The 288,358-nt window shown below is 39.7% G+C and overlaps 3 protein-coding genes and 2 long non-coding RNA genes across 20 annotated transcripts in view; 3 read left to right on the top strand and 2 right to left on the bottom strand.

Moving 5' to 3' along the window:
• Positions 1-8,478, top strand: part of LOC114017247 (uncharacterized) — a 12,306-nt gene extending 3,828 nt beyond the window's left edge. The window contains exons 1-2 of the long non-coding RNA XR_003562181.2: positions 1-623; positions 6,941-8,478. The exon at positions 1-623 is cut by the window's left edge and continues 3,828 nt beyond it. This is a non-coding gene — a long non-coding RNA (uncharacterized LOC114017247). The remainder of the gene's footprint in view (positions 624-6,940) is intronic.
• Positions 8,479-45,156: 36,678 nt separating this feature from the next.
• On the top strand, positions 45,157-82,764 carry LOC114017246 (uncharacterized). 5 transcript variants are annotated; one of them, XR_003562177.2, is made up of 6 exons: positions 45,157-45,863; positions 47,920-48,020; positions 66,356-66,417; positions 70,741-70,944; positions 75,888-75,986; positions 82,417-82,764. It is a non-coding gene; the product is annotated as an uncharacterized LOC114017246 (long non-coding RNA). The 5 variants fall into 5 exon arrangements; XR_003562178.2 differs by lacking the exon at positions 70,741-70,944 and adding an exon at positions 77,634-77,734 and having other exon boundaries at positions 45,162-45,863; positions 82,637-82,764; XR_003562176.2 differs by lacking the exon at positions 70,741-70,944 and adding an exon at positions 77,634-77,734 and having other exon boundaries at positions 45,162-45,863.
• A 35,918-nt stretch (positions 82,765-118,682) lies between these two features.
• Positions 118,683-141,710, bottom strand: BRMS1L (BRMS1 like transcriptional repressor). The gene is made up of 10 exons (XM_055716784.1): positions 141,497-141,710; positions 135,533-135,623; positions 132,351-132,478; positions 129,569-129,648; positions 126,880-126,976; positions 126,386-126,469; positions 124,112-124,176; positions 122,895-122,934; positions 121,939-122,065; positions 118,683-120,239 (listed from the first exon to the last, which is right to left on the bottom strand). Exons 1-10 carry the CDS (start codon positions 141,630-141,632, stop codon positions 120,116-120,118), a joined length of 972 nt encoding a protein of 323 aa, XP_055572759.1. The 5' UTR covers positions 141,633-141,710; the 3' UTR covers positions 118,683-120,115.
• Positions 141,711-150,062: 8,352 nt separating this feature from the next.
• RALGAPA1 (Ral GTPase activating protein catalytic subunit alpha 1) lies at positions 150,063-282,938 on the top strand. Of its 12 annotated transcripts, none has more exons than XM_055715073.1 (42): positions 150,064-150,427; positions 162,930-163,040; positions 163,560-163,609; positions 165,126-165,183; positions 165,846-165,889; positions 166,764-166,941; positions 168,624-168,739; positions 170,036-170,174; positions 175,608-175,816; positions 176,171-176,410; positions 178,580-178,771; positions 179,126-179,263; positions 181,469-181,617; positions 182,810-182,939; positions 183,700-183,937; positions 186,230-186,391; positions 190,740-190,880; positions 197,240-198,808; positions 200,702-200,826; positions 203,076-203,292; positions 204,445-204,618; positions 208,075-208,227; positions 209,732-209,925; positions 210,050-210,148; positions 210,261-210,416; positions 211,854-211,982; positions 212,937-213,062; positions 214,310-214,368; positions 217,621-217,729; positions 224,324-224,434; positions 225,392-225,460; positions 227,278-227,412; positions 228,150-228,333; positions 235,278-236,142; positions 237,676-237,747; positions 238,705-238,828; positions 240,489-240,644; positions 249,012-249,170; positions 251,037-251,164; positions 272,901-273,025; positions 279,866-279,930; positions 281,562-282,938. In XM_055715073.1, the coding sequence occupies exons 1-42, from the start codon at positions 150,322-150,324 to the stop codon at positions 281,631-281,633; spliced, it is 7,776 nt and encodes a 2,591-aa protein (XP_055571048.1). In that variant the 5' UTR covers positions 150,064-150,321; the 3' UTR covers positions 281,634-282,938. The 12 variants fall into 12 exon arrangements, with proteins under 12 accessions (XP_055571050.1, XP_055571048.1, XP_055571046.1 ...); XM_055715071.1 differs by having other exon boundaries at positions 279,866-279,980; XM_055715076.1 differs by lacking the exon at positions 279,866-279,930 and adding an exon at positions 273,678-273,708 and having other exon boundaries at positions 281,562-281,699.
• Positions 282,939-284,800: 1,862 nt separating this feature from the next.
• INSM2 (INSM transcriptional repressor 2) lies at positions 284,801-286,319 on the bottom strand. The gene is given in 2 exon segments (XM_055715084.1): positions 284,801-285,312; positions 285,314-286,319. Coding segments are annotated over 2 exon segments (1,386 nt in total). The 3' UTR covers positions 284,801-284,932.
• Positions 286,320-288,358: the final 2,039 nt, after the last annotated feature.

The following is a 288,358-nucleotide window of genomic DNA, read 5'->3' as shown; positions in this document are numbered from 1 at the left end:
TACTGTTTGCTAAGAATGCTGATGATCTAATTTAATTCTGAAAACGTGGAAAATGTCTGAATTGGAAATGTTCCTGGAGACCCAGGGGGACAAGTAATAAAAGTAAAGCCATCTCAAGTTCCTAATCTGGGATAGTATTTTACATTGTTCTTGCCATATAAAGTAATTACAGAATCAACTATTAGAACATGCTGAATTAGAGTCTAGATGCCACCAAAAATCACTGTCATGAAGGACGGGATAGGACATTTGCATCTGAAAGGATTGTGAACAGTATCTATAAAGAATTGTGAAATTACTACCATATTTATTATTATAATTTTGTATCATCACAGTCTCATTTCAGCATGACCTGTAAGAATAGATTAAATTAATGTCATTTTCTCTTCTTGTTAACATCTTTATCACAAGAGCAAGCTGTCACAATTTTAGTGTCTAAAATAGTCTGTGAATTACAGAGGGCAGGAGCTGGACCTTTTCCCCATTCTGTGCCTTGGTTGGCTCACCTCTCCCAGTTCACTCTTCCTTCCCTACCACACGGGGTGACAATCAGCATAAAAGCTCTTTGTATCCTGCTCTCCGGTAAAAAAAAGAAGGCAGCCTTCACTGTTTTAAACCTCAAGGTGAGTTAAAAACATAGGAAACCAGAGCTGCATGAAAAGAGGATGGAGGAAGAGGAGGTTTGAATGGAGGCAAGGATGAGAAAGGATCGTTCAAGGAAATTCAAACAAGTATATACATGTTTTCATGCACATACATACACATGGTTAGAATACACACTGTCAAAATAATTGCTTTTATACCTGCAACCACTCAGTCCTCCCAGATGATCTGATGATAAAAGGAAGATCTGTCTCCAGGACTTCACTGGCAGTTTTCAGTAACAAGTATTTTGGACTTTAAAAAGACTGAGACTGTCACATGAAAATAATTTGGCCCTTGGAAATGTTGTCTTTTTATATATATGGACTATGAAGAAATAGAGGCTGTGGTTGGTAAGTTTTGTCTTTTTTTTTTTTTTTTTTCCTTCCAACTCCCTTTTTCCTTTTTCTTCACCAATTTCAAATAAAAAGACAGGAAAGGAAAGAGCAAAACATCACCAAGTAATTTTCCAAGCAAAGTTTTGGGACATTTTCTTGAGCATTGTTTTTTAAAAAAGCAAAAATCTTTCGTTTGGAGGCCTGTTGAACAAAGGTTTCAGGACTTTGAAACTAGTCAGTCATTCTTTCCTCAAACATTTTGTTAGCTTGGGTTTAAGGTACTGCTCAATAAGTGAATATTCTGTGACATGTTGCTGTTCCCGATTCAACATTATTAATTACTGACTGAGGTGCTACAGTCCACCTGTACCTATAGAAATGAGGTATATACAATCCCAGCTACGAGTTACATGAGGTGTAACTACCGTTTCTTAGGAAAGTAGGAAGTAGCTGAAGGAAGTAAAACAACAGGGTTCGGAGATCAGGTAAAAGAATGCTGCAGCCTCGCCCTACTGAGTTATGAATAAATGTTATATCTCTTTAAAGGTCTCTCAGATCAGATCGTTTGCTGGGTATTTTAAAAAAGCCTATTGATAAACACAGATGGTAGCTATGTACTGTTCTCTGAATAACCTCAACTCACTTTTGTACCTTTTAGCAGGGGGGGAAATATTTTTAGTTTGGAGGTGCTTTTAATAACTTAGACTCTTAACTTGTCATGCTATTTACACCAGACACAAACATTTTCCTTCAGAGTGAAAGATTAATTTGTGATGCTTTCAGGCTCCTGGTGTGAAGATGCAGTGTGACCTCTTTCCTCCATCCCCCAGTACCCATGGGGCAAACGGGACCTCCCGTCATGGAGGAAAGCCTCACTTTCTTTCAAACTAAATGTTAGCCAGCATGAGGGACTGGATGTGCAGGTATTTCACTAAATATCCCAGCTCTAAATTCACTCTACAAACCCCTGGGAAGGTCTGTAATGGCTCTATGCCGTATGATCTTGTAAATGTACTGTTGCACCACTGAACAAATATCAGTACTGCTGCTGTTGTGCTACCATTATCTCCTTACAGGATGTGATATAAACATCCAGAGCCATAAAAACAGCATTTGGAACAATGATTTCCCAGTTAAAGCTGGCTGTTCTGGACGTTTAGATAGAATAGAGGTAATGTCCTCTCTCTTCCCTCCAGCCTGCTGAGCTCTGTCCTCTGGTGCCCTGGAGGGCATGTTCCTTTGGCCTCAGCAAAAGGGCAATGTGTTCAGCTGAATCCCAGACAAGCAAAGGGATGTAACAGGTTTTCCAGAGAAAACTATAATTGCAGCACTGTTTGAAAAAGACACAATATATATATATATTCCATGGAAAATACCGTCAAAGAAAAAACACCCCAACTGGTACCCCAGGGAGCACTCCATTTGACCCCACCAAATACCTGTGCATGGACATAATTTTGTTGAAAGCCTTGGCCAGGGTGCTTCTGCCCACAGACAGCTGTGCTGAAATGCTCACAGACCTGGGGGATGCACAGGAGAAGTAGCAGTGTGAGCTACACCATGCTCTTTAAATCTGCTCCACGTGCAAGGCTTTTGGAAGACACCATGTCTACCCCCTTTAGTTCTACTCTGCTCGATAATCAGCAGTAAGGTGAAACTAACAGCGTAAAGAAGCAGACAAATTGTTCTACCTGCTAATCAACGGATTTGGGGGGTTTTGTGCCTTCTTCACCTCAAGATGGTTTTCAGTGCTGGCAATCCAGAGGCTCTGCCTGCCTGACCACCCACCAGACCCTTCCCTAACCTCTATCTGCCAAGCTACCTGGCTTAAAAACAACACCGCAACCTTCTAGCAAGCCAGCAGCTGACCAACAAAGCTGACAGAACTGGGGGTGCAGTGAAGAATTAGTTTTGGGCAACCTGCTGTTCCAGCTCAGCAGCAAATAAAGCAGTTTGCAGCATTATTTACATGCATAATTCACGAGGGTGCTTCTTATAGAAGAATAAAAGCAAACCTTTGTGGGAGTTCCAAAACAATCTACCTTCTCTTTGATACGCTGAATACAGCTTATTTGTGTTGGGGTTTTTTTTGGTCTAAGACTGTCCAAAGGGTGTAACTGCATACTAGTTTCCAGAAGGATTAGGAAAATAAGGCATAATTTGATGGAGGTCATGTTGTCAAATGGCGGCTTTTCAACATTGTAGATTTATATACTAATAATTCCAGTTTCCATTGTATGTAAAGGATGATTACTTATTTAATGAAGAGACTTCACTGGAACAGAGTTTTGTCACAAGATAATGGTCTCATGCTGTTAACTAAATGGGAAAGCATTTACTGTAAAATATATACACTCTAATTTATGAGATTAGCTTGTACAAAGGGAAGATCCAGCAATGGGATGTGGGCAAACATAAGAAACCGTATTATGAGAAAAAGAATACTCTCTGTCTATAATGACAAAAATAGTAACATACACAAAAAGACTAACTTTGCTGTATCTTTATCCTCACAATACATGGACATGTCAAAAGCTGGTTATACCAGTGCAAGTTATATGCAACTGTGGGGAAAAAGAAATCACTTAATTGTGACAGCACTGCAGAATTCAACCCTTCTGCCATTAGAGACTGGGTAAATAAAACAAAAGGGCTTTTTCTATCAGTTTCTATGCCTCTTGGTTTAGGCACTCTCCACCCCTAAGTACACGTTATGTTCTGCATTCAGCACGTGTTCAAGGACTGCTCCTAACTCCTCTTTAAGTTCCTCTATTTCTATTACCAATACAAGTTAATTTGCATATAGGAGCTTCCTAATATTCCTGAATGTGGTGTTAATATACAGCTGTAAACCCAAAGTGTTAATCAAGACTAGCGAGACAAAAGATCTCCCGGAGGGGAAATGGTCAGTTACATAATCAGAATACATTAAAATCTAGTAGACTGCATGTTTTTAATAAAAAAGAGCAAAATGAAGAGCTGAATTTATAGCCAGCAGACAAAGCTGCCTTAAAAATAAGCCTGTGAATGCTTCCTGCAAGGTCAGATCAAGGGTGATGAAATGAGAATTGACCAAACACGAGAGCAATTCCCAGCTAAATAAAAAGCCAGATATTCTTTTCTTCACTGACAACAGAAAATGAACATAGAGACAAGAAGGGTTGATCACTGATGCCAAAAATGTACTTTCCATTCTCCGAGCTTTCTAAAGTCTCTTCTTTTATCCATTTTCTATTTTTCATCATATTGCCATTCTCCCTTTTTTGTCAATGACCTTTCTTCAGTCCAACTCGGCTTCTGTCTAATGACCTGAAGAGGCCTTCTTCACAGGCTGGAAAGCTTTAGATTTAAGATCCCCCTCCTTCATTAGAGTGAAAAGTGAACAGCCTCTATGTGCTGGGTGTTAATGAATGTGAAGAAAGATTTTTTTTGTATGTGTTTTACACATTATGTTCTTGACTCCTTGAGGTGCTACAATAAATTGCTGCGCTTCATTTACAAGGAGTGATAACAGAAGCAAAATGAGGATCTGGCAGCAAATTACTTCTCAGTTCACCCTGGGTCAGGCTGCTGGGGCTAATGAGAAGAGGTGCTCTAATTTTAAACTCCTCCTCGACCAAGCTATTCTTGCATTAATGTTCACTGCTATAAATTGTAAAGTCAAATGAAGGAGCACTGTTGAAAATTAACCAGTATTTTTATCCTTTGAGTACCCAATAGAACATATTTTGGCTTCTCAGCCTGGTGGCTATCAAAGGCAGCACAGCTACACCAGCCGCGCCTGCCTCACCACGGCGGGATGCTCCCCGCACGCACTGCTGCTTCTGCCTTTTCTTTACACGAGAGGGGGAAATGGTAGGGGGTTCCACCCAGGTTATAATTTAACCCAAAGAGGAAGGTATTTAAACCCAGCCTTATTTTGTGTCCTTTGAACAGGACACTGCGCACACACATTAAAAGTTGTGCAGAATGACTCCGGCCATTTAATGCTGCCACGTGTTTAATGAATTGTAATTGTGCACACGGAAAGACCCTGTAAATCACTGACCCATTTAAGTCTATGAGCACTTTGTTGCTATAAACCCAAAGCAGGATTTGAGTAATTAATGAGAAACTAATGCAGCACCTGCTTCTCTCATGAAATATCTTCCTAAGGCTGTATTTTGCCAATTTAACAAAATCAAATTCAATACAAATAAAAGAAAAAAAAAAAGAAACAAACAAATAAAACCCCAAAACAAAAGCATAGCCCAGGGGTTCATACAAGGCGAGTTATGCACCTTTGAAGAACAAGGTTCCAGATTCTCATCGCTCTATTTTTTACTGATAACTTGGCATGGACTGCAACGATGTTAATATATTTAAAACATATATCAATGACATAGCATTAATTTGTTGTGTGATGTGCCTGTCCTAGTACATTCTTCCATGAAATTGCTACATAACATACAAATTAACCACACTACCCTACTCTAATCATTGTAATCAGTTATGTTTTCATGTGTACATTACTAATATATAAGGTTGTTGTAGTTCTTGTGTGTGGTTTAATTGCTTGTTTTTGCATATCTTGTGTGATTGATGATGTTCTAGAAATCTTTTCCCCGAAAGGAGACTTTCTAAATTACTTTGTTTAGATGCTAATGATTGTATTTCATTAGTGGCCCTCTCATCCAGAATCATCTTTAAATGAATGAATATGCCATAATTAAAAATCTGAATTATGAATTACTTTGAAAGGAGACAACATTGTCCCGATTTCCCACTGCGACTCAGTGTTATTTCAATTATGTAAATATGTTTAATCATTCCCCTTTTGTTTTTCTAATTATTTAATATTAATGTTGCTTTACCCCTTTATTGCTACAAGAAGGGATATGGCATCTTAAATGAGAGTACTTAGACAAGTGATACACAGATGACTAGATTCAAGCAGACATTTACCAGAATGCATAACCCATTTCAAAAACAAACATGCTATTAACATTCATACTAATATAGCAACACTAGCAGTAATTGCACTTCATGCATGTTTTGTCTTTATAAACCTAATGTATTCACAATGTACAATCTCCAATCAATTTTCTTATCAAACTTAAAATCCATTTGTACAACTTTAAATTCTCTTGAAGTGCAGATTGTAAGTAATGAGATTTCTCTGCCCACAGGCTGCACTTTTTCAATAGTTTAAAAACCAGATATAAATTATAAAGCATCTGGACACAAGATCTTGTTTTCTCACTGGTACAGCCAGCTCTGTTTTATAGGACCAGCAGGCAAATTCTTTCCTGTGAGTCTGAGCAACATGAAAAAATTAATGCTCCTGAAAATTTATGCGGAATATGGCATTTTTACTGAAATTCACAAAATCAAAGGACTGTAAAATTAATATCTGCAAAATTATCAACATCATAAATCTACATAAGGAGTTACACATGCTATGTAACTGATAATGGGAAGTAATTATAAAATATTATACATCACAGAAATGCTACCTGAGTTTCTAATTAAATGTAATTATAGGCTAGAATGTAAAAATTTGGCAATCAATTTGAAACATCCTAATGCAGAATCCCTAGAAGTACAGTGTCTCACTCCCGAGTAAGAGTAATAACACAAGTTCAAAGCATTATTTAACTATCTTTGTTTGTAAAGAACCTGAAACACAACCATGGGAGACAAAGAAATGTGAGTTTTATTCCCATACACTTTAAAGATGACTGCGGTCCTGTTAAAAAGTGGGAACCTGTTAGTGGAAGCTAATGTATCTGTTTCAGTTGGCAGCAGCAGCCATAACATTTGTTTAATATAAAAAAACCCCAATAAACCTATATTTTTAATGATAGGTTTTACATTTTGTCATCCACTGGGGCCAAAAAGGACAATGAAATGTGCATGAGTATTATCAGTAAAAACATCCTGCCACTTCCAGTCTGATTTTATTACTCTCTGCTTTGCAGGTTTTGCGAAGACAATACTCCCACGTAACATTGCTGCTGTTCTAGCATCTGAATTTGACTTGGATAAATAAATAGAAATGAAAAAAATTTCCTAATAGCACATTTTTTTTGTGGTTTTTTTGGGTGGTTTTTGTTTTGTTTTTTTAATAAATCTTTTCACAGGCAAAAGGAGGGTGGTCACTTTCCTTGGACTTCTCTGTATTGATGCAGCCACAGTGGTGACCTTTATTCAGCACATCACTCTTGCCATTGGAATGAAGGTCCTGCCTGCAAGCCAATTTCTGCATTTTGTCAAACATACTCACATATCTGGCCGGTTCAGCAAGTTCTGTTATGGCATGGATTTTTGTGTAGATTTATTTTTTGCCAGTAACTTCTTTCACAGTCTTCTTTAGTGGTCCTGACATTTTCAATCAACAAATGATGAAAGGTAGCAGCTGCAATTTCCATTCTGTTGGGGGGTGTGTGTGTGTGTGTTGGTGTGTACATGTGTGAGACACTTAACTTCTAGAACTAATTTAGAAAAACTAGTGGAAGCAACCCGTTTGCATTTCTGCATATCAGTTTCAGTGAACTACCATTTCTACAGAGACCACATTTTTTGAGAGAAGATTCTTTCCAAAAAGTCAGAAGAGGAGAGAAAGGAGAAACAGATACCCAAACTTTTACGGGCTGGTACATTAAAAATGTAGGAGGCAAACAGCAAGGAAGCTTAGCCTGGCAGCCTCCATTTTACATGCTACATTTTCACAAGGCAGTTTAATTACAAAAATTAGGAATGGTAATTGCTACATATAAATGTAAAGTGTCTCTCTTGGCCCAGCACAGGGGATAAACCCCCCCCAGCCAAATCCCAAACTATAATGCCACTCTCTGTTCTCAGGATTCTTAAGTATGCAAATAGTTTTCCCACTTAAGATCTCACAGACACAGATCTGGTCAAAGCAAATTACCCAAACAGTTTGCATTCATCAGAGAGGAAAAAGAGATGATAAGGCAGATAAAACCAATGAATGTAGATATTTTGAACAAAAGCCTGCCATTTTACAGAGCGGATTATCTTGTACTCTAATTCTCTAGTTATTTAGGTAGTAGAAACTTATTTTCATATTATAAGATAATGTGAGGTGAAATGGCAGGTAAAACCTGGCTTCGCTGAAGTGAATGACAAGATTTTCATTGACAGCAATGGAGTAATTTTGTGCCGGTGTGTGTGTGTGTGATGCCGTGCATCATGTTTCCAGTGTTTTCTGTAAAAATGTTAGGCTTTTTAACAGAGTTCTTTAATGTTCAGTATTATTTGTACAGCCTATATTCAGCCTGGTCAATGGAATTAATAATCTTTAAAAAAAAAATAAAAAAATCAGGTAGAGTATCAGTTGTAATTCAATTTTCTCATATTCATTTTGTGAATAGAATTTCCCCTTTTTTTTTCATTTTAATTAAGATGGACATAATGCATGGAATTATCGTGTGGAAGTTACTCTGTAAAATGTTAAATATGACTGATCCTCTAATAAAATAAAAAAGTACATAAAATCTTACTCTTGGTATAAATGCTCATAACCTCATCACAGAGATGTCCCCAAAAGCATAATCTGTGATTTTATTACAGCCTTTTCCTTATCAAATCTCTCACTGCTCAACACGTAGGACTAAGCTTATGACAGAACCCAGAGCATCATTCAAAACTCAGGCAAACTCCAAGTGCCAAACTTAAAACCCGCAATTTTTACCCCTGCTCAGCGGCTGATACTGAGCGCTCCCTGTGTAACCAAGAACCCTGCTGAACGTCACGGGTCCTCTGTACATCTTGAACACCTGTGCTCTGCACAGCAGGGTGCCCAGCACCCACCTTCGTCCACCTGAGCTCAGGGAGTGGGAATGGTGGTGCCACGATGCTCTGGTCCAGGTGGTACAAACCACTGTCCGCCATGCGGTGGTAGTGGCCGTTTTTAGTAGCTCCATGAGTAACACCCTAAAATGAGAAGGATGACACAGCTGCCAGCTATCTGGGTGAGTCTAATCAAACTTTCCAACATCTCCTGAGTGAGGAAATATATTCAGATTATGAATAACAATGCAAATAATGAAATTATGAATAGGACAGGTTGTTACGAAAGTGAGGAAGATTAAACAGTAAGACTATGAAGTAATATGATTAACACAGTACCAGAAGCTGAAAAAGCAGGTAAATCAACGGCAGTTATTGTTCTAGCTATGCTTCAGCCTTGTGGGTTTATGCAGAGATTATCAGTGACCGATCTGAAGAAAACCCTGAAATTCCTTGTCCTCTCTGTAGCAGACATCAAAAATAACTGATCGTCATCCTCTTCATAACCGCCTGTGACACACCGAAAGAACTGTCTTGTTCCCTTTTCTGTTTCCCTTCATTTAGCATAAACTGATGCAGACACATCATGCTTTCCGAACAGTTTAGCAAATATGACTTCTTCATCATTGCTGTGGCCTCTCTGTCCCGTGACTTGCTTTGTTCTGGAAGCACCATGTCCAAAGCTGGACAAAGTACTCAGCAGGAGTAACTACCCCTCAGGTCCGTGACCTGATGCTCCCATTAACACCTCTCAGAACGGAGCCTGCTTCTTTTTCTGCAAGGATTCCTCCAAATCATTTCCAGTTCTACTGCCGTTTACAATTGTTCCCAAATGATCACGTCTGGGATCTCCTCTGATGCAATGGATAAAGATAGCCTGACTGTTACTTCTAAGTGGATTTTTCTCAGACCAAAGTCTTAGGTTAACCACCAGGAAAAAAGGAGATACTTGTCATGTCTACTCATTCTAGAACAAACAAATCACTCCAGATCATAAGGAGTGACTGGCAGTGTCATTAGTAAAATGTATCACCCCTAGCAAAGCCCACCTTACATTAAACGGCATAAAAACTGGACTTCATCACAAAGTTCTTTTCACCTCAAACTGAAATAGGAACTTAACATTAGCAGGCATACAAGAGGTTTTAGTAGAACCAGTTATTAATTGCTTACAGCTTTTAAATCAGCTGCTGAGAATATTAAACCCATCAAAACAACAAAATCTTTAACCTGATTGAAACAAAAGATCTAATTTAACTTTACCTGCTTCCTCAGAGCAACTGCTTACACTACATCACAGAGATAGTTCTGGAGATGTTTTTGTAATAGCTGGAAGCACTTAAAGAACCAGCTTCAGCTTTATTTTAAAGAAAGGAGGCGGAGAAAACAATTAACCAAAGCCAATGGTTGGGGAAAATTAAGGAGTCCTAGGCTACAGCAGAAGGCAGGTACCAAGGTAAGGAAGGAGACCCTTGGCCCAGGCAGGATGATGCCCACCTGGGTGCTGGAGAGCAGGGAAAACGAGACATCACCTGCTCTGAGTAAGCTCCTGCCAGTTTGGTGAAGGCGGCAGAGGCTGAGCACCGTGTAGGTAAAGCCTTACTATTGAGTTTAGAGGGATGAATATCAGAAAGAATAATTATTATACACCTAAAATTATTAGGCTTGCCATTTCAGACTGTAAGAAATACCTGCTGAGATTGTCTGCCACTTTCAGGGACAGGAGAACTGGACTCGGACCATCAAAATGAATTCTATTTGTCCAGTTCAATGGCCGAACTGAAAGATAGGGGAAATTAGTTACTTTTCTGTTTGCAAAAACTTGCCTATTTTAGCCTATTTTAAAAAATCACTTCCAGGTTCAGCAGCCTGACTTCAAAATCAGTTTCAAAATGAGACATCAAATTATTTACTTCTGAAAATATTGAAAGAATTTCAACTTCTTTTCCACCTTCTTTTTGCCCAAACTCATTACCAAACTTGACCTAATTTTATAGATTTTTTTTATTTATTCCTATTACTAATGTTCCATTTTCAGCAAATCTAATGTTCACTGAAAAAAATTCTGCCTGGCTGAAGTTCCCAGAAGAAAGGTGAGACGTGTTTGAGGCAGATTTGGGCACACAAGATTTTGTGTGAATGGGGATTGCTTAAAATTTATCTGGATCTGAAGAAGAAATAAGTCTCAATACACATTACATATTTTTGACAAAGAGCAAAGAAGTTGTATAATAAGATATCCAAAGTTGCAACATATGGGCAAGTAATTTTGTTTTAATATTTCAGACTATTCAATGCCTTTTAATGAATTTCTAAAAATGTGCCAATTTCAAAATCCAAAAGCCATTTCAAAATGGTAAGTCACATTCTTTCTTGGAAAATACTGGGGTATTTCAGTTTCTCCCTCAGTTTTTATGGGGTCCAAAATTTGCACCAGATTTGATCTGATTTACTTTTTTTTTTTTTTTTTTAGCACTGTGGTTCTTCCTTTTACACAAAAATATGCCTTCTTGAACAATTTTAATGATCTAGTAAAGGCTAATACAGAAGACAACTCTATGCAGGATAGGGGGAAAGTGTTTCCCAGAACTGTGAATTTCCTTATGCCATTGCAGTGTTATTTTATGTTTAAATGAACAGCAGCCACATCTAAATGGACAGACTGTCTAGAGGTCAAAAATCCAGATAAAAAAATTTGCATGGCAGCAAAAAAAAAAAAAAAAAAAAAAAGGCCTCTTCCCTTACTGTCTGCCTCTCAAGCTTCTTGCTGCTGCTTTCTCAGATGCCAAGAATTTTGCATGTATTTCAGCACAGCAGACAGCTTCCAACAAAGGGAAAAGGAGAGCCCCGTGTTTCTCAGTGGTTAGGTCACTGTCCTGGTGATGGGAGTTGCACGTTTCTGTCCTCAGCCTCAGCAGTTTTTGAGACATCTCTGCTATGAATACATCTTTAGGAATTTCCATCAGGACTTGAAACTCTGTTGTTAACTACAGGCAACTGTCCCTGCCATCTGGAGTGAGTGTCAGTGCCTATGTGTGAAGAAGACAAGCCCTTTGCTTCCCTGGCATTCAGCTTTTGTTAATGCTGGACAACAGTGACTGACTCCCTCTACAACCTTCTTCATCAGCTTTAAACTTACAGATGTCTCCCCTCAGCATGGTTAAAAGAGAAGTCAAATGACACAAAATGCCTGAGGAGAAGGGGGAGAAGGTAGGAGATGGATGAATAATGGCACTGTTCTTACCATTACCATTGTCAGAACTCTAACCGTGCCTCAGAAGATGCTAAGGAAAAATTATGCTTCCTTCCCTGAAGGGCTTACAGACAAACCAGCGAAGAATATACACGATGCGTTGGGAAGACCAGAGGTGGGGATGGTTAGAACTGAAGTACTTTGACTGCAACTTGAAACAACCATCCTGAAGGAAGAGGGAGATTTTTTTCTGAGCTCAGGGCAACCCATCTTGAATGATTATTTTTTTCTCCAAAGTTGAAACTCTAATAAATATCTGCTTTGAAATGACAAAAATTTTGAAATTTCTAATTGAAGGAAGATATTTCCACTGTCTTGAAAATCCATTAAAAATGCCTAAAAAGCATTTCCTAGGGCATCAGCTCAACCTAAATTGCTTTTAATACATTGTTCTCTGGGCCACTTAACCAAATGTCACGAATAGAGGAATAAACAAACAAGCTCACTACTTCGTTTATTGTGCACTTTGGGGGAGCTTGCAGCTTCATGTTGGAATTAGGATGCTGATTTGTGGGACATTACAGACAAGATTGATATCAATATTGTGAGACTAATTCAGTAGCTTGCAGCAACTGACAACCTTATAGAACAAAACACCATATCTATGATGAATGTTAATTTAAGAAGTAATTATAAAAATAAAAACTGAGGGATATAGGAACAGCCTGGATTCAGTTTTTTTTATAATGGCAACATATTCTGTTAGATGCTTGTTTAGAAAAGATTGATATTTGATCAACAACTGGATCAGCTAAAAATTGCATTTCAGTCTCACAAAAAGAGCAGTGTTTGTATATATTTTACAATATATATGAGACTTTCCAAAGATTTTTTTCTCACGGGGCACAGGGAGGGAGCAGGAGGAATGCATGCACCCAAAGCCATGCAACTCACAGGGAGACAGGCTGAGGAGAGATGTAGTCCTCCAGGGAGCTGATGCAATAGAGACCTGGTGGGGACTTGAACATTTACTCTTAGAGGCAATTCATGCCATGGAAATTGAGGTTTATATTTTATCAAACCACCTTGAAACAGAGCATTCTACCTAGAATCAAACCAACCCTAATTAAAACATTTAGTTAAAGCAAACACATCGACAAAGAAGGGATTTCTAATGAAAATTATTCATGTACTAGAAACAGTGTTTTCCAGCAGTAGACAGTTCTAATGGAAAAGCCATACCTGCCTACGTCTATTTCTTGTTTTCCCTTCTAGTTGTAAGACAGTGTTTGGGACTTGCTGAATTGTTTCTGTTAGGTGGCAAGGCTTGTGATACAAGTCAGGTATTTCTTTGCTACAACCCTTTTTATACACAAAGAATGTACATATGATTCCGCTTCCCCAAGCGCAACAGGAACAGACAAGAAACAGTTCATCTGGGCCAGTTCCAAGCGTGGATTTTCAAACACCAGGCAGCTCAAAAGAAGCTTGATCTTGGCTTCTTCTCAGGCCAATGCTGCTCCGAGTGCTCCTGCCTCTCCTGTTGCAGCTCTTACCTTTCCGCTTCCAGAGCAAACGTCCACAAGCTGTGTTCCACCCACTGCTCTTGCTCTGTGTTACCAGACAGTGCTAATCCACTCCCACCCCCCACCCCCGCAAAACCACCACCTAGTCTTTCAAAGATAGTTTTTATGCAATATTTCTAATTACTTTCTTCTTTGGGCACAGGCTTGTCTTATTTCATTGTTTGCTTTCATAAAGGAGCCTTACTGTGTTTTCTGTTCAGTTGGAATTGAGAGAACCTGTGTGCCAAATAGCTTGGCCATGATTGCCAAAAAGAAGCTTGCTGGAAATCATCCCCTTCAATGCCACAGACCTGTTCATTGTCCAAGTGGAATACGGAATAGAGATCTCTTGCTGAACACACCTCTGATTCATCCCCACCTAATTAACAGTGCATAGTTGTTTCTTAGCCCAAATATCCTCTTATCCATGGCACAGTGGCTTGAAGCATGTTTCATCTTCTAATGAAGCCTATACCAAAGTAAGTCTAAAAAAGATATTTTTCAAGATACACAATTCAGGAAATTTCACAAATGCTTGCAGGAAATTATAACCAGAAAAGCCAGCCAGGCAAGGAAAGACATTCAAATTAAGCAGCACAATAGCAGCTTTCTTTGAGAAAACTTGAGGAAGACAAAAGGTCAATCCACCACAATAACTGGTGATGTTGGCTAGTGACTATGAGGCGTTCTGGAAGTCAGATATTCCAGTGCAGGGAAAGTGAAAAGATGTCCTGGCAGAGTGAAAATAGAGGTAAGGTGTAGCCCTAGGAGCGCCTAGCACCCTGCTGGTGTAGGATGGAGAAGCTAAGAGCCAGTCTTTCAAGGTAGCTGAGAGGCTGAAGCAGCAAAAAAAAAGTAACTCGTTTAACAAAAAACCTAAAATTATGTTCCCTTGTCTTTTGTATTTGTTCCCGTGATTGCAGATCTCGTATTATTTACTCCTTATCTTAAAGGAGTGAAGCAAAATTACTTTCTTAACTTAAATGTTGTGATAAAGCAGGACCACCTAGTAGCACAGGGTGCCTCATTCACTCGGGGAGTGCATACATTTCCAAGAAGGTGTCTGATGCTCCTGCAAGAAGTGAATCCTAGGTTTGCAGAGAAAAACTTTGTTGTCCAAGTTTGTCAAAGCCTTGCTGGCAAGCATTGGAAAAATGAGAGAGGGACAGTATTTTGTTGACTACAATGTTTCCAGATTCTTTGAGAAGCTCTGCCTGGGATTGTAGCAGTACGGACCTTTTTCTCAACAGCTTCTCACTGAAAAAAGGGAGAAGAGAGAGGAAACAGAGCTTCTTTCTCCTCCCTTCATCATGTACATCACTCCTATTCAGTGGTTAAAACTACAACCAATGTGCAGGGGGTTTTATTCTGGAAATTGCTCTAGTCTGCAGAGAAGGAAAAAATGTGTGGCAGGAGTGGAAGCAGATTAATGGGTCTGGTAGGGGACACTGTCTCACTATCCTTCTGAGTAATAAAGACCAGTGAACCAAATTTATAGAAAATAACCATTCCCAGCAAACCCCCAAACCACCATATGAAACAGGAAATGCAAACATCATATGCCAGCTATCACAGAGCAAACAGCAGATGTGATCTTATTAATCCCTGATTCGATATTATGCAAATTAAGATGTATATTTGTCTTTTCTACATATCCATCTAGCCTTTGCTAACAAACCCTGTGTTAGCTCCAAATGAGAGCGCCAGCCAGGCCTCAGCATATTTTGACCATGTTTTCTGGAGGGCAGTATGCTAAGAATGACACCTCCATCAGAAGAGGGCAGCTCGAAGGCCACAGCAATCTCATTGCAACCAGCATTTATAATATGAGTCCTTGCTCCAGCCCTTCAGATAAGATGGCCTTGACTACTCATCCTGTGCCAGGGTGTTGGGAACTCCCTACAGACCACACGTAAATTTGCCACAGAGAGAGGGCAAAGAGCCTTGTAGCTCCCTATGTGTGCTTTCCTGCCACACTGCTCTGGTGGCTGGGCAGCTAGGCAGTTTTCAGGTTCAAACTCAAATTGCAATAATTAAACGTGTTGCTTTTCTGCCCAAGACAACGTTTCTTCTATGTTGTGCTGGAAATAACAGATTCTGGTTTGCTATCCTATCCAGTGGTAACATAGACCTCAGGCCAAGGCAGTTAACACGGCCATCAGTGTCAAATTGATACAATCAAAACTGCTTTTGCCCAAGCAATACACCATATATATCTTTGCCATTTCATGAGACTTTGTCATTTACAGTACTGGCATTATTTCTTCCCATCTTGTCTTTTTTTCTTTCAACTGCCACAAAGCAATGTCATACACATGAATAATTTTCCAGTTTGACCACCAGCCTGAGATCTGGCACTTTTGTACACTCTTTTCACCAGTATTAGGAACAGTATGTGCTAGCTAATCTTTTGGAATAACACCATGCTCAGCTTGTTATAATCAAGTTCATGCTATACAGAATCAGCTGAACAAACTATACCAAGAACATTTAGATAAATCTGTGCATTCCAGCACCTGCAATATATTCTTTGTGGAAATCTACCCTATAGGTTACTTGAAGAGCTTTCATGAGGACAGTAACTGCCATGAGGGGCAGCTTAGTTATGGTCTCATGTGCAATGTCCCCCAACAAAAGAGAGTCTTTTTAAATGGTTGGGAAAATGTTATTAGCTGCCAGAAAGAATATTACGTTTTAGTTGAGGGAGAGAAAGATTCAAAACCATAAAAACCTAAATATTGTTTCTCCGTTATGAAGATGTCTAGCACTACTGAGATAAGAATACATAGGAAAACTCCCACAAAATATTTGGATAGAACATCACATGAAATGCTGACAATGTTATGTAAATACTGATGATGATTAAATGCCTAATTAATTATTATTATTACTTGTATTACATCCATATTTGAACACTCTAATTAAGAACAAGGTTCGATTGAGTTCAGTGCTGGACAAATATGTCTCCATTTCCCTGGCGAGTCCGCAAACCAAATAGCAAATGCAAAGTAGAAAGGGAAAGAAATTCAGAAAGTAATTTACCCAAGGGCACATAGTTAGTCACTGTTAGAACTGCAGGAAAAACAAACAAAGAAACCAATGTCCCAGTCTTAGGGTTATCAGACCACATTGTCTCTATTCAAATCATGAAACATATAAGACTATGGCTCTGCTTACCTGCAAACATTTCTTCCTTCTCCTCCTCCTTTTGCATGCCCTGCCACTATTCAGTTTATAAGTCAACTATCTGAACATAATCAGACATTCTGAAAAGCACAGACATTCTTTCCATATATCACAACGTAAACTGGAAGTTTAGCCCTTCCCACGCTACATATTTTATCTGGGATATAACAAAAATCAAACAAAACCCAAAAGGTGACATCAAAAACTCAAGAAGTCACTGAAAAATATCAAGGGATGACACAGCCAAAGATACCTCAAGCAGGAGAGCGCACCCTTGCACCGATGTTTGGAGGAAGTCAAAAAGGCGCTCTCACACAAGGAGGTTCCCAGATCTGAGGAGGCACTGATCCTGCCACAAAGTTGGGCTGCTGTTCAGAACAAAAAGCAAGGCCAGCCAGGCTCAAAAACAGGCCAAGCAACAATCAGTAAGGAGAAAGACGCACCTCACAACTTTGGTCATGGAGTAATACAACAGTATAAGCCAAATTCTTCAAAATTTCTCTATGGTTCTATGTAATTTTTAACCGTGCTACCAGAGAGCTGTTCTCAGGTTGTGGAAACTTGCACTGGGTCAGTGGTACCTGCTGGTCCCAGCTGCAGCATCCCACTGACCCAGGACTTGCTGGTTCCACAGCTCCCAGGTAATCGGCACATTGCAGCTGCAGTGTGCTGCTAGAGCAGGGCACAGCACAACCATCTGGCAGCATTTCCACGCTTCTCTGCTTTTCAGTGGAAGGGGACAGACACTTTAGCTGCAAGGAGTACAGAAATCCTGGATAGAGGCTGAGGGGAGGGAAGATCCACTGGAATACTGGGATGAAAAAAAGCAACTTGTGTAACTGCACTTTCCCTGGAGTATTTTTTCAGTTTCAGTGGAAAAGTATGAGAAATTTTAGTTAAATACTTTTGGCCAAATTCAGAAAATTCAGATTTGGAAATGTTGCCAAATTCATGTTGTGATTCATGTTGCCACTCACCACTGGGGACGAGGCTTCCTGGGCTCAGTACAAGGCAGTTTCCCTTCCAGCTGAAACACCCATCACTCCCAGTCTTGATAATTAATGTGTGCCCTACAAAAGCCAGCCAGATAGGGGAATCCAACTCAGAGAGAAAAGCAGATGGACAACACACAGTTTCCAGGTGGGAATTCCTGGATGCATACTTTTAGTAGTAAGTTAAGGTGTTGGTCCAACCAAAACTAAAATTCTCTAGTTACTTTGAAGTGTTGTTCAACTCCAGCCGTGACAACTTCAAGTCACCAAAAAAAGCACCACTTCAAATCCCTGGTTTGGGTTTTGCCATCTCAACATTTTTAAGGAAAGCACACAATATTATGAAAAGGAAAAAAATAATCATAATTTTATCATTGACTATCTTACCTGACACTGAAGAATTGTTTCAAGCAAAAGTTTTCAACAAACCTTGTAAAAAATACTTATTTCCATTCACTCTGTTATTCACACTGGTTTACATTTGCACCTGACTGCAGAATTCATGGACCAACCTCTGCAACTGTATTTAGAGACACTTTAAATATAAAAAGGATCCCCCCCCTAGAAACAGTACCTCTTTCTGCCATTCCCTCCCTCCCTGCTGAAATACACCTGGCTCAGCTCAGTAATATTTTTACAGAAAGATCATGTAATAACTTGCAATCAATCCCAACGGCAGTTCTATTGCACAGTTACAGCCCAGCTGTACTCAGGACCAGATCAAGCGATGGGAAAAAGGTAATTTTCTGTCACCCTTGTTATCCATCCACATCTCTCACACGCTAAAAAGCAAGGAGCTAGTTCAGTTGTCAGGACAATTTAGAGAAGTTTTTTTCTGAATTGCTTATCTGCAACGAGCCTCAGAAGGCTGTCCCATCAACAGCAGGCAACTGTGGCGAAGCAGCAGTCTGAGCTCACCTTTCCCCACCACAGCATGCCAAATGAAGAATGATGCCAGGAAGAAGAGAACCCGTGCAAGGTAACCACAGCTGGGACCAGAAATGCTATAAAATCCTGCAGAAAGGGTCAAAGGTGTGACTGAAACATCAGAAGCTCCTGTTTCTCTTTGTAATGGGCTAACTGTTATGACTTCTGATCCTCAGATCACTACAATGGCATTTGAGGATAAGCTATTTCTGCAGGGAAACAGGTATCTGCCGGTCCAGCTACTACTGGTGCAACCAGAGATGTCCCCAAGCCTTCTCATGATGTTACTGTGAGCGTTTCCATGATTCCCAGTCTGTGCTGGGATCTGTGAGTTTCCTCCTTGCTGTCCCCAGTAACGGCACATTCTCCTGCTTATTTGTGACTCCGGCTAACAGGGGAAGCTTCCCCCAAGATCCCAGAAAACATGAGGGGATGACACCAGAAAGACAAAGCAGCAACCAGCACTTGCAAAGGAGCTGTAAAGAGCCCAAGTCCCAGCGCACCACCGAGCTGTCAAAAGCAGGCAAAGTACACATCCCGCCCTGACCGGCTCCATCGGATACGTACACATCCTTGCAAAGATAAATACCTTAGCAGCCTCCCTGCTAAGGGGCGAGTACCGATTCAGCAGCACCAACTGGCTAATGAGGAACTGAATTAATGGAGCCAACAAGAACGCAGTCCCCCCACGCTAGGCTGGCTGGATTATACCGACTGTGAAAAGAGAGCGGCACATAACCTGTTCGTGAAGGTGTGCCTCAGGCCCACTTAGTCTTCCTGCCCAGTTTCCATCCCCTCAAAACCACCAGCCCCCCTGGAGATGCTGTATCTGTAATAGATGGAATTGCTTTTAGCATATGCATCTTTTAAATTATTCAAATTCCAAGAAAATGTATTATCTAGTTCACCATTGAAATTTCAATGCTATATACTAACCAAACCTTAATTCATCAAAAATACTCCACAAAAGAGCCAAGCGCAGAGACAGGCACTTTAGGTATGGTTTTAGGCAATCAGTCTCCTTTATCACAACCTGGGATTTTGCAGGCATTATTTCATCTTCATTGTGCCTGCAGCTTTCATTCTCCGTGATGGTTTGATCCTTTTTGCCAAGCCTCTTCAGCTGCAGAAAGCTTTGGTTTGCTTTCCAGTTCAGGTTCCCGTCTGCCACTTCTAATCCTCATTTTCATTCTTGCCAGTTAGTCATCTGATCTCTTTGATCCTTTGTAGCAAGCCTTGAACTCTGTTTTTATTCAGATTAGAATCCAGTGTCAAGAAGTAATGTTTTCTTTTCCCCGTGGTTTTGCAGCCTTTAGCTTGTTTAAGCTTGTTTTCCTCTGCCCAAGTTTGCAGTCACTTCACCTGCATTTTCTGTGGTTTTCAGGCCATGCTTCTGACCTACACGCAGCATCTGTGACAACAGCTATCAGCCTCCGCTGGCACCATTGCAACTGCTGAACACCTTCCAGTTCTTCTTTTCAGTCCCTAAACATTGGTTAGGCAGCACAGAGGCAGCTAGGGTAAAGCATTAGTAGAGCAGCGAGTTACCCAGCCGTAGCAGGCACTCTTTGCACTCTCAGCCTTGTAGGTGTGCAGGATGATGGGCTCTTCCCAGGGCTTGCGTTCACTGGGGTGGGTGATGCGTTCGGAGCGTCTCTGTTGTCGTACTGGAAGTTCTTGGAAACCTTCAAAACTTATGGTGATGTGGGTGGATGTCCAGGCTGGCTGCAGCATCTCAAAGCACCACCATGGGATAAATGACCTCTCTGTGTGCGTGCCAGGGTAGATCCCACTGCAGATGCCTGACAAACACAATTCACCTGCCTCACGCAAAGGAGGGAGGTGCTTGGAGTAGCACCTTAGAGTAGGATCACACCCTTTGTGCATAATAATGCTTATGAATCCTTGGCAGCCAGAATGGTCATCTCCAGTATCACTCCAGTGGGATCCACAGAAAATTCCTTGAGGTTCCTTTCCACAAAGAAGCGGGAAGATTTTTCACTTGAAAACAATTGAAAACAATTAGTTGAGTGGGGTTGATGAGGTATGGGCTTACAAAGTGACACAACTGACTGTGGAGGACACTGTTGGACAAGGTGTTAAATCATCTATTTGGCTTCTGCTCCATAGCTGGTTTATCAGTATGGACCGTGAGGTTGGGATTGGTACCAAGCTTCCCTTTGCACCCATCACCTGGCATGTGTCTCCATGCAAGTCACAAAGAGGACACTGAGTCTTTAGCTTCAGAGCATTATGATGTTCTTAGTCATCTTTCTGAAGAATCTCACAACGATTTTTGGAACGATGTTTATTTTCCACCAGAGGTTACCTCATGGAGACCTCAGTGTCATGAGGTTGGGTATTGATCTGACACTACCAGCACAGCAGTTGTTAGAATTACATTTAAAAAATACTGAGATAACTAGTGTTAAGGATATTAGGCCAAGAACACCCAAAGTTTTGAATTCTCAGACAGAAGACAAACATGCTGAACACTTCTCTGGGGCCTGACTTTCTCCAGGGAGGACAGACCATGCCTATACATGAATCCCAAAGGTTTAGAACTTGGCATAGAAACCATCATGGATGGAAAACACTGAATCCTATTGGCCAGGGCTGTCAGATAATAACCTTTCAAAAAAATATCCATTTCAAATAAGGAAAGCAAAAAAGCTCTTCACACCTTTGTAAAAAGGTTTTACAGGTTTTAAAGTTCTCAAAAAGGATGAGCTGAGCAGCCATTGGGTTGCATCTTAAAAGTGCTGAGGAAGAGCTATGAGTTCTGTGTTCTTTATAGCCTCACATGGACACATGAAAGTCAGGGATTATATACATGCTCTCAAAAGACCCTGCTATTCAGAAGTCTGATTTCTCATACACAAAGCATACATTGCCCCTGGATCCACACTGATAAGTACTCAAAGACGACAATATATTCCTCAAAACAGGAAATGGAGTCCAAACCCAATTCACACCAGACAACCTGAAATCTATGCCACGAAGCCATGAATATTCCGGTTTAAAACATTGTTGACAAATTGTAAGGCCTGCCGAGCTACAAAGTTCCCTTAAGCACAGCTAAGGAACAAGTTAAAGGTCAGAGGATCATTGTAGGCGTCCTTCAGAATGGACATTTTCTCCAGGAAGGTGAATCACATGTTTGTGCAACAAATCCCAGCATAACTTCTCCTCCAAGACTCTTCTTGTCCCACGGATCTGGGGAAGGCTGGAGCATTGGTACTGAATCTGTAGCCTCTTTGCTCTGATGTTCTGACCGGCAATGTACGCATGCTTTCACAGCACACCCAAGACACTGCAGATATAAACCCTGACTGGGAAAGAGATGGCGTGTGAAGTCTTCTTAGGAAATACCCTAAGGGGATGTGATCTTTTTTTCTCTTGGTCTTGTCTGTCAGGTATCAGCTACTTCCCTGGTTCCCTATGGCTGCAGAGTTTTCTTTTCCTAAGCCTCATTCTCTTATGAATACATTTCATGCATTTCTTACCTGTAGAGAGCTACTGAGCCATTTGTTGCCATGGTTTCCTTAAATGTTCCCATGTCTGAACTCTCCTGTTTTCTACAGCACACAGTCCAAAACTTTTATCAGCCAGGATTTTAATTACTGACAGAAGCCCACCCAAGTTAACCAGAGACCTGTACCTTCAACACCACAGTATTTGCATTTTATGTTTTGACTTAGCCATTTAACAGAAAACCATTTTCTGTCTCCTAAAGCATTCTTTATTGCAACTCAAACCCAGCATGAAATAAGACAGACATACAAAGAGTAAAGCTTACAAACGTAAAAGCCAGCTTCACCTGATTCTTATAATTAAGTTTTTCAAACAGCTTGTCTAACTGTGGTCCTCCAGGTCCCTGCGCTATCTTCACCTCCTCTGAGATCTCCATGCTGCTTAACAAAGGTAAAGTGCTTTACCCACATGACAATTTGTGCCTAAAAATTCAGGAAATTTAAAAAGAGTCAAAGATGAGGCTGAATAGGGAAAAAAGGGAAGAAGTTCATGTTGCTTTTCTTCTATCTACTCACACTACATTCAAGTTTCAATGCCGATGGCTACAGAACCAGCAGGAGTAGCCACATTTGCTTGAGTTTCTCTATGATTTAAGTGCACAGGTATTTATGCATACACACAAACCATTCTACCAGCCTTTTCACTCACTCTAGTAACTCAATAGTTATTAATTCTTAAAAACAAAACAAGCAAAAAAACCCCAACATAAACCACGCAAGGATTTATTTGGCTCCTATGATAACCAGCTACAGCTGAGTTAAAAAGAGAAAGAACATAAAACACTAGCAATTCAGCAATAACATTCTGGGCAGAAAATTGCACTAATAGTTAGCAACATCTTCTTTAACAGTGACTGCAAGAAAAAAGAAGATATATATGTTTAATTAATAAAACAAGAAGCACTGCATGACCAGCGTGCCAGAGGGTTTGTGCAGAGGTGCTACCCTGATGTTTGCATCCCCCTGGCTTGGTTCGCCCCTCCTTTTCCTCCCTACATTCCCCATTTATGGATCACCAGCGCACTTTGCTCAATATAGACCTGCATCCTCATTTTCAGCCTCATCCCCCCCTTCTGTCAAATCGCTCCTCCTCCACACTGGTAAGCATCCTGCAGTTTCCTAAGGAAAGGGCGGGTGCGCAGCGGCGGAGGCGGTGTGAAAGCCGAGCTGCGTAAAGCCGACTGGGCGCGCGCTTCGGGGTGATAAAGCCGCGCGAGAGAAGCGGGGGGTCTTCACCCCGCCGCCGGCCCGGGGGGCACCGCAGGGACGCCCCCGCTGCGCGCCCCCGCTGCGCGCCCCCGCTGCGCGCCCCCGCTGCGCGCCCCCGCTGCGCGCCCCCGCTGCGCGCCCCCGCTGCGCGCCCCCGCTGCGCGCCCCCGCTGCGCGCCCCCGCTGCGCGCCCCCGCTGCGCGCCCCCGCTGCGCGCCCCCGCTGCGCGCCCCCGCTGCGCGCCCCCGCTGCGCGCCCCCGCTGCGCGCCCCCGCTGCGCGCCCCCGCTGCGCGCCCCCGCTGCGCGCCCCCGCTGCGCCGTGGCTTGTGCAAGGGCGCCATCTGGCGGCTGCGGCGGGCGCCGCCGCCCTCCCTCCCCTCCCGGCGCCCCGGCCGCGGGGCAAAACCCCACAGGAGCCGCGCTAGAGGCGAGGGGCCCAGGGCAGAGCCCCGCCGGCAGCGCAAGGGCAAAGGCAGGAGAAAAAAAATACTCCCCCCACGGAAAAACGTAACTCCGGGAGGGATTTTATGGCAAGGTGCGGGTTTACCCTAACAGAGCAGCCCCCCCCGCAGGGCAGACCCCTTCGCGGAGGGTCGTGCGCGGCCAGCAGGGCTCTGCGCGCGCCGGGCGCCCCGTCTTCCAGGAGCGAAGTCGGGGGCTGGAGAGAAGCCCTGAGCGAGAGGCTCGCAGCCCCAGCCCTCACCCCGCTGCCCCGGGACCACCCGTGCCCACGAGGGGAAGGGCCTCACCCCAGGCTGGCTCCGAAGGGAGGGGCTGTGGGGGCTGACCGCTCAATCGCTTGTATCACAGGGATGCCGAATTCCTGGTCCTCTAAGGACTTTGGAAAGCTCCTCTGTGCTTTTATGCCTGAATGTTCGTGTTTTTCTGTGGTAAAGAGATGAAATTCCCCATATCCAACAGACCACAGTTACGATGCTACTGTGTACATACATACTTTTCGCCTCTTTCTCTTCTACTCAACTAGTTTTTCCCTTAAAAGCAACAGCCCCCCCAAAAACAAACAAACACCAAAAAAACCCCACACCAAAAATTACCATGTGTTTTTGGCAAGTCAGAATCTGGCGTAATTTGCAGCTCTCCCCCTCAGAACCACTGCCTCTGAATTTTAAAACTATTGATCTCAACAGAAATCGGTATGCTGGTAGAAGAGTACATCTCGATGGCTGTTTGAGAAGAATTTGTATTCATTCAACCTCACGTTGAGGACTCTGCTTTGTGAGACAGTATTTTATCTTATGTCAGGGTTTGCATTTCTGGTCTTTGTTGTTTAAACTGACGAGCACTAAGCTACCTTCTCTTTTTATCCTCCATCACTAAAAAGTTAACAATTTTCTACAGCAGCAAATGGAGCACAGTGAAGAGAGTAAAAACTCCAAATAAAAAATAATTGAAAAAATCTTGAAAAATCATACCTACTCTTGTTTGTAATGTGTGAAATTATTACAAGTATGTTCACTATGAAGACTATTGATAGATGACTCACAATTTAGCTAAATTCAATAAACCACATACTGGGCCTATCCCAGTAGGTGACTCATGCATTTTGTATTTCAAGTGTCAAATGTTTGCCAAAAACAGTATTTACAAAAGTAGGAAAATTGTTCAAAAGAGCTTGTGAATAGGTCGGGACTACCCACAGGCAGCTCTTACTTGTGTTCTGACCACTTACGTAGGATTTCATGGCACCACTGCAGTATTCTGCTACAAGGAGTGCTTAGCCACAGCAGCCTCACCTCACGCACTTCATATGCTTTTTTCTCACATATATTGTACCTTCTCTAAATACACACACATTAGAATTTAATGTGATGCTTTAAAGCAGTTGTGTTTTAAAGAGAAAAGCCTGCAGAGTAAACATTTTCCCTACAGAGTCACTGCTCCGTAATTTTATACACATTTCCTAATTTTCCTAGCACCATGCTTTGCCTTTCTAAAATTAAATGTAAAAAAATAAACCAGCAATCTCAAAAGAACTATTCAGCTGGTCCCCAAGTACTGTATAATAGTATTTTAAATCAAATAACTCAATGTAAAAATGACGGAATTGGGCCCACAAGAAGGAATATGTTTCAGTCCTGGTTTTGACGCCTTTTCACTGCTTCACCAGCCTGCAGGGTGGCAAAGGAGGCTGCCACATGCTGGTGACTCAATAGGGTAACTTAGACTTTAGGCAGTTTTCCAAGCTCATTCATACAGACCTCAGAATACATCTGGATCTTATTTGTAACTTTGAGCAGGGGTTGCCCGATCCCAGAATACGGCTCACTGCGTATGCACGACATCCACGTTATCTGTTGTGAAGGCAGAGAGCCATACACCTTCATGGCACATGAGGAGAAAGGACAGGTTTTTCACCAGGGCCTGTGAATTGTATGTATTTATAGCCAGTGTCACTTAAGGTGTCTACCTTCTGGGTGACTCAGGTGAAATATTTTTACATGTCTGGTCACTCCTTTAACTGGTATTAAAAAGTGCAATTTCATTACTGATCTTCTCTGCATCTTCTTTCCCAGTATTCCCTTGCCACTTTCCCAGCTGAGCTGGCTCTTACTCTAACGAGTCCTTTCTGATCCCTGGAAGAAGCCAATACAGTGCCATCGAAAAAGAAATGAACTCAGAGTTCATGGTGACTGGGGATATATTAAGTTGATGGAGTCACAACTTTCACATATGCAGAAGTGGTAAAACTAAGCATAATATTAAGCTCTGATCTTTAATTTTATTCATTAAAAACCTGGCACGAAGCATGTTTTATTCATTGTTTTGTCAACCACTTCACATTTGCACCCTGTTTTTCTTGCAAAAATCATCAAAAGAACTCATGTGGAAAAGTATTGCAGGAAAACATTTGATCTATTTTAGTTTCATGTAATGAAATTTAGCATCCAGAGAACAAGTAGGAGAAAGAGCATCAACATGCCCAAACAATTCTCCAAAGGCCTTTAGCAATTGTTTTGTAAGAGGATCATTAGCTTCCTGCCTATGAAATTACCAAAACTGATCTCTTCCTATTGGTGTGGGTGCAAGTTATACTATTTAAAGAAATATTAAATTTTAAACAGACAAAGTATACATATTTTGCTGGTAATGCAAACTTGCCCAACTGCTCTGCATTGGGAGTGAATGCGTACACAAGGTGGAAAATCTTAAACAACATATGGACAGTATATTTTAATGCTCTTAAGAATAAGGCATTTATGAATGTAGGAAATCATATTAGTTGTCAAATGGTGACAGCTGTAATATTAACATTATTAACAAGGGGCCAGAGTATTGTTTTACTATCCATGCATCATGCTAGAAATGCTTTTTAACATCAGAGACTCAATATTTATCAAGCGCATTTGATTTAATAATATCCAGTATAACAGTACTCCACAGTTTCCATTAGTTTGATTGAATGTTATATCTGTCTACGCAAACCAAGCATTAAGGGGCTTCAGTGAAAGTCACTTGTAATAGAGAAAAATATAATGCATGAATATTTCATTAGTAGATGAATACTCATCAAAACTTTACTTAAAATGCTTGGAAGTACCTACTGAATGTTTGCCAGTTATTTCATAAAACAGAGATTGCTGCAATGCTGCTGTTGAAACAGGAAAAAATCTATTAGATCATTTAACGTACTAAAACAATTATGGTATAATTATAAGGAACATAATTATATGTCCTTGATGCCTTTAATTGTGCAAGCCTCACTAATTAACATTAGAAATTAAATCAAAACAAATTATGCTTTAAAATTTTAAGGATGAACTTAAAGAGAAAGATCACATTTCCCAAGTCAAACAGTTATAACTTTGAATTTCACCTGATAGTAGGCAAACTCTTCATATGCATGTTTGCAGTTTCTCCCTCTTTCCATCTTCTAAATTTCATTCAGTGTATTTGGGGATAGATATATAAATACACTCAAGTGACTTACCCTTCGTTAAAGTTACATCAGTTTTGCCTGAGCTAAAATCTAATAGAGATTCTTGTGGCCTCTGGGTTGAACTTTAAAGGAAGAGATTCTCCCTGTGCCCATTGTATTTGGGTGTTTTCTGCACAGCCCTGCACTGTGCGTAAACTGACGGCAAGATTTGAGCCTCCAGCTTTAATCTTGGTTTGTATTTTTTTTTCCTCTCTGTTGCTTCTCACCTCTCAGGATTGTCATAGAACAAAAACCCTGCAGGTTTTGGGGGAAATGTTCCATTCTTCTGTAAAATTTAGATATGTCATGTCATGAAGACAATCAAAGAAGAGCTGGTCAGGCCCTTTCCTACATATACTATTATTTTGGAAAATGGCTTTTTTGCAGAACTGGAATTAGCCCGATTACTTCAGTCCTGTTTTCATTTTCTGTTTTCCACTGAAAAGTATTTCTGTGAGGCTCAAGCTGGTTCCAGTCAAAAGAGTTAGGGGTTTTTTTGCAAACAAACATTGTGTTTCATATGAAATATGCATATATGCATCTATTTAAGTTACCACTGGGCTTTGCAGGAAGCATGGGTCAGTTGCTTATAGCCCCTGCATCCCTATGTGGAGGGACTCCCCACTGTTGGGTTGCATTTCATGAGATGCCCAGAGTAGTACAGCTCTGAGCACCCCACCTGATCACAGTGAGCATTTGAAAACCTCAGAAAAACATACAGTAATATTTAATCCAAAAGAAACCAACATCAATTTTGGGGTATTGGTGTTGTGTATTTTCATAAACAAAAAAAAATGTTCAAAGTACCAGAATTTCTTATGGAGTACAAATTCCCCATTTTTGGCTAGTTCTATTCCTAAACCTAGTCTGATAAGGTTTTTTTATCTGATTTTTAATCTTATAAACACAACAGAGTACTTACAGGAAATCATACTGTGGAGATTAAGAAGAAAAGGTTCAGTTATTGATATTGCACTAAAAAAATGAATGTAAGAAACCTCACCAAAAAGAAGAAAGCAAGTTTCTTCTTAAAATATGTAGCATTCAAATGTTATTCAAAACTATTATATTATGTTTTCTTTCTACCAGGACTAGACCCCCCCAAACTTACATTTCTTTCTCTGGCATTGAAAAAATTCAGAATGGCACCATCATTCGTAAGAAGAGCAAAATGGAAACCTGCATATAAAGAGCAAGCATTGCATGTGCTTTACTTTCTGTATTTTTGCTTTCTGCTCATTTTCTCCAATTAACCAAAGCAAAACTGCAGTCAAATGAAGATTTTGGCCATCTTCTGCTGCTCATTTATTTTAAGCAGATTTATGCATTCAAAGGTCTGACCACAAACCTTGCTGAGCACTGAGGGCACCAGCCAGTTCCCTAAATGTCAGAGCCCACAGCTGAGAGCCCATCAGAGCCCAAGCATCCCAGGGCAGGCAGATGCAGCGGCAGGAGATGCCTGCACCTTCTCTAGGACTATGTGACTCTTCGGTCAACTGACCTTCACCGTACCTCTCCAGGTCTGCCACGCTCTAGCCAAAGGTAGCACCACTTTGGTTAGTTCAACTCCAGGTTTCTGGCTGGATTAGTACTTTGGAGGGCAAACTCCAAAAAATACCAGAATTTTTAACACGATTACAGCTTAAGTCATTTTAGCATCATCTTCAAAAAAATCTTGGCATTAGGACTATGACCTTCCATGTCTTCACTGATCATTAAAAAAACTCTTACTTTAGATCCAAGTATATTCCTAGAAACACTGGACTTTACCAGAGCACATCAACCACAGCAGCGATCAGCACCAGAGAGAGCATGTATATTTTTCACAGAATAATTGCATTAGAGTATTTGAATTGTAAGAAGGAAATTCAGACAACTCCTTGCATAATTTCATTAATCAACAACTCCTCAGTGAATAAAGAGTCTCTCATGCTATCAGAGATTGAAGGGTACCAGAGATAAGCTGGAGAACGGCTGAAAATTGACTGACTACCACAGAAACAAACTTGTCAAGTCCCCCACATATAAGATTGCTTTCTCTTTCAGGTGCTGTTCCATTGTTCCATGGAACAGAAGATGATGGGATGTCTTGATCCTCCTTATAAGCTCTTGAAACATAGTAGTGTAATGCCTTTAGTGTTATATGACAAAACCTCCCTGGTGTGATAGGGCTTGTCTGGTCTGATTTTACGTCTTCAATACACAATGCTTTCTGGTGCAGCTGGAATATAGGGAAACATTTGCTCCCAGACAGGTTTTCCCTGATAATTTTCACACTACACTATACTTCCTTCCATAAGCTTAAGTTTTTTAAACAATTTAAAACATATTTTATTTTCATATGGTCAGCTCTGCAATAAAGTAGGTTTCTGTTATTTGTTTTAGGTGGTAAATGTATCATTGAAAAATGTCGAAAGAAGAAAGTTTGGGTTTGTTGGGGTTTTTTTTCTCCTTTAGCAAGGCTTATCGTAACGTATTTTCTAAAGCCTAGTATCTTCCTTCTGCCTTCCAAGAACTGCCAAAATGTCTCTGTGACCCTGGCATGCTTTTTGCTGGTGTTTGGAATGGTAACACACAGGGACAAATAAATAAATAAATAGTAATAAAAAAAAGAAAAAATCATGCTACATCCATTTCACTTTGATACAAATTATCTCAGAGCAGCTGATTACAATTGGAGAGAAGACCTAGAAAGGGAAAATGCGAGTAGTAGCAATTGGAGTGAATTAACCAGCATGCTCAGGTACACTCTCAAGAAATGGATTGACTCACAGAAGGAGTTTTAGTGGTGTGAAAACTTGCATTGCGTTTCTTCAGCACACAGAAAAGCAATCTACCTGATTTTCCCAAAAGTAGCAAAGCAATCAGATGTTTTAGCGGTCTGTTGCCTGCTAAGAGAGATGGGAACCATGGAAAGCACAGAAACAGGAGGAAAAAACCCAGAAAAATCTTTTATGTGCACTAGTACGGTATCAAGAAATATACTTAACTCATAAATTTTGTCTTAAAAAACTAATTTTCCAAAACACTTTTGGAAGAAAACATGGCCCTAATTGTTCATCAGGTTTCCTGACAAAGAAAGAGAAAAATAGTAGAAAAGCCATTTTGGATGCTGCAGGAAACTTAGACCAAGTTTCTCTTAAAGTGGTGTGATGTGGTTTTTTTTGGTTTTGTTTTGGTTTTTTTCTAAACTTCATCCAACTATTCCAGCCACTTAAAAGCTGTTGTGAAACAGAAATTCAAACTTCAACTCAGGAGATTCCAACACATGCACTAACGATTTCTAATTTTTTTTACTTTTTTACTCACAACCTGTTGCTGTATTATTTACAATTGCTTCAATACCTCTCCTTAACATCTTCAGCCTAGTATGTCTAGTCTTGACCAGGTCTAGAGGTCTTTGGGTGCACAACAAACCACGGAGGAATTCCTGTGGGGATGTGTGAGAGAGATCCAAAACCACTGGTCTAAAAGAGCCCAACTTTCATTTTCAGCCTTGAAGATATAGAGCTAAGTTTAATTTTTTTCAGAGTTATTAACGAGTTGAGTCTGACCTGGGGTGCATGTGCACTGCACATCTGTTCAGTGTTTTAAATCTGTAATTAAATAGGTTGAACAAAAAGAATGTGAGTCTAGAAGGTGAATAATCTGGCCTTAAGACCTAATTCTCTGAGCACATGTTCATTTTTATTTCACTTGTCCAAATCTAGCTGTACCTTTGTCTTAGATATAAGGAGTTCAGCATTTGTCAAAGTATTGCTCCACAGCAGAATTAATTTTGTTTAGCATATTTTATCCAATGAGCAGGGGGAAAAAAAGTAGATTTCTTCCAGAATAAGCTTATTACATTCACAAATTAAGTCTTGTTCGCTAAGTAGTTTTTCATCAATGCCATCCATTCACAAAAATTAGCAATATGACAAATAACAAGAACATAATTTGCTGTACTGGGACAGTGACAAAACAGGGTACTTACCCTGCAATCATCATTCAGATCAAACAAAGAAAGGGGAGACACACTAAACTAATCAAGACACCATGGCATCCTGACCTGATGACCAACATCACCAGCTTGGAAAATCGGTTGTTAAATATTCACAGCTGCAAATTGTCACAGGTTGAGTGAGATATAATATCATATTGAAATAAGGTCAAAGTCAATACTGACTGTGCTTAAATAAACGGCATGGAGACCTCCCAGGATAGATATAATGTTTTCGTATGTATTCACTTACGAACTGTAACTAATGGTGCATTGTAAGACTCTGCAAAGAGATGGAATAATAATAGGAGGAGGAAACAGCAGATGTCCCCAAAACCTGCTTTCCAAAGAGACAACCAGGAGAAGGAATAGTTGAGAGGCTGCTCAAGAGGGATTGTGCTCTCTGAGAGGTGGTAAAGAGCAAGCTACAGGTAATACAAAATGAGAGACACTATCTGTCATCCTCCAAGGAGTGCTCAAAGAGGCTGGGCTTTAGGTTCAGCAGGAAAGTGCCAGCCTCCATCGACAGTAAAACCCTCAGCGGTTACAGCTGGCAGCTCCACTTGGTGCTGTCCACTTAAGTCAGCACAGGGTGTCTGATGTCATTCGTCACCCTGTGGTGTGACAGGCTGTGATTCATTCCTCTCCAGAGTCACTTCACTGCCATGGGATGTGGCACCCTGGCCCTCAAGGGACAATAACAGCACGAAATCTGTGGGCCATGGGCTCCTAATGAAATCAGTGTTTTCTTCCTTGTCCTCTGAAAACCAAAATTTCTGCTCTATGTGGATGTTCAGGGTTTGTTTTCATGGTTTCTTAAACAAACAGCTTCCAAAACAAGAATTGCAGCTAAGTAATTTCTGACTTGCCCACCTGGAAAACAACCCCATGCACCAGTACAAGCTGGGGGGGAACCTGCTGGGGGGCACCTCTGCAGAGAAGGACCTGGGAGCTCTGGTGGGCAGCAAGTTGCCCACAAGCCAGCAGTGTGCCCTGGTGGCCAAGAAGGCCAATGGGTCCCTGGGGGGCATTAGGAGGACCGTGGCCAGCAGGTCGAGGGAGGTGATCCTGCCCCTCTGCTCTGCCCTGGGGAGGTGCATCTGGAGTGCTGTGTGTCCAGTGCTGGGCTCCCCAGTTCTACAGGGACAGGGAACTACTGGAAGGGTCCAGCAGAGGCTACGGAGATGATGAGGGGACTGGAGCATCTCCCTGATGAGGAAAGGCTGGGAGAGCTGGGCCTGTTCAGCCTGGAGAAGATGGAGAGGGGATCTTGTCACTGCCTACCAATATCTTAAGGGCGAGGGCCAAGAGGATGGAGCCAGGCTGGTTTCAGTGGTGCCCAGTGATGGACAAGGGGCAACGGGCACAAACTGCAACTCAGGAGGTTCCATCTGAATATGAGGAAAAACTTCTCTGAGGGTGACCGAGCCCTGGGACAGGCTGCCCAGAGAGGCTGTGGGGTCTCCTTCTCTGGGGACATTCAAAACCTGCTGGGATGTGATTCCGTGCAGCCTGCTCTGGGTGCACCTGCTTTAGCAGGGGCTGGGCTAGATGATCACCAGAGGTGCCTTCCAACCCTGACCATTCTGCACGATTCTGTGTGTGATTTCCCAGTTTCCACCAGTAATACAGTCCTTACCTATTTTATTAACCAAAACAAAAAATGTTGAACCATTAACACTCCATTTGCCTTGCTATCCTGGTTTTGGCTAGGACAGATTTAATTTTCTTCCTAGTAACTGGTACAGTGCAGTGCTGTGTTTTGGATTTAGGATGAGAACAATGTTGATAACACACTGATGTTTCAGTTGGTGCTAAGCTGTATTTATACTAAGTCAAGGACTTCTCAGCTTCTCTCACCACCCCACCAGTGAGTAGGCTGAAGGGCACAAGAAGTTAGGAGAAGACACAGCCAGGGCTGCTGACCCAAACTGGCCAAAGGGATATTCCATACCATATGCCATCATGCTCAGGATGTAAGCCAGGGGGAAAGCTGCTCGGGGACTGGCTGGGCATAGGTCAGTGACTGCATTGTGCATCACTTGTTTTGTATATTCTAATTCTTTTATTATTATTCCTCTTATTTCTTTCCTATTAAACTGTCTTTATCTCATCCCATGAATTTCAATTCCTCCTCCACTGCATTTCTTTTCCCTACCCCACTTGATGTACCAAGTAAGCAAGCAGCTGTGTGGTATTTAGTTACCTGCCAGATTAAACCATGACTCTTGCTAACAAAACACCGCACTTGCCCCACCATTTTTGATTCTTGTTTCTTGCATTCTGTCCTTCCACCCTCGCCACAGTGCAGGATCTGTAAGGTCCATCACCAGCTCCAACAGAGCTGACAAGTCTGATGAACACAGCTTTAAGTGATCAGTCTTATTTATTCCTTATTCTTGCAAACAAAAGTCATCCAAATGAAAAGAGAAATTCTAAATAAAAATGAGCAGATGGTACTTCAGGCCTTGTGTCTGTCATTAGTGTTATTTTTAGCCAAAAGGAGAATACATGATAGCTCGCTATTAGATACAAATGTTTCAGTTCCTAGACAAAAGGTCTCACCCTTTGGAGAAGATAGGTAATCCCCTGAAATGTAGCATATCCCAGCAGTTTTTCTTCTGCATGTACTTCACATCTCAAATCTTCTTTGCTTAAACGAAAATGGCACAAGCCCTATATCAGAAGCAGCAGCTTTAACAGCCCATGTGCACATCATTGTTCAAAACTGACTTTCTTAAAAGAAACTATTTTGTGAAATGACATTGCTAAGGAGCAAAGGTCTCAAAACTGCATTTTCCATGGGGTGGCTTTTAAACCTTCCCAAATACTGCCTCACTAGTGCCATTTGTCTGAACACAGACAAATTTTATTTGTCTGACTTTCCTTCCTGATACATAAAACTCCCCACAACTCTGAAAAATTTCTCTTCTCATTAAGACTCACTCTTGGCCCCAGAGAGGAACAAAATTGTTTTGCACAGCATTAACTATTTAGTGGGGCATTCAGGGCATAGTTAGCTGTTTGTGGTAGCGCTAGCCTGTTTTAATTAAAAAAACACCTCTGGGTTGCTAGTTAGTTGCAAGATCTTAGGATGCTCTGAAAGATCTATGCATCAGTTGTTTGCAAAGGCAAAGGAGAAGGACTGTCTTAAACCCATTCTGAAGGTAGTTTAAGCTGATCCATTTTAATGTGCATTGTAACAGCTGTAAATTCAATTACCATTCCCCAACAAATGAGGCAAGAACCAGCAACATAATTGAACATGCTAACGTAATTGTCTGAATATGCCCTGCAAACGCCAATGTACTGCTTCAATCAGCTGATGGCAGCGTCCTGATAAGAATTACATTTATTCATTCATTATATCTCAAGCTGCTAGTAAAGCAATTAAAATTCCATTACAGAGCCCACAGAACAAGTAGATTTAAAAAATTGTCATTGTGGTGATTAGAAATTTAACAGAGAATAAGTATTGTTGATTCCAGAAGTCTTCCCCCCCCCCCCCCCCCCCCCCCAGAGAGCAAGCCTTAAGGCATTGGAGGTCACATTTTAGATCTAAAATATGAAGATAATGAGACTCATCTCTCTTGTACAGCGCTTTAAAATCTCCTGATGAAAAGTGCTATATAAGACCTTGATATTATTATGATTAATGCTCATAATCATCATCTCGTCAGTACTTTTTCCCCTTCTGACCTTGTAGTTTCTTTGTAGTAAAAGACACTTAACTCACTGCTTGTTCAAGCTCTTAAGACAGCTCAGGCAGCAGGTTTATGCCTCCTTTCCAGGAGGTGGATTCAAGAATCTACGTAGGTGGCTTGATAAAAGGAATGGGATGCTTTAAGAAAAATAAAAAAATAAAAAACCCCACATTGTTTCTTATTTATCCTAGAAAGTTTTTCATCTCCCCAACAATCAGGCTTTTTTTCCCCCCTTGGGTCACTGTTCCTTTAGGTAGGACATCCATGGAAATCTTCCCAAGTGATTTATTTGAGACAGGTTGCATTAAGGATAGTGTTTTAGCGATGGGGAGACCTCTCATTCAGCAGGATTCCACTGCAGCAATTTCAGGCTTGTGAGAAAAGGCTGTGGATATCTCTCTGCTGCCTTTTGGCGGCGTGGCACAAGCAGGTGAGATACAGCCCCATCAGATACAGGATTTGGAAAGCACTGTAGAACAGAAGTCAGAATTTAAGGAGTGATGTAGATTACACTTTGATGCTTTTCTGTTCCTATCGACCATGGTGTTTCTCTCTGGCTACAAAACGGCAGCCTGGCAGGCAGCAAGTGACTTTTACAGGAGCTGCATCGTTATGTGAGCCCTCAACTCAACACTCCCAGCCTCCAGCAAAATGCAAACTCACTGAATAAAACACTCGTCTTGATGGAGCTAATGACAAAACCTCCCCTTGAGGCAGAGATGTCATCTGTCCTCCAGCTATGCAAACAAGTATTCTTGAAAGCTTCACTAAGAGGAAGAACATTGTCCAGGTTTAAGAAATGGACGCATTACAAAACATGCACTGAAAAAAAAAAAGATTCCAGAGCAACGTAATGATTTTAATAGTGTTTTTTGAAAGCTTAACCACTGCACGCAGTTTCCCCAAGAGACAAAGTCCCATTTACCAGTTTGGGGCTCATTCAGTGTAAATCCATTTACAGTCAGCTTTACTCATATACTTTTCTGTAAAAGTAAGAAAGGACTTTGTTTTTTCTTAAACCGAAGATGTTTGAATGTGAAATAAGAGTGACTATATAGCTTCTACTTATTTACTCACACACCTACAACTGAGCTGTTCCTAAATGAGAACATTAAGATATTCTTTTGAGTGAAATGTGACAAATTTCCTTCCTACTCAATACTATTTCAAAGTGGACACTGTGGTAGAATATTAAACTCACTGATTTTTAGCAAATTTTAAAAATTGTATTGTATACTAAAATTCACCAAACATGGTGACGATGGACAGGCTGCTTCAATTTGCAGCTTACATAAATAGATATGACTTCATTACATATTCTACTGACATGTAACAACTTTAATATAGCTCAACAGTATTAATATGGCTCTCTAGTAAGATCCAGATTTACAGGAAACTTTCAGAAATGGATATCCTGAAACAGAGACAAAGTAGGAATTGCTCTATATTTGCAGATTAACCAAATATTATTTTACAAACTTGCTTCATTTCTGTTGCAATGTTTGTTTCTGTGTTTCTAGGTACCATTTGTCCTTATGAAACGGAACAGTTCAGAACATATTACGAAACACTTAACTGCATTGTAAACAGAATAGTTGAGCAAGCTAACTTGATAAAAGCAAGTAAGGTTCATTTATTTTAACTTTCTGTTAGTTCATGCCTCACTACTACAAGTAGAATATATTTGCATTCTAGGTAATGTGACTGACTCATGAATGCCAGTTCCCCAAGTTCAGGCAGGAAGAAATTTATTAGATTTTAAAAAATGAGCAGGGGTTAGAATTTCCAGGCTAGAATGTGGCACCATTCCAGTAGGGTCCCCCCCACACACAGTACAGATACACAGCTCATGATGTTGTATCCAAAACACCAAGGCAAAACAGTAGGAGTAAATATTTAGAAACATGGAAGCAAAGGAAGAAAAAAACAGATCTTCAGCCAGAGAATTAAAAATATTTTGGGTTGTAGTCAGAATTTTCCTTTGGAAAACCTAAAATTAATTTCCTAAGTTATAGAAAGGACATGGTGGTTTTGGCATTAACACACACATGACCTACACAAGTTTTCACAAAACTGTAGCCAACTATAAGTATTTCAAATAAATGCAAATACATCTGGAGAAAACTTACCAAAATAAAATAGATCAAATCATATTTTAAAGAGGAAAACTTCCTAGATTTAACTGAGACCTACACCAGGGCAGGTACTGTTGGAATATATTTATTTTTAATATTTATAATGATTTATGCTTCTTGTCACTAAAATTCAAGACAAATTGCCAGAAGTGCCTACATTAAAATGTCTAATGAAGTCTAAAATTATTCTGGTTACATGTATTTATAGCTTTTTGACCAATGGATAAGACACTTAAGAGTACCTAAACACAGTACCCGAGGCATAGGTTATTTGTGTCTCAGATTTCCTCTTTTCAGAGAATTTTCCAAAGTCAAAGTTCTTACAACAGCTAGGAACTCTAAATATTATGAAGGATTAGTCGGAAATCCACTTTGATCTTTTTTTATCTAAAATCACCCTCACAGGAGCTGGATTCAAACAGGTTATATATTAAACCGTAGAACAAAGCCAGTTGGTTTTGTCTTCCCTTGTAGATAGGGGAAGCTCGTGGTTAGGGTCTCAGCGGGGATGGTGCTACCTTATATCTGTACAGCCATCCCTAAAGCTGTTAGGAATTTAAGCAGGGTTTTGTGGGCACTACTGGAAGAAATGCGAGGAAACCAAGGTGAGTTTGGTGGTACAAGTTTCATTTCTGAAAGAGAAACATTCAAACTAAGAGGGAACAGAAAGCCCTCTAACTAGTGGTAGTTAACTATTGCTCAGGAAAGAGGCAGGGAGTTTATAGAAAATGACAAATTAATAACTATACTCCTATTCTTCAAAACGCCTCCCTTTCAGTAAATATATGTATAGGACATCGTAGAGGAACTGCCAACAGTGCCATCAGACCTTGGTCTCCAGAAAATTTCAGCACCCAACACACTTCATAAGCCCAACATTCACACTAAAATATTTCCCTTTTCTTGGTAGTTACTGGCAGGTGATCAGCCCTTTTCCATGCCACATCAGCCTTTCCTCACACAAACTCAGATCTCTCTCCCAAATAACCTTGGCTTATATTATTTTTACATTTCTTTGTACATTTTCCTCATTGCTTTGCTGAATTAGTTGTGTTTATTTTTACCTTGCTCTGCCAGCTGCAGAGATACCACTAGCTGTGAGACAAAAACCTTCACAGCTGGAAACAACCTAAAATAGGCACTGGGATGATGCCACAGATACACAGCATCAATTAGCAGCAGAAGCAGCTGTTGCAGCAAGCTAAGACCTTCCTGTGTTCAGTTTGCTCCCTTGTCATTTAGCATCAGATGACAGCACTCCTCATCAGGAGGCAGTCACTGCACACGTGCTGCACGACAGTCATTCCAGTACAGAGGACCAGGATAACTCTTTGGAACCACTTACGTGCAGTGTGAGCTCTATTTTGAGGCTGGTAAATAGTGCACAGGGACTTTTTGCTGGCCTTAATGCACTTAAGCCTCGCCCCTTATGGGCAGCAAAGCACAGTGAGCACTTAGTCACCAAGTAGCTGCCCTATTTTTAGGTGGCCCAGATTTATAGGAGTTCTCAGTCATCTCAGTGAAGTGTCCCAAGGACAATGAGGTTCCAAAAGCCACTGATGATGCTACACAACTTTAAGGGACTGTTATCTGCACAGGCTCATCTTTCAGACTAGGGATGATGGTGGCTCAGGGTTCTACTGCTTGTCCATGCTTTTAGGGGGAGACAGAGGGCAGGGGCAAGGGGATGAGAGAGAAATAAAATGGGGGAGCGAGGTAGAGGGAAAGAAAGGAGAGAGGGAAAAGAGAAATAAAAGAGAAAAGGACTCATTAAACTTAGGTTGTAAATTATAGGGCAGATAATAAGCCTGTTTCAATAAATTAGTGTTGTTAAACCAAATACAATTAGCCTCTCAGTATTATGTGCGTATGCAGGTTCATATCCTAAGGACGTTGTTCCATTAGGAATCCAAGATACCGTCACGCATCAATCTATAATAATCCTGCTGTGGATCACGAACAGAATTACTTGAAATATCTTAACTTCTCTGGCAAGTCTTTCTAAATGAGAAAACATATAGGAGTACTATGTACAAGGCATTTGGAGGGAACCATGAAATGAAATGCAATGAAATAAGCTTGTCTAAGACAAGCTGCAGCTTGGAAACACAGAGATTTCAGTGCCATTTAGGAAGCATGCTTCATTGGTGGGATTTTGGTGGACAGCTGAATGAGGTACATAACATTAATTCTATCAAATTCTTCTGCTTCTCTCAATATATGCAAAAATAAGCATAAAAATTAATACAATTCCAGTAGGCCTTTGAGAAGTACAAACATAGCATAGAAAAAAATAAGGAAATAATCAGCCATATTTTTGTGTATACTCTGAAATAATATCATCACAAAATGCAACGCTGTTGTGAGAGAAGTTCTTTGTATTGTTGCATTTAATTCTAAATAATCACTTGTACTGAATTCAGCCTCAAATCAATTGAGTTTTAATAGTTTTTAATTATTCTTTAAGGGAAATTATTAATGAAGACACAGAGCTGACTCGCCAGGGAAACATGAAGTGAGGCATTTAATCTCAGATCACTATGAGATAGTTCCCCAAGAGAACCAGTCATCGTGATATCACCCCCTCAAAGAACAAGATTTTTTTTATATATATCCCACACCCCCTTAGAAAGTATTCCTGTGAGCTCCAGTAAATGCCCATGCCAGACCAGGAGAACTGCATTTTCCATTCTTAAGTGTTTCATTCCTCCTACATTTTAAAGCCCCAGTGAAAACATTAATTACCTCACCATAACTGTTTCACAGACCATAATTTGGGTAATTTCAAAATTGCTCAAAGAGAAGACAGAACAAAGCCTGAAATGGCACAATTTCTCTGCTTAACTTCCTAAGAGCAGTCCACAAAACTCACCCATCATTTGCATCAGTACTCAACGCATAAAGCTTCAAGGTATCTGCAAAAGTGCCCTAGATACCCAGAGCCATACCATTTCTGATACCTAAAAGTACCATGCCTCTGCTGAACCACCTGCATACTGATTTTCCTGCCTGAGATGCTCAAGGCTCCACTCGGTCCCCAATGCCTCCCACACCGGTGGTGGTGGCAACGCCTTTCTCCCCCAGTTCCTGAGCATCACTCCCAGTGCCAGGCTCTCGATGAACAGCAGGCATCCTCCTCTCATTTTAGAGGAAGGCAGTGATGTGACCTCCTTGGATCAGAATGGGGCTTTAGTGGGGCAGCCTGTCCAGCTAAAGCAAGGGGATATGTACATCAAACAAAGCTTCAGTGTATGTGCAGTCCAACTAAACCTGATAGGGCTCCTTGCCTCTAGCATCTTTGCTGGCTTGAGTTATAGCCTTTGAATACATCAAAAGCAGCTTCTGAGGTGCATACTGATTTCAATACATTTTAATACAAGTTTACCCCTAGACTGTGTGTTAGAGCCAGCACTGCTGATGCCTACATAAGTATTTTTATTTTAATTCTAGTGCATAAGGACATTTCCTCCACTGTTTTAATTGTCACATTTCAACTGAGCTAAAGAGCTGGACTATTAAATGAAAGATGTTCCACTTACTACAAATAATTGGTACAAATGCAGCTGGTTTCAGTATTAAAGTAAAAAAAAAAAATAAAAAAAATACTACCCGGTAAAAGCTATTGTTCACCTTGTGAAGAGGAAGGTAACGTGGAAACGTTCCCACCACAAAACCTCTCCACAGTTGGAATCAGACTGCAGCCCTGTGACAGTCTCAGCTGAAAATCAGATGGCTGAAGAGCATCAGAGACCAAATCAACCTTTTACCCACCACAGGCAATAGTGTTTGGGCTGCGAAGGGCACGTGAGTATGGCAGGGCAGGAGCATTGCTGGCACCCCTGCCTGCACTGCGCATGGTCCGCGAGTGAACTTAGGGCCTCTGTTCCCTGGGCTGTCAGTGCAGAGTCTTTCACAAACACTAAATTCACATAAAAATGCTGTAAAGTTTTATTAGGGAAAAAAACACCCTTTAAACAGTTGGCTGAGCTCTCCACTGAAGGGAACCTTTCTGCTTGAACAGTCAGAAGTACTGGGGCCAAGACAAAAGTACATTGGAGAGTTTAGCAGAAACTGGCAGCAAGCTAAATGGCAATTTCCACATGCCAAGTATCACCAGCTCTTCACTTTGATTATAAATCAGGTGTGCCCATGTATTTTCAAAACTAAAAACAACAGTTACCGAGTTATGTCCGAGTTCATGCTTCACTCTCACACAGTCCAAGCTAAGCCAAGACATTATATAGCACCATATATTAAGTGAAACTGCTCTCAAGAGCTTAGCAAATTAAACTAAACAATCTTACATTGCTCCAAGTGCTCTCAGCGTGGTTCTTTTCTTTTTTCCCCAGAGAAGTAACATATGATTTTAACTATTATAGCTGGAGACAAAATGAAAAAGCCAGCACTTACTCTTTTCTTTTCTGCATCTTGTGTTACCACAGAACAGATAATGCAGCAGTAAAATGCCATAAAATTTTTTTCCAAAGGCACATAAGTGCCTTTGGAGCCTTGGCCCATTGGGCTTTTATGGCTAATTTCACAAATGTATACAGTGCCTATACATATACTAAGGCACACAGAGAGATAAGGATACTGAAGGGCCCAAGCGTCTAGTTCTGATTTCTACTGAAAATCCCCATGTGTTCCAGACAAATAGCACCAAAATTAAAGAGAATTGCCCATGCACCTTTGACAAATCAAAATAAAGCACTTCCATGTACTTTTACGCACTGTGTATCTTTAAAAAAAGTTGCCTCCATGAATTAGATTCAAGAGGAGAACGCAAGCATCTTAACACCACTTTAGGCACCCAAATCAAAAATTCAGACCCTCAAAACTTTCTCAAGTTTCTGCAAGAGAAATCTCCAAGGAGATTAAGTTTCTGCATGAGGAACAAGCAGAAGTGCTTGGGTCCTGAAAGCACTTGGCAATTTGGTGTCTATCCCACACCTAAACCCACTGATGCTCCCAGACAAGACTTTCTACCACTTGCTTTATCTTCAAGAGCTGACGCATCAGATACATGCTGAGGACGTCTAGCCTCTGACAAAACACAGCCAGGGGGAGAAGCCGTCCATTCCTTCATTCCAACCCATCTCATTCCAGTCATTGGTACCATCAGAAGCGTTTCCTTGGGATGCAGGGTCAAACCCCTTTAAAATCCTGTTCTCCATGTGAGCATCTTAACTGTCAAACTGCAGCAAGCTGTCCTGTTCTCTAGAAGCCTGTCAGAGGCACACCTCACCCTTCATACACAATTCAGGATTTACAGGGTTACAAAGAAGAGGCTCACGCTCCTTCTCTCCAAGCTGACTTTGAAGAGGTGAAAGAGAGGAAATTCAGTCGGTGGCAAGGCATTGTACTCACCCGGCAGCATAAGATGCAGTCACATCCTTAGTACTTGCTGGTATTTCTTCCCACAGGTAATTTGGGTAGCTCTCTGCTGTGCTCCCTACTTTCTCCACATATTTAAAAAACACAAAGTTATAGATGCGAGTTCACTGCATAGCAAGACACCTAAAAGTTGGATGTTGCCTTGCAAAACCTCCTTTGTCAACCTAAGCCCATTTAAGGAGCTAACAGCCTAGGTTTTGAGCACCTGATAACCATTTCCTTAATTTTCAGTTAACTCAATCAATCTGGCTTATCACTTTCAATAAACAGGACTCACATGTCCACATACCTTTAGAGACTGAGGCCTGGGCTGATTTTGAAGCTGTAGTTTAGGGTCCTATATCATTAAGAAACCATAGGAAATTTTATCAGATAAGACATTCCTCAATATTTGCAAAAGACTGAAATAGCTAGAGATAAAAAAACTTAGTCCTCATTAAAGTATTGTAAGATCTCACTCTGCCCCTACACCAAAAACTAAAATAGATTATGTAATGCAAGAACAAACTATAATTGGATGAAGTGAGACTAAAAAATTGCAGGTTTATGTTCCCCCTAATATTAATTCTTTGCCAAAGCACTTCATTAAATCTCAGTTACAGGTCAGAGTTGCACCATGAAATAGTGGGATATGTTAAATAATTATGTACTAAGTGTGGGTCTATATTGCCTCACTTCACTTTGTGAAAAAGGTAAATGTGATTTTGTGAGGCAAAAATTCCATATCCACCAGACATTTATAGATCAGGAGAAGGAAACAGATTTGGCTGCAGGATCCCCTGGTGTTCTTCCTCCATAAAGCATTTTCTCAGGTTACCTATGAAATCAGTGAAGCAATGGCACAGCTGTTACTAAAACATGCAGCTAAAAATTTTAAAACAAATAAAAATGTACACTTTGTTTCTTCACAGCTTAGATGAAAAAAACACTTGACAATTCTTTTGTTTTCAGTAATTTGACTGGGAAAAAAGTCAGCTGAGCAGTGTAAGGTAATAAAGAAGCAGGGAATATCTGGGTCTGTAAGGCCAAGGGTGATGCTTAATTCTTCCCTAATGCATGGGAAGGGCGGTCATACTGTGCAATAGGCTCCTTCAGTTTGCAGGTCTAAGACATTGGGCCAGAATCTGTGCTCTTGATAAAACACAGCACCCCAGGTCAGTGGCATTTTCGGATGCCACTATGGCCAGTTTGAGTTGGCTTTGAGTTCCTCCCACCTTGGCTAAGGCAGGGCAAGTTCTTCCACAGCAGCTAGAGCAAGACCGATTCGTTTTTTTAAGTGAAAGGGTATTCTTTTCATCAAACTGTTTTAAAGTTTGAAATGCACTACTACCTAGAATTCATACTTTTTTTTTTTTCTGGTTTAATTTAATAAAATAAAATTCACTGCATTATTTAAAGATGGTTTTATTCAGCCTTTCTGCTATTGAACACTCAGACTGGATAATTGGCTACCTTATACATGCATAGTCGTAAATGAAGCTTAAAACGTGGTCCTTTACACTAAGCATAATTTGGAGGAAAAAGCATCCTAGACAGATGTCTACTCCATGGTTTATAAGAGTATGTGATACCATCCGCACTTTTCACAGCTAAACCCTTGAAAACTGGGAGATTGACAAAGGGACCCAAACGTGAAGAGCATTCATTAAAAGATGTAAATAGCCAAGATCCGTGCTGTTTTGTTTCAATCTTCTTTATCCTGTTGAAAACAGGAAAGCCTCCTGTCATGCAGGCTCAGGGATTTTCAGGGCCCAATAAAGGTTAGTGACATTTTCAATTCATGTTTGTTTTCATTCTTCTAATCATGAACCCTGTGTCAGCCTGAGAAACCAGCTGAGCTTAATCCATAACCTTTTACAAGTGAAACATTAACTCACAGCATGTTCTGTTGTCTTTTTAAAGCAATACAAAAGCAAAGGGAGAAAAAAAAGACTCACAATATACATGATAAAACATAGCAGCAGCCAAATGTGAAGGTTACTTGAAAGCAGTTACAGTTGTGAACAATAGCATATTTTTTTGGTCATTAAATCCATCATGTTCAGATGTCATAACTGCTGTGTATTTCACAAGAGTATTCGGGACAGAAGGCTAAAGGCAGAAATGTAGAAAGAGCCAAGTAAAGATTATCTGCAATTTTATCCTTCATTTTCATAAATATTGTGACACATTTCCATACCATCATTTTTGATCGTTAATAACTACGGAGAAAATACCCAACCAGTTTCTCCTCTTTCATTCTACAGATTAACTAGTCCCACTGGTTTTCCCCTGCAAGTTGCATGCAGTTATACAGACAACGTTTCAGGTTTTTATGGCAATGCAGTGCAACAGGCTGGATTTTATACAAGGCAGACTAGTGGCCACATATGGCAACCCTCCTACCCCACTGAGCATGGGGAATGACACACACTGAGCAAACCTGGAGGGAAGAACAGCTCCTACTACAAAGCGCACGGAGCCAAGGAAGGATAATTATTTCTCCAGCCTGTAAAAACCATTATGGAGAAATCCTGACCTCCCATCTCTCTGTTGGATAACAAATACAATCACACATGTATTAAGGAGGTTCTCAAGTTACAAACTTTTATTACCCAGAACAAGAAACCACGTTAATTCCTAGAGAAAAAGAAACAGCCATCGGAAGCGATCTGAAAACATACCAGTAAGACATAAATTAAAAGCTATCTGATTTCATAAAAACAAACGTACTAAAGATGGCAAGGGAGCCCTCAAAAAAGGTGAATATTAAGTTTGAATTAATGTATGTACCACAGATAGCTCCTGTGAAAAAGAAAATTGGGGGCAGGGGGAAATGAAACCTAAACACTGCCTTTGTGAAGTATTGCTGATATACCTGAGATTATAAAGAGTTGTAAAAGTAGAAAAGAAAGCAGTTGTTCAGCCCACAGTTAAACTAAACTAATGAAGCTGATGGATTTTTGTGTTGTGGCGGACTGCTCTTTTGACAGAGTTAATGTTAACATACAGCATGAGCTTACTTGACGTTAGAGAAGGCACATACACAAGCCCTTACTGGCAGCCCAGCCACGGGAAAAGCTTCAAACAGAAGTTTCCCTTGATTAGATACCAGACAACCCATACAGGAGGTAGAACTTCACCAAGCAGTGGATTCCCTCATGCCTAATGAAGCACTGGCTGCAGCACTTCCCTCAGAGATGGCATTCACAGGATTTCTTGTCCTGGCCTGATCACCTGTGTCCCTAACACCTTTGGATTCTCGATTCCTGTGTGAATGGATTTGCAAGAAAGGCTGGCAAACTACAGAGGAGAGGGAAGGAGAGAAAGGGAGAACAGGAATATCTAAAAGGTAGGCAGACAGACATTGCACACACACACATGCAGTCAAATCCTAGAAGGTCCATTTAGCAAACCAATCTAAAACATCCAGACTTAAATAGAGAAAGTTGACATGGGGAGCCAAAAAGCAGAAGGTGAACTATTTGAGGCGTTACCCACCAACGATGCACCAGGACATGATGCTGTTTCCCTACCTAGGCTGCCTGACTGTGGCTTTTTAATAGTACCTGTGTGCCTGCTGACCAGCACAGCATCGCAACTTCTTTGTCTAGCTCAAGGGTATGAAAAATTAAAATGTTGAAGCTGAGACTAACAGAGACAGAAAAGTGTTACATTACCGGCTGCGTGTTGCTCTCTTGTGCAGCAAGAGGTTTGGCATGGAGAGCAGGACCCATCGCCTGCAAGCAAAAGAAGGCACTGTATCTGCAAAATGCTTTTCCCTCTGGTTTGCCAGCCGAAGTTACTGGTTAGATTGGAAGTTGCATAGCCACAACCCAGCCCTGCCTTCAGGAGCAGAGCGCAGGGAGAGACCAGAGCTCCAAGCCCTAGTTAATTCTCTGGCCTGCTCCTGGGGCAATGTAGCTACTTACCCAGGGCACAGCGTAGCATTACAATCAATCCCAGAATGAATAAAAAGGGGCTCGGGAGGATTAAAAAGGCTTTTATGGCTAGGGAAGTAAATACAAAAGAGAAAGAAAGTCCATTAACAGATGAGGGGGGTGAAATTAATGGCAACTCAAAAATGGATGAGATAATAGTCTTCCTAAATGAAAAGTAGAAGGAACAATAAGGACCTGGAAGGTCCACTGAAAATAACCATTGGTAATCACATGTAAGACTCTACATTAAATATTTCACTTATCCTTATGTATTAAGAGAATTAGCTGACAAATTTATTCACTCACTGATTGTTATAACTTCAACAAATACATCTGTGTGTTCACGCGTGACCTGTGATGATATTGTAGCAGAGTTTCCAGGTACTTCTCTAGTCAGACTGGTATCCTTGTGGCCTCACCGGTCCATCCATCATCTATCTGATCTTCATATCGGCTAGCCTTCCCTAGGCCTTTCCACCCTTAGTGCTTCTGTAATTCCTTTCCTGATTTTTTTTCCCATCCATACAAAGTTTAAGTAAGATTATCAGCTAGTTTTTGGCAGAGTCCCTTTTTCTCTAACCGTATTTCTACTACTAAAAAGCATTGTATCTTTACAACTTATGTCAGTGTATGTGCTTGATCTTTTCAACATATTCAGGACAGTTCACGTCTGTTCAGTCATTGTGGTACAGTCATCACGCTGTTAGTGTGTCAGAGATCAGTTAGGACAGTCCCACCAATGGAAACTTCTGCTCCTTCTATATGTCAAAATCCTTTCACAGCAGTTTCCAAATAAATTCAGTATTCCTGTTGAGATGGTGGGGGGTTTATGCCCAGCCCAATCTCACCTGTCTCACCTGTTGCTCTTCACACTGGGATTTGGTACTGACAGCAGAGATCTGTGGTGAGTTCAGTGGTGTGTTGTTGAATCTTGACAGCTGCCAGCATCCCTCTAAGCCTTTGAGGTAGAAAGGTGTCAAATGCTTTCTAAATAATAAATAATAAATAAAACATGCAGCTAGTGGGCAGTCATGTTTTTCAGTGATGTGGTTTCAGCACCACGCATGGATTAGGTGCCTTACCCTTCTCTGACACAAGCTTTCTGTAGCACGGTGACATTTCCAGCATTTGCCTCCTGTGATCCTGTAATACAGGGAGGTGAATTTTACCTCAAAGGGATATCAGTGAGATGGCTCAGTTGTAACACTCTTATGTCCACTTCATTTGATATGGCTAGAAAAATTCCCTTCATCCAGTTGTATGGCTGATTTTTAAACATTCCTACACAGCTGCAGGTTTTTTAAAGGATAACATAACAGTCATTGGACAAACCTTGCAATTTTGCTAGGGCATTCTCTCTCTATCATGCTTTCCCAAGCTGCAATTTCAGATAAGCACGCATCACATCCCTGGTAGAACTGATTGCCTGTGTGGCCCTGACTTTTTTCCGTGTTTCTGCCATCCTAGACTGAGAGTAGCTCCAGGAAGGAATGCAGATTGGCAAAGTGAATTCTGCAACAGTGCCAGCGTTCACCTTTTACGATATTCAGCCAGAAAAAAAGGCTGTGGTAAGTCTAAACTCACAGACCTTTTTATTATTATTTCTCCCTTTTTCGCTTCACAAGTTGCATGCATTTTCTCTGTCCTATTTTGCCAACCTTTACCAGCTCACTTGCTTCTATGGTCCCTGTCCTGTATCTGCTCTTTATATGTGAGTTACTTTTAACCATATCTCACCAGCTCAAATACTTGCATGATAGCGTGGTCCAAAGGCCTTGCAGCAGCAAGTGGGCTTTACAGATAATTTTTCACTGCAACACAAAGTTCATTTGGGATTTTCACCTTTTAACCCTTCATGGTGCTCACACTCAGTCTGGACATCAAGTTGTTTCACATGTTTCTGAGAAAGTCCAGAAGCTGTGACTCTGTTATAACAATTTGAAACTAATTTTATGTGAGTCAAAAACTGGTGGTCTGGTCTTTATCTTAAACTTGAAAATGTCTCTGACCATTGAATATCCAATTTCTGGCCTTAGTTGTTTTTTATTTTATCAGGATACATTTCTAGGGTGTTAACTGAGGAGGGATTTGCAGTTAACAGGTGATTAGGACTGTTAAAATCAATTAAATGTCTTTCTGTCTCATTTCATAAACCCAGATCAATGTTCTCTATTCCTTTTGCGAATTCATGTTGTTAATAATCCCAAGCCCTGTTACAGGAGCGACTGATAGATTACTTGGTCTTTCAACGTGCATCTCTTGGTCATAGTGATCACAGAATTAGAAAGACTGACAGTGGGGGGGGTGAAACAGAGCAGTATACAGTGCTTAAATACACAATAAACAGAAATTTCAGAGGCTGGAACCTCAGAAGCTGGTGAAGTCAGGCTTCTAGGTCCATTTGAACTCCTGAATACCAAGACTTGAAAGACTGATGGCCCCAGTTCTTCCCTCTGCCTCAGTGGGAGCTGCTGTATGCTCAGCATCTCTGAAAATGGCCATTCAGTGTCCTGTGTGCATTTAGAGTCTGGGACCTGTTTGTGAACAGCTGTGGAACACCTTCAGTAGCCTTGCCCAACAGCAACTGGAAGGAATGGGACTAAGCAAGGAGAGAGAAAACGGTGCTGATCACCATGAGTCATTACTGGTCACGCAATGCAGATGTTCGGTTGTAATTCCCAAAGGGAAAAACAAAAGCCTCCACACCCGGTGTGCTCAAGCCAGCATTTCTCACCCAACACATCCCCTGGTTTCACCAAGAGCTGTGCCGAAGCTAGAAATAGTCTTTAATGGCATAACTCTACTGCTTGTTGCTCACTGCCTCGCCTTCCCAGAGGGGTTCCCCCATTTGCCAGATGCAAATTGCAAGAATTGTAAAACTGCCTGCTGTACCTGTGCTCCCAACGCAGAACCGCACGTTTCAGGCTGTGCGTCAGGCAGAACTCGGAGCAAACTGAGCCCAAAGTCAGGAGGCTTGCTCACGAGTTAGCAGGAGGTGGGGGTCGAGGCCGATGGGTATCCTTGATCTTTAGCATACCATTTATTTCATTACATCTAATTTGGTTGATATTATCAACATTATTACACTGATAGTTGTTCCAACTCAGACTAATTTAATTGATAGAATTCTGTGTCCTTGCTATTATATGAGACAATTAGCTCTCATTAGTTCACATTTCACTCATTTTCCACTGACTGATTGCACTACATACTGATACTTGCTAATATCAATATGTAATGCAATCAGTCAGAGGAAATGTTGGTACAGTATCTCTAAAAACTATCACACTTATCATTCTGATTGTCTTCAAAGTACCAATATTTTCCTATAACTTAATGGTTTCGTAATGTAATGTTTTGTATTAATAACAATCTTTTTAAGGTCACACAGTTAATCACATACTGATTAAACAGCAGTTAACTAATGAGGATGGCAACTTATTAATAAATTGTAGATGCTACATTTCTGTTATTCAGTGTAACCTTTAAAGAGCAGAGCTAAGACTAAGGGTTGACTTAAAGACTTTTTGCCTCCCTTTTCCTATTTCTTCCCGAGTTGTTTTTTTCCCCCCTGAATTCTAAGGTTTTTTTGTATACTATTGTCACAGTCCTGCTGTAACCATATGGAGAGCTTTAGCAAAGCAAGAACATGCAGCTGATGCTTTGATAGAAAAGGTGAAGAGGTTACTCGAATTGTGCTACTGTTAATTTGTCCTTTAAGCACCTACAGCAGGGAGTCTATAATGGTAAGAACTGAAGCACGGACATTTGTCTATCAGATTATTACGTCAGAAATGCTAAAGATTCAAAGGAAAGAAAAGGGCAAAAGGCTTTTTGTAACCAATTTAATATAATCCACTGAGCTTTCACCGAGGCCCATCTGTAAATGCACTAGCAGTTTACTCAGAAAATTGCATACCTAAATTTCTCTTCTTAGACATTTGTATACTGCTACTCACTGGTGTGAATTTGTGGCTGTGTTTATAAACAATAAACTTGCAGTCTTTACATTTATATGAAGTATGAAATCCCTCAACGTGCCAATATAGCACAGATCATTCTGTGAAAAACAATAGTCCAACAGTCTCCAATATACCATTTGTTAAATCTCAGCCATTCAATAGCAAACACATTTAATCACCTCTACAGTTAGTCTGAAACAGGCTCATAATCTTTAAAAGAAAACAACTGATGTGGGAAATGTAAAAAAGCATAAAATAAATGGTTTGCAGTTTGGGACTTTAAAAATTCCCAACAATCATATTTTAAAGAGTAAATCCAAATTAGTCTTAAAGAGTAAATCCAAATTAGTCTTGCTATGCTAAATTTGATGCTAAATAATGACAGAGGACATTTAAATACCATAGTTACTATAATAATCCCTGTTTGAATCATGGCTTCCATGAACTGGGCTAAGCCTTTAGGCAGAAACTAATTGCTACAAACACTAATTTTCAAGTCCCTTTTGTTTCCTATTGCAGGCACCTCTGGATGCAGAAGGTACCCAATTAGCAGAATTCATGGTTCTGATTGTGCATTGTGGGGCTAGTATAAACACTGCTGATTACTATTCCACTGTAATGGTTGATTTTTATTTATTTTTTTTTTTCTGATTGCTTAATAAGGCCATCTATTCTGCATCAGGCACTGGCAAGGCTGCTGGTGAAATCAGTTAGGTCACTTTTTCTGGTCAGAGTAGCAGGAGGAGCCTTGTGATGGTAACAGATGACTAAAGGCATAATTATGGGCTATTTAACCACATCTGTTTCCCCACTTAACATTGTTTGCTCAAGTTAGATTAGTTAAATAAATCAAAAGGAAAATAACGGTGAAGACACTAAAAAATTACTATTACATGTGTAAAACTCTAGTGTTTGTTATAATTACAGAAAACAGAGTTTACAGTGATTTTTAAAAGGCACTAATTTATATTGGAGAGTTTCTATACACATACACTCTGGCTGGTTGCTGCTGCTTTATAGCCTATGTTATTTAAATACCTATTTGTACAGAAGAATTAGTGGAAACTGAAAAAAAATGAAGATGGCTGTTATTTATTGAATTTACCTGTATGTTTTTATCCAATATAATGATTATATGACAAGTCTAGTAACTCTTTTTATGGTTTTGTGGTTAAGAACAAATCCCCAGCATAGCACCATCTCCTGTCAGTGACAATGGGAAGAGCAGAGAGCTTGGAGTATCTCTGTATGTTTCTGCAGTCATCTAGGGATTCTGTTTTCATCCTTTTATTTATACAGGTATATCCCTTGTTGTCATTGCTTAATAAATTACTGCCTCATGATCAAATATAACACATAAATACAGAAATACTGTCAAAGCCCATGTTGCACACAGACATAGAGCCAAACCATCTAGAGCAGCAGGTACAGACATACCTACGTGTCTAGCTAACATCAGCACAGGTGTTCTAAAACTTCCCTACACTATTTTTTTCTGTGCAGGAAAAATGATATAATGTAATCAAAATGTGGATTAAAAAATAACATATCAAGGGAGACAGCTTTTTTTGGTCATTGGTTTGGGGATTGGTTGGCTGGTTTTAAACAAAGTAACTGAAGAACCAGGGCAAATACTGAATTTCTTTATGACAGCTTACCAACAGGCAGATTTTTAGAGCTACCACCAGTGCAAAACCCACTGAAAACATTGATATTTATCTGATTAAGGCAGATGTCCTTACATGCTCAGGCTATGAGTCCTAGCACAAGGTCATCATATACTTTAAAATATGCTTGACTTAAGGCAGTAGAGTTACACAGTCTTATGTCAGATAGGTTTGAGTGTTTGGAATTTTTTGACATACCATTGGAAGCTTGGGGTATGGTAGGGAAAGCAGTTTGTTTTTTTCAGGTTTCCAAGTTGCATTGGGAACTGGTTTTGCTGGATACAGTGGAGTATAATGATGTAGCTCTGCATCCTCGGTTAGATACTCACACCATGTCTGTAAACATTAGACAAAAAAGAGTTGAAAACAAACTATTCTAAAAGAAAAAAATGGATTTGTAGGGAAGGTGGAGCATGCAAGTGGTACAATCCTAATTTCTCAAGTCTGGCAGAAAACAGTGTCCTTTCAAAATCAAAGGTTCCAGGGTCAGATACAAGAGAGGGTGCGAGGAGCAATGACACTGGGGTGCTTTGCTGGCAGGTGCTGCCATCATGCCTTGGGCAATACAGGCAGAACCTGCTGACTCGATTAAATCCATAGGAGCTACCATTGACACAGGAGATTCTGTTGTGCGAAATGATCGGATGGCAATTTTTGCTTTGTAACAAGTAGTTATGACAATGCACATCCCTACTGCGCATGTGCATTTGTACACATAGGCTTGCCCATGCATATACATCACTTAAGGTCAGAAGTATGATTATGGAGGATTGAGAGATCCACCATCCTGTACACTATAAAAGCATCTGTACTTCACTTACACTGCCTGTTCCTGGGATTAGACTCCTCATTTTCATTAGATTCTCATTCACGGCAATACATTCGACACTGACCTTATTCATATTTCATCCATTTCCACACTGCATGAAGAAAATGAAACCACTGTTCCTGTTACCATTGCAGCCCCATTTCATGATTTTGTTTTCCTCTAATATAGCAACTTCCCTTCTAATATGCCTTACTCTTGGCTCCCCCCTCTACGTGCTGCCCAACTGCCAGCAGCTAAGGCAGCATTCCTCCTGTGCCATTCACTCCATCCCTCTGACCCTTTGCCAAAATCCAAACTCCTGCTCTTGGCCATGTAACAGCTTGTCTCCAGCTCCTCCTGTGCTAGCCAGTCATGTCTCTTAATACACATCTTGCAAAAGAGCTGATTTATTCTTTGACCATTTCTAGTGAGCTGTAACTAAATAGATTTCCACAGCAACATTTACCCTCAATAATTGTGGACATTGCAGTTAAGTTCCCAGTGTCACAACTTCCCTTCTAAACCTCCACAAAGCATTTAGAGAAAAAGATATGGATATATCCTTAAGCCACCTATACTATCAAGTTAATTTCTTAACAACTTTCAGGATAGCCTTTGAAGTGCTTTGTGCGGTGCCTTGTGTGGATACCCGACATCCAAACCCTTCCCGTCAAACACCAGTACTATTAAGAGATGGTCAGACCATTTGCTCTGCTTCCTATGTTTTAGGCAGCTATCATTTACCTGAGGCTTTCTCTGGCAAAAAAAGCAGGTCCTTGCTAACCTTCATCACATTAGTTGGTCTTGGGGACAGTGCAGCTTCTCCATCTGGAGTACAGCAACTCTACAACATCCTCCTAGGTGTGGGCACCACAGAGATTTGCAGCATTATGCTCACACATGGATGGTGGCTCAGGGAGTGAGCATGCATTTACTGGGAAGAGGCAAAAAATGGATACAGCCACAAACGTGAGCTCGTACGATGTATGTATCTGCCCAGATTTCATGGCAAAGCCACCATCGGTTCTGCAGCTCATGTTTCCTGTTACCACCAGGTTCAGGGTGAATCCACTGCTGCTGTAGTGCTAACATGCTGTAATTTAATCAGACATAAACACAACAGGCAATCTGTGGCAGCCACTATTTTAACTGCAATTTTGTACACCGTTTTCCGCAGGTAGCTAGGCTGAGAACGGGCAGGAGCACCAAATACCTGAGACTGCACAGGTCTGCCATCTGCTTCGCTCCCTACCCCTAACTGTGCCACTTGCTGGCAGGCAATAGACTTGTAGATGACAAAGGACAATAAATTCAAGATACATAATCACTTCCCTAGGTGCAGTATTTTCTAATAAAGCTATTTCAGGGAAATTAGGGCTAGCACATTTTTTTTTTTTTTAAACTTACAGAAAAACATATATGCTTACTTTGCTCCAAGTTCCAATTTTCTGTTGCAGTGATCAGGAACTCTTCTGTGAGTTGACCTGTGTTTTTGGTAGATGCAACAGCTCAACAGCTTTGCATGTGTTAATGTTCATTTGCCTATATAAAATATTCTAAACCCATTCTCACAGACTTGCTAATCTTTCCTGGTTACTCACACAACTTTTCTTTCATTTATCTTATTTTTTTAATGATTGGTAAAAATTATCATCTTAATGTTTTTCAATAAAAGTTCACCTAGTTTACTAGAATGGTAGAGAGGCCAGGAAAATGTGACATCAACTATCTTGTACTGATAAACAAGAAGATAGTGTCCTGCAAAATGCATTCAGAAGTATTTCTGGCTTACACCAGCTGAGTTTTATCTGAGAGAAGACAGCGTTGCTTCACAGGGTTTTGGGGAGGGACAAAAGGCTTTCTCAGTTTTTTTAGCTGCGCTGATAAAGTACCAGATTTATCTGTGGCCTTTACTGCCTTCAGCTGTTATAAAGCTTACTCAGCTGGCAAATAATGTATTTATAGATAAGTCAAAAATCTCATTTAGAGATGTGCTTGTAGTAACAATTACTAGGGTTTGGAGATGGATTTATCACTTGAAGGTTTGGAGCATTTGACCATGGAATCACCTGTTTGCTGGTGAGGTACAAAAATGTCTGCATCTCATTCACCAGGTCTTCCTTCAGCATCTGCATCTGTAATATAAGGTAAAGTAACATATTCTGGCGTAGTCCCTATTCAGTAACATCAGGAACACTGCAATTATCAGTTTCATCTCCCATTTAAAAAATAAGACATTTTCTGTACTACAACTAACCCCACAGCATCTGTCTCTGTTGTGACTGTTGGCATTTATCTCTCTGACCTTTCCCTCTCCTTTTCCATATTCCTAGCAGTGCCCTCTGGTTTATGGCATCCCGGTACCTGCAGGCAGTGGATACAGAGCAGCCCAAATGTTCTCTGCTTGTTTACCAGGACTCTGGATTCATTTTAACTTAGTGAGTGTCCAGGAAGGAGGTCTTTATGGTATATTCAAAGTTTCCTTGTACCAAAGTACCACTGTATCTCACAAATCAGATGTCTCTCTTTCCAGATCCAGGCTTAGACCCCAGACCAGAGTACACCAAACAAACCAAAAGTGTTGATCTAAACATACCAGAGACTTTTGCTTTCATTCAAAAGGACTTTCCAAGGCAGAGAAGGACCAGCTTTACTATAACCATATGTGTAATCATAAGTTTACTATAAACATATGTGCAGCCTCCAGTTTATGTAGGAAGCTACTGCTCACACAGCGGAGGTGGTAGAGAGCACAGGCCGTGTTCATGTGTCGGCTACAGCAGCTGGGATTCAGAGCATGATTGTCCTCAGCTGCAAGGGTGGGAAGCCCTGACAAAGTGGAAGGACAGGTAACATGACAAACTAGTGCCAGAGGCATTTGTTATAAAGGAATCTTTTTTACTTGCATAGAGAATGAGAACCAGCCCATCAGCCCATTGCCAGTGTTTATGGGGCAGAGCTAGATTTTGGCAAGACACCGTTAACCAAACATGCTGGCAATATCACACGGCCGGTTAAACAGTCATTTTCAATTTACATAATTCTTACATTAATTTTCACTAGGGGTTTTTTTTCCACTTATTTTTGCTAGTAAAACTATTTTTGGAGATAGCAAATAGTAAATATTTGCAAATAGTAAAACTACTTAGCAGATAGTTTTACTTTGCAGAAATGCTCAGTGTTTTTCTGGGTGCAATGTGCCCAGAAGACATTTCTGTCCCTTAACTACATCTTGGCAAATTTATATTAATTGTTGGAGTATATTCACAGTACCTAATCATTTTTTTATATGGTTTTGGCTTGTATTTCATTTTTATACAAAGCCATTTAGTTAAAATAATAAATTCTTTCGAGTTCTGATACCTATATGATCATTTCAGGCTGAAAAATTTACCTGACATTGTAAATACAATTTACACTCCTCCTGGTGATACTTCAACCCTCCATTGTACAACTGCAATTGGGTTGTTTTTGATTACTTTTCTTCCAAAGAGCCGATGACATTGTTGTAGCCTTACATGTTTATAGATGCCGAGCTTATCTGTTGGCCTTTGTTTTCCTGTTCTGAGCTGCACCATATGGTTGTTTTCAAAGTTTTGCATGGCACTAGTACACGCAAAATAGCTCAGGTCCCTACTATAATCCTTAAAATCATGGGTTTATTTCACCCCTTGCCTTTTGACAAAGATTTATCTTCTCATAAAAGTAAAAAAAAAAATTATAGTACCTAAAAACATTCTGCTTTTGGGTGGGGGAGTCAGGGTCCTCCAAAGCTATTGCATGGTTTTCTATGCATCAGTACTTGTACTGTAAAGTACCCTTGTACTAATGGTGCTTTGTTTTCTGTTTCCCCCTTATGGTTGTACTAACAAGGCACATATCTGTAACACTGGGTACAGTTTGTGTTTGATCTTGAAACCTTCCATTAGGTCCCTACATTACAAAAGTACAATGAATTGGTCCACTCTTCAAAATGCGCTAATTGTGAATCAAGCGTTTGTGCAAGCTGGCAATACACCCATCTATTGTTTCTCTAGATTCTTGATTACACATAAACCCTGTCACTAAATTCAACATCCTGCTGGTATAACAGATGTTCTCAGGCCACATTGCAGCCTTACCTTGTAACTGTTAAAAGGATAGTTCTTACAGAAAAACATTAAAATTGGCCATACAGTATCAGTCTAAATGTTCATCTAATGCAGCATCCTGTGGCCAGAAGCAGATGCCCATCAAAGAACACAAGAACAGTAACACCACCACCACCCCCAAAAAAAATAGCATAGAATAGCATAGCATAGCATAGCATAGCATAGCATAGCATAGAATAGCATAGAATAGCATAGAATAGCATAGAATAGCATAGCTTAGAATAGAATAGAATAGAATAGAATAGAATAGAATAGAATAGAATAATAGAATAGAATAGAATAGAACAGAAATAGAATAGAATAGAATATTTTTAAAATAGAGTAGAATGTATCAGTTGGAAGGGGTATGCAATGATCATCTAGTTCAAGTGATTTTTTTAGTACTCTTCCAGGCTTACTGTAGTCTTCTTTCCTCCAGTTCTTGTGGATGTTTTCCATTTTCCCATGAAGATTTAAGGATCTTACAGTTGTTAAACAAGGTCTCTTTCACGCCCATATGATGAGCAGCAGGAATATAGGATACCTTTGCTGCTGTTTAACATTGTTTTGTTTAATTTGTTTTGTGCTGAGTTCACACATCTTCAGGATGTAAGTCACTTTTGCCTTCATATTCAGTCTTCAAGTTGAAGTCTCCATACCTCTTCTAGACAGAATGGTCTCTCTCATAAGCATTTACTGAAAGTATCACTCCTGTAAATACAGAATAATATGGCACTTTTACTCAGAGCTGCTCAAACACCAAGTAACTCGAACTCAAACATAATGTGTAAGCAACAAATATGATAATACAAAATCAATAAAGAAACAGAATTATTTCATGTGGTTCCCACTGATCATAAATCCTTATTTTATTAGGCATTTTAGGTTTGAATACTCAGAAACAGTTAACAAGATATATAAACAAAATATTTTAAAATAGATAAATTATTTGGCTTCATACATTAGCTAATTAAATTTTAGGAAACAGATATGTAAAAAGTTATTAGCAGACAAAGAGTGCACATTATTTTAAAATCAAAAGGTGCAGTATTGTTAATCTAGATAGCAATTTCAAACTTTAGATTTTAAGAGAGAAAAGTCTGGATGCAGTTTTTTGTTTCTTGTGTAATAAGTAATTTAAATCTATTGAAGTAGATACCTCGCTATGCCAAGTAGTGTTACCAAGCAATCAAAATCTGGAAGCACACAAGTGTCATTGAGGACAAAACATATAGATCACGTATTCTGAAAAGTGTGTTACCCTTTTGTGTCAAAAATATTATCCAGCAACTTTGTTCCAACTGGATGTCTACCAAAACAACAAGACAAGTTGAAAATCAGTGGAGTTAAACCCCTTGGAGAGATGTAATACTGTGAGTATAATTGAAATTTTAATAATTACGCTCATGCTGATAATTACCAAGAATAGTTTGGTATAGTAGTTACAGAACCCACCTTTCACCTCTGGGTCTTGGATTTGATTTCTACCTGGGACTGTATAAAAAGAGTTCAATTATCTCCATCTCCCTTTTAGTGGATGGATTTTCCACCCCATTCACACTTCAGAAATAAACAAGAATAAAAATAGAGACGGACAGAAAGAACATTTTATGCCCCCTAATTAGCTAATTAGTGTGAAGTTGGTTTGTTTTTTTAAATTAAATTTGACAGGAAATGTAATACCGTTTAGATCATTTGGGAAAGACAAAATGACTGAAAAAATGCAGGCTGAGAACAAAGCTCTTCTGAAGACCTTCTACTACAGTTTATTTTCATATTCTGAGTATAAGATGCAAAAATTACAGTGGTCTCGTAATGTAAAGATAATAGACTTTGTTGCTGTGCAACAGCCTCATAGCTATGTACCCAGCCTTATCAACACGACACAAACACTTTAGCACAACACTTACTTCTATTCAATCTAATGCATAATGAGAAAAGGAAATAAATTACAGCTTATGCACAAGATTAGTAACAGAAGTTCAAACAAATACATTAAACCTACTCAATGTTTTGATGCTGGGTTTTAACTATCCCAATTGTAGCTATCTATACATAGCAGGAAAACAACAACAATTGCTATAATATGTAGGTATCTAAGCATGTATGTCTCTGACGTGAAGCTTTCAAGGATTTTGTGAAGTTCCACTCACTTTGCACTGCATCTCTCATACACCATGATAAGAGCTGGACAATACCCAAAGCCCTAATGTGGAGCTATGAGGCATTATGCATTCAGGAATTTAGGAAACAGTGAAGCTTGTCTTATAAAAAGTGAAACCTCAAAAAGTTCTGCAGTGCTATACAAAAAGTAAGCAATAAAGTTCAATATTTAACAACAATCATTGTTTATGAGATACTGCAATGAGCCTCCATCAATGACTTACTATTTACTGTGGTAAATGCTGATTTAATCTGAGAATTATGCAAGTCTGAAAAAATAAACCATCAAAACCCACCATGTTTCTATCGTAGACTCAAGCTGCGTTCCCTAACTGTGTTAAGAAGATTAATCTAAATGGAGTTTTACCCCGTTCCTATCTGGAAGCAATGCCATCGTTATCTGCACTCTTCTCTCTTAAGTGTTCTGGATACCTAGATAAAATAGGAAATGAAACAAGACCCAGTCATCATGAAGAAGAGTATATTTTAGAAAATTTGGACTCTGGTACTTAAATACCACAACACAGGAAAATAAATGCAGTCAACACTTGGAAATGAACAGGAATTTTTCCATGGATTTCACCAAGATTCAAGAGGAATATGAAATAAAGAGGACTAGCAGCAAGAACGTGAGAGGGTTCACCTTAGCTTAGAACTGAAATATGCAAAACATGCTCCAGCTACTGACGCTAGCACCACCCATTGCTCCATTCCTCTCCCCTTTCCCCTGGTCTTTAGTTGCAAGTGCTTTGATTTTAAGTCAAATAGTACATACTGTGTAGATACACGCTTTGTCCCTTTTTTTCCAGCATGGTAGGGAAGTACAAGGGGAATGGGGAGAGCTGGGTATATTGCAGTTCAAGCATAAGGCCAAAAATTTGAGAAATGAGGCTTCACTAGCTCTGTTAGTGTCAAAAAGGAGGCAGATGGGTAGGTCCTCACCTGCTGTAGGACATGTACATGTAGCTTCCTGGTTTTGTATTTTTCGCATGCATTATGCATAGTTTTATTTTTCTTGTAGCTCCCCTGGTACAAATCAAATATATATCTTACAATTACAATGACGATTGCTCCATTTCATTCTGAGCACCTTATATGCTTGAGTCCTCATACCTGGCAGAGCCAATTTAAGTTTACTTTCTCTAAAAAAGTGCTTTGTGATTCCTTATTTCTCTCTATGCTGAGACAGCATCACCCTAAATTGACAAATTAACCACAAGAGGGTATTTGGAATCATTTAGGTTGGAAAAGACCCTTGAGAACATTGAGTCCAGCCATTAACCCCGCACTGCCAAGTCCACCACTAAACCATGTCCCTCAGTGCCACATCTACATGTCTTTTAAGTACCTCCAGGGATGGTGACTCAACCACCTCCCTGAGCAGACTATTCCAATGCTTAATAACCCTTCTGGTGAAGAAATGTTTCCTAATATCCAATGTAAACCTCCTCGGCACAACTTGAGGCTATTTCCTCTTGTCCTATTGCTTGTTATTTCAGAGAAGAGACCAACACCCACCTTGCTACAACCTCCTTTCAGGTAGTTGTAGAGAGTGATAAAGTCTCCCCAAGCTTCCTTTTCTCCAGGCTACACAACCCCAGTTTTCCCAGCCTCTCCTCAAAGGGCTTGTTCTGCAGACTCTTCACTAGCTTTGTTGCTCTTCTTGGAACACACTCCAGCACCTCCATGTCTGTCTTGCAGTGAGGGGCCCAGCACTGAACACAGGATTTGAGGTGCGGCCTCTCCAGCGTGGAGCACAGGGGGACAATCACTGCTCTTGCCCTGCTGGCCATGCTGGTTTGGATATAAGCCAGGATGCTGTTGGTCTTCTTGGCCACCTGGGCACATTGTCAACTCATATTCAACTGGCTGTTGACCAGCACCCCCAGGTCCTTTCCCACCAGGCAGCTTTCCAGCCACTCTTCCCGAAGCCTGTGGCATTGTGAGGGGTTGTTGTGACACAGGTGCAGGTCCCAGCACTTCTCCCTGTTGAACCTCATCCAATTGGCCTCAGCCCATCTGTCCAGACTGTCCAGATCCCTCTGGAGTGCCTTCTGACCCTCAAAATCAATACTCACTGCCCAACTTGGTGTCATCTACAAACTTACTGAGGGTGGACTCGATCCCCTCATCCAGATCACCAGGAAAAACATTAAACAGAACTGGCTCCAGTACTGAGCCTTGGGGAACACCACTTGTGGCTGGCCAGCAGCTGGGTGTAACTGAATCCATCACCACGTGCTGGGCCTGGCCAGCCAGCCAACTTTGTACCCAGTGTAGAGCATGCTTGTCCAAGCCATGAGCAGCCAGTTTCTCCAGGAGGATGCTGTGGGAAATGATGTCAAAAAGGCTTTACTGAAGTCCAGATAAGACAGCCTTTTCCTCATCCACTAGGCAGGTCATAGGACATTCATTTATTAACAGAACAGTAATTTATTAAGTAACACTGCAGTTTGCTTTCACACTGCTAGCAGGGTACCTTGTTGATGAGCCATACTTCCATTTGGTAAAGATACGAATTGCTCCTATTTGCCATGTCCACAGTTTTAAACGTTACAATTACAATGCATGAAAACACTGAGTGCTTTATTAAAAATGGAGAAATGTTGAATTATCCTGGTTTTCCTTTGCAAAGCAGTAGGATTGTCCATTCTCATCCAGTGATGCATGAAAGGCTTTCCTGAGAAGGCTGTCAAATGAGACTTGTGTTTCCTTCTGTGAAGTAAACACAGTAGCCCCTGCATTAAAAAAATGCAATAATATTGGCGATAAAAGTGCTGATCACATGGACGTAACAATCTGTCTGGTAGTAAAAACATCTAACAAAAAGGAGAAGAAGGAAAAGATAATGCCGTGGCCGGGGGGGCTGCAAGATGGGAGGAATGAAGACGTCTGAGAAGAAATCTGTAGCAAGTCTCATCAAAAAAAGGATGAGAGCCAGAGGAGGGGGTTTGGAAGGCCTTGCCATGCATGTTCCCATTGTTTGTGAGAGGTGTTGTACCCACAGGCACGGAGCTGCAGCATCATGCAGTGTGCGACCATTTTCCTGTGCCCTGCTTCCTTCTCTGGCTATGTATCGCCCGGGGCATTGCCAGTCCCCTTACAAACACTGAACTAACCTGCATCAACCAGAGCCTTCCAGACAAAGCTACCTAGCAATTAAAATGTATTTTGAAATTCTTGAAGTGGTAAAATGCATAATTCTACAGGGCATGCAGTAGACACTGGAAGGAATAGGGCAGGGAAGAAGAACCCCCTCGGCTAAACATAATTAGACTTTGATATTAAATGTACAGGTGCTATAGTGCGCCCACAGAGTTTCAAAACAGTGAATATAATGTTTTCCCTCCCTGGGTTTTAAAACAGGAAAAATACTAAAATCCAAGTGAAACTGTGAAAACAGGGAATCCATTAAAGGTATTCTCAACAGTAGGACACAATAGGCCTTCTATTTAGTGGCTCACAGCTAAGGGGTTTGCAAACTGCATAGTTATCAAGTAAGCAATAGATGAAGGAACTTAAAATAGTAATTTCAAATCTGTATTTCTTTGGAGTTGCTCTATTTTATTTCACAAGAGAAGTTTACCTACAAAATGTTTAGCTAGCAAAGAATTCTGGCCTTGAAACCCTCACACCTGCATTACTCTGGTGTCTCTTACATCCATGATTTCTTTCAGAATATAAATACTTCCATTTCTTCAGGTATAGCTTGACTTACATGTGTCCCCAAATCCTCTGAATTCTAAAGAAGAGAGAAACGGGTGCTGTTGGTCATTCTGCATGTGCTCTGTATTATGTTTTTCCCCTGTATTAAATTGTCCTTCTTTTCATCTTCATAAGCATGTCAGTACATGTGAGGACATAAGTAAACAGCGTTTCAAGTGCAGGTGCATTAACGCCAGGTGTCTTGCAAATGCTGTTGCTTTTCATTTGTGCACCGACTCACAATACATTCCATCAAAACCAGCCTGCACTTCCGTCTGCAACTTCACATTTATTTTTGCTATCACTAAAACTCCACCTATTCCTAAAATTGCTAACTTCTAAAGAGCTAATCCCCAATTTCTATCCATCCTATTGATTTGCTTTCCTGTGCCATATATATGACCTTACACTTGCTGGTATTTAATATTTTGTCAGATGCAATTTTTCACAGTCATATATCTTCTAAGCCTTTTTTTTTTTTGCCTGCTCTTGTGCAGTGTGTGTGTTAATCTCTTGCTCATACCTCAATTTTCTTTGCGGTTAGCTCACTGGTCTAGACTAGCTGATTTCCTCATGGGCACAGCCAGCTCCACTGTGAAACTTGTTGCCTGTCACATACTTACACAGGGCTGCCACGGGGCTCTGACCGGTCACTTGCCCTGGGACCTGGGGTTACAAAAGATAGGGGCCTGGGTCATAGCTCTCATAGGGGCCTTCAGCTCCTTTCCTCCCGCTTTGCCCAGCCAATATTGACCATCTCCAGGCTCTGCCAGCTGATTTTCCTAGTGCAAAATGTAAAACCTTGTGAAGAGGCAGTGGGTGGGCAAATACTTTGATGGAAGAAAAGCATCTCTATAGTCCTTCATATAGGGTTATCCTCTGGGGATATCACAGGTCTAAAGAAGCACTCATACACGTGCATACATGCTATCAATACGATTTCTGCAAGTTACTTCTGTCTCCTCTCTTCTTTAAAGTCCAGATTCCACACAGTATTTTCCATAGGCATGAGTTGGTAATTACATACCAACTAAGACAGTGCTTGTCACCGCAGCTGTCAGCGCTCCCCGCTGCCAGCATCCCGGTGCCGCTCGGCTGGGACACGGAGCCTGCCAGCCAAGGATGTCCACCTCTGGAATGCAGGTCCCCGGCACCGCGCAGCTCTCCCTTGGGTTCAGCCTTTTCCCTGCACTGCCCAGCTGCAGCTTAAACTGGGAGGATTCCACTTAGGACCAAATTAGCTACATGAGGGACTAGTAACTTGTCTGCGACAGCCTTACCTGAAGTAGAAATACCCTTCATTTTTATATTAACTTTTCTTTTTCCCTCTGCTTACTACTGTTGGTTTCCATGTGGTCTGTGAAACGACACAAACTTCCCAAAAATTTCCTCTTCAGACAAATGCAAATTTATTCCACCTTTATCAGCATCTTCCTTGTGTATAGATTATGGTTCACATTAAAATCAAAGTACTTTACAACATACACGGCACTGAGTAGCAGAAGGAAAAGAAATTTACCTTAACCTATCCTTCACCACTCTTGGCAGACTCTGTGCCAGTTCACCTGGCATTTTGGATTCTTTGACTGATTTCTTTGGAAAACCGCTGGCTGGGATTTTTAGACACCTTCTTTTTTTCGCCGTTTCTTTATAAATAAGTATGCCTGCTCCACACTAAAACATGTTAGCTTGGTTAAGGAGCTTTTTCTCCATTTTTCCACAAATACTGTTCTGTTGAAAATGGAGTCCTAGGGCACTGGTTCTCTGCATGTCTTTGTAAATTAACTCTGCTTTTTGTTGTTGATGTTGTTGTGTGCCCTCCCTCTTCCCTCTGTCTTCTTCATATTTCTATGGCTAGAAGACAAAACTGAGCTGGTTATTGAGACAGTATCATTTATTTGTGTTCTTTAAGCAGGCTGCAGCAGAGCCAGAAGATAATGGGCACCTCATTTATTCAGGCTTTGAATGATCATATTTAATTCCCAGTGACAGCTGTCTTCACCACATTAGCATTGCAAATCAGCTCTGTTTTGTAATGGCCTTCTATTGAACATGATTCAATTATGTGTGGTCCATAGCGAGGCAGGATACGGTCTTAGTATCTATAGCAATATTTCTGCAAGCTGCTGCTCTTTACACTGCTCACATTTAAGCTGTCTGTTTACCACAATGCTTTCCTTGAACTAGACTGAACTCTCTTAATTTTGCAGCTAAATAAAGAAGAATGAATATAATTTGTAAAAGCAGTTATCTGGTCAGACATATTACATACCCCATCTTCTTCACACATGCCTGGAATCAGGAAACACTTGTTAAAATAATTGTTATTATACTTAAAACATTTATATTACAAAAGTCATTAAAGTGGATTTCAATGATTATACAGTGTTAAATGGTACTAAGTACTAAAGCTCAATGCTGGCTTGAAGAAAAATGGTAATAACATACCAAACAAGTAAATTTTCTTTTAGTGTCATCATTTCCCAGGAAAGGGGCATCAGGGCTTAACATTTATATAGCAAGCTAAGAATCACAAAATTTCATAAACACAGTTTCAAAAGGTGTCAGAAGCCCTATTTAATTTACTGTGAAAGGGTTAAATCCTGTGCACCGTATATTCCACTCTTTCTGCATCTTGGGCTGGCATGTGCAGATGACATTTCAGACTAAGCTGCTGAAGGCCTGGATTACAACACTGTAGTTTAATAGGTTGTGTATTTGTTATAATACAAAAAGCTTTCTAAATTCTGATTTCATGTGTAAGGCAAGTTCTTCTATTGTGTCAGGCAGCTCAAAAAGAAAAGCTTTTTCTGCACAGATCCAGCAAATACATGCTTCAGTCTGTGCAAGGCAAAGCACAAACCTTATTCTTTTCTCCAGGATTTCCACCCCTGTGATCTCTACAACATTTAGCTATTGCAGAAATCTCATTATACACAATAAAACTGTCCCCAGCCTCAGGGCTCTCTTAGCATTCTTCATCTTGGTGACAAAGTGCGCCTATAGCAGAAATACATTATTTATTCCACAAAGTATCAATCTAAAGTATTTTGAACAACAGGAGGAAAAGTTATTTGGTCATACAGTAACTTTGAATTGTTTAAAGGCACCCTCTAGATAATGATCACAGAATTGTTACAGTGTCCCTTCTGTGGGATCGCTGGTTGATGGCTGGTCCTGGACTGAAGCCAGAGGCCACCACGAGCTGCCCCAGGTGGGCCGGAAGGTCACAGACACCCGTGCTAACCACATCACTGCCTCCAATGCTGCTGCATCAGGTACTGTGGTGCATTTACCATATTTTAAAGGACTACTTTAGCTTTTTCTCTTTTTTTAAGCCTTCGTTCACACCTTTCCTCTCCTCTGACAGGTTCTGTTGTCTTTTTTGTAAAGATCTGAGACATATTTATTGATTTCTCATGCTCCTAACTTAGCTGATGGGGTTTTATTACATTCTTGAAACCACAGACCTTACGTGGAAATGATGACTGCTTCATCACTCAAATAGGAGACTCATTGCATTTTTTAAGGTAAGAACGATTTGTTATTAATAGCTGGGGTTTTTACGTATACCAAATTGTACATTTGCCTACCTAGGAAACAAACTGGATTTTGTAGAAGCAGTTTGATTTGTTCTTATTATGCCTACAGCATGAAAAATGTACGTATGTGCAAGCAAATACCTGTACATGTTATTTTTGCGCATGGTCCTTCATGAAGCTGTTCATGGGACTGGATCTCAGCACAGCAGTGTACCAAGGGTCAGTTACTTTAGCAGGGTCCCAGGCCCCAGCCCTTGGAGATATTTAGAGATCTGGTGCCCCTCAGCTCAAGTGCTCAATGAAAAATCTTGCTATGCATTTTAAAGAAAAGCTGTGCCAGTATTTTAAAAGTTAATCATGGATCCATAGAATGGTTGGAGTTTGAAGGGACTATAAAGATCATTCAGTTCCAACCCCCTGCCATGGGCAGGGACACCTTCCACAAGAGCAGGTTGCTCACAGCCCCATCCAGCCTGGCCTTGGACACTGTCAGGGATGGGGAACCCACAGCTGCTCTGGGCAACCTGTGCCGGTGTCTCACCACCCTCACTGTAAAGAATTTCTTCATAACATCTAAAGTAAATCTACCCTCTTTTAGTTTAAGACCATTACCTCTTGTCCTGTTGCTACAGGCCCTACTAAAATGTATAATGTATAAATGTATTAATGTATAAATTGTATCCAAGGTCAAAGTATGCTCTGCTCAGACATCCAGAAAAGGAAGATGTCTCCACTTTTTCTACGCTGCTTGAACCTTTCTGCTGATTAAAAACAGTCTACAAAACAAATGGAATAATATATATAACAGACCATGGAATAAACCAGTCTCTAGAATATATTATTAGAGTCATATTCTCTAAACCCTTCACAATCAGAGATATTTTTTTTTAATCTATTAAAAGGAAGTTGTTCAGTTCTTTTTCCTATATTTTTCTATATATTTTTTTAATAATACCTTAAAAGATTTAAACCAAAATTACTTCTTTTAACAGAATCCAACATCAGGGACAAAACATTTTTAAGGATATATAACAGAACAAGGAAAAAAAGCAAAAAGCAAAAAGCAAAGCATGCACTACAAGCTCTACAGGGAAGAACAAAGCGAAAGGCTTTGGAAAACAAAGTGAAGGAGAAACAAAACCTTATCTGTGCCTTTCAGCTTCTTTCTCCCATAGAAAAAAATGAAGGAAAATTTATTTTTGGTAAAATGTGAATTTCCAATCCGTCTAGTAAACAATTCAGCTATAGCAGGCATTAAGAAAACTTATACATATCAGAATATGTCCCTTTTTCATTATGGTCTTTCACTTCAGAAACATTGCACTGTGTCTAGAAAGGAAAAGCAATTGTGATGCCCACAGTGTGGTAGGGGCTGGTGGGGCTCCTGGTGGAGCATAATGTCGTGCTACTGCAGCCTGACACATGGGTCACACTGCCTGACCCCATTAGGCGGCTCTCAGGTTTGTATTTTCAGATGCTGATCTTCATATTAAAAAAAAAAATAAATATTTTTGCCTTTTTCTTTGCCTAGGAAAAAAAAAGGTTTATGTTACCACAGTATCCATCTCTCATCTAACGTCACACACAGAACCATTATTAACCCAAATTTAAAAGGTACTACAAGTCCTATAGATGGCTGCACTCCTACAGGTTTCCTGAAGACCTGCAGTTAGCAATGGGGAGGGAAGGACAGGAACTCCTGGCTGCTTGAGGGACGGACAGACAGCCTCTGCAGCTGAGACACAGGCAGTGGCAGGAGGTCAGTGTACCTCACCCCAGGCACCCGCATCATTGCTTGCCTTTGGCCAGTCAAGGATGCTACAGAGGACATGGAGGGAGGCATAAATGCCGCTGCAATAGTGGTCCCTGGGGGGCCTAACCTATAGGAATCCAGGCTTCATTGACTTCATCACTCAGGAACAATCTTTTTATTCTGCAATAAGTAAGCTGTTTTTACATGAAAACTGCAAAAGCAGAACTAACATCACCTCCTGAGTATGCACTGCTGTTGCGTAAAACTGGTCATGTTCACAGTCAATTACTACAGAAAATCAGAGAATTTCTTTCTATATTGCTGTATGTAATGGATACTAATGACAAGTTCCTCCACCTGTCATATAATTTAGTGTAATTAATGTAATTTGTTCTGGTAATTGTAAGAAGGTCAGGACCAGAGTTCATGAAACATGAATCACTTCCACATCCCACTTCAATATTTATCATCCTGTGCTATCCATAGATACCATTAATATACAAACATCTTAATTGATAAACAATACAGTTTTCTATAAAATAAAATCAACCTTTCACCAAAGTAAGGAAATGGAAAGCAAATCCTATAACACCTTCTCAGTCTTCAGCTGGAAGCACATGTTCTGCAGCATTCACACACCATCGGCCACCACTCCAAAATCTCCTAGAGGTGCCAGCCAGCCTTCCAAAATCATGACCTATCAACTCTATCACTTTGAAGTTGTTTATGGTACTTGTGTCTGCCCCAGATGACTTATGTTGCAAGTACCGAGGAAATTAATGCAGAGAGATCATTGGGGGAAATAAAGCAAGCAGCATGGCTCAGCTTGATCTTGGGAGACTGTTCTCATGCTGTCTCATGTATTAGTCATAGTTAAGAAGAATATTAAGCAGGGATTTGGAAGATAATAAAATAGTTTGGGGCTGCTCATAGGGCCATTCCCCTTGCCCAGCTTAGGGGGAGGTATAGAATACTATGGGGAAAAAAACAAATGTATCTGCATGGAACTTCAACAGGTAGATGGAGAAGGCTGGGCTTGTGGGCTAACTGGGGGTTGGCGGTCACCCTCGGTCTTGAAGATAAGGTACTAAGTATGGTGCAAGAGGTTGCAAAAAGCCTTGAGAATGAATCAACAACTCAGCTGTAGTGAGGCAAGCGAAGGGGAGTGGATTTTGCAAAGCAAGGGAATTAAATGCAAGGACGATCTTTGCAGCAATAAGAAAAATTGACAGAGGAACAGAATTACAACAGAAGATAAAAAGTACGTCATAGTAACTGAGGTACAAGATAGTGCCAACTTCTGCTACAGGGACAGAAAGACAGGAAACATTTGGAATATTGCAGCAGGAATCATCAAGACAGTCTGAATGAGAGAAATAACCTACTGAGCAAACCCATGCTACGTGCCTTGCTGACAAGCCTAGCAGTGTTCAGACTCAGGAAAATGAAACTGTAGGCTGCAATTAGAGTCAAAGGTTGGTAGCTGTCTCCAAACTGAACTTGACTTCACAGGCCTCTTTGAGGACATACAAGGAAGTTGGTCTAAGATTTTAATTTGGACAAAATAAGCCAACACTGGAGTAGAGAAACAGGTTTGTGAGGCAACAGCCTAGAAAAGGTTGTCAAATTCATGTTTTCACAGGCAGATATCCAGAGATACAGTTAAGGAAAATAGACACAGTCCATACAGAACCACTACAAAACTTGTAAGAAAGGTGAATCAGACAGCTTCTCCAAGGAAATCCTTCCTGGAGCAGTCAGGAGTAGGAGAGTCAGAAGAGGACAGGATCTGAGCAAATGAAGGGTTGAGAGGAAATAAACATGTCACAGTCACACTTGGCCAACAAGTCCAAAGGATATGGTTAGAATACTTGTTTACTAAATTTGTCTAAAAAGAAGCTGTAGTGACAGAAAGAAATATCAGTCAAATGTAGATCCTAAAACCAGATGAAGAGAATCAAGGGTAGAATTGGAAGACAGAAACTGAAGCAGAGTTTGGTAACAGAGCATCTCTGAGATCAGACATCTGTGAGATGAACAGGAAGGAAGAAGTAGGTGGGCAGAAAGGTCTCATAATTTTAGAACAGGGATATAAAACGTGCTGTTTATTGTGAGGAAAGTGTGAAGTTATGGACAATGTTGGAGGAGAGCACTCATGTGGTCATCAGGTAGGGCACAAAGTAGGACAGAAGGCTCACTAGCCTCGGAGAACAGAGGGAAGGGCAAAGAGGAGAAGAAAGAAAAAGTCACGACACATTTTGTCAGCTTTGTGCAGCCAGAAATAGGCCAAGTCCTGTGGCAAATGGATGTGGAAGCCAAATGTGCAAAGAATTGGGGGTGGGTCCACTGTGTGGAAATCGCTGGAGTTGTCAGTGTGGGGATTCAGGGAGCAGTCAGGGTGGGGACTGCTTGGCTGCACGGCCACAGCTGCCTCTGCTGGTACATGTCAGGGACCTGCTGTTGCCTTGCACAACACATAACATGGTTATTTTCCCTCACTGGCAGTATGGCCTCTTTTTTTCTATCTTTATGTTCTTTATGCTTGAAACTTTTAACAGGGTATTATCTGGTAATTATCTTGGTGAGAATATTGCCTGCATTGTAGATCTCCTGAAGTGGGCTGCTGCTTAGTTCTCACGCACGGTCTCCAGAAAAAGTTGAGTAAAGTCAGCACAGAACCAAGTCAAATCTGAGAATAACTTAGGAAAGCACAACTTACCCATTTGGAAAGATTCTGCAGTTACTCCATCTACAATCTTTGTGTAAGTTGATAACTCCATCAGCTGATCTCCCCAAACGAGACGATGTCTGTCTGCACATGGGCTCTGGACCTTCTGGGAAATCCAAAAGCAATTGCTTCTCAGCATTTTGTTAATATGCTTTAATAAAGGATACTGCAAGGAAACATCCGCACTTTAAAAGGCAAAACTTATTGATGCTAGTTACTGAAAGGAATGGAGTCAATATGGGTAAGGTGGAAATAAATAACTAGTTTTTAAGTTGGAAAAGCTGTGTTTGTTTTCTTAGATACACAACTCATAGAAGTGTTCTTTGCCAAGAGATACCACTGTAAAGCCCTAAACTGTAGAGAAGTGTATTTTATAAATGAGTTTCTAACAGAAGAATGCCAGTAAACAGTAACAGTCCGTATAAGTTAGAAAAACAAGCAGTCAGTCCACAATTGCTGATGGAAGAACAGGTAAACTGCTTATTTATTGTTTACCAAGTTCCCCTCTTATTAAATAATTTAAATACTAAAATGGAGAAGTGGTAGCCAGTAAAGCATACACCAGTAATCCTTAAATGAACATGTTATATTAAATTCTAACAGGTATCAATAAGCCCTCTAAAATCGATATACTCTGTAAATAAATATATATTTAGTTTGATTTTAATTGATCTTCATCCAAACCTCAAGTATTCATTTCCCTAGGAGCAAAGCCATGTAAAAGATCATAAAATTCTGTCTTAGAAGATGAAAAGAAAACCAGTTTTTCTTGGTTTCCCACTCTGTTCTGGAATACAATTTTTCTGGAATGCAAATTTATTTTCTCTTACATTCCCTTCTCCCATATAGATTCTCTGTACTTTATATATGATAATTCCCAATCACCATTTTTAAAAGGCCTTTAAGGGTACTATAGATAGAACAAAGAGAAGCTATTCTGAGAGCCAATTCCCTGGCTTCTCTATGGACAAAGAAGTCAGATTAGCAAACTGCCATTACAAAAGAAGCTCTCCAGCATTTTCTCAGTTTGGTTCAAATTAACAGTTGCCAGCTAAAGCAAGAAGATTGAAGCTGGGAAGTTAAACGAGATAAAACATATGTCAAATTGCTCGTGAAGAGCAAAAGCCAAACAAATACCCAGCTTATCAAACTCCAATACAGTAAAATAAACAAAATATGGTATTATGAATACACCAAGGCAGTCCTCTCACTTTCTGAGATTTGCTGGTTGTCAGTCTCATGAACACCATGGCCACTCAGAGCTGAGCAGCAGTGCTGGAGATAAAACTCAGAGGGGAGTGCTCTGAAAGCAAAGCCTGCAGCTCCGCAGCTGAAGAAAACTCCGCATTAAGTCAGAGCCCAACAGAATGTTATGACACAAATGGGGTCGATTATTTTATGCATTCAGAGACTTTAAGCAAGGTAAGCTATTTTGATTTTTAAATGCCAGGCAGTATTGATTCCACCACCTCACCTTCGTGGTTAAAAATGGTCACTTCAAAGTTGCTGATATTGTCTCAATGGCTTTTTCTACACGCTTTTTTCTACCTGTATCTCTTTCTACCGCTGTCTTCTATCAGATATCCCGACTTCAAGTGAACACTCAAGAATAATGTTTCTGAATCTGATCTCGAAAACTATTGCAAAAACACTTGGCTACAGACAACTGCATTTGCAATTGACAGCTGCATAGTTAGCGTGCCCATACCGTGCAAGCAAGCAAAACACCCTAAATGATTAGTTTCTTCTATATATATTTTTTTTTAAATTAAAACTATTTCAATGCCATACACTAAACCATTCTGGAATAAATAAAAAAGTTATCTTTGGGTTTTTAAAGGCTGAAAACACAGCAGAGTGGATTGCAACTAAGTAATTTTAAACTTAATGACAGCCTACAGGTGCCCAGCCTGGTGTAGTTCTGTGCATCCTAACATCGTGCACTACTACCACACAAAACCAAGAGCTGATTGAGGAATGCTCCTCATTTCATCTTCAGGGAAAATTCCTCCTTCTTATACAACAGTGCCTTAATACTAGTGATGGACGGAGAGGGCTGCAAAATAGGGAAGACATTAACATTGAAATATCCAAGACATTCATACTTTAAATACATTGCGACATAACAAGACTAAATCTATAAACAATATACATCATATGTATTCACCCAACATGTCAGAGTACATTAGGATTACCAAAGTCATATATATACACACCCTCAAAACCTCTATCATACACCTACCCTTTTGCTTCTCTTCATTAGGAACAAACAGTGTTCTGAGCTTAAAGAACAAATGAGTTAAAAATCAGTGATGTCTTCATCATGAATATTTGTCCTTATCAGAACGGAGGCTCCTGGAACAATTACTATGTATCTAGGCAGCAGCACTACAAGTGAATGTGAATTAGCGTCGTTACAGATTATTCCAGTAGTTCCTGTTCATCACAAACAACAACAGCTTCAGGAAAACATAATACTACCACATGCGACCAGACAGAGGATATAGCAGAAAGCACGTTTTCAAATCAAGAAACAAATCTGGGGACTACCCAAAATGCTAATGCAAAAGGAAAGCTACAAAATCTGTGTTCAAATTTAGAATATTTAATTTAAGTTTTTAATAATTTCTGAGAACTGCATCAGAAAAGCTCTAATTTGTACAACACAAAAGGTTATAAGCAGACAAGCCATTCAGAGAGTGACCTTGCCAGCTAGCACTGGGGGATATAAAAAAAAAAAATATGCACCATGCCCTGTCACATTCTCCAACACCCTTATTGCTCTACCTCCCCATAGAAATGTCATGCAATTTACAGAGGATAATGCATCTTAAAATGTGGTCCATACATGAAAAACTTTGGGACAAAAAAATGCAATAATTAGCCTTAACATGAAGAATATTTTGCACTTTATCTCCATCATTTTTATTCTAGAAAATGAACAGAAATATGCCTGCTCCCCCCATCCTCCACCAAGTTATTAGTTATCACTAGTATAACTGCATGCAAGCAGTACAACAGCACTAGATTCTGTATTATATACTAAATTGCTGAACTAAGTTTTACAGATAAACACAAGGAACAAATGTGTTGTCCAAAGCATTAGTTTTGGATGGATACTACCAAAGAAAAGTCTATCAACTCTGCCTGTTTGACAATCTTAACTTTGACAGCAGAAACTGTATGGTTAAGAGAAAGTGATCAGATATTTTCAGGGATTATAATCTGCATATTGTTAAAAGAATTGACAACAATTTTATCAGTATTATATATCTTAGGAGGAGAGGAACCATTATTCATACCTTATTTATATCAGTTTCATATCAGTGGGCCAGCGTTTGTATGACTGTGTACAAGCCAAATACCAGCTTCAGTTCTGGTGTCCAAAGCAAAATTTTAGAGATAATGGTCACCAAGATTATAGGTTTCTTTTACACCATGCTCAAAATTTTTCGAGGAAACTTTTTGTCCTGAACATCATGTTCATATTCATATTCATTTTCTTTGTTAAAATAATTTCCAAATTATATCATCAACATTAAATACAAAATCATTTACAAATATGGCCAAGGTTTACTACCTGCGTTTTAACAGCATGAAGAAACAAAGCCTATGGAGTCTCGGATGTTCTATTCAAAACTGCAGAATAACAGCAGGAGCTGCATCCTGCTTTTTTCACCCAACACTGTCTCTCCATAGCTCATAGAAAGCGAATCAACATTGATACTGGCTGATCCAGACCACACGCTAGGAATTTTCCATTTTGAGTGTTCCTACTTCGGCATAAATGCAAATCCCATTTCTATTCTGGTTTCATCGAACTGTCATTCCAGGAGTTCAAGAAGTGAGTTCAGAACGTTTCTGCAAATAGCTACTTGGTTCCACCAGCTGCAAACATACATCAAATGTAATCAGAAAGCAATTGGCAGTGACCACGATGCATCAAGCATACCAGAGCAGATGAGAACTTAAATGCAAAAGTTCAAGACGGTAGTTTGGAAATCTAATCCTCATGGATACCTGCATTCAATTTGCATCTCAATTTTTTACACAAATTCCTCAAAGCACCTACACGTGGATGCTGAAGCACATGCAACGACACCCAAGCCCTGCTCAGGGACAAAGTGAAAGGCTTCTTAGAGAGTGTCCGAGTCCCGAAGGTCAGGATGTCGATACGGTGCCCAAGACAGTGCTTCTTCTTACACTGCACTCAACAGGACCGTTCAGCCCATTGCATTGTGCAGTATGTCCAACACTGAATAAATGCACCTCCACACGGTATCTCCAGCTGGCCCAACCTGCCGCACCAGCCATGCTAGCCCTACAGCTGGAGCCCAGCTGGGCGCCTCTCCGAGCCCAGTGTGGCACACGCATCCTCTCACGGGGCTAGTGCCCGGTGTAGCACGGCCAGAGCTCTTGTGCTGGAAACAAACGGCAGCACAAGTCCCAGCCCCATTAGGAAGCCACCTGAGTAGCAGGGTGCCCGTTCAAACAGGTTTTTTCATTCTTCGGCTTTGAGAAGTGAATATTCCAGGTAATACAATAGTACCTGTCTATAAATTTTAAATAAATAGGAGAACACTTGATTCTTGACAGTTCATCTCAGCGTTTCAGTTGCTGATGGCAACATTAACAGCCAGCCTTTCCATTTTCTGTCATTACTCACATTTCACAAACTCTGAGGGTTTGATTCTGCCTCAAATATTTAGGGCTTTTTTTGCACAATGCTTTCACTTAGCAGAGCAAATTTAAACTATAACTTGCTCAGCTTTGCAGCCAGGAGAATCTCATTTTCTCTCCTCAGAAAAGGGGGGAGGAAAACCCTGCTAACATTTTGCAGACCTTCCACGTGCCGATACCAGAGTTGCATTTTTGTTCACGTTGAGCCTTAAGACAGAAAGCATCATTGTCATATCAGCTTTGCAGGCCCATGAAGACACCCACATTCTCTGACCAAGCTGTTTTCTGTTCCCACAGAAACCACATATTTAGTGGGGGCAGCCCTTGAAATGAATGGAAGTCTCGGCATTCATACTGCAATAAAGGATGATGAACACCTGGACTACTGTTCTACTGGTACTATTTTATAAACACAAAGATGTTGAAAATACTGAACCATTCCTTCCTTCCTTATTTTTGCTTCACTAAAGCAAGACTGTAGCAAAACAGAATTAGCATCCCTTGCTAGACTGGGGAGACACATATCTCTCATTTGTCCTTAACCCACACTATACTTACTGCTTTGAGTCTCAAGCTGTATATTCTATTTTATTCCTTATTCTTAGCTATATCGTAAATATTTGTATGCTATTAGATATATGATAAATGTCTAAAAATAATAGTTTGACGGAAGTTTTTCATTGGATTATTATTGAAAGATTAACAATTCTGAAGTGCTCAGTTATATGACATTTGATCATGCAACCCTTATGAAACCTGGTTAGCTTTTATACTGAAAATAGGCCAGTAGAAAGGATAGCAGAATCAGAGCTTACATATTTAGTATTGAATAAGCCGTATTTTCTGTGCTGTTTTCCATAAAAACAGACATGCTAGATCAAACTAAAAGATTTTTCTCAGCCAGTGGCCAGCAGCTGATGTTTAGAAAAAAGAACATATGAAAGAGAGTAGCTGCTAGGTACTCCTGTTTAAAATCATCCATCTCATGTTTAATAGCTCTTCATGGTCTTTCCTTTATAAATTGCTTAATCACTTTTTGAACTTTTTTGTAATTTTGGCATCCCATGAAAATGAATCTTAAAATGTAATATTGTTATGCAGGAAAGGGCTTTCTTTTGTTTGTTTTAAACCTGCTGCCTAATAGTTTCCCTGGGTACCCTGCAGTGAGTAATCATTCCCTATTCAGTTTCTTCATGTCATTCATAATTCTATATTCCTCTATCACACCCGCCTTTCGTTGTCTCTTTGCCAAGCTGAAGAGTACAGGTACAGTTATATCTCTTACACAGAAGCTGTTCCATACCTCTGATCTTCCCCTCTGCTGTTCTCCTTGCCCTTTCTAGGTTCTATATCCTTCCACAAACTTCCACAAATCATTCATTATGTGCCTATCTCATCAATATGTGCATAATCAAGCTTTCTGTTTCTTTTTTTTTATTATTCTTTTCCCAATATTTCCTAATACTCTGTTTGTCTTCTGATGGCTGCTGAGAATTGGGCTGATGTTTTTAAGGAATTAATCAGAAGAGCTTCAAGATCTTCTATGCTAATTTAGAGCCCACCACTGAGAGCTTCATTATTAAAACTGTTTTATCCTCAGGAGGATTACTTTGCATTAATTTGGCCTTTTCTCACGCAATCATTCAACACAGTAAAATCCTTCCACAACTCTTTACATTAAGCTTTGGCCATCTTGAGTAATTTCATATCAGCTAAAAACTCTTCATTCATTCCCTTTTCTAGATCAGTTAAGAATATGTTGAATAGCAGACAGCCCCATTCATTCCTCTACTGAATCCTGTGGAAAAAGATTATCTATCCTATTCCTTCCCCTCCCCACCCCACCCCCCCCCCACACACACCTTTTTTTTTTTTTTTTAACCTATTGCTGATTCAGGAATAAACTTATTCCACATCCCATATCAGGTAATTTTCGCTACCTTTGGTGAGACACATTAAATATCCAAGTTGTGCCAATTCTTTGCCATTACAACACATTAAAACACTGTAGCGTACTAATTCTGGTCTTTTTTATAATTTCAGATAATTTGCTTGCTCCCCAGACTCACTAATGAACTTCAGTCTCACACCCTACAGGTTCTTTAAAAAGCCTGGCTTCACAACTATCACTTTCTGCTCCTCAGGTATGGGCTGATGTAAGTCAGAGTTATCCATTACAGGGAGTAGTTCAGCACTTTAGGTTTGATTTCTGCTAGAGTTCTTAGATGAACACAATTTATTTCTGTTGGTTTGCTACTATACGTATATCAATTTGTCCTAAACCTTTTTAATGACAGCTAACTCAGAGGTCCTTAGTTTGGTCTCCATACAGAAGGGCTCCATGATGAAAAAAACTCAACTTTTTTTGCTCTTTCCCGGTAAAAAACAATAGAAATAATTAATTTAGGGTCAAGTGGGTTTTTTGCTAAAATCTTGTATTTCTTGAATGCTTCTTTTACACTCTATCAGAACTACAGGGTCAGGTTTTTTACTTATGCATTTTAAATGCTGTTATTACTTGTGCTAATGCTTTTAGCAAGTCAAGGCTCAAAAACATTTTTGGACAGTTTCATAACAGTTTTGCATTGCCTTGCCAGGGTTTTCTGTTTTCTCATTTGGAGAGAAGTTCCACAACAGAAGATGTCTCTGGTAGCTTTAAACAGTATCCTACAAGGATGTTCCCCTTTGGGCTGCTTCTCTTAATTTCTTTTGAGAAAAGTTCTTCATTTGTATGTACTTTCTTGTTGTAAATTATATTATGGCAGGGAGATGGGCAAGAAGTTCTGGGTTTTCTACCTTTGGTGATACTGAATTTGAGATGGCTGTGTCTAGTATTGCAGGGCAGATCTTCATTATGATTTTAGGAAAGAATTGCAAGGATAAAATGGATTTTATTTTCATTACGAATTTCTAATAATCTGTTGCTGGATTAAAATAACAGCCTTAAGACTCGTAACCACTGATGCATATATGCACTGTATGGCACATGGTTAACATCAAAATCTTATTTAAATCACTGCCTTTAAATAAGAAAGTGGAACAAAACATATGGAGTCTGGGATTATTTGTGAAATATTACATTATGATTGTCTTAATCTATGATGCTAGCCTTTTTGTTGCTGCTAAAACAGCATTTATTTATTTTGAGAATATGACTAATCCTGCCTTTTTAATGAAATAGCAGAACTTTTCACCTGGGCTAAAGATTAAACATTGCATTTTATCATTCAACGTGAAGATACAGAATCTTGCAAGCAAAAGAGATCCTTGTTATCATTTCAGCAATCTCTGTCTTCCAGATTATTGAAATGAAAAAAAAAGCAGAGTTCATTGCTATTTGTACCACTAAAGATGAAAAGGAAAAGAAAAAAAAAAAAAAGATAAATGCAGTTTTCCAGTTAAGAGCTTAGAAGAAATTCGTACTAAACCAATTTTGATACCTGTGGCTATCAAAATGAGCGACCTCACAGAAATTATTTCAATCTGTCAGCAACTTGTTCTTATTATTTGCACATAGAGTGGAAAATTCAGTACTTTTTTGTCAGAAATACCTTTGCATTCTCATTTTTAAGTATATCAAAAGGAAAAATACCCCCAAAAATGAATTAGTGAACAAATGTTTCTTCTGTGTGACAGTAATTGCCACATTGTACTGGCCATAATGATACTCAATTGAAGCTTATTTTCGGTTGATCATAACAAATTTTTATCTATATAAAGTGCTAAACAGCATCAATCTTCTCTGTTCATGCTTTACCAATGAGTGTGGCAGACCTCGAGTTATTTGAAAACACTGCCCTATGCATGAGCACAACAAAAGACACTTTGGATTTGGAGCAAAACAAAGGCTACAGACAAAAACTGATTCAAAATCAGTATTTTAACAAGATGTGTTTCAATGCAGTGTGTTTTTTTAAAAAAGTGAAAGAGGGTCAAAAGTGTAAAAATCTCAATTTTATATAAATACTGACTTGTATTTTTTCACATTTCAAATTACTGAGAGTTGCTGCAGCAAGAGTCAATGTCAGCAAATGACTCAGCTCAGCAGAGACAGTCATCAGATCACCCGGATCACAATTAAATTGGTTCAGGGACATGGATAGCACTTCATAATTTTTTCTCTACCTCTTTTTTCACCTGCAACCATTTTTTCCCCCAGCTCAGTGAGCTCCCCCAAAATAAGAACAGAATGAAGACAAGCCTTGTCCATTTTACCCAGAGATAAATTCACTAAGGCCACCCCGGCACAGCGAGAAACAGCGGGTAGGAGGAGAGGTTCATATACATGAACGTGTATTGAGTGGTCTAAAAAAACTGTGCTGTGAAGCAAATTTTGAACAGAATTCAAGGATGAATAAAGGTGACTAAAGACTATGTTTGGGGCTCTTACTTTCTTAAGTGAGTATGAAACTAGCAACAATTTCCAAGACCACCTGAAATTTAAATGATAGGAACTGAAGAATGGCAGCGCCACTGCCAAGAGGAATTTTCCATCCTGTAATTACATGGATTGCAACCAAAGCCCCCTTCTATGCACTTCACGCTGGAAAAGCAATATTTTTCTTTCAAATACACTTAAAATATAATAAAATATTGCACACAACCATCTCATGCAAGAACTCTAGAGAAATCAAATTTAGACAGTCTAAGGTACAGGCAAGCATCCACAAATCTATGCACACACAACACTGAAAATAATTTAATTTCAACTACACGTAAATATATTTTTGTAACAAACTTTTAATTTAAAAAAAACACAAAACTCTTTTCCTCTGCCCTTTTTAAAATTAGTACGTTTTCTCCTTCCCTCTATACCTTGCCCTGCTGATTTTTTACTGCCATTTTTAGATTCTTATTAGTCTTCCTCCATTTCCATGTGTATTTTTTTATTCATCTACTTGACTTCCCTCCTTTTTCTATCCCCTCTTGATTTACTTCTTTGCATTCAAATAGCGATGCTGCCTGGGACATTGCCTCTGTCTAAACCAACCTCAGCTAGTTTACACCCATTGCTTTCATAAGAGGGTACTCAGGGCATAAAATGCCTTTTTCCCTGGTACCTCAGTGTCCGTTACATCCAAGCACAGTCTTGTCACACTGTGGTCTAAAAATAATATGAATAGAAAACTTAGTGGCTTACGGATCTTTACGCCTGTTTGCAGTTCAGAAAAAACAGCAGAGATCTTACTGTGCCAGCTGTTTTCTTCTCTGGTTTTGCTTTTTTGTTGTTCAACAGCATGTTGCTAAAAAAGAAAATAAAACCAGGTGTCTTTTTTCTCCAAGTGATACTTCTTACCTCCTCCTCCCATCTCTGCTGTGCTGGACCATTCATCCCTAACAGAGGCACTTGCCATACACAACCACCAGGGAAACACGGGGCCAGGAAGGAAGAGTGGAAATATTATTTATCTTGCAAACCCTGTTTTACAATTTCACCACTGAACTTTATTTGTGGTTTCATGGAGTTCATGGAAAGAGCTATAAAAATAAGTCCTCTGATGAATATTAAGCCATGTTAATATCAGTGTAATGCTTGAAAACAGAATCCTCAGAGTGCTTGGCACAGGCACAGGTTTCAGTTGAGACAGAAGCCAGATAAGTTCTCCAGGTATCAGACAATCACCTGCACATCTTCTCTTGCCAGCCTCGTGAGGTTTTCAAGGACAACACTCTGCCCCAGTACTCTTGCATGTAATTAACTCAGAGTTTAATCAACAGGATGCGTAGCTGAGAAGCTCTGAAGAGACTTGTCTGGCTATAAAACATTAGAATGAAAGTTTTTGTTGCTGAATATATGTCTACTCACAGAAGCTAACAAGTATTTGCTGCATTTTCTGCATTTTAGATATGTTTAATCTCCACATATTAAAACGTATCAGTAAGGAGAGGAGGTTTTTCTAACAGAGGGCTAGCAAGGAATTCATTAAGCCTTCTGTATCATACTCTGCCAATGCTTTTACCAACATGCTCTTGAAAAAAAGTCTGCCTTAGCTTGTGACAAGTCCTGTATCCCAGAAGTACATGAGCTTGAGAAACTCTGGATTTGCCCACATTTAGGCAAAAATGTTCCTCTTGGCCGAAAAGGAGAAAAAAAATCCCTGGATCAAGAAACACATTAAAATGTACCTTTTGGTCTTTTCCCCCCTGAAATTAACAGAATAGTACCGCTGCCAGTTTATATAGGTTTTAATAATTTTTTCAAAGGAATAAATTAAATTCCTGAAAGTGAAAGACTAAAATGAAATTACTGTAAAAAAGGGATTTCTTCTTCAGAAATATTTTATTGAATAACAAAAATGACAGTGAATTCTGCTGGGAATTGCTTGTCATTTACTATTAAATTGAGCCATCCAATGCATCCATAAAAATAGAATAACTGGCCCATTAATTTGTTAATAGAATTGTAACCTTCCTAAATATCAAAGTTATAACTGAATCCTAAACAGCAAAAGCCATAACAATATTGGTTGCTAGACATTTGAGGGATGTGTGGATACTCTCCTTGAATAGATTTCTTCCTTTTCTATGCCTATTTTTTGGTTAAAGTGTTAGCTTGCCACTGATTCCCTTCTCGATGGGTTTTTGTGGCCAAGCAGGTTCTCTCTTCAGCCTTCCCTGCACATTTATCCAGCCTGTTTAGACCGTAATCTCCTTGCCATTAGGAGTTAAGGCAATGCTATGCACTGCACGGCCTTTATTACCTTTTATTTATAAAGCAGTAAAGTGCTTTACTAATTGATTAAACAATCACAGTGTTTCTTTTTAGAGCCCATGTTAAGTTGTCAAAACAGTTTCATTTTCATGTTGACAGGATGCTTTTTTGCAGATATTCTGGAATGCTTTGGGTAAAGAACTGTCCTCCTGACACAGAAGAAAACAATCCCACCACATTTACCTTTGCAATATGCATCTGTACATATTTGCCACATTGCATGTTATACCTCATCTTTCCACCTAGCCTGAACATCAAATGTGGTCTATTTGCAAATTTGAGTTGCAGTATTTTTGGCTACTCTGCTACTTACAACAGCATGTTCTCTGTGCAGAGAGTCTTCAAGTAGAGCCACGTGCCATGACAAAGAAACAGTGACCGTCCTCTGTTCAGATGCAGTCTGGCACCATAAAGGAAAAAAAAAAAAAAAGCACATCATGCTTCCTACAGAGACTTTAATTCTAGATTTATTTTGTGTTTCATGTTTAAAATGAAAATTATTAGGCCTTGAAAGCAGAAGCTACCCATGGAATATGGCAACACAATTTCCGAGACACTAATAAAACTTTTATGACAAAATCTTTAATTTCTTTAGCGTATTATTACCTGTATGCAAGCAGATTTGGATGGCTATGTGCTTATTGCATCCAACCGGCTAATAAAGCAATGGTGTACCTGGAAGTCCATCTGGAGGCAGGAAGAAAGTTGTCCTGGTCATGGATGCCAGGGCACACACAGCTCTGCTACCCAGGGCAGGAGGCGGCTTCTCCATGCACTGCGTGAAGAGGCGGCTCAGTGTTAAATGAGAGAGCATGAGGAATAAGACAAAGGTAAATTGTAGAGCATCCTATAAGGGCCTTCAATAGCAGGCTACTGAAAAACAGGAGAGGGATCCAGGGGCTAAGGAGCTCTACTGGAACATACAAAAACAGCTTGCTCAGTAGCAGCGAAGAGTGGTTTAATGAATATTAACCATTCCTCCCACAAAGAGAGTTGCAAGAGCAATCTAGAGGATCAGTCAGACCACCTCAATGCCTACAGGTAGTTTGTTTTGTCTTTTCCTAGTGTTCAGGTACACCGACAGCGGGACCAGAGCAGTGGCCATTCTAATGGTAAAGTGAGCTTGAGTTGGCAGGACAGAAGGAAGGAGATAGCAAGTGAAAAAGATATATCTCCTTTATAACAAGTCATAAAAAAGGCATGGGCAACTTTAGTTGCAGTTATAATGGAACAACAGATCAGCACAAAAACATTCTCATTATCGCCACAGAAAAAAACAAATTAACAGATCATTTTTGATGTGTGTTAGACAGACAACTGCCTGAAACAAACCTAAATCTTGACAGCATAGTCAAAATGGGCTAATTTTGACATTTATAGCAAGGAATTATCTTTGTGGGGAACTTAAAGTTGCTGTCCAGAAACCAAAGAGATCTTCTAACATGGCACAGTGGGGTTAAATAACTACAGTTAAATACTACTTTGCTCAAAGTGGCCAAGACAACATGAAATGGTTGCTCTTTGCCTGAGCATGCTTGTCACCTGAAGGACTGGAAAAAAGAATCATTATGAAATTACACTACCAAGGGTATTAAAATACCCATAACAACTGACATAGGAACATGTTATGGCAGTGGTACTCTACAATTTTGCTGATCAGAATAATATTATGCTAACAATTGCAGAATTTAATTTCCCTCCCAACCCTGTCAGTGATATTTTGCCTTTCCTGTTCCCCTCATCTTGCAGGGTAATACTGTCACATAACAGTATTGCTGAACAGAGCTGGATGGGAGGTAGCTCTCTTCATTTAGAAAAACTTCAATAGCCAAAGTGAAGGCTAACTGTGATAGAAGACAGTGAGATATTTCTTTGGAAAAACACAGCTTTTAGAAGTTTTATGATAACAGGAAATATCCTGCGATGTCAAAACAGAAACAAATTTATTGGCTGGATTTTTCCAAAATTATTAAATACAGATGCATGCTTTTTCTGTTCCAGATTGCCTTACAGCAGATCTCTTGCAGCAAACCAGAATTCTGCAGGGAGACAGAAAACTGAATTCTGCTCGTGTTATCTGTTTCCTGTGGACACTGATAAATGAACTAAAACTCCAATCAGTGACCAGGGTCAGGAAATGTCAAAACAGCAGGAAACAAAAGTCAATGAGATTTCAGACAAGGCATCTGTTGTAGGGAAGCGGGCTGTGTAGTGGCAGTTGACTAATGCATGATCTAAGCACCGCTCATCGCTTTGATGACTCTAATGTAACAACTGAAGTCAGTAAGGAGAACCCTGCCTCTCAAAACTTCACCTGAAAAGCTTAACACCATTGCTCATCACCACTAAGTTGTGAGTCTTCAAGAACAGCCTCAGCCCTCCTGTGTCCAGGGCTGTGAAAGAGCCATGAGTCTTCCCAAGGGAAGGTGCCAATGTGTGTGACGCACTGCAGAACTGCCAGGCAGAATAAAGAGGATCGTGAGCAATGGCAATGACCAGCCGCCCTGCAGCAGCTCAAATTCGAAAGGGGACTTACCGCAGCAAAGTAACAAGCCCCCCTCCCCCAAAAAAAGTTATTTCTTTTTTTGCAAACCCAAGGACAATTCACACCACATTTAAGGCTATAAAATTGCTCAACGTATTTCTTAGGATTCTCTGGGATGAGATCTCATCTGCTTGCTGTACCTCAAAGTACACAGGAAAGTGACTGGATTAGAATGAGCAGAAAAAAAAAAGAACAATTAATTGGGTTTTCTGATGGTGAGGAGCAATGCTGTTCTACAATCTTTCTTCATTCTTGTGCAGCTCACTGGAGACAAAGATGTAATTATAAGCAAAATGTGTCCCCAGAGCAACCAAAACTTACGATCTGAAAGAAGGGAGTTTCCCAGCTTTGAAGCCAAGTTATAGACTGACAGACAAGGGGGTTTTGACACCACTGCTGGTTCACATTGCTTCCTACATCACATTTACAGTTACTCAGTGAAAATTTGCCAGCATAACTGACAGTCATCTATCACGATGTTTTAGTTTCAAATAGAATAAGTCCAAGTGTAGATACACACAGCAAATTATTCCAAAGAGTCAATGAGACAAGATTATCATATGTGCATGTTCCTCCCTTTTCAAATACAGTGCTTTACAAATAACACAGTTTTCTCTAAACTAACAGTACTTTTTAGAACAATCTTTTAGTAAACAAGATCGTAGCCAGGAAATGGTCCGGTAGTCCTCCCTGGATTTAATCTGAATTCAAATGCAGTAACAAATAACATGCATTTTTAAAAGGAACCTTTCAAACCATACTGCTGTTCTTATGCCTCACAGTTAATTCATTAATTAAGGCGTTTCCACGAAAAATACTAAGGGCCAGAAAGTGGAGTACAGCACGGAGGAAAATGAGATTGAGCTTGACAGTCATTATAATCTTTCTACAGATAAAGGAAAATATGAATTTGTTGAGTCTGAGAATCTTTCCTTTTCTGAAAGAAAATTTCCATCTCAATTTTTTTTTTAAATTCAAGTATAGACCAGAAAATGGGTGGTGCTTTTCCAACATTACATTTTCATTATGTTAATTCAGGCAGCAACTATTTTTTTGGGTCAGATAGATATTTAAGATGATTATTTCTTTTATGTATATATACACATTTTAAGAAATTGCATGCTGTCAGCTCCTGCTATTGATTTTTATTCCCCTTCTGTAAGCTGATAAATGCAAATGCAAAAAGTGTATATCTGCTTGGTGACCTTCCCAATATATAAATGCATACTTTCAGCAAAGGCATGCCCTTTCCCAACATTTTTTTTTTTTTTGGTTTGCATTTAACAAAATAACTGCAAATGTCAGGTATTAGAAGGGTTGAAACAACGTTTTCTATTTTGTTGTCTTTAGAACCCCATCTTTTATTCATGACTTCTCTCTTGGTGCTGGAAGGGAGGCTGTGTTGCTATAGCAATGCCCTGCATATCCTTGTGGATAGCTTACAGTTTCACTTTTTTTAAACAACAAAGAGCCATTGATACTACATGTTGCCAAAGGTTACAAAAGTTGAATTCTAAAATGGAAATATTTCTTCTATAAGACTGCGTAGGATATATGCCATGCAAATTCAAAGCTTCAAGTAAACATACAGCCCTTTTGTGAATACAGATGAACCTAGTATAGTACTGTTTGGCTTCAATATATTATTCAGAAAAAAGCATTTAAGATATACTCGTTATCTACTGTTTTCAAGATATAAATTTTCAAATGTGTACAACCTACTCTCACACCTTTCCGACCTGCAGTAGAAATAAAACCTTTTTTACATTTTAACAGTTCTGGATAATAAAATGCAATCTCGTATTCCAATTATGATTTAATGGTAAATACACTCCCAATGTCAGGGAACAGTCACCTTATAGAAGCTTCCATGCCCACAATGGATATTAAATATAGTTGAGTGTCCTTCAAGACTTCTCAAGTATGGTTTTTGTTCCTACCCTAATTGATTTCTCTTCTGTCCCACAGATAGATGTTTACACAGTACAAATTCAATAATGGTTCAACAAGTTAAATCAAATAAAGAGTTAGATGGAAAAATTTAGGGTTACAGTCATAAAAAAGAAATTTATACTGGTGATTCAGCAGGCAGCACTAAATGACTCAGAACAGCTCAAGGAGGGTAACACGGGCAAAACATCCCCCATCACTACTGCAGAGCAGTAAATCAGTGAGGAAGCCCAGACTTTTCACCCTCAAAGCACCACGCAGTTGGAAGAAACACCTCCCGTGCTGGGTTTAGGGCAGACACTGGCAGCCTCGCTCCCACCGCACTGGCAGGAGGACCACAGCCTGGCAGGAGGTGATCCATGGGGTGATTCAGTGTCCCGCGTAATCCTTCTGGCACCACTGCCTGGCAAGCGCAAGGGCCAGATTCAACCGCTAAATCACTGAAACGCTTTAAACAAGCCCACCTCACACTCCTTTCTGCAGAAATCTGGCACAAGAAGGCCACTGCTCAAGAGAGAGGAGCAGCGCGCGCCAGGTGGACCCCCTCCTACGCCGCTGCACTGGTGCAAGTCTGCTGGGGCCAGGCTCAAGAATATAGCTGTCCTTCAGCTCACAAAACCCTTCTTTAGTTTCCAAATCTCACTGGATTTACCAACCCACAAAGAGTTGCTAAAACGACTGTAGGAGCAGAGTGCAGCTGAGGAAACAAAGGAATATGCGTCAAATATCATCCTGACCTGGACCGTTTGGATTCTGGACCATCCACCTCCGCTATCAGGGAGGGAGCGGGACACACAGGCTTAAACAATCTTTGCTTAACTGGAAAAGAAGGAAAAGAAAAACCATATGCCAAACATTTGCCACAAGCAACACCACCAGCCTGGCAGGGTACCTAGCAATTGTCCTGACCCTGTCCTCCTCCAGGCACTCCTGATCCCATGCTCCTCCAGAGGACCCGGTCTGCTGGTGCTGCTCTGCCGCTGGGGCGGTGACACGCCACATCCACCCAGAGCCTTTGTCCCAAAGGAGCTTTGACTCCTCTTTTTTTTTCTCCCCTGCTCAAAGCCTGAACAGCAGAATTTGATTATGGTGGCTCCCCCATCCCAGGAAACAGCTAGGCTGTTTGAGCTTTTCCCAACTTAATTACAACAGTTCTGTTCTCCCTGGTTTTACAGCTTTATTTTATGTCCCTTGAAAACTTCAGAAGCTGCCAAGAGGGGCAGGTTGCTTTTCCCTAACCCAGCAGCCCCTTTCAGCCATTGCTTTCCAAAAGAGGCTGTCAGAGGGACTGGAGAGCTCTGAACTCGGGCTTCTCAGAGAAGCACTGGTCTTTCTCCTTTTTTACACCCACAGGCAGGCACATGAGGAAGTATTACCACAGAAGAGTTTGTGAAAAAAATACATTAACCTTCTTTCCTTACGTGATGAAAGTGCCACAAAGCCTGCTGGAAGTTCCTTGCTGGGAACTTTTTGTGTGACCCACAAAAACAGTCCGTAGAAAGAGTCTTTAGGATATGGCTTCGTTGCTTATAAGAAACCAGGAGAAACAAGAGGGCAAACCGTGTTGCCTGGAACCCAAGCTGTCTGCCTTCATGGCATTTGATGTCACAGTCTTTTTCTGAAGGATTTAGCAACAAGAAACGACACGTGTGACACTGCCAGGGCAGGAGTGCTGCACTCAGCCGCACCGCACATAGATGTACTGCTGGCACCAAGGGCACCCAAAGCAAAATTCTCCTTAAGCCTTCTCTTGGAAGCTCATCTCCAGTCCGCGGCAGACCCCAGATTTTGGCTGTGTATTGGTTATGACTGACTGGTAATGTTGAATTCAGGCATGGGTTACACCGGACACAAAGACGCTTATCTCTCCATTGAAACACGAAGCACCAGTTCCTTCTAGACCCTCCTCACTGGTTTAGCACACCTTTCCCAGAGCTCAAAGCTGTGGGCACCCTGGGCTTACGTTTTGCCAATGGTTTCTTTTGTCGGCTGTCCTTCGCAGGAATCCTGTCGGGTGGGGGGCTTCCAGCAGTATCTTCTCAGCAGGAGACATGTCAGCAAGGCAGGGAAAGCAACCAACCCCCTGATTAAAATAAAGGTCTTAGTCTGATACAAGGCATGCAATACTAAATACAATTAATAGATGGTACATAGGCAGACGCCCCAAAATATCCTATGCAGTTTTTAATGATTTGCACCCCCCAAACCCGGGCCAAGCTGTGGCTGTGAGCCGGAGCCGAGCTGGAACCCCAACTAGCCAGGTTAGCAAAGCCTTGAGTTGGAAAAACCCTTGCAGCTACCACGTGTACCTGCCTGTGTCTTTTACACCCATTTCCTGGGGCTCTCCCTGCTGGCAGGCCCCTTATTCAAACCAGCTTTTGTGGATTACACAAAACAGCAGTTTGAGGTGATCAGAAATCTTGTTTTGTGGGTTTGTTTGCAAAAAATAATTACCTTTATTGGCTATTTCGCATTCAGAAGAATTTTTGTTTCATGTATAGTGGCATTTAGTATTTGAAAAGCTGCTAATTCAGTACCAAATGTATTTGTCACCTTCCTTCTTTAACCAAGATTACTACCTTTGGTTTACCCTGCTTGCTCTGATTTCCACTGCAACTGAACCTGGCATCATAAACTCCTTCCCAGGAGAGATACCTACCTACCCCCTGCGGATTACCTGCTGTACAAATGTCGCTTGTCGCCCCTGGGTTCTCAGCTGCCTGTCTCTCCTCTCAAACCCTCTCTAGCCCCATTTTCATGCTTCCCTCACACTGCTAGTCTAACTTTTGATCCCTTATACATCCTTCTTCTCTTCTCTGGCATGTCCTACAAACATCTTCTTCACCGTATGTCTGCTTTCACAATTCTAAGTCCCCTTTTAACGTGCTCTTAAAGATGAAGGCTTGGTTTGTAACCATAGACATACATGTACAAATTACTCCTGGATAAAAACAGTTCTGTACTCAAGATTGGTTCTGAGCAACAAAGAGATGTCATAGTCTAGATTTATAAAAGCCTTATTTTTACCGCATATGTCCCCACTTCACTGTTGTGTTTAAACACAGGATTTCACACTACAAATTATAAGTGAACCTACATGCATTGGACTTCCTTCCGAAACAGAGATCAGTGCTTATTGTCAGATAAAAACTACAGAAAGATGGAGCTGAAGTTAAGATGCATGCAGCGATGACTTGGGGTAAAACCATTACAGGGCTGAATTGCAACCATTCAAAAATTCAGGCTTTGTAAACCCTTGGAAAATCAGGGTAAGTCACACTTGAAATAAATCCAAATATATGAAGATATCTAGGGTATCGTTATATGCACTTTTTTGCCTTTTTTTTTTTTTCCACATTCAAAGCTCTTACCTACTGGCCTGGAATAACATGAGCTAATAATCATGAGATTCTGATTAGGCAAATACGGTTGTTGAGGCCAAGTTAAGAGACCTGCAGCTGTTCCATGGAGCTGTATTGAAGCTTACAGTTTTAGCATAGCCTTTAGAGAATTTGTTCTTAAAAATACAGTAATAGGTGCTATAGCAGACCATGAGGAACTGAAAAATTCCACAACTGAAAAAGGGCTTTTAGATGATGGAGGATTTTAGTGCTTGTACTCCCAGGTAAGATCCACTTTCAAAAGCATACTTCATTTTTTATGTTTTCTTGACCTCATGACAGAAAGGATGTTCTTACAGTCATTTGCAGCTAATGAAAAGATGTAGAAGCTTTTTACATGACCCATTTTTTAATTATTTCCAAATTACTTTTTCACATTGAAATGCACTATTTTTTAAAAGAAAATAATAATTCTGAGTCCATCACCTTTTCTGAAGAATATTTCTGTAGCTTTCATGTATCAGAGGGACTTTTCCTCTTGCACAAACCAGAACACCGTGTTCAGTGCAGTACAGCATATTAAATGGTTATGCTGAAGATACATATCCTAGACATTGTTCTTGTCTCATACAAAAATGGTAAGGATAGGTGCAATTCTAGGCAACCATATTCAACATCTGAGCTGTGTGTGCAAATACTTTAATATATTGATATTGGGTGATTTCCAGCATTCAAGTGTTAACCTTGGAAAGAATTTCACAATTTGACGTGAAAGATGACTTAGAAGAACTTATTACGGACTAGAGAGACACAATGATGTGTCCAGGAAGCCAGGGAGGTGGGTGCTGCAGATGTTTAAAGAGAAAGATTTCCCTACCGAAAATAACAGATTTGAAGAATAAGTGTGGGGGCACTCCTGAGACTTGCAGTACTGGCTAGCAGAAGGCCTAAGTATTATGCAGAAGCTATCTTAGTTAGTGGCACTAACAGTCTTTCCATCTTAACTGTTAGTTAACATGATCTGTTGTCTGTTTTCCCAGATTATGCTTGTAAATTAACCCCGTCAGTATTGTCTGAGCTTGCAGAAATGAAGGGCTTGAAAAGTAAGGCCTTACTCAACCATGTCACACACACCTAAAATAGATGCTGTTCTCTTGACCTCCAGAGTTCTAATAAAGCATTATGCAAAGAATTATTGTCTTCCATTTGTTCACAATGATGGTGTCTTGCATCTCTCTATCTTTCTCACTTTCTGACAACAGCAGTTAATAAGTGGTGTGCCCTTCGCAAACTTACAAAAGCCATCAAGGCTTTCCAGCATCCCAAGGAAGTTCACAGCATCCCTCTGAGTCTAGAAATGATGAATCAAGTTTCAGCAATTCCTCTTCCATTTTGTTTGGATTTTTTTTTTTTAATATGTAGTTTAGACCACACCACAGTCGCCAGTAAGAGTAAGCAAACAGTTCATTCCGTATCAGTTTGAAAAATTAAGCTGCTATTTGTATACCTATCACTTGGTACTTGCACACACTTTTAAATTTGTATGCATGTGTTGGATTAACGCCAACATTTCAGAACGTTCCAGAAACCTGAAAAGGAGACCATGGTAGTGCTCCAGCACTGACAAGGACAGTCACACACAGGATTCAGTTTTTCCCTATGTGATCCAGAGCACAACTTTAGAACTAAGATTTACCTGTTTCACAAAAGCAGTCCCTTAAAGAAGTTCTCAAAGAACCCATCTGATGCTCTGGACATTCCAGCTGGAGCTACCTTGCTTCATATTAAAAAATAAAAACCTCAATATTCAAGAACAGAGACTGAAACACAGGTCTCCCAGCATTGTGGTTGAACTGCCAATCTCTTTTGTGCCCAACAGGTATCTAAAATACTTCATAACACACAAAAACCCCAAGATTAAGCAGGGCATAGGGCACAGATTTCTATTCTAAAACACACATTCCCAGCCTCCTTGTTAAAGTATTCTACTGGGATGCAGGACACCTGTGTTGCAACCTCTTTACTGCATAAAAAAACAAGGAGACCTGAATGTACTTTTATACATTCTTGGTGGCAGTCTTGGTTACCGATTACAAACAGATCCAGGAGTTCTCCTTGCTTTTCCTGTGGATGCTCCCTAACACCTTTTTTTTTGTATTCAATCAAAACCAATTTCTCAAATTCTGCTGGAATTTGCAAAGTTTTTCCTTTCTCTTGAAACTGTCTCCTGAAAAAAAAACTATCCTATTGGGCATATGAGGTATCAATCAGGCAAAGAGGGCACTCACATGTGTTCATTTTCAGTTTTGAGAACCACAATTAATAATTGAAGAAACACGTGCCAGGTAAAAAGAGTGTCATGCTTACTACTTTGTAGCAGGATGTTTTACCATAGAAGCTATGGAAGGACAAAGGGAAATTTTCCTTACTGTCCTTTCATTTTCAGTTACAGTGCACATGTTTGAAGACAGTTAATAACCAAAAAAAATTATGACTTAAGTTAGCCCTTGGATTCTTCCACATTCATTGCATGGTTCTAGAATATTGATAATACCATAGGAAGAAATACATGCTGGGAATCCCATAGACCCATTTGAGTCTAACTGGGTTTATGGGGTGTCAAGCAGATAAGCTGCCCCTCTGGGATTCCAGTAAGGTGTGCACAAGAGATCCTATAACACCCAATACAGAAATCACTTGGCAAAAAGCAAAAAAAAGAACATCCTTTCTAAAAGACTGCTTTTCCGTATGTCAGGACCCTTTACTGTGATGGAAACGATCTGGCAGGAGCAGTGGAGAAATGACCAGAACCATTTTTGGTCAAGGTAATTTTAGCAAATTTTATACCAGAGGGTAACCACAGGAGAGAAGAGCATAACAGAATTAAACTGATACTACCGAGCACACGCAAAGCTGGGAATATTTGCAAAGTTGCAAGATTTTAAGTAACGTAGTCCTACAATCAGTGTATAAAAATAAATGCAAGGTACCTATTGTAAGCAGCCTGGTGAAATCAAACCCAAGTTTTCTGAAGACTTAGCAGTAGCAGCAATTATTCTTCTAAGGTGATATGTGAAGTGGCTGTTACATCCAGGCACAGGAGGTGGTGGTGTGCTGCCCCCCAGAGACTGCACTGATTGCTTCTCTTAACACTCTTAATATTAGCAGTAAATTCCTGCGTCCTCGCTTTGCCCGAGGTCCAAACAGCTCCGACGCAGTCAGTTCTGAGCTGTTGTAGGCTTCAGTAGCCATGTGAGGGAAACGAACTGAATCAGCTGAACTCTGATTCTAAAGGCAATAGGTAGGTGCAGTGTCTTATGCTTTCCATTATTGTGCATCTGGAGGTTCTCCTTGACCTGCAGTATAAATTTGGATATTTACTGTTTGCTCATACAGAATCGCATGTCCCCACATACTGCTTCTTTGTGTTTAAGAAAATAACATGAGAGATTTGACTGCATCTTATCTTACCTGCTTAGCAGCCATCAAAACGTACCAAGGTGAGGACAGATTCCCACTCATCCTTCCAAAGCCTGTCTAGCTACCCGAGTTCTTGTTTTGTCTTGGAACAGCTGTAAAATATCACAACTGCAATGGCACCAAAAGCTATACAAAGCCATGGATGATTGTGTAATGGAGGGAATATCAGTTTTATCATTAAAAAAACAAGCCTTGGGAAGTAAGACCTCTGGGCTCAAACACTGACAGCTGACTTGCTGGCTCAGTCATGCCTGCCACTCTACACAGATTTGGTTTTTCATGAGCTCTCTCTAACCTTCTCTGAGCATATCAGTCTCAAGTATCTCCTCCTTCCTGGTCCTCTGTTTTACCTGGCTCCCTCTTTCTTTATTTTGCTCCCCTTTTCCCCTTGTCTTTTTAACCAACCCGAGCATTCCCAAATGACTTCCTTCTGCTTCATGTCTTTTCTTCTTAGAATTCTCTCCTCATAATGTCGATTTCAACTGTATGCTTCACAATCCTGAAAGCACAGTCTATTCAAAATTAATAAAGTGTGGAGTTGAGAAGCCCACAGTACTTTTCAACTCTTACTGCTTTAGCATCCTCTCCCCACCTCTACACCCACATACCTCCTGTTTTCTCTCTGAGGTCTCTGAGGCTAGGTCCACTGTGTCTTAATGTTGTTAAAAACACAAACCTAAACAAAAACCATGGTACAGAGTATTTGCTGTAAGGTATGAAAATGCCAAGGAAAGAAAATTATTCATTTCCCTCCTTCATCTTCAATCAAAATGGAAATTTGTTATTTACAAGAAGCTGAGAGCTTGTCATATTGTCTTCTGCTGCAGAAAGCTCACATGCATCTTGAAGACAGGAGAATTGATCTAGAAAAGGCAGGGTTAGCTCTTTGGGGGGTTGATTGTAAAGCAAGTTCACATCTTTTGAGTGCCAGACAGCTCAGTCCCAAGGGGTTTTCCTGAAGGAAGTGAGGAATGAGGAAATAATACAGTCGCACGTACATGGTTCCCCCTAGCTGCAGGGACTTTATCAACCATACAGATTTTTGAGGGATATTTCCACAAGGTTGAAAGCAAAGATCCACACAGATAAATAGTAGAGGCATAACCCTATCAGTTCATCAAATGAGCAAATTCAACAACTGAGCTCACAGCACCAAATTGGGGTTCAGGATGTTTCTCAAAGCTCTTCTGCTAGTCTTCTTGGAAAACCATAATCTCTTCCCCAAAGGACTTCAGGGAGAGCAAAGAAAGATGCAAGGACAGGGGTAGCCTTCTATGCTGTTCCTGTTCCAAGCCAACCAACAGCTTTCAAGCCACTGATCCAAATGAGCCCACCTTAGCTGTAGCCTAGCCAAAAAGCTGGAGCAGACAGCACACATAATCATATACACACAGCCCCTTTCATCCTTACCTGTGAAACAAAAAGCTCGCACTACCTGGCGTCCAAGTGTCTCAACAGAGTAGTTTTAATGATTGCAAAGAGCAGCTGCTAGTTCCAGCAGGTGTAAGTTAGAAGCAAAACAAAACAAAAATTGAAACATGTATTTTAGGATCACTGACCAAATGCAATTAAAACCCTCTTTCAACAGAAGGGGATTTTAATATTGAATATATTTGTTATTTAGAAAAGTGACACAACATAGTATCTGCCACTTTCTGTCTTGCACTCACCAGTCTTTGGTCAGTGTTTGAAAAAGATTGTTACCTTTATCAGAATAATAGGCACGAACAGCCAGATGAGAGAAATTTAATTCTGCGCTTAATTAGCTTAGCTGCAACTAAGTGAAAATGTCTGTGCACAAATACGTGTGCGTTATATAGGTGAACACTCTACCAGAGGGTTACACACAGCTTTATAAGCAGCCTGCAGCGATAATTACACCGATTGCAAGCTTAAAGGGAATGCAGATCCCACCAGGATTAGGGCGAGGGCCAAGTCCTAGGGCCGGCGCGCTCCCGAAGCCCAGGTGGTGGGCGCAGAGCGCGGCGCAGGGAGGACCCCCGGGCAGGGTGCAGCGCAGGGAGGTGCGCAGAGATCAGGGTGCAGCACAGGGAGGTGCGCAGAGATCAGGGTGCAGCGCAGGGAGGTGCGCAGAGATCAGGGTGCAGCACAGGGCTCGGCGCGCAACGTAGGGAGGAGCGCAGCGCCGGGCGCAGCGCAGGGCTCAGGGCGCAGCGCAGGAGCGGCGCAGCCCGGCGGCAGCCTTGCTCCCGTCGCGGTAGGCGTCCCCTTTCAGCGGAGTAATGAACCAGGTTTGATTGGTCCCTGTCTGCCTTTGTCCGGCGCTGACCTACGCGCTGCGCTGGGGGACATCTTTGTCTCACTTTTCTTTGGTCACCGAGTTCATGGAGCTCAATGGGCCGCGGCTGGCAGTCCATTAACGGGGGTTCTCAGCTCAGCGCCGGGCCACCCAGGAGCCCTGCTGCATGTTCTCACTGAATGGCTTCACTGGTGGCCCATTCAAATGCGCTAATGTCAGAAAAAAAGAGTTGAATGTAGGAGCCAATGTACACCATTGCTCAGGCGAAGTGACTGCAGCCTCCAACAAAGCCTCCCCTGTGGTGATGTTAAGCAGAGTTATCAATAGTGCTAAGGCAGAGCAAGAACTAATGCTCCAATCATGTCATCAACAGGTGGCACAGATGCAGCCACTTCAATACAGAAATCACAGGGCAACATTTCCTGGTAATTCTATCCTCTTTCCAGCGCTAACGTACAGAAAAATGTGCAGATGTCATGTGGATCTCTTGTAGTGTGTCAGACCCCCTTGAACCGAGTTCCAAAGGACTTTTTTGTTTCCTGTTTCTTTTACTATTCAGACCAGCTGTAGGCAATGTTAAAGTCTCATTTCGCGGGAAGCAGAAAACTTAGGTTTTAAGGTACACATAAATAATTTCCTTTACTTTTTCTGAGCTACATGAATGGACCTTGCAAGCAAGAAAGGAGGCTGTTTCGGTATTCACAACAGTACAGGACACATTATTACGCCGTTTCATTAATTCTTAGAGGGCTCATTAAGTTATTTTTATTTCTTTCAAAAAATGTAATTAAATCAAAATATGGTTGAAGTCACATCCACGATGAACATGAACATCTTTTCTTACCACTTGAGCACAATGCTCACCTCTAACTTTTGGAGAAAAAACAGGACACAATAAAACAGGACTCCTAATGATTCTGAATGCAACATCTATACAAAGTGAATTTTAAATCACATCTGAGGCACAGTTTCTGCTCTAATTAACAACTCATAACTTTGGCAATGGATTTCCATTGCTGTGCTCATAGTAGGTGGTAAGCATGTGGCAGCAGGGAAGTAACCATCTCCACAAAACATGTTACTTCTGAACAAGGCAGACACCTTCCTCTGTCAGGCCTGCAAGGCTTTGATTCATTTTCAAATCATTCATATGAGACAGAAGGAAAGAAAATGAAAACCACTGAAGAAAATTCACATGCCTGAGGAAATTCCAGCACTTAAGGAGGCTTGAGATGGGTTGCACAGCATGGTCAGGGTTGGAAGGCACCTCTGGTGATCATCTAGCCCAGCCCCTGCTAAAGCAGGTGCACCCAGAGCAGGCTGCACGGAATCACATCCAAGCAGGTTTTGAATGTCCCCAGAGAAGGAGACCCCACAGCCTCTCTGGGCAGCCTGTCCCGGGGCACAGTCACCCTCAGAGAAGCTTTTCCTCATATTCAGATGGAACCTCCTGAGTTGCAGTTTGTGCCCGTTGCCCCTTGTCCATCACTGGGCACCACTGAAACCAGCCTGGCTCCATCCTCTTGGCCCTCGCCCTTAAGATATTGGTAGGCAGTGACAAGATCCCCTCTCCGTCTTCTCCAGGCTGAACAGGCCCAGCTCTCCCAGCCTTTCCTCATCAGGGAGATGCTCCAGTCCCCTCAGCATCTCTGTAGCCTCTGCTGGACCCTCCCCAGCAGCTCCCTGTCCCTGTAGAACTGGGGAGCCCAGCACTGGGCCCAGCACTCCAGATGCACCTCCCCAGGGCAGAGCAGAGCAGAGGGGCAGGATCACCTCCCTCGACCTGCTGGCCACGGTCCTCCTAATGCCCCCCAGGGACCCACTGGCCTTCTTGGCCACCAGGGCACGCTGCTGGCTCGTGGGCAACTTGCTGCCCACCAGAGCTCCCAGGTGCTTCCCCGCAGAGCTGCCCCCCAGCAGGTCCCCCCCAGCCCGTACTGGTGCACGGGGCTGTCCCTCCCCAGGGGCAGGACCCTGCACTGGCCTCTGCTGAACTCCATCAGGTCCCTCTCCGCCCAGCTCTCCAGCCTGCCCAGGTCTCGCTGAATGGCAGCGCAGCCTCTGGGGTACCAGCCGCTCCTCCCAGTTCTGTATCATCAGCAAACTGGCTGAGGGCACCTTCTGCCCCTTCATCCAGGCCACTGGTGAGTGAGTTGGACAGGACTGGACTCAGTACTGGCCCCAGTACTGACTGGGGAACCCGCTAGCTCCTCCCTCCAGAAGTGTTTCCCACAATGACAGGTAATCACTGAGGACAGGCCACAGGTCATGGTCACAGACCACTCACCAGAAAGCTTTCCTCAGCTCTGTAACTAACCTGAAATCAAAACCCATGACTGCCGAGTCACACAAAAAAAAAAAAAAAACAGGAGAAACCACACCGGTGTTCTAGGCCTTCATGCTACAGGGAATTGGTTAAATACAATTCCCAGAAGATTTTAGGAAAATAATTGAGCACCACACTATAAAGGTGAGAGGAAAAATTCCCTAGCAGTCCAACCTGGGGGAAATAATCACTTATTTGGACTTTGGCTCATGCCTGAATTCCCAGCTCACCAGCAGGAGACATCTTCCACTTCATATAAACAGGAGGGAAACTGGGCCAGAAACATGAACTGGGAAACAGCCAGCCCTGCACAAGTAACAGATTTAACATTCCTCCACTTCAGTGCAAAGAAAATCCACTATAATGGCAGAACTGATACAGAGACTTAAGATTAATGAGACACAGGGTTTTTTTCCTATTGACATCATGCGGACTGGTACCCAGATTTACTATCAGAAGGTATAGGTTTTTTCCAAGATGATGCAATTTTTTTCAAAATCCATTGCTGCGAATACAGAATTCGTTATGCCAGTATAAACACTGAACTGAGATTTTATGTATTTGTTTATTTAATGGTCTGGATATGATTTGCATTATTTATCAATGGGTTCTTCACTCATGCATAATTAACCTATTCAAAATTCAGGTTGATAACATAAAAAACCTGTGATACAAAGTGATAACATTTTCAAATAATCATTAAATCAACCTGACTGTGGGATATATGATTACTTATCAAAGGTAACAGGACAGCTCTATTGAAAAAAAAAAAGGGTTTGCTTTAAATTCTATACTATAGAGAAATTGCCATCAGACACAAATAAGCCCTTCATAGACATCTATCCATTTACGTCAGGTTTTCCATGACCCTTTCCACGCAACTCTCTATGTGTTTGTTTTCCTTCTATGAGCTTTTGAAAGATAGTAGAAAACACAAAGGATATCCTGATAAAATAAATGTTTTCCCTAGTACATAATTGCTTATTAATTTTTACTACTTGTTTTCCATTTCACATCCAGCATACAGAAGTTCCAGAAAATTTAATAGGAATTTTGTCTGAGAAGAGGTCTAACCTGCAAACTTCAGGAACCCTTTACGCTGTGTTCATCTCCATCATGCATTTTGTAATAATTTTCATTATAGCTGGAACTTGTTGGAGATGATGACTTTTTTTCATGTTTTGACCTTAAATGCTGCTATAAAATTTCAAAAGGATATCCTAAAAGATTCTACCAGAATAACACCAGGAGAAACTTTTTGAAATTAATTTGCCCCAAGGAAAACTGCTTTTACTTAGCATAGAATCACCTGCTTTTCATTATTTTCCCCTTCTTTTACTCTGTATGTCTATGACTGTAAAGGCTCAGCAGATCTCTGTGGAACTTTAAATGGTGAAGCGGGGAAAGAAACCCCTGCTGCTCCGCATGACTTAGTCTTCGATGCCTTTATAAATGTGCATAAAACCACAAACCACAATAACTTCACAGCTGGCCTTCTCCTTCCACATCTCCGATTCTCCACTTCTAAAAGTTGCTCTCTTGTGTCGCTGCTCCGCACAGCCGGCACACTGAGGAACCTCCTGCCTCTCCCGGAGGGATGAGCAGTAGCCTTCAGTCCCCAGCTGGCACAACAGTGTTTTAAAGGATAACATTTATATTCATATATATATATATATATATATTTTTTTTAAGTCTTCCTAAAAATCACAACTAATAGCTCTTACCTGCTTTTCACAATGTTAGGATTTGCAACGCTCATTGCTTCTGCTTCACCCAGGTCTTCCCACTGTGTTGTCTGGTAGCAGAACATATAGTGAGGACTGGAAGGTCGTATGTATAAGGTGTAAGGCCTCACCCCTACAAACGTGCTTAACATACCTGCCTGTTTATACTCAAAGGAATAGTTCATTTAACTAAAGCAGGCTTTGGCTTAAACAATTTTTTCTTACATTTTATAATATATTTTTTTAATATATCCAAATATAGAACAGGATCATTTTCTGAAATACTGGTTGGTACCGTGAAGAGACAGGGAAAAAAAAAGATCAAGATTTATTTCTCTCTATTCACATGAAAAAGCAAAGGCTATCTGTGTATTAAATATTGCAGCTGGCTTAAAAATGGCTCCATTTCAAATGGGAAGCAGCAGCTTCAGTTCTCCGTAGTGTGGTATTTATCACTGTGAAATAAAAAGTTCTGTGCCTTACAAATTCTATAATAGGTAGGTCAACCACTTAATATCATGTCATTCCTATAATCATACGCAGCACTTGAGCTTTATATAGAGCTCAGACGTCACTTCAGAGGAGATCAGAACAAAAGCAGCAAGAGAAAAGGTTCTCTTTCATGCAAATGGGCTTCTTTTTAAAGAGGTGTTTTTAAAAGCCTTCATATCGCATTAAGAAAGTTGCATTACGGCTTCCTGAATTAAACGCCTTTACACTTGTCTGATAATTTAAAAATTAAACTCGAAGAGATTGCTCATACGTGGAAAATGACGACTATCCCCAGTAAAACAACCTAGAACATTTAGTGACAATTAGAACATTTGCAGTGACAGCGATAATTTCCATTTGGCTGTATTTGCAGTCAGTCAGCATGCCGTGAAGATTCACAGCCCACCTGCTACGGGTGCAGAATGAGACAACAGCCCCTCTCCCAGCATTTCATAACGCAATAATCCTGTGTTACATCTACACTCAATGGACACACACCAAAAAAACACCCAAACCCTAAACCCACCAACAATCAATAACAAAAAAAAAACCCCAACCGTAAAACAATTGTCTCCAACTTTACAGTGTCTGGAGCACCGAAGTTTTTGGCATTGCAGGATGCGGGCGTGCTGCAGACTGGGAGGGAGATGCCGTTGGCCCATCAGCACAGACCAGGGCAGCTTTCCAGTCGGATCAGAGCTGAGCACATTCTTGACCATTCTGTAATGCAAAGACAAAAAACAACAACAGAAAAATCTATTGCAAAAGAATGCCTAGGGTTAACTTGTAGGAAAATTGTAACTGGATTTCCATCCTTCACAAAAAATACTTAAGAAAATGCACACAACTTTAAACCGTCACAGACCCTGGTGCGAAAGGTGATGACCAAAGGGGTTTACCATGTATTTAGTTAGTATTATTGGGATTATCATTAGTAATTTTGGGATATAGTTCCAGTGCAAACTCTTACAGGCAGAAGTATTTGACTCCAGCTACCCTGTCCTGCAAGAATTAAATATGGGAGTGAGCATCACTTCTTCCCCCAGTGCTAGAAGAAAGCAAGCACTGCCAGTTTGCCTTAATTTATTTGGTAACCCATTGGCCCGGTTCCCAGCCAGGCAAAGGGAGAGCCTTTCACTGCTGCTACAATCTACCAGCTACTCACATCAAAACAGAGAACCCCACAGCATCAAAATTCAGACCAGCTTGTAGTAGCAGAGGTCCTTGACTAACCCTGTAGAGAAGCCCCCACACACCTGCTTTCCCCCACTCCCATGCGAGGGAATATAAAAATAACCTTCACCAGGTGGGCAGAGACAACCAGTAAAGAGAAGAAAACACTGGCCATGGCACACTTTTTGCACTGTGATCCTCTGTTCTTTCTATTCCACTTCATCTTAAGGCATCCTGCAACGTCTATGCTCTCTTCCCCTCCAGCACGTAAAGTTTCTTCCATCTCTCCTTCCTGCAGCGGGCTGGGGGGGCAGCGTTACCTTTCCCCCCTTGCTCGGCGAGGGTCTCCTCTTCTGCCACCTCACTCTCCATCCGCACCAGAGGGGAACACAGATGTGCTCCCATCTTCTCCCTTCTTGCCCGAGTGGAGCAGTAGCCTCCTGTTTTAAAGAGCAAGGACCTTGAATCAAACCTCTTTTTCTGCCCTAGCCACTTGATAATACAGGGCAGAGAAAGGAGGAGAACAGGACTTGGAGTAATTGCCAAAATACTGAGATATTGTTGTGAAATCGTAAAAATGCTGGGCTGAAATAGATTTCAAGAGATCATCTAGCTCAGCAGGGTGCATTAAGGAAGAAATCTCTCTGCTGACAATACTAATAGGGGGCTGTTAATATTAGCAGTCCAGCTCTGCAACTTCTCATCAGAGTATTTGGCTGTCATCCACTCCCCCCACCCCCCAGCCTTTAAATCACACATGGTTTGTGTCTGTCACTCACCAAAGAATCAGACTAACTCACATCTCGGGGCTTGGCACTGGCTTCAGATACACTTTCCCCCTGTGATGTGTTCTGATGGGTTTTGGAGACACCATTGCCCAAGGAATTTCTTCTTCTCACGAGTCCCTTGCAGAAGAGAAAGGTTAAGTTAAAGAGTAGTTGTTCCTGCTCAGCCCACTGAAATTGCATTTGTGAAATCCAAATGGATTTTTTTCAAGCAGTGCACTGGATTGACAGGAAAGCTCCTGCTCTGCAGCAAACAAGGGTGAAAATTAATAGGAGACCAAGGCAAAAGAAAGACTGTTGGCTTTGCTCACCCCCATCAAACCGCTGGGATTTAGAAGAGCGCCGTTTGATCTCTCCCAGAGTAATTACTGCCCTGGGTTTGACTGTTTAGTACATTAGCTCCCTTCACAGAAAAACGCAACTATTCTAATACAGATCTGTAATGAAAATTTAAGTGAAACTACAGCATCTGATAAACAAAAATATAGCAAAAGTCACCCAGCAGAATACCTGTGTCACACAACTTTTTCAAGTGTTTTGTAGCTGAGCAACAGCACGTGCACCGGCTGTTAAAATGAAACGGGTATAAAAAAGAAAAGCATGAGTCTAAGAGTAAGAGATCAACACATACAGAAGCTTTATGATGCATATGTTTCTTCAAAATATAATCAAAGATCTAGGATTAGTTGATTTCTTAAATCTTACCCTATTATAGTCAGCACAGCATATTGCAAGAGCTCTATTAATAAGAACAGTACTGGTTTCAACTTTATGAGCTCATAGCAGCTTAAGATGAGAGACATGTTATCTGCAAACAAGTGCATCAGCTTACGTAACAATCAAAGCTGATTTTTCTGTAAGTAAATAATTCTCAAAGCTTTAGAGGCATACAGCTATAATGAGATCAATGAAGTATCTTTTTGTAAAGAGAAAGCAAATAGAAAACATTCCCGAGACACGAATGGCAGAAAATAACATTCCTTCATGAAGAAGTCTCATTTCCAGCCCTGGTAGCTTTCATGGTTTCCTATGTTGGCTCCAAGAAGTAGTTGGACATTCGGGCTCCACATCATCCTGCTCCCCAGCACTGAGTCCCTGGGCAAGGGCAAAGCCCAGAGTTAATTTCTTGCTGCTGGAAAACAAACAGAATTTCCAGGCAGTGTCACTTTCAGGGTTCACCTTCCTGCAAACACAACAGATGACTTCAAAATCTGATGTTAGAAAGGAAGATCAGACAAACATGACATTTTATTGCTCAGCCCAACAGTCCAAGTTTACCTTTTTTTTAAGAAAAATATATACATAGGCACATTCACAATATTTGACTCCTTTTTGCAGTAAGAATAATTCTTTAATTCTAACAAAAAGGAAACACTGCTGCTACTCAGTAGCTCATTAAATTTGTCACCATTCCATCTGCTTACAGATCTTATTTTGGGGAAAGAATGCTCTTTTCTAAACATCCATCTGTTAATACTCTAAAAAGTATCTGTTAATATTATCACAGTGTTCAAAAAACAAATTGTTGGGTTTTTTTTAAATGTGCATTGCACCTGTTGTACTATAAGGATAGCGTGGTATTTCTTTCTTCACCTTTTCCAATGCAACATTGCCCCAGGCTGCTGTTCTAAGCTGTAAATTACCAATGTAAGTGTGATGTATGTGGATTTGTTCTATGATCCATTGCTCCACTGCCCCCAGGAATGGGATATGCCATCCACAGAACACACACACAGCCTTTGCTGCAAACAGATGAGCAAATTTCAGATGTGGCTATACAGGCTATACATTGAGCTTGTACAGGTAAGGCAAAGGCTATGCTAAAACTGCCTTAAGGTAGAAGAGAAAAAAAAAAAAAAAAAAGCGAGACCAACACGATGTGCCTAAACCTACACCACGTTGCATTGCAGCGTGTGGTTTAGCACATGTTGGAAGCAGCCCCGCTCACAGACTGAGCCTCTGCCCGTCAGCCTAGAGCCAGGCAGGGACGGCTGCGCCTGCCTCAGGGTCACCTCCTTCACCCAGACCTGCGGTTTCCCAGCGGTGTGTTCACTGTGTCACAAGCAGCCTGGTACAAGGATGGCACGTTAACCAGTGGCATGCCACCAGCAGGCTCCTGTCCTCCTGCCACAGGCATTAGCCAAGGCGGAGCTCTGCTGGAGCTGGGCATCATGCTGTGCCACATCTGTCACAGCATCCACCAGCACATCTGTGCCAAATTGAGATGGCAACAAAGAGCTCACCATTCCCACAGCCTCTGTTTCGAGGCAGGGTCACGTCTCAGAGCAAAGGCCTGGCTGACTGACGGGGGGGGCACTAAAACACAGGCGAGAGGAGCGTGCAGAGGGAACAGGGAATATCCAGCTGCAGGACAGCAGGTGCTCAGGGTGCAGGCAGACGCACGCCCGTGGCACCATGCAGCCAAAGCAGCACGAGGTACCCGTGGGAAGAAATCTCACCTTTTGCTATGGGGTCACCAAGGAGCACCCGAACTTGTGTTCCTACAGGTAAACACATCCTGCACCAACGAACCCTGCTTATAAAATAGGTTTGATACAGCACTATACTAAACCGTCATGCAGTCACAGACAAAATACTTCATTTCTTGAAATAAGATCATTTCTGAGCTGTGATAAATCAGAGCAGACAAGCAGTTTAGGGGGTCAGTTACATGCACTGGATGTAGCGCAGTGGGTTTGCAGCCTGTCTTTGGAGAGACTGGCATACATTCGTATATGCATGTATGTATACATGTGCGTATAAATACACATATGTATGGGTGTGTTGTAATCTTAGTGTAAATTATGCTAGAATGTTAGACTTTTACTTCCTTAATATAGTTTTCCCATAATATTATTTTTGGCCTCTCTTCTTCAAGGAGACGTGAATCCGACTTTATACTTTGAAGCAGAAAATGCCTACTTGGCTAACAATACTTGAGGCTTTTATTTTTGTAGCATTTGGAAACAGCAGATTATACACGTTCTACATTAGGCCCACAGTTTTCCTAATGAATATGAAGTGTTCCCTCTTTCTTGCAAAGGGCAATACAGCAAGATTTATTTTTATCAGCATGGAGCAAACCTGAAACTTTCCACACTGCAGCTGGGGGGGGGTGGACAGAAGAAAAAAATTAATTTCTGGAAATGGAAACTAGTTTTTCATTTAGTGATTGAAGCGGTTTCCCATAAAACTGTCTTAACAACCATATAAAATATTTTAAAGTACTATATTTATGTATTATATAATTATGTATATATTATGTGGTATACAATTAGTTGCATAGATTGGAAGATTTTGGTTATTGCCTGTGCTTGTACTTTTTAATCTTTATTTTATCAGTGAGAGTTGTTTGTTTTACATTTCAAATCTAATCAGAGGGAAGCCACTTATAAATAACAGTGCAGGACATAACTCAGAATGGGATAATGAGAATGCTCAATATTTGTGCATCTTTTTTTCTATAAGGCTTCTTCAGCCCTTCTCAGAATAGAATAGAAATCCTTGGATTTAATACTTAACTTATATAATTAGCATATATTCTTTTTCTGTGCAGACTGTATGAGAAAACTAGAGGCCAACCTGACCCTGAAAACACAGAAATATGTCTGGTAAGCATGTCTTACAAAGTTACTTAAGCAAGAAAAGATTTTTCATTTTCTTTTACCTTTTAGCAGCTTTACTGTTAGTTCCAGCACATCAAAGACTTAAAAAACAATCAGCCAAACCAACAAACCCCACTTTCTAGCAAGACAACTTCTTCCATTCTCAGAAGAGACAGACAGAAAGAGAAGGAGAAAGTGCTGGAGCTTGAAATTTTAGGTCTTTCAGGAAATCTCATGAACACAACACGTGATACTGCATGTTCATCCCCTGAAGACTTGGTTTGGAGGAGCATTTTAACTGCTGAAACATCACAAGCCCATTGCACAACTATTAAAGGCACAAATGAGAAAATTACCACATGAGATAGTTTCAACTAAACTGCAGTTTGAGTTCAAAAGAGTTGGAACAGATATTTTAGAATGAGATAAGTAGATGTCATTTCTAGTATTATTTACAGCTGCTCTGAGGCACAAGGAGTAGAACAATCATCTCTCCAGATTTAACATAGATAACGTTCAGTTTTCTGGGACAGCAGGTACATAACTGAAAAGTCAATAATGCCTTTGTGCTTGCATGCATAAGCATCTGTGCTTTCTCTATGTTAATATTTTATTTTTAGAACTTTAAACCATTATTTTTAAGGTTGATTATTACCTGTGAATACTTTTTTGTCATTGTGTACTTTTTATTAATAATTGAAAAAAGGTCTGAACCAAGTGACCAAGAAAAAAATAAAGGAGAGATCAACAGTAACAATGCAAACTGGCATATGATTGCAAACAGCTTTTGTTCCTTAACATCCCGGTTCTCATAAATACCCAGTGATCTCGAGGCAGAAGATTTTCAAGAATACCTAAGTATCTAGAACTCATTTTTCCAAACCTAAGGTGCTTAGGGCTAAATCTTACAGAAAAAATAAAAGTACTACGGAAATTTCAGCTAAAGCAAGGTGCCAGTGTCTCATGCAATGAGAATCCAAGTGGGAAAACACCCAAATAAAACAAACCAATAAATAAAAACAAACCCACATAGAGAAGTTAAAAAGTGCCACTTAAACTGGCTTTCACTTACAACGTCAACATCTCCTGTTAGGACATACATAATTCACCGAAGCGGAGTAGCAGAGGGAAATGGAGATATACATCAAAAAACACTACAATTATCTATTTCTCTGCTTTACCTTCATGCACTGCATTGATACCCATGATCTTTAAGTGGACTTGAGGTGACACCTACAGTCACACTGGCATCAGATCCCAGGTAGCCTGGCTGAAATCGGCAGTTGGCAACCATGGAGAGCCAAGACCAAAAGATGAAGAAGCATGAACACCACTCCAAAAAGGTGCTCAGTTGTGGGTTTTTTTTAATGAAAAGCTCAAAAACATTTGTTGAGAATAGGCAAGTATATTTCTCTGCTGTTAGGAAAAAGAAAAGCCTGCTATACCATTAAAAATTTGCATAGATAAGAATCATTACATGTCAAAAGGCACCTCTTCAACTTCTACTAAAACCCAAAGGTAACTTCCCTTCAGTTGTTTCTTTCAGCCTTAGTTCTGGAAATATAATGTGCTTTTTGTATCTGAGACAAAAAACAGGGGATTAATTCACAGTTTAATTTTGTAAAAACCCAGGAAAACCTGATGGCACTGTAGTGGAGCAAACGTTACACAGCGATGCCTCTACTAGCATTCCCTCCCATTCACAGTGCACCACACTGGAAGCTGCCTTTAAAATAAGGCTCTTACACTATGCTGAGCATCTCAGGGTTTATTAACAAATGCTGGTAAACATTCATCACTTATGTATAGCAACAGTACAGCAAAGAGATTGCACACGCTTTCGTTGTTCAAGTATTTTTTGGTATTGTCTGCAACTGTAAGGAAATTGCATAATGCGAGTATCAGATTTTTTTATATTAACCAAATAACCAAGTATCAATTTACACTCCAAGTACCAGAATTCTACACATGCATTTATTCCATAAATCACAAAATTTGTCCGTCTGGATTATGGGACATGAATGATAACAAATTACTGGCTGCTAAAAGCAAGTACCCACTGCACACAAATTTATATTGAAAAATAAGTAATTTTAAAAGGAAAAAACATACAGTTGCATTTGTATTCTCACTTTTAATTCATTCATTTTGTTTATTCAAGAGAAGCTGCTATGAAACTTCTATCATTCCACAAAATCAAGAACCTTGCAGAGGAATTCAACCCGATTTCTTATGCAGCCCTTCAAAGCGCACGCTCATGGCTTCTCCAAAATCCTTAGCCCAGGACCACAAAGCTTGGCTGCCTCGGGCACATGCAGGCAGGCACTACGCACTGAAGAGTTTGCTCCTCATTTCTCCCCGTGCACCAACCCCAGCAGCCACAAGACCCAGTGGCAAACTGCGAAGACCATTTGATTTGAGTAATAAATCAGAAGAGGAATGCGGTCTGCCAGCCACCGTGCTGCCAGGAGGACTCCGAGCTCCTCCGGGTGCTGATACCCAACCCCGAATCCACAGAAAAATTGACCTTGTGCACACTTTGCAGCTAGCCGCGTCGCTCCCCGTCTTCTCTTTGCATGTGTAAAACTGCTAAGTATTTTTGTTTTAAATTGCAGACCACTATGAAAAAAAATTCCCATCGCTTTCCTAAACAGGTCTTGGGCAAAACATTAGAAGACAAATTATATATTACACAGTCAACAGCAATTTCAGCTGATACTATAGCTCACACCTGTACCTACCAGCATGGAGGAAATATTGTCAATAACACAGAGTCAAAGCTTTAGCACTACACAAGTTCTAAATATAAGATTGAACAGATGGTGGGTAATTCTCCCTCTTCTCTCAACACCACAAACCTGATCCTCCAGCACCTGCAGACCTACACAGGCAGGTTTTATCCCTCTGCAGTACAACTCCAGATCAGTAAAGCCTTTCAAGGAATGCAAAAGTTCACCTAAAGCTTTCTCAGGTACAGGACTCAGCTTCCCATTTTGAGAGCACCTAATGTGCACAAAGCTAAACCAACAGCAATAGACTTATCTATGGCAAAAAAAATAGATGCAAAACATCTGGAATTTAACAGCAGGCATTCAGAGCAACTAGAGTAGCACTCTTCTTTTCTCTGTACATTTACCCTCTGCCAGCCATACCAGCAACACAGAGCAGTACCATTCGGTTTTCCATTTCTCCCTTAAAACCAGCACACCATTGCTCTGCACCAAGGGGGCCTGGTTTGTTATGCTCCCAATAAGAAAGGCACTCAAACCCTCTGAAGGATCACTTAAAATATCATTTAGTGGAGCTAATACTATTAAAAAGCAGAGGATAGCACAGATGATTTTACATCTCTTCAGATGCTGAGTATCCTGAGCTGCACAGCATCAGATGGGTCGCCAACCAGTGTACAGCATGCTGCATGGATCCCAGCCCATTTTGGGCTTTCAAGATTTTATGGGATTTTCTTATTACAGTTCTACTCATTTCTACTGTCAAACAAAGAGAACATTCACAGGAGAACTTGTTGCCACATTTTCAGATAAAGGCAAGGGCACGTGGGTGGTGCGATCACTGGTACCAAATGGGAGCTGCCTCCAGGCTCCATCATTACACAAGCCTGAAAGCAAAGCTATAAACACAACATATAAGCTACTAAATAAGCTTCTCAGGTTAACTGTGACATGGCTCGTCAGCTCCTTGGTGGACAGCTGTCTCCTGGCTGGGATCACCAGAGCCACGGAGCATGCCTGCTAGCGTTGCTGATGCACGTGGCAATGTCCAGGCTGCAAATCCCTAAATCCTGTTTATTTTTCTGCTTTACTGAAGAATTCCTCATGACATTAAAAAAAGAACTCTCAAAGAAAATTTGTATCTATTATATGTATTTAAACTTATTGCACTGGGTGTAAAAATTAAATTGCTATACATGCTGATATGCATAGAAAACTAAAATATGTCCATAATACTCTTTGTGATTATATTAAATTACTTCCTAGCAGTTTAGAAAAGAAATTACATATTCTGAGGTAACTTTCAGGCCACAGGGTATCAAGAAAACAAACATGGACAGTAGGCAGCAGTATGAGTATTTGGAATTAAATTTACAATTAAACATAAAGCATTATAAAAGTTATGAACAAAGACGCAAAAGACACAAAACCCTATCCCTGCCTTTGGTTTGCTTGCTCACTATTTTTGATACTAAATACATGTACCTAGCTTGTAAAGAACTGAGACTTATTCCACCATACTACCTGTTCGTCCATCAGTTCTTTGACTAACAACTTCTGAACTTCAACAGCTTTAATTGTATCTGACAAGGCAGTGAGAGGTTTCAGAAAAAGCACTTGGCTATACCATGTGTGAGAAGTCGTGGGTGGGAGAGAACCGCTTGCACTGCTGTTCCCCAGGGAGCGGGCAGAGGAGACCTGAAGGTTGAGGTTTAAGGTCATTCTTGCGCCTCTTCTACCAGCTACAGCATCTTCTGCCTCTTGGGTTTAAAGCACCAGGAGAGCTTCTGCTGTTCAGTTCTGCCCAGGGGGTTATAACCTCAGGGCCAGGAAAGTAGCTGCCCACCCACACTGGAATCGCCTCTTCCAAAGCATGGATGCCAAATCCCAAAAGCTGGTGATGCTGAAATTTTTTTCAAATTATTATCACTGAATGATTACTAACAACAGACTGGTTAGGTACGTTTCCAAAGTTAAAATTGGAGATTATGAGGTTTACCTGATATTAGGTATCAAGAGGTAACCCTTGCTGTGATGGCTGCCTTCATAAAATAAACTAGGAGTGGGATATGGTCAGTCTTCTGTAACAAAAATCTTTCTTGTATTATAAAGTCAACAGTAAAACAACCCACATCCTGAATCCTACGTGGCCAGGAAAACATTTTGATTCTATATTATTCCAAACAATACTGGGCTATTTATACCCCAGGAAAGGGAAAAAAACCCAAACCCAGAAAACAACAACAACAAAACAAATTAAAAAGCAAACAAAAACCCACAGAGAAAGAGCATTACTTAAAATAAGAAGCAGCTTTCTCAGAGTTGCACGTGAAATTTTTATGATAGAGCCCAATTCAGATGAAGCCTGATTAAAAATGGTTCATTTGTAGGCAAGTTGGAATTGGCTGACTACTGCCTAATCATTAGGAATATTTATATGCATCTCAAACTATTTAAAAGAGAAACACTGGAAGAAAGAATTAAAAAAAAAAAAAAACAACACCAAAAAACAACACAACAACGCATTTCAGCCCAAAAAGCTTTCCTTTGCTTTCTATTTAGAGATTTGATGAATAACTCCAGCCATACAAGCAGCAAGACCGCACAGTTGGAGAACAAAAGAACCTGGACAAATACAAGAATTTAGTAAACATGTTTTGCAGTTAATAGTACGTTTTATCACAGCATCTCAACTTTTTTTCACAGGTGCTGAATTTTAGGCTGTTCAGCAGGAGCGGATTCTTGAAGCAGAAGCAATACACTCACAAAACTGATTTGTGATTTGATTCCTGCTGTTAAAATGGTAAAATAATTTAAATGGTCAGCTACTGGTTGGATACTATGTACAGACTTTGTCTCACTCAACTTACTCAACCCAATAATCATTTCAACAACACAGGCCTTGGACGGCTCATAGTCTTCAATGCAAAATAACTTGCTTATTGTATTGGGCTCAAATACATTCTGTGTAATATGACTGGCTATTTTTGTTAGTTCTAGGGTTCCCACAACAAATCATCTGACAAACCAGTGTTGAACACATTAAACCCCACAGCTTCCCACCGAGGAACTGCTGTTACATGGGCACAGGCAGAGATGGAGAGCCACACTCTCCGTGGTACTTAGGAACCAAGCAGCAAAGCCTTGCCAGATTTTGAGGTGAGAGTGAGCACGCAGACAGTCATCATCCACAAATGGCCACAACATCCCCGATTCAAACACACATCCACACCTGGACAGGTACCGAAGAGGTGAAACTGCGTGTCCCAGACCTGCAGAGAACCTCCTCAGCCCTGAACCTCAGGCACTGGAGCTTCTTGAAGTTGTTGCTTATGTTATCATCAATGCTTATTGGATACATGTTAGTACGTAGTACTGGCACGCAGGTCTCTTGCATAGCAAACAATTGCTTTTGCCACTAGAAACACCCTCTGCTTTCTGCAGGCTGCCTCCAGCTTCCAGAGAGGCTGGCAACAGAGGTGACAAACAAGCAGTGTGGGGTTAGGGAGGAAAAAAACCCAATCAAACCAAACCAAACAAACAAACAAAAAAACCCCAACAAACCCTACACCATTTCAGGGGCTCAACTTGCACTAAATTTCTCATTTCTAGGGCACCATCAGTATTCAGGCAGCGGCTGCGCTGTAATTACCCGGCACGACTGAAAAGAGCTTCAGCTGCGTAACTGCTGCTCTGGGTCCTGTGCACAAGAGGCTCAAAATAGCTGTGATGGCACAGGACCTTCAGCTCTGGTCCACAAGGTCTGGACACGTGTCCCAGGCACTTCGGTATCTCTCACATCCAGCCACAATCCCACTTTGATTCACATTTACCACTGTGTTTCCTGGTACAAAGCCCTCCTTGCCTTGTGGAGTTAGTGTGAGTATCCCAGCTTATTTCAGTTAAAGAAATGGAATATGCTATAACATCCTATGGCCTTCCTTGATATTTAAAAATACATATAAGTAGTACTATATAGCTCCTTTGAAAAGATTAAACTTTTGTACTCTTTGCCACATCTTTTACTCTTTCAATGAAAACATGTGCCTTTCCAGCCCACACTTTGCTTGGAGACTGTCCTGTATTTTTTCCTCCAAATGGTGGTTGGGACAAGATTTTCCTTCTTTTGAATGAATTTGAAGGTTGTGTACTTGTTACCAAAAACTGTAAACAAGAAAACTCAGTGATAGTTTAGAAATCTGACATTGGTTTATTGCAGAGCTGGGTGCACGGGGGATCTTGCCTTGAAGCTCAGCAAGACTAGAAATAAAGGCATGTTGACACGTTATCCCAATATTTACTTTAACAAAGCTTGGGAAAAAGAAACACATCAAAGTTATGGCTACCCTCCATGCTTTCAGCTCACAGCAAGGTAGGTTCAAATAATCAAGCACAAATGGTTCACTGTAACCTTATTTCTCACGGTCAAGAACCTGACAGAAGAGGAATGATTCTGTAGACATAACCACTTATATGAAAAACAAAATAAGTCTGTATTTTACCAGTGGCAATTGAGGTTCGGTTATTTTGGAGACAGCCCACCAGATAATTCTCCCACACTAGAAAAACACCCTGCAAGTCTTTATCAGCAAGAGGTAAACTATTCTTATCTTCTGTGCATTTAAAATTTCCTCTGTGACACATTCATCTCCATTGTCACAACCATGCAACGGTTTGCATTTCTGCTATTTGAGAGATGCAGAGGCTGAAAACACCAGCACTGAAGATCACCCTGATTTGTTTGGTAACTACATCACACCCCAGGCACCCACCTCAGCCACCAGGGAGCCCTCCAAGCCCAGCTCTCTTCTAGTTCTGGCACATCTCCCTCATCTACAACACACACACGCTCAAGGTCAGAGCAAGACTAGCTGCAGAACACACTTTTCTAGGGTTTGTTGGTTGGGTTTTTTTTGTTTCAAGATACTTATGCTGTGATAGGGTTGCTTACCTGAGCTAACACTTAAGATGCTTTAGAAATCAGTGTAAAAACAGCCAAACACAGGACACACACACCTGATGATGAAGCAGCTGGTTGCTGGAGGAATGAAAGCTAGGTAGACAGATCTGAAATTAATTATCTCAGAAAACTGCAACAATTAGGTATTTTTATCCCTCCTTTTTTCCTCTATTTCCCTCTTGGTCTTGAGCGAGCAGGTAGACTGGACATGCCCTGCCACTGCAGCCGAGCTGTCCCTCTCTGCCCATTTGACGTCTCCCACTGTTTCCACCTGGAGGTGCAGAGCCCTGGAGCTTATCAGGGTTGTAAGAAAGGATAAACCAGATTCATTCCACAAAGGAGACTAGCAAACAAGTGCAGCTGTACCACATAAAGTACTTCCAAGGTAAACATTGTCTGCACATGGTAGATTCTCATATTTTAGCCAGGTTTTATCACAATCACCTGAACTTGAAACCATACACTGGAGTGCAGGATTTTTTATCTTCCTTCCTTTCCTTCACTCTGACCAATAGAGATAAGAATCATATGCCATCATTCTATATATATATATAATTTTTTTTTTTTAGGGGGAGTGGTGTAAAATACAAAGCCAACCAACGTCCACCCATGTCCCATGACCACACATTGAGACGTGCTAAGAGATCCTTCCATGGAAACGTGCCTCCTCAATTTACAAACAGCAGGACGTGGTCACCTTCAGAGTTTACACTAACGAAGAGAAGTAACAATCACTGCCATATTTCTGAACTTTACACAGTGAAATTTTATGAAACAAGGAAGAAAATTCTGAGAACTTAAACTTTTAAGTAAAGAGCATCTCCCGAGGAGCCTCCCAGCGCCCTCTCCTGGCAGCCGGCACTAACTGCCAGCTCGTCTGAAACGCATCCCACACCCACCGCGGCGCTTACTCTCCGGTTAAACGAAAGTTCTTCTGACACACATTTTTTGTTATGAAATTGTTAGCTATAGAGCAAGGGTACGAAACCGTTGGTATACTTTTACAGAATCAGAAACATTGAAGCGATTAAAAACTATTTTCAAGCAAGTGTAATTAAACAGTTCACACTCACAGAATGATGGGTTTTTCCCCCAAAAAAGCACGTACTTGAGGTTTGTATTCATTTCATTGTATCACTAGTATCACATAGTATTCATTTGCAACAGTATTGATGCAAATCCTCACTGCATTATTTATTGTTTGTTATTATTGACATTCCTTTTAAGATTCATTTTAGGAAAAAAAATAAATTTTGTTTTAGTTAACCAAGCACAAAAAAATGCACTAGAAAAATAAACCTGAACCCTCTGTTTATTTCTGGGTTTGGTGTTGCAATCTAAAACACTCGTTCATTGTCCAGCCTTTCCTAAGTACTTTCATCAGTGTAAGAGTTGTAATATATTTCATTTTGTTTAATTGCATATTTTGTTTCTATAGCAACTAGAAGGCATCTAATCTGCTTCTGTTCCTTCCTAAGCCTTTACATAGCAATTTTCTTTCACGATACAGTAGCAAAAAGATAATCCTTCCTTAGAACTCCGGGTACTATCTGTTCTTTCCAAATATCCCTAATTAGTATGCATTAGGATTAAAACCGTTGTAGTACGGCTACAACTAAAAGAAACCGAGTAAAAAAAAAAAAAAAAAAAAACAAAAACAAAAAAAACCCAAACACCTAGCAGGATCCAGACAGAACATGCTAAAACTACCAGTAAGTATCTCCAGCATAAATTCACTGCCACCTGCAGGCTTGCAGCAACACGGGTCTCCAGAGCACAGGAGCCGGGGTACCCCCACCGCGCACCCCACATCCATGCAGCAAAGGCAGATTTAACATTCCTGCTCGTGCCAACTGATGCAGATTAATTTTGCTTCTAGGAAAAGGAGGATCCGCTATTGTTGCCCTGTTCAAAGAAATGACGCAGCTTATTTTCATTTGTGTTGCCCCATTCCAGCTTGCTTCTACTTGTAGAGACAGTGGTGGTGGCTGAAGATTTTCCTACCAAACTGACATGCTAAAAAAGAATACAGGTTCTACTGCTGCTAACTACTGCGCAAACACCGGGTGCTTTCTGTATTTTTCTACTGTTCAAAGAAATTACTATCTTCAAAAACATAAGCCAGGTCTTTAAAAAATCCTGCAAATCGGATCTTACCACAAAAATTGTGTCTGTATGTAACACATCTGAAAACACTGGTTTAGGAGAATATGGAGATTACTGCCTTACTAAACAGCCTGAATGCTATACATTTATATTCTTTCATACACACAAACCATACTGAAAGAGTAACGTTGACACTTTTAAAGCTCGGAAATGCCAAATACAAAGTTTACCTACAAAGACCTTTTTTTGAACCCATTGCCATATGAAACGATCCTTAGGTACAAAATCATACAGTATTTTTTCATATGAGAAATCACCTTGACAGTGCCCAGGGTAACTAGGGCTAAGTTACTCATCTTACCATTTTTTAAAAAATGCTGGTGTCTGACACGTGCTTCCTCATTTATTCAGTTTACCCCTCCAATCCTTATTCTGGAATAGGAATTTCTTCCTTTCAACACTGCATTCAGCACTGCACCTAACCTCAGGCTGCCTGCCTGCTAGCGAATCTCTCAGCTCAGTTTCGGTGTTCAAACTCTTTACACAAAGTCTGGGAAAGTCAAGATTTCTAGAAATGAGGGCTACAGGAGCCAGCGCACAGAAACAGGAGTCAGCTCAGCACATCGCTTCTCAGCTTTCCAGTCCAACAGTTCCAGAAAAAAACAGAAATGAGTCTTAAATGTCAGAAGTCACATCTGTTCCATCAAGACCAGATTTTCCATACAGAGAAATAAAAGCATACACAACGCCATGCAAGTACAGTCAAGCTGGCATTTCCAGGAAATATCAGGCTTAGCGAATACATGCTGTGCTTTTGATTAAATCACAGACTGCAAATCCCATGTTGATTTACTGCAGATGTTCCACGCAGCTGACCTACACATATGTTGCAGAAACACTAAAGCATTTCCAGGCACCGGACAGTTACTGACAGCACTACCTGGAAGCCCAGATCACCCTGACTGTCAGACCTCTGAGGTACCTGAGCTTCCAGAGGTAAAATATTGGCTACTTGGTCTCAATTCCAAGAGCAGCCTTATGAGGAACTTCTCAGGAACAACCAACCCCGTGCCCTCAGAACAGAGCTTACTTGGCCGCTTGGACAAGGCACAAGGGTGCTTGGACAGGGCTGCCGCACGCAGAAACAGAAGCAAGCATGGCCCATTCAGCTACCACGAGGAACAGCCAAAGGCTCCACCAAACCTGATATCCATACGAAGATTTTCACTATGTAAATGTGAGGTCTACTGAACATGTTTTCTCCCTACCTCTTCCCCATGTCCTCAAAAAAAAAAAAAAGGCAAAAAAAAAGCGGCTCTTCCCCCAGTAATAATTGAATAATATCTCCAGGAGACTGGGAGCAGCATTAGTACTTTTCTGCTAAAAGCCAAAATCTATTTTTTTCTTTTCAGTTCAAAGGAAAAAAACAAAACCAGAGAAAAAAAACACTCAGAACAAATTGAACCTGTTGGTGGAAGACAGTACAGCTTTTCAAAGAGTGAGAATTTCAGTTCTTAATCACCACTTGCCACTTGATGGGGGTGGTGAGCTAGTTATGCAGGCCTTGGCTTACAAATATAAAACAAGATGTTCCATGGGCTGTAAATAGTAGTATTTTTTTTTCAGATTTAAAACAAGCAGTGCGAAAAAGTGCCAAAATCCAGGAGTGTCTGGAAAGTTTAAGAGCTGCTTGTTATAAGACACCCAAGCTAAATTCCACATGATATTTACGCACTAAACATTGTTAGGTTCAATTGCGTTTCAACTAAATAAACCAGATGCTTCATTATGGGAAAGATGAACAGATCAGCTTGCTCTGTGTGACTGGCAAAAAACAAACCGCATCTCCTCTGAAACACAACTACTGATACAGAAGCCTTTCCTGTACATGTAGAGAAAGCTATTTTTGTCATTCAATGCCTGTTACTCTTCATTTACTTCCCTTTTCATATATTGTATCTCAAGGAATAGAAGATATGCCCAACGTCTTTCTCCTTTCAGCATTTTACAGATCTTAACCCTATTTGTTGGTTAAAACAATGCTACTGAGGCTTGAAAAGCTTTGCTGTAGCCGTGTAAAAGATAAAACAGATGGACAACAGGCTAATGGACTTCAAAGGACTAAAAAAATCTGTTGAAGATACCTTTTAGATTTTATGATGGAGTGCGCAAACCATTAACTGTTCAAATACTAAAAAGATATATAGCATGTATTAAATATGATTTGTCTAGGCATGAAACAATTAGCCAATGATAAAAAAAGACCAACCTCATACCTTTATAATTGTACACAGGGAAGTGATTACGTGTTAAAAGGAAAGCCATAGCTCGGTTTCTTAGACTTACAGCAACAGAACAGGTAGATCCCAGTTGTTTGATCACTAACCCATACTGCTGTGCTTATTAGGTGTCCTGTTGATACTCTGAATAAAGCAGCCATGCTCACCAAACGTCAGTCCGAACTGCAAGGCTACACAAAGCAAAGTTCTGCACCCAAAAGAGGTCAGATTAGAAACAGCTTTAGAAATAATCAATTGCATCTAGAGAGGTTCAAAATACAGAAGAGGAAAGAGGTGAACCACAGAAACAGTGTAGGGTGCCCAGCATGCCCTAAATACAGATCATTTCAAGCACGTCAATAGCTAAGAGGTTCTTAACAGTGCTTACACTTGATTTATAAACAGCACAGAACAGTGGTTCCATAAGATATTAAAAAAAAGTGTAAAAACAAAGAAACAAGATATATACATACAAACTGAAAATTCAAAGGAAAAAAAGGGCAAGTCAAATGTTTTTAAGAAGATTTAGGCCTTCTGAAATTTAAACAGATTTCCCCTTTAGCATTTGGTAGAACAGCAATTCCAGCAAGACTAGAAAACCAAAGAGCAAAACAACATAAAGATGTCCACTACCACAGATGATTTATTTATATACTAAGTTAAAAAATACGAATATTTTATTACAAAAACTTTATCAAACAACTGTATACATACAGTTCATATTGTTAAAAGCCAACATGTCAATTGATACTTTATGTACATTTGATTAATAATGTCACAGAATTGTAGAAAAGCATCACTCAGCAGAAACTGATTTGGCGTTGGGAAAGTAGTTACCACCCTGCACTAGAAGAGACAATATAGGAATAAAACATTTATATGTTACAATAAAAATACTTATTTGCTGTGATCATTTAAAGCAAATGGATGCTTTCTTTCTCCAAGAAGAATCACCATAAGTGGAGATTAAAGTGCACATAACCAACGCATTAATAATTCTTCAGCAATCCCATCTATCATTCTAGATGCTCCAAGCACATCACACTAACATCAAAGATTTAGGACTTTTCTCTGTGGCCTAGACAGTAAGATTTGAGAGAAATTCAGCTTTCTAAGCTGCATGAAATAATTCTGGTGTTGAGTAAGATGAAGTAGGGTACAGAAATTTGGAAAAGTGTTTGGTGAAAAAGTCGGTGTAAATTTTCCCAGATACATGATTTCTGGGGAAATACTTTCCTTTTGATAAAGAGATTCATAGTATTTCATACAACTGTGGACCAAACAAGCAGAGCATGCAACAGTATTTACATAACAATCCTCGCAGTTGTTCTTTGTGGGCTACATATAACACGGTTTGGAGCAACACTGCCTATTTTATGCATAAATTTTTCTAGGCAATCTGGGGAAGAAGAAAAAATGCCACCAACAATTTGTTTACTGTGGAATAGGGTCCTAAACTAGAAAAGTGCTCCTCAAAAAAATGTAGCTCGAAATATTGGTTTTTTCTCAGAACAAGCTACATAATAAACCTTACAAAATGTAACAGTCAGTACTAGCAGAGCTGTTGAGGGCAATAATTTTAATAAACTGGTCCATCTTGGATAAAAGAATGCTTACACATGTTACAATCTATTCAAAAGCAACAGCTGAACAGGCTAAATTTACATCCACAAGAGAAGCATGACATGTTCACTGAAAACAAAGTGAATTGCTGGTAATTATGGTTATCATTTTTATCACACCAACTGGTCACCAAAGAGATTTTTTTTTTTTTTTTTTTCATTTTACAAATGTGAGAAGTTCTGAGACATTATAATTGAAGAGCATACTTCATAATCTTAGGCACTGGACCCAACTTAGAGGTAAAACATCCGTCCACATGATCTAACATCCTCAGGTTTCCGAAGGCCATCCATATGAAGTTTACATACAGCACTACAAATACACATCAGATACTGCTGTAAATTTGTAAGGAATACAAAACACTTAAATACAACTTTCACCCCATGGCACATCAAGCATGGCAATACCACTTGTTTCATCTCTGGTTTGCAACAGTCAGTTGTGGTTATGCTTAATTGAGTATTTTCCTTTCTGTAGCTGAGAAATATACAACTTGGACTTGCTTCCATCCGGTCTTTTAAACCAAACTTCATCGTGGTTAATTGTTGTAATTATGGCACTACAGAAAATGAGAGAAGAAGGGTCGGGGGAAGAAAAACAAGAAGAATTCAGAAACCTTATAAGCTAATAAATAGCCTCAAAACCACAGCTGTATTTCCATACAGTAAATAAAAACATGCATTAGTTGTAAATGCTAGACCCAAAAAATACTGGCTGCATTGTAAGGATAGTTTTAACAGAATTCTTTGATAACTGCATGTTATCAAAGTCTTTAGTGGAGGTAGCTGATTTTTCAGCCACCTATCTATTTTCTTCTCCTATGAGAAAACTCTCAACATGTACAACTATGTTAATTGTTTAAAAGAACAAGTCACCCATAGAAAACACAATAGACTACCATGGTAAAAACCAGATCTGTTGGAAAACATACTCAGAAATTACATTGAATACAAAGCATTTGGAAAAAAGTTAAACAGATTAAAGCCCAAGACTTAACGCAGGAAAAGTATTCAACTGTTAGTCATTATACCAAGACCATAAGAAACAAAGTCAAAGCCTGATTTATTGAACCATTCTTACATTAACCCTGCTTTCAAGCTCCTTGTGGTAAACATTAATACAAATAATGAACACAACTGCCTCCCCTTACATGCCAGGAAAATTTTTTTTTTTTCAACTAGAACTGATGACAAAAAAAGGCTCAAAACCAGAGAGTGAAACTGTTAACAGAAGAAAGATCTATCACACACTGAGCATGACAAAACTCCCTCCAGGAAACTCTTCAGCCTTAAAAGCTGCTAAAATCTCGAAAGGCTGGGAAAGTTCCAGCTGTATGCTTGCCCTGTTAAGCATCAGCAGCTTTTGGCTTTTGTCAGACACAGGATACTAAGATCTTTCTTTGGCCCAGTGTAACTGCTATGTTCTGCTAAACTAATTCAGAATTTTTTACATTCCAGGAAGAATATATAGTTTACTAAAATACCTTTCTGTTTCAGCCCTGAACAAACACCAGAATCTCCAAAATCTGTTCCCCTTCACCATACGCAGGGAAGAAAAGAAACAGCCAATTTTACAGTAAACTACTGCTATATGACGTTGTTTTTCCTGGTTAGCTGTGCATATTTAATCAACACTGTGCTTAGATTGATTTGCCCCATTCAGTAAAAGGTAAGATATACATTTAATTTAAAATATTGTTTTAAATATACCCACCTTTTAGAGTTTAAAAATATTATCCATACAGAGAAAATACATTTAGGTATCATCTTAAACATTCAACAAAATTTGCACTGCAAAATGACAGCTCCCAGGTAGAGCCTTTGTTAAGAGAGGGAAATACTGTAAAAAAAGTTCCACCTCTTTTCCTTCACAGCATTAATCAACTGAAAACAAAGCTTAACTTTAATGGTATAAAGCGGTTTCCCATAATTATTTTTGGGTGGGCCAACAGATCAAATTGTCAAAGCAACAAAACCCCAAGATTCTCAAAAAAACTTACTCAAAGGCTATTCAGCTTAAATTGTTAGTGACATCTTAACTTGACAAACACCTCATTACCTTCGGTGAATTCCAACCTTTACTAGCCTCTCCCAGAAGTTCAGCACTCAGCCTTCTTTGATATTGCCTATCTTCCAAAGTGAACTAATAAATGTTATTAAGGTAGCAGTATTTTCGAAGAAGCCTTTTTCTTCAACGCTGTCATCCTAGCTACTGCTTAACATGAATGTACAGAGCTGCATAAACTCAATAATCTTTACCTTGTAGGACACTCATCTTTCTTATCAATGCATATTGTTTGTCCACGTCCATACCACTCTCCATCATAATAGAGTCTTCCTTCTTCAGATCTAGCACTATGCAGGTGCTTTTCCAATTTGACAGGTGCTAAAATGATCAACAAACGTAATTTAATATTGACTTGGCAGAAGTTAATTAGATGTTTAAATACAGTTTCGTCAACTTATTTACACAGAATACACACTTTATCAAAGTAGCCTCTCTCTTAATAATTGCAAGAATGCATGAAAATTGGAAGCAAGACACCTTACTTCCAGCCAGATAAGTTATATTTCCATTTTCACACAGAAGCTATCTTTCTCATAACCTTCATATCGCAGGTATGAATGTTCACAAATGAAGTAATGCAGTATAGAGAAGACTTCAAATGGCAGAACCTGAAACAACTTCATCAGCACATTACCACAACATGCAAGTAGGAATACGCTGCTAAAGAAATACGCCACCTCCCTGTCTCCTCTCTCCCTTTTCCTCCTTACTCACCACCTTCAAGTATCTGATTTTACCTAGCACTGACCACTGACGTGCTTCTCATAGCTCTGCTTCAGGGCTGTAGCTTGCAGTGAACGGGAGCATCCTTCAGAAAGCACCCCTAGGGTCCAGACACTCTATTTCCTGCCTCATCTTGTGTAAACACTGGCATAACTCGCTACTACTAATTGGTGTAACCCACTTTTAGAAGTCTAAATTTTTGTTGAAAAAATTCTAGAATTCACCTGTCAACACCATCACCTGCAATCGAGCTACAAGGATCAGCACCTGAGAGAGGGAAAAGACAGAAGCCGCATCTTCCAGCCACCTCACCCCATCCTCCATCACTACACCAGGGCCAAAATAAGTATGATTTGCCTAGATGCAGTTTGCATCACTGCACATAGCAAGTTCTGCCTTGTGAATCCAGATTATGTTTACTTACGTTCTGGCTTTACTCTGTGTGGCCCCAGTGTAGCCATTGCCTTGAAACACAAAGAAAATTGAGTCAGGAAGCATAGTCTTTTTTTTAATTAACTGCCAGCTATAATTGTGAAGTTACATGCAGTGTAGCTCAGGATACTTGCTTTTATACGCAAAAGGCAGAATCAGAACAAATCTAAAATAAAAGTGTGTTCAATGGTGATTCTGTAACTAAATAAAATAGCATTTTGAGGGTGAAAAAAATCACCTTCTTTAATAAGTTTTAATTTCAGATAACTCAGGGTATTTTCTAAATTAAACCCTCAAAATTGCTGTTAGGTACTTCTGTCAAGAAAATACAAAATTACATAAACTCATTCTGAAAAACAAAATGCTATATAAACAACCTACTCTTTTGACTCATAGGTTATATTCATAAGCTCACAAATTTTCACTCACATAAACTCTAGGTCACACACAGTATTAAAGTAGGTTTAAAAAACTCCAAGCATTTTTACAAGTTTCTCTTTTTGTTCACTTCTTGGTTTTTTAACTTATTTCCAGAAAAGGCAAAATCCCCAGTAGATTCTCAGTTTGTTGCTATTGTTTAAAATCATGTCACACTACATGAAAGAAACCAAGGGAAAGGTATTTTGTGTCTGTTCCTCTGATGTGATCGGAAGAGAAACATCAGACAAGTTATCACATAGGCATCACATTTTACTACTTATTTACTTACATATTTAGGAAATATGTACAAGTATAAATCAGGATGGAAATTGACTCAAAGCCATTTCCCACCAAGTTTTTGAATTCACTTAAGTAGTTTGCTATTCCGTAAGCTGGGAAGCACTAGGGTACTAGGGGAAATGTTCTGACTGCAGGTGCAAGGCAAGGATAGCATTTCATTACAAAGTTACTTTAACAATATGGCAAAGGTCTGAAAAAGGCACTCTGCACTTAAAAGCTGAATATATTTTTTAAAATACATCAATAAGTCATGGCAAATTATGGACTACCCATTTTAGAGATAACCTTTTCCACCACTTCATTCTATTCCTCTGTGCAATTTGGGTAGAGTCAGAAAAAGCAGCAGTAACATAGCTTGAACTGCAATTAACTACTGAAGAAATAAAAACCCGTTCAGTTTTGATCATGCAAGAAACACATTTATGTATTTTTAAGAGGCAAAAGGACTAGACAAGAACACAGCCACCGGCACTCGTCTTTTCATCTTACCTTCCTTATTGTTGTCCAGTCTTCAAGTATATCAAGATCTTGTAACATATAAACTATATAGGGGCGTGGAAAAGTTAAGGAAAACTTTTAAACAGCAATAATAAAAATACTCTAATTTGTTTATACAAATATATTAATAGCTCTGTTCCGCCCATCTTTCACACAGAGAATACCTACGTGAAGTGAAAGCTCAGCAAAAATAAATGCATCTTTGAATTATGCAACCTAGAAGTACACTTGAAAAATTATTAAGAAAGATAAGTAATAGTATGTAGACAGTTGTTCAGACTACTGGAGTTCAACATGAGGATAAGATAAACAAATGTGATACAACTTCCATCCTTAATGATTTAAAAAATAATTTTATTTGCAATACTACAAATTACATTAAAATTCACTGCAATTTCAATATACAACTGCAAATCAGCATCTACACTAGTATCAGCTATAATAAAATCATTATTTTTACAGTATTCTGCTTCATATTTGTTTGAGAGAAAAGTATAGACAGCACACCTCTGAATATCAAATATCCAGAAAACAGGAAATAAAGGCAAAGCCCCTTTCTATCAACTGTAAAGTAAAAAATTGTGTATTAGAACAATATGTAAACTTCAAAACAAAACTCCACATAGCACATCTATTTCATTACAACAGTCTTCAGTTCTTACTTTGTTTCTCCCCATTTCATCTCTGAAAAACAAGTTTAGAAAAAGGTGCTATGAATGTTTGAAAACTAAATCTCCTAAAATGGGACTTGAGAGCTTTAACTTGCATTCCATTTGAAATTTTAAAAATGTTTAGCCATTTTCAAATTTGTTTTCTTCTAAATTAAAGAATTAAAAAGCAAAAACCATGTAAAATTTCTAGGTTTTTTTTTATTTTAGTGGGGGTTTTATTTGTAATTTATAAATATTGCTTATTTATTTTATTGCTTTCCACAGGACAGTACAAACTGTCAAGTTCATAAGTGTTCTAAAATCATAAGCTAAAAGAGCAAATTAACTTAGTGCACAACTTAAAAATTCTCAGCTTTATGTATTGCCTGAAATTGCTGGGGTTTTAGACCTAATACTATGTTAGTATTTTCTGTTTGGAATGCATTCTAAAATAGCAAGGTAGCTCATAATTCATAGAATCTGATGCTACTTATATGGACATCCCTAACACAGGGATGACCAAGAGGTAAAGAAAATACACTTTCACACAACCTGGCACTGAAATTGCTAAAAAGAAACTTGCACTGATTAATACCACTTTGCTTTTAAGCACTAGTTAAAAAATATCTCTACTAAACTGAATTTATGACACGTCCTAATGGAAGAACAGTCATTATTAGGACAAATAATCTATCTGGGATGTGTTCCAGTAAATCAACCATCCTGAAGGAAGGTATCCCAGTGATGACAGTTTTTTCAGAACTTCTTCCTTCCCCCTTCTCCTAATGTTATAAAACCTTGTGAAACTTTGCAGTAACTTCGCAATAAAAAAAGGCCTTTATACCATACAACATCAATACTTAGAAGTTTGTCTCTTTTAGGTAGTCTCCATGATTCTGACAACTTCTAAGCCATTGCATGTCTACCCTATAAAGATGTTAAGCTGGGGGTAGGAGTAGAGAGAACACTCCGTTTACAAAGGCATCTCTTTCTTTCTCTGGAGAAAGATGACATTGTCTCTTTGGTGTTATATCTTTAAAAGTTTCAGCTGCGCTGCGTGCTTGTCAACAGCTATGAAGAAGTCATCAATGCAAAATTCTTAAAACACTATACTCACTCTATGGGAGCCCCAGACCCACAAAAATACACAACTTGTCAAATGTCTCAATTCTTGGAATTTTAAACTTTTAATCAGAAGGTTCTGAAGTCTATGAAATTGTTAAGATGTAACAAATTAAGTAAAGATGTCCCAGTATGAGAAGCAAAGCTATACAGGAGAGGTTACACAAGTCAAGTTCACTTTGTAAACATAATGCCTAACCTTTTCGTGTTTTTGCCTTGTAGCTCTAAGTTTTGAAGAGTTAGAAAAATCAACTTTCAGAAATATTCTCTATATTAAACTGGCAGTTAGATTAAGAGAACCTTAATTTCAATTTTCATAATGGGATGTATCAACATCGTTTCTCTAATTTGAATTAGAATACTATCTGCCAGACAAACATCTATTTTGAGAAAACACTATCATTTCAACTTGTTATTGATGACATCTGTAATAAAACTAGCTATTAAACAGTAAACACTACTAGAAAGAACAATGATTTCAGTAAAAGGATATCTGATACAACAACAGGTTTCTTCTTATCTGGACTAAATGGATCCTTCCTTTTCTTCCTGGACTGTAGCTCATCATTCCATAATTCTGGAAAGACATAATAAGAATATGCTATGAATCAGAAATGCTTACACGTTTAGCTCTTTCTACAGCAGAAAACATTGTCCAAAAATGCAAAGCACCACATTTTCTGTGAGGTGCTGTTTCTGAACAAAATGAAAGTGTTACATGATTATGTTGCAATGGATTAATACTCTCAATACACACAAGGGTTTCTGACAATTAAGAGACCAAAGTTTGTTTTAAGCTTAAACTCTACTCCCCACCCAAAGTCTACAGCTGAATAGCATTCTACTGGATAACCCAAAACTCACCAGACATACTATGTGTACAGTCAACTAATCAGTAGCCACCAGAAGATTAAGGTAAAAAAGCAAAACCAAAACCAAAACACACACCACCAAACAAAAAAACCCAAACTTTGAACTTCTATCCACCTGAGGTAATGTCAATGCTATGCCTGTCTTCTTCAAGTCTTCTAATCTTCTCTTCTAGTTCACTTTGTACAGTATCATACAACAGAAGCTTTTCACTCTGAAGAAAGCAAGAAATTACACATTTTTACATGACTATCATCTAAATATATATATGATAATATAAAGCCTTAGTGGGAGAAAGGTAAGAGTAGCTTTAGGTGAAAATTTTTCACAATTCATAAAGCATATGACATTTCCCTCTATCCACTTTCTTAGTATGAGATCCTAGGTCCTTAAAGACAAGCACGCTCACTTGGCATAAGTGTAAATATAGTTATCAAATATCAGTACCAAGAATAACTAAGTATATAAAAGTTACTCTGGAGATCTAGCTGCATGCTGTTTGTGTTTTGACACAAATACAGTATTCTAGTTTTGGATAGCAAAGATTTATTCACAATGAATAACTGTGAAGTAGTGACATCTATGCCACCTTCCATTACAAATCAGAAAAGTGAATGTCTTCATGGAAAGCTTTTTAATAAGCTGTCTCCAATATTAATAAACCTGGAGTCATTCATAGAGAATTATCTTCTAATACCACAGTATTTATAATTGTCTGTTTTCATAGAACTGAAAAATACCTTCCCACAGAAGAACTTATTGAGCACATAAAATAATCTAGATAGTTGTTCTAAGCAAAACTGTCTACCTTAAAGCTGTAGGAAACACTTTTAAAGTACTGCTTTAGAAAAGTTAGCTAGTTTGTCCTTTTAAAAGGCTATTTCTGATCCAAATAAATTAACATAATGCCTTCAATGTTAGGTGTAGCATTAGCACTTTTTATATACAAAGACAAACAAAACCACACCGACGTGAACTTTCTACAGCACTTTGTGCAGTCTACACTCTCTTGCATCTCCAAGTGTTTCAAAACAAGAAAATTAGCTTTATAGTAAATTGTTCTCAGTTATAGTTCACCACCTAGGACCAATACCAAAATTACACAGTAGCTATATAGATCAGTTACCCTTTTAAAGTCAGCATCAAAAAACCAATAAACTCTCTAAACCAGTACTTGGAATTAAGCTGAGTTCCAAGCCTCAAGGAAATAGATTTGCTTGCACACTTCCTAAAACAGAAGTAGAAAATAGAGGAACATCTTTTAAACAACTCTGGAAAACAGAGGGCTTGGACTTGCTCACTGAAAAAACACTTTCAACAGCACAAGTCACTGCATCTAGCTATTTGCTACCATGACTCCACCAGAAGCTGCAGTCCCTACAGCCAAGTCAGCAAATGTCTACACCTCAACTGCTCCTGCCCACAGCACAGCATACTAACAGAAACTTACCTCTACCAATGTTTAAGATAGTCTGCTGCAATGAAGCAAAACAGTTGAGGAATAGACGAAAACAAAGAACCCCGCTCTATTAAATGGCTGTCATGTTTATCATTCCCTTCAAGTTACAAAGTATTTAAATATTACAAAGACCTGCTTTCATACAGTTTTCAAACCCTAATTATAAAAAAAATTCCAGTGCAACTGAAAAGGCAGAACCTCTTACATATACCTGAAATGCCAAATGAGTGTTATCTGTTCTGAGACAGTTTTAAAATTCCATTTTAAAACTGAATAGTCTTTGTGTTTAGACATGTTTTGCTTCAAGCACTTGGTGACAAACAAGGTGTGAAAAGCTGTTACAAGCATCAGAGGCGTTCTTGCTGAATGGTTATATTCCAGCGGAACAGTGATTCTACAAGCAGCACTGCTGATTTTAAAGAGCTTTTCTCCCAAGAGACCCTTATTGAATGGCAAATATTTAAAATTTGAAGGTTTCACAGTATAGAAACAGCAAAACAAGGGGCAAGGACCATGTTAAAGAAGAATAATATATAGCCATAGCAAATCATTCAATCACAGGTGAGAAACCCTGCAAGTCTGACTGCATTCTGTCCAACCTCAGGAGTATTCACAGGAGCGAAGACAGTAATGAGTAGTTATACCTTGCTCCAAGGCGTCAACAAAATGGAATTTTTTTTTAAAAAAGTACATAAGCACATTCTTGCTTTATTCATATAGTAGGAGCCACACACTTCAGGAATATGGAGAACCACTCAGAAGAAAACACCTTTAAGCAACTGTAACAGGGGGTCAAGGAGTACTATGGTGCAAATCCCAGGATCTGAACAGCTGTGTTACAGCATTGGGCATACATGTACTTGAGTATTTGTACCCCGGTACCCCCTATTTAAATGTTTATGTTCAAGGAAAGAAATTATATTTCCTGTAACTGTTTTTAAAATGACAACTCTATCACTAGCTGGCCAAGACATCTTAAAAAGACATCATTATTATTATTACTGTTGTTATTAAAATATAAGGTAATTTTTGCTAAATCATGTCAGATACTTTCATTACTGTTCTTGGTAATTTTTTATAACAAAGGTTTAAAAAATCATGTTGGAATCTATTAATAAGAATCTTCATGAAAATAAGAAACCTTAGGTATACTTATATGCAAAGCCAAACTAACATAAAGCTAATTTTTATAAGCTTTGAATAACCTCTTATGTGGGCTTAAATATCACAAGGCAATTCTTTCAAATAGCAAACAGCAGCAATAATAAAAACATGCAAAGAACTTGCAAAGCATGACACAGTAAAGTTAGATGAGATTAGCTATCAATGTAAAATATCTGGCACAACCTCACAGTGCTGTCGAGAGGCTTGAATTTCACATTCATACTTGTTCTTCACAGATTCCAGACAAAGCTCTCTATAGATACCTGTAATCAGACAAATTACAGCAATATTACTTACTTTAGCTAATATATGATTTCAGAATTCTCTTTTTAAGACTCCCTGCAAGTCCCAAAACATGCACATAGTGGAAAACACAGATATATTATATTAGGCACTTAAAGTGGCCAACTGCATAACAGAGTGAAATAAGAACAAGTAATCCCTTAATTCTGAAGATCTAAGGAAAAATAAATGCTATTTTAATTTTTTCCCCTATCAGTCAACAAATTACACCAGCAGTCACACTAACTTTACAAAGTAGGTCTATTTCTCATTTCTGATCAAATTATCCTGGCTATTCTCAGTTTTCAAATCCATGAAGCACTAAAAGGCCTGTTCTGTTCTCTAATCAAAGTTTTAAATAGCTAGAAAACTGAATGAAAGAACAAGCTTTCACAAATTAATATCTGGAATAACGCTTACTTTATAGCGCATGACCTTAATTATATCAATTAACAAGATGTTCTTTTCTTAGAAATAGCCACCTCATGATACAAAGGATACTGCTTTTGAGTATTGGCAGCATTTCTTATACATTTCTGCAGGCCTATCTACCAAACAGCTGAAATAATCTGAAAGATATTTGAACTGTAATACCTGGCAAGTAAAGATAGAACTTGATTTAATATATTCAATGGAATCAACACCACAAATTGTTCCAGATTATCATCTTGAGCAGTTAAGTTTGCACACACGTTGGTGCTGTCTAGCAAGTGAAGAACTCCCCAAACCAACTTCCCTTAGAATTCAGTTGACTATAAATTAATACAGTACAAAAGTAACAATACTGTTTTTCAGAGGAATTGCTGGTAACGAACTGCAAAGTATTATGTCAATCATGTTTCAGCTGTGAAGTCTCTTTTGATCTAGATTCAAGATGTTCTTTTCTTACATCAGTATGTTATGATGCCTTTTTTTTTTTGTAATATTTATGGCTGACTGGCATATATAGGTCTACCAATTTATAATCACTGCTTATTAGCCTGAAATCAAGCAGTATAGGCATGAATACATCTAGAAGAAACAGCTGTATTCCTGACTTGCTGAAAAAGTCAAGACCTACATTTTGTGTGAATAGTGCTCAGTGCCTTAGAGAGCAGACAAACAAAAGTTTCTTCTCTACTACAGGTGCAATTACATCCATAGTTCAGTGCTTTTTCTTTCTCCCACCACCACCCCTTCCTCCCTCCCCTCTCACATAACTACTAAGGACCTATTTCTACCTGCTGGAGCTCAAGCCCTGCTACTACCCACTTCTGTCAAGGCTCTCAAACAGAAAGAGCAAATAAGCCTGTTCTGCAGTTTCTTGCTTCCTCTGGAATAATTTTATCAGTCTCATTCACTTGAGGACAAAAGAAAAAAAAAAAACCCAAATAATCCTGATTTCTAGTCTCAACTTCAAGGAAACTTCATTGTTTTTATGCTGGACTCTTTTTACATTGGAACATGGATCTTCAGTGCTGCTGAAGACAAATCAGGAAAATCCATAATATGCTGCCTATCCATATCCAACTACATAAAAGCACTGACACAGTTGCACTTAAAACTGAAAATCAAAAGCCTGGATTAAGGTTGCTTTTATATCAAACCTTCTGCAAGTTCAACTGTGAACCTTCTGTGAAACCCAAGTGGGCTACTTAGGACTAGTCAACTACATTTGGACTAAGATCTTAAACCCCACACATTCCAGCTGAAGAAAAGGGTCATGGAATAGACCAGGGGGGAGAGAAATGCAATGGACCAAAAGATTTCAAATTCTCTTCATAGCCTGAAGCCACAAGTACTAATGAAGACATACTGAATAGCCTCAAGTAACACTAGTATTATGAAAAGTATAAGCAGGTTTACCATTTTACAGTTTGCCTGCACCACATTTCTGATGGATTTCTTAAAAAAGACAGTGGCACAACTTCTCTGGCTAGAGAGATCACAACTCTCTCCTTTCGGCCTTCTGACAGCCTGTGTTAGGTAACCCTTAGACAGCTGAATTACTCCTAAAGGAGTCTAGCTATAACATGAAAAAAATTTACAGTAGGGAAGTACAGAACTTTTATCTTCTTCCAGGGTACAACTGTATAGTCTTATGGAACAGTGGTATTGTAGGAAGACAAAGTCCTTGCATGCTTCTTCTGATGAGCGTAAAAACCTATCTAAACATTAGTTTTAATAATTCAAATGCAGCTTAGATAAAACTGCTAAGGACAGCTTCCCTACTTCCCCAGATGGAACAGGAGGATGGGAGCAGAGGAGTAGAAGAGACACAGACTAGAAGATCAAGAAAAACACAATCATCTAAGATGATTTGGCAAGCCCTTTATGAGATAGCACCTACATATCTCTTCACTTCAACAGTGACCAGTGTGCAGACTTGATCCCAAATCTTCTAATAAAAATTATCAGGTTTTAATTCACTAATTTTGTGCTTACTACACAAAGCAGACAGCCATTAAATGAAACATTAAAAAGTCATATTTTTAGTGTAATGTTATAAGGCAATTTGTGCAAAGACTTCAGCAACCTATTCATTTTGACTTGAAAAATATTTTACATTTAAAACCATACCACAGTATTTCTAACTTTAAAACACACTCACATTTAACAATTCTGAAGAAACAATTAAGATTGACCTTAAAATGCATAGCAAGTTCATACTGTTGATACAGCAATACTCATTTTACATGCCTACCTGCCACCTTGGTACGGATTTGCATATTTTCTTGTAAAGCTGCCAACGGTTCTAAATATTCAGGTGCTTTTCCAGCTATGACCTCTTGTAGTTTTGCATCCACTTGACTTAATCTTTCTTTGTAAAGTCTTAAAATAATAGAAATTTAAAAATAAGTATTTAATTAAAAGCAAACACAAGTTAGAAGAAGTATCTTTAAAGAACTATTCTGCATGTCTTTGTTTTGGAACACCCACTGAAGCAAAGTTAACATTTGTTACCATTCGAATTTCCTAATACATATTTTCTTTTTGAACAATATTCCACATGTCTATTAACCCTTTCTGGAAAAGACATGCAGACAATCAGGTAGAAAGTCATGATAAAATGAAGTGTATCTCCATCTCTAAGGAAGAAGAGGAAAAAAAAAAATCGCACAGCTGTTAATAGGATTAAGGTGGAATAGGAGGTGAATCAACACAGAAGAGGAAGACAGGAAAGGGTGCTACAATACATAAAAACAACATGGCTTACATCATGGGAGAGAAAGTTAGACATTTTGTGGACAGAAACACCCATTTGCTTTTCTGTTGACATCTCTCTTCCCACCCTACCATAAACTGAGGAAAAAAAAGAGAGGCAGGCTCTTATTGAAGCAACCCTCATCTCACCTCCTGTGGAAATCCACATATTGCATACTATCACAAATATCATGGGATAATTTCTAACTGACATCTTCCACTCCTGCCAAAAGGAAGTGTATTTAAAATAATTTTATTTTAGCTAGAATTCATTCCTTCTATAAAAGCTGATATTTACTGGCAGACAATGAAGAAATCTGCTTGCATTTTAAAAAATTTAATGTAATATAATATCAATTACAAGTACTTCAATCACAATAAAGCTCCGCTGTTTGTAACTGATAACTTCAAAATAGTGTTCAATGGTAGAATCATCAGTATAACCAGCTTTTCCTGTTCTCATTTTTTACTTTGCACCCCACAATCAGAAGCTGTAAAATTAAGGCAAACATGCATGAACTCTGTTAAGAACAGATCAAATGTTATCTGTGTAAACAGATAAACATATCTTTGTTATATTTGTGTAAACAGATGTAACAGATGTCTTTGGGACAGGGACGTAGCTTTTTTAATTGTTTAAAGTGTATAGATAAAGTAATGAACTAGATGAGAGAAAGTTCATGTATGCTGATACATCAAGACTTCCTTGAGAAATAGTTCCTGTCCATCTGCCACCAGCCTGCTCATGATTTTTGGTTACAACTCTGTAGTTTAGGCATGCATACCTAACCTAGCAACAGTCCATGATCACTCCCCTCCTTCTTACCTGCAAACTATTAAGAGTATGATACACACAATCTGTTCTGCAGTCAACTGACAGCCCGCAGCCGATCAACATCCAGTTTGTCAGGCTCAATACTTGATAAGCATGCTACGCGCACAATCGTTAACACAGAGCTACAGCAGAATTATTTAGCTAGAACATAAGCATGGGTGCACAGCGCATGACTTGGTCTGTCACTAACATTTGGTTACACAGCACCAAGTTCCAGCTACATCAGAGCAAGCAGTTATGGACTGGGTGCTCCCAGCACTTGATACCATGCAACAGCTGATGGAGTAAAACTGTTTATCCAGTACTTTCCAACACTGATTTGCCTAAAATGTGTAACTACTATCAACACAGTAAATCCCACTTCTCTCATAGCAAGCAAATTCAGTTTCCCCAAAAAAAGATGAGGAAGCAGATACAATCACTTAATCTCTACTACTGGTTGTGACTACACATCCTATTGTTTATATACCTTTTTCTTCTTTCCCAACTTTATCAACCCCCTACTCACAGCTGCTCCTCCCTATAATCCTTCTTCCATCATTCTAATGCTGTTTTGCCAGTATTCCCACCACCGAAGTTCTTCCAGCCCTTACAAACACCCTGATCTCTCAGCTAACCAGTGTCTACACAATGTACCCTGCCACAGCCTTACCACCTCCTAAACATGACCCCTAAACCCCCCAAAATACTTGTTTGTTCCTTCCGAAGATGACCCTCCTTCCTATTTATTCCTGTAAGGTTTGTTTCCACAAACTGTTTTCAGTCATCCAAGCCACACAACAGATGGAAGAGTAGGACTGAACGCAAAAGCTGGCAGTTTTCCAAATGCCAAATCAGTCAGTACCGACTGGTTCCAATACTCGTCAGTTGGCTCCATCTCCCAGGTAGCTCCACGCTCAGCCCAAAGAAGAGCAGCAGGACAAACAGCCTTCTCTAGACACTGCAGCAAGAAATTGCTTGTTGGGCAATCCTTTTCAGGCCCTATTTGATAGACCTGGCAGTGTGCCATTAGGCAAAGCAAGTTGTATGTCTCAGTTCTGTAGCAGAAAGAACTATCTCACAATAGAAACACACATCTGAAATGTAATGACAACTGACCAGATTTTCAGTTAAAATTCAGTTAAAAATGTCCAAAAATAGACATGGTCTCCTCAAAGTTTCACTTGTCAGGTACCCGATTAAGTTAGTTGCCAAATTACCACCAATTTAAATTGGAACAGATGTATCTAGCTTGTCTGTGCACCTGTGAAAAAACTTAAAATACATACAATGTATGCTCTAATACAAATGAGACTCACTTCTAAATAACTGTGGCTATTAATTTAATCTCTTCTAAAGTAAAAAAGACCTTATGAGGTCTTTAATACTGATGTAGATATTATGGCAACTACAGAGAGCTAACAGTATTTTCTATTTTTTTTAGTATTGGTATCGGGTACCAACTATAAAAACTGCTGTGATAACCCTGCAAAAAAAGCCCTAATTTCTTACTTAGCAAAGACAGTGCTTGGGTCTGTCCCATATATGTCAAAGGATGAGAAAGATCTGGAGAAAATAAATAAAATCACAGATTTCACTAAACATCACAATTCCTTGGTTCTGCTAGAGCATTTTGATGCAATTAGACTCACACCAGCCCTTTACAGCAACAACACTTCAAAACCATTCCTACAGCAAAACAGAGAATAAACAAATACATAAAAGTATTTAGAGGAACTGCCTGCAAATAATTTCAGAACTCCCAATCCTTATTCTTCACATACGAAAGAAAAGAAACACCAGCTGCACACAATATTCTCACAGAATGGATCCTCAAATGAAGCACTTAAAAGCATTAAAATACTTACTGATCTTTAAGGTCTGTAAATTGCTTTTCAAGATTGGACATTTCATCTAAACATTCCATTCTTCTTCTTTCACAGTCCTCATCATCCATTTCTAAAAATAAAAAAAAAAAGGTAATTTCTTTTGAACAATGTAATATATCTAAATAAACTGGGTATTTTGTTTCAAATGAATGTGAAGCAAGCCTGAATTTTAGCCATAAATAGATTATCATTATTATATTATAGCAGAATACAAGAAATCACTTGCCATACAAACTACAAAGTAAGAAAATTTTGATCTAATTCTAGAAGAAACCCCATAACCATTTTTTTTACTTCCTCAAAACAGGAAACATTGTCACTGTAAGACTTTAAGAGGTTACACTTCCTGACTAATCCTAAGAATGCATGAAACAGAAGAACTAAACATTGTGTATCACACCAGAAGAAAGGCACCATTAAACATAAAGAGTTATTAACCGTCACTGAAAATTCAAGTGTATCCCGAGTTGGTATGGGCAAAAGCAAGTCCTGAAAATTAAGTACAGGTTCAACGTTGCATCTGACATATAAAATTCAAGGTTTTGTTTCATTAATAATATTTTTTAAAAAAAGTAATGCTTGGTTTTGAAAGCAGGTTTCATGCTGTTCAATTGGGAGAGTACTCCAAAGCTGAAATATTAATGTAAGAACATCTGTAGTTTATCTTAATGACCATTTAAAATGACTGCATCTCTAATGAAACATTTCTTAACCTGCGAAGTCTATAATTTTGCAGAAACTTGATTTTATATGCTTTTATTTAGCAAGAGGAATTAATATTACACTATTTCCACTGGTTTTTGTATTATTTATATTGCTGATTTTTTTCTTAATTTACCTAGTAAACATAAGCATAAAGTATAATAAATACCCACTTTTGGGCCCAAAATTTTGACACTTGCCATAGACATCTACTAAACATCAGTTGTTACCTCCACTACCTTATCTTAGACTAGAAAACAGAAAATCTAAGCTAAAAAATTCTTGACTCTATGCCACCCTTCCCAGAAGGGAAAAAAAGGGTTTGTTAAGCTGTAATCAGAAGTTACATGTCCTGGAACTGCTTTATAGCAGCAGTATCTCCAGGAATTAGCTCTCTACCATTATGGTACAACTGACCAATTACCAACCAGTTGGAGAAGACATGCAGAAGTCTTCATCCTTACTGTTTTGCAAAAAAGAGTATGGCAATTTGCAAAGATGATGAGGTGAAAGTAGCAGCTTCAGGGCCAGCATAGCTACTTCAGAGGATGTGACGAACTCAGATGTTCCACTTGGACCCTCAGTGTATAAAGTTTTCTTCACATAGCTCCGTCCTGAAAATATCGCAAGCTTTTAAAGACTAAAAACTACACTAGCCCTTCTCTGCCTGGATATGAAAATTAACAGGCAGTGGAGCAGCATTAATCTGTATTGCAATGGTGCAAGTCCAAATCAAAGATCTACTGCAGTTTGACACATTACAATTAGAACAAGAAGACAGCATGTACAAAGTTTTAAAACACGATATAATCTAAGTATTTGAAAGCAGATTAAAGACAGAAGATAAAAAAATACACTGAATGTTTAGCACACTGAGGAAGGTGGGGTAAGAGAGTATCAGGCTGTTAAGAGACATTATTTTATTTTAAGATACTGTTCTCAAAAGTAAGGTAGATCCTGAACCCCAGAATTAGGCTGAACATCAGATTAAAGAGCAAAGTTTCATTTCGATGCCTGATGTAATAATCAAGCCAAAATTGACTGGGCAACTTTCAACTCGGTCAGACTTAAGGAATGTGGCAGTCATATTACTCAGAGAATTGTCTAAAGCATTTATATGCTATAAAAATAAAGCTTCTTTATAATCTGAAGGCACCTCCCTGTGAAGCCAGACAGGAACAAGCACAGGGATGCCAACAGTTCTCCCACTTTATTCTCAAACTCAAGTACTTGTTTCAGATGTGTTCAGCTATGCTCTTGGTTCCAAGTATGTTTTAGTAAGGAATTCACCCAGAAGCTTTTCCTTAAATTGACATGGATTTTATTGTTCGTGTCTGTTTAGGGACTACAAATAAAGAAAACTGAACTGTAACCCTGGCTGAGGATCAGTGTGACACTCACTGTCAGAGGGGAAGAGGACTGCTGCTTACATTTTAAACTTGTGTTGCAAGGAAAGTATAATGCATTGCTATCTGAGGGCACAGCTGACTCTTGTAGACAATGAAGTAACACATAGCTTTCTCCAATCTCCTCTCAGCTACACTTAAAAGTCTTTGACTTTCTGCCTAGAAGCCTACATTCTACTGAATGGCAATTCACACGCTAACTCACTCTTCAATTCTTTCACCTTTAGCCTGCCTCAAAACGAAGATTTTCAGAGTCCTGAAATCTCCTTAGTTCCCCAGTTACTGAACTTCTTCCCCATGGCCTTAAGCAACATACAGATTGGGGAATACGCAATATTGAAAAAGCAAGTGGTTTTTAGGATCAAATCTCATGTTCCAGCTGAGAATTTTCACCACTAGAGCTAGAAGATTCCTCATTTCATATTAAATCACTTGCTAACAACAGGCCCATCCTGTCTCAATGCTTCAGATTTCCAACAAAGTTTCATACTGCACAATTTAGGCAATTTTTAACCACTTCCAAAATCACAGTCATTCTTTTCCTACTACATTCAAGCAGCCAACTCAGTAACTAGGGCAGCCTGGTTTAAAGACAAAAAAATCCCATAGTACTTAAAATGTAACAGTGCCTAAAATAGCTTTTTTTTTAATAAGCTGTGGCCTATATAAAGTGCTCGAAAAAATGACCAAAATCTCATCTGAGATGGTGAGCATAATTTGTGGCTGTTTTACTTGTACTAATGTGCTATTCTATATCCTGGTCAATAAAAACCCTATACCAAATACAGAGCATCAACAGGAACAGGGCAGAAACAGTGCCAGCTCTAAGGGCAAGTTAACGCTTCTAACCACACCTCCCATATTCTCAGGTATCTACTGGGGATGGGAGGGGAAGCCAAATGGAAGCAAATGACAAATTTAACAAAAAAAGTTCTTCCCTTCAAAATCCTTACTTTTACTAATTTTAATTAAGACTTATTTTTTGTGGTGCTAATCATCTTATGTCTGTAGGAGCAATATGCTTCCATGGACTATGTTCCTATTTGTCAAGACACTGAGACAAGCATGTAATTTCCTGTAACTACCACTTGTTAAGTGCTCCCTTAAAAGCATTTCTCTGTGGAATTCAATGGAAATTATCTGGAGAACTTCTTGTATTGTTTTAAAGAAACATTCACAGACTACATTCACTTAAAACACAATTCTTCCTTCCTCCTCCCTAATCCCAAAAGAAACCAAAACAAGGGTAAACAAACAGAATCATTTGCCTTCAATAAAAATCAACCAAAGCATCTTTGAGGATATGTTAACTTCAAATTTTATAAAAGCCACATACACACTCAAGTTTTAGTACACCATAGCTTTGAAGCCAGCCCCATGACTGGCCCACTTTATCAGGCACTGCTGGGTCAGTTTGCAGCAGTTTTGGTGAACACAGGATCAGGCTCTTTTCCTATCAAGTTAAACCCAAAGCTTCACTTCAGGTACTGGCCAGATATTTTCCAACATCTATGGAGAACACAAGGGTCTGAAACAATGAATTGTCCTTCAAGCAGCTTCCAACCATACATACTCATTTCAGGCTACATAATCTGAAACAAACCCACATACTTTGGAGGTGTAGGAGCCTCAGCACTATCTACTCAGAACTACTTATTCTCTATGCTTATTTTACCAAATTAGTTGCTAACACAGACACAAATATCACTATGTTTACAATAATTTTGCTGACTCTTTCAAGCCCATACCTTGATGAGGGCCACAGTTCACTCACTGAAGAGGTCTCCTGTGTAGCACTGCATTAGACAAGAGAAGCAAGATCTTTCCTCAGATGAGGGAACAGCCCAGAACTAATGAACTCCCTGTTCCAGGAGACCTCTTGTCTAAACCCATGCAAGTCATTAGTCCCAAATTCACAAAAATGTGTAGGTGTCCTGGTAACTGATCAAAGTTGGAGGTGTTTACATATTCTCACAAAATTGCAAGTTACAAGTTAAACTGCAGGTCAATAGCAGCAGATCTAATCACTGATCACATAGTCCCCAGTGCCTGCCATTTACATACCAGACTCTTCACTGAGATGTTTTCCCTAGCTACCTTTTCAACAGCTACCTTTTCAACGTGTTGTCTTTCTGACAGCTTAGCATACAAAGGCCCAAAAAGCACTGAAGACAGTGCAACAAAGGGGACAGGAAAGCACAGCATACCAGGAAGGCGGGTAAGGATGGCAGCCAGCAATTCAATCCAGGTGGACAGCCAAGGACCAGCAGCCTAACTTGTAAAATGGGGTTCAGTCAGCAATATTTGCCAGCTCAAAGGCATGGGGGATGGACATGGGGGGAAAAAACAAACAAACAAAAAACCCCAACAAAAACTCAGTAAACTCTGTACAAACCATGGGCAGATTACCTGGATTTGTGGATTAATCAAGGCCTCACTGGGGAATCAACTCTGGGGCACAGTATTAACTCAGATCAAGGTCTAAGAGAGTGACATCTCTCCCAGTATGGCAGCCACACTTCCCAGCACAAGTAGTCTTCACTCTACTTCTGATGAGTCAGCTTGGCTGTCTTTGTACCACAGCTGTGGGGCTCCAGCACCCTGCTAGCTCATGCACAGCCCAAGCAAGGGCAAGGTCCACAAGTCCACATGGAATGGCCACAGCGGGACTTTTCCTGAACAGCATCAGTCAGCGTGAATATAAAAGCCATAGGATTTAATATTCAAGATCTCCCAGATCTTTTAATAACAAAAAAGAATTAACTGTACATTGAGGGCTTTAACACACAGAGATAAATCAATCACAAGCCAACATACGTAAAAATATAATTTCACAGCTCCCTAATTTGTCTAGTTCACAGCGTCCCACTCCTTCCAAGGTGCCAAGCCTGGCACTCGTGCTACATGTCCATGTGCTAGTACAGGCATGGGACAGGATCCCAGCACACCACTCTACATCAGTTAAACTGCCAGAAACCCATGTCAGGACCACAGCTAGCACTGAACAAACACAGCTACTGTTTTTCGGCTGCCCTTCAAGTAACAAAGATCCTGCTTACGGGGCCTACTTACTTATGGAGACCTAGTGATTCCAGAGCAGTGGTGTATGCATCTGATGATCAGCACATTTCCCAATAAGTGACCATTTTATAATTTACCCCTTGTAATTACAAGAGAAGTTTGAACAGATAATAACCTTCTTCTAACACAGTGGAAATCAAGCACTGAAAAAGTAATCCTTTTAAAACTGGATTTCACCTACTAGTACCATCCAAACTGCACAGTCCAGAGGAAGCTATGGAAAAAGGAAGGGATCTTCAACAGAGGTTGAAATGCATTGCAGAAGAGGCCAATCGTACTGACAGGGCTTCCAATGCCCCCTTAAAGACAGGCCTCAAAACATCTGATTGAAACTCACATTTTGCATACGAGGAAACACGTACATATATGTACACAGATGTGTGCCGCACGTACGCCAGCATGCCCAGCCGCTGCGTGCAGCCCGTACCGAGGACCCCGCTGCGGGCCATGCAGTCGAGCCCAGCAGGGCACAGCCCGCAGCGCCCACACGGCCCAGCCGGGCACCAGCCGGCTCCGGGCCAAGCGGGGCCTCCGGCCCGTGCGCCCCGCCACGTCCCTCCCCGCCGGCCGGCGGCCCGAAGAGGAGCCCCGGGGCCGGAGCACGGGCTGGGCCGGGCCGGGCCGCGGGGCGGGGTCACGGCGGGGGTGGGCACCGGCAGCCACCGGAGCCAGGAGGGCGGGACCGGTTTCCCCCCGGGGCAGCGTACCGGACGCTGAGGGAACCGCCGCGGCGCCCCCGCGGCAGCTGCCGTACCTGAGCTGTCCCCCTCCTCGGACACGGACGAGCTCTCGGTCTCCTCCTCCTCCGAGCTGCTGCCCTCGTTCTCCCCGTAGTCCACCTCCATCTCATCGTGGTTGTTCTCCTTCTTTTCCCGGGAATGGACCGGCATCGTCCCGCTGCCGCCGAGCCCCGGGACAGCCCTTCCCGCCGCCGCTGCGCCGCTGCCGCCGGCCCCAGAGCCCCGCCCCTCCCCCCTGCGCAACCTGCCCCGCCTGGCGCCCTCGGCGCCCTCCCATTGGCCGAGCGCCGCCAGCCGCCGACGCCGGCGCGCGCGCGGTGCATGCTGGGAGTTGTCGTCTGCCGGGAGCGGCGTGGGGGAAGAGGGAGGTGCCGTGGGGGGACCGTGAGGGGCCCGGCGGGGGGCGAGGGGTTTCCGCACCCCCTGCCCCGGCCATGCGTGGGGCCGCTCGCCACGGAGAGCTCCACTGCGCTCAGGCGGAGTTAGGAGCGCTTCGCACCTGCCCGCGTCTCCTGCAGGTGGCCCCGGCGGGGGAGTGGGCCTGCGGGGCCGGAGTTCAGCCGTTGCCGTTCCCTATCGGAGCTGCGGAGGGATGACGCGGGGCCTCACGTCTCCCCGCACCCGCGCTGCTGCCCAGGAGCTGGGCAAGGCGGCCCTTGAAACTCGCCTTCCCCTTGGCCTTCAGGGTTCTGTCCAGAGGACAGGGTTCACTGTGAATATCCACCTCCTTGCCAGAGCCTGTGTGCCTCACTTTCACGCTCGTGTGATGTGCTTTAAATTAAATTCGACTTAACTTTGTGCCCTATGGCTGACGGCAACCACTGAGAGCAGACAGGGGGAAGGGACTAAGCAGATACGCTGCAATTTGTGCAGGGTTGGGATGGGGTTTCTGGCTTTGAGGATCAGTACTTTTCTGTTGTTTGCCTGTGGCTGTTAATTGTGCTACGTAAGATGTACTGGCTACAAGCAGCGCTTACTGGAGTAAACTGTCCCACTGTCTCCTTGCTACGAGGGACTGATCAGCTTCACTTCAGCACATATGCAAGTCTGGCAGGAATTCTCAAAGAGTCACAAAATACACAGGTAGCTGTGGCCCACAGGTAAGCACAGGTGGTATCTTTGTGGCGACGGTGAGCTCACGTGTACCGCACTGGCTCACTTCTGAAGTCTGGGCCAGGTGAAGGAGCAGCAGGAAAGCACTGTGTGTCTCATTGATGTGATGTGCTGCTCCAGCAAAGCTGAGGTTGTATTTGCCGGGTAGCAGCTGTTCACGTTGAGAGACTCAGAGTTAGTCAGCCTCCACAGTCTGGAAGGATGTTAGCAGGTTAAGTTGTGAGGCAGTTAATAACTTCTGAGCTTCCCCAAGGACTTGGTCCACCTCCATGGTGACAGCTGCCCACCTTGCCCACAAGTAACTATCGCTGTACATTAGTCACTTTTCTCCCACATCTCTGTATACCCAAAGCAACTAACTTCCCTCAGCCTCCACCGAGAGGAGTGCAGGTAGGTGCATCACCTCTCCTCCAAGAACACAAATACTAGACAAAATTAACGGCCTCCCATCCTTCACTGTGTGAACTCCATCCCTTCTGTTGCCGTTGCCTCTCGCTTTGTAGCCAGCTGGGCACCCAGCAGAACCTGGCATGCTTTCTCTGCACCCACCGCAATTTTTATAATTTTAAGTATACGACGAGAAACACCTATGATTTCTTAAAGTGCTGCAGCGCACACCGGAGCGAGCGCTTTCCTCGATCCGCAGTAGCAGGCAGCTGCGGGTGCCGAGAACACGCTTACTTCTCCGGCCTCACCCTTCCCCAAGCGCTCCGCCGCGCCGCCCTCGGGCCCCGCTCCCCCGGCCCGCCGCCCGCGGGGCACGGCAAGGTGCTGGCAAGGCGCGCTGCCGGCCGCGCATGCTCCGCGCCCCGCGCATGCTCCGCGCTGCCGGGCGAGGCGGGGGCGGTGGGAGCGCGCCGGGGCGTCAGCCCGGAGCAGCGCGGCCGGGTTGTTTTAATGTTCCCGGTTGTTTAACAGAGCGACAGCAATCTGCCTTGTGTCCGGTTTTTTTTCTCCTGTTTAGAAGCAACTTGCAGGAACCCAAAAGGTGGCCGAGTGTTGGTTCAAAGTTTTAAAAACTTACCACGCAACTCATTTTTAAAGGTATACCAGCCTTGGAGCTAACATAGCAAAAGTGTTAGTAGTGATGCCTGATACTCAAATGGCTGAAAGGAGCCAGGTGAAGGCCTGAAACGAGCTGCAGATGTCCTCAAAGAAAACCAGTGACTTTCACAAACTGGACCTGAAATTTCCCTTCAGGGGATCTGCTGGGATTTGACAAAAAGAAACCAGAAACGAAAATTGTCTAAGAATTCCAAATTCAAGTGTTGCGTTTTGACTAGCAAGATAAAAAAGACTAGGAATCAAACACTCTGGACTAGAAAAAAAAAGCAAGCTGGAAACCGTTGCAGGGAAAGGAATGGCAGGAAACCTTTGGCCTGATTGTAATTTCCTATCCAAACAGCTGGAACTAGACTAAGGGAGCTAAAAATAAGCCCCGGAAGGGAATCAAAGTTCCCATGCCACAGTGGAAATCAGCAACTGAGATGGGGAATTGAGCCAGAAATTTTTTTAGTAATACGTGATTTTACATGCTGCTTCTATTCTGGTTTTAGCCAGGAGAGGGGGGGCGTTACCCAGCTAATGTAATACAAACATCTACTGTCTTGAAAAGAGGAAAAAAAGAAGGGGGGGCGGGGGGGGAGGGGGAGGGTGGGAAGGGAAGGTACTGGTTGATGTTAACCTGACTGTCCAAATAGAGTGCTAGAAAAGCTAAGAGAAAAGGATATTTCCAGGAACTATATATGGTGGCACAGCACTAGTGGCAGCTTATAATTTGTTCCCAGAAATATTAAATTAATCAGACCACCTATAAGCCCTTAACATATAAAGTGGCAACACCTATCTTAATCAGCTGTCTAGGGCCAGACGCGTTCTAGAAGGAGAGGAGAAAGATTAAATTCTCTCTGGCTTACTAGAGGACTTGCAAAGATTTGTGTCTTACTGTGTGCACATACCAGCCAGGAATCCAGTCAGCTACCAGAGGACCAGGCTGTAGATTGATAACTTTATCAAGATAAGTGAAAGGAAACATTAAGTGCCTATAAAACTATGATATTTTTCTGGATCGTGTCTTATACTCTTCATCAGACTAAAAGAGACGTTAAGAAGAAGGTGATTGTCATCATGTTTATCAGCTTGGCTCTACATTTAATGGTGAAGTGGGGATTAACAGCTGGTATGTGGTATTTCTTAACAATTAGAAAGAGACATAGTCCATTAACAGGGCCAGCTGGCAACAATGTAAAATTCAAAACTGGCAATTCTGTTGAAAGCTGGTACTGAAAAAAATTTGGATGTGATAACAATCGTTATAAATGAAATGCTGGCCAGTGCAGACCTTGACAAATGGTGAAGTCTCTTTTCCCAGCTTGGGAAGAGGAAAAGCTGGAAATGCAGGCAATCAGCTTCCTACGACCTAATCTGGGCACTTTAGCCAGTTATCTGAATCTGGCTATTGAATCACATCTGTGAAACACAGAAAAGTGGTACCTGGTGCAAGGATGGTGGCTATCAGACCAGACATCTTCAGAAAAAGCTAGGAAGCAGAGCTGTAATTTTGCACCTAATTTGTTGAATGGAGACAGTAAGTGGAAACATGTATCATTAGAATCTGAAAAGCAGTTACTAGTTTTATGAATATCAACCTGACTGCCAGCTTTTGTTGTAGTGAGTAACTGCATAGTACCTGAATATTTCTGACAAGAAGATTATGGAGAAGCCGAAGATAAGTAACATGAATCAGCAGGATACAGATGTAGACGAAACCTTCAAGGAGAAGCAGGGATGAAAGAGCTTTTACTGTATTTGATCCAATATAGTCTTAATGAGTTTGATGTATCTTCTCATTGGGAGTTTCTCCCAGTTTGAAAATGTAGTTTGTCTTGGATTGGTCATCACAATTTTTATTGTGGGGTGTAAGGTCCTCCAAAGTGGATAGGGCATCAACATATTAGCCAAGTCTATCAGTATGTGTTATTAACAATGAGAAAAGACTCATGAGAAATTTATCTGAAAGATACATGTGAGGTTTTAGGCAGTTCTTGGGCCTCATCTGTAGTATGGCTTAAGAAAGAAGTGGTAGTAGTGGGGTGTTTGTGAACTCTGGCAAAACAAATTATGCCACTTGAAATAATTTTTATCTAGTAACACAAAGAAATTATACACTGGATGCTCTATCAAATTAAATCAGATTCTTCACCCTCAGTTTCAAAGTGCAGTATTAGGAGGTGGGTCATAAGAACACTGAAAAGACTATTTTCCCTGCAGGACAAGGTCAGCAACAAGTTAAAGTAGCAGTCACGGTGTGCAAGCTACCAGCTATGTTTGAGGACTGTTGGATCATGTTCCTCCCTCAGCTTGTATATTATCTAGGCAAGATATTCTGATATATGCTGCAAATGGTGTAAAGTAAGGTTAGAGCTACTAATCAAAACAAACTCAAAGAGATATGACTTATTTATAAAAGGCCCTGCTTACTTCTGCAGGTAAGATAAGGGGAGAGATTGGGGGCAAAATATTTCCTTTGATGAAAAGGAAGAAATATGTGAAAAATTGGGTCTCCCCTAGAGGCTAGCAGACATGCAGAGTTTCTGCAGAGCTTTTCTCTTCTGCAAGTTTTTTAGTGGGTTTGTCAATATTGCAAAAGTTATTTCATAACTTATTTCGTAAGTTGGGAAAGAAAAAGAAAACATCTCAGTGGCTGAGAGAGAGTGAGTACTTTCAGTTAAAAAAGAAGTTGCAACTGCCACTGTATCAGCAGTGTATTCACATTTCAAAACCTCTTTCATATCAGATATGGGTGCTAGTGCTTACATTAGAACTCAAACATTGTGAGTTGGAGGTGACTTTGCACAGCAAAAGTCTAATTCTCTGGTACCACTGGAGAGGAATTAGTAATGGTTACATCAGTTGAAAATAACTCATATGTAGGAAAGTTTCTTGTCATGATAGGCCATATATCCCTTCTGTTCTTTGAGCATGGCTGACATAGTCCTAGCATGTTAGGAAAACAAAGCTTAGGTAATGATGGTTGGGTTGGTTTTGGTTTGGGTTGGTTGTTTTTTTTTTTTCTCACTTGCACTCTCCCTGCTACTTTTGCAGCCATTGTCTAATTTAGACCTAATTTTACAGAACAGCACAAGTGTTAAAGACACCAAGTTTTTGTGTGTTTTGTGACACAGTATCTAGAACAAGGAACCCCTATTAATGTCCCACAGCGGGAAACGTGTAACTTAGCTTTTACCCTTCCAAAGGACAGCGGTGAGTTCACCAACCTGTATATATGTAATTAAGACTTAACTGCAGTCCAGCCTCCTGCCCATCTCAAACAAGTAGGGAGGACTAGGCAAAGGAAGTTTTATGGTCACGGAAGGAGGTGATACATGGCATTCAGTGGATAGAATACAAATTCAGAGGAAATCTGGCTTCATTAATTCTGTAGCTCATGGAAAAATGCATTCAGTCGGGATCTTTGGTGATTGGAAAGACTGCATTGTTTGACCTTGTACCAGATGCTCACACAAGGGTATTAATGCTGATGCACGGCTTAACAAAAAAAGCAATAAAGCAAGAATTGGTTGCTCAGGAGAGTATGAGCTCATGAAGAGGTCTTACCCTTAATTACAGAAGCATATAAATTCCAGATTTCTTTTGTGAGGTACAGGGTTGTGCTAATGAAATGGGATTTCGTGCTTTTTTTGGACAGGAACAGGATTTTGTCAAAAAAAACCCCAGCTAACTGTTCCATTATTCTCATATTAGAAATATCTTACAGGATCCTGATAATTTGACTGCTTAGGTCAAAGTGGCCAGCATCTCCAGTATCAATACATTACACTAGAGTACTAAACTATACAGAACCCTGGTTTTGGCTATTCAAACCTTAAATATCTAGGTTTGGGAGTATTTTTCTCAAATTAAATAGTTGCCAATTAATTTAACTAAAAAAATTGTTTCTCAGGGTGGTTCCCAAACAGGAATACTGTAGCACAGGCAAAGCCATATACCCAGAGGATTGCAACACACCATCCTAATGCCCAGGGTGCAATTTAAAGAGGCTTCTTTCTCAAAAGCAAGACAACTCCTATAGGAAGGAAACTGTGGAGGGTAGTACAGAAAAGTAGAAATGGGAGTACTTAGAAAAAAGCCTCAAAAGGATCAGCTGTTGAGCTAAATACGAAGACATAAGAAGCAGTGGAACACTTTTAAAAAAATTAAATTTATGGTTTTCTCTTGAAGGACTGTGAGGGCAAAAAGCTCTTCAGTGGAATATAAGCACACACCTCTGAGGGATCAGGTTTATAACTCATGCTAGCTACCAGAAATAAGTTAATACTTAGTGAAATTCTGAGTAATTTTAGCTCATTTTTAATCATGTACGTTAATGAGGTATAAATATTAGTTGAACAAGAGTTACAGAAACTTGGATTTCAGGGGGTGAATGCAAGAATCCAAACCATAATCTATCCATTTGAAATGTGAACTATTGAAGCAGGCTAGAACTGAAGGGTTTGTGCTCTCTTTGATATATCAAAAAATACTCATGTTTTTTGAAGTACTTGGCAACAGATTAATTCTTTGGAAATCATAAATCCTAGGTGAACTGTGAGAAGTTAGTTGATGGTATGAATGTGACCCAGTTGCTCCCACTACTTTGAGTGCCCTGTGGGGCTGTGTAGAGAGAGTTAAAAGAAGGGGAAAAAAGTTCTGCAGCACTTAATTGTCTACACTACTCCTTTAAAAGTTCAGTTAAACTTAGGGGTCCCCTCACAGCTGGACAAGAAGACTTGAAAAGTTCTTTCTGTAAAGTGGAAATGGAAAGAATTGGGTACAGTAATAACCACCTGGAATGCAGCAGAACCTAACCCCTCCCTAACTAATCCTGCTATTTTCTAACCTTGTCCTCCATGCATAATCAAAGGCATCGAAGTCACATGCTTCAGAGTCAAGCCTTTGCAAGATCATGGCTTTTGCCGTGCGTAGAACATGCCCTTCCTGCCTGGTGTGCTCTGCCTGAGGAGGTTCTCTGTAGAAGCCATTATTATCTTGGTTAACACTGCTCCCTCCTGTCATTTATTATTTTTAAAGCTCTGTCTTGAGATAAAGACCTAAAAGCTATCAGAAAAGCAAGGAAAACCTCCAAAGAAAAGATATTTTTAAAAGATTGTTAAAATACAAAAATATGCTTAGAATTCATGGAATTTAGAAAACAAAGCATGTAATGTGTGATTGTCGGATCTTAGAAAGCCAAAACGTACTGTGTCATGGTAAAATAAATAATTGTAATATTAGCTATTACCCAACGTTGCTAGTTTCAGATCTTATTTACAGGTACAATATGAGGTGCTTTAGGGCAGACCACACCAATTCCTTCACTGATCCCCTGCTAACTGGATCCCACCGCCCTTATGCCTTTAACATCAACTGTTATTGGACGTGCGGTTACTCAGGTTATTTATGTAACAGGTACATAAATGCTGACAATTCTTACAATTTTATAACTAGTCCTGAATAGTTAAATATTGCCAATATTAAAAGCTCCAGCTGTTGCAATCAGGCTCTCAGCTCAGGGAACTGGGTTTCCTCAAGGCAAAACCCAGCACCGGGGACTATTTAAAAATAGACAAAGAGACACTGGAAATCATGAGTCTTGAATGATACGAGAACAGCTGCCCATCGCCAAGTCCAAGAAGCCTCTATGTCGTAAGTTTCATTATTGTAAAGCGATGTCAGGATTTTAGAAGACACGTTGGGCATTTTCAGTATTACTAATTCAGCCCTGGGCAGCATTTACATGGCACCGCGTACATTTATTTCCCTGGCTGTTGCTGCGGGCCTCTCTGTGCACCGGCACAAATGCGGGCTCTTCAGCCCGTCCCCGGCTTTGCCGTAGTTGCAGCGCGGGGACGACCGCCCCACCGAGAGCGGGAGTGACCCGGCGGCCCCGGCCCCGGCCCCGGGCGGCGGCTCAGCCTCGGCAGCCGCACAGGGAGGCGGCGGCTCCGGGCAGAAGCTGGGGCGAGGAGTTGCAGCACTTTGAGGACCGGTGTGGAAAGAGGAACTACGAGACGCATCGTCGCCGGTTGCACAACTGAGGCTTGAGTAAAGGTTTGGAGTCACTGCCTTGGTGGATACGGCCCCCGCCTGGCTTTTATTTCCTTATTCCCCACGGGATTCCTGCCTTACATCACTACGCTTCAGGATCCCCGCATGGGCAGAAGCAGCTGTGTAACGGGATGAGCTTTATATTTCACTTATGAACAGCTGGAATAAGAGTTTCCTGCACCAGTCGCTGTTGCCGCGTTGCGCGGAGGATCCCGCAGCGAGCCCCCGGCGGTCGCGCTCCATCCCCGGGCGGGCGCAGCGCCCCCGCCCCGCCGCCTGCTCCCCGCCCGCCGCGCCTCGGAGGTGCGCGGGGGAGCGCCGCCCGTGACGTCACGGCGCGGTTGCCATAGGGACGCCTGGGGTCGTACCTGACGGCTGTCGTGAAGCAGCGGGAGGAGAACGAGGGAAGGAGGAAGGGGGAGTCTAGGCCCGGCCCGGCCCCCCCCGGGCCCGCGGGAGCTGGACCTGCGCCGCGCTCCTCCACCCCCGCCGCATCGGAGTCGGAGGCAGGAGGAGGCGGCGCTGCCGCCGCCGCTGGCTATGTAGGGGCCCCGGAGCGGGCGGATCCGGAGGCCGCTGTCCGCCTCTGGAGCGCGGCGCCGGGGCCGGGCCCGGCGGGATGTTCTCCAAGAAGCCGCACGGGGACGTGCGGAAATCCACGCAGAAGGTGCTGGACACCCGCAAGGACCCGCTCACCCGCCTCAAGCACCTGCGCGTCCTCATCGGTGAGGCGGCCGGGAGGGAGGGGGGCAGCGCCGGGGCACGGCCCGCGGGCCGCCGGCCCCCAGTCCTGCCGTGGGAAGGACCGGGAACGTAGAGGGGCCGGCTGGGCGGCGGAGCGGGAGGCGGACTCGGGGCTCTGCTCCGGAGAGGGACCCCCGGCCCGGACCCAGCCTCGCCCCGCCTCGGCACGGCGGGGGCTCCGTGCCCGGTATCGCGGGGCCGGCGGCGGCGGGGCGTCAGCGGTGTGCCGGGGCCGCGGCGGGGGATGCGCCGCTCCTCGCCGTCGTACCGAGCCAGGCAGATTCCTACCGCCTTTGAGGGTGCAATTCATTTGGCAGCTGTAGATGGGAGGCGAAAAGCCTGTGTGCTTCCCCCGTCAGTTATTCTCTAGAGCTACATAAATGCTGCTAAGTCGGTGCGCCTCGGTAGAAGTGGCTGGGAGCACTAATGGTGCCTGTGACTCCCTCCTATTAATCCATCTCCCCTAAATGCTTACAGTAACGACTTGTGTTTGTGTGTGTTTTCGAGGTAAGAGCTACAATAGTAAGTGCTCGCTAGAGTAGATGTAGGTCAGCATTCATACAGCTAGTCCTAAAACACTTCTGGTTTGCAGTTGGTCAAGGAGGTTGGTCAAGGGGGGAACATAAGCACTTTACGTGCTGCCGCGGTTCCATGTGAGCTGCTGTTTAACCTAATCACTGAATTAGAAATGGTAATCATATAGAATATATATATATATCATAATGGAAAAAAAAGTAGAGAAAAAACAGAGTAAAATATTCCAAAATATCTGTTAGTTGCCTGTGTTTATAAAAATGTAAGTCGTTGTCATCAAGCTGCCCTTGAAAAAAGAAGTTTGCTCCAGAGCGCCTTTTGGGCCCTTCAGTTCTGTAAATGCCTGTGTTGCTTCTGGCAGTTTATTAACGTGTGAGCAGAGCTGGGTCAAGAGCAACTGTGTTCTGTATTTAGCACAGAGTACTGAACAGATTATTTTGAGTTCTGCCCATAGTCTGGGGTTATTTAAATACCTTAGCCTCAAAAGCTGGATTCTTTCCTTTCAAAGGAAAATGGTTATTACTCCTTTTTTTCCTTCTGTATTGGTGTTTGAAGGAACAGGTGTTCCTGTATGGCAGCATCTGCTGCTGCATAACTTATTTTCTGTAGCATAATAATTATTTAGACTTGAAATGGGGAATAGTTGTGTAGCTAGCTGTCCAGGACACTTCAGTAGCCAGAGGTACCCTCTTGTCTCACTCAGAATATTAACACTCTTCTTAACTAGCTGTATGGAGCCAGTTGTGGCTTGCTTTATGTTGGTGTATATTTGTTTTTAGCTACATCAGCAGTTGAAACTTAAGAGGGAAGAGCATTATAAAGAAACTGCCTCTCTGAATTTAGGTTTCCTAATGCTAAAATATGTTGAATATATCTAGTTTTGCTTTAGTCTGCAAAACAGTCTGTGTGATCTTGATCAAATCTATTCTAGATTTGATGCTTCAGTTGCTCGTCTTTTATTTACAAGATTTTCCTTTAGCTTTGTTGATACTTGAATGCATTCTGTTAAGGTGCAAGCCGTGAGCTTTCTGTCAAGCAGATGTTCCTTCCTGTCTAGTCTAAGGTTTCTGCTTACTGGCTGTAGGACAGACTAAATCTGCTGGGGCATGTTTTCATGTGATGGCCATTCCCCTTTCCCCACCTGCACACGTGTATGTCTCAACCTTTGAAGCACAGCTCCAGATATCCTTTCTCCAAGTTTGGCAGAATACAGTGTATGACTGTGTGAGTAGGAAAGGTTGTAACTGTACTCTTCAGATTGCCTGTCTCGGGTGGATCTACAAGATTTATCATTGTGCAGGTATTCTTAGATGCGCAAGGTACAAACGCAAGGTCTTTTTTTGGGGGACAAGGGGACTAGGATGTTTATGTATTCCTATTGTAGTGCAAAAGGAGTATGTAGCAGATTATTTGAAGCCCATCTTCTGCTGTGATCACTTCCTTGCCTTATTAAATTTCCCTGCTTCCTAAAAACTGGTTTTCAAAGCATAAGCTCTATGCACTTTCTTCTCCAGTTGTTTCTTTGGCTAGTCTGCAGGACCAGATGACAGAAATAATGTGCCAACCTAAGACAGACTGCTGCCTGAGGTGGCTTCGCATGCAGACATCATCCTGCAGCTTGAGCAGTGTATTGCTGCATTTTCCTGTTTATCTTTTTTCTTCAGTGACAACTCCCTCAGCATAATAATTGGCATGTTTCCATGTGCTCAGGGGAGCCAAGCTAGCTATTGCCAACAGACTATCTGAGGGGAGAAGGGAGGAAATCTCAGTTCAGCACTGTTCAGCGTCTTTATGAATGAAAAATGATTTGTCTTGTTCATTGCTCTTAGCCCCTGCATACTGGAGACTGCTGTTTCGTATCCAGGAGGAGAGAATTTTCTCTTGTTCTTAAGCTTAAAATCCTTTCAGTAGGCCTGCAAGGTGTATGGGACCAGAGTTAATTTTTGTTGTTGTACTTTTTAGTCTTTGGTTCAGCAATGATAAACTGAAGTGTGGCCTTGGATTCTTGGTTAAGACTTGAGGGGAGGAAAGGGAGTACATTTGCTTGCCCTCTATTTTATTGGGGCATCCAAAGCAGTACTCCAATAAGCTAAAATAATGGAATAGCAATGAAAAGAGGTGAGTGCTTGTGAATTATAGACTGCTGGTTGTCTATTAGCCAAAGAGGAGAAATCTAAAAATGTCATTATGCTAAAAGATTGACAGTTGGATCCTGCAAGGCAATGGTGCAAGTCAGGCATCATCTAAAAGTATTGAAGATAATACAGTATGTTAGTAAAGGACAGAAGAGACAGAACAGTTTCTGAGAACCTTACACGAAGCTAAGTGAATGGATGGCACAAAGGCAAGTGACATTTATTTTTAACAAATAAAGAAGTAGCGTACATTAGATGGACTTATTTAAATGCCTTTTACAAGATAACTTGGAGTGCAGTGTGTTGTATTGTTTCAGGAAAAGTATCTTGTCATTGGTGACAACTCGGTTTAAATTTAGTAAAAACAGTCTGCCTAAAGAATATAGAAAATTTTGTGTCTTTGTGGAACGGTGGTGTACCATGACACCAAATGTCATTGCAGCTTTAGTAGTCTTACTGCTGTTGTCAGTATATGGAGGATTTAGATATGGGAATGACTCAGATAAGTGTAAAACTTCAAAGTGAAAAGACATTGAAAGCTTTGGAATCTCTTTCTGTAGGGGCAGATAATGGAGAAACCAAACATCTATGAAAAAGACTAGGAAATAAAAGTCTGTTAAGGCCTACCAAATTTGAAGTTACAGTAAAAGATTTTTGCTTTGAGAAGCTACTGAGTGCTAGACTAACTATCAGTTATAGGCATACAAGGAGGTGCATTTGCTTGGGTTTTTTTGTTGGAAGGTGTGTGTGTAGGTGTCTTTTTTTTTTTTTTTTTTCCTGAAACCCTGGTAGATAACTGCTCTTTGCCACTTCACTCCAATGTCCTGTCTCTGGCTGGTTCTCTGTTCTGCTTCAGCATGTCTCTATTCAGCCTTTTTCATAATTCAGGAACCAAGGAAAATGGTGAAATTCAGGTGACCAGTTCAGAATTGATATTGTTATTCGCTAAAGTAAATATAACATGTGACCAATTAATGCATGTCACAGGCATGAGGTTTTTTTCAATAGAGCTTAAAGCCTTTTAGGAGACCTCCAAGTAGTAATAAATATTATTATCACTAAGAAAAATTGGACAGATACGGACATCTCATATCCTGGGACATAGCAGTCTGTGAGCGAAGGTAATCAGCTTTTCATTGTTTTCCTGCTGCTGTATTTTTCTTGACACAGCTGGAGCTATCTGCTTTAAGAGATTTGATTGTCTTGAGTCGTATTAGGTTCTTCTAGTAGGGAAGTATTCATCCCCCTCTTTTTTTTTTTTTTTTTCTTTTTTTCCCCCCCCCCCCCCTCTACTTCTTTGTTCTAGGACTTTCAGTCTCATCCAGTTCCCTAATGCAATCTTGTTCAATATGTGACTTTTTGTCAAAGTATTCTTCTGTCTTGTTTCTGTATGCTGGAAAGGCTGTAACAGTTTTGTTCAGTGTCCGCTACCGTGGTGGTTAAGAGCGTATCAACCTTGAGTGGGAACGTCGAATGGAATTCCCTTGTATGACAGTGGCTCAGCCTTGTCAGAAATGAGGCCCTGCTATAAGGAAAGCTGCCAGCTTCAATTAGTGCAGGTATAATCACTGAGACTTTTCTAGCAGATCGGGGGCACACAGTGTACTTTATGGAATTAGGTATTGACTGCAGAATGAAGCCTATGATCTTCCAGAAAAATTTTTTAGCGGTCCCCAGTGGATTAGCAACTAATTGCAATTTTTAGGATTGTTAAGAGGAAATAACGTGGAAACAGCATTGCGCTGTTCTTACCAGTTTTGCGCTGATTAATCAGACTTCAGTATCAAACTAAAATTCTGTGAGTTTCAAATGATAGTTCATGAAAGTTTGTTCTAGTAATCCTTCAAGCATCAAGTCATGCTTCGTTTGTCCTTTTGTTAAAACAGTGCTTTGAGAACTCTGTAAATAATTAAGGCAGCTAGATATGGGACCGTTTCATAACATCATACCTTAACAATATTAGCTTCTTGTTTTATTCTAGTTTGATATCAAATATGTTGCTGCTACCTGTTGAATTTGTAGTTTGTCAGAATTTGTAAATATATGTATTTAAAAAAGAAAAAGCTAACCCCCCTAAATATTTAATGATTTCTGTTTAATCTTATTATGTGCGAGTCAAATGAATATACTTTGTTTAACATTTACTTTTAGGGCTGAATCGGTCAGAGAAATTCCCCCACACCCTTTTTTTTTTTTTTTTTTTTTTTTTTTTTTTTTTTTTTTTTTAGAGTAGGATTTACAGGCCTGTCATCTGTTAATCCAGAGTAAAGGAAAAAGGAATATATTAGGAATATATTGTTTCTCATAAATCATTTTATTTGCATCTGATACCTTAAAAATACACTGATTTCGTCTCTGGGAACCATGGAGAGAATGCCTGTAAAACATATGCTAAGAGAACAGAGTATTTGAAGTATGGGGTAGTTTTTTATTATTTTGTTTTGTTATTCTTGGTGGTTGGTTAGTGTTCAACGTCTCATGTAGGCAATCTCTGAAAGGGAGCAGTCAGGCTATACTGGACAGAATGAAACACTGCGTTGGACATCCATTCTGATACGTTGTTTAATATTAAACAATATATTTAAATAGAGATTGCATTTGTCTAAAGGAATTTTAATTTAAATAATCTATTCCACTGGCATTCAGCCCTAATGCTTCAGCTAGATGGCATTCATTGGTGTTGCACATCATCTACATCACTCGTTACAATATCACTTATATACTCTAATAAATGAAAAATGTTTTATGGTTGTTAAAGTGAGAGGCAAGTGAGAAGCTACAGCAAAACTAGCTGCTTGGAATTTTCTTTGGAGAAAGCTGTTCCAGAAGTTTCTGTGGATGTGCAAAGCTATTATTTTTGGCAAGAGTTGTAGATTTTATTTTTTTCCTGGTAATTCTAACTGCAGAGGACATTTCACCACTGTAATTCACGGATTTGGCTGTGGGTTGCGTGCAGTTTAAGAAATGAGACTTGATGTTCTATCAGTTTTGACTTAACCCTGAACCCATTCTGTTCTGTTTTGGCCAGGAGCAAAGGGGGAAGAACTGCTTTGCTTTAGGATTTTGGCTAATGTTACACTCGACTTGCAGAGAGCAGCAGCAGCCAGTGTGGCTCGCTTGCCAGGGTCAGGCAAAGGAAAGGTCTGTGTGGGTTTAGCCTTGTGACAGTTTGGGATGAAAATAAGTACATTAGTATGGAAGTGTTTGAAATTGCTTAAATAAAAGCTTAAGTTCTGGAACATGCGTGAGTTGTTAGGGAAGCATATCTTAAAAGTTTACTAGTGTAAGTATTCTAAGGTCTGCAAGCAACCTGAAAGAATTAGCTTGGAGAGCTGTCAGCTGCTTCTGCTCATTCATATAGAGCACTGCTGGTGAAATGTGTAGCAGTTTGTATGTGTGTGATGTTCGTTGATGCTGTTAGCCTGCTTGTTCATTCATGGTTTTTTTTCCCCCCTGTATATTTGTAATCTAGAAGATGGTGGTGATCAGGAGTTTGGACTTGCAAAGATTTCCTAAAGTTCCTGTGTTTCTTTTTCAGTACCAGAAACCTCAAGAATATTTTCTTTGAAAAAAAAATCTTCTAAAAAATACTTGGTTTTTTTAGAATAGCTGTTCGTGGTCTGAAACGGTAAGGGCTAATGTGAAGCCCATGCTTAACACTTTTGCAGTTGTAGCTCCCTGTTTGAAATGCTCTGGTTTATCAGGTCTTTCACTTTTGACAGTCTGTTAACTGTGCCAGAGCCACCAGTTAGTTCCAGCGGAGGTGGAGGTTTTCCACTTAACCTTTCTAAATGACATGCTTTTCTGTTTGAGAGACTGTCTGTGACTGAACCTCTATACTGTTTTGCTGTAAAGCAGCAGTTAAATTTTTCAGTTTGCAGAATTAAGAATGAGCAATTTCTATTGCCATTTTGATTGTATGTTAACTGAAACTGAGGATGCTTAGAAACCTCTTGCTTTCTAATGGCACCAATTTGTTCTGAAGATTGTTACTGAACTCTTCAGTCTATAATGGGCCTCCACTTCACAGGAATAGACCAAGTTTGGCTGTCTTCCAGGTCATTGTTTGCTGCAGTTGTCACTGGTGTTTTATTTTTGGGTAAGGATGAGGGAAAGTGACTTAAAAGCAGGATAATGTTTTTGTTATGCAACTGTTGTATCAATTTAAGATATAAACATACAATTAAATTCTGAAATGCTTAAAATCAAATGTAAAATTAACCACAACTTGATCTGTAATGATGTAGACTATTCTGTTAAATGGCATGGTAAATTTCTGCAATGCTTTGTGTGAACTGGTGAATGTTAATGTTCTCTTTAGGAAAGTTAATATATATCTAAGATCTGTGTGGAGTTTTGTTATAGTTTTTAAGTTCAGTATTTTGATTGTTTACCTTTTAAATTCTGATCTGTGCAGAAAGTACAAGTTTACCTCCTTTATAGTATTTTAATTCCATACAGCAGGTGGTCATCTAAATAGTATAGATACATTTCCCTTGCTAGCACAACTTGTTTATAAATATGTAACAGATGCTGTGGATTAGTTTATAGTAATTTTTAGGGTAGTATGTAGAAAACAAAATAAACAGAGAAGGTGAATTGTGTAAGTTAAAGCCCACTGAGATCCTCTTTCTACAGAGGATTGGGGTGTTGTACATGTAAACTTGTAAGCTTTGCAGAATCTGGCTCAGGTGATTCCTTATAAATTTAAATACACAGTAAAAATCTGTGTTGCTTTTTCTGGGTCATGTGTTACGTCTGACAAAGTAATTTTTAAGCTCTTTGAGGTGGTAGTCTTGTGTTGTAATTCTAACTATGATATGCTGGTGAAATAGTATCCTCCCTCTAATGAGTAATATTAAAGGATTACATCTTTATTGAAATACTTTTGTGGATGCAAATTATTCCTGGTTATAAAGGGATATGCTGATAACTGAACTATAATAAAAGCATTGGAACAAACGGGTTTACTGTCAGGCAGAGTTCTGTGTCAGAACAAATTTTCTGCAAGAAAATTTGGCCTAGAATCTATCCTTACTAGAATGATCACTGTGGGCTCTTAAGCTTTGAGTATCTTACTGAGATACTGGAGAAGAATGTAACATTTCAGAAAGTTCTGAACAATTAACCTTCAAAAGAGTTGGCCATTTCAAAATACATGAAAATGAGTTCTTAAGAAAAGAGTTGGCCACTTGAAAATGTAAGAAAGTTTCTAAAAGCACAGTTACCTGTAAGCACAGTAGTTGGTAGGAGAGGTGGAGAGCTTTTTGTTTTGATTGTTGTGTTGGGGTGTTTTTTTCTTTAGTTCATTGTTACAGCTCTCATAAGGCGGGGAATAGTAGAACTTCCAAATTTCAGTGGATTTAATGGAAATATGCGTTCCAGTTGATCTGATACTTGAATGCTCTTGTAACGAGGGTCATATGAATAGCTTAGATAACTAGTTTTCCATTTCTAGTTGGGTTCTCTGTTTCATGCATCAAAATAGAATATAAATCTGTAAATTGAATACAACTTCTAAAACATAAACCAAAAAGGTAACTTAGCTTCTTAATGCTGAACACAGAAAAAACTAAAGCTACTTCTAGAAAAGTTTTATGGGAGGAAGAAAAGGACAGAGAAGCTGTACAGTGTCTTTTTGTTCTTAAATGTAACTTTCTCCTTAAAAAAAACAAACAAACAAACCAGAACAAAACCAAACAAAACAAACAAAAAAAACCCCTTAAGATGCCCAAAACCACCACTGAACACACAGAGTTAATGCAGAGATCAGATCCGTACCAATTTTTAAGTTACAGAAAACTATTAAGGAAAAGTCAGCAAAGATCTAAGTTTCTTGCTCTTGTGAGGCATGAAGAGAACTGCGTCTTCTTGACAAACAGCTTCCATAAATGATGCTGGAAACCTGAATTTAGTGTAGTGGAATTATGCTTTGTAGAGTAGAAGCTGTGGTTGCTACATTTTTGGAATACATGTCCCATTTTCCCCTCTCCCATTCTGAGAAACTTTTTGAACTATTTTGTATGGTGCCAGATCTATTTCTGAGTTCTTCTCTCCTCCCAGTCTGGGCACAAGTACCGAGAACACAAGTGATGCATTAGTTTGTGTTAGCTACATGAATCTGTGGTAGGAGAATACAAAGTTCTTTTGTTTATAAATAAATAAATATATGCAAGGTAAGTTAGGGATGAAAGCTTGTTTCTGTGTAACCCCACTTCATGTAGAAATGAGGTTATGTCTCTCTTCTTAAAAAGGCAGAAAAGATTAAGTAGCCAAAAAAGGCAAGCAACTTCCTGCAAATTCCCGGTTCGAGGCTATGTGAAAAGGACACACATGTGCTCCTTGTGGAGGTGATGATTTTTACCTCTCTATGCAGCATTTGTGATCCTTTGGGAGAGCATAGGGAAGAGACAGTGACCTAGTGTTGGAGAAAATGGCTTAATGTGAGAGAATTGAAGAGCTGTATCTTTAGCCGATCACAAGGATAAAGGTGAACTGAATGTTTTCCAGATATTTATTTGGGGGGACAGAATCAGATCCTTAATTAAGAAAGCTGTAACAGCAGCGTATAGCTGAAAGTTTTAACGTTAAAGTAATCAGGGAGAGCAGTAGTCTCTCTATGTGTTGGTCATGTGGATTGTGTTCAGTGTGGAGGCATCTATGAAATGGAATGAGCTGTGCAGGTGGCCAGACTAGCTGATTTCCAGGTCAGACTCTTTGAAGGTCTACATTGTTACCTCCGTGCTGTATCTAATATTTTTTTTTCACTCTTCTTCTTTACCATAGTTCTTGGTCAGGGTATGCATAATGAGTTCCAAACTTCTTGACTGATACAAGGTTCCAAATTTTGGGACTAGCAGCTTACCGAATCGCTATAGGTGTCCTTCAGTGATGAGCAGAAGCTCTCTTTTGCTGTAAGTGGCAAACCTGTCAGATGCACAAGTGTATTCTGCCCTCCCCCCCCCCCCTCCCCCCCCCCCTTAGAAGGAAAGCTGGTTTTCAGCAGTAACAGAAATTTTGGGTTTTTAAAAAAGTATTATTTTCAGATAATTCCAGGACAAAATTGCATTAAATAATATGTTATGCTTTTATTCTCTTCCATCGGAAGTGGTGGAATTTATTGCAAGAATTCAGTTGTTAACTGTTTGGTTTGAATTCCAAAAACTTGCTTTTGATTATGCTATCAGATGTGACCCTGGGAAGAAATTATGGTGAAATGCGTTTGTTAGAATGCCAAGTCAAATAATTTTTTACTTTCATCCTACTCTTCCAGACTATAGCTGTATTTTGAAGGTATGCCTTTAGTGTTAATTGGGTGTTAATTGTAGGAGTGGAGGTCTACCAGTGCACCTCTGAGTCTTTTCTGAGGTGGTTGACACCACATTGTTCTTAAAGAAATAAGTAAGAAATAAATAAAAATAATAATAAAAAAGGATCATCCTTTGAAATTCCCCCCACCCCAAACAGAACTCTGGAAAGGCAGAATGCCTTACCACAGTGCCAGTGGTGTGTGTGCACGTGTCACACAGTAATTATGTGGTAAAACGAGAATCACTATTCAGCTGGTTATGTAGGCAAGCCTTAAGTCTGTTGCCTGAAGTATGTGGAAATAGTGTCTCCGAGAATTATGAACTGTTGTGTTAAGATTGAGTCTTTAAAGAATACATTTGGTTAGGTTGCTGTATTTTTCTGCTTCAGAGTTGACCCATGTCTGGGGAAAGAATGAGGGCCTATTTCAGGAAACGAAACTTTTAATGTGCCTGCAAAAATGCAGCATTCCTGTGTGTTGACTGGCAGAGACCCTGTTTAACTGCTTCTGATCCGTTTAGTGTTTGGAACTAGTGTTTTCTGCTCCTCTGCATCTATGTTGCACTGCTTTCTATGAGCAGTTCCCATACACAGTTGGTAATCTTTTAGTCCACGTATTTTTCTGCCACCCTCCTTTCTCCTGAAAGTCTCAGTCATTGCTTTTTTCCGCCTTTAATCCTCGTATCTCAAACCCTTTTGATTTGCTTCCTGCTCTATTTTATTGCCCATTATCTAGAACTCACTTAAGGTTCTGCCCCGTGAGTGACATGGTTATAATGGTTGTGCCCATGTTCTAGTTATAGCCCCATTTCTTGTGCACTTGTCCTGACCACCTGAAAATCATGGCCTAGTTTGTTTGAAGTGGAATTGTTTTTTGTTGTCCTTACTGTAGTATTTCAGACTGTAACCTCTAGCAGTTCAACTGCTGATCTGTAAGTGGTGTAGCAGTTTCTACACAACTGGAGGTTTGGTAGTTGTAGACTGTCAGGCACATGCTTGCCGCTCCGGACCACTAAGTTTATTGCTATCCAAGCTGCTTTGCTTTAAGAGTTGATCTTAGCTTTTGTCTTCTTTGAAAACACTCTGGCTCCACAACACTGATTATGCAAGACATTTGCAGTATCAAAGCATTCTGTCAAAATTGAACATGTGTTGGAAACTCTTATAGCAAGATCTGTGATAAAATTGGATTGACAATCCTCTAGAGCTACATAATAAAATAGGATTGAAAATATGCCGTGCTTTTGGCCATGCTTTCAATCAATTGTTTCTGTGCTTTATACTGTATCAGCTGTATATCCAGTCATGCGAGATGATAAAGATTGATGTAATTCTAAAAAGGGTTAAAAACCTATGATCCAGTAGAGAATTAGAAGAAGACTTATAAAAGATAGGTCTACAGTGAAAGAAGATGCCTCAAGGTATAGAGCTGGTGAAGGGTATAAAGGTTTCATTTGCCTCACCTTTCTTCATGGGTTTTTTTGGTGTGTTTTTTTTTGTTTTGTTGCTTTTTTGGGGTTTTTTTTTTTAGTTTTGTTTCACATCAATATTCTGAAAGGGGGGAGTTTTACCTTTTAAAATACTGTCTCCCTGTTCTTCTGTGCTTCCGTACAATTGTTCTGTCCACCTAGTTTCTCTACTCCTTTGTAGCCAAATAACAGGACAGGGAGTGTCTTTTGGTTTGGTGTGTACTGAGGCTTGAAAGAATTGATCGTTTAAAATGATCAATTTAAAATTAATCTAGATAAATCATCATGTATTTCTTTAGCTGGGGATTTGCACAAAACCATCTAGGGGGTTGTGGGAAGAGAGGCTGGAAACCTTCCTGGGCTACAAAAGAAAGCGTACCCCTCTACGCTCACAGTGGTGTCTCCACCTCAGGATATCCCTGAATGTCTCACCAGCCTCTGGTCTCCTGAGACCAGACAATCAAAGGAGTATGGGGGACTGGGCCAGACTGGAAAGGAAAGTGCATGTTGGCGCTTGGAGGGAGTTAGGAAGCAGCAGTGGGAATTTAGCGCTGCTGTTTGCTTCCTCCCAACCTGTTTCTCTAAAGAGCAGACGAGGTCCGTCCTTACCATCCTTCTCCCATTTCTTAAGTAAGCTTAACTGTGTCTAGAAATTACAGTTAGGGACAGCGATGGCCTTCCTGATACAGAGTTTGGGCAGCATAGTTAGCATTATTTCTATTAAATTAACAATTAAAACAACATTCATCTGTACAGTGCTAGTCCTGATGGAATTCTGGTTCATGAATGGAGTTTGCAGGCATTACTGTCATGCAAACAATGACTGTGCAAGACACTGCTTCCTTATATAAAATTGACTGGGCACTTAGGGCATGCCATACTGAATTCCAGTAGCTTCAATTGAAAAGAATGAAAACTTCAAGAACTTTACCAATAATAATTTTAAGTATCTTCAGTTCCTACTTCTGGATAATGGTATGCAGTGGTTGACTGAATATTTGAAAGAAGTAAACCCAATGTTCTGTTCTGTTTTTCAGAGAATGCAGAATCAATTGATCTCAAACAGTTTTTCGACCTACATTTCTCACATATATATTATGTGTTCTTTGAAAACTTCGTGACTATTGAAGTAGGTCTTAAACAAAAAGGTAAGTATTTAAAATAGAACACTTTTTGGTTCGGTCCTTGTGTTCTTGTTATAAAATAAAGCAGGTTGTTATAAATGAAGCTGTATCTGTGGTCACAAATGGCAACATTAGTTGTGCAGAAATACGTGTAAGCACTGACTTTGCTAAAAAAGGCAGAGCAATTAGAGGTACGTGCAGTTGAGGTGAGCAAGGAGCATTTGTTCTCTGATGACTGGTTTTGCCTTTTTGCAATGTGAGGATTCTTAAGGTGTTATAATACCTTTTGTGTTCTGCAGAATTATTCTGAGTTTTGTTTAACATAATCTCTACCAGCTGTTGATGCCGTAATAGAAAGTTACACAAACTCTTAACTGTTACAAACCATACCTATGAAATACACTTTATTGCAGAAGGCATGCAAAATTATAGTTGTAGAAATGCATGTTTTTGTTTTACACATCTAAGGGTCTTTGTCAGTGCTCTTTACATTTTGTTTTGATAATGAAAACATATCTTCTGTTTATTTTTAATTGCATCTAGGTCACAAGTCTCAAAGAGAAGAATTAGATTCTATTCTTTTTATTTTTGAGGTAAGATCATTTGTATATTCCCGTATGAGTTTTTTTGCTTTGAATTAAGTCATGTTAAATAGTAACAGTACAGCTATTCTACAGTTGCCTGGAAATATGCTTTACATCTAACTGCATTCCTTCTTCTCTTTGCTTAGAGTTGAATGTATGTGCTTTGTGTGAGAAGACAAAGAATTTGACTTGTAGTTTTGCAGGAAGATATAAAAAAAATGTTTTCTCTGTCTGCAGATAGTTCATTACTTTGTGGTGGTGGTGTTTCCCTCCCCCACCCCCATTCCAATGTGGTACACACTTCAAAATTCTTAGAAGGGAGATCTCTGATTAGTCATGATTTTTTTGACCTTCTGATTGCATGCTATCTCTGATTTTTCTCACAATAGATTACTACTGCAGAATTAGTTTCTACAGATCCCTTTTATTTTCTAAAAGATCTATTATTTGAAAATAGCATTTCACAATATCCTCACCAAAAGCATATTTTGAGTTAGGATGAATTAGAAGCTAATGTAATGAAATTGGAACATTTCTGAGCAGAGACTGTAGTACAGAAATAGCTTAGAATGTCAAGGTTTTTTCTTTCCTTTTTCATGGAGGCTTCTAATTATAACAAGGATTGTGTTTTTTGAAAACATCTAAAATTGAAAGTTGATGAATGCTTATCACATGGCTGAATACAAGTTGGTTTTTTTTGTTTGTTTGGGTTTTTTTGGTAAGGTACGTTGGTACTTCAAACTGTGGGGTTAACTGTTTCAAGGAGAGTGAATTTGAAGAGAGGTAGTTCATCTGTTCACTGGTTCCAGCATAAAGGGATGTTAGGTGATGTGTGCTTTGGAAGCAGTTGTAGAGGCTGCTGGAGGGCCGTGGACAGGAATTCCTTTGGGAAATCAGATTATTTACAAGTTGCTAATGCCTCTAGCATAACCATTGAAGTGCTACATAACAGATTTTTAACTGCCTCTGTCACTATCACTAACTGTACTCTGTTTCTTACCATCTGAAGATGATCATCCTTCAGTCTAACTGGGGAGGTATTAGCCCAGGTCTTTTCTGCATTGTTTTCCTGCAGCTCATTACCCCTCTGTTAAGAAGGCTGCAGCAAATGTTTCCTTGTGTCACAGAGGCAAGCTGACAGCTTAGCATCCTAGCTTAAGCCTCTGTAAAGGTGGGATAACCTAATACAACCTCTTGTGAACCAGAGCAACTGGGACACTCATCCCATTCCACTCCCTTTGCAGTGAGTAGCAATATCCAGCAGGGAGGCAGTGGAGCCAGATAAACTGCAGTAGCGTGTGAAGTCTCCAATGCGGGACTTGCCAGACAGTCTGTCAGAGTCTTTGGACTTCTTGGCTTTAGGAATGGGATTATCTTGAAAGGACAGTAATGCTTCCAAGGAAAGCAGTGTGGAAATTTTCTAAATTAACCCTTCAGCTTCTAATCTGTGGCCTTTGTGAAAGCACTCTTTGGTATTCTGAGAGTGATGCCTGCAATATAGATCCTTGGGTTTTGTTTTTTATAGAAAATTTTGCAACTCCTTCCAGAAAGGATTCATCAGAGATGGCAATTTCATAGTATTGGTAAGTTGATTTCCTTTTTTTTTTGTTTTTAAATCTTAGGTTTTATTAGTAGCTATTACAAGTTTGTGCTGCTCATATCCTTAACCTTTAAGTGGCATAACAGGAATTATGGTCTTGAAACCCTTGCAAGCTACGGGAAGAAAAAAACCCAAAAGAACAAGCAAGCAGAAAAATCCACCAATGTAATGAATGCCCTCCTAGATGGAATTAAATCTGGCAATCTGGAAGTAGAACAGTGGTTGAGAAAGAACAAGGGAAGGTGGAAAGCTGCTTTTGTATTATTTTTTTCCTAGTTTTTTGTCTCGTAGTAATAAATTTCAAAAATGGAGTGAGATCTGTATTTGTAAAGGGGAATGCTGATGTTATGCATGTTAATGACTTGAGAATAATTTACTTTTAATGTACACATCCCCAGAAAACCCTTGGTGAAAGATGTTATGGGCTATGAGAAAGCTATGAAAGGTGATCTTTCTTTCCCACCCTCTGGCATTGAGAGAGTTGCCTGAGGATATCAAGTTCACCAAGATTAAATTGGAGATTGCCAAGGACTTGTTTAAAAGTTACTATCAAGTCTGACCGAGAGCTCTTAACATTGAAAGAAACAAAGAAAGAATAAACAAGCCTTTTTTTTTTTTTTTTTTTAAATTTCTTCTTCTTTTTAGGGTTGATTTTAAAGAAGCTTCTTCACACTGGAAATTCATTAAAGGTATTGGAAAAAGTTGCATACTACTTTTGCTTCAGTTTTTAAGACAAGAATGAAAGGTGAATTTTTATGGAGAAAGCACATAAAGTCAGCTTTACCTCACTAGAACTACTTACAGTAGTAATGTGTTTTATATAGAGTAGCCAAGTTAAGAATGCGTGCAAATGGTTTGAAGGATTTTGCACAAAAGCAACGTTTCATTGTTAGGGGCAAGGAAACTGGTTTTGAGGCTGAGGCTGTCTTGGAAGTGGAAGATCATGTACACCAAAGAGACCTTTGATGAGTAGTGTAATAATGGTTGACCACGGGACAAAAGCCACCCAGGTGTGATGTGTAGTTTTGGTACTGCAGCAAACAACTCTGCCACTCCTCTGTAAACCACCTGCAGGCTGGGCTGGAGCTGAGATTCTCTAGTGTGAGAGCCAGGAGGGGACTGCTGTGAGACTCCATCATCCTTCTTGAAGAAGGAGTGGAAGAGAGTAAAAGGGTCCTTCTGCTGCAGAAATTCCACTCTGTTGTAGCTTATGAACACATTTAGAAATTTTATGATGGTCTTTGTATTTACTGAAAAATTCACATGGCATCTTGCAGTCCTGTAGTTGAACAAGTAAATAGACACGTGATGGTTTTCTTGCACTTCTTTCTGTGAAAGAGATTCTGTGAGGCAAACAGCAGTGAAGGGGCCAGGGTTGTCCTTGCATTTCAGCCAGAGCAGCAGGTGCACTAGCTTGGCTCTGCTGAATGCTGGTGGTCTTATGGTCTGGCTGTTCTCATCTTTTCTACCACTCCCCTTCTTCTCCCTCCCAGGACAAATGGAAAGGCTTTTGTATGTTCTGGGACAAATTAACTTGTTGCTTTTTTCCCCCCCCCCCTTAAGATACGGCGAGAGGGTGTGCGTCTCTTTCTTTTGTGGCTCCAAGCACTTCAAAATAACTGTAGTAAAGAACAGCTATGGATGTTTTCTTGCTTGATTCCTGGATTTTCATCACCACAATCTGAATATGGCCCCCGAACGCTAGATAATCTCATTAACCCTCCACTTAATGTTCAAGAAAGTAAGTAATTTGGTAATATTACTGAATTCTCTATGTAATTAAATCTCAGCACAGAAAAGGCAAGTTGAAGTAACAAAGAACTAACATATATATGTGCCCAGGGAGATTATGGAGATCTTAATGAGTTTCTTGGCAGTTTGTCAGATCTTCTTGCAATAGTAACTTTATCTTTTTGATCGTTTTTTAGGGTGGGTTGGTTTTTTTTTTTGTGTTCTTCTTATTTTTCAAAGTATGGCTTAACACATAGTAGGTGAATATAAACTGACCAATTTTGTATCATACTTCTGAAGAACTACAAGCAGATGCTGCATCTACTACAAACTTGCGCAGGTGGATTCTGCTTGTGTTGAACACTTGCACTGGCTTTGGCCTTATTCCAGAGAGCAAGTTAATGCGGAGCAGTTTCTGGTATGGCCTTCAAGAGAATGGTTGTTAGGGCAGTGCGTAAAGCCCAATGGTTGATCTTCCTGCTGTATCTGTGTATGACCATGCAACTAAAGCTGTGGTATTCTTGTGGCTCAGAATCTTCCAAAAGAATTGGATCTTGTAAATTGCAAAACCTGAGGTCAGATGGGTCTGCATCAGTGGAAAGGCTTGAGCATTCTGAGATCAGCTTTTTCTACTTCCCAGTTTTGATTTACTTATTTTTTTATTTTCATGTGAACATCATTATTTTTTATCAATAGAGTGAGGATGATTTTTTTTTTTCTTAAGATCATGGTTAACGGCAGTTTTTCCTTTGACTGTTCACTCTAGCAGTAAGTATCAGATGCTGGTTATTTTGGGCAGCCTCTTGCCTCCTAACTCAATTTATTCCTGTTAGTAGGATTTTAAGCTCGTTACTAATGAATTACAATTGGATGGGGTCACAAGTGCAAACTGTATTCACATAAATGTGACTAAGTAGCTAACCACTTTTTCCTCTGAACATTAAGTGCTGCTGTTATCTTTTTTCCATCTCCACCCAATGTTTTAATGCTGACACAAGTGTGGAAGTGAGCAGTGTCTACTTGACTGGTAGTTAAATTTACTGAAACTTAACAGATTCATTTCATAGCAGTATCATCTGCAGATGAAAGTTTGCTACGTATTTTAAGCCCTGTTTTGGAGTTATTTTGTGTTAAATCTTTACAGTGGGAGAGAAGGAACAAATCTAAAGTGGATGTAGGCAGTGTAGAAATGCAGTGTAGAGTGCAAAGAGTGAAATGCGAACTTCTAACTACAGGAGCAAGACAGAAATAAGCTCTGAAGTAGCTTCACTGTAGAGACAAAGGAAGGACAGAGCTAGTAAAACTTAACGCAGATATAGCTGATCAACTGCTAAATGAAGAAAATCATGAGAGATGTAAATAATGATTTGGTATCTGTGCAACAGGAATGTTACACTATGTTTGCACAAATTCCAAAAGAAATGGACTTATCCCTTTTAGAAAAATGGGTCTTGGCAGGTAGATTTCCAGGGTGCACAGGGAGAACTTAGTTGTTATCCACTGTGTTTTTAGGTAAGAAATTAATTCTGTGGTGGTTTATTAGCTAAAAATGTCCTAATTTCCATGAATCTATGGGTAGATTGTTTTGCTTGTAACTTTCTCTGCTTACCCAGTAACTTGGTAGATACTTATGCATGAGAAGAAACTGTCTAAATGTTAGATGTACTTCTTTTGTTCTTTTTGTTTAAATAGCTCAAGTGACTATAGAGGAAATCACTCCACTTGTTCCTCCACAATCGGGAGATAAAGGACAAGAAGATTTAACAAGCTATTTCTTAGAAGCACTTTTGAAATACATAGTAATTCAGGTATGTTCTATAGTTTTCAAGCAAACAAATATGAAGCAACTAACACCTGCTTGTCCATTTCAAGATGACATTTACTAGTAGAACTGCAAATGTATATTAAAAGGTTTTAAACGTTCCTCCCCATCACCCTTCCAGTGTTCTTTGTAAAAAGGAAATTCTTCTAGAAAATCTTCACTTGTTTTCTGTGTGAAGATTCATAGGTCTGGTACCACAGTGTCTTGAATCAGAGTACGGAGAAAAATCAAGACTTCTCAGTCACTTCTAGCAACGCTGATTCCAGCTCCCTTCCCATTTACACCTGCCCCTCCCCATCCTTTTGCCTTCAACCAGTGGAAGGATCAACTGGGCTTGCTCTTGTGTGGGTTTTGTTGTGGTCACGAACTTTGTTTTTCAAACTGGGTGTGTGTGTGTGTGTATGTGTGTGTGTGTATACACACACACACACATACATATATATATATATATGTATGTATGTTTCATTCCAAAGATCCGTTGCCCTAAAAATAGATCATAATAGAACTGTGGACTTTGAGTAGGGAACAGAGTGGAAAAAAGGTGAAAAAAACCCCAAGAAGTGGGGGGAGGGAAAGAAAAGCAAACCTTGCTTTATTTTATTTATGGTGGACTTGGCAGATTACCCAGCTCTGCAGGCAGATGAATTCTCCAGGACAAAGATGGAAACTGCATGTTGGATTCATTATTAAGAAGAACTTCCTGTGCTTTTCAGCAGGAAAATATTTCATAATGGGGAAGGCTTAGCACTTGTGATCCATGGAAGTAGATTTGTGTAATTCAACTTTAAAGTTGTATCTTGTGCTGCTTCTGTTGACAGACTTGTTTGTTTCATATTGCCAACCACACGAATGAATCCAAGTACCTATTATAATGAATATATGGACATTTGTTGGTTGAAATCGGTTTGACGTTTTGTTTTAACACGTGTTCAGAGTAGCATGGGTAGCTGTCCTTTTCTTATAAAACATTGTGAAATGTTCTATTAGACAACAGTCAATTTGGATTTACTCCCTGACTTGGCAAGATGATCATAAAAGCAAATGTATTTCTATTGGTTTCAGTATTTGATGTGTTCAAGTTCACTTTGAAGCAATGTTTTGGAAGAGAAAGTCTTTGTTTCATTGACATTTCCTAGCTAGTTTCTCTTCCATCTTTTAGAAGTTTTTTATTACAATTCATATGATTTTGTTCCAAAGAAATAACTTACAAAGAAGAAATATCATCAGTTATCTTCCTCTTCTACTTCTAGATGTTTACTTTATCCAACCTCTTTTTTTTAAGGTTAAGAGTTTAGAATGGAAGAACAAGGAAAACCAGGAAAAGGGATTTTCATTTTTATTCTCAAATTTTAAGAAATACTACTTACCTTCTATTTTTCCAAACATCTGTAAGGAGACCAGCTTGTATAACCCTATACTTGGTAAGTGTTAACACAGCTGATAAAATCATATTTTCTCCAATAGAGAGCATAGCAAAGCCATTTTTTGCTTGAGTCACGTTGACTGTAAAGAACATTCTCCAAAAGTTATTTCTTATGAAAGAACATGTTATGGTTCCTGTTCATGAGTTTTAATTCTCTGTTTGTGGAGGCACCTGACCCTTTCTTTAGAGTCAATCTTGCTATATTAACCTGATTCAGGTGCATTAAATGTTCTTGTAAAACAGTTCTTTAATGTGACCTTTGTTGTTGATTTAAATTATGCTCTGAAGAGAAACTACTGCTGCAGAGAGAAAAAGTGTTAATCTGCTGTTCCTCAGGGGATGTTGGCTTTAGTTGTACAGAATCATAGTGGTTAGGTTGTACAGTGCTTGCTTGTAGTCAATGTATTTTGTTAAAAGCTTGCAGTAGGAAGAGGAAGCTAGGGTTTAACCCAGTCTTTAAAGCTGTTGGTGCTAGAATATATCTTTCCATCTAGAGAGTGGAATTTTAGTTAGGTTCGCTTAGCAAAAAAACTAGAGTTCTGCTCAGAAATATTTAGCACATTCTAAATTAGAACATTGTTTGCCCATCTTGATTTTGCTAGCTCAGGTTTGCATGCACCCATGCACATGTTGGTTGTAAACCAGCATAGTTCAAGACTCTAGTTTGCACAGTGATACCGTGTCTGATGAATCGTGGTCAACAACATTTTCACCGCTTTAAGCTGTCAATTCATTACTTGAGTAATATGGACACCTCACTACTCCTCTTACCTGTTGATGCAGCGTCTCACAAGGATTACTAGTGCTCTCCAGACACAATTTCATATTCTAAAATCAAGCTGTCGGGGAAGTTTGTTGAAAAGGTCTTAGTTTCTGCCAGTCCATGTACAAGTATTGGGATTGTGGCTTTCTTCAGAGATGGATGTTTCAAAACTATGTTCTCCTGGGAAAGGCAAACAGTGGGCCTTCTCATCTAGGGGAGAAGAAACAGTGTAAATCCAGCCATATGCAACAGGAGAAGAGAGTTGTGGGAAGATATTGAAGAGGTTCAGTGATAAAGTAGCTGCAAGAGGGATGCTGCTTGACATCCTGAAACAAGAAATATGGAAACAATATTTTTTCTTTCTCTGAAGATCTTGATTCAAGTCTTCCATAGAATTGTTCCTGTAGTCCTCTCTTTTTCTGTGAACCATAAACAAGAAACTTCCGGAGTCTTAGTAAAGAAGAGAACAGTGGGGAAGAAGAAGAAGAAATGGGCACAGACCTCCAAAACTGTTGTCAGCGCCTTAAACTGCAAAGTCAGGAACAATGACTAGGATTTTGGAAGACTACAGTAATGAAAGCAACAGAAACACTGGTAAGTAGAATAGTCTTTTCTCGTAAGTTCTTCTCTGGCATGCATCTTCCCACCTTATTTGAAAACAACCCTGTGCCTGTTCTGAGCAAAATTAACAGCCATTAGGCACAAAACAGGGCAAACCTAAGAAACGGTTCTTGTGCTACTGGGGTAATGTTTAATTTAGGAGAAGTCATGAGATACAAATCAAAACTAGTTCTAGTAAGCAAGCATTGATAGAGGGCTTTACTGGAGATAGTATATTGGATTGATTTTTTTTTTTTTTTTTTTTTTTCCTTTCTTTCTGTTAAGGTAGATTTACTGTGAGGGTGGTGAGGCACTGGAACAGGTTGCCCAAAGAAGTTGTGTCCGGGAAGTGTTCAAGGCCAGGCTGGATGAGTCTTTGAGCAACCTGGTCTAGTGGAAGGTGTCCATGCTCATGGCAGGGGGTTGGAACTAGATGATCTTAAAGTCCCCTCCAACCCAACCCATTCTGATTCTATGATTTTCAGAGAAGTATGTTGGTTGCAATAACAAGCACCAAGCATTCCAGTTACAAGAACATAGTATTGTGCCTCCTCCAAATCCTGGTTTGAATATTACAGGCTTAGAAGAGCCCATGAGATTGGGTTTTTGATAATTTTTTTTAACTTCTTTTAACATCTGTTTAGATCCTGTAAGACTGTCTCTAGAAACTGTTTAGTAAGAACTACAGGTATGGAGTAAGATTCCAGGGGCATTGTTTATTCCATCATAGCACCTTTCTGTGCCATTTCCAAGCCATTTAGATGTGCTCCTTTAAATAAAGGGAAACAAAGTGGGCTGTCCTACAGCTCTCTGCAGCTCTGCATTCCTTCTGAACCCTTTCTTGCCTGAGAAAGTAAGCATGGTCAAACCTACAAGTGTCCACCTTGTGTTTTTGCTGATCTTTTCATTTTCTACCCTGTGTATGTCTTCCACCACCTATAGCTTCCTCCCCTTTTTGCCATCAGCTTACATCAAGTTCCCAGAGCGCGAAGGGCAGAGGGTGGGGAAAGCCCAAAACAGAAAGGAAAAATGAAGGGTTGGGGAGAGGGAATATTTCTTCTTGTGCTATTTGAGTCAATCTAATAAGCTTATGTTTTGCTTTGGTTTTACATCAGCGTCCTCATCTGGAGCAGTGACATCTACTTCCAAGATGGACAGAAATGTGAAAATACAAGAAGTGACTGAAGGAGGATACATTTGAGAAGCAGCTGCAGGACATAATACAGTTGAGAGGGAATAGAGAGAAAGGATGTTCAGAGAGGATATCAAACTACAGAAGGAGACAGTGTGCTGCAAAGACATGTTTACTGTATGTCTGCTGGATGTCTTGTCCTTTTGAAAATACAGCCAGGATTGCAGCCTTCACACTCTGTTAAATGCTGATAGATACCAGAGACAACTTATTTTTGCATCTTTAAACACCATGCTACCAGGCATTTGCTGATTGTGCTGTTATACATGCTTCTGTTTAAGATTTTTTTAATTATTAGTGTTTTCTTACTATCCTGCTGCTTTCCATAGAATGAAAACAATGTACTGGTTTTTATTTGTAGTAAATAAACTCTTTATAAGCTTTTTGGAAAGTATTCTGTCCATTTGTTACTTACTTAGGTGGATGGTATGCAAGAGTCATGTAGTTTTCCTCTAGGAATAACGCTTCCATTAAAAATAGTGGTTGTAACTTTAAAGTCTGTTTTGGAAACATTCCTCAATTTGGCAGCATCATGATGAGTTTATCGCTACTTTTGTATGTGGCTGTTGAAATGGCTTCGAGCTATACCAGCTTGGATATCCTCAATGCTGGTGCTGGATGTTGTGTATTTGTAATGTTAATAAGAAAACCTTTACAGCAGTCTGGCAGGTAGGCTGTATTCACTTCAAATGCCTACAAGTATACATGGCTGTCATAAGTTGATTGCTTAGATAGCAGCGAAGAAATAATCAGTTACTATCCAGATTTGTTCCTCCTGAATTATGATACTGTAACCTGGCAGAAGTTATGCTGGATCCTTTAAAATGACTCATGACCTTGCATTAGGAAGATATACTCAGTGAACAACTTTATATTCTTCAGCCTGACTACTTTGCATCTTCTTTGACTCCCACCATTAGTATCTTTGAACTGCCTTCTGGCCTGTAAAACCATGGGGTGTATGTCTTACTCACATACCGCCAGCTCTAGAGAAGGTCAGACTGTGCTGAAATGCCATCTCTGTCCAATCTATCACTCTCCATATCTGGGTAGGACAGGACCATCATTTTCCGTGCCTCCTTCCTTTTGGGTTGTGGGGGTTTGTTTTAGTTTGGTTTGGGTTTTTTGTTTGTTTTTTTTTGTTTGTATGTTTTTTAATATTCTGCCATCAGATGAAAATCATGATACTGAAATAGCAGCAGGGTGTGTTCTGACAGACAAATTTTCCACTACTTACTGTATTGGAGCAGGTCTCATACTCACCCTTCTAGAACTAGGAGTAGAGTTGGTATACCACTCCAAGAGAAATGCCATTAGCATCTGAAAGTTCCGTAGTTGCTTCAGACTGATGATTATTATCGCAGAACTGTTCTGCATCCTGTCTTGGGTTGTGAAACCCAGAAATTTTGACGTGTTGAGTTGACTGATGCATGGCTGGAGTTGAACTGGGCTGTTGATACTTGTCCCTGCAGAATTGTGCATCATTATGCACGAGTTAAAAGCTGTCTATCTGTTCCCCCACACACACCCCCGATCTGTATAAGATATTTACTGCACATGTCAATTCCATCCATATTGAGTTATTAAGGGCTGTCACTTTTTTCTGAAGCAGATTCAGGAATACTGATGAACGGTTAACATCTTTGCCACTAGCATGGGAGAGAACCAGAAGAGCTAAACGGTACTAAACCATCATGTAGAACATGGGGTGGAGGAAATGGAATTGTAGGCTATAGATCCCGAGTAACCACAGTTCCTGCCAGCTAGCATGCTACTGGGAATCGTTCATTACATCCCCTGCAAGCCAGTACAGAAGCTATTGCCATGGAATCATCTTTCAGCTAAGTCACAGGAAGGTGCAAGTGCCCTTGCTCTGGTAGCAAATCCAGTAAAATTAGCTATTGCAGACATGGTCTTAGATGAAGCTGCAAAACTCACATGGCTTTGAAGCAGGATTTCTCTCTCTTGTATTCATCTTTCACCTATTGCAGGGTCAGAAGTGGCCGTGTTTATTGCAACTGCTGTTAGGATACAGTTTGGAATTACAGCTCTGCCATTGTAGCCATGATTAGATATTGGGATCTGTATCAGTAAAGGATTGATGACCCTTATGCTGGTTATATTGCTTTATTGTGGATTGCTGGCCACCAACATAGAGATCTTTCCAAGGATGCGTTAGGAAATCTGGTGATCCCTTGCATGTGAACTGCATCTGCTTTTCGCAGTAGGTTTGATAGTAGGGGATAAGTAAACATACAGGACTCTTAAAAGGCTGTAAAACAGTATGAGTTACATAAATTGTTGCTTAGTAACTTGACTGTAAATAGTTCTTAAAAATTAAGAGATTTGACAATATCTTAATTCTATGTGAAAACAGCTTTCTAGCATAGGCCATATTCTAGTCTAGCTAACAGTTGTTTTGCTGCTTAGAACTCCTTTGTTGTTTTCAATGAAAGTGTGAAGTAGTGAGTTTGCTGACATATATCTTTAAACGTTGAGTATAGCATGTAGCTTACAAAAAGCTAAAAACAATGAAATGTTTACCTGTTTAGAAAAAAAAACACAAGCAAGGATGTGAGTCTATAGAAATCACTTTCAGATAAAAATTAAAGGTTTTGCATAGCAGAGTCAAGTTGCTGTCTGTTGGATGAATGATACTGTCTCCCTCCAGGAAAAAATTGCAGCCTTTTGATGTCTTCTAGTCTATTTTCTCTATCGCATCCATTTTGGCACATCTTGGGATGAGTTGTGCAACAGGGAATATGAAAAAACAGCACCTCTGAAAGCTCACGTGTATTTGTTATGGGTTTAGGATTTCTTTCTTAAATAGAGCTTTCTCTCGGCACATATTTTTAAGATATTCTGTTTTCTTACAGATATACCACAAATGAGACCAAAGCCACACTATGTAATGGTTAAGAAAGATGCTGAAACCAATGAGGCAATATATTGCACAAAGGAACCTTTTATTAAGGCTCGTGTTATTGTCATTCGATGGCTGGTGTCTTTCTGGCTTGAGCCAAAACCTCATGCAGGACCTCATATTCCTGGGATGGAAGGTGAAAATGTGCCAAAGAATATTCAGGTAAACCCAAATATACAAAAAAATTGTTTTCATGTTTTTGTCTTAATGATTATGTCAGCAGTGTGCACTGCTCTGATAATTATAACTAAGGAAGAATTAAAAAAAGGAATTTCTGAAGAAGTTTTCTGCTTATGAATTCACTTTAGCAGGACTCACTATACTGCTTTTTTTTCTCTTTCAAATGTTTTTAGTCAAATAGACATAAGAAACGTTGAAGTGCAGTGAATCCTATTGTTGGTTTTTTTTCTGAATTCTTTGTACTCTTCTAAGTTATACTGTTGTATACAACTTATATTGTACTGTTCAGCTCTACTGAAAATGAGCCCTGGAATATGCCTTTTATTTTTGTTTCAGAGAGCAGCTGCTAGCATGGCTTCAAGGGAGGACAGCAAAAACGACAGTACTGATAAGCAGGATAAAAATGCAGAGCCAGAACAATCTCATTCTAATACCAGTACTCTAACAGAGAGAGAACCAAGTTCTTCGAGCCTCTGCAGTATTGATGAAGAGCATTTAACTGATATTGAAATTGTCCGGAAAGTCTTTTCTTTTAAAAGAAGTAATGTTAATTTTCTAACTGAGATATTTCGACAGGTAAAGAACCCTCTTTAGAATGCAAGAATCTTGATTATTGTAGATGATCATTGTGTTGTCTTTTTATTTCAAGAGTATTTGCTAAGTAGAACATTACATAAACTTACAGATTTTTTTCTGTCATCTTGCTTTAAGGTTTCGGAACTGAAAAGTTAGAATTCTGAAATATTTTCTGTTTAGAATATCCCTGGTTCCTGTTTTTTTCTAATTGTGTTTTTTTAATAACCATTTCAACAACATCTAACTTGGACTTTACAGGTCCTGTTAGACAGGAATGTTTAATCTTTTCATGTAGCTATGAGAGCTCACAACCAAGCGTAATAAAATAAGCCTCCTGTGGGAGTCTGCAGCTGTTAAAGAGCTGTTTTAGGAGCAGTTGAATGTCCTTACCTTGACAGTGTTCATCAGAAGGGTGGGACAGATGGCTATAGAAGGTAATAGATTCTGCTTCTGACTTTACTGCAACCAGAAACGTTAGCTGAGCATACTCAAAATAGGGTTTCTCAACTGCAAGCTATCAGACAAATTTAAACTGAGAACATACGCCAGAATATGGAGTCTTTATTAATGATGTGAAAATACATAACTTTGAGTTCAGTGTGGGAAAATAGAACAAGATAGACTTTCTTTATGCCCCGTACTATAGGTAAAATATGAAGAGACTTTTCTGAGTAACAGTAAAAAAAAGGTACTAAATTTCAACTGAAATGCATGACACTAACTGCTTTAAACAGCAGAAGACTAAACATTTTAAAACTTGGGTATATCTGGATCAAATGGATATTTTCAAATGAGGCAAATAAATGTTAGAAGCTTATCTATGTCCAGTGTGTTGAAGAGCCTTGGACACATTATTGAAGATCAAATGGAGTTACCTGAATTCATCTGCTGCTCAAGGGTTTATTGATAGTCTATTTAGAAACTGCCCACCCCCCTCCAGGGGAAAAGGGACAGCAAAGGCAATTTTATTTGTTCTTTTCACAAGGCACCTCTGAGTTATGTAGATTATTTGGATTTCATGTGTGGTTGTGAGATCTCATTTAAGTCATTGTTTATCCAGAAGTTTTCAGTGTAAGTTCATTTCTAACATGCCAGATCTTTGCAATGTTTCTAAAACATTAGAGCTAAGTTGTTCCAGTCAGGAGGAGGTTTCAGTTGTACTGAATGGTGGGAAGATTCTAGAAAATAATGCAATGTAGGCTCCAGGGTACAAAAAAAAATGTATGTGGGCTTGCAGAAGACTGTTGGACTTGAGGTATGATAGTGTGTGACTGATGAACTTGTCAGATGAATTCTTTAATACACAGCAAAATTATTTTTTGTGTGCAATGCTGGTATGAAATGTCTGCTTCCAGAGAGAGAACATACCGCTTGTGTCAAGTGGGCGCTCCTTGAAGACACGGGCAATGATTTTTCAACATTCAAAGCATGGACTCCATAGAACTATGTGTTAGGGTAGTTTATTTGTTCTTTTTAAAATACAATTAGGGCATCATGGTCTTTGGTAAATGAATTTATACTTAGTTAAAGCCTTACTAATGGTAGAAGTTTCTGATCTGTGACTGTTACCAGCACAGCAGATCCACAAAACCTCCTGAAGAGGGCGCTGATCAGCCATCGCACTGACTCAAATGCACAATTTTTTGAAACTAATTCTGAAGTCTTTTCAGGGAGTTATTTGTTTTAAGGCTACTGTTTTGTAAACTCTCATTTGGCTAAAATTAAGGTACATGGCTGCCAGTGTTTGTCACTTGATTTTTTCTTAGGCATTTAGAACGGATTTAACTTCACTCTTCCAAGCCCTGTGGATGGAAGATGTTGTAGTAGAAACTTCTGCTGACACATTTTGCATACTTTGGATGAGTGAATCTTAATTTCAACAGGTTAGATGTTGAGTAGATATGCCTGTATGGATGCTTATATCTCCTCGTTTGGCAGTGAAGTTTTCAAAGTACTTTCTTGACAAGTTTTCTTGTCAAAACATTTTTATTCATGTTTTCATTTTATAGATGAAGTGAGAAAACATTTAGGTTTAGGAGTAAGTCATTTGTTAGGATCCTGCACTGGCTGTATTTTTTTCCCCCCTCATCCCCTAGAACTTGTACATTATAGAGGGCAACTTGATTTCAAGTGTTGTAACTGGTTTTTTGTTTCTTTTTCTACTCCCAGGCATTTCTGTTGCCAATATGTGAAGCAGCTGCCATGAGGAAAGTGGTAAAGGTGTATCAGGAATGGATTCAGCAAGAAGACAAGCCTTTATTTATGAAAGAACCTGAAGAAATAATGCAGTGCACAGCTGTAGACTGTGGTGAAAATGTTGTTGACCACAATTCATCAGAGAAAGCAAAGGAAAGAGAAGAGGTAAAAGATTGTTGGTCAATATTTGTTCACCTTTTTGATACACTAGTAGGCAGAGAAGTGGTCTCCTCAACAGATTATATGTGGTTTAATTTGATGTCAGAGCATTTGTTGTGGAAAATCAGTGGTAATTAAAAGTACATAAATGGGCTACCAATTTGATCCATTATTTGTAGATTTTTAATGTGGTTTGTTCAGCATAAAATTTCATCGTTTCATGAACTGTTCTAAAGATGTGGATTATACAGTATGTCAACCTTCAGCTGTATAAAAATTACGTACAAATAAAGGGATGAGGAAAAACATAAAAATGCATGTCTACAAATCTGTGGGATTTTAAGAAAAAGTATTTTTCAGGAAAAAGGGATGAACTCCAGTCACGTTAGAAATTCAAACTGGGCAAGAAATGGCTGTTACGAAGACACGTTGCATAAAATGTCGGAAAATGATACTGAGGAGCAAAATGTACGAGCTGGGGTGCAGTCAGTGTTGCAGGTATGAAATAGACTTGATATCTAATTTTCATCCTCATAATAAAGCTCTTGTTATCAGCACATAAAGAGTGGGATATAGCACAAGGGAATCCCAATCCCATGCTCCCTCAAAGCATCTCTGAACTGAAAAATTATTTTAAAATTTAAAAGTATGATGATAAATAGTGTTAGAATAATGACAGTTGTTCACTGTATCTTTATTGACTTTACATAGGACAGTGTATACACAAGTGTTGGATAACACAGAAAAACTTTTTTGTTTTTTTTAGTCAAGACATGCATTCTGCACTGCATTGTATCACAGAACAAATTCTCATTTGAGTGGCAGTCTTTAGATTATTTATTAAGTGTGTAATGAGAATGTTTAGAAGCTTTTTTCTTTTAAGCTATTAGTCACCACACACAAACCTTCCAAACCTGAGGTTTTCTTAATCTGAATAATAAAGTTTACACATGTATTTTCTCATCTTTATCTGAATTACAGATTGGATGAGTACATAAGTTTTTGAAAAAATTGATCAGACACCACAAGTCTCTACTTCAGTGATATCCTTAAGGAATGGGAGAGTTGCAGAAGTTCCCTAACTTAAGTTTTCTAGCTGCTTCTAGAAAATTTGGCAGGGTAGAAATCATGTTAATTTCAAATGTTCAGCAAAATGCTTCACTGAAGTTGAGGATATAGAAAATCAACCATGTATAATTTGAGAGTCTTTTGAAATGCTCTAAAAGTCATATGTGTGCATTTTATATATGATATGTGCATGCACGTACATACATCTAGGTGTGTATTTGACTCTAGCCTCTGTAATATTCTTTTATCCAGAAGAAAATTGTTTCTGAATAAAATAAAATAAAATGACATGTACATTTGCCACTCCACCACGTGCACTTCTACTGTGGGTGCCCATGCTAATTAGAACTCACTATTTTTACCACAGCTTGAATGATTTCCTGAATAGGGTTTCCTGTTGTGCTGTACACTGTTATATATTGAAACAGACTTTGTAACTGAAATAACTTTTAAATTCAAATATGTTACAGTAATTTAAACTTCATGATCTTTGCATGCAATGAATATGAATAGAATGTGAAGTGTTTCTGAGAAAAGAAGCAGTGAAGTCTATTTATCTGTTTGCAGTGTATTACTAAGGTTTACACATCTGAGAATGTCTGGGAGATTCTTCATGTTGAATTTTTTTGGACAAAGGTTTATTTGGCCAGCAAATATATTTTTATGCCTGAAGTGGAGTCAAAACATCATTTGAAACCAGTACCATGTCTGAATTTGAGAGGTTTCCTTAACTGGAACCATATTTGGCTTTTTCTGTGAATCAAGAACCCAAGACTTCTGTCCATTTAATTCTTGCATAGAGTTATTTCTAGGCACTTACGAGTCGGGTAGGTTCATTAATTGAGGCTAGTGAATGTAAAGCTGCATACTAATAGTTTTACATTATTAAAATCCAAAACTGTCAGTAGAGGGAAATTACAACTGTAGAACCAATGATTACCTGTACATGTGGATTAAGAAAGACAAATAAAAAAATTGTAACTCTAGGGCTCACTGTGAGTCAAATACTTCCTAAACGTAGGTAAAAATATAACAACACCTCAGTAGTAGCTCCTGTAACACCTACAGTGTCCTTGCCTACTTTTTTTTTCCATCATTTTCATTCTGAAAGCCCTAATTCACTGTCCACTGAAGTCAGCCACTTTGGGGAAGTTAACCTGTTTCCTACTTTTGGTAAGCCTTACTGATCACGGTGGGATTAATGCTGTACTTTCCTAGAACATAATACAGGCCTTATGCCGAAGCACACACTGTTACCAGGACTATTTCACGTAGTTTACCATATTTTATACTAGTTACTTGCTGGCTTTCAGGTGGAACTTTCTCAATCATATTAAAATGATAGTGGACAGATTTCTCCATCATATTAAAATAATTGTATTGAGTAGTTTGTTGTACCATCTGTCTATCAGAGCAAAAATACACAAATATATTTTTAGGAAAAAAAAATGGGGAAAGAACAGTCTTATTGCTTTATCATCACATCAAGGTAACTTACATTTAAGTATATACTTCTGAGTGCATGTGCAGCCTTTCTGTTAATCATCGATTTTCTCCTCTTGGTTACTGTCAACTGAATTGGTGAAAACATCAAAGTGCTTCAAGCTCATAACATCCACTCTTTTCTACTTATAGGTTTTTATAATAAATTCTTCAAATATATTCTTTCTTGAACCTGCAAATGAAATCAAAGCGCTGCTGGATGAACACACTGATATGTGTAAACGCATTCTTAATATCTACCGTCACATGGTAGTCCAAGTGACTATGGACAAGAAGACATGGTAAAATGCTAATGCTTTTATCTTAAGATTATTTGTTCAAAATATAAATGTGAAAGTTTACTTCGTGGTAAACACAGTAGAATGGTATTGACTATGTGAACCAGTTTCTCTAAATCAGTAAATATGTGGACTTTTAACATTACAGACAATTTACCACAAGGGCAGGGGTTATCTGCTCTGTTAAAGCCAGTAGTAAGGACCTAGTTAGTTTGAGGCAGGTTAGCCCTCAGTGAAGAAACAAGTAAGCTAGGATATGCAGACTACTATTAAGGAGCTACTGATGCCTTTTCCAGGGCATTTTGCTCATGTGTCAGAGTGCTAAAATACAAAAACATACATGAAGCTTCACAACCATATTCACAGATAAATAAAAATTCCTCAGATAAGCATGGATAACTGTTACAATCAGATGTAGGTTGCTCTTGATCTGTAACCGTTTACAAGAGTTCCTGTACTGTTTAACTGGTTAGTTCCTTTCTAGCGCTTAAGGTGTCTAGCAGGTGCAAAGGACCCCACCTTCATTCTGTTATTTCCCCCTCTCCTTTAATTAGCAATCTCTAATGAGGCAGTATATTGCCACCATTCTCCATTGCAAGGAAGTAGTAGCCAAGGGGATTTCAAATGGCTGATTTACTCCATTTTCACTTGACTTGCATGGAGTCTGTCACTACCATTTCCTAAACTCCGAGTAAGTTGAGTTGGCATTACATACCTTGTGAAGCTTGTCTCCTCTTGTGAGGAAATAAGGAGTCAGTTCAAGGCTAGACACTGTGAAATTTGGGAGTAATAAGAGAAAACAGATTCCACTAGATCAATGTTTTCTTGCCCAGTTTCATGTTACTGTAAAGAAATTACTCTAGACTATGATGGTAAAGGTTGTGCCGCAAGAAATATTTGATGAGGTACATTCATAATAATGTAAACTTTGCCTGTAATTTTAGGTTGTTGAAGGTGATAGTACTTGAATGACCTGGCAGAAGGTGTTAGGAGGGCAACAGGGTTTCCTCACTCTCAAGTGTGAAAAGAAGATTGGAGTAATTTCTTTTGCAAGAACCAAGTCAGGCTGTTTGTAATCACTGTTCTGTTTTGAGTGTGTTTGAGCAAATCAAGCTCGGTTTCTATCTGTAAAAGTATCCTGGTGTATACAGAACCACAGCAAAATGGTAACTCTGAGTTTAATATCGTTTTGCAGGGAACAGATGCTACTTGTGCTGCTCAGGGTTACTGAATCTGTGCTGAAAATACCACCCCAAACTTTCTTGCAGTATCAAGGAAGAAAAAACTCCACTTTAGCTGGAAGACTTGCAGGACCTCTTTTCCAGGCAATTAAACATAAATTCACTTTAATGAATTCAGCTTAATTTTGACCAAGTGATTAGATGCAACAACGACTGTTGGTGGTTTGTCATCTTATATCGTTGTTCTTGTTACCCAGATCATGTGAATGGTGTGCGTTAAAGAACTGGCTACATTTGTTACTTTCTGTCTTATATTTAATGACACTGTGACAACAGTTTTTGGGGTACTGTGAAATTAAAAAATTGCTGTCCTTTAGTTGAGTTGGCATAACTGGCAGTGTGTACAGTTTTAGCCTGCTTCCATTGCAGAATTAGCTCAGGTCAGCACAAAATCTTCTGTGCCATCTGTGCCTAACCAACTGATTTTTTTATTCCTGACAATAAGCTGTAGGAGATGCTTTCAAAGTTTATAGTTGCAGAGTGTTGTTGTGGTGGCTTCTTTGTAAATGAGATCTGTAAAGTCTCCAGATTCTTTAGTAGGGAAAAAACAAGCATACGCAAGATACAAATGTGATGAGAACAGTATTGCAAAACTTTTTGGCAAAACTTGTAAGATACCAAAAGACTTTTCATGAGTCAAACCAGTCGTTCCTTTATCTAAGTCAGAAGTCCATGTGAATGTAACACTTGACGATTCATGAAAATTCTGTGTGTACAAGTGAGGAAAAAGTGTCAGGACTACACAGAAATTTCTGTGGCAGTTAGAAACTTCCTTTTAAGCAGTAGTATTTGAGTGTTGTCATCTTGTGTTCAGAACCCAACTTTTCTCACTTTATTCTTTTAGACTCTTATAGTAGCTTGGATCAAAGCGAATCTAAATGTGTACATCTCTCGAGAACTTTGGGATGACTTGCTGTCCGTAATGTCATCACTGACATACTGGGAAGAGCTGGCCACCGAGTGGTCACTGACAATGGAGACACTAACTAAAGTATTAGCTAGAAACTTGTATAGCCTGGACCTCAGTGACCTGCCGCTGGATAAATTAAGTGAGCAGAAGCAGAAAAAACACAAAGGCAAAGGTAAGACAACACTGTATACACCTCATCTGAATTTGAGCTGGGGTAATGAGATCCTGGGCACAGCATAATTTTGGTCTGGCCTTTTTAGTATACCTAATTAGGTGTTTCTTATCACCTGAAATAACCTGATTTCTCTAAGGTGAGGCTGCTTTTTAGAACCACCACAAAACCTTCACATGAAAATTCAGTCTAGCAAATAGCCATGTAGTTCTTAAAGGTGTGTTGAATTTAACCTAAAATGTTACACTGTAACGGGTTATGCTTTTCTCCTTTTATCAAAGCAATTAAATAGTTGAGTCCCAACCATAACTTCTTGAAAGTAACAAAGATTACACATCTGGTAAGAGTTAGCTAGCAAGTGGCTATTGGAAACACAATTGGACTATTGGTCCTGAAATCCAATGAGTGTTGTTTAAAGATGAAGTGTAAGGTGCACATAGTTTTGCTTGGGAACTAATTCATTGCTAAGCCATAGTGAAGACGCATTTTGTTGAAGTGACCTTGTTGGACTATTTAAGCGAAAAGACGCTTTTAATAATCCATATGAATGGTACCAGTTTTTAAACTGATTCCTAAACAATGCGGGAAATGCTCTAGGACATAGTATGGGGAGAGGAGGTGGCTACTTGCCACGTAATGGTACAGTTCTAGAACTGGTAAGGGACAAGAAGACTGTCCTACTGGGTAGAGGGTGGATTGAGAACTGCAAAACCTGGATTCTCTTCCCAGATCAGGGACTGACTTTCTGCATGTGACCATGAGCAATAATTTCTTTGTTTCCACTTCTGTAAAACATGTGTAGTGATACTGTTCTCCTTTAAAAAGTGCTTTGAGATCTAATAGTGAGAGGCAGGGTTATATTTAGGGTGAGTAATAAAGATGGGGGAAAAAGTGTCATTTTTAGTCTACTTATCTCGCTGCATTCTGATTGATGTGTTTCTGCAGTCAAACGTGAGGCAAGGTACTTCCTGCTAATATCCTAGGGTTTGTCAGTGAGAAGTAATCTATGTAGATTCCCTCTCTTAAAGAGGATGTTCCTGTAGGCTGTTTTTGGTAAAAACATTTCATACGCTTCCACATTTCTCATCTCGGGCAGAGGCATTATTCACACTTTTGTTTTGTTCTTCTGGTGTGTGACAACTGGACAAAATTACATTTCTTTGTAACTGACCGAGAAGTTGTTCAGAACCATGCATTTTTGTTTTCCTATACTATACATACTCAGCTTTCTGCTTTTCCTTGCAAAAGACACCATTAAAAAAAAAAAAGTCGTCTGATGTGGGAGAAGAATGTGTATAGTTACTTGAATATAGGCTTAAAAACCATTTTGAATCATCTTTATCACCCATACAGAGCCACTTGAGAAGAGTTTATGTTAGCCTTCAGTAACAGAGTTCTAGAAAAAGCCTCTGTTGTTAAATGTGAGTCACAGAGTTAAATCCAGCTTTGGAAGTAATACATGTCATACAAATTATGCCAAATTTCTTTGGCCCTGTTTATTTGCTATTAATAATGAACATGTTGTACTAGGGCTCACTTTCCAAGAAGATGCCTTGTTAATGATTGTAATTATTTATCATGTATAATTTCGGATTACATGAGTTCAGTGTGGATAAGGGGCATACACTGCAAATATTCTTTAATTAACTTCTTTTTTTTACATACAGTTGTTTTTGCTAGCTCCTCATAGAGCTTTATTTACTTCAATATAAATTTCTAATCTGAATATGTTCCATCTTGTCTTAATCTTAGTGTAGTATGTTTTTGTTAATTTCCAAAAAGCCTTGTTCTCTGAGCCCATCATCGCATGTTTTTACTTTTGCATTTCATATTAAAGATATTTTATCATCTTTATTTCATTTTCCTCAAATGTCACTACATTATTTGAAAAACACCCACAATTTTAATGGTCTGTAATGTATGATTTTGTGTGTCTTGTCTAATAGGAACAGCAAAAGAAAAATCTGTATAGTTACACATTTTATCAGGCTACAACCTTTGTAAACCCAGTTTTCTTGTGGTTTTGCACTTGATTGGTCAGAAAAGAAAATTGCACTAGTTTAGCAGCACCAATGCTTCTGAAAAAGTTTGAGTACCCCTCAGTGTTAATGCTGGCTGAGTGCATTTATACATTTAAAACCCAATAATGAGCTGGTTTAACTTTTGAAACCATGCTTGGTTCCATAACATGATTTATTCTATCCAGCTTTGAAACTCTTCGAAAGGACACAACTACAAATATTTGGTGATGCTAGAATAGAAGTGAATAGATTTGCAATTCTATTTTTGCAGGAGTTGGGCATGAATTCCCAAAATCTTCAGTTGATAAGTCCTTTTCTAGAGGCTGGAGCCGTGATCAGCCTGGACAAGCACCAATGAGACAACGCAGTGCTACAACCACTGGCTCTCCAGGAACAGAAAAGGCAAGAAGCATAGTGCGGCAGAAAACAGTTGGTACGTATCTGTAAAAGCTGATATAAGTGACATTTGGGAGAGGGTAAGGAATTAATAATCGACTTTTGTAGCCACGTTGATAACTTCTTTCTGCAAAAGTATACCATCTATAATAATTACTTAAATGTGTATGTTATGCAGCCTTATGTGCTTTGAAGGTAGCTGAGTAGCTTGTGTTACTAGAATGACATTTACTGCAAATGGAAGTGATGCAGTTTATGTATAAATTCTTAATAAGTTTGATCACATGCTTAAGCTGGATTAACTATAATGGTAAACTAGTACTGTGTATGAAAGAGAAAAAAGCTCAAATGGTTTGAGCAATGGTATGGATAAGTGGGTAATAGAAGGCTTTTTAAGTGCACTTTTTCATAAGCTGCACAAAATAATAGGCTTGAGTGTTTTCCAGCTGTGCAAAGAAAAGTGTGAGAAATATGTCTATGTCTGCATAGTGTATAAAATGTGTTGTCTTTTACTTTACCCCGGATCTTACATTAATGAAAGATTGGCACAGATCTGTGCAATTTTCCATTTCTGGAGTCATCTATTTCTCAACTTCATTACTTGCAGGTACTGTTTCCTGTGTTAGAAATGAGGGATGCTAAACAGTGCTTTAGGTGGATTGCTCAAAAGAAGACTGATTAATGTTCATATGATTTGCTTAGCATATCTTAACATGAACTGGACTATGAATTTCTTTGTTATCTCATCTTGATGATCTCAGTGCTATTCCTTATGCAAAGGAAAATTACCTTTTAAGGAATATCTCTTGCTTTTTCACTGTCTCTGTAGTAGTAGTGGTTTCAGTCATGGTGTGGCCTTGCTTCACTGATACTGCATGGAAGCAGGTACATTCTGATGGTTTTAGAAACTGGGGATGCATATTGGCAGCTGAATATATAGTTGTATTAGCTTTTCAGAAATTAACATTTTCTTTCTTTTTCCAAAAAGATTTGCAGTTATTTTTCTTTTAAGTCACAGAGGTCATTTAGCCAAAGTTTTTATTTGAATATTCTTCAAAGTTCTCCATTTAAAAAAATTATTTTCTCTTAAGGGTTTTGTGGGTGTGGGAGAGTTAATTATTCTATAAGCAGTATAGGCACATTAGAAAATGAAGTTACTACTCCAAAATTTACTGTGTTTTTCATGCATTAAAATACTACACAGTTTTCCTGTATCTCATGCTGACAGCACCTACTTTGACTAAAGTTTTCCTTATGGATCACAGATACTTTAAATGTAATTTCTGCTTCTCTGCAGGGTCTGTGATTAACTGTTGTGGTGTTTTTTGTTTTAAATCTTAATTGTCTTAACAAGGTAAAGCTCACATTAAAATTTCTCCTTCTCAAACTGTTAATATTGCAGATATTCTGTCAGAAGGTTATGTTGTTTGGTCAATTTATTAATGGTTTTGTTTTGCTGCTATTTGAAAGATGGCTATTTATATGATGTTAGCTCTAAAATGACTGAAATTTATCCTAATCAAGCTATATATTGACCTGGTTAGCAGCAAACTAATCCGATTTTAGTTTCACTGTACTTCAGGTTCCATGTTTTTGTTCCTTTCCTCCAATTATCTCACATATTTCATATTAATATGCCAAATGTGTATTACTGCAACCATTTAAAATTTCAGCTGTATTCATAGTGTAGAATACCATCTGTGGACAAGCATCACATTAGTAGGATGATTTTAAAAGATGAAAAACCCAAAAAGAGTGTCCAGAGCCAGAATCCAAAACTCTGGGTTTTTAAAATGTTAATGAAGAATATGTTACAAAAGCCTGTGTCTTAACTGCCTGCAAACAGTTACTTGTAATTGTCTCTCAGGTCTGCTGAGAGAGCTGTTTGGATGCTTCTTAATTATGCCAGTTAACACAGGGTCACAGAATAAAAATACTGGTTTATAGTCACAATAAGTAAGATTTTCTATAGAACATTTTGCTAGTAGGTCTTCAGTTTAACATTAGCTCCACAAGCTAAGTCTGGAATTGAGTCAGACCTTTAGATATGTTGCATGATATAGTGTATTTCCTTTGTGAGTAATATACTCTTTATATCTTGAGTAGGGGGGGATGTGCATGTTGAATATTTTATGGTAAGGAAAAGCTGGGGTTTCTTTTTCATCTGTTTTATGTTGTACACATTTTGTGTACATCTGTGCGCCTCTATTTTTTGAGCCATCGTCATGCCAGCACACATTTATTGCTGCACCAAATATGTGTGTATGTGTGTGTTACTCAAATAACAATCACAGCTTTTCTGATATGCAGTCTGTACATTTTTAGCCTGAACTTATGTAAAGTAATTTTTGGAAAAGGGCCTTTAAACGTGATATGCATATGGGTTGAAAAATCTTCTGTAAGGCTAGACACAGAATTTGTGGCTTAGGTAGCAGATTCTAGTTCTATAAAAATATCGCATCAGAATTTACTGATCTGTTCTGCTTTTGTCTGTAGACAACAGTGGAAGGTTATAAACTGTCGAATACCTAGTCCACATTCTGGTATTAAGTCTGCCTCAACTTAACTACTTAATTGAATGTCACACATTTAAAATGATAATTCATTGAGATTACATTTTCCTTTTACAGCATCTCAAAGTTAATTTTGCTTTCAATAATAATATGCTGCAATTCTCCTTCAAAAATTTCTGTAAGATTTCGACCTTCCAAATTGTGAATGGGTTGTTCTGCCCACCCTCCCCAGCAAGTACCAACGTAATACGGTGCAAAAGATCCAGTCAAATGACAAGGATCACTTTATGTTAAGATTTGTAATCAACACAGTATCTGATCTTAAAAGCTTGTTTTATTTAGAACTGTAGAATCCTTTAGATTAGAAAAGACCCTTAAGATTTACTATGTAGGTTGTTATTTTTTCTCTTACCTACATTCATTTTAAGATGCATAATGATGAATGTAATGCATCTAACTAACAGTGTATCCTGAATTTTCTTATCTCATAAACAAAGAGATGTTAAAGCCTTACATATAATTGTCTTTTTTAAAAAAAATTGGCTTCTGTCTTGTAAACTAAGTTTAACAGAGAATGGCTTCAGTCTTAAAATGTCTGTCTTTCTGAATTGTTTTTCAAACTGATGTTAAGACTCTACTTAAGTTGTGCTGCATTTGTCAGATGTGTTTTCTGCTCTATGTACATTGACCTACCCAAGTTACCTGCATGTTGCTGTTAAGGGACAACTTTTTAACCTGATTTAGTAGTGTGATGTGCTCAACTTTTCACTGCACTCCATTTGTGTACTTCTGATTCCCATACAGATCAGGAGCACTATGATTCTAAGTCTACAGTCCATGTTGTTTTGAAAAAATATATAGAAAAGTTCAAGGACTGGTTAAATATTCCACTGACAATATACAGATAAGATGCGCTTAAGTTTTCTTAAAAGAAGTTTATCAGCAACTGTTTTAAAACAAGTTATCAAATACAACAGTTTGAAAAGGAAGCTGCTTGAAATAATACTACTTCAAGTGTACTTTGAGATTGAATGCAGTATTGGTTCTTGCTGTATTTTACTCTGACAAAGGAAAACAAATGTCATAAAGATTAATTTTAAATCTATTAGAAAAGCTACAGATAGAGCCCTGATCTTGATACCACAACTCTTATGTAAGTTTTCCATTCTGTAGGACTGTTGGCAGGATTTGAGGTATGAAAAGGTGAATTAAGATCACTTTAGCCAGATTTATCCAGTATTGATTAAAAGCCAGACCCTATGAATAAGAAATTAATACTTTCTGTTGTCAATCCATTTAACTTAAGTCACTTCATTTTTAATGTAGAACTATAAAAAGTTGTATCGGAAATTTCTCCACACAGAACTGGTAATTTTCTCCTTATGCTTTTGAATCTCTTTTGGACAATCATGAATTCAAGAGTTTGGGTTTGTGTAAAATTCAGAGATGCTTTTTCAGGAATAAACCAAAGGAAACTAGGAAAATGCAAATGTAGTGTAAGTTGCTTTTTTTGTTAAAAGTTTCAAGTGCTGAGTGCTTGTGGAGCGACTTTAACTTTGATTTTTCAACCCCTGATGCAATGGGAAAAAGTGTTAATTAGTTTCTTGATTTGAATGCAAAATCTCTGTAATCGTCATAATAAAGGCATTGTTGCTGCTTTACATAAAAGTTTAAAACTCAAAATGTCTTATGTGTCCACTGATTTTTTTCTTACAGCTCTGCCAATATCTGCCGTGCTGAAATGTTTTAATTTTTGAATTTTCTTCCTTTTTATCTTTGTTTTCTCTGTTGCTGCTTTTTCTGTGACACAAGCCTTTCATTATAGTCACTCTTCTTTTTTCCTTCCCCACTTCTTTCTTTTCCTTTTTAAAGCCATGAGAAGCCGATCCATTGGTGAATGTGCTCTGCCATCGGCCTATATACGCAGTGCTAAAAGTGCTCCTGTTCTGATCCATACTTCCAAACCCTTCTTGCCTGATATTGTTCTCACTCCCCTTTCTGATGAGCTTTCAGGTAGTGCCACCTCTGCTAATTTCTGCACCCCCTTTATCACTTTTTTAAACCTTCTGCTTTCAAATTCTGCTAAGTCATTAAATTTTTCAAAGTAAAAAATAATTGGGGGATGGGGGGAGAGGGGAAGAGATTAAGAATTAATATTTTGAGTTATGTAAAATATCATGCTATTTTGCAATTCATTCTGGAACTGTTAGAAGTTAGTGCTGTGCCAATGTTTACAATCATAAAAGTGAAAAATAGAGAAATCTCTTGGTTTTTCAGTTTATTGGTAAGCAATGATGTAGCTTCTGTCTACCAGAGAGTACAACTAATCTAAATTTTTTATTTGTGATGAGGGAGGGAGGGAAAGGAAGAAAGTAATTTTACTTTGATTTGCAATTCACATCTTTCTATATAAATTTTTGAATTCAGTATCATAGGCGTTGTGTGGACAGCCATGATAATGATATACTTTAGTTCCCATCAGAAAGAATGTCTTGAGTTATATGGTGTCCGATAATACGCTTTACCAGCATGTCTGTTTTTCACTATTACATAAAACCATGAAAAAAATCTATATATACACTTTGGAATTCTGAAGTGCTGTGTTTTGGTGGTGTTTTCCAAATGATCCATTTTTTACAGAGTTGTAGTTTTCCTTAACATTACGTTTGGTCCAGGAAGGTGGTTGACTAGAAGCTTGACAGCAGCTTGCTCTGGACAAAGAGGTTCAACAATTAGAATTGGCACAGATTTTAAATAGAGTGCGTGAAAGTGTACAGATAATGTTATTTTTTTCCCCCTCTGCTCCAGCTATTACATAGATGTAGATTAGTAGTGTGTTAAGGCTGACAGTCATATTATGCCTTTGTCTCAATGAGTGACAAAAACAAAAAAGCACAGTGGAAGACTATATATATAGTCAAAACTGTGTATAAATATAAGGACTTAATGGCAGTAATTCTTTAATGGAAGATATGTTCTTTTTTTTTTTTTTCCTTTTTCTTCTTTTCTGTCTCTCCTGCTGCCTGCCTTTATTACCCAGAAAGTACCAAGGACTGTATTTTCATAATTTTATTTTTTTATGTGTCCCAAATTAAGTCGTCTTGTTGTGAAACAGAAACTTGGTGCCTTAGTATTCAATCTGAAAACATATGTGGAGAGTCAGGAAAGTTCAAGGAACCCACTCTAGAGAGACCAGACTTTCACAATGAAAAACTACAAAGTTTGTGAATGCAAATTTTGACACCACAAACAAAAAGTAAAAAAATACAAATTATATGTAATAAATTAATAAACATATGAGTGCAAAGGATAGCTCTTCTGAGATATAAATTGTTAGAACTTAGAAGATAGTGTTTTTAAAAGGAATCATACACGAGTGACCTATTAGGAAATAGATCTTATCTGTCCATAACATTGTTGAAATAGTCAATTCTTAATGAACATCTTAAGAGCACCTGCAAAAGGGAATGGGCTTTCACAGTGAACTATTATTTTGTCATATAGTCACTGATAACTTAATTATCCTGTCGTAAAGAAGGCAAAAGTGCTTTTGCAGTCAATTTTATCACCCATGATTCTGAAAAGTCCTGGCTTACATCTTTCTTCTAATGTGTCCCAAACCTGATGGCTCTCTTGCTGTTGTCCTTTCTGTTGATACTCATCTGATACAAAAACTGCATGACCAAAGTAATTTTATTTAAAAGTGAAATAATTTTACAGACCTTTGCATTTCTAACATAGAAAACGTCCTAGACGCTTCCTGGTTTTGGTGTCTTCTCAAACAGATGGGTTTGAAACAGCTTCATAGTGTGCCGAGGAATCTTGAACATTGCCAGAAAACTAAAAAGCTCCAGTGAAGAAAAGCAAGCCATTGGAGTGTTGATGGGGAGGTAGCAGAGTAAAGGAAAAACTATCCACCTGATCAGAGTGCACTTTGCTCTTTTAATTTTATGCATTTTTTTATTGCTCTCACTCTTTAGTCTTTCTTTTTAAACATGGAGCTTTATGATTTTCCTTGCCTTCTCTTCTTACAGTAAATACATGATTTTTTGCAAGCCTTTTGTGTCCAGATCTACAGCATGTGATTTGGCAATTAATCAAATTGTTTCTATCATAAGCATACTTTCGGTAATGAATGATGTTTAGCTAGCTGTGACAGCCCTTCCTTTTATTTCATGTTTATATGAATATCCCTGTTATCCAAACTGACTTTCAGGTCTGACACAACTTGAAGGAGAGGATATTTCAAATGATTCCAAAAGAATAGGATGCTCTAATCTTAAGTTTTCTGAAATAGTATTCATCTCCTTTTTAGATGTGAAATTCCTTATTGAAAGATTGACTCACTGAATTACTTACTAGTGAATCTTGATAGATAGTCCAAAAGAAAGCATTTTTGCCAGAACTTTTACCTTATATACAGTACAGTGTATTAATTTTCGAAAGTAAGGCAGAATACCCCACTATAATTTGTTATTTATCGAGACAATGTTTCTGCTTGAAGATCAGTCAGTAGGTTAACAAAATTTATTGCAAAAGCTCAATATTTACATCATCATCTAGCATCATGGAAGATGCTTTTCCGAAGATTGTAATTCCTTCATGTAGTTTCTAAATTATGCTGTGTTTCCATGTGCAGAATATCTGCAGCTTTTCAAATCGGATCCAGAAAGTGGAAGTGGAGATTTATGCTTTAAGATGTTTAGTTAGTAAAGTGGTTTGGTATAGTGCAGTTGTTGGAAATCTGCAATGTTTCTGAAAAGAACTTTTCTTTTAGCCTGTTAGTATCATAGGAAATACAGTCTTACATGTTTACAGGGTAACTAGCAAAAGAACTATTCATGTATTGAACTGTTGAGGATTTTCAGGTGCAAGACTGCTTGTGAAAAAAAGTGGCAGTGAGATGTCGGCAAGATTCCTGGAAGCAATTGGCCACAATGGCAGACTCGTGAATTGCAGGTGGGAGATTTTTCCTTATCCACTGGGACTGAAAGAATCAAAGGAAGTTTTAACCTGAAAGGGAGACACATATTAAGCCTTTAAAGCCTTGCTCCCTAATCAGTAAGTCATCATTAAGATGAAATACAGAGAAATCATAATTGTAATGCCAGTATGGCTGAAATTTTTTTTTTTAATCCCAGAAACTCACAAGATGAGTGTGTTCTTATAAAAGAAGTGAAATGAAAGCTTAGAAGCAAAACATGTTATTTTTTCTCCAGTTGCTGAACTAACTTTCCATGATGAAATATAAACCTGTCCCAACGTTATATGGGAATCTTCTGCTTGCACTCATGTTGTCTTGCCAGAATGTGGCTCTCCAGAGTTTGTATTTTAGCATCTCTGTCTCCCACTTGATGCTGAATAAATACCTTTTTCTTTCTGCATTCTAGCAGAAAAAGGAGAGGTAAGGGTTGATTTAAGGAAAGTTGTGCCTGGATGAGATTGGCTAGAACTACCAGTTTCAATCTCTTCCTCACTGTAACATATTGGGAACCAGACCCACATTTCTCCTAAGTATGTGCAGTGTGTCAGATACACAACCTTTTGGCACACAATTGCAATCTAGGTAGTGAAGACTCGTTAGGAATTGATGGTGTCCCAGTCTGACTGTATATCCCCCATGTGCAAGGGCGAGCCCTGGTTGTAAAGGAGCTGTTTGGGTTTTTAAACATTGTCTATATTTTCAGTGCTGATATTGCAGTAACAGTATATTTTTTATTTCCTTCATTTCTTCCTCTCTTCTACAAAAAAGAAATCTCTGTTGGCACAAGCACTACATGTTTGTTTGGAAACGTTTGTGTATTTGCACGTGCTAGACACGCATACGTGAGCACCTAAGATTAACGCTGGATCAACATTGAAATAAATCTAGCTAAATTTATTTCAATGTGTGGAGCTGCTTGGTGTGCATTTGGAGTTCTCCATCCAGTAATTTTTAACATCCTAGAAAATCATAGTCACTGCATGCATGCACAGTATGCAATCCTCAGGCTGCTGCTTTAGTTGAGTTTATAAAAGGTACAAAAGATGCATATTGAGGGCTCAAGATGAGATCTGTGTATCATTGTTACCTGTATTAATACAGTATAATTAATTACGTATATATAACATCATACATATTTTTGACTGAATTCTATGGTCCTTTTTTTGCAGCTATAAAATGTAGCTTTGAGACTATATAAGCATAACTTGTGTTAAGCTCTGCCGAAGTCAATAGAGAATTTGAATTAACAGCTCCAACTAGAGAGACACCATTCATTTCAGCGTGCTAATTGATATAGTTAGTAATAACTTGAATAAGAACAGTGATGAGGAATTTGTTGCTTATCAAAGCTAGAGAGAGGGAAAGAGATAATAAATTGTGTTATACGTGATGATTATGGAGTTTATGTTTATTTTCTGAAACAACTTGGATATCTGCTCACTTTTTTCCAGTATAGAGCGCTCTATTTCCTCTCTAATAGCTTCTTTACAGTTCAGTAAACTTTGCATCAGGTCAAACTTTAATTTTCACATTTTAACTTCTCTGAAAAATTGAGTGTGGAAATAACACTTTTCATCTTCTTCCAACATGTACATTTAGTTCAGTACAGATGTATCTCATTCCTTCGGTTTTTATGCTTCGCTCAGAAGGAAAACGAGAAATTCATCTCCAGCTCTTAGCATTCTCTGAAAAGTGTGAGCAAGTTTAAAACAGGTTTTTTTTAAGGTGACTTCAGGTTATCATTATTAAATAATACTGAAATAAGCCTAGAAATCCATGAAGTAACGGTTTGAAACATTTTAAAATCAGATCAACATAGTTTCTTTACTTTGGCAGTAACACAGCAGATTTAGGGGAGGGAAAGGGGCTTAAATTTTGTGATGATTTTAAGTAAATTCACCATTGCGGACCTGAAGATAAACCCTCTAGACAGAACAACAAGGTAAGTCTGTTCATAGTGGCAAGTAACTCTTGTGGATGTTCATATAAGCTTCTTATTGTTATTCCTGACTTTAAAAGCATATCTGCAACTTTTTAAGTTGTAGGTAGTTAAAAATAACTCTGGGGAATAAAGGATCTTGTAAAAAAGAAACAATAGAAAATTGACAAAGCTGTTTTTACCTTACTGCTCAAGTGCCTATCCTGTAAAAAGACAGCAAGGGGTAGCGCAAATTCTTGCAATTAGTTGAATTGTCTTTAAGAGATACTTAGTCTTGCCTACAACGGTGATTTGGTAGTATGTAGTGTTTCTGTAATGTATCATGAAATCTGAAGAGGAGCATGCGGATTCTTTATCCTGGTGGGTGATGTGAAGCAGGCTGAAGATACCTCTTTACAGTTCCTAGGTGATCCCCATAGGAACTGCAGCTTTCATTACAGTTAACTATGACTTGTACTGATGCTAACGTATTAGCAGTCTCAACAGAGACAAGGAATCGCTAATTTAAATGGTCATAACAAATGTTCTGCTCTTTTCATAAACGAAAGTGGTTTTATTCTAATGTTAACTGTTGTGAGGCTGCAGGATGTTTTTCAGTAGCAGAGTCCTTAATTTGGTAATTCTCAGAAATGTCACATGTGCTTGAGTAAAACTGGAAGAGGAGGGGGAGGTAAGCCTCCATCAAGTACTTAGTTTTGCATTTTGAAGATGACAGACAAAACTTCCTCCTAGGGAAAAAGGGTATATCTTTAAATTGTCTACTGTGTGTAGTCGTCTTCTGTATAGGGCCAGCTCTTCCCTGTCATTTAAAAGCTTCAATCTTTAGGTATTATGTACTTATTTAGGTGTCATCTGGTATTACTGTATTATGTATGCTATAATATTCATAATTGTATGGTAGTATTCTTTCTGATATTTCAGTCATTTGTACCTATTCATACAAGTTATGAAGAAGTAATAGTTTACCACTTCAGTAGACATTTCTAATTTTCCAGAAAACTTACTTGTTCTCTTTGGAATTGTGCATTTTTCTGAAGATGAAAATTCCGTGAAGGGTACTACCGTTAAGCTAATTTGTATTCCAGGTATCCATTTCCTGAGCAAGATAGCTGGAATAATATTGGTTGGATTACTGAACTTATTGGCACAGCCCTAGCTTTAACTGTATTTCCAAACGTTCCATGGTCTCACTGTTCGTTCTCATGCATGTTAACATTTAAAACTGTGTTCTGATGGTCTAACTCATTTATATTACATTCTGTACTGGATATTATGTGCGTGTGTTTTTAACACTCTAGTACTGGAAAAAGTATTTTTGTTGTACTTTAAGAAAACAAGGCTGTGGACTTTCCTGGCTTTTTAAAGTCACGTAATCATGATGTGGTGGTAACTAATTATTGTCTCTGTATGTAAATTTTAGTGCGTGTTACATATACTTCTTTCCTGCAGACATTGATGATGCTCAAATTCTTCCACGTCCACCTCGAGTCAGACATTTTTCACAGAGTGAGGATGCTCCAAGTGAAGTTTTTGGTGCATTAAATGAGGAACAGCCACTGCCACGAAGCAGCAGCACCTCTGACATCCTGGAACCATTCGCAGTTGAACGAGCCAAAGGTGCAGTTCCTGTCATTGACAGTTCATCCCATCATGCTCCAAGCTTACAGAGTTCCACTGAGACCTCTTCAATGCATAGATCCACTGAAAGCCATATCACTGATACAAATAGCAGAGAGTCCTCCTTGGAAGTTGGGGATAGTATTTATGACCATCTCTGTCATTTAATAGGGCCGGTAGAATTTGCAAACACAGCCTTTGAACAAAGCCAATATGTTGACCTTGAAGGTGAAGATGATCTCCTTTCCTCTCTGAGAGAATACCTTAAAGAAAAAGAAGAACTTTGCGGTAACTTTGAGATAGATAAATCTGAGGCTTCTGCTCACGAAGGTGATACATCAGTAAATAGGAATGATAGATTACCACTGGATGGATTAGAAAATAGAGATCAGACTGGTCAATGCACGAATAGCATCACTGTTACAGAAAGAGCCGATAACACACAGCTGCACCTAGAACAAAACCAAAGTGGCTTTATAAGTAATATTGCACCTACTCAAGTAGACATTTTTACAAGAAATCAAGCGCTTGATAAAGCCAGACAGTTAAATATTGATAAACAGTATGAAAGTGTGTTTGATCATGGGTCAAGTAGTCCTAGCAGCAAAGAAGGGAAGAGATACCTGTACAGGCAAGCAGCCACTGAAGCTGATGTAGATTTAGTTGTGGAAGCAGCGGTAGCTGAAAAGCATAAAAGTGCCCAGTGTAATGAAAAAGTAACCAACTCACGTGTTACACATGCAAAGAAAATTCTACCTAAAGCACAAGTTAACCCTCAGATGCCTCACAACACAGGCACAAGCAAACTGTCACCAACTAAAAGGAGTATATCTGAAACCGTAACTCATAGGGCCAAAATCATGAAAATAACGACTAAAAAAAGAAATAGCGTTCATGTTACTTTTAGGCCATCTACAGAATCGGTTCAATTTTACAATCCTCTTGAGAGCAAAGAGGCTGCCTGGAAAGCAAGACTTCGTAAACTCGGTGGCTTCAGTAGTAGCAGTAGTGGTAGCAGCAACAGCACTACCAATGCAAGCGCCAGCTCATCCGCTGTCACGGAGCTGGTTAAACCTGGAATATATAGACCTCTAGATGCAATCAATGCTGCTCCAGCTGGCAGCAAGCAAATTAAGGAATCCACAGAAACTCAAGCAGCCATGTTGCAAAAAGAAGGTATCGCAGTTAATCAGTTCCATAATCGTAGTGCCTTTAGAGCATCAGGTCAGGAGTCAGCACAACAGCAGGGCTCCCTGGGTGGTGTTTATAAAACTGTTGTACATGCTCTTTCGAAGCCGAAGGCAAATGTTTCCCCACAGAGGCAGAACAGAATGCCAGCAGAGGCTCCACTGAGGGATCTGTACAGTCATGTAATGGGCTATTTTGGAAGGAAAGCTGCAGGTGAGCACTAACAGTGTGCAGAGCGCAAAAGGAGAAAGGCAGCACCAGTTTGGCTTAATGCAACTGAAGCAAGCTCTGATAAGCAATCAAAAGGCTTTGGGATGATCACTGCTTTCCCTGTTTGGTTATGCATGCGCCTACAGCCAGCTGATTTTTCTCCCAGCATAAGTTACTTTTACATACTTTAAATTACTAATTTTCCTTTCCAAGATATTTAGTTGAACCTCTTTGCTGCTGAAGACCATCATGTTAGGGAAGAGGAAGAGACAGTAAATGACCTAATAAAGGATTAAGCCTGGAGCGTTCTGAATTTTCATCTACCGTGCAGAGCCTTAAAATTCAGCCTACTAAATGATTGGCGTATGCATATTTTATCAAAATCTGCTATTCCACTCTGAGTGTAGTTTGTTGTCAGAAGGACCTGGCTCTTGACCAGCTAGGTTGGACTATATTGTATTTCTGGTTCATTTAGTGTGTTTTCTTCTTCCTCCTCTTCCTCCTTTTCCTCCTCCAAAACAAAAAAGCCCATCAAATTTACATTTGGAGGTCAGTTTAGTTAACCGTTAACAAATAGTCTGAAATGGAAATGAATTTCATTATGACAGTTCTCTGTGAGTCTAATCATAAGGGGCATTTTGAGTCTTTTTCAAACCGTGCTGTAGGCCTTTCTGTATTCATTCATCCAAATGGATGCAGTTACATCTTGGCAACATCTTTCATTGCTTTCTTTTTTCCTCGAATCATGGATGTTCATGAAGGTCTCATGTTAGCCTTTCTTCTGCTAACTATGAGACCTCTGTGGACGGATCAAAAAAGAAGGCTGTCATTCTAATATCCATTGTCTTAGTTCACATAACCTTAAATGAACAACAAATTAACTTTCAGCAGTAATGTAGGTTTCTTTTTTTCCCCATTGTTATGCTGGCATGATTAACAGAAGATTCTGTAATGCATCCTGCATCGAGATGTTAATGCCACCTGAGGGCAGTCTGTAAGCATAGCACCAGGAGAGCGGGACTGTCACGGGTCTCAAAAAGGCGATTTGCTTCCCTGCAGAATCTGGACTTCTGAAAAAAGAGATGTCTAGAAAGCACTAATTTTAGAAGTACCACTTCTTTGGAATCTGTAATTTTTAACGGAGCCTCATTGTTAGAATTAGCTACACTGTGGTCTCGTGAGAGATGACCCTGAGGGAAAATTTTTTTATGGAGAAAACATGAACTGGAATAACTTGAAGGCTTCAAAGGTGAAGATCACGAAGTCAAGGGTAACAGCCACAGTTAAATATGAACAGTATAGTTATATCAAAAATACAATGCTGATAAATGAGTGGATTTAATTAATTGTTCATAACCGTTGACCAGAGTTTGAGGTTTCATTCCATGTACTAGCATGTAATTTTATTACACAGTACTTTCTTTGCACTATTTATACTAGCTGTATACAGTGCCATGTTGACATTTGTCATTAGGACGTTACAACCTAGTTTACTTTTTCCACTACATTGCTCTTCATTAGGAATGCAATGAAGGAGTCTGTAGGAATCTTATAAAATTTTTAGGATTGGTTACTTATTTGTCGTGATATGGAGGAAGAATATACGCTGTATCCTTAAAACAAGCATTAACAACTTTGAGTAGTGCTTACCTATAAGCTTCTTGCTCTTAAAGGTGGTATTGGAAATCGACTAACCCCTGCTTAGTGGGAAGAAGAAGCCGTACTAATTCTTAAAGTAGAATCTGCTTTAAAAGAGGGAAATTCTTAAAATGCATGTTTGGCAATTTTTATTTTTTAATTTCTTTTAATTAGCAGGTTTTTTTTCATTTGTTACCTTTTGGTTTGGAAATGTCTTTGTGCATTCTTTACTATATACAGTTGTTCATTTGCTTTTAGCTAATAGAGAGGACATGAGTCAAAAGCTGCACCCTATTGATAGTGATATTGGCAGTAGCAATACAAATGTTCCTGACCTCATGGATGAATTTATAGCTGAGAGACTCCGCAGTGGTAATGCACTGGTAAGCCTTTAAACTTCTGTTTAAAAGTAATATGTAAGTAAAATGTAAGTCTGCATATATGTAATATATGCAATAAGTAATACGTAAGTCTGCTTATATGTGTGAACTCTTCAATGACTTTATAATCAGTTTACTAAAATGTATTTCTCCTGGATTTTATGAATGGGAAAGAATTAAGAATATCACTTGCCTTTGACATAGATTCATGACATTTGATGCCATTTGTGTTGTCATATCTATTAAATCTTCATTGTGGAAGCAGCACAGACTGTCAAATGAATAGTTTCATTTAATAAAACAGCCTTAATTGCACCTATATCTTTGTACACAGATACTTTCAGAATAATAGTTCATGTGTGAATTTGCAGTCCTCGGTGTGGTATGTAGTTAGGTACGGTGCTGCAGTATGGTACTATTCTCTACAGGTATAGTCAGTGCAAGAGACTACAAAACTACACCGGTGTTATGTTTTTCCTTCATTTTTTTATTTCACTTACAAGTGTTGAGGAATTTTTTATGAATAGTTCTCTGCTAATTGAACCAACAATTTTCGTATGCTTTCTTCCAACACTTCAGAAGTGTTGTTGAATGTGATGTCATTCGTAATGAGAAATTTTAATCAGTTTTAAGAATTTCTGGTTACTGTTGAATGCTTACAGAATGAGACAACTGATCTGAGGAAATAAGTGTTTTATTAACTAGCAGCAAAAAGGGAAGTACTAAAAAAATATTGCAAATCAAGAACAAGTGGATAACAAATTAATGTAGCATTTCAAAGTTGTTCAGTTCTTTTTTCTGCTTAGAAATTTTAAAGATTTTTTTTTAAGAAAGTGATTTTAAGACATGCTCCTGTAGAAAGTTGTCAACAAGTATAGTTGTTGCTAATAAGGGGCAGAAAAAGATTCTTCAAAGTTATTAGAAAAATTTGTTATTTACCATCACCTTTTATAAATGGGAAGAGAGGACCTATAGAGTTTGTCCACAGATATGCTTTTTTTTCTTTTGTATTAAACTCATGTTTATAAAACTACTGTTGGTGCAAACTGTTCTTGTTATTAAGTGCGGAGTTACAAGACAAAAATATTAACTTGAAGTCTTTAAAAAAAAAGTTAACTTAGTCTGCAAATTAATAAAACAGAAATCATTACAGGTGATCACGGAAGAGAGAAGGAGAGGGAATACTGTTTGTTTTTACATAGATGGGCAAGCATATTGAATATTAATAGTTCAGACAAGAGAACTGATACTTTTCTTAGGTAGCAAAAAACAGCCAAGATAAGTCTGAATAAATATTTTGAAACTGCCACTGATTTTGTAATCTAGCACACAAAAATAGATGTGCCTTCTTAAAAGACAGTACCAACTTACTAAGACTAGTTTAAAGTTGTTATTCCTATTGAATGCTAAAACCTTGTATCATGAAAAGCTTGTCAGTTAGAGTAAATCTCTAATTAGTAGTAGGGTAGCAGAAGAATAGAGAAGTGACAGGGCCTAGTGTAAAAGGAAGTCATCATCAGTTTCATAATGCATAAAGATTTCAAGCCATTTCATAAAATGGCTTTTCTACTTTTATCTTTCCTCTCAAGCAAACAATCTTACTGTGAAAAAAATGCCTTAAAGAAAGACTCCAGATAGAACCACCTTACTTTTTCGTGAACAAATCTATATGCCTTATTTCTGCTATATGCTGGCTTTGGTGTCTAAGTCAATACCAAAGTTTTGGCTTAATCATGAGAAAAATGAATGCATGAATTAGTAAATTCATTTGCTTGTGCTGTACATTAGATTTTTTCCATATAGCATGGTAGCCTATAGGTCAGAAAACACAAAATTCCTTGACATTTTTTTTTCTGGAACCCAGGTGAAGAAGTTTTCTTTAGTAATTTAGTCATAATATGGAGATAATGCACTATTTTTACTATTTTTCACTCTCAATTTTTACCTAATATATGTGTGGCACATCCTAGTCTGAATCTTAGCCTTTTAAGGTATATGCCCAAAAATTCATGGTGCAAATAAAATTTGTATTTATGAAATTCTGTGACTGCATGTGTTCCTCACCTTACTGCTGCGTGTCTGGGGTTTTGGAAAGTCCTGACTATGTATGTAGGATGTTGACAACTTCTGGTTTAGGTACTTGCGAACTATTCATTCCACTCTGACATTTGCAAATGTGGGATTGCTTTTTCCATTTTATGTAAATAAGCCATCCAAGATTGTAAGATAATTTATGGCTCTTCAATGTTTAGAATGTGACAAGAAGAGGAAGCAGTCCTGGCAGCCTGGAAGTTCCTAAAGACCTTCCTGATATATTGAACAAACAGAACCAAATGCGCCCTATAGATGACCCAGGCGTGCCTTCCGAATGGACATCCCCTGCCAGCGCGGGCAGCAGTGACCTCATCAGTTCAGACAGCCACTCCGACTCTTTCAGTGCCTTCCAGTATGATGGCCGCAAATTTGAAAGCAAGTATATTTTTCCATAAGTCATAGCATTTTTGATGGGTTGCTCGTGAATTTCCCTTTTTTTGTTGTTTTGTTGTTGTTGTTGTTGTAAAGTTGCATGCCAGCAGGTTTCTGTAAAGAGAGCTCGTTTTGATTTCCCACTGAAATCATTAGCAAGTTAATGGAGCAAGCAGAGTTCTTGAGAGAGGCTGTTGTGTTTATAGTGTACTAAACAAACTGGAATACTACTGTGCAAAAAGCAGAACAACAGTAAACAGAAGTTAGAAAGCAATATTGTCTTCTCCCTGGACTGTATCCGTCTGTTTTGTGCAAAATATGAAATGAAAGGTTATTTGTTTTGGAAGTTATTTTGATTCTTTTGAAAACATTTAAGTAAAACTTAAAGAAGGGCTTCTAATATTTTTACAGTGGTCTTTCTGTAGCTATAGATTACTCAAGATACTGAGTGTAATATCATGGTAAAATTAGTATGCTTTGTTAAATTTAGTGTGCTTTATGTAATAACATAATGTTTTTTATTGATTTCATTTATCCATTCCCACTCTTACTCAACAGAAGGGGTTATTATGGTTGCTGGGAATTACGACTTCATGAATTATGGGAGAAATGATGTTTGTATGGTAGAATTTATTGAACAAATTACAAGGGTTTAGATACGTAGATGTTATGCAATTAAGTGATGGTATTTAAACCCACGTTTTACCATGACATTTTTTCTTTAGTGTTGAAAAAACATTTGTTAGAATATTATTTGCCATAATATTTTTAGTTGGAAGTTGGTGCTTCAGCAACCAACTTGGATATTTCTTCCAGATTGTAATTTTTGCAAATAAATTCCTTAATGTGTGTTTCTCTTATTTTTACTTTATTATCATGTGGGTGCACTTACAGCAACTAAGCAGAATACAGGACATACAATAGGAATGTCTTCTGCAGAAGTACAGTCACAGTTTTGGGACAGAAATGAGAATATTCATATTAGTCAATTACTTTCTGCTGTTACATTTATGTAAATTTTGCAATGGTGTGTTAGTAGCATAGGAGATACACATACAAGTTTGCCATAGAGGATTTTGGAGGTCCTGGGCTTTTGGTTTTTTGTATTAGTGGTATTTCTAGGTTGTAAGTTAATACAGTGCTTTCCTCATACAGATTTCAGCTTTGGCACTGAGGCAGGGACACCAGCTTCCACTGACGATGCAATTTCAGCACAGCAACAGAGTGCCGAGGAGCAAGAAGTGGCCAGTCTAACTACACTCCACATAGATTCGGAAACAAGTAGTCTCAATCAGCAACCATTGTCTGCTGAAGCTGCAACTATTACTGGTAAAGTAGTTAAAAAAAAAAACACCTTAAAAAAGCACATTTATTTCAGAAATTTTCCATCCATCCTGAAGAATTCAAGTTCCAGCTTCTGCAATGAATCTGTATTCTATATAAGATGATTCTTGGATTTCAGTTACTTTTTGATTGCTGTTGAAAAGTAATGGGTGAAATAACATAAGTGGAAAAGGTTTGTCTGACTTAAGTTACCCATATGATCCTTGGCTTGGTGCTAAATGTATTTTAAACGCTTCCTGAGAAAATCTATAAAACTACCACGGAGAAAACTCTTACTGCGTAATGTCTGCTAGATCTCTTACAAGTGTCCTTTCATTACTGGTAGTCAAATGGCTAATTTTCAGGAAGAGTTTTTTCCTTGGAAGGCTTTGACAGTGGTCTTTCAAAATACTGTATCACACTGAATTATTATGGGATTCTTTTACATATGTCTGTCTTAACCTCTGTGTTGTCTAACTGGGGGCTTTTAATATGCAAAATGTTAGTTACTGTGCCATGTGAGATCAGTTTCCATTTGTGTAACTTCAGAATTCTTCTTTTAGCACTTTCCCTGTTGTTTTCATGAAAAAGTAAGCCTGTTAGGAAGCAGTGTTTCACAGCCTCAGTTGATGAGCTTGAGGCTCCACCAGTTTACTTTGCAACAATTTTTTGAGAAAGAGAAGAAAGAGTAACCATTAGGTTAGCAACCACCAAGTGATGCAGTTAACCCCGATTGGATGGGCTCCTTTCTGAAGGAGAGAGTCTTCCTCTTTGATGAGTATTTGAAAGAACATTCTCTTGCCATATTTTATACATGAGAAGTAAAGATGTCCATATAATTTTCACGCTCCTTGTTCCATAACTGTTACACACTACCATTCCTAGTACAGCCCTGGGAACAAGTACCTATTTTTTGGTGAAAGCTTACACCTACATAGTGTCTTGTTCTCTGTGAGAAAACCAACTCTGCATTTTCAAAGATACTGAAAGACATCTTTACTTCCCCTGCCACAATTTTCACTTTCTAAAATTGCCCTTCTGCTGAAAGAAGCCTGGTATGAGGTTTCTTGGACATTGTTGTTCAGCTTGTTCAACAACGTTCAGCTTGACTTCTGTTCTCTTCTTTTTCTTTTCTCTTTGCTGTGTGCTTGTTGGCAGTCCTCACAGAAAATCTGTTCTTTTTCTGTTTGTTTGGTTTTATATGTTAGTAATTCCATTACTGTTTGGTATTTTTGTCCAAGTTTGCACTACAATTGAATTGATAAGATTGCAGTTAATGACTGAGTTGTCCAGTGAGAGATTCTGTGGCTGTCTTTTCTTGTTGTTTGGACCACTGTTTTAGAGAGGCAGTTTTTGTGTGTCACATGCATTTCTCTGGGTTTCCTGAGGAATCAAGACTCGTGCAGTTACACTGTCTGTCTCTGTCTGACCGTTCCACGCCTCCAACAGTGTTGGACCTCATTGTCTAATTTCTGCTAAATTGACATACAAGAAAAAAGAAGGGCATTATTTTCTTCAAAGTTTGATGAAAGAGAGGCAGCTGTCTAGTGAAAATTGCATTTATGCAGAGTCCCATGACAGGGAGGCTGCAATTGAATTCACTATATTAGATACCAACAAATCTGTGCAGAAACTCAACCTCAAAACATGCTCATAAGAAATGAGTTTTCAGTGGTTCTGCTGCTCAGAAAACCACTTGTTTCTAAACAGTTTTGCTTTGAACATTTGAGGAAGGAAAATTTCTTGTTGCCATATACGCATCATTTCATATTCTTAGCAAATGATTGCATTTACTATTGATTGCTGTTTACTAGTCCTAGAAGAAGTTGGACCCATAGTAGTCTTAGTCAAATTTGGACCCACATATGCTGGAGTATCTTTTAGTGCTTCTTATAAGACTCCAGTAGTTTGGCAACTTTTCCACAATTATTTCTGTCCATGCTTTTCCATCATATGAAGGTCTCTTTCCCTCCCTCTCCTGCCCACTCTTTCTCTCCATATCATTCCCTTTCCTTCCCTCTCTGTCCCACTCTCCATCACTTTCTCTCCTCCCCATTGCTCATTCTCACTCTTTCTCTTGATCTACTTTCATCCATCCCCACTTAATGAGCAGAATGGAAGAGAAGTAGAAAAACATTTATTTGAACATCTTTTAAATGTGTATTTTCCGTTATCTTTGTGAGCATGTGGAAAACAAGTGGTCAGTAGCAAGAGGAGAGTATCATTACCTGTTGCATGAAACAGTAGTTTGTGTGAAGCAGTAGTGCCCATCTCCTGCATAAAGTGTTGATTTAAATTGATATTAAAAGCTTCATTGCTTTTGCCATTTAAAGCAGATAGAGACTTTTTCAGTTTAACAATGTAATTAAGATTGTTTACCACAATTTCTGTTCTGGTAACACTGACATTTTCTGTCAAGTTCTTTAAACAATTTGCTTTCCTCGCAAGAAAGAACACTTTTCAGCCAGCCTGTGAAAATTACAAATTTAAAAGGCTCACTTTTTCATTGCTGTCCATAAAGTTCAGTCTATCTCTAATACTGAACTTCATGCATAATATTTTTGGGTGCCAGTTGCACTTATCTAAGGGTCAAGATGAATAGATTTGAATTATTCCATTTTAACATGCTGATGTGTAGGGAAGTATGTGGTGAATATCTGTTCTCTTTTCTTTTTTGCCATGTGACTGTTCTGGCTGAACTCAGCTTTTTATAAGGACCTTTAGGCAAATTCAGGAAGTGAAACTAAGGTAGTGCAGAAGAAAAAAATATAAGTACCTGCTCGCTCTCCGCAGATCTCTCAGTAGAGGAGACCAAATAGTTGCCTAGAGAGGTTGCTCAGTGGTGATCATCGAAAAATGCCTTTGCAGCACTGCCATTCAAACACTTTTATTTTCCTGTCTTTGAGGAAATAACATTCCTCTAATTGTACAGAACTTTCCCTCCATATGGATTTTCTCAGCCCAGTCAGCAGATAAACATCAAAGATTGTCAGTTACTGATTGTCAGTTACTGCTTTGAGCTTTTATTTATAAATTAACTTGCATGTTTTTCCTGGAAAAACAGTTGTTCCAGGAAAATGTCTGCTTAAACACTTTGCTGGAGAAAATTCTTGCTGAGGGAATGTAGAGGGAAATGTGACTGGTTCAGAACACTGAAAGTGCTGCAGAGGAAACACATTTATAATTTTTTGGACCTAAAATAGAGCTCTGTTAATCCATTTACCTGTCTGATTTTGATGTTCATCACTCAGCTTTCCTGCATGTAATTTGTTTTCTTTCAGAGCACCACTCACAGGGAGATCTGCTTACAGTTTTTATATCTTTTCTTGGCCCAACTTGATACATAAAAGTAGCTCAGGTTTTTTTTGGTTTTTTTTTTAATGCTGTGTTTAGACAACATTTCAGTAGCTCAAGAAAATAGAAAAGGCTTTTAAGGTAACTGTTAAAAAATTGCATTTGCAGGCTCTGAAAGTGCTTCTCCAATCCAATCTGCTCTTGGATCCCGATCACAGACACCCTCTCCTGCCACTCTTCATGCAGATCATATTGAGCAGAAGGATCTGCAGCTGGATGAGAAGCTCCACCACTCTGTTTTACAGACGCCAGATGACCTAGGCAATATCTGGAATAGAAAATATAAACCTGTTCTTTCTTTCTTTCGAATGCAATATAGTGAAGTAGCTAGTATCACAGTTACACATTGTAAACAATCCTGTACAAGGCTATTTCGTCTGTGCTTTTAAAAATACTTAATTACAGTTATTTCCTTTAAAAGCAAACAAAAACCTTTTACATTTTATCTTGCGTTTTGTTGGAATTATTAGCAGTGAATTAATAGTCCACACATTTATCGTTATTCTTTTTGATGCTTGGAATTACGGCAGCTTAACCTAGTATGTGGCCCTGCCACGGACTGTTTCATCATTGATGGACAAATACTAAGACATAATTTTAAAGTAATGTTATAACTTCTTCTTGGAAGTTTAGTTCTTTTCCCTTTCATATTTAAACAAATTTACAATTACTTCTACTATCTTAGCTATTGAATTGTAGAATACATTCACTTTGTAAATACAAAGTTCACATTTCTTTCTTACTTGGTCTTACGGAAAGAAAATTGTTTCTGATGTATATTTCAGACTCTTTTCCTTTAAGTAGCCTACTGATAGACAGAAATATCATCATTTTGCTTTGTACTTTGAAATCTTTAGCCTAGCAACCATTAGTGTCTCTACCACAGTGGTCCAGATGCTCAAAAGAAGAGGCTATATGATTAGGCTGAATTCAGATTTAATTTTGATTTTGTGGGAACTGTGAGATTTTCAGAAGATCTCAGCAAATTCTGGTGTTGAGGTGTTTTGAAAATCCATCTGAGAGGGGCAGAAAGGAGATTCTGGGTGCCTGCTGCTTTAAAACTGGCTTGTTAGCTAGTTTTATGTGATTGTTTAGCTAGTTAAGTGTAAGCTGAGTAGAATTTAGCCATTGTAATCTATCAGAGTTTTCTTTGTATGGACAAACTAGATCAACTGTCTTTCACCTTAAAAAGAATGTTCATCCATATAACACTGATGTGTAGAGAGAGCTAGGTGAGAGTTAAGCTGTGGTGCTGCGTTACTGAATGATGCCTCTCCACATACATAAATTTACTGCTTAAAGAACAGTAGCCAGAGACAAGTTTACTCTCACCTTTCTCTTCAATTTGCAATAAAATCCGCTTTCTGTTTTATTGGGAAAAATGTAAAGTTGTAATGTAATTTTACTTGGAAGCAGACAAGTGTAGTTCTGGAGATTGACTCCAAAGAATGTAAGACAGCACTTACAAAAGGAGCGGCCTTACTAGGTCCGTCAGATCCGTGTTAGGGCTCCAGTAGAGACCTCAAATGTTACCAGTGGAAAGGACATAAGAAACAAGGCAATTCTTCCTCTACCAAGTTTGATAACGGACATATTGTTAAACATATCCAGCATTGAGGTGGCTGAATGGGTAAGGAGTATCTTACTCTGAAAGCCTGATCTTTTTTTTTCTTTTTATTTTAAGAAAACTGTGTATATAATAGTTATATCAGGAGATATATTTCTGGAGAGGTGAGTCTCACTATACTTTTTTCTTCCATTACAGAAACTAGTGAATTCCCCTCAGAATGTTGTAGCGTGATGGCTGGGGGAACACTTACAGGGTGGCATGCAGATGTTGCAACTGTGATGTGGAGGCGAATGCTAGGAATTTTGGGAGATGTCAACAGCATCATGGATCCAGAGATTCATGCCCAGGTTTTTGATTACCTGTGTGAACTGTGGCAGAATCTGGCCAAGGTAAAAGAACTGAACCTTTTCTCCAACCTAACCTGATAGGGCAGGATTTTCAGAAGGAGAAAAACACCACCATATATATTTCCCTTAAAATTTTGTCTTTTTGTTTTGTTTTTAATAATTGCAGATAAGAGACAATCTTGGTATTTCAACAGATAACCTAACTTCACCATCTCCACCAGTTTTAATTCCACCACTGAGAATTCTAACACCATGGCTATTCAAGGTAAATATGAGAACTAAGCAGTGAAACAGAAATAAAAGTTCATGTGGGTGTAGAACAGTGTTTAATGTGATTCTTTGATTTATGAATAATAAATATCATTCTAAAACTGTAGGCAACAATGCTGACTGACAAATACAAACAAGGAAAGCTACATGCTTATAAACTCATTTGTAAGACAATGAAGCGAAGACAAGATGTTTCTCCAAACAGGGATTTTTTAACTCATTTCTACAATATAATGCACTGTGGACTTCTTCATGTTGATCAAGTAAGTTTAATTACAGAATTCAGGTTAATGTCAATATTGCAACTAAAAATAAAATTGTTTTATCAAAAATACTGAATGGATTTTCAGCTAAGTAGTTTAACTTTGTCTTTGAAAATGTTATGTGACTGATACTCTTTCTAAACTTTGATAAATGGCCCTATTGTTCTTGGTTGTAATCAGAAATGCTTTTTTGTAGTCGATTTGAAGCAAATATAAGGGCAGAAAAGTGTACTCTTTCATTTTTCACTGATTGTATGTTACAGACTGGAGCATGCAAGAATGAGGAGGAAGCAGAGTCTGCCGTCCTTCTTACTTGCTCTCTGGTGCAACAGTTTAGCTAGTGGGAAAGTAAATTGTGCTCACTATATTGGAATAGTTTATTTCTACAGCAAGTATAGGAACCAGCAAAGACATACAGAGTGCATCTAATTAGTGGGAGTAGATCTTTTTCATAGGTTTTAATGTGAACAAGTCTGAAAGTATCACATGGCTTAAACACTTTTTAAAGCTTTGCATCAGAAGTGTTTTAAAAAGTTGGCTCTGTGAACTTTTTTGAGGAGCGGTTAGAGGCATAGGGAGATCAAAAGTTCAATCAACCCTGTTTTCATTAACTGGGCAAAATAGAACTCGTCCAGAATTATTCCACAGACAGCTATGGGTAGGGTGGATTGCCAGCTTCTGTCTTCTTAGCAACCAGTTTACGCTGCTTTTCTTGCTGGATTGCAAATCTTCCATTTAGTTGGATATCACTACTACTGGAGAATTATTCAAAGGAGGAAAAGAGTTATATTTTTTGTCTATCTGTGAACTTGGGATGGTTTTTAATAATTAAAACATTTTATACTTTTTCCAGTACTTTTGAAAACATTGCATCATGTAGGTTAATTTTAATAACTTCCTCACTAAGTCTAGAAGAACATAATATGCTGTGTTGAATGACTACTGTGTATCAGAAATGTTATAAAACAATTATAATTCTTTCTTTATATTTGGTTCCATATGGATGTATATAAAAGGCTAATGCCTTTTTTAAAGTTATAGTCAGGTGATACTTGTCAGAGAGGATTACGCATGTCATTGAGAAGGTGTAATAGGTGGTCATCTCACTATATCTCTTCTGTACATATTTAAATGAATGGTTAATAATTTATAGAAATCTTAAAAGCTAAATGTAAATGAATATAAGGTGTGACCTCATACAGTAGTGTCCAAGTTTAAATTGATCTATAAAGTATACCACAGTTTACTTGTATTAATATAGGAGTATACTTAAGACATTTATTATGCTACTTTTTGCTCAGTAATGAGTGTCTTAATTGCCACAATGGATTTGCTTTCTTGTGTTTTTACTTTCTACCTTTGGTAAATACCCACCTCCTTTTCATTCGTTGTTTGCCTTGTTGATACTCTTCCTTTTTTCCCTTTTCCTTCTGCAAGGATATTGTTAATACAATCATCAAGCACTGCTCTCCTCAGTTTTTTTCACTTGGTTTGCCTGGTGCCACTATGCTTATTATGGATTTCATTGTAGCAGCGGGAAGAGTGGCTGCTTCTTCTTTCCTCAATGTAAGTATTCATTAGTTAATTCTTATTTATGTGCAAGTGGGAAGGATTTGAGAGAGAACTGAGCAGTATTTTTCCTTGGCTAGGGTGTTAACTTGACCCCAGCATTTAATGTCATGGTTAGCAAATACAGATAAGAGTCAGTGGTTTATTCTAGAACAGTACACATGCAAGTCCTCTCCAGAAAATACATGAAGAATGCAAATATTGTCATTGGAGCAGAGAATCTTCTTTTACTTCAGAGGTCTTGGAATTGTGTCTGCCATTTATCTGTGCTTTAAGATGTTGTAAAATAAATGTCCATTTTGACTGTACCTTCGCTATGCAATGACTTTGATGATCTGGCTTGAGAACTCAAATCTGCTAGTGTTTGCGCTGTTTGGATGTATTTCTGATATTGTTACCCAGGCAACTTCAGTCTCGAATAGTAATACTGATATGATTACCTAGGTGCTGTTGGCCTTGCATGGCTGTACTCTCTCTTAAAGCTCCCCAGTACTCCCCCTCCAACTGTCTGTGAGTTTTGACTGTTTCTCACATAATTCCCCCTTCAACCAGCTATGAAATCCAGCCGCCCTCAAGGTACTACCTGAAGCCTCTGTCAGCTTCTTCTATCATTACTTGTCATGTCCAGCGATGCCTCATGCCATGTCCAGCATTTTTCTCCATCCCCATTCAATTAGCTGACCCTAAGACCCAAACCTAGTTAGCAGCCCAGTCATTTGTCTTTAATCCTAACAATTCCTCTGCTTCCTTTGACCGTCTTGGAAAATGGGAGCATGTGGTGTGCATGAATAGCAATCCATGGGGGCGTGGTCTTGGATTGCCGAGCTCTACAGAATTTGCAAAAGAGAAAAGAAATAGCTGTGTAGTTTCAGCTGTCGTTCTCTTTTAAGAAATGCCAGCTTCCTGATTGCAGTACGAGTATGTATTTCTCCCCACCTTTTTTTCTTTTAGGCACCAAGAGTTGAAGCACAAGTTCTTCTAGGATCTCTAGTCTGTTTCCCAAATTTATATCATGAACTACCAGCTCTTCACCCAAACATTCCTGACATTGCAGTGTCTCAGTTTACGGATGTTAAGGTGGGAATTTTAAGAGTATTTGGATGGTATTCAGATACCAAATACATGTTGAATATGTTTTTCCAGGAAACACTAACTAAAATTCTAATATTCTAAAAATTTTCAGAAATAATTTCAAATAGATACCAAAGCTCAAGTTCCCATAAAATCTTGTCAAACCTTATACTACTAAACGTACTTTGTAATTTTTATTAACTTAGTAATAAACTGCGTTTGTGTGTTTGTAAAAGGAAATGATGTGTTATCTCACTGATGTGTTACCTCAACTCTTCAAGCCTACTCTCATTAGGGCTATTTGCAGGTCTCAGATCTAATCAGCTGAGATGAGAAGATTGAGAGGTTCAAGATATATTATTTAATTTATTAAGAATTCACAACTGCTGAAATCTGCCTGTGTTCCTGGGGGCTTTAGAAAACCTCTGAACATCAGTATGTTCTTTTAGACAAAAAACAAAAGGAGACCTTACCCTCTCCATCGTAACACAGAGTTGGGTAGTGTGCCAGTATACTGGAACTGGGCAGAGCTCAGTCCGTGTGTTTAATTGCTGTATGTTTGTCAGGTATGATTACTATTTCTAAGAAAGGCTCTCGGTAAGTTTCCAAACTGTTTCTTTTTAGAGAGAGATGATGGCTTGGAAGCTGCTTTATACCTTGCTCCCTTTTGGCGACTGATTTTGAGTTCCTTCTTTCTCATTCCTATTATATAATGGCTGTTTACTTGAGCTTTATTGAGAACAACCTACAGCTTTAGGGACACTTCGCTGCAGCTGAGTCAAAATTCTTGACATCATTCTTAAGGCACTGTAGTTGCTTGTTCTGCAACTACTTCCAAAGTCTTTTAAAATGAAAATTATTTTGAAAAAATGCTTGTTTAAACCTCAAAGTAATAGATTTTTTTTCTGTAATACCCTTGAGTGCTATTCACAGAAGCTAGGTTTAGGGAGTCCTTTGTTACAGGGTTTTTTTTACCCTTGATATTTTATGGAAAATTATCGGCAAGAGTTGAATAAATGGTTAATCAGCAGAAATCAGGATAGTAACCTGTGGGTTATTCTTGGGGTAGCACAATAATGAGCATCTGGGGCAGACTAGAAGTTTGGAGTAGTAGTAAGCAAACAACCTGACCGCAAACCTAGAGACTCAGCTAGGCAACGTGCCTGTGTGTGCTATAATAAAATTCTAATTTTCTGATGCTTCATGTGATGGAGTTACTGGTAAATGAGTGAGTATTTTCCTCTTTGTTTTAGGAACTCATAATTAAAACTGTGTTAAGTTCAGCAAGAGAGGAACCATCTGGTCCTGCACGGTAAGTCATACAAAAAGAAGCTGCTAAATTAATAGATACGTTTCTTTATTAAACTCTTTTGAGGTGGATATATTAGAAAGCTTAGAGTAAAAGTTTATATGTATTTTATTCATGGTTTTCTTCACCACTGTCAAAACTGTGGTTCACTGTGTGAATTCAAAATTGTTTGTAAACAGAGATTTTAAAATAATAGACATGTTCTGTCAGACCAAATGCTGGTCTAGCCCAGTATCCTTTATCTGATAGTGGCTGATAGGAAAGAGTGTCAATATAGGTAAGAGTACAAGCTGTGTGCTTTCCCAGCCTACCCTGGTGTTCAGCTCAGGGATTTTCTGTACGAGAGGCATCTTTTCCTTTAAGGACAAGATTATTTATGAGGGAGGTACGGTTATCTTGTATTAGACCACATGATTTAATTTGAAAAACAGAAATAATGCAAGGTACATGAGCCTTTCTTTACAGTATGGAAAAGAAGCAGAAAATACTGAGCTTAGCATTAAACTGAGAATGATTGCACTGATGCTTAAACCTAAGCATCTTCATCGAATCGAGAACTTCAGAGAAGATGGATACCAGTTTTGTTTTCTGTTCCTTAATTTTCTTAGGATTTTGTTCCTCCTTACCCATCCCCAGAGGCTTCGTTACGGAGTCCAGCATATGGGATTGGAGCAGGAATCTATAATGCCTACCAAGGAAGAGCACATTTGTGTGCCATTGTATTTGAGTGGAGTGTTTATATATGCTCAACTAATATATGGTCACTTGTTAATGCAAAATACATTCCTGAAAAATGTTACCGGAAAGGTCAATTCATTGAAACTTTAAACATTTTGCTGGAAAACCAAAAGCAGTTTTCATCAGCCCACTTACCTGTTCTTCACTTAAGCTGGTAATATCACTCAACACAGGCAAAGAAGGAATTTTCTGACATCATTTTCATTTCATTTTTCATGGTTTTTTACAAAACTTCAGTCTAAAAATCATAACACTCTCCATTTTGCTTTGAAAAAGGTGGTTTAAGTCAAGTTGGTTCAGAATATTGTTATTGATCCTGTGGCACTGAAGTACGCAGTATTGTCATTTTCAGTTCTGGCAGTGTGGCTGGAAAGAAGGGAACATTGTGCATGTCCCCATATCCTCTCTGGCTGTGAGGGTGCATACAGAGGAGCAGAGGCACATGTGCATGCCCAGCCTTTCAGAAAGCTGTTACACTGCCCCCAAAATGCAAAGTCAGAGCACTGTGGGTAACAGCATTAAATGAAGATTAAAAAAGAATAGATTCCCACCATCTCCTTGGGTTACCTGTGCCCTTCTCCTTCTGGGAGATGAAAGGGTACGTCCTCATTGCAGGGATAATGATGTTGCCACAGCTCCTGAAGCTTAACTGCCTTACTCCTCAGTGGCAGTTTATCCACTGTCTTTTTTGGTAATAACTTCTCTGATACCATCTGCTTCACAGCAGTACGGAGTTCACCTGGGTTACTATCAGAGGTCATATTTAGGATCTGCATTACAATTTTGCAGCATCGGCTTAGCCACTAGTAGAGGCTTAATTGCCTTTGCAGTTTCTCAGGGGAGAACTTCGATTTCTTGAACTTCATAGCTTTGTATATCTCCAGCAAGTCTGAGTGCTGTTATTGTTATAAGCTATAAATCTCTGTTCCTTATCTCTTCCACAGAGGCTCAATGTTTTGTGTTTCATTAAATACTTGACCCAACTGAGCTTCAGGGAAGTCAGTTATCTGAAGTATGTTCTACTCTCTGATCTCCATCTACAAAAATTAATAACTGTATTAATCAAATACCTCTCCTGCTGCTGACAGTCTGAAAAAGAAGTGATAGGTTGGTGAACTCAGTGTTCATCTCTTCTGCTTGTGCTGTTAAGGCTGTGATACTTAAATAACAACATTGTAGCCACGTAACTACACAGTTTTTCAGAGACTACTCTGAATAGTGATTACAAAACGGGTGTTCTTAGTAGAAACCTCACAGACTGCTGGATATTTTGCATATCAGTATGTCATCAGATGTGGAATGTTTCTCAGTAGCATCAAGGAAACTTTGAATAGTAGCACAGACTTAGAGCTGTCTACTCTTCTATGTACTAAAGGTTTGGTTTCTGAGTCACCTGGCACAAACTGTCTACATTTATTGTTAAATCCATGCTAGGCTCTTTTTTTTTTTTTTTGTTCAAAAAAGATTGAAACGCGTAGGCTCTTTTTTTTTTTTTTGTTCAAAAAAGATTGAAACGCGTAAGGAAATAGCGGAAGTGTAGATTACTTGCCCCTGCTGCAAGACTGGAGTGTTTAAAATGTTCCTGGCAATACCTTGGCTAAATGGTCCTGAAAATTTAAGTTAAAAAAATCTTAGGTAGACTGTTCCTGTACTTCTCTAATTTTTACGGTCAGATTGGGTTTATGACCAATATGTAGGAAAAATCTTTTCTACTGCAAATTAAACTCTTCAGTGACTTACTGCATGTCATAAGATTTCTTATCATTTCCTTCCTTAATTGTGATCTAGACTCAGTACACCCTTCAACTTTTCCTCCATATGCAATATTTCCCAAAGCTGTTTATTACTTTTGTCACTTTTTTCCTAGACTTCCTCAAGCTTGTCTTTATTCTTAAATTGTATTAATCAAAATGTAATGGAGGTGGTCTTGCAATTGAGATTTCAGCAGGGACAACGAACAAATCAGGGTGGTTTGACAACTTATTTACATTATCATGTAGAATTAATTCCAAGATGCATTTTTGCTACTTGTTAGCAGTTTCACGATTCTGTGTAGCTTTAAAATCTTATCTGTGAACAAGTAACATTCCCCCTTCTTGTTTCTGTGTCCCAGAAGTTCTAAACAAATATGAGGAAACTCTCGTGCTGGAGAGCAGGAGCCTCTCACTGCAGTTTTACTTTGTCTTAAGAAAATATGTATGGATTTCCCGTACATTAATTTTTGGTAGTGTTTTTAATCCAAAAAGCACATAATGGTGCAGGAGTTCTTGATGTCTTTTGGATTTTTCAGTTGCCCAGAAGGGTGCTGCTTCTGTCCTTTCCTGTGCCCTCACCAGGATACTTGGGATTTCTTGCTCATTTTCAAGTGTTACAGCATTATAAAGGTTTCTGTGTAGTTCTTTTTGGAATATTAAAAATATATAAGTTAGACTTTAGCAAGACATATAATGAATTATAAAGATTGCACATTCTTCTAGCATGTTTCTCAACAACTTGTCCTCCAACATTGTTTTACAGATGCGTTGCTCTTTGCAGCCTTGGTATTTGGATCTGTGAGGAGCTAGTTCATGAATCACATCATCCCCAGATCAAGGAAGCATTGAATGTGATTTGTGTTTCTTTAAAGGTGGGAGACTAACACTTTTACAATGTATTACTGTCTTTATCTGTAAAGATACTTTATCTTTCCAAAGTCATGATCACATTTTAGCATCCTTAATTCACAGTTTCATTGTCATTTCTTACAAAAGACTGAATTAAATTTAATTGATTAATCTCTTAACTCTGTGAAAAGAAATCTGTACCCTTTAAGTTTGGAGGAAATGGTGTGTTTGGAGTAAACGGCGTGTTGGGAAGTAAACCAGTGTATCTCTATCTTAATACCTATCATTAGCCACTTCACTCTGACCTTTACCCTTTGAAGCATAATAGTTTGTCCATCACCCTTTTTTTCATTAATAATCCTTGCAATTCAGGTTTCAGCAAAACCACTACTGTCTTTGCCCAACTTTGTCCAGCTATACCCCTTCCCACATCCTGGACCCAAGGTTCCAGCAGGGTTTTCTGCATCTATTTGTAATTAGATCTAGGAGCCTGTGGTAGATTAACCTTAAGTAAGAGCCAAACTCCCACCCAGCTGCTCACTCACTCCCCTTCCTCAACAGGACAGGGGGACAAAACAGTGAAAAATCTTGTGGGTCAAGATCAAGACAGGAGATTGCTTACCAGCTACCATCATGGGCAAAACAGATTTGACTTGGGGAAATCAGTTTATTTTATTGCCAGGGACTGAGAAACAAAGACAAAATTTGAAACACCTCCTCTTTTCTCAGACTCAGCTGCAGTCATCGTTCCCAACTTCTCTGCCTCCCCTTGCCTCTTTCAAGGAGTGCAGAGGGGATGGGCAATAGGAGTTATGGTCAGTCCATTACGGTTCCTGTCTGCTGCTCCTTCCTCCCTGTTTCAGTGTAGGTCCCTCCACTGGTTGCAGTCCTCCAGGATAAGCCTGCTCCAGTATGGACTGTCTGTGGACTGCACTTCCCTCAGGAAATACCCAGTGCTGCAGTGTGGGGTACTCCACGGCTGCAGTGTGGATTTCTCCTCCAGCATGGTCTTTTCCTTAGGCTCCAGGGGAATCTCTGCCTCAGCACCTGGAGCACCTCCTCCCCCTGCTCTTCCTCTGACCTTCATGTGCGCCTGCTGCTTCTCATTCCTTCTTTTTTTCATTCTCTGCCTGTGTGGCATTTTTGCCCTTTTTTAAATTAAATATGTTTTCACAAAGGTGCCACACACTCAGCAGATGGGCTCAGCTGTGTCCTTTGGTGGGCCCACTGCAGAGACCTCCCCCGTAGCCCCTCCATTACCGAGACCTTGCTGTGTCCACCCAGTACAGATCCATACAAAGACTCTGGAGTACAAAAGTGTTGGAGACTTTCCTTCTCCAGCATTTGTGTCTTCTGCCTAGGCTAGCCATGGATGGCAAGGTAAGTTACATTCCTCACTAATTGGCATTCCCCAGCCCTGATTAATAGTACTTTTAAGCCTCCGTGGTACATTCTCCTGATATTGCAAAAGGGAAAGGCCAGGGTAGAGAGGAAACGAGAAGGGATCCCAGTTTTGGGGGCCATCTGCCATCATATGCAAAAAGTCTGTCCCAAGCCAAGTGGCTGCCTTGTACTTTTTGGCTACCAGACTGAGTGCAGCATCCAGTGTAAGAGCAGGGGACAGGAAAGAAAATGGGAAGGTGACAAATGCAAAGGCCAAGAAGTTTCCCAAAGCTTCTCATGCTTTTTGCTCGCCTGCCCTCTTGCCCCCACCAACCAAATCCCATTATCCTCATTACATTCTATGCCTGTTCACTTCTGTGTTGGAGAGACACGGCATTATGCAGCATCGCTTCTCGGCCCTGGTTAGGCACTGAGAGAGAGATGTAGACTACCTGTTCTGCATGCATGGAAGCACTGGAGGATGTTTGATTTCCTGTGGCAAAGTGCTTTTCTGTGCTCATTCTGGGACGTGATTCAGGCCAGTACCTGTTTGAAAAAAATCTGAATCCAAGGATGAGTCAAGAGTTGGCATCAAAGTTTATGTGAATAAACTACCTGTTGCAAGGGAATTATGAGAACTCTAATGTTGGTGAGAAGTAAAGAGCACCTGTTTTTATAGCTATCATTAGAATTTATTTTGCGTTTTTTATGAAGCATGCTGCAACACTCAATAATTTACAGTTTTTCAGAACTATTTAACTTTTCCTTTTTAATGGGCGCGGTGAGTTGGCCCCAACTAGCAGCCAGACTCTCACTCAACTGCTTTTTCAGTCCTGCATCCCCAGCACCCCCAGCAGGGGAGGGGGGAACATACAAAGAACAGCAGTTGGGTCCCTGGCCCCTTCCCACTGAAGCCACCCACCCAGCCCCCCGCTACCAAAACCTTCCCACCTACACCAATACAGGTTCTGAAACTTGGTTTGTAAGGTAGAACTTTACAGTCTCCGGTAGTCACCATGCAATTCTATATAAACACCTTCACTCTTAAGTTCTTGAAATCTGTGATGATTGACTGTTTTGGTATTTGCTGGTTTGATTGAAACTGTTAAACCTAACTAGTATGCACAGAGGTTCTCACCTGGGAATGCAGCTTACTCAGATACAGCTGGTTCATTGTGGTGCAGTGCCTATAAGATGCTTCTGACTAGATTTTCTGCATTTGTCTGCCTGTCTTTTTGTGAATGATAGTTTTGACTATGCTGAATCGAGTCACACCGGATTTCAGCTCTGGTCATGAGATTTTATATTGGTGGTAGTATATCAATAGTATATTCCTTTCATCATCTGTGTTAAAAAGCTGCACTTACTTGGCTTTTTTTTTCTCCTTGATGAGTGTTTTTGTCTTCCTATGTTTTGCAGATCTTTTTCATATTTGTTCATATTTTATGGAACAATCAGAATATTAGTAAAAACATATTTTCTAGCATTTTGCAATGTTCTTGAACAGTATCTTCAACTTTTTAAATATTTCTCAGTTTATTTTCAGAATCTTTTAACATGTTCTTTGTTTACATCAAAATTTAATGACCAGTAGTCTTTCTGTATATACATATTGATAAAAATCAGGGTGTACACCTGTTGTACGTGGTTTCTGTCAGATGTTGGGGACTAACTATGCTTTTCTTTTCAGCAATGGGAATCTGTAAAGTATCTTAGCAAATCAGCTGATCACATCCTGTGAAGCAGGATTTGAGTCTATGTCTAAAATCAGCTTCAGGGCTTTTAGTATTAGACTCTAAATTGCAATTTCCTGTTTTGCAAAATCACATTCATCCTTTGCAGCCTCACAAATACTCTCTTGCTTTTTAATATCCCTTAACTAGTGCATTTTATCAAGTTCCTGTACAAGTTTGGTATTAGGCAAATTATGTTGTTTTTTTCTTCTTCAATTTATCATAACTATTTTAATCCTGACATTCATTGTGACTTCTCTTATTTTTCTTTGACGTATTTATTAAATCAATTATTTGTATTTCAATTATTAAATGTAAATTACTTCTTGAATGAGAAAACAAAGTTTTTTATATTTCTCTTTTGCTTTGCTTTGTGTTGGCAAAAGCATCCAGAGTATGTTGGCTTTTCTGCTGTTCTGAGCAGCGGTATACATTGACAATCGAGTTTAATCGTGAAATGAAAAGTTCATAAATATATCATGGGAGAAACAGTTAGCTCTAATTTGTTACCTAAGCAATCTCCTGGCTTCCAAGCAGTTGGAGATTTGAACTCCCAGAATGGATTATTTTCTTATTTTCAGGAGAAATGAATGGATCGGGAGCTATAGTCCTAATCCAATTTACTGATAAGTACAACTGAGCAACTAACATTTAGTAGAAATGTTAGCAACAATTATATGCCTATTTCTGAAATACAGAAGCATATTCAGAACTGTGGTCCAGCAGCTCACTTGGAATATAACTGGGATGTCTCCCAGCGGCATGTGATACTGCCATGTCTGTGTTAACCTCTGCTCAAGGCTGAGCAGAAAGGTTCCTAACCTGTCATCCAGACCCCTGCATCTCACGATTATGTTATGCTCCTCTCAAAAACGCTGCAGGTACATCACAAAATTGTGTTGTACAGGCTCGGTTGGATGACTGCTAAGCAGGTTATTTGCAGGCATGGACAGGATTAAACTGCTAATGTAACATCTAGAAAGCAGCTGACCCTTGCAAAGATGAACGGTATGGTAAGGCTACCTTTCGGAGAAAACCCCTGAGAGTTAGGTACCAGGCAAAGTGCCAGTTCATTCAAAGCTTGATTTTTGTTTTCCCATCAAGTGACTTTTAAAAAATTATGTCCACAGTTACACTACTACATTTAAAATATCGCAGTAGTGAATTCTTATTCTTTATAACAATCAGCAGTTTCCAGAGATAGAGAACGGTGGGCAAAATGTAGCATCGCACAGCTGCCTTTGTGCCACCTCTGAAGGCTCTTGGAAAAGAAGCCTCCAGACCTTTTTCTCAGGTAATTTTTTCTTAAAATCAGTGATCTGGATACTCCATATTAAGCTACTATAGTTTGGCCGTGCCTTTTGTCCTCTCCAGTGACTTTGGGGTTTTCCTGCAGGCCTGTAAGGATGAAGGATGTTTCCAGCAATCTGCATTTGATCTCAAGTTCTATAATCAAATTGTTATGCTTTCAGTTTTATTTAATTTTTTTTTTTTTTGGTTGTCACTCAAGCTTGAACATTAGAATCTGTACCCTGCTTACTGTGCTCTTACAGGGTACTTTCCACAGCATGAAGAGAGGCTGTCTCATGAGGGATAAAAAATACCGGTGTTCTTGTCACAAGTTCTGGGAAGACTTGCAGATGTGAGATGTCTGCCGTGTTTTAGTGAGAAGCTGACAACAGCGTGAAACCATCCACTGAGAAATAGGGAAAGTCAGAACAAGGATTTACCCTGTGCACTCTGGTTTCTGTCTCTGTGGCTGACTTACAAGAGCCAGTCATAGTCTTTCTTTATGCTTACGTAGTTACCACAAATAAAAAATGTTAATTAAAGCTTTGAACTTCATCATTTTCCATACGCTTGTACCTTCTCAAGACCTTAAACCTAAAAATTGATAGCACTGCTTTGATAAGAGCTGGGGCCCAGGACAGAGTTTTCTTCCAGTGTATTTTCCACATGTTAATTTTTGCCATTCAAAAATTTTATTCTGAAATCCTGAATTTTCACCTCAGGCTTCATTCCCTAGGCATTTCAGCTTTCTTAAAGCTTTTTTTCTTTTTTTTTTTTTCTCCTTTTTTTTTTTTTTTTTTAAGGTTTGTGGGATACACCCTTCCCTGAAAGGTTAATAGAACTGGACTGAGTAAGAAAACAGTCTAAGAAGCCAAGAATTTAAATATAAGTATTTTTGCAACATAGTACCTTTTTCTGAGTTTAGAGGTAGGTGGCCACCTTGCAGCACACACCTGTGAAGCTTCACTGCTGAGTAAAGTGCCATTAAAAAATGTAAATTACTTTTTTATTCTTCTAATAATGCAGGAATTCTGATGACACTCATCTTCATTGGAGAAATAGAACAGGATTTGTCATGATTAAAGCGTGAATTACCTAATTGTTTTCCGAGTGATTTGAGGTTCATCAGCATTATCATTTGGAATACTTGTCTTCAGTAAAGACAGAGTATTTTGTTGAATAAGAATGTATTTTAAATCCTTCCCCTGGGGCTGTTGCTTGTTGTTTCTTCTTCTGCGTGGTTTGTACTGCTTTCTGAAGTCTGTAGTTTTGCTGTGCTAATAACCGTCTTGCTCAAATTTGTCTTTAGCTCGGATTTGTAGGATTTTCATTTCCTAGATGAGTAAAATTCACTTGTAAAATTTGCTTGTAGAATGCACTTTGTGTTTGTTATTTGGTGCACAGCTTAATGTTGTTTTTAAAACAAGTGCAATGAAGGAAGAAGCCTCAATTATATCCTATACATTAACAATTTAAGGAAACATCCCTGTCTCTTCATTTCATTGTTTTCCTGCTTAGGCGTATAGGGCAGTGTGTGCATCCACTGCCAAGGCTGGGGACTAATTGTACAAATGCATTGCCTTCTGCTGTGACCGGCACAGTAAGTTAAACATTTCAGTAATGCTGAAGGCAGACTGCAGTGCAGCACTATCCTCCTGCCTTGAAGAGTTAACAGAGGGAAGTGGAGTAAGCACAGAACCTGAGGTGCATTGCTGTACACCAGCAAATTAACGGAACAGGTAGCCTCACTGTTGGTGCTGTATCCTGCATTTTTGGTATGCAGCTGTTCACCTACCTTGGTTCTCAACAAAGACTTCTGATTTCAGAACTGGATCCTTGTTTTTGTGCAGTGATGCATTAATAGCAATATTCATTAAGGTAATAATAAATTAATTTGTTCTTCCTGGCTTCACGAGACTGTACTAACCAGTCTGAAGTTAGTTAGGAAGCTCCTCTCGTTTTTCCCTCATTGTGTGTAACTCACTGATTGTCTATCCCAAACCTTTGGTGTTAGCTGCTAATGTTTGTTTATGACTATAAAATAATTCCCTTTAAATTTTGTAAAATTTAATTCTGTTCCTCTGGTAAATAGGTACATAAGAAGCTGTTATGTATAAAACTATTACTGAAATTCCTGACCACCTTATCACCTAATGTACTCTTACGTGAAACCACATAGTCATTGTTACTGTGCTGTGTTCTCTTTTCTAGTTTCCAAATAAAACAGTAGCCCAGGTAGCCTGCAGTATGCTGAACATGCTGATACATTATGTACATAGGCTTCAAGTGTATCAAGCTGATTCACCTTTAAGAATTATTCAAGTAAGTAATTTTTAAAAATTTGAAATTTTTAATTCCTTTAAGTGCAACAGTAGAATGTATTTTCCTGAAATTAAAATACCTGAATATTGACAAGTATGTTTCACAACACGTTGAATTAGTAAAAGCATGATGTTACTTAACATTAGCAATAGGGATTCACACCACAGTTGCTGACGCCAGTATTAACATGTATAATGCCTGTATCATGCTTATTTTTTCTCAGATACCACTATGTCATTATTTACATGAGAACGTTGTCAATAAAGTCCAAACTTCTAAAGTTAAATATCTTCAAATATGTTTAAGTTTAGTGAGAAAGTGATTACTTAAAATAATCTGCAATTTTGTTTTGCATATCCATTAAGGAGTTTCAGTATAAAGCAAAAATAATTATTTTGGACACACTTTAAATAACAAGGAAGTAGACTATGGCCTCTGTGAGTATGAACTACAGAGAACAGACAGAGGTCTCCCAGGTAACTGAAAAGAAAATTGTGTAGTAGCTTCTTAAGAGGTATAGCAGGCATTTCTCTGCTCCTCTGCAGTCATATTGTTGATCAGGTAGGGACAGGGTGTTTACAGATTCTAGCAGTTCTAAGAACAACGGAGCTCAGATAGCCCCATACACAGACCCGTGTCAGGCTCCCTCCTGCACCTTACAAGTGTGTTGAATCAAGTTATCTTCCTGCTTGAATATCTGGAGTGGCTATGTAATGTCATTGTCCTTAATGCACCTATATCAGTCAAGCAGAACATATTCCTTCAATGTTGCCTTTATGGAAAAAAAACAACCCAACAAACCAAAACGGCAGCAGGGAATACTGTAATTTGTCTCAAAATAACTTTAATAGAATATAATAGAATCAGTATTTTGTCGCATTTACCTGCCTAAAAAATTATTTTAAACTTAAATATTTAGATTATATTTTAAAAGAAACTATGCTATATTTCCCCCAGATTCTGATAGCAACTATTACACATCTGCTACCCAGTACAGAAGCGTCCTCTTATGAACAGGACAAGAGGGTAAATATTTTTAACTTCTTTTTAATGTGTCAATTTAATTACTAAGGTACATGACGTAACTTTGTTACAAAATTTAAGCTGTGTTTTAAAGCAGGAATTCAGCTCTTTAAGTATAAAGAGTATAGTCTTCCCAGAAATATAGCAATATTGTTTATGTAAGTGAATTTCTAAAGTATTTATGGAAAAATATATTTTTTTAAAATTAATTGAGATGGATTGTTTTCAATAATTAGAAAGTCTTCTTTTTCCTTATTCTCGGTCAACTTAACATCGAAGTAACGTGGACTTTTCAAACTTGTCTTATAGTAAGAACATATTCTCAACTTGCAGAGAGTACATTACAAAATATTTATAAGGCTATGATTGTTTGCTCTTTCCATTGTCAGTACATTCTTAGGCAGGATAGCCAGTAGTCTTCAGATGAATTTGATTGGCATCATCCTTCAAAATGATTGCTATCTTTTTTTATTTTCAGGAGGCCTGAGTCCCCTAGCTAAGATGGGCTCTTTCTTCACCTGACACTCACAGTAGTACTTTCTGCCTCCTGAAAGCTGTGTCTCTTCTGAATTATTTGGCTTTGTTCTAGGACTGTGGGACTCGATGATTATTTAAACTTGGGCACTTTGGTGCAGTTGTCACTGGAAGCTCTGTTGTTCTGGGGTACCCATTCCCACCGGAGCTGGCATTCATCTGTTGCTCATTCTGGGCTCCAGAGCTCTGCTTTGCCTCTCCTCGATGTTTGCGAGAAGTCAGGGGCTGTTGTAGACTACAGTGGTATGCCAAGCTAGCCACCTTTCCACTTGAGGATGCTTCCTGTAATTTAAAAACTTCCCCCATGAACTAATGCTGATCATTGTATGTCAAATATCACATAAAAAATTGGCTTACCTAATTTGACAAACATAGTCCTAATTGGTTTCTTAAAAATTGGTTTAATATAAAAATACTCAGAGCCCTTCACTATTAGGTTTATTATACAGTGCCTCTGAGAGACAAACTTCTAGTGGTTTAGTGAAATGAGCTTGATGTTTATATGTGTTTTATTAGTAAATTAGTTAAGTGGATTTTCTTTGAAAGAATTTTATTTAACTTGGGAAATACTTAAGGAAATCTTGCAGCTATTTATCTGCACAGTTTCCTCTTCCACAGATAAGTTTTAAAAATTAGAAATAATTATTTGAAGCCAGTAAATTATTAATTTTTTGGTGTGCATGTGGGTTGTAATCTAATTCTGTTCTACAGTCTTTAAAAACATCCCCTAGAGGGAGTTGGTTCTTTTGCTGCCTGAGTAGCCTACAATACAGAAGGCAGTTGCATTTCTGTCAGATGATACCTGGTGCTGCATAGCATTATTGGCATGTTGTGAAGGAAATTCTATTTATAAAGCCTGAAATGCAGCTGGAATAGTTCAGTTTTGTGTAATCCTTGATTCACTTTGCAGTGAGCTTTATGTGCAAAATGACGCATCAGCCTTAATTTAGACCTGTGTAATTTGTCATTTTAAAAACAGCAGCCTACAAATCAATTTTGAAAATCACAGGTATCTTCTTAAGCACAGCATCTGCTCACAGACTTACCATGATGAGAAACTGTTGTATGGTTGGTCTATGTTAAGTATCTCCGTAGCCAAAGTTTTTACTGATGCCATGGGTTTACTGATACAGTGGCTCTTACACAAGTGTGATCTGCCCTTACTGCAGAAGGTTGACTCTGCTGAACTGAAACAAGAAAGTAAAACAGAGAAGTAAAATACAGTGATAAATGTGAAGTAGCACGTTCTGATTCAATTGATTTGTAATTGAAAATGTTTGTTCTAGTTGGTGGTTTCTTTACTTCTGTGCTTATTGGATTGGATAATGGCCTTGCCGTTAAAGACCTTGCTGCAGCCTCTTCACACTACAGGAGCAGAAAACGATAAGACTGAAAGATCCGTTCTTAATTGTATATATAAGGTACATGTTTCTTTACTTGCTAAATGAGAATCGCTATGTATGGAGGTAGTCAGTTTTCGTGGAAATAAAGACAAGTTTTTGTAATCTGACCTCTGTTCTACTGCTGAAATGTGGAGTGCTGCCTTAATTCTTGTACATTTTACTGTAACTGCTTGATCTTTGATATATTTGGAATTGTTGATTTTGGTTTACATTTTGTGATGTTTAACCGAGTTCCTTTTTGTGTGTCATATCTATAGCAGACGCTTGTGTTGCTGGAGACCAGCTATACATTTAAGACAGGAGGATGTAGCTTTTATATACCAAGCAATATTATTCAGCAGTAAGCAAAGTAAAAAGCACCAAGTTGTAATTACTGTCTTTAGGGACACAGAACAAAGATAGGGTGGTGGGGTTTTTTTGCAAGGGAAAGGGATTAAAACCTCCAGCAGCTTAGACCTAGCATATGTAATTAAAGAAAATAGGAGATCTAAAAATAAAGGTAGCTTAGTGATTTGTTGTAAGTTTTGTTTCTTGTTGTTAAATTCCACTTCAGTGTAGATGCTGTTTTAACAATTTTCTTTGCAGACCAGTTTTTGTTTCTGAAAACATTAAGCATTTAAAATTTTCCAAATTTTATCCTGCCTACCTTATTCTAACAGTTAAAAACCTTAAATAAAAATAAACTTCATTCCTTCTAAATCTTATCAAGTAGTAATTTCACTAGTTAATGTCATGAAATTCTGGTTTTGTTCTAGGTTCTGCATGGATGTGTCTATGGGTCTCAGTGTTTTAGCAACCCTAAATATTTTCCTCTAAGCCTTTCTGATTTGGCATGCGTGGATTATGATCCTTTTATGCATTTAGAAAGCTTGAAGGAACCAGAACCACTGCATTCTCCAGACTCGGAGAGGTCTTCTAAACTTCAGCCAGTCACTGAAGGTTTGTCAAATTGCCTAAATACATTTTCTTTCAAAAAGATTTTATCTTGGCTTCCAGTATTGAAGTGTTGGTCTAAAGCATGTTTGAAATTGTACCTAGACACTAGGTAAGACCATTAGTATGGAATGAGCTAACATAATTTTGAGCAATTACTGTTCGATTAACTGAAATAAGTATCTTCTGAATGACATGAAGATTGATTTGATATGGATGCTTCTGCACTCTGTCAGCAAGAAGTGTTCAGTACTGCAACATGGATAAATGTTGCTTTTCATTTTACTTTCAGTAAACTAATTTTTTTTTAATTTTGCTTCTTTTTCTAAGAATAATCTGGATTTTTTTCCTATGTGAGCTTTCAATATTGAAAGGTTTCTGTCAATTTTTTTAGTCTATCATGGTTTGTTGTTTGTGTTTACACTGTTTAAAACCACAGTTGTCTATAAAGAGAGGAATTTTCTTTCATCTGCTTAGAACCTAAAGAGACCCAGAAATGAATGTTTTCTTCACAACTTGAATATAAAAACAAAGAATCCAGAAACTAAGCTGCAGAGGAGTAGCATGTATTATGCAGTGTATCTGGTAAATATCAAATGGCTACATTGGGAAGAAAATTGAAAAAGATGAGATTAATACGGATACCAGAAACTCTGTGTAGTGCTATTCTCCTTCCATATTAAGTTGTTCCATTTAGGCTTCCTTAAAGGTATTAAGAATCAGATAAATGCAGCAGCTCTTTGTAGCAGCTGTGTGCTAACAGCAGGTGATTTTGTGGTCTGTAGTGACTACGTGCTGTTTTTTATGTAGAGAAAATGGCTAATCATTGTGCCCTTGTCTAAGGCATGCTTCATCATCCTCAAGTACTTTTTTGGCCAAAGAATTCTAAACATAGAGCTGTCCCCTAATAAGCTCAGTATTGGATTGAACAAGTCTGATTTGAGAACTATTGGCAGGAGGAGCTGTAATTATTAAATTTACTGAAGAATGAAGCAAGGTACTATAGTTGGCTTTTTGTCAAATGGCTGTGGTCTTATTAGTAAAAAGTAATCATCTGCTGGGTCAGAATGAAAGAGGCTTCGAAGGATTCATTCTGTCCTAATTACAGTCTCACCTATACATATTATGTAAAGCTAATATTTAAAGTATTTGCCAAAATTAACTTCCACTGCATGTTCTATTACAGTGTAGTGAATTGTAGTAGCTTTTTATGCCTGGCATCTTTTGTATTCTGTAATAATCTGTAATTATGGGTTAGCAGCAAATGCTGTGTGGCTTTTTTAATCTGACAATCTGAAAAGACAACCCTGAATAGATTTCTCTTTAAATGAATGTAGTTGTACAAAGCCTTAGCATCAATATCTTCATTTTGTATTTCCGCATGTGATCTGTTCTTTTATGATTTCTTGTAAAATTTCTAAATAAAACTAATTTCAGATGTTCCTTTTATCTCTACAGATAAGTTAAGGAAGGCTGATGTGTTTTTAAAGTTTCAGGGCTCTGGAATTGTAAGTCAGATCGTGATATTTAATTGGCAAACTACAGCATTAAAATGCAACCCTGGTCTTGCAGCCTTGGCAGTTCTCGTCCACATTGCCAGGCAGAGAATAAAATTGGCAGTGCTTAACTGACTGCACAGCATCTGTTCTCCTTGGCATTGTTGGGGGAGTGAGAGGAGTAAAGTTAGTGGATAACAACCAGTCTGGGACTCCGTCAAGACGGGGGGGTCGGTTAGTACAACCTACCAGCAGAGCAGTATGCCAATGGATCAACCTCTTTTTTAGCAGAGTAAAAGTGCTATCGTGATATCTTTTTTGAAGGAGTGGAAATAGGCAGGACAGCAATTGTAGGGAAATAGGGAAGTTCTACGTAGACCAGGTGGGGATGGCTAGACTCCTTCCTTAGGTCACAAGCAAAGCTGAAAGTACTGAAGTGCCACAATTCTTAAGACAATTCTTAAGACAGTTCTTAAGGGTGCTTTTGATCAGTTTCATTGACATGCCCTGTTATGCCTTAGGTAGTTCAAGGTCAAATCCATTACAAGTTTTATGGACGCTTAACCCCACAGTATGATGTGGTATGAGACCATGAGGATATGGGCCTTTCAGTGCTCCAGCTGTGTAGTGGGGACAGGATCTGTTGAGGGGCAGGAGCAAGCCCTGCAGCAAGCGGCAGGGCAAAGATGCGTTAAATCCTCTGGGAACAGACGATGTGGGGAGAGGAGAGGACAGTTTCCCTCTCTGTTTCAGTAACTTTCCAAGTGCTGTCTCTCACAAGGCATCTGTTACAGCTGGGATTATCTGTGGAATTGTTTTTGTCTCCTCTCGAGGTTTCGGGTAAAGTGGTAGATTGCAATACAAGATACACAAAGAAGAATTTTGAAATTGACTTTTAAATATATTAAAGTCTTATATTTAAACCAGAATGAACTTTTAGCAGCTGACAATAGAGACATCAGTAGGAAGCTTTTCTTGCATCATCAGAACTTGCCGACAGCAAGTCTGTGGTGCCTTCATACATCTAAGGAACCACAGGGCTTGCCTTGCATGAAGGCTGAGGAATTGTTCCTCTAGCTAGTATTGACAACAGCTTCCTTTAGCTACAGTACAGGCACACAGGTGCTGCCTGTGCTAACGGCATCTAAGCAGCCTGGTTTCAGTGTCACGCTGACAAGAGGTACGCTTTCTGCAAGGGCAGGGTACATTATAGCCATTCACTGTGCAGCCTAGCTAAGTGACTGTGTTGTGCCGTGATCTGCTCACCAGCTTCTGGGCTTTGACTTGTCCTTACAGGACCATAAACGTATATGAGGGAGAAATGAAAGGGAACCTCTCCCTCAAAACTTTGTTGTTTATATTAAATGATGCAAATGTTTAGGAAAAAGTAAAACTGAGGGGGTTTTGTGACGCTGGTGCTGACAGGGAACCTGGTTATGTGAAAATATGTAGCATTAAACAAAAAGTTCTGTACATCTTCTAACGTTAAGAGGTTGCAAAATCAAACTATTGAATAGTCTAATCATAAGGAAATAATATTTTATGGGCCTTTTTTTGCAATTATGGGCAAAAACATTGTGAAACCTGTTCTTCATAGATCACAGATCGGTTAGAGTTGCGATTGGAAGGTAGGAGTCGCATTGCATAGACACAGTGCTCTATCAATTATTGATTTCATGAATTTCCCTCCATTTGTCATATTTCCTCAAACATATTTTAAACCTTTTTGCATAGATCAATAATTTTTCCTAATGTATTTCAATTTCTGAAGAAAAAAGTTTTCCCCATCTTATGTTTAGTCTTAGCTTTCTTTTAAGAAATAGAAATACTTTTAAGGCTTTGCTGTTTGCCTTTTTCCTGAAAGGAGACAAGAAGTACACTTTTTAAAAAAACACTTTATACGTGGTACATCCAGATTAGCAGTTTGTGTTTTCTGAGGGGTCTTCTACAGATGCGTTCTCTGTAACTGCATCTTCTCTGTACCTGAAGTTTAAAATCAGAAAGGAGTGAGACTTCCGTAAGCTAATGTAAAATACAGGTAGGTAAGCTAAACTGAACTCTTTTAGGCTTGCTCTAAATGTCATGGAGAAAGAGAAGAGTTTCTAGAGAGTGATTCATCCCTTCTCCAATTCAGGTTTCTAACGGAGATGAATAGTCTACAGGTGCATCATTCTTTAGATAGCTAAAAGGGTGAGGAGAGTTAAATTCCACTCTCAGTCATTACTTTTTCCTTCTGCTGCATAACTGTAGTTGTTTAGAAGCTGTTCAGCCAAAGTTGAATTAAAGAGTTAACAACACATCTTGAGGAAATTCAGGAATCCTCCATTCATGCCACTGATAAAATTAGTGGTGATGGACCTTCAGCCTTTCCACAAAAGGTAGTTTCAGGGACTGAGAAAAATAGCTAATCTAACATGCTTCCAGAAAATTACTGAGTGATCATGTACATGTATAAATTACATTGCCCAAGCAAAAGACCGTACTATTGTAAAGAGAGCAGAGATGTGTTTACTCAGGAAGACAGGTTGATGAAGCAGCCAGCTACGCTGCTGTAACATGTAATGATATGACTTAGTTTGTAGAATTGTGGTAAAGCTGTGATGGCTTGCGTTACCGTGTATTTTAATCTGCCCTCCAGAAACAAAGAGCATGGGTTAGATACTCATTTTAAAGAGTTCTAATGTATTGATTGTCCAGTTGGTCCTGATTGAGGAGATGTGCTTCTAGGAACAAATTATTAATATGTAAACTTTAAGTTGCAAATTTAATTTAAAATTGTCCTATTTTCAGAAAGCATTACTGAGTTTGGGGTATTGGTTTTTTTTGCTAAGGGAAACCATCACCAGAATCTGATTTGCTGTGTGACAAAAATGCTTTGATTGCGTTATTTTATTTCAACATAACCGATTACATGTTACATCTTACCATTTACTTTTCAGTATGCTTCTTTTCATATTTCTGATTTAAGTTTTCTGTGTCATTTTTAGATCAACAGTACTGTATTCTAAGAGGAGACTCAAGTGAGGAGTACTGTGCTCATTTTATAAAGGAGGCAATGACAGATTTATATCCCAATTCTTTTATTTTTTATTTTAATTCAAGAGCAAATTTTTCAGAGAAAAACTGTGGTGGGACTGGGAAGGGACCTTCCAAATTTAAATCTGATGTTCCACTCTTTGTATCACTGTATCACCTTTCTTTTCCATGTGTCCCTTTAGGCTCCTAAGAGAGTAAATTTATGCACGCAGGCACAATACAGCCATGGTCAGTTTTGAGATCTTTAGGGTTTGTCACCAAACAGTAATAGTAATAACTTTTAAGCTAACAGGTCCCTCTGATCTCTTCATGTTTTTCTGCAGAACTTAATGGAAGGCATTTAACCTACACAGTGTGAGGTTTCAGGTGGCAGGGAAGCTCACATGTCTTTGCTCCTAGGAACCTGGGAAGAGTATTACCTTACGTGTGCAGTGCCAAGTGCTAAACACTTGGCGTAAATATCCTGACAGAGATGAGCCAGCCTCTTCATCACCCAGGTGCTGGTTGGTACTGCACTGATAAATTATTCAACAAGAATCCAACTTACTTCTTCTTTGTCTAGTATAAACTTGCTCACAGTTCCTTCTTATATTTCAGCAGATGGCACTATAACTTAATTTCCTTGTACGCTATCAATGTTTGAGCATTTCATTCAACTTCACTGCATGTTTTTGTATTTGTAGATTTTAAACCTCGAGAAGGTTATAGATAATGAAATTATAATATCTAATTTGTTTATATTAGTTTTCAGGGCCTTAGCTCATTAAAATATTTAAGTTTATCTGAGTTTTGGAATAGCATAAATATTAAGTTGATTTGGGCAATTAGTTGATTTTGCCAACTGTTTACTGGATGAAGTGTTTCCCTTTTTGCAGTTCAGATCTAGTGCTCCCTAAAGGTAGAGAACAGCCAGAATCCCAAACATCTCTTAACATGCTTTACCCAAACCTTGGGGCAGGGAGGCAAGTATGTACTAATTGTTTATTTTTGTAATGAGAATGCATCCCAGTGCTTCAGAAACTAAAGATCTGTCATAACAGTCAATGTGCATTACAAATTTACCTGTATTTTTCCCGTTAAACCAATTAAGACACTTTAAACTGCAAAAAGAAATTTGTTTAGTAAACATGGTTTTTATTGTGTATACATAATATAAAAGGAGATAATTTAATTGTAGCGTACTTTCACATTCAAGAGATGACATTTTTTCAGTAAATACTGAATGAAAAAGTAACGTGGTTCAGAACGTTCTTGTTTGATGCAGTTTTGGTGAGAAAAAAGGTGGGAATTATTTGCAGGAGTTTTCAGTATTTAGTATAGTTTAAAATATATGATGTAATCCTGAGGAAGTATGGTCTTGATTCATCTTCCCTTTGTAAATCCCAAATTTAGGACACTCAGGTCCTGTTACAAGAGGGAAATGTGTGCTTTGCCATATTCATCCTGTTTTGTGTTCTACCTGTTATATTCTGCACTGTAATACTTTTGTGTATGGGTGGGTACCCATAGCCAGTTGAGGATTGTCTGCCTGACAGAGTCACTTTGACCAGCTCTGTACGTCATGGATAATGCAAAGTGGATTTGATAGAAGAATCCAATAACAATAAAGTACTGGGTTAGCTGGGTGTGCTATAAACATTAAGAAATTCCTTTTGTGAATTCAGGTAACGTTGCATCCAAGTGGAAGGTGTGCAGCAAAGGAGGAGGTTGTAAAACCATATTGAAATACCAGTTCATCTCACAAGATGGATTTCACATGAGAGGCACAGCTAAGCGCTTCTTCCTCCAAGTTTTTCCAGCCTGAAACTTCTCAAAATGCACTTAGGGCGTGAGATTTGGGGTTTGAAAATTTTTGCTACTGTTAGATCGTGTTCAGTATAGATAGCCTGGTCTTTGATTTGGTACTTTAACATCATTCAGTAGTATTCTCAGCCTAATCTACAGCTATATACTCCCCAGGGAAATTAAGATGGATTAGAGGTTTTGTGCATCTATGTTCCTTTGTTTTTCACAACGTAATGATGTGTATAAATATAAAAATCCATTACAGTTGGAAATGGACTTCTTACAACGCAGTTATCATCTCTCCTTCTTCAGCAATTTAAGATTTATTTTCACTATATTAAGAAACTGTGTATTTTAGAAGAACCGTGTTGATTACAAAACTATGGTAAAGGAGGTATGGTAGGCTGTAAAATAATGAAGGTGCTTCTTTAACATTCCTGTGATTTTTCATGCTATTGATGTATGAGACCAGAGTTCATCAAAATACATGTTTTCCATTACTGACTTGGATGTATCCTAACCTTGCATTGCTCATCCCGTTTCAAACTCATGACAGAGACCAAAAGAAATATGTAAATCTCAGCGTTGTTTTCTGAACTCTTCTTTTAAAAGCCTGTGTTCTTTCTCTCGTAGTGAAAACTCACATGCAACAAGGATTAATTTCTGTTGCTGCTCGTACTGTGATAACACATCTAGTGAACCACTTAGGCCACTATCCCATGAGCGGAGGTCCTGCTATGCTAACCAGCCAAGTGTGTGAAAACAATGACAACCCATACAGTGAAAGTCCTGAACTTTCTCCTGAACTTTTTGAGAACCCAAACCTTCAGTTCTTTGTGTTGAACAATACTTCTCTGGTGTCTTGCATACAAATCCAAGCAGAACACGACATGCCTGGGGGAGGACTGTCTGCTGGACTTGCATCTGCTAATTCAAATGTTAGGATTATAGTGCGTGATCTGTCTGGCAAATACTCGTGGGATTCGGCCATTTTGTACGGACCATCATCTTTATGTGGATCTTCACAACAAACATCTTTTGCACTTTCTTTATCTCAACAAGATAAACCAGAAGATGGTCTTTCATCTTTCGAGCATGTGGAGGATGTGTCTGCAAGGGATGGAATTACACTCCAAGTAAAAAGGAAGTTTAGAGACACTGTACCAACATGGGATACGATTAGGGATGAAGAAGATGCCCTTGATGAGCTCCTGCAGTATTTAGGTGTTACAAGCCCTGAATGCTTACAGAGAACTGGTGTCTCACTCAACATTCCTGCTCCTCAACCAGTCTGCATCTCAGAGAAGCAGGAGAACGACGTCATCAATGCAATTCTGAAACAGCACACAGAAGAGAGGGAGTTTGTTGAAAAACATTTCAATGATTTAAATATGAGGGCTATGGAGCAGGATGAGCCAACCTCACAAAAGCCCCAGTCAGCATTTTATTACTGCAGATTACTTCTCAGTATACTGGGAATGAATTCTTGGGATAAAAGGTAAAAAGAAAAGGTTCACAATTTAAGAGCTTTCTTTTAAGCAATTGTGCTATTCTTACCATGTAATAATAGTTGATCATAGAGTGGCTAAGCCAAAAATACTCCAGGCCAGCCAACAAGAGAGGGGGGTTGCAACTACGAGGGAAATGGCAGTTTTCTTCTGCATTTCAACCTGTCATTTAGAGAGACAGAAAGGAGGAACCTGTTGCCTTTATTGCTGTTTACGTTCTTTCCTTAGAACGGTGTTGGAAGGCAAATTGAAGGAGTGGTATCTTTTCTAATAATCCTTTCACCAGCTGTACTAAGGGGTACTACCATGGGTAAAGAAGGCATCTTTTTTTGCTTTCTTTGCTTCCCACGTATGTGCCTGCAAAGATCAGTACCTTTCTATGCCAGAATGAGACTCTGAAAGTGTCACATTCTCAGCTATTGTGTTGCTGGACAGTGTCCTGCTGCTTTGCCTGCTAAGAGCATGCTTGCATGCATCCTCAAAGCATTGCATCTGAGTTAGCTAACAAGAAAGACGTGTCCCCTACTATTTATTTCAATGTTGGCAATGTTTGGGTATTGTTTAGAACAACAGGAGACAAGCCCTGTTCAGTTACAACAGTAATGTCTCTGTTTACACTGTTAATTTTGTGTGGGTGTTGTTAGGTGTATGCATGCATATACATATGGGTATGTTCAAATATTAGCATCCTAGTATTTAAGGGTGTTTCTGAAATCTTCTTTAGCCATGGCTTGTCAAATTCCGTAATAATGGCATTGAAATATTTTCTTACTATGAAAGGGAAATGGGTATTCTGTAAAACAAAAATAATCTGTGTCACTGAAATACCACTGAAATCAGAGAAAACTTTGCTGTTATAACCCTTCTTGATTGGGTCTTTAATTCCTCAAGGCAGTCTGGTTTTGAACAGTACTGCTCTTAAACTCATTCCACTGTGTTTTGTGGGAAGCATCTTAAGCACAGTTTAAAAGAAACTAAAAGTGCCTTTCTTGCTCTGACATATTGGTTTGTTTTTTTCTTTAAATTGTTACAGCTGGCTGGGTGACTAGTGAGCTGTGTTCTGCTCTCTTCTGCAGTTCAGAACAGCAAAAGCTCTGTGTTTAATGCACTAACTCCCTAGGACAGTAGGTTATGGGAGTGTCTTTTGTCACTGAGCGTATATATTATGGCCTAATAAAGTGTACAGCTTACATATGTTTCAAGGGGAGTTCCATCTCTTCTTCTGTAGAGAAGAGATCGATTGCAGTTGTATCAAATAGGTTGACAGAAGAAAGTGGAAGGAAGTGAAGGTTGTGCTCAGGGCTATAATGGATATAGATGATTTCCTGGAGTAAAAAAAAAAAAATGCATGTATATTTTTTAAAAGATATCTTAATATTTTATGTAAGAAAGGACTATTGAAAAGGTAGAAGCATTTGTTGACTGTTCTTGAATGGACCTGGAAATGTTCTTGTACCATTCTTGTACTGTTCTGTATCCATTAGTGAACAAGTGATAAAAGAGTTACAAATTTCTCTATTTAGAAGGAGCTTTCATCTCCTGAAGAAAAATGAGAAGTTACTTCGAGAACTCAGAAATTTGGACTCCAGACAATGGTAAATTCTTTTAATGGCTGTCTACTTATTTGTTTAAAGTGTGTCTGTACTTAAAAGGCTCTAATTGCAAAGATGTGAGCGCCGAACTAATTTTTAAGATAGTTTTGTAAATTATTCATGTATTTTGCACTGTGTTGTAGTTATTGGTGTTATATTGAAGTTACATTGGTGTCATTTGCAGAGTGAGACTCTATAAGTGGAATATCATGACGTGGAACAAACTTCAAAGTAACTTGAAATTATGACCATTTGTATGCATAACATGGAAGAGTTTTAAAGCTTTGGTATATCGGTTTCCACATTTTAAGCTTTGGTATATCAGTTTCCACATTTTAAGCTTTGGCTAATTTTTAGCTGTTTTCCCATGCTATTAGCATTTGAAGACATGGACTTCTAGTTGGAGTTGTGGCACAGGATTAAAACCTTTGGTTTTGTAAAAGTTAAAATAAAATCCCTGGAGGTTTTAGAAGTGTGAGAAAACACCTTCAGTTGCTCCAGTGTCTAACAACAAGATGAGAACTGAAGGCATTGCTATAGTACTTAAAGATTCTTCATTTAGTTGCATAAGCTGTATATGGCACAGCATTCACAAGGCAGTGTCGTTGTTAATGGGCAGTGCGGTGTCGGTGATGCCTGTGTCACAGGTTTTGCTTATTTCAGAAGCTCGGCTATTCCATTAGTGATTGGCACTGCCAGCACCATCCTACACCTTCGAAATGGTGAAAGGGGTAAATGCTGTTAGCGTATAGCAAAACTGCAGGCTCTAGAGAAGACCAGACTAGAAAAGACAGAATGGGAATATGGAAGTACAGAGGGTTTTCAGAAAGAAGCCATATAGTTGTACTTCCACTATCTTTTTTGCTGTTTTAAAAGCCATGCTGTGTTTGTACTGTTTGCGTATTTTGCTTTCATATTAGTAAAGGCCCTGTCATGCTTTGACCATTCTCTGTTTTACAGCCGAGAGACACACAAGATTGCAGTGTTTTATGTTGCCGAGGGACAAGAAGATAAACACTCCATTCTTACCAATACTGGGGGAAGTCAAGCCTATGAGGATTTTGTAGCTGGTCTTGGCTGGGAGGTATTTATTAAAAAAATTTTATCCTGAGTTTGTTTACAGAGAAAATTACAGATCCCTTTAGATATTACAAGTCTTTGGCTCTTCAGCATTACTCACAAGTACTGAAATACACTGGTTAGCAAGTAGGATGTAGAGAAGAATTTCCATTTTAATTTCATTAACAATACTAGTTATTTCAAGAAAGTTTGTGCAGCCAGAGATGATTCTTTAACATGCAGTCCTGTACTTGGCTTTCATGAACTGTTTAGGAGGCGTCTTGATTTCCTTGTAAGCCTTTAAAGTGTTAAGTCCATTGAAGTTTGAGCGTTGTTCAAATTTGGGAATCCAAGAAGTACAAATGCACAGCTTCTCTCTTGCTCCCTTCTTCCAGCCTTCCACTGCAGGCATGTATCTGTTCACACACTCCACTCCGTGTCTCTTCCAGCAGCCAGAAATACCCCATCATCTATATGGGCTTGCAGCTCTTCCATCACTACTTTGATACTGTTAAGAGGTTTTTCTTTTTTGCATCCTTCCTTTCTGACCACACAGGATTACCATGGAAGTGAAGTTCAACTCAGCCCATTGCACAGAAGTACAGGAATTGCTCCTGCTCCTGGCTGGCTGCATAAGAAACTGCAAGGGTTTTTGTTCTTCTTGCAACTTGCGTTCATCAGGAATGTCCACATGAGTGTTCATTTTGGGGTTTTGGGGGGTTTTTTTTGCTCCTTAGGTGTCTAAGAGCATTACCAGATTAGCTGTATGGGTAATGGCTCTGACTTTTCCACAAGAACATAGAAAAACTGCTAGAAGTCTATGACTGTCATGAACATAGGTGTTTATTTCCCACATTCCTGATTCTTCAGAAGGAAAAAAAAGCAAACCACATTAGTGGCTTCAAATTTCCTTCTTTAGCAGGTTAATTCTCTTGGCCTTTATTACCTCAATTAAAGAGTTGCTAGTTTAGATTAATATTCCATGATGAAACATCTAATATTTTAACCTCTTAACATTAAGTTCTGCATCCTTTATTAATAGAAAAGGAAATATATGTGGGCAGAGATTAAATGTATCCACATCGGAGACATAGCTTCCTTTAGGCAGTGTTTTAAAAGTGAAATAGCACACTAAGCATCTTACTTATTTCAATATAATATATATCCCATAGAACTGAGACTCAACAGACTTATTTACAAATTACCAGTTAGTGTCCTGTGATTTTTTTTCATATTCACGGAATGAAAATTTCTCAAGAAAATTTATGGAAGGTAAAAAGACAATTTAAAACTGTCTGACACACACAGGGGTTTCTTCAGAGCTCAGGTCAAGGCTGATGTAATATCACAGAATTCTGAAAAATTCAAAAAGCACATGAAAGTGACTGCAGTCAAGTGATCAGGGCATAATGCAGTAAATATTCGTTTACACAACTTTCCTTTTCTCTAACCTCATCCTCACAGCAGCATCTGTGTTGACCATGGAATATAGAATGCCACTGTGCTGCAGCTTATTACCAGTCTAGTCAGCGAGTCTGAGCTCTTTAGAAAAGCATAACTGTGCTGTTGTGAAAAGAATCTTCACTTTTAAAAAATCAGTTGAAAGCGCATTTTAAAGTGTAAAGAATGTATTTATCAGCTGATAATTTTTTTTTCTTGTAATCCTTTCTGGGCTTTATTTCTAGGTGAATCTCACAAACCATTGTGGCTTTATGGGAGGACTGCAAAAAAACAAAAGCACTGGATTGACCACTCCATATTTTGCTACCTCGACAGTAGAAGTAATGTTCCATGTGTCAACAAGAATGCCTTCTGATTCAGATGACTCTTTAACAAAAAAGGTAGGTGTTTCTGAATAACAGATTTTCTTTTGGTAATAAACCCAGAGGAATTAGAGACAAAGAAAATCCAGTAACTTTTTCTAAAAAACCATAAAATACTGTAACACCTTCACCTGCTAATAGTTGGTATTTTATTGAAGTAGGTTAAGCCATATAAATTATTCTCTATCAATTTCTAATTTTGCCATACCGGTGATTTTTGCCATCATTGCAGCTGTTGGCAGGATCACACATGTAGTTCTGAAAAATGCAGGGAGGTAATGATTTGTGTAGAAGAAAAAGCATTGCATCTGCATGACGTTTTAGTACTTTCAGACTTTAAATGCCAATTAATACATATGTGGTGAGAACTTTCTAAGATGATTTTGTATTTACTTAAGAGTCATGCGCTGTCTCTTAATTTGCCTTAAAAAAAAAGGTAAAAATGTAAAGAATTCAACAGTGATTATTGTATATAAGGTGTTTTGTCTTGGAGCAGGCACAGATGCTCAACAGTGATATGATCTCTCATAGCCACATTAAGAAAAAAATGGTTTGCTGTATTGGTATTTTTTTCTTTAGAATTTAATAAATTCCACATTAGTGATAATAAGTTACAGTCTCGAACATGTGTCCTATTATAAATGAACAATTGGCTATCATTAGACTGTCCCCGGCCCTGCATACATACATCTTCAGATGTGCTAATCCTTTCAGTAGACACGTTAATGAGCACTGGTTGAAGTGTAATATTGGAGGAACTGAAGCTGGTTGACCTCAGCAAGGAGTTTAATACTTGTAATTAAATTAGACAGTAGACAGTAAAGAGAGAAATAGCCATGCCTCTGGCAAGCTTCAATTATTAATGACTTTTTTGTTCTTTGTGTTCAACTTGAAGAAAAAAATATTATTGTTATTATTATAGACTGACTATAAGTTCTAACTTGTCACTGTTGTATCTTAGGTTGGTTTGTTTGGTTTGGTTTTTTTTTAATTAAAAAATGTTTTTTCTTATACGCCCGTGGTGCTGGATCCTTTCTGGTTTTTATTTCCTGAAGTAGAAGCCAGGGTAATACTTAGGTTGTTAAATGATTTATAAAAGTGGTTTACTAGTAAAAATAGCAAATTTAAAAAGAAGATTGTTGCTGCTGTTCTAGTATAGAACAGTGTGTGTGTGTATATATATTTTTTAACTTGACTGGCTTCTGTATTTTTTAAACAGAAACTTGGTTTTATATGACACAGCTTGCAATTATTCTCATAGTATTTAGTTATAATCTCTTTGAATTAGAACATTAAAAATGTTGACAAGGGGGAAGATGGGTCAGAGTGAAAATTAATTAATAATAAATAATTTGGAATGATGTGGACTTCAGCAGAACACACAGGGAAGATCTCGTGTCTGTTTCCACGATCACCTCGGTGTACGTATAGCTGTTGCTGCCAGGCGAGGTTCGGTGCAGGTCCAGACCTCCTGTCATTTTAGCTTGTGAAAATGGTGTCAGCTGGATTTTGTAACAACTGCAGCTTGCCCCAGGCCTATTTCTCTCCTCTTTTACCCACAGTCTCACTCATCAGTAATCTGGAGTATTTGAGGTCTGTATGATATGTAGGGTGTATCAAAAGATTGGGATTGTATTTGTAGCTCAGCTGCTGATGGGCTGTTGGGTCAAGCTGCTTCACTTCTGCGTGACACTTTTCCCTGTTCTTCTCCATGTGTGGTTTTTGTTCTTTTTAAGCCCAGTTTCCCTGTGAATGGAGGCTTGTGAGGCTGCCTTTATGTCTCTCCTCCCTTCCCTAAGCCCTTTTGGCCCATTTCAATTGAATTTAGTAGAGACATATTTCAAAGGTGTTAATTCACGTATGTTTAATGGAGGTAGGATAAGTAAAGGAGATAGAGTGAGGGGGACTCTTTGTATTCCTACTCAGCAGGTAAGACCGCAGGAGAAGAAGCATTAGACATCAAGTAACAGGCACCATAGAGAGATGCTATGAAAATCATCCCAAACCTGAGAAAAACATCAACTGAAATTTGCATCTTGGGAGAAACCAGCAAGTGATATCAAGAGGCATGAGTAGGAAAACAGGCTTAATTCTTAGGCTTAATTTGCTTAGACTGCAAAAGGAATGTGTTTCATGAGATGCTGTCCAGCTCACACACACTACAGGGGACCTCAAAAACAATTTGAGAGCTGTTGTGTATGTGCTAACAATTTTAATTGTTCTGAGTGCATGTACTATTCGTGACCTCCAAAGAAACTTAAAGTTTTGTGCTTCTCTGCAGGTCTTTCATGTACTTCCTTTGTCTTATTTCATTCAGTGGGATAAAAACAAGCAAACTTGCAGTAGTTGGCTTAGAACTGCCACTGTTTTTTATATTGTAAATGTGCCTAGAGGTGCATGATAGGTTCATCTTATAAATGGAAATTAAATTAAATTAAAACAGAACTTCTTCCTGCCAGTCGAACCACTGCAAAATCAAGATTCTGCTGTTGCAGAGGCTAAGCCAATTTTAAACTTATTTTCCATCAGTCTTACAGAGTAGTAAATAAAAGTTTTAAGTGTCTTGGATACCTCTGAAGCACTTGTTTCTGAAGATGTGAATGAAAGCAAGAAAAGACGTGAATTTAGAGAGAACTGCTGAAAATCCTCTGAATGTGTAAAGGAACTTAACATTAAAATGCCTATATAAAATAGGTATTTAATTTGCAAGTAGTAGATTAAAGATTTAATGCTGATAATGCAATCCCTTTTGGTTTTCTTAAAATTAAAGGTTAGAGTAAAAAGTATTTGCACTACCCTTACAAGAACAAACTTGCAATGCAAATATCAGGATTAAGTGAAACTGTGAAGGCTCAGCTCACAGAGTGAGAAAGCCTATGTGTGTGCTTCTGCAGCTTATCACCTGTCTAGCTCCTCCTTCTTTAGCCTGATAAAGGAGTGAAGGCATTGCAGGTGAGAATATTATACACAAGATCTGTAAATGAAAAGTAGTAGTGATACTGTTAATGATCGGAATACTGGTTCATCTTGGGCTTTGGGTGTATAACGTGATTCTAGACTATGTGTGACATTGTCCTAACAACGTAAAAGATTTATTGCTCCTGGTATTTATAGCTAGCTTTTTTATTGTGGTATTAACATGTGTTGGGAACTTGGAGGTTTATAGATGTAAATTATTAGTACAATATTTTTTGGAGTAACAATTAAATACACATGTTGCTTTAAAAAAAAAAAACACACCATAATTGTTGAAACAAAGTTTTGTGAAAAATTCAACTAGAGGGTGCGTGTGCTGTAGACAGCAGTGCTGCTTACATTTAGTGGGCAAAAGTAGCTGCATTAAGCCGTTACTTCAGATGTTTCTGCTCCTTCTGTTCTTTTTATAATAAACACTTCCATTTTTGAAGAAGAAAAAAGTTGGGGCTAGCTGTTGTATCATAAGAAAATATAATAGCTTTTTTCCTCCCTCCTTTAGGTAAGTGGGTATTAGAAATTACAGTAATTTTGGCAAGAGTTCAAGGGTTAATGCAACAGATAAATAAAAGGAATTTTCTGTAAATTGAGCCCTGCATTATTTCACTTGTCTTGCCTTTCCAAACCTAACTCATTTAATTTTAAAAAGTAAATACTTAAATTCTTCCTGACAGTGTGCTTTGCTTTTACTATCGTTTATTACTTCAATTATACTTGGTATCACTTAGAACAATCTGCCATTTGGAAATTTCAGTATAGCCTGCAGCTTAGTATTAAGTCTGGCTGCTATTGTAACATGTACAGCATATGACACTAATGTATCAAAATTAGATTTGATCATCCCTCCTGGTTATATTTATTTCACGTTTCTTTTGTATTCAGTTAACATAAATGTATTAGGAGAGCTGACACATGATGATGGCTATAGAGTAAGAATATTTTAAAGTATTTTGAGTTAAATTTGAAATTTCAGGTAACCTAACAGTCGGTCATTTTTATATATTTGTTTTAATGGAGTAGAGTTTCAAAGCAAGCCTAAAAAAATCTGTTTGTCTCTGACATCTCCTCAGGGCTGTCTTCCCGACAGCTCAGGTTTAAAATGGCTAAAACAGAGCTCTTAATCTCTTTCTCATTGCCACCTTTCTGGATCACCACGGATAACATGACCATTGTGCCTGTCACTTGTGCCCATAGCCTGAAATCATCTTTAATTTGGTCCACTTTCTAGATTCTTACATTCAGTCTGTGCTTAAGACTCTATTCTTTTTTCTACCTAACATTTCTTGCAACATAGCTTTTCCATACACACAGTTAAAATTTATCCACTATAGCCCAAACTGTTTCCATAGCTGAACCTTCCTTTCTTTGACCTTGACACTTTCGGTCGTGAAGAATGCTGCTATAAAAGACTTTTTTCTAATCTTTAATGCCTTTTTACAATTTCTTTGCATTTGTCCATCTCTGTCTTGTGTCTTGCCTTGGCTTAAATAATAAACTCCTTATAGCAGTTTGATCTGAACTTATGCAGTATTTAGAGTTTTAGAATATTGGTGTGTAACCTATAGTTCCAGATGTTGCAGCTATAGTGTATTACTGCTTACTGAAGTATAACGTTATTTTAGAGCTTTTTATTATTTATATTATTGCATCACTAATAAGGATTTACGCTTTGTTTTGCTTACTGTGATTTACGCACGTACAAAGCTGTAAATTTGGGAAGACAAGGAAACAAGTGTGAAGATGTAGTGGCTTACACAACTGGTGGTGAGTTTTGAGTAACCATTGACACAGATTTCAGTCTTGGCACCTGTACATTCTGTGTGCACCAAATCTGATTCTGTTAGGTAACACTGGGACCACGCCTTCTTCTTGGGAAATCATGTTGCTGTCTGTCCTTCAGGTTTCAATGAGCAGAGGTGGTTGTAGCTCTTTGTCCCTCTTGTGTCCAGGACACCAAGTTCTGGGATGCTTCCAATTCAATACAAAGACACAAAGAATCCAGATTACAGTTGGAAGAGCTCAATCTCTGGCTCCCCTGTGATGTAATAGTTACAGTGAATGATGGATTCTCCAAATGTTTGCTGTGCTTGCAGGAGAGCCTTGTCATGGGGCACTGCTCAATTTCAAGGTCCTTCAGTAGGGAACTGAAATTAAGAAAACCTGAAATTTGTCTTTTTAAAAAGTTTATGCAAAATCTAGCAGACCTTGGAAATCTTTTCAAGACAATTTCAGGTATTGGAACTCTTCCATGAATCAAGTGTTGATGGGTCAAGTTACCACCATAAGCTTTGCTTTTTTGTAAGCTTTGCTTGCTGACTAAGGTGTGGACATCTGAAAGAAGCAATAAGGAGCACTATGTTAGTGTCAGAACTTCTTCTGATTTGCTCCTGAAAAAGGAACAGAATGACTTACCCAGAACCTAATTATTCTCCAAACACAAAGAAGAAATCAGCAGCACCCAATCTTGTTTATTTGTCTCTTATTTTTGTTAGTCTTCTACCTCCTATAATGGAAACAAGGCACTGATCATAGTTTTGATATTGAGTATTTACATCTGGTTCTAAACCGCCGTTCATGGTTTATACCCTCATCCACCTGCTTGCACCATCTGCTTTTGACTCTCAAACCATTGTATGACACAGAGATGCCATTCTGTGCTTTATCTAACCTGGATCTTTGCCACATCGTTCTTGATAGTAATCATGAGGTAAAATACACCTGGCGGGACTTGAAACTCCTCGGAATAATCTGATCCATTTTCCTTTTCCTCTGAAGAAGTTAGTGCTTTTAGCCTGGCACGTATCCTCACACCTCACTCTATGGGGTTATAAAGCAAACTTTGAAAAAAGTCACCAACGGCTTCAGCACACTTGGCACGAAAAAACACATATCCCTTGTCAGTACTCCTCCTCTGGAAAAACGGCACAGTATGCTTTTATCCCACTAAAATCAGTGTCAGTCTGATGTGAAAGCACGTGTCAGTAGTGATGCTCTGCCTGGGTAGCTTTCACAGCTGTGCAAGAGCTGGTGCCCTGTCTAGTTGGCTGCGGATATCTGTGACAGGTACACAGGGACAGCCTTTGATAAATGAAATTCGGAGGCAGCGATGCCCTCAAGAAGCTGCACTATCTGAACTCTTCTATATGTTTTGGATTTGAACGCCATTTATTTGGGATGTACACTGTCACCATCCCTGCTTCTGAGTTTGTTGTCTTTGAACCCATAGATGGTAAGTAAAGGAGGGCTAATTCTTTCAGTAAATAGTTAAATATTGCTGAAATAGGGCTGGTGCAGAGCAGTGGTGGGTCCGTCAGTCCTAGTTCTGCTTTTTGGCAGCCAGTTCAATGAGTTCAGTTCAGTCAGCGCACCAGATGGCCACCCCTCAATCTAGGATCATGTAGTTTTTTCACACTCCACAAGATTTTATACCTAAACTGATTTGCCTCTTGCTTTCTCTTCAGCTAGGCAGCCTCATCCTCCCTGAGCTTTTCACTTGCTTCTAAGCGTGGGGCCATCAGGCCCTCGTACCCTTCTGTCATTGTCATATTTCAGCAGATAGTTTGACTGGCGCTTCAGCAAGGAAGGCAGGAGAGGTTCAAGCCCTCAGAACAATTCTACACTTAGTTGTCTCCTGTGATGTTTGCCATTGTTAAGTGTCAGCCAGGGTTTATCTAGCTGGTGTGTGTGTGTTGCATATCAGTCATTCAGTCTGTTGCTTGGTTTTGTTCTGATCTATTCAAATAAAACTCACCATAGAGAATGTTGTTGCAACCTGGTCTGTTGTTGAGCTGAGTTTACAGTTGGCACAAGAGCATCCCTAACTAAGCGTTGTTCGGAATAATTCAGCCATCTACACACAGAAGAGGCAAGACCAGCTCACTTAAAAGGAACTGCAGTCATTGTGGGTTAGATGCATGTATGATCTGGTCCAGGCAAAATAAATCACTTTTTGAGCATCAGACAAGATGTAGGGTATTGATGCCATCTGTCCTTTGCCCAGTCCAACACTGCAGAAAATATTTGTTTTGCAGAAATACAGCCCTGTTTTTCAGTCTGATAGAATTTAAAGCTAGCAGAGAAGAGCGGAGGCAGATTAATTTTTAACTTTACCTTTTTTTTTTTTTCCGTAAGTCTGCTTCTGGCAGCCAATATAAGCCTTCAGATAAGATGAAGGCAGCATTCCAGGAGGTTTTGTAAAATAAACAAGTGAATACTTGCAATGAAAATTTTCTGATAACTGTGTATATGTTTTGCTTTTATTTAAAGTACAGTTGCATTCTGAAAATGAGTACAGAAAATTGTTGTCTTTTTATACACAGTAACTTCTTGTAAGTGTTCAGATTAGTATCTGCATGTTACCCGTTAACAGCAGTTCACAGTGCTGTCTTTTGCATAGCATCAAGATGATTATTTGACAAATTCTACTGACCTAAGGCTGTGCAAACAAACTGAAAACTGGGGGTGAAGACAATTGTCAGCTGTAACTGGTGAAGCAAGGAAAAAATGAGATTCCATCTTGAATTTTCAGAAATATCCCTTACTGGAACGAAACTCACGTTTAATAATCCAAGTGTATTTAATCAGTATATGCAAAGCCTCTCTCCGTGATGTTAACATTTGTTTATCAGATGGTAATGCTTAGCAGTACAAGCATTTTGGGAGCTTCAGTGCAGGTAGTTCCAAAGTGTTCAAGATATTCCTTAATCTGGTTATATGATTACAATTGAGCATACAGCGTGGATTTTGAGGAACCCATTTGGCCATTCTGAGCCAAATCAAGAGCCATTTGGGGTTTTTGAGGGGCAGGGTGTTGTTTTTACAAAGTTATACAGGTTTCATGGGAAATGAGCATTTAGTTAGTTAATCCGGGGGCCATGGAAAATGCAGTAGCTATTCTCCATTAACAGCTTTTCATTTGTAGTAGCCAGTTTGGAATTTGGCTAGAATGATGAGGTTAAAGACTGCTTACATACGAAACTTTTAAACACATGTTCATTCATATCCTTTAAAAGTTCATATAGAATTTAGTAGTTTGCTGGCTGTCAGTGATGGCAACTTGAAAGCATTTTAGTGAATGAGATTGACTCGTTCTGTGATCTTGAGAGACTATCAACAAAAATTTAGCTTTCAGTAGAAAACAGATCTTTTGTTTTTGGTTTTGTTTTTTTAATTTGACATATGTTAATTTAAATAGACACTGATACCAATGTATACAAATATATAGCACAACCCAATACTACGAACTAATACTGTCATTGAAATTGTAAGAGCACTATAGTGTAATTTGGTTATTTTACTAATTTTTCTTCATTTATTTTAGTGGGTTTGTCCTTTTGAAATACGAGCATTTAGTGTAGCTGTATGGCTATAGAATATGTTTAAACTGATGGGTTTTTATCCCTGCTTTTCCAGCTAAGACATTTAGGAAATGATGAAGTACACATTGTCTGGTCGGAGCATACTCGAGATTATAGAAGAGGAATAATTCCGACAGAATTTGGTGATGTTCTTATAGTTATCTACCCCATGAAAAACCATATGTTTAGTATCCAGATCATGAAAAAGCCTGAGGTAAGAGTTTGGTGGTTTGGGGTTTTTTGTGTGTTGCCTTTGTATGTTTGATATGAACTGAGTTTTGTTTACAGTCTGAGGTTTTGGTATAAGAGATTAATCCACAGAGCGATGTGTCTTTAGCATTGACAGTTGCAGTGGTGGTAGGAGGAAGAGCTCCGAGTACAACGCGTAGTAAAATCAGCCATTTAACATTGCAAAGGCCGGATCCTGCCAAGCATATCTGCTAGCATCATAAACTGGAAACAAAGCTAGAATATTTTGTGTAATCATGTAAATATTAAGATGAACTTGGCAAACTTTTAAATCAAATTTGATATGTGACTGTGGTGGATGAATAATAGCTTTCTCCAGCTTTCTCCATCCATGTCATATTCCCCTTTCTTTGTCACAAAGCTAGTTTTCACTTTAGCTTTACCTCCACAGAATGTGGAGATTAATGTAGCAAAGCAAGGCGATTCAGTTCTTAAGCATATGAGCACATGCTCTTCCTAACGACTGTTCCTCAAATGTCTGTGCTGGCCCTGTTCTTCATACAGTGGTTTAAGGTAGTGAACACTGACGAAGTAAAAGTAGTCATGAGTGGTTTTACTGTGTAATTTCTCTGTGTGATGTCACTTGCTATGAATTTCTGTACTTTAACTATTAAAATTCTTTCTACAAGCACTAATATTAATAAATGAAGTATGACAGAAATAGGAATTCCCTCTATATGATGACTGCCCCTATCTGATGACAGGCATGAAACGATACCCAGTACATGGTCTTGTTATTACTGGGTTTCTTGTGTTTCTTTTACTACTTTAAGTACACAGAGTTGCGTTACTGGGAGTGTGCAGGTTAAGAAAACTACGAAGAGCAGGGATTGTTGTTAAGTCCAACAGTTGTCCTTGTACATGAGAAGTGCCTTCCGTCTCAAAACTACATTAAATGACTGAGGGCAAAAATAATACAGGGATCTGAAATTCTTTTGCAGCATTTGTTTCATCTTAGCAGGAAGAATATTTAGTGTACACTGCTCCCTATGCTGGCCTGATGCCCGAACTTTGCTCTTCTTCACATGCTTTTATGCTAGCAGCTTCCGAACTTTATTCACATATACAGGAAATGAAGATACTTAACTGAGTTTTAATTTTGTCCTTTTTAATCGCAAAATGATGATTGATTAGAGAGAAATATAATGCCAAAATAATAGAACCATCTGCTCTGTAAACCTTTTCAGTGTTACCTGTACTAAACATCAAGGTTTTCTACTGATGTCACAAATACAGCTTTACACTTAGTGTCTAGAGGCCAAACTTTCACCAGAGATTTCTCTTGTAAAGGGCTTACAGTCCATTTGTGTAGAAACTATAGATAAAAAGTGCAGATAGAAGAAGAAAAGAAAATGGGAGGTGAGGGTCGGTCCACCAGTAATTGTATGACAGTTACACATTGAGTTGGTCCTTATGAACATGTTATATCTAAAGCCATGATAAATATTATTTTGAGCAATTAGTCCTTTTGTTTACTACCGCTTACAATATTGTCATCGAGCCTTTCAACCTCGTAAACATCATATGCATGACTGTACCTGGGATTTTTGCAGCAAACGTGGAAAAATGCTTTGATGAGACATAATATTCAGATGGTTGCTTAATTTTCTTCAAATGCTGTGTTATCTGTTACCAAGGATATCAAGCAGTTACATGGCTGTATATTTCCACAAGAGAAAAGGTCTGTCATGGAGCACAATAACTGGTCTGATTATCTAGCAATGAGGAGGGGAAAAAAAGATATATTTGAGTGCTCTATTGTTAATGTTGATTGCTAATTGTTATAGCTAAGATCTTGCTTTATGTTGAATTTCTTAATTTTTTTATTCAGGTTCCATTTTTTGGTCCACTCTTTGATGGTGCTATTGTGAATGGAAAAATTCTTCCTATTATGGTTCGTGCAACAGCTATAAATGCAAGCCGTGCTTTGAAATCATTAATCCCATTATACCAAAACTTGTATCCTTTCACTCACATGATTTCTGGAGTATATACATTCCCTTGCAGTTCTACAGATACGATCTTCATATCTGTCATATTTTTTTCCCATTAACATAGGGAAAATATTTTTATTTGTTTCATGGTGATGGTGCCCTTAGGAAACTTATACACATAGAATAGTATTTAGATGAAGACCAGCTTTTTTAATTAAGTGAAGAATAGATCCGATGCTGAAAAATTGCCCGTTTCTAGTGTTTTACAACATGTACTTATCATTTTTTGTTAACAAAATTATTTTAATGACCATTTTGTGAGTAGACTTTCTAAAGTAGCAATGTCATGGTGTTAATAATCTTTCTTTCCTTAAAGTTATTAAGTATTTATCAAGCATTAATGTGACTTAGTTTTGTTTTCTAGTTATAAAAAGGATGTGAATGCAGCTTTCTGTCAACATGAGAAATTTGTTACATATTTGTCATACAGATTGTATTATTCTGCTCAGAATACAAAGTTGTTGTCAAAACGTTGTTCATGTCTTTGTAAAGATGTCAGAAAATATTATCTCTCTTATTTATTGGAATTGAGATTGTAGTTTTTTTTGAAAGGGCTGATCATAGAAGAACAGATTTACCACCAGAAATTAAAAAACGTAAGGTAAGTCAGTCACTTATACCTCTCTTTCTTAAGATTGAGTTCTGTTATATACCTGTTAGTTAAAACAACAAGAACATAGTATTTTTTCATTTCATAAATTAAAAGATGTTTAAATTTTGATCCAAAATAAATTCTGTGCTTAATTTCTGCCCAAGCTGGAGATACTTGTATTTGTCATGTGATAGATTGTTGCTAAAATTCTCTGGTTTTCCTAAGGCTCACTGTTATTATTGACAGAGTTTTGGCTTAGATACGATGAAGTGGATTTACAGATGAATGATGGATAGTGTTTGATGTGATCGCATTAAATGACGTTTGTGCCATTTCTGTAGTTGACAGATGTTGATTCATTGTATTTTTATGTTTGGAGAGGTCTGATCTTGTTGTCATTACTCAAGTGGCTTAATCAAAGAATTTAAAATGTATTATCATCGTTATACCATGAAAACTGATGGCTTATAGCATTATTTTGATGTATAGTGATGAGCAATTGGAAAACAATTCACTTTGAAATAGCAGACTTTCAGTACCAGAAACCCCCACAGCCTTGTATGTTTAAGCTTCTTTACAGAATATGGAAGTTGTAATAAATTCCTTGGACATAGCTTGCCAGCTCAGTGTCTGGGAATTGGCCCGTTCCTAAGAGCTGCGTATTGCACTTTGAATTCAGTGCTCCAAATTGTACTTTTTTATGTGCATCAAAGCACTGCATGTCATTTATGACATAACATGGCCTCCACTGAAATGTTAATATTTGTCTCCTAACATGGTTAGCATGTAACTGGAAAGCATTATGTATATTTAATATTATATAGTATTGATTGATGGGTTTTGTGTCATCACTTGGTAAGCTTATGAAGCACCAGTTGATAGGCACTGATGTTAAAGGGCAGCTTTGTTAAGTAGTTGGTGGTATTCTTTTTCTACCTGGCTTGGGGTATCTTATATTCAGTGCATTTTAGAATACTTTAAAAATAAAAAATGGGGGTGTGGGCACTTCTTCAAAAGCTGTTTGCTTGGCGTGAAATTAGAAAATACTCTGCAAACTTCCCTGGCTTGAATTAGGCTATGGTTGAGTCAGTTGTGTCAGTGGAGAACAGCAAAAAAATGTTAAACTTCAAAGTTTGGCCTGGCTCTCAGTGGTTTAAAAAACTCTTGATTAAAAATGTCATGGACATGTTCTTGGTGTTCAACCCATGGCCAAATTTGAGGTCAAGAAGGAATTTCCCTCCTACAAGAATGGCAAAGACTGGTGGGTGTTTCCTGTAACATGGATATGGTCTGTTAACTGGGAGTATTTGAAAATTGAATCTAATTATGTTCCTGCCATAGCAGGGAATTGAAGACATCAAGGACTGTCTTCAGTGTCTCCTGCTTTTTTCCTCTGGCATATTTTAGCTATGGCTGAAGCAATTCACTACTGGCTTTTAAGTTTGTTGTGGACTGAAGGCTGTGGGGAAGAGTATTTTATGGTCTGAGGTTAAATAGCTTTTCTGGAGACCCCGCCAGACTTAATGTCTGTTGTGGAATTCAGGACTCATTGATTAAGGTGGTCTTTCCTTGTGTTGGGAGTGTGGCTGGAGCAAAGAAAAAGAGGGCTCAGAGTGGTGAAAGCAGTATGTTTGAAGAGGGAGGGGGAAAAAATGAACAAAAAAGCTGGTTTTTAGAAAGTACACCAAAGACAGAGACCCAGCTGGAAAAAAGAAGCCGATAATCAAGGCTTCCCATGTATCCAGGACCGTATCAGTATCAGTGAAAGAGAATTCTGAAGCAATCTGCTCGAAATTAATTTTTGTTTACTTATGAGTATCAAATATACTGGAACAGTGTCAGTTTATTAGGAACTTTGATGACGGTTAGTAGACATTCAGTTGAACGTGCATCTTAAGGAGCAAGAAGGCTTGCAGCTTCTGTCAAACAACCCCTTTCAAGCCCTACACATCTGCATTAGCTCTCCTGTTAGCGTAGCAGACCAGCAGAAATAGTTCATTTCAAAGCCAGCACCAGTGTCTGGGTGACTCTGTGCCTGCCGCTGTGTGGTTTGTTTTGCTGTGCTGTGTAATACTTGGTGGGCACGTTTTGACTCAGCGTGGAGTTGGTGATACATGCGTAGGTTTGTGTTTGTCTGCTTTTGAGGAATATTTACAATGTCACTTTGTAGATCTTTGTGGAGATGGATCAGGGTAAGCTCTTAATTTTACTAGGACTGTGTTGATTTGCTTGCGTACAGGATGGTAAGAAAGTGGCACTGCATTTGGCCCTCCTGCTTCCAAGGAGGGCTTATCCATCCTCCCAGGTAGTGCATTTTCTAAGTGCAGACCTGACTGAAAAAATCAGCTGCCATTTGTAATCAGAAGGGATATTCAGTCCTCTTCATGTAACCTGATTGCAACTTTTTCCTTATTGCACTAGTCTGTTAATCAGGATGTGGCAATGGGTAGTACGTGTGAATAGTATAATAATGGTTGCATGGATACAGGAAATTCTGCTCATCTCCCTTTTATAGTCTGCCCCGACTTCGAGCATGTATTGTATGGGCTGAAGTGGCTTTCTGAGTTTGACATACTCCGTCAATCACCTTCCTCTTTCTGACATTGTTTTGACACTTCTGATAGCAAACTTGGATACCAAAACACTTTGAAGATTTGATTTTATTAATGATTTTCAAAGGTTTCATCTGCTGCGGGTTTTTATTCTTTGCTCAGAATACTATAGTGGTATGTTTCTGTATTGTAGTATTTTAAGAGGAAAAATTTACTCAATTTATCAGCCAACATCAGTCGCGCATGGCAGGTATCCTGCTTTAACGTGATGCTTGGCATATTCATCACTGCAGCTGCGTGAAGAGGATATTGCTGTTTTGGGGGGAGTCTGCATTGATTTGTGGCATTTGCTTTAGTTTCCCCTTCAACGATTCTGCAGTCCCTCACTATATTTTGGTGGCCTGGCTTTGTCGTTAACAGTACCCCCTCACCAACAGGCGGCATGCGTGCATACAGCCACAAGTGACAATACAGAATACTTGTATTGTCATGCTAATGAAGCAGCAGCACCCCTTCTCTATCTCATAGCTGATGTGTTTCTTCTTCTGATTGCGTTTGTCCTTATCTTAAGAAGTACATGCCATCTCCTGAATACACTCCAGCTGCAGACACGCTAGGAAAACTTCCAAGACTTATAACTGCAGGTGTGGTATTGGGACTGAATGTTGAAAACAATTGTTTTCACCCTGATGTAGAACAAGGAGGCTAATGTTTAGGGGATTGTTAAATATTTTATTTACTAAAGTGCAAAGAAATTCCTGATAGGAATAGTTTCATTCATGGCTTGCATCTCAGAGCAAGCACTTTGCCACATTCTGAATTTAGAATCTACCATGTGTAGGAAATGGATCAATACTAAATATTTTGAACAATTGAAAGGTGGCTTCATATGAAATTTTACTTGAACTTCCTGAATAAACAACAGATGTTAGCCAGATGCCAAGAGGCGCACCAAGATAACAATCTGTACTTGGTGTGGTAGGCACCTCCAGTGATCCAACTTGTTAAAATTATTACAACAAAACAGGAGAAGTACTAGTAACCTTGTGGGAATGAAATTCCAATTGTGCAACAACTAGTGTCACTTTTTGCACATTGCACACAAATTTCAGAGTGTTAACAATTACTCCAAATGATCTGCGCTTCAGATAGTGCAATTCAGACACCGTGCTTTCTGCCTTATGTAGTATTCCTCTCCCAAAGGTTGCTACCCGATATGTAGCTAGACACACAGTAACAAATGCTATTTAGCATCTTTGAAATCCGCAGTTTGTTGAAGTTTTAGAACCTGGAATACTGATGACTGTTTTATCCATAACCAGCGTTGCATAATTTTCATTTCTTTATAATAATCTACAAAGCCTTTGACCTAATTTCTTTTTTTGAATTTCTTTTTTTTTTGGTGATATGAAACAGATGAATTAAAATAGTAAAAATATAATGCTGTTTTAATTATTCCACCTACAAAATATTAGAGAATAAAGCTTAACCTAAATGATTGGGTAAATTAATATTCTTTTATCAAAACTAGAAGATTTACATATCCCCCATCTTTTTTTTTACATTGTATGCCTAAGCAGTTGGTACTTGATGCATTGTAGCTAACCTTTTTAGACAGTCATCTTCCAGAGAAAGGGAAGTTATTAACCCTGCTTGGCATCTGACAAGACAGTAACTTCTTTATGAATAAAATAATATCTTTGAGTGGTTTGTTAGAAGTTTCCTCTGTATTAAAAACTCATAGCTCAGAAGAAGCTTTCTTATGTGATACTCAGCTATGTGAAACAAGAAAGGATTTTATTGGAACTGGTAGTATCGCTGTTTGTTGTGCCTGCTTGACCATTATCTGCCGGAAGATAGAACTGCAGACACTGGAAAGCTTATCTTTAAAAAGAAAGTATTTGTTATTAATGACATATAGCAAGCAAAGAGATTCTTCAGATTCTCTGGCCACATTTGTTTCATTTAATTAAGTTTATTTATTTGATTTACATTTTCAAACTAGAATTTGTGAAGATTTTGGAGATTTCTCACTAACCACAAACTTAGAAGCTAAAGCTGGAAAGTACTGATTTTGGCAATGCCAGTTTCCTTTTCTCTTAAGTCCAGTAAGTTTTCTATCATATAGAAGCATGAGCGTCTGTAAGGAAAAAAAAAATAAAATTACAGTGACACTGCATCAATGATAACTGTGTATCAAATGGAAAAGCCATAAGGGGTGCTCTGTCTCCTTAAATATATATCATGAATTTATTTTTCACAGGGCCATTAATTTTGTTATAGTGAAAGGAATAATGTATGCCATTAATATGTTCTGATTTAGAATTTTTTTGAACTGCCATATGCCAAGAATCTTGGCAAACTTTGCTATACTTCTGCCAATACAATTTTGATACATTTAATAAGGTTTCAACATACCTGTTACCTCATAGGTGGGAAAAAATAGACATTAGAAATAATGCATGATGCACTTTGTAGATACTACTTTATATGCTTTACAACAAATAATTGAAAATTTTAGGATTTTAGTGAATATTTATCCCATCCCTGAATCATACCGTTGTAGGCTTATCTGATATGAAGTCAAGTAAGAGCCATGGATGAGTTCATCATATGACCCCTGCTGTTTTTTCTGGAAGAACATAGAGTTATTTCTAAAATCTGTTTTACTGTTTAGCAATGGAAATGGTTTTCCAAGTTCAAGCAAGAATCTTCAGGTGGGGAATACGATGTTCAGTCTTTCTTGTACTTTGATGTGCTCAGTTTTGCTGTTCTTCCAAATCCTAGTTCTGCTGACAGCTCACTTGATCTTTTTATAATTCAAAATGTGATTAATTGAATGCCTACATACAATGGTATAACATGAAAAACTGAAGATTTCCAAGGCATTTATAAGTATCTGTTCAGGTGTTTCAGTTTCAAGAAATCATGTAACAGTTTCTCTGTATAAGACCTCAATATAAGAGGAAAGTTTTATATCTCAATATACAGTCATGCATGTGTGTGTGCGTGTGGTATGCAGTAAGTGTGCAGTCACAGTAAGAGCTGTTTTTATTATCCTCACAGAATTTTCCCCCTGAACTATTATATCAAATTAATGTATTTTCTTTTGATGTCACAAGTCTATTTGAACAATAAGAGACTGTTGTAAGGAAAATTCTAGGGGAAATACCGGGAAGATTGGATTTCTTGTAAACCATGGGTGGCTGTGGTACTCAGAATGGCAAACCACTAATGCAAAATAAGCAAAATGCTCAGTACTTAAATAGCAGCTGCATTTAAGAGTGTTTTAATACGTTATATGGAAAATTGGTAGAGTTCAAAGTATCTCACATAAAGAAATGGTATACATGATGGCAGTGTGATGTAACAGAATCATTTAAAATAACTTTCGTATGGATAACATCACACTGAGGTTTGCCCGATTAAAAAAAGGCCAAATGAAAAGACAGCTAAGATTCCAAAGCATAAATTGTGCTATTTATGTTCGTTAAGTATGGTTTGAAATCCTGTCTTAGGGACATCTTACCTAAATATATATCTCATGCTGCTCAGTAAATGAGGAGAGTATTGATTGGCATATGCTGCTTAAATCGATCACCTTGACAGCCAGAATTACAGTGATCTGTCAGTATTAATGACTGTCTTTCCAGCCTTGATACCTCTCCTTCGCTTGTCTCGTCTTGCCTCACTTCTGTTTGAAGTGCATTTTCTTGCAACCTCTGGTTTTGTCAGGGTAGGTACTTTTGTAGGGTTTTTTTGTCCCCTGAGTCCAATTTATTGCCTTGATCATGCAATTAGAGTTAAAATGCAGCACCAGGGAGCAAAAATAGGCAGTGTTCTGAGTAACAATTGGACCTCAGGGGTAGTGCAAGCCTGTTCTCAGCCATCTTTTATTAGTTACCTGTTGAAAGAATAGGATTGTTTTGCAATGAATAATTCCAAAGCATCACTTTAAATGCCTTTGATTTTAGCCACTAGAGACAACTGATTGAATGAACATTTGTGATAGGTTTTTAAACTCTTGCCTTAGCATTTGTCATATAGACACTTCAAATAACTGCTGGAGAAATACTTGCAGTTGTGTGTACCAAGTTGCTGGGTTTGCTGCATTTTCATGTAGACATACACATCATTTCAATTGGCTTTCATGTATTTTTAATGTGAGGAATAACTTGAAGTGTGAGGCTTGAAAGCTATGTTGTAATGTAGTGTATAGTCTGCGCGGTTTTTCACGCAACACATACATACTTTTCTTTAGCAGCAGTTCTGGATTTGTACATGTTCAGGTAAACATATTTTCTTCAGTAATTGCCCCGCTTCTAATCCCACATAACCTACCTTCCCTGGCCCAGGTAGCTCTGCTGGCTCTGCCGCCTCTTACGGGCTATCCGCAGATACAAACTGGGATGCTGGGAGTGCCTCTGGAAGAGCTATAGTGTGTGTAAGCACATGGGTGTAAGTATAATGCTGTTATCATCGGCGCAAGATATATATAACTTGGTTTTTAATTGGTAGTACAGCTTTATTTACTAGTTAGTCTTCTCTAATGAGATGTATGAGACTCTTAAAAGTGGTAAAAAAGCAAAATATCAAAGGAGACAAAACTGATTGTCTCTACAATTTTCTGCTGATAATTGCACTTATAAAGAGCTGAATGCTTTGCTGATGTTGTAGAAAATTATGGGGAGACTCAAATCTTTTTATGCTGTTAAGAAAAATATATTCTAGGTTCTTTTACTTCTGCATTCTTTATAAATTGCACCCATCTGAATTACCCATCCAAAGGGGGGTATTGGTTCTGCTGATTTCTGTATAAAATATGGATAGGCTTATGCCAGTGGCATTTTGTTTTAGAATAAAAGGATGTTAGTGGGCTACCCTGAAAAGCATTGAAGTGCTTTGTCAGCCTTCCAGAACTCCTGAATTTGGATCTGTCAGTACAGATTGCTTGAGGGAGGGGAGTTCCTCTTTGTTACTGCATCTTTTTAAGGTAAGAAATTTTTGTCTGTTGTAAACTGGAAGTTAGTAGAACAATGACTTTTCCATTATAAAATGTGTTTTAAATGTGCATAGATCCCTCTTTTAAACAAAAATTTGCAGGGAGAAGGCTGAGAGTCCTTAAACTGGAATGAAAAAGATAAACTGGTTCAATCTTACACAGAGTTGATTGCTGTGTACATAACACAAAATGACAGGTTTTTTGTTAATACCTACTTAACCTTATTAATTAATTAAACATTTTGGATAACAAAAGCCCTTTGTTAAAATGTTAAGACTCTTGCCCCCTTAAGGTATTAAAATTCATACAGATTTCTTTGATAGCTCTCACAAGTCTCTGAATAAAAGCAGGGAAGATTAACAATTTTTCCTGGTGTTTCTAAAAATTAAAGAAATAAATGTTTTTAAACTCTTTAAGCCCTATAGCCCTATTTTTATGTCGAAAAAGACAGCATTGTTTATTGATTTGATCCTTTCTAGTCATAAATTCAGCCCTAATAATAGATAAGTGACTTGCAAGCAACTTGAAAAGATTTGTACTTTAAAACAGTAAAAGCTGTGTCTATATATAAAGAATAAGTACATACCATTGTATATGGTTGATTCTAATATTTTATATCGGAGTATTTAATATAAGGTGGGAAGTGCGGGAGATCATTCGTAACAAGCAAAACTGACAAACAGTAGTGTCTGTGAGATAAAATGATATTTTTGAGTGAGTTGAATAAGATATTGGCAAACTGTTTCTGCGTCATTCCACTTATGATAATCAAGACTGTTGGGGCATGCTTTCCAGTGCCAACAGAGGGATTAGAAGATGATAGGTACCAAAAAAAAAATAATGAGGAGATTAATAGAAGCTAGCACATTGGTTGTCTTTGTTCTCCTACAGGTCTGTATTTCAGTTACTAAAAAAAGAGGTTATATATGATACCTGTCAGTATGTAGAAATACCTAGCTGGAGATGGAATATACTTCATGTAACAATATTCACAAATTAAACAGGTCAAAATTATAATAAGGAAGGGTGTATTTGTATTGTTTATTCTCTATGTGCCGCATACTTAATAAAGAAACAGAATAAACTAGCATAAAGCAAGGATTAAAAGTTAGTATTATAGTAATTGGAATTACCATATGGTGGTCCAAAGGACATGAGTCCTAATCATAGCCTGGCCGATCACATTAATGTCAGTACTTTCTAGATGTTAAGAAAATAGTTTAATTGCTGATTAACTGCACCTGAATAGATCTGTGGGTCACGAATACATCTATCTCCTTCTGAATGCTTCTCCTCCCAAACACAGAAGAATGCAGACTATTAGAAAATCTTTTAGTTTCTGCTTGCCAAACCATAGTTACCGTCCATCTGTTCTTGCCAATTGTGGAAAAAGGTCAGTTTTCAGCGAAGCCATGCGTTTCACAGAAGGTATGTGAAGTGAAATTTCACAGGGGACATGATGGATCCTGATTCTTAGTGATAAACCTTTGGGGCCAGCAGGGTTGGCATATGGTTCAGCATGATAGGAAGGCTTGGGTTCCCTGGCTTCACTTCTTTGGCGTGGAACTGATAAAACCTGGCTCTTAAGTAGTGTTTCGCTGGACACCAATCATGGGCAGCAGGAACTGCCCATTTAACTCTCTGTGGGAAGGAAGCCCAGGCTGTGTTCACAATAGTACCATTGTAGTGCTGCAAACTGCTCTCAACAGCTTGACAGCATTGGGGAGGAGGGTGAAGGGGCTGCTTCGCTAATTGCCCTTCAAAATAAAGAAAGAGGGAAGTAACTGAAAATTCATATTTCTTTCCTTCCTTTAAATAGCAGAAGCCTGTCTTCGAGTTTTACATTGTTTTTAAAACCAACTTTAATAGCCTCCAAAGTGACTTGTAAGTAGACTATCTCATACCGGCACTGCAGCAACCCAGGGTAAAGAGAAATTGGTATGAAAGAAAAAAAGGAAGGCAGTTCTAAAGTTTATTAAGGTACAGCCTGTAATTAGTGACGAAATGTATCATGAGAGGAGTTTGCTTTGTTACTGGGTCGTGTAGAATTGCAAATTAATACGTATCTGTATGTGCAGTCTTTTTAGTAGGCAATATTTAATACCAATATAATTTTTATTTGTGTGATTTTACAGATTGTGGTGGTATCTTCATGAAAGGCACTTTCTTTACTGTTTCTTTCATCGATGAATATGTCTATATACAGAGAGAATATTTAAGGTAGAAATATAAATATTTGAACATAGAAAGACAGTGGGCTTTCAGCATTCATGCTAACACCAGAGAGCAAAGAGCCAGCTTTACTTCTGTATTTTTACACTCGTCAGCCTTGATGACTTGAGTTAAAACCGGTGCAATGCTGAGTGTGGTGTGGGGGTAAATCCCCTCCCACGATCAGGAGTTAATGCCTGGGGCTGTGCATTCCCCCCTGGCCCGCGCTATTCCACATTATCTGTGGGCTGAAGCGGTGCCTGCAGCACCTCAGCATCTCTCGTCGGCACGTTTGGTGCCACATCCTTAATAAACTTCAGTCCCTTGGCCCGTTGGCCCTGTGCCGCCGCGGCTGCCTGCTGCGAAGCCACGGCTGCCTGCGAGCTGTTCTGTCTGCTGGCAGGAGCATCGCTCCAAAGAGGGCCTGAAGCCGTGGCAGCTGTAATGGGCTTCAAAACAATTAGCACAACATACCTTATAGGTTCATCGATTCCCATCTTGGATACATTAGTAAGATAAATCCTCCCTGGAAGTTGGAGTAGGAATTCTGCCCGCATAAGGGCTTCAGCACCGTTTCCTTCACTGTTTTGTTTTCACCTCTGTAGCCTGTTAGTAAAACACGGACGAGTGGGGTGTTTGTAAATTCTGTCATTAGTCTTCTAACCACACGGCCGGTAAAGCTGATGAGTAATCTGTTACAGTGTTGAGGTATTTATCCCTCCGACACTGCTAGCCATTTGATCTTACAGTCTTTTTAATTTCATGCTAAAATGCAGCTCAGGGTTTGTAAAACATACAATACACAACAAACAGTACCGAAACCGAGCCTTTCTGCTATATGTTTGTGTTAATATGCCTCTGCTGTATTTCAAACGGATAATTCATTGAATGCCCATTCTTCCTCTTTCTGCAGAGTAGATTATATTTAAGTCAAGATTAATGGATAGATTCTGATGTTAAAACCCAGTCTCTGAGCCTGTTGTTCCCTAGAGGCATATAGTGCATTAGTTTAAGCCAATATGCTGCTTATCATAGATACTATGACACTGTCTTAAATGACAGTTTACTGTACTTTGTTACTGCTTACTCTGGAAATAAAATCACTATATTGTGTTCTCGATAATTACAATATTAAATAGAAACTTAATTGGATTACTGCACATTTAGATACAGATAGTTCTTAAGTAATTGTCCACTGTAAAATTTCTGATACTCGTTTTTTCTCTCATGCAGTGTGTTCTGTCAGTGTCTAAGCTTAATACTCTGTTCAGTCACCACAGCTGAAAAAGTGCTGAAAAGAGATCTGCAGGGGCACTTTTTGGTGCAAAGGAGCATCTTTTCTCATATCGGTTTTCACTTTAACTTCATTGTTTATAAATCCTTCAGTAAGATGCTTTCACTTGCCAAAGTCCTTAAAATAAAATAAATTCTGGGTTCTGCAGAGTTGAACAACAAGTATTGTTAATTCAGATTTTTTTCCCTTTGAAATTGCTAGAAGCCTGAGCATCAGTTTTGTCAGTTTTGCTGCCTAAGCAGATGATCAGAATTAGAATACATTCAGTTTAATAAGTAGATATATTTATATGGTTAGCTTAAAAAAACCCAGCTTTTTAATTTTAGATAGCTGGGGTTTATATAGTTTAATTCTGGAGAATATTTATACTAAAATTAGACTTTATATTAAGTCTGTTACACTTGCACTTCAATTCTACGTATCTTTATAAGTGCCTTTTGTGAAGGAGCTTGGTGCTCCTGGTTACATTTTTCATTTCATAATTGAGTGTTTTAAGTGGTTAAGCATAGTCCAAATTTTATCCAATTCCAGCCTGTGTTAATGGTGCTACACTCACACTGCCTTAGCACCTGTTATGGATTTTGAGTCATCTGGCAGCCCGTGGGACTTAGATAAAGAAGTACCAGGTGTCCTGCCTGTCTCTTAATTGAGACGCAATGTAAACAATATAGACTTGGCAATATGGTTATAGGAATGGATTAAAGCTCAGCTTTGTCTGCGCTGATGAATCACAGCTTTTTCTTCCCAGCTGATGTTATAAACCACTGAAGAATTTAGTTAGCTGTAAGATCTGGTGGAGCAGCATAAAAATAAACAATATATCAAGGATTTTCCTGGAAGGATAGTGTTGCAGAATGTTAAAAGTATTGGGTTTTTAAATGAAAATGTCAGCATCAATTACAGTTTCTTGCAGTAATTTAGCAATTTTGAAAGTGCTTACACTGTAAAAATTAAGATTCTTATATAAATTCAGATAAGAGTCAACGCCTTTCAATATATAACATGTTAGTAAACCAGGCGGAAATAGCATTGACTGGGAAACACTCAGTGGCTGCAACTTCATCTAGCCTATTTACCTTGCAGGACTTGTAACCATTTAGCCATAGGGTAGATATACTGGAAGTAATCTCCTTTAGGTAAGGTTAGTATTCTTAAAGAAAAAAGCCTCTAAATGGCAAAAGTATGTGTTGTTATAATTGGCCTGATCACTTTAAATTTATCACAGATGTATTGAACTTTCTAGTAGTGTAAAAAAATGCAAAGTAATTTTCATTATATTCATTTAAAGAATGATGCAACTACATGTGTTGGAAACAAATTGCAAGATCTGGAGTGATGGCATTAATTTCTATGGATTTATCTATTATGTATTCCCTTATTTTCTTCATGAAGAAATACACTTCAGATACTGCCTCAGAAAGCCCTTTTGCAATTACAACTTGTGTTGAAAAAAGATTTTTATTAAATATGTTAGTTATTAACTTTTATGTTTTCTTAAACTCTACAGTCTTAGTTTGTTAACATGTTTTTCATATTTGTTTTCATTTTTAATGAGATACCTACTTTAATTAGTAGATTGACATATATAGATCGTATTTCTTAAAGTTAGTGATTTTGGATGATTAACACTGATCCTCTTCTGCAGTTTTAAAATATTTTCATGAAATGCAACATAAAAGTTTACTTTGAAAATGTAACTTTGATTCCTCTGAGTTTTATGTTCCATTTTTATGACTAAGAAAATATACTGTTACATTTTATTCCAAAATGCTGTCAGTAGTATTAAAAATATGGTTTCAGTAGAGAAAAAAAACTACTTTAGAAGACTGTAGAATTTTTAATTCTTTCCCCTGTTTGGTAGTGTCAAGCATAATAATTTCTTTACTTCTCTTTCACCTGAATAACTTGCATCAGATATGAGGAGAATGAACTGAATTCTGCTTTACACATCATCAGCTTGGTGGCTAAGTTCCAATTGCATATGCAGAAGCTGCTTTCATTTACAGCATAGCTGTGTAAACAGATGCACAGAGCAAAATATTTATATGCCATTTTCAATATTGGCAGTGTTTAAGAAACAGAAAAGAGACCAGACAGACTCTGAGAAACCGAGTTGACTCAAGTAAACAGAAGTTGTAGCTGGGGGAAAAAAAAAAAAAAAAAAAAAAAAGAATCTCTTTATTTGTATACTGTGCAAACTAGATGTGGAAATCACTGAAATGCAATAAATAGCGAACACCATGATGCCACTTCTACAGAGTCACTTTTCAGAATATAAGAGAACTTTGTAACTATTCCTCTCAGTGTGGCCAGTTGATACTGATCACCCACCTACATACAAAACACAGCTAGTTGCAGGGCTTCCAACGCTGGATCAATAGCAGCCCAACTCACATCCTTAATTCTAAGAGCCAACAAAGAGTACAAATTGCTGTGACTCAGTATGAGTTCAGCAGGTTTGACAACCACTACACAATCTCTTCTTTCAGAGCAAGATTTCCCAGAATAAACTTCCATCTCTGGGATGTGTGGGTTTTGTCTTCCTTTTGAAGTCAGATTCTGCTGTGGCTAACTTTACCTTTCAGCTTCTGTGAAACCTGGGTCCTAACCTGTACTTGTTATCTTTTTACAGGAGGCCATCCTCCTTTTACATGCTGATGTCAGGATTTGTAATTTACTAGGAAAAGTCTGCCCGATAATTTTGATGCTTTCATCATTTGAAGTACCTCAGACTGTAGCAGTTAATTCTGTGGGCTTTGCATGCCTTTTCAGGCCAGAGAGCAAGAAACTTAAAATCTCTTGCCATCATATGCCATTCACTGTGCCTCACTGTTTCTTTGTTTCCTTTGGTCTTTAATGTCCCGGGAGCATTTTTGTATGTTGACAATATTACAGATTTGGGGGTTTTTTTAGAAAAAAAGAGGTATGCTTCTAAATTTGCTGAGGGGGCAAATCTGGTAAACAAGGGGGTGCCATCTTATGTAGCTTTACTTAAAACATATACATGCAATTAAAAAACCTTTTGCAAGTGCCCATTGATCCTGTAAGCGAGTATCTCTGGGTGGAGGATTTTCATTTTCTGGTTAAGGATAGAGCGGTGCTTTGGTTTCTGCTTGTCTAAATTATTTTCCAAATGCCTGGGTGACAAAGTCATACTCTCCACAATCATATCAATATATATTGACTTCTTAGATGATTTTGCTAGCAGGTGGAACTGCCAATGATGCAGCTGTACATGCATTTCCGACAGTAGTTTGTAATTTAACCTGAAAAAGTCTATCTTGCTATTCAGAAGTGCATTCTCTGGCTTTTTTCTGACAGGTATTTCTAGGCAATCATCAAAACCTCCTCTTAGCACTGGAATCAAAGAATCTCAGGTGCTACACACCGTCAGTATTGTGGTCATATATTCCAATATACAGTTATATTGTGATATACTACACAGGTGTACACATATATATAAATACATAAGCATCAGGAGGGAGGATTTATGAATCAGACTTTCATGGAAGTGTCTCATTGCAACTTTTGTTCCTTTTTTCTGCATGAGACACAGTGATGGAAGAAAATTGAGCAAAGAGCCTACATCCTTACTCCCTTTCACAAAGAGAGTCCTCTTTGTTATAATCCCGATTTTTTTTTTTTTTTGTGGTGGTTGTTGTTGTTTCCTAAAAAAGAAGTCCTGTTGTCAGTGTACTGGACTTGACCAGCCCATGAGTAGGGGTGTAGGGAGGCCTGCAGCACTGTTGAGCTTACAGCTTGGAAGTTCATCCTTCGAGGTTATTTCTTAAACTATAGTGATCTTTATGCATTTTAAGTCATCCAGACATAGTCTTGAAGCCATCTACTAAAATGGAAGCTGAGGCTAAACATTTTATTGTGGTACCTGAAGTGGTAAATACTTTCTTTTGACTTTTGGAAAAATACAGAATTTCTGCCATTGATGACTTCAGGTACTTCACAAGCGGATTCCTCTTAAATTTTGTTGAACAAATGAAATATTGATCTGACATTACAAATAATTCCATCACCGTTCTAATGTATTAATGAACTGTGCATCTCTTTAGCCTTTTTTTAAGCTTCTGTCATTGAGTAGGTTCCCCAGCATAAATCCTTCCCTTCAGAGGAAATAGGTCTTGATAAAAAATTTTCTGTATTTTTTTATCCCAGAAGTCTTGAGAGCATTTTGTTACAGAAATACTCTGTATGACTGACCCAAGTTCCTCCTGCCTGGCCTTTATAGGTGCCCGAGTCTAAAATATAGGTGATAAGAATGTCCACACAGCAAATGCCTAGTCTTGGATATCTCTGAAGGTCACAGGTATCTAAAGCTTTCATTGCCGCTGTTCCCTGGGCACACACTGGAGCTGCCTGAGTCCTTGCTGTATCCTCAATAGCCACATGCCCAGTTCATGCCTCTCTTTATCCAACGAGTAGGTAGCTATTTCGTTGCTCATCTGGCCTGCAAGGCAGCAGTGCTAGGAGTTCTGAAGGTGTACTGGCTGGATTACAGCCCACACAAACACACCGGGAGGTAACTGCCGCTATATCAATCAGCCAGGAAATGAGAGCGGTTTCCAATTTTGAAGCCACATCTCCTGCCTCTCACAAAACTGTTCTAACCATTGGGACTGAGGACATTTTGTAATCAGGCACGCTCCGTTCACTGCTGAAATTGCCCTTCGTTTCATAAAATAAGACGTCCTCTGAATCTCAGGGAAAGTACCTGTGCATCTGTATAGCCTGATGGTTATGGTGCTTCCCTGGGAGAGTCGAGTCCCTGGATTCCAGTCCCTGCTCAAAAAACGTTTATTATCAGATGGAACAGGCGCTAGGATTTTTTCTCCAGCCCTTTTGTGAACCTAGCGCTTAGATGCTCTGGTAGTAGATTACAGAATTGTCAAGTGCCGTATCCTTAATTAAAGTCTTGGAAATTCTACTCTGTGTTGAAACTGCTTTTTGTTCATTTTTTCAGCCTCAGGTTAATGACATTTTAGGATTGGTATTCCCTGGGTGATTGTAACATCATGCATGATTACTAATCATGCATACACTCTTCTTTAACTGCAAAATACTAGATAGATTTATTGTAATGCATTTTATTCAGTTCTAAAACTGGGAGGTGTGAATAAGAAGAGGGAAGAAAACACATGGTCAGGATGACACAGTAGATCTATGGAAATGACTATGAGGAGATGAATCAGCAGAAGGACTTGAAAGAGACGGTAGAAGAGGCTGAACAATGGGGAACATGGGATTTTGTGGAGATTGCATGGTTAAATATACAGGAAAGGAAGAATAAAGACTAAACAACTAGAGATGTGGGGAAATGTAGCAACCATTTTCTCACCAAACTGAGGGATGACAAAGCCATGGATTAAAAAAAAAAAAAAAGGCAGCAGTGTGAGGGAATTGTTATGGATGTAAAGGAAAAAAGTTAAGATGGTAGATGAAGAGACAAGTTTTGCTTGCATTATTGTGGCACAAACCCCCCAGTCTATGCTGAGGTGGGAGTGCAGCACAAGACAGATGTTTGTCCCTCAGAAGTAAAAAAGCCAAGTATAAAACCGAAGGCAACAAGTGAAGGCAGATGCCAAATTCAGGGAAATGTGAAACAATAGTAGATGGCACAAATAGTTGTGTAGCCTACACAGCAACAGACTTGTCTTCCAAGGTGTTTTCCGTGTTTGTTTTTCAATAAACATCATAGCAAAGGGGAGAGTTTGAGGGGGGATTGTTTCGTGGGCAGTTGCGGAGACCTGGTGCTAGGCAGAAGCAGCCACATGGAAAGAAGTCCAAAAGTGCCGGTGCAAAAATGTCAGGATGAATGAGAGGGACTGTCTGCATTAACTGACGGGAGGCAAGAGCAGTTTTGATAAAATGGATCAAATGGGTATGGACTGTAAAGTTAAAGTAAGTTAGCCTGCCTTTGTGCTAGGAGGTGGCAGACTGATGGCGGTACCTGAAGAGAATAACCCATCTAAGCAGTGCCTGCAATGCTCAGTGTAGGTGTAAGGAGGAATTAAAATTCATTTGTTGAGGCCAGAGAAAAGGATATGGCTGTAACCGGGATGTGAAGTAAGAGTCTAGATAATTTGTTCATGTAGATGGCTAGAAAAAGGTTTAGCTTAGATTATGCAAAAAGAATCTGCAAGTTGTAATGTATTCTGCCATCGGAATCTAACCAGAGCTGGAGTTAAAACAGAACATCATACAGTCAACAGGGATGGAGAGCTACTAGGTGAGGCCATGAGATGTTGGTTTTGGGACGGATTAAGCATAAGTAGGTGATCTGGCAGTCAGGATTGTGGTGCTTGTTCCCAACTGCAAATCAACGGGTCTAAAAAAATGGCATGTCTGTGGTAATAATGGAAAGTACAGTATTTTCAGTATTAATGGAAATAATTGCAGATTTAGCTGATAAGTAAAATGGATTATAATGCAGATGAAGTTTTAGCTGGAGTGACTACAACCTGAGTCACGTATAAAGGTACGATCCCTGACTTTTTTCTTGTAGCGATTGTATTTTTCAGAATAATACCTTCTGAAAAAAGTATAACGAATTCATTAGAAGTTCTTACGCTTTTTGCGGATTATAGATCTGCAAATTTTTAGCTGACAGGTTTGGGTGAGTGCCGTATAATCAATGTATATCTTACCTTCTTATCCATTCTCTTCTGTTCCAGTTAGCACCTTCTTCAGAAGCAGAAAGCCCACAACGCTGTTGTTTAAGTGTTTAGTCACTCTCTGTGCCAGAGTCTTTATCCATTGGTTTGTCCATGCATCCTTCCCATTCCATCTTAATTGCTGACGCCAGTGGCAACATCCACTCACAGTAAGAATACAGCTTTCATTGCCCGATTATTACTAGCCATTGAGTTTGTATGTGCCACTCAATTTGTAGGTGCCGATAACTCTTCCCTAGAGAGCAGCGTTTTAAAGAAATAAATATCCAGCCTATTAGAAGTAATGTAGAAATTAACTACCGTGAGTTTATGGTCGCTCTTGCAGATAGTTGCATTCAAACGCAACATGGAACAAGATTGTCTCAGCCACAAAAGCATACAGATTTGGAGTTTTAAAGTAGTAAAATGTTCTCAAAGTGTAAGTGAATAGAAGAGAAAAGTAACCCAATCCCGGCTACTCAGTCTCCAATGCAGTGAAGGAGTTCTTTGGAGGAGAGTGTGTCATTTCTTAGCACAGAATACAGCAAGCTTTGGACTTGGTGTTGGTATCAGTTTTTTGTTTAGTTTTTAAGTGCGGTTCTGTTTGTAACAAGCTGCAGATGGTTTTGTGGATTGTTAGGACGAGTGGCAACCTGGCCAGCTGAATTACTTTTCTCTGAGTGTACCAAGTGTGCATTTGAATTAAACTTCTAGAACTGATACAAGCATGCCCTCTCCACTGTGTAATGAAAACATCATTATCCTCCTCAGTCAGCATCTGTGTCAAGACTCCTTTATTTGGTTAAGAGATAGGTACCCAGGTTGGAGAATGGGAATGTCCTTGTCACGTTCAAAGCAGTAACTTTCCTTCATTTTTGCCTTATTTGTGTATAAGCTTTGGGTATAATAGGATAAACTAAAAGGTTTCCTTTAGAGACCTCTGAAAGTAGAGCATTTTAAAAGCAGGTAGGTGTCTCCACCCTACTTTTTCATGAAACATTTTACCCATTCAAGCAGACTTTTAAAAACAGCTTGTTTTGATAGCAGCCTGTTCTCCTGTGGGCCTTCAGCCTTTGCTTCCTGGCAGCACCTTTGGTGCGAAAAGAGAGTGATCAATTGGGAGACTATCAGTGCCAGCATGCATAGAGTGATAAGTTAACACACCACTGGGAATTTCTAGGGCCCACCAAGATACTCCACTTCTAATGTGCTAACAAGCTCATTTTTCTACCTCTTGCCTCTTCAGTTATTTTTTTTTTCTCAGAAGAGCTTAGAAGTTGAGTGCATCAGGCATAATGAAAAGCTCTGTAGGAGGGAGAAGCAATAACCCCATTTTTCCCTTTTCAGCCAAATAGAAAATTAGTTTCTGGTAATACACAAAGGCCAGTATTTTTTGTGCAAGGGGCACTGCTGTGAATCAAAGGACTCTATTAACTGCAGAAAATTCAGCAGCTGTGAATCTCCCCCAATGAAAAAAGTGCTTTTCAACAAGTTGTGAGATACATAGTATTATTTAGACTTCAACCATCAGTTTCATCCTCTACCACTTGTACATAGCCTCTTAAAAACTGTGCTATATTACTCGTGTCTGTTAAGGCTCAGTGCTGTGTTTATCCCCCAACCTAAGAACCCTTACAATGGGAGATTTTTGTATTTTCTCTTGTCCCAGTGCTCCTATTATAGCTTCTCCAGACTGAGACTTCTGCTGAGGTTCTTGGGATCCAGAAAGGATTTGGAACATGGCTTTTGGAGGAAAAATTGTTTCACTGTGTAACCGAGTTATGGTCTAAGGAAATGCGATGAAGATCATTTAATTCACTACAAGTTGTTTTCAAATAGTATATTCTCTGTAAGTTTTTTCTATTTAGATATCCTGCAAAATCTACTATAAATACTGTACAGAAAGCAACTGGAAAAAGGTTTCATGGGAAAAGTTCTGTAATTGTTGAAGTATAGTTTTATAAGCTGAGACAAAATGTATTTTTTCCAGCTTTAATAGGGCTAGGAATTTTATTGCTTATCATGACTGCAAATAGGATTGTTATCTATTTTAAATGTTTGCACTTATTAAGAATACTTACCACTTGTAATGCAGTTTTTATGTTGGGATTGCTAAAAAAATGTGTGTAAGATTAATATTATCCCCATTTCACAGGTGGTGAATTTGATCCAGAAAAGTGGCTTTCTCACTATCCCTTTTCCCCAAACCTGAAGTCAGAACCCAGAACCTTCAAGAAGCTGATTCTGAGCCCATTCCTCCACAACATGCTGATTTATTCTGGGGGTTTTTAGCAAAACAGAACGAGAGAAGGAGAAAATGAATCTCACTATCTACAAATAAACTATGAAAAAAAAAGTGTGCACAAGTGTAGATGCCACAGAAAATTTCTGATCGTTTTACGGTTCTATAAGATAACTGCAGCACATCCCCCTCATTCAACGTATTGAGTCCGGTTGGAGGACTTTGAAAGTTGCGAGAGAAAAGGTTAACTGATTTCTCAGTTCAGGAACTATACGACATGAAGTCAGCATGGTAGTTTTTCTTGATAATTGTATGTTGCTGCCTGCTGCTCTACATTTTGACAGCCATTTCCATAGTTGCTTTCATGAACAGCAGAAATATTCTCTCTTTTTCTCGCTCTGTCTGTGCTAACAGCACAATCAGGCCTGCTGGAACAAGGAGCCTGGAGAGGGTTCTTCAAGAGCAACAACACTTCAAGATACCAGTCTCTTGTCAATAATATCAGAGAGGGAGAACACAGGGAAAAGGAAGAAGTACAGTATTTTGCTGTCAGTGCCCTGCCGACACCCCGTTAGCCAGTATTTTAAGGTCCTGCGGATTCTTTACAAATGTTCTTGCTTGTTTTCATGGCATAATTGGCAAGGTGGTTTTCCCAATACTTAAATTTCGCTATGTATTTATCTTAACTCTGTGTGTGTGTGTTTAGGGATTAAGGAAGCAGTTTGTTACAGAAAAGTGCAAAATCATTTATTTTGCTAATGCTAAGGTTATTTTTCATGCTATGTCGCTTAAAAATTGTGACATTTTTATATTTAATTGTGGGCAGAGTACAGGCCAATCAGTTATTTAGAAGAGAGTATTTAAGTGGTTGTTGTTTGAAAAAAATTTCAGAAAACTTTGCATCAGACATGAAAAGATAGTTGAACTGTAAGGTTTACATTAATCATGTTTATCTTACAGTTAATATTACATCAGTGATTCAGATAATATTATAGTTATGTAAAGAATTAAAAGTAAGTGTGTACAGTCAGTGAAATATATGACATGTATTTAACAAAAACAGGAATCCTGAATTACTAGGCACTGATATCTAACAGTTACAGTACACGATGTAAATTCATCCTTAATTCTTGGCTAAACCAGTTATGAGGAGAGAGCTCGATATCTGCAAACAATTGTTCAACATCATCTAGAGCCTACAACATTTGAGGATTTTGCTGCTCAGGTTTTCTGTCCAGCACCTTACCACCATTTGCCCTCAGAGACAGGTAAGAAGTACAGTAAATAATTCCTTTTTTACACTCTTACTTGAAATGCAGTATCTTTACTTATAAAGACTAAAAATTCAGACCTCTGGACATCATTAAGAGTTACCATTAATTGGAGAAACTGTATGTACATATTTGAGAACCAGGGCAAAGTTGCCTTTAAATCTTTATTCTGTTGCCTGGCATCATGAGCCAATGCCTGGCATTAAGAGTTGGCAAGCTGCCTCAATTATAGCAACCAGACCCTGTATTTTTACAGTGAATTTTATCACATTCCCCTGTATAAAGTCTCCATGGAAGCACTGGTACTCCTTCATCTGGGCTAATTTGGGTAGATATATTATTTAATATAAAGTACACCTTCCTCTTAAGAGAGTTTTATGGCTCACTACATTTTTAGAATGTAAAGTTTTAAATTGGAAATCTGAGCGCCTTGCAATCATCCGGTTTGTTTCCAGGTTATTAGCTGCAAAGTTGGTTTTAAGGTCATTTCTGCTTTCCAGTAAAATACCTGTTTTATAAGAGGATACTGCATTTTCAGTTACTAATGAGAAAAATCAGTAAAAGAAAATGAGTAACTCAAGGCCTTCCTGTTCTGACATTTCTTGAACTCCTTATGATTATTTCATTATTTTATTTCCCCTCTTTTTAGATCATTAAATATCAGTTCTGTTTATCTGAAGGTAAGACAAAGTGTCCAAAAACCCCCTTTGTTCCTCTTACTTTTACTAGAGCACTAAGCTTGTAACCAAATTGTATGCGAACTTTCCTTGTTGCCCTTGTTCACACTAAAAAGAATTTCACACTGATTGAGAAATGAACACTACATCTTCTTAAAGTTTTAGTCTTTTACTAACCTCAGGTCTGCATGAAGCACTAACACTGGTTCTGGGATTAAGGTAACTAATGATAGAGACAGTTGTTGAATGAGTAACACTTTATTGTGTCGACCTTTGTTTCTCAGCATGACAAGTAGTGCTGGATGGCAGTGGTGTGTTTTGTACCCTGTACTGTCTTTCATTGATGTTGTAAGACATTCTGCAGTGATAACATAGGAGAGAAGGAGAAGAAGAATTTGTAACACTTGAAATTCCTGGTTCTGAAACCTTTATTTGATGATGAATAAATCAAAATGCTTCTGTGGAAAAGCTGTAAATCTAAATAAAATAAATTCTGTAAGAACAATTGGGCAAGTTGTCATCAAAATTTGTTTCCTAATCGCAAAAATAAACTCTAAATTATAGAAGAGTTGTGATAATGACTGCAGAAAGAATGACAGAGATGTTAAAACGTTGAGACTCCTTCACTTGAAAGTATAAACCATAAGTAGAAATGAGGTGCAGGTTCAAAGTCTAAGTGGTATAATAGTTATGCTAGTGCAAATAGTCAAGATGAGAGAGAAACAATTGAATGTAATTTAAAACTGATTAAATCAGTATTAAAAATAGTAATATAATTTAATGTATGAAAGCATTTGAGTAGGAAAAAATCTGTAACTAGAAACATTAAAAACAATAACCAGGGGTACCAGTCCTTGCCACATTTCCTACCTAATGCACTCAGTAAGTATTCAGACACTTTATGGCTAGCATATATTCTATATTCTAGTGCACTTGTATCAGTTCTGCCTGTTCGCTTTCGGAAGCCTCGTTCCAGGCTAAATCGTTCTGCCCTCTTCCTCTAGTTCATTCTTTCAGGGTGAAGCAAAGCTGCTTTTCTGTACTAGTTTGGTGCATCAGAGAACGCTGCTCTACAGTGGCAATTCCTGTATGCCTTTAAAAATTGTCCTAGTCATCCTTGGCATTCTCTAACGTGACCTGGAAAAAGATTATGATTTTTAGAAACTTGATTTTAGACTTAACGTTTCTATCAAATGTAACAATTTTCTGTGGGAATCTCGTTAATAGGAGCTTGTGATGTATTTCACATCCGCGTGTATGCGTGTGTGTATACTGTGAAACGTGATGTCTGGTCCTGAGGACCACGTTCTTCTGGACCTTGTGCTGTGCAGTGGACCTGACCAACACGTCAGTGTCAGGAGCAGCCAGGAGCTTCCTAGGACAGACATGCAGCACAGTGTGACCTGGCACCAGAGTCCAAGGACCTGTCCCCAGACCTGCCAGACTCTAAGCTTCCATGTCAGCCCAGGGAAGCGGGGGATGCTCTGGCAGTCCCGCTTGCAGCCTGGAGGCTGGCTGAGCCCTGTTCCGCCTGGGGCTCCTGCAGCTCGGATACTCGGCTCCAGGACAGAGTGCCTGGAGTAACACCACACCATCTGCCTCTAAGCTGACTCTGGAGGGCACAAATTCTAAAGCCTGAGGCAGGTAGAAATTTGGCAGTAATCTGCCAAAAAGGTTGCCCCAGGGCTTGGGGTTAGTCTGGAAACCACTGGTTTCCAGTTCTGGCGAAGGCAGACCTGTAAGCCAGGTGGCTACAGATGACCCAGAACTCTGATGGACCATCATCCCAAGAAAGAGTCCACCAGATGTGCTATTAAAAGATAGATACCCATAAGTTTCCAGAGTCCCTGAAACAAGCAGATTTCTTGAAAAATCGGTACAGAGCTCTGAATTGTGCCAGGATTGCACATAGGAGTGGCACTGGAGTCCTGCCTGGGAATCCACACGCACTCATCACCCCCAAGATGGCTCAGACAAAACCTTGCAGGCTCCCTGCCAGACATGTCCATGTCGCCTGAAAATTTCTGACCAGCTTCTAAAAATACATCACAATTATTTTTTTAAATATTAATTGCTTCGTCTGTGTGTATTTTTAAAAGGAAAATTAATTGACCAGAAAAGACTAGAAAAAAATCCACATTTTAGATATTACAGACTTGATTCTTTAATTGGATTATGATCTCAAAGATTACAATTGCTGAATATGTTTAATTTTTATAAAATATTATATACCATTTCTTCTTCTAAGAAAGATCTATAGAAACTGTGAAGCTCCTACAGCCCATCACCAGGTGTTGTAATTTTGTTGTTGTTGGGGTCCCGTTGGCCGGTTTCAGCATGCCAGTTTTTTTCATTCGAGCTATGATAATCGGAGCAAATAGAGAGCATGCCATTTGGTAACAAACTGTTTCCCCAGGTTGAATTGATATTTTACCAAAGGCTCAGCCCTCAGCAGAAGCCGTTTCCTTCCTTACAGTGGTTGTTCTTCAGCACAATTGTGGCTGCTGCTGTTTTATCGAGATACTTAGTCTGCCTTGTCAAATTATCTGACAAGTCCACCGTCCCGTGTTTAGGAACCTGACTATTGTAGTAGATGTGTGCATTTAAAAAAAATGAGAGTTACCTGCACTGAATCACAGAATATAATTCAGTTGCCTCAGGATTTTTTATGTTGTGCTGACTGTTAAACGAAATAACTGCAAAGACTCTGTTAAAGGGAGTAACCCCTCCTACAGAGCGATCGAGCAACCCAGGTTTCTGTGACAGCAGACTGGGCTGAGGGAACTGTCAATGGTAAGCTCGATGATATTGAAGGGCGTATTGACCCCATAACGCTGAGACTCTGAGCTTCAAAATGTACTGACGGCTTGGGTTTGGGTTTTCTCTTATCTTTTGTCCCCTCTCTTCCTACTGAAAATTGTGCCTCAGAACAGTAAATCTTATCAATCTCTACATTAGTCTTTTTACATTAGCATCAGACTTTTTGACCCCAACAATCGTTCCAGTATTTTTCTGAGCCTGTGTTTCTGAGCCTTGCTCAGAACAATTCTGCTGCCCCGCTCCTGAAGTAAGTGGGATGCCACCGTACAGGCAAGGAGGCAGGGGGGTGTCGGGGTATCAGCACCTCAGCCGGGCACAAAACCCCAGCAGCCTGCATCTTCATCCCGCCTGCTGCTTGCTTGCTGTGTCACTTTGAACTGAGAATCTTTCTGGGACTGTGTTACCCCTTTGGGGGTGAGAGTGATGGTGCTTTTCTCACCGTAGAAGGGTCTGAGCAACATCTGTTGATGGTGCTGGTTGAAATTTGTGATTGGAAGTGAAGCTGAGATGCAGAAGCGAGGGCTGGTATGTCTGGCAGGGCCGGGAAGAGTTTCTCATTATCCCTTCTCCAGTCCAAACTTAGGAAGTGTTTTTTTCATTCCAAATCAGAGCAAAACCTCAAAACTTACTGAAATTTTCCCAAAATTTCGTATTGGAACAACTGAAGCTGAAACCTTACGTGTTAACTATTGTCCATAAGTCAACTGCTTGGGTGATGGTAAGCTGAGGCTCCTCAGCACTTTGAGGCAGTAAATTCAGTGTGGGCAGCTAGAAACCCAAACAGATCAACTTTCTACATTTAATGAAATGGGTTTACTGAAAAAAATAGAATATGACTGTGCAATTAAAAAGCATCCCATGATACACGCGAGGGGACAGAAAGAAATTATAATCCTGACGTTTTCTAGTTTCTGAACGTTTGGCTTTAGGAATTTATTGTCTTGTGACAACACTTTCCTTGTGTAATTCCTTCCATTTTTGTTTTAAGGCGTAGGGCAAAAGAGAAATTCCCTAACACTGATGAACAGCCACATGATTCATAAGCAAAACTGCAACCTCTAGATCCAGCCCCACCTCCTGCAGACTGAGATAGGGCAGTAAATGGTGGCAAGGGTAAGCTGTCTGATCTCTGCCTGAATCTCCGCTAGTGGAAAGGTTGGGAATTCTGCCAGTAGGTTTCACAGATACTAGCTGACCAACACTCATGTTTCCAGGCAGGTTCTGAAGAGCATTCTTCACTGGACGTGGACTCTGTTGCTCTTTTGCCATAAACTTCATCATTTTTGCTGTGTTCTTTCCTGTGTCTGGCTCTTAGTTCTTTCTCTCCTACTCAGTTCCAGTCGCCTAGGTCTTTAGACGATCTCTTCCTCATCATCTCGCTTTGCAGCTGCGTTTGCAGTCCTTCTGCATCCACTTCTTGCTTCCTTTCCTCATCTCCCAAAATTAGTGAGAGACTTAATTGACTTGACTCTAGCAAGGCTCTGTTGAGCATCATGGATGACTTGGCTGGATTTGGACTGGAATTTGTAAGAGTGGCAAAGGGCACAAGCTGCACAAAAAAGATTGCCATCTTCCCTAGAGGTCAGGTGAGGGGCAATGAAGTATCTTAAAGGACCATCAAAATCTACCAACATGCACAAATTATATTTTCCTCTGTGGTCATTCTCAGAGATGGCACTCAGGAAAATGTTGACCCAGGCAACAAGGTGCGATAAAGCCAGAAGCACTGAGAGCAGCCTTACCATGCACCCTGGCTTACCAGCACCCTGTCAGTTCTGCTTGGTGAATTTCTCACCTCTTTGAAAGTCAGAACTGATGAGTGGGATGAGTCATGGCAATGCGTGTGTTATGATACCTCTGGATTCCTCCACCTCACCTCACTTCTAAGTCTGTGTGTAGTTAGGATTCTGGTTTACATTTAAATAGTTAATTTCCGAGTCAAACAACCAACACGCTATTAATAGGAGATCCTAAAATTTTCAAATGGAGGGTGAAAATGTCGCATTTCAACTTTGTTGATCCACCTCCTTGTTCAGAAGCAACTGAAATGGCCTTACATTACAGCCCCAAAATATCATAGCCCATCAGGTTATGATATTTGTCGCTTGTCAGCCCTAAGAGTTGAAAAATATGGATCACTTCCTGACATTTTTCGAACTCTTAAAAACCTCAACACATCTTATTTTACAGAACTTTCCGTTTCTAGGTCAGTTGTCAATAAAGCCTTCTTATTTAACCCTATTTTTATATTTTGGATAACTAAATATTTCACTGTCTAGAGAGAGAAAGATAATAACATTTTACAGTGAAGGTTTTAAAATTGTGAAGGGGAAACAAAACCTGCAAAATTTCTGTATGCCACATTTTATATCCACGTGTGTGTATGTGCGTATGTATGTATATATAGATATATATGCTTATCTAAAATCCAAAGAAATTTAGTTACTAATCAGTTTGTTGATTGCTGTCAGACCTTTAAATCTATTTTAAGTGCCGTTATTCTTCACTCTTCTGGTGTGGTATGTTCAGATGTGAAAATCACTTTACATGACTTCTGTTCTTCAATAGTTTTAAGTCAGTTTCTTTAAAAACATGGGATTACGTGTGAATCAGTGCTTCTGCCTGCAGGAATTGGAAGCGTTAATTTTAAGATACAACCAAAATAATACCGTAATTGAAATAACAGGGGGGAGGGAGGTGTTAAGATTGTCTTTATCCAACCCGTGGTAAAATTTCACACTAGGGTTTGACCCTTAGATGCAGACTAGCTTAAATACTCTGGGTTTTATTCTTCACGTGATTTCAGGTGTCTCATGTTGAGACTGGTTGTAATTTTAGCATACTTAATACTGTGAAACAGCTGGGGAGCAGAAGCCATATATCAAGTTGCCATTTGTTTTTCCTTCTCAATTGTGTGTATGTGTGTGAGTATTTAACTGTTTTCACAGACTTTAAGCAAGCATTTCAGACAATGTTTAGGATGTATCTCAGTTGCTATGAATAAGTTTGCTGGATCTGGATAATGTTATAGAAATCTTTTCTTTCTCTCTCCCTTCTTTTTTTTTTTTTTTCTTGTAATGCTTAGTTGGTAAGTATGATGCTGGATTTCAGAGCTGTTGCTTCATTGCACATAACTAACTCATCACTCTTTTTAACCTGTAGCATGAGCAGCAATTGCATAATGAAATGCGAAATTCCGTTTTCTGTGCTCATCTGTTAATACCCTTCAATCTCTGCGGTTCGTGTCTCATGTCTCACACCTGTTATCTTTTATCTTTTCTCCTCCCCCTTCCTCACTTCTTTCCACTCCTTCCTCATCACTTCTTCATTCTCAACAAAGAAAGAAATGCTGTGATATTTCTTCTCCTTCCAAAACCTCCACTAGAAAGCATTGGCCACATCAAGGTAAAGGGCAAAGGCTTGAAACGGAAGGTCTTTCACGCTAGCTGTGAATGGTATGCTGTGCAAAACAACAACGGTTATTTTCTGTTCTCTAACTTCCACCATTTGAAATGCTTTAATTCCTTGTAAAATTAGAACAAGATAGAATTTCAGAAAATGAGAGTGCATGTTTCCCTGCCTGCCTTTTTGTATAAGGCATAGTGAGTCAGGCATTATTGTGCTTTTCCAGATTGTTTGGCCATGAAGTACCTAGTTCATGAACAGAATTACCATCACCAGCTGGGGAGCAAATAACAGCCCTTTCTCCTCCCTGTCACTTCGATGGGTTGTGTCAGTTTGAAAAAGATAGAAAGTGCTGTGCCCTCCCTCTGGAGCAGGCAGGTGATGGACCAGGCAAGGAGGACAGCCAGGTCACTAAATCACAGAGGTTTATGACAGTATGTTTTAAATGTACTCTTAGACTCCTTACCTGATGGCCTCGTTTGATTTTAGAGGAGTCTTTCCAAATAAATTGTGATCGGTTTTGAATGGGTTTTGCACCCCTTATATATAAAATGTGTACTGAGGGGGAGAGATCTTCGGTTCTGATTATTGCATTATTATTTTAAAGAATTACCAGTAATAGCATGATGTGGAAGAAATAGCAAGTCATTTCTGGCTTACTGAAGTCAGCAGGGGTTTCCCCATTGACTTCTGCGGGACTAAGCTTCTGTCCGTAATTTATATGGGTCAGAAGCGATCGGTGGCCACTGAGGTAGTCGAGTTCAATCAGGCTGTCAGTCTCTGTAAATGGCTAATTAAAATGCCATTCAGTTTTGTGGATGTGAGTGCATAGCGTTAATTTTGTGCACACGGGAAGGAGAGCTTAATTCTCATGTCGTATTTTCTCCTTTTCCTTTTGTGTGCCTACGAGGGAAGATTTGGAGATGGGCTGTTTGTAAGGAGGAGCCCTGTCCTCCTGCAGCAAGGGCGCGGGGCACGCTGGAGCACAGCTCTGGGCGCTGGGCTAATGCACGACATGCCGTTGTCTCAAATTCATCTTGTTCCTTTTACAAAGAAACGTTAACGTATAGTGCATCCAGTTAGTAGGATCTGTTCAAGCTTCTGCCTTGTGGGCCCTGTAGGAATTTGCCTTTGGAAGCACCAACTAAAGTTGGGATGGGAGAAGACATCCTCTCCCAGCTGGCCCCTGATTCACTCCACCTCTTCAGCTGCATTCCCAGAGCTCCCTTCATGTGCAACAAGCTCTTAACTTTCATGTTCTCATTAAAGACTGGATTCTTCTGGGTTGTGTTTTGGATAAAGGCTCCCCATCCCCGCGAGGGAACTGGAGGTGCTTGCTCTCCCAGTTAGCGGGAGAGCATCGCCCATTCAGTGCTGCCTCGGGTGCTGAGGGTGAGGGGGGGTCTGCAGTCCTGTAGCTCAGTGGTTTCTGGCATCATTTCTCTAGAGGTGGGTTTGTGGCAGTTGCTAGCTCGGCGTGCAGTACCGTCACCCACAGCCGGTAAAGGGCTAGGAGAGGCTGTGGGAGTGACAGCAGCACTGAAATTCCTCTCTGCCCCTTCTGAAATAGATCCCGTGCTGCGAGTGCGGCAGGCAGCACTGACCTGTCTGGTTCTTGCTGTCCTCTGCAGGCTTCTGCCCAGAGACTCAGCCGGGAGAAACTCCAGCAGCAGCAACAGCACAGGTGGATGGAACAGACTTAGCCTCTCCAATGTCTCCTCGGACTAGCAAAAGCCGCATGTCCATGAAACTGCGCCGCTCCTCTGGCTCAGCCAACAAGTCCTAAGTGGCGAGATGCCTGCAGCTTCCCAGTGACCAGCGGTCGGCCACCCTTCCCGCAGTGACTCACCGCCTTCAATGAAAGGATAATGTCTCTAATCTGTGTGTGCCCATCCCCTGCATCCCCCTTTTCTGTATGTTTCTTTTAAACAGTGACACTGGAATTTTACTTTAATATTTTAACTTTTGGGTTTTTTATCAAACTCCAGGCTGACTTTTTTTTTTTTTTTTTTGGTGCAGTGCAGTGCAGTGCAGTTTGTCCTCTGCACCTTTTACCTTCCTGGATGATTGCGATATCTTAACAGTAGTCATTTTTAACGCTGGTTGATCTTGAGTCATATATGGAATTGGAGACTGCAGTTTGATTACACTATATTTATTGTGCCCCACTGCAATTTTCTCTGTAACAAAGAAAGAAATATGTACAATTTGAAAATGAATGTACAATTTTAAATTGAAGTTACGTTTGTAAAGTCTTTGTCAGATGTCACAATGTTAATGCACAGGATGTGTACAGATTATTTATGTTAAGAATAAAATAGTTCAGCGGGCTTTCAAGCATTACAGAGTCCAAACAAAATAACTTGCTCGTAGCACCAACTCTTTCTTCACGAAGCAATGTATCATTTCATTAACTGTGCAGGTGATGCCATAATCTATGCCAGAAAAAAACCACCACTGTGCTGAAATTCTACTTATGCTTGGCTTCCAAATATTTTTATAACGTTTGCTTTTCCAAGCGGTATCAATAGTAAATGCCATTGAGTTTCATGGGTTTTAGCCTTTATCACCAGGCTGCTGGGTCTAGAAATACATTCTTATTTCTTACATTAAAAAAAAAGGAAGGAAAAAAAAAAAGGGCACTTTCCTGATAGAAATTCATTGCTCTGATGATGTGTACTAGGGAAGAAAAGGGAACGTGCTCCAGGAGCCTGGCCTGAAATGCTGACAATTCCAACCCTGTGAGTGCAGGTTAGTACACACGTTCCACCCACCCAGAGGTATTTTCCTACAGAAGATGAAATGCTCACATTTTGAGTCTGGCAAACAACAAAATGCTGTTAACAAAATGTAGCATGACATCAGTACTAACTGCATGTGTAAATATATCATATGGGCAACAATAAAAAGATAAATTATGTATCGTCATTGATGTAGTATCTACAAATTTGTAATGGTTGAAGAGAAGACATGCTATTTAATAAGACAATAAAATTATTCTTACCAGCTTTTGTATATTAGTCATTCACCTCAGCGATTAGATTCTTACTCCAATTTATAGAAGAATAGCATATTGCGCATGGAGCAGTTAAGTGCAATGCACAGCTTAGTTTTCATCAGTATTTCATAAGTACACATGAGTTCTTAGGAGCTCTTTCCCAACCCAAAGCAAGAATGCCATACTGAAAACTTTTCCCCAGATTTTGTAAATACAATACGCGTAGCTCCGCAGGGAACTCAAGAGTGCAGAACATTCCCGCCTGCAGGCTGGTGGTTTGAGCACTAACTGCAGGAGCACTTAATAAATAACTGTCAGGTTTCTGTGGTCCGGAGCCCTTCGTCTTTGGCTGCACAACTGGAGAAAGGAGAGCGATGATTTAAAAAAAAACGTAGTGACCTTTTCCAGGGGAGAACTCATTTAACTGCATAAATGGGCACTTTTACCTAAGCGTCCGTTACCAACAAATGATGGAAAAATGCACAACTTAAGATAATATGCTTTATTTCTGGCATATGAGAAGAGCTCGCTGCAAGTTTAGCCTCCTTCATCAGACAGCAAATCTTGGCTGCTTTAAGTTATATTGTATTAATGCATTTGTCCAGGTCCTGGAACTAAAACTAGGAAGTCCGTTAAGCACATTGAAAATAAAGCACTTATCGCTTGCATTCAGCCTTTGGGCATGATACACGTGAATCTTTTGTTGGGTGTAACAAAATAGAAAACTACAAAAATAATGGCCTTAGAGGATGCTAATCAAAAGATTGACATATTTTGCATGCTCATTTCAGAGTGTTAGAACAAAGACTACGGTCGGGATCAATTCTTCAGAAATCACCGGCTGAGCCACTTTGTCCTGCCGAATTCAAGAAAGGCATAAGCTTTGTTTTGAATCCTTTATTGAATTTGCTCCCCCTTATTTCTGGCCTCAACCTGCAGTCCCGTTTAGAAAGAAGCAGCGATGCGTGGCAAAATAAATAAATAAATAAATTAATAAATAAATACCGACCGAAATGTCAGTAGCTGGTACGTTTGACAGGATTTCCAAGCGTTTGGCCAGACTACCGTTAAAGCCAGGGAATACGCCCCTCGGGTTGCTTTGCCAAAGGTAGGTCTCGCTGGGGACAAGGGAGCCCGTCACCCGCGCACACGGTTCCCGCTGCCCCCGGGGCTCGGCGGAGCGCACGGCAGCGGTGCCGCTCACGGCAGCGGGGGGCGGAGGCCGCCCGAAAAGGCTGGGGCGGGGACCCGGACCCTGTGCCCGCCCGGGCCGGTGACCCGGGCCGGGGCGCCCCGACGGGGCGGGTGGTGCAAGGGGCGGCTGCCGGGGAGGCGCGGATCGCCGGCGCCCGGGAACGCGGGGGAAGCGGGAGCTGCGTACTTGGCTATAGATCAACACCTCGTATTTCAGTTAAGCTGACAGCACGAATAATTTTCCATACGTTTTGCTAGCTATCATAGGACTCGACATTGACTTAATATGAACATTTACCTTCTCGACTACCTTAGTACAGAGTACAGCAAACAAAACACCTCACAACAACCGAAATGCAGAAGCTCGGGGGCCGAGGCTATTAAACAAGGTCACTAGACCGGGCTCCTTCTCTCGGGAAAAATAATTCCCCTCCTCCGAACACGGCCCGCACCGCGGCACTGCGACCCGAGACTGGCCACGGACGGCGGGCGCTCGGCGGGCCCAGCCCCGGCCCCCCGGCCACTGCCCGCGCCACGGCAGATCCCGGCTGGGCCCGGGTCCCCCCGCCCGGCCGCCGCCGGCCCCGGCAGCGCGGGGCAGCTCCGCCTCCCGCCCCCGCGGGGCTCTCAGCGCCTGCCGCCGTGCCCGGCGCCGCTACCCACCGGCCGGGGAGGCGGGGGTCCGCGGGCGGCTCCTCCGCCGTGGTAGCTGCGAGTACGGCGACTTTCCATAGGAATTACAGCACGGACGGGACTCGCTCGGCTCGCCCGGGCTCCCGGAGCGATCCCATCGCGGGGGCGGCCGCCGGCCTAGCAGCCCGGCCGGACGGGCACCTGGAGCAGCAGGACCTGCCTGCTCTCCGGCGGGTGGCACTTGCTGGCGTGCCGCGCCAGCCCGGGCGCGCTGAAGAAGGTGGCGGGGCAGTGCTTGCAGGGGAAGCCCTGCCGCTCGCCGCCCGCCGCGCCGCCCTCGGGGGGCCCGGCCGGCGGCGGCGGCGGCAGCAGCAGCTCCTCCCGCACGGCGTGCCACAGCCGGTGCTTGTCCCTGATGTCCGCCGAGGGGAAGCGGGCGCCGCAGAGGTGGCAGGCGAAGGCGAGCTGCCCCCGCTCCGGCGGGCCGTAGGCGGCGGGCCGCGCCGCCCCGTGGGTGCCCAGGTGCTTGCGGAGGTAGGCCTGCCGCCGGAACCGCTTCTGGCAGCATGGGCAGGCGAAGGCCTCCCCGCCGGGGCCGCCGGGAGCGGGGCCGGGGGGGGGCCGGGGCGCCGCCGGCGCTCTCCGCGCCGCCGCGGTGCTGACGGGGCGGCTGGGCCGGGGGCGCGGCGGGGCCGCGGGGCCGCCGCTCGGGGCTGTTCTCCTTGCCCGGCGGGGCGGCGGGGCCGTCGGCGCTGGGGCCGGGCCGCGGCTTGTGCCAGCGGCGGTGCGAGGCCAGGTTGGCGGGGCAGCTGAAGATCTTGTGGCACTCGGGGCAGCGGTACTCGACGCGCACGATGCGGGAGCAGCGGTGCTGGGCCAGCGCCAGCGGGTCCGCGTACTGCTCCTTGCACAGCTGGCAGATGAACTCGCCCAGCGGCGTGCGCCCCGCCGGCGGCGCCGGCCCCGGCCCCGGCCGGCCCTCGGGCCCCTCCTCCTTGATGCGCAGCCCCAGCACGGGCGAGGTGGTCACCTCGTCGGCGAAGCTCAGCTTCCGCGTGGCCTTGCCCTTCTTGCCCGGCGCCTTGGCCCGCGGCGGCCGCTTCAGCGCGGGCAGCGACGGCGGGGCGGGCAGCGGCGTGCGGGGCTGCAGCAGCAGCTTCTCGGCGGGCGGGAAGGAGGCGGCCAGGGGGAAGGACTCGGCGGAGGCGGGGGAGCTGAGGCAGCGCTCGAAGAGAGCCGCCCGCGGCCCCGCCGCGCTGCAAGGCCCCGCTGCCCCCCAGGCGGCCGGCCCCTCCGGCGGGGCGAGCCCGGGGCCGCCGCGGCCGCCGCCGGGGGGCCACGTCGCGGGGCAAGCGGCGGCGGCGGCGGCGCCCTCCTCCTCCTCGCCCTCCTCCTCCTCCTCCTCCGCCCCCTGCCTACCGGCGGGGCTGTCCCCGGCGACGGGCGGCGGGGGCGGCGGCGGCGGGGCGGGCGGCTGGTCCCGCTCCGGATCCCGCTCCCGCGGGCGCGCCCGGTAGGAGCCGCCGGGGCGCCGGCTGCGCTTGACGAGGAAGCCGCGCGGCATGGCGGGGCGGGGCGGCGGGAGCGCGGCGGCACCGGCCCGCCCGGCCTTTATACCCCCGGCCCCGCTCCCGCCCGGGCGTCATCCTCCCTCCGGCGGCGGCGGCCAATGAGGAGTTGGGGCCGGCGCTGGCGGCGGGGGGAGGCGGCGGCCGGGCCGGGCCGGGCCGGGCCGGGGCTCCCCGCTGGCGGGGAGGGGGCGCTGGGGCTGCGGAGGCGGGGGACGCAGCGGCCGACGGGGCCGGGGGAGCGGCAGCGTGCGCCGGGACGGGAGAGGGACCGCGGGCCGGGGGGGCGCCCGCGGTGGGTGCGTGTGCCGGAGCCTTCGCCCGCCGCCGGGGCCGCCCCCGTGGCTGGCGGCTGAGGGGCAGCGGGAGCTGGGAGCCCGCTCCGTCCTTCGGCACCGCCACAGCAGCTCTCCCACCGCAGCCGCAAAGATCTGGTGCCCCGGTGGGCTCCCGGTGGAAGAGCGGCGGGGCCGCTCCCGCTTAAGCCGCCGCATCGCCGCTCAGTGCAGCGGCTGCGGTCCGCCGGCGGCTTCACCCGTGGGTGGCTGCACAGAACTGCAAGAGGGCCCAAAGCTCCACACACACCCCCACACACCCACACCCGCACCCCCACACACCCCCACCCCGCCCCGGTGCAATGCCCGGCCCCTTCGTGAGTGCCGTGAGCCGGGGGGCAGCGCGGGCACCCCGAGGCAAGGCAGTGCCGGTGCCGCCACACCGCTAATGGCCCTTTCGGAAACGCCGTTGCGTGGGTGGGGAGCGCGGTGCCACGGCGGCGGGGAGCCATCCGCCCCCCCGCCCGTGCCCGCAGCCCCTGTGCCCCCGGTCCCTCACCGCGCCCGGCGGGAGGCAGGACGGCGCTGCCCTGCCCGCAGCCCGCCCGCTCGCACGGCGCACAAGATGGCGTGCAGGGGACAAGGACCACGCTGGAGCCTCCCTCCATCCCTTCCCCAGGGACGGACACCCCCGGCCCCGGGCGCACGGGCGCACTCGGCGCGGTGGGAGCATCCCCTAGCAGGAGAAGCGAGGGAGCACCGGGAGCAAGGGAGGACCGGCGCCTCTAGGTCGAGGGGGCTTTCCAGAGGTGGCAAGAAAGGTTTACAGCCTTGGTGCAAGAACAGAACCTGCCCCACCTGCTCAAAACGCTCAACCGCTTGTCTGTGTAAGTGCTCAGATTATTTTTGCTTAGCAAAGTCTTAATCATGTTTTACATTACTCTCCCATTTTCCTCCATTTTCATGGTTGCACTGAATTTTAGATTAGATTATAGGCTCTGCGGGCTAGAGATCACCTTTTGTTAGTACAAACCGCTGTAACTGGGGCCAACTAGGCGCACTGACTTGCTGTGTGATTTTTGCCCAATATTTGCGTTGACAAGTGTAACTGGGACTTCCCAGCTACATTTCTCACTGAGTAGCTGGATCTCTGCTTACAGACCCACTGGTTTGTACTGTCCCTCCAAGCCATACCTAAATAGTCTTTCCAGTTTCCCATTGCAAGCAACGTTCCCATTAATATTTCATTTGCTTTTGTCACGTTGCATAAATAGCCTGTGGGAGGAACGTCCAGCTCCGCTTCTGTCCCAAGGGGTGAGGAACCCAGCGATGCCTCTCCCGACAGAGGAGGAGCAGGAGGTGAAGTGCTGGTTGGAAAGCAGGTGCACTGAGCACCTTTACTGGCATTCTGAACATTTTTCCAGGAAAAGCCGGAGGCTGGAGTTGTGACGGGGAGTATCTTCAGGCCCCAGTGCCATGGTCTGACATGGCCCTGGGGTAGCTTAGAGCCTCCCCTTCCAAAGTGGCAGAGGTGGAGTCACTGCTCCACACCCCCACCCGCCGCCGTGCCTGCCGTGCCCGCCGCGCTCCTCCACTCTTCCCCGTGATTCCGTGGGGCCCTGTGCCTCCCCTATGTGCCGTGTGCCGCAGTGCCCTCGCAGCGCAGCCTTCTCATAGCCTTCCCCGCCTGCCTCCCAATTATCGGTTTCTGAGGTGGGGCCCAAAACTGCGGAACCCATCATCCCGCCATTGGTCTTGGT

This window comes from Falco cherrug, chromosome 7 (genome assembly GCF_023634085.1).
Source record: "Falco cherrug isolate bFalChe1 chromosome 7, bFalChe1.pri, whole genome shotgun sequence".
Classification (NCBI taxonomy): Eukaryota; Metazoa; Chordata; class Aves; order Falconiformes; family Falconidae; genus Falco; species Falco cherrug.
The sequence above is the reverse complement of the archived record's forward strand: the minus strand, read 5'-3'. Positions and strand labels throughout refer to the sequence as shown.

Excerpts from the sequence above, each read along its gene's own strand:
- BRMS1L (XM_055716784.1), bottom strand. The coding sequence starts at position 141,632 with ATGCCGGTCCATTCCCGGGAAAAGAAGGAGAACAACCACGATGAGATG. Across the intron at positions 129,649-132,350 it reads AATCCGTACCAAGGTGGCAG|GTATCTATAGAGAGCTTTGT; the intron begins GTAGGCATGTAA and ends GTCTGATTACAG. Across the intron at positions 126,977-129,568 it reads CCTCTCGACAGCACTGTGAG|AGTGAAAAGCTTCTGTTGTA; the intron begins GTTGTGCCAGAT and ends TGCTTTCTTCAG.
- RALGAPA1 (XM_055715071.1), top strand. The coding sequence starts at position 150,322 with ATGTTCTCCAAGAAGCCGCACGGGGACGTGCGGAAATCCACGCAGAAG. Across the intron at positions 163,610-165,125 it reads CTATTCTTTTTATTTTTGAG|AAAATTTTGCAACTCCTTCC; the intron begins GTAAGATCATTT and ends TGTTTTTTATAG. Across the intron at positions 211,983-212,936 it reads CTGCTTCTTCTTTCCTCAAT|GCACCAAGAGTTGAAGCACA; the intron begins GTAAGTATTCAT and ends TTTTTCTTTTAG.